The sequence below is a fragment of the Cavia porcellus genome, unplaced genomic scaffold, assembly GCF_034190915.1.
Source record: "Cavia porcellus strain 051 isolate PalLab524CR breed Dunkin Hartley unplaced genomic scaffold, mCavPor4.1 scaffold_8, whole genome shotgun sequence".
Lineage (NCBI taxonomy): Eukaryota > Metazoa > Chordata > Mammalia > Rodentia > Caviidae > Cavia > Cavia porcellus.
The window spans coordinates 58,494,837-58,783,194 of record NW_026947491.1 but is presented as its reverse complement, the minus strand read 5'-3'; the positions used below and the strand labels follow the sequence as shown (position 1 = coordinate 58,783,194).

Genomic DNA, 288,358 nt, shown 5'->3' with positions numbered 1-288,358 from the left:
CAGATCAGCATTCATGTTTGTAAGTTAATAAGTCCTGTCTTAGCTTAAATTTTCTGTTTTCATCTCAAAGCAAATAGCATTCAGTTGGTCTGCAGCCAAGCAAGTCCAACTTCACATTAAGTTTATCCTTCGTAAGACAGATGACTTTGGACATTTAGGTCTCAAAAATAGATAAACAGAGCTTGGAAAACTTCACCGAGTGGCTGTCTCAGAGAGAGGCTTAAGTGGCTTGATGCCAGCCTAATACTATCCTTTCCCACTCATTCATAATAAGTGGCAAGGCATTTCATAATTGGGCATTTTATGAAACCAAAATCATCAGTTCAATACTTTAAACATGTTGGGGTGGTGCTAAACCTCAAATAATCCAACAGGGAACGCAGAAACTTGTTTACATTTGGTATGCCAGGCACTGTACTCAACATACTACGTAGATTATTTTATTTAATTCTCAAAAAATATTGAGTGGTAAATATTCTTCTTATTTCAATTTATGGACTAGGAAACTGCAGTACAGAGCCTGCTTTTGTAAGGTCATCCAGCCAGTGATTCACGAGGTTTCCCACTGAGGCAGCCTGACCCCAAAGTTCAAGCTCTTATTCTCTTCTAAATACCAGAGGGATTAGATTTTTGTTATTACTGCTCTTTTGTTTTTGATACTTCTATTTGATTATGAAGCTGTCAGTTGCACTGGGAACTCACTTCAAGCCAAGTAATGACATCAGACAATGCTGAATAAAGATTGCTTCCGAATTCTTTCTGGACGCAGACCATTTCCTGGTACCCTGCCCACTGTGCACACAGCACCAGTCCAAGGCGCGAAGCTGCTGGTCAAGCATCTCATTTTTTAAAAAACTGCTCTGAAGTGCCTACTGGGTTTGTTACTGTGCATTTTTTCAATCATATCATCTAGCCATGTGGCTTGTTTAGTTATCCAGCCTCCCTGAACCTCTATTTCTGAATTTGCAGGCTGAAGGATTGAATAAGTTCTATACTATTTCAGTTCTGACCTGCTGAGTTTCTAAATGGTAGGAACTATTTTATTATTCCTGTTTCTTGTCTTCTCCAGGAATGTCCCCCCTCCCACCAACCCCTGGTCTGCCCTTGGCGGTTACTCTTTTTTCTTCTTTGTCTGGAATTACTTTCTTTTCTTCCTTTTTCTAATTTTATCTAGCCCACGCTCTCTCTCCCCTTTCTTTCTCCATCTCCCCCGACCCCTTTTACTGTTGCTTTTGCTCCCTTGCCCTAACCTTTCATCTCATTTTTCTTTTTCTTTCTCCTCTGTCATCTGCACCACTCCTCTCTGGATCTGGTCTTCTCCCCTCTTTTCATTCATTGCCTATCTTTCTTTCATTGACTGTAACATGCCTTTTTTTTTCCCTGAGCTGTTGAGATATGAATAATTCTCTAGTATATAATAGGAGAATCAGTCAAAAAAATTCAGATTGGGTGATGCATTTGTTTCAAAAGAGAGCAATGAACAGTGGGATAATAGGAAGTTTGGGTAGGAAAAGAAATCATTCTGGTTTCTTGTGTTGCCCAGATAATCTTTTCATTACCACTGCAAATACTATACCATCCCCTGCTGGGATGGTATTTCTTGATGACAGAGTTGGCCAGTTCGTATTCAGAAGAATCAATTTTCTTGGGTCTGCCATGTTTCTGGTGTTCTTCTGGATAAATCTGGGCTCCTCCTACAGTAAAAATAGCACTTACAATTGTTAGTTTTGGGTTGAAACAAGATGATGACCCTTAAAAGACTCAGACACAAACACCCACTTCAATTACACTGGTATATCAGGTTGAAAAGACAAGAACATGTAAGTTGGGTTTGGGTCTGAACAGACACAGCTGGAGATGTCAAATATTTTATCTTGTATTTTTCTCATTTTACAAATCTGTTTGTATCCTTTCATTTTTGGTTAAACGATTGAAGAATTTTTTCTAATAGGCTTTTATTGCTCAGATACCTTAAGCAGAATGTAACTATTTTGTTTTAGGTAATAGATCCTCCATTTACCTGTTGATCCAGAAGTTTAATTTAGTCAAGTTATAGTAAAGTATCTTTAGCATCACAGAACCTTGCAGGAAAAATTCACTTTTTTCTATGCTTTTTCTCTATGTTAAATGAATTAAGGATGGTTTTTTGAAATAAAACAATATTTGCAAGCAATCTCAATTCTTAAAACCACTTGTGCATAGAGCTTATTTAAAATTTGTGTTAGACTTATGACTTTGGACTGTGTGTGCTTGAAAGCACTTAGGTCTTTTCTAAGTTTCCATTCTTATTTCTCAGAGAGGCAGTGATTGCTAAAATTATCAATATGCTTCTGATAGTGTATAATTCATATGACTAGTTTTAAGGAAATGTATACAGAACTGTGTGTGACATAAAGGAGGAAATGAATTGTCTTTGACTTCTGATTTTTATGCAATGTTTTACAGTCTTTTTTTGAGGCCTCCGATAATCACAATATTTCAAAGGGGCTCCACTGATATTTGGTTCAAGAAGGACCTTGGCCTCCTCTCAGCACCTCGTATTGCAGCCTCACGTCTATACATCAGGTTTGGAATTTAATTTAATTCTGCGGAAATAGTTTCTTCATAGATTTTTTTTTTTAATAAAAAAGAGATTTCACAAGTACAATCAGGTGGTCTCCACACAGAGACTTACCGGACACTTCCTGATTTGTGGACAATCCCCTGCTCAGTCCCTGGCTCATGTAACAGCTGGGGCCGCTCTGAACAGCACCTACTGTCGCTGATGGGCTTACATTAGAAAGTGTCTGGACCCGGGGAACTCTGAACTAAAAGTGGCTTCACAGGGGGCCGGGCAAGATGATGAATGGACTCAGTAATGCTGTGTGGAGTACACACAAGGGCCTTTTGCATCTGAGACAGACAATTATTAAAGGGGTGGAGGGACTGTGCTTCTGAAGGACAAATGAAAGTAAACAGAAGAATGGAAAGAGCATGCACTAAATGCGAAGATGAGGGAAGATGACATAAAACGATTTCAAGACAGAACATTAGGTTACTGGTGAGGGTGGCCATCTCCTCCAGCCTGCAGTGACCACAGGCTGATGAATGGGAGGAAGAGGCCTCTCCTTGCAGACTCTCCAGTGAGATGGTATTTTGGCAACAGCATCCATCATCTCTCCTCTAGAGTTTCACTCTCTTGGGAATGTTCTATACTGCTGGGATGGTATTTCCTTGATGACACAGTTGGCCAGGACTGCTCTGGGCTCCTCATTCAGATGCCTAGAGAGCAGGCATCTGACTGTCATTAAAGGCCAATCTACTGTCACTAGGGCAGAACGCAGCTGAGGCCTCACACTGCTAGAGATGTCACTGTTAAAAGACTAGATGCTTTTTATCCCTGACGAAACTCAAGGATTTACGTGTCTTTTTGTGAAAAAGTAAATCAACACACCTTAGCATTACCTTTAAATCGGGCCATCTTTGGAGTTGCTGACAACATCCGGGAGTTTGCTTTGTGTGGAAAAAATTTCCCACACCGAGGTCTCTCAATCAAGAGTCATTTAACAAAAGGCCAGTAGATGGCAGCATGAGCATCTGTTAGAAGATCAAGTTGTGACTTATCTTCACAAAACTACTAAAAGTATTAAACAAAAGTTTGACTGAAACACAACCGTATTTGGACAAGCAGATTTACTTTCGTGTACTGTGATTAGAAACATACATATGTTTGTGTATTTTACTATCAAATCCTAAAGTTAGGGAAAATATTCTTGATGGTAAGGATGGATTATAAACTTTTACACTGTTATCTGTAGGCTGATTTTTAAACTTCTTATTGAAGTTAACTTTTTCATAATATGAGGTGTAGTGGTCATACACCATACCATTCGTTAATAAAACTCAGGAGAATATTTTTATCATCTATATAACCCTTTCATCTGTAAGAGAAACAAACATTGGGAAAACACAATTGTAGTGTTTATTTTATTTTAGGTTATTGAATTTTATCTTATTGTGGTACTGAAGATTGAATCCAGGGCCTTCACCTTGAGCTTTGTCTCCAGCCCTTTTAATTACTTGTTTATTTTTAAAATTTTGAAATAGGTTGCTTTAAGTCACTAAATTGCCCAGGATGCGCTCAAACTTGAAATTCTGCATCAGCTTTCTAGAGTGCTAGGATTACAAGCAAGTGCCACCACACTGGATTTACTGTATATGTGTTCAAAGGACAACATAGCTATATTTTTTTTTTTTTTGTCTTTTTCCTTTTTATCGGTATTGGGGATCGAACTCACGACCGCCTGCTTGCAAGGCAGGTGCTTATGCCGCTGAGCTAAACCCCCAGCCGATAGCTAAATATTTTAATGCAATTATATACATTTTAGAGGATATAGACATAAACAGTGCTATGGTTTATGTATAGATGTTCTCCCAAAGCCTCATGTGGTAATAGGTGGGGCTGAATCTAGTGTGTGTGTGATACTGGAATTGATTCATGGTGCAATGCTAGGATCAAGGGCATCCACCCTAAGTAGCCTATATAAGATATAAGGACAGAAAGAGCTGTGGTTGTCCCTTGCTTGATTTTGTGTATTTTGTCTGTAATGAACTGTTTCTCCTCTGCACAGCCCCTCTGCCACATACCACTCTGCTTTGGAGCCAGTCGACTATGGACTGAAACCTCTACAAACTGTGACCTAAATAGACCCTTCCTCCTTTAACTTTGGGTATCAGATGTTTTGTCTCAGCAACAAGAAGAGTACCTAAGACAAACACATACAGCTCCTTATCAAGATTAGCAAGTATGCGTATATAGTTAGGTGTAAGAGTTCTACTCCACGTCAGATTGTACTCTACCCTCAAACCAGAAGGTTTCAGAGTAGAAGATGACTCCCAATAAGAGATGCAACCTGTGGAGAAGCTCTCCTTGAGTTAATAAGCCATTTCCTTGGATGGGGAGCTGAACACAATCTTCTACTCTCCCTTTGCAGATATTCTCTGATCTGATAAGCAGTCAAATAGTCCATGGCAGGCTAGAAACAAAAACTAAAGGACAGACTAGAGGATTAGAGATTCAAATCGTATGTCCAAAATGGTTTTGGAGGCAGAAACAAAATTAGGAGTCAGTAATTGGAATGTTATTAATTAGACACTCCCAGGGTCCAGAGGTGCAGGTAAGAGGAGAAAGTGTGGGAGTACTAAAGCCTCAGAATGAAAGGCACACACAACGTAGCTACTCCAGTTTATGAGAGCAAGCAGGGTTAGCTTATCTTGGGATAAATGTAACTACATTTTGCTGGAAATTTTGCTTCATTTGAAGACAAGAGCTGCCTTCAAGAACCCCTCTTTTCTCTCCTAGAGACTTTCAATTCTTTGTTGTTTTGTTTTTGTATTTGTACGTATCACATGACTATTAGGGACCTCCCACGTATTGACCTTAATCCTTAAGAATTTAGCTTTGACACAGTTATATGTTGCAGAAAAAAGAGTCCTTTGAGGCCACCTAAAACCCAAGAGGAGGAAGAGTCTTAGGACTATCCAGGTAAGCTGATTTCGTCTGGAAGTCCATGGGAGGTTTAGTCATTTGGGTTGCAGGTCAGTTTAAGGAAACCTCTCAGGAAGGTGAGTGGGAGAGGAAGACAGGCTAGAGCCGCAGAAAGACAAGGATCCTGCCAATGGCACCCACACCCAAGGTCCCCTGTTAACAGCGATAGAAAACTTAGCAATTTAGCAAGGCCTTGTCTCACAATTAAGGAAATGAAAAGTGCAAGGATATAGCTCAGTGGGCAGGCTTTGGATTTAATCCCTAGTATTGGGGAAAATAAAAGACTATTAAGGAAGGAAAGCCCAATTAGAAAGTATGTGTAATTGCTTCTCCATGACAAAAACAAGCTAAGTCTGATTCTTTCCACTTCACAGGGGTATCTTGGAAAGTCTGACAGTAGATTTGGTTCATTCAAAAGATTCTTGTATAGTGCTACCTTTCATATCGGATCTAGCTTTGAGCTGATGTCCCAATATACGTTAACTAAGTGACTTTCAGCAAGTTACTTTGGTTTGACAATTGTATCTGTCTCAATATTAATGAAGACATTTTGGTAATGAGTGTAGAAATATTATTAACATTAATAAATATTTACAGAATGCATACTACATTCAAAACACAGCTCATCATTTAAAAAATTATAATTATTTATGCTCTAGATGCTTGCTCAAGACTTTGTGTCAGTAAGAGAGAAAACTATCTTCTATGGAGACTGAGGACATTTATATGCTAGAGCTAATTTGCAGGGTCTTCTGAAGATTCAGCCTATCCTCCTTTAGTGAAAACATGGAAAAGTAGAGGATTCTTCTTCTTCTCCTTTTCTTCCTTCTATAAAGAGGATAAAGCCAAGGAAAATAAAACAATAAAATCAATCAAAATAAATCAATATAGTTGATACAGGACTTCAAAACCTTATGAAATTAACAATAATTACCACAATGCCTTTTGTTGTCTTCAAAATAGCTTCAGGTACCTTCAGAAATAGCAAAAATTGAACGGAACAGAATAGAATAGAAACAGTAAAAATAAAACATTGAATGAAATAAAGGACTTCAAAACAAGCCAATAGTAAATCAAAAATGGCTACCATAATATGTCTTGCTGTCTTTTAAACTACTGTTTATGCCATCAGCTTCAACATAAAACAAGAGAGAATAAAACCCAGCCCAACAAAACAAGGAAAATGATACGCTTTTCAACTGGGGAACCACCTGTTGGTGAGGCCTGGTTCTCTCCCTCCACAGTCTGTAAATGGCGCTGACTCCTGGAGAGAGGCTTGGGTCTGGCTGTCCCCACTGCGGCAGTGGCCCACGCATGCCGCTGGTTTCCAGGCAGGGATCACCTCCTGGTCAGGCCTGGTTCTCTCTCTGCACCGTCCACGAATGCTGCTGACTCACAGAGAACAAAAGGGAGAGAAATTGTTAGGTTTCCTTGTGTGTTCTCATTATTATTCTTGCTAAATATTTTTCTGGACATTTCTGCTACATTTTAAAATTGCCTTCTAAACAAAAGTACTTGGTAGGGACCGTGGCCTAACCTCCTGTAGTGGAAATGCTCCTTAACATGAGTATACATTTGGGGCTGCATACTTGCCTGCTACTACCTCAAATTACAACACAGGTCAATGATGTGAATTTGGTTTTTTACTGCAAGAGACAGAGAGAGTGAGAGAGAGAGAGAGAGAGAGAGAGAGAGAGAGAGAGAGAGAGCGCGAGCGAGCAGGAGATGGGAAAGGGAGGTCCATGGTAAAATGAAGGTCAGTACACCCAGTCAGTTTTCTCTGTGATTTGCATGGTGCACCAACTTTTAGTAGAAATAGAAAAATGAAAAGAAGTTTGACTGCAAGAACTGTTGCAGCAGAACTCTGTCAGCCCTGAAGAAGGGTAATATCAGAGTCTGTCCCGCATGGGATATGAGTAGTTTCTCATGTTTGTCTAATATGTTGATTTTTATATTTTTACTATTGTATTTTGATTTTGTAGAATTTCTGTTTGGTTCCTTTTCAGGCCTCATTAGTAGTTTCTTGCTCTCCAGTGGTATTCTCAGACTTGAGTTTTATTTATTTTTTATTATTTTATGATCTGCATTTGCTAAGTTCTATTTCTCAAGTGTTTGTGGATCTGTTATCTGTTATTTCTTTCGGTTGTCATTTGTAGTATCTTGTTTGCTTGTGTACGAGATATTATTTGTCAATGTTCAGGACACACTATATTTAGGTAACTTTATTCCTAGGACCACTTTGAGGCCTAAAAATAAATCTGTCTTCTTCCAGACTAGAGCATATTGTTTTGTTTTGACCAGGAGCCTAGAAACACTACCAACCTGGGACCATCTTAATCCACATTTAACACTTGAAATTTCCTGAACAAACCAGATGATGCTTGTGTGAATCCAGGTGAAGTCTGGGTTACTTCTACTTCATACCTACCCTGATCTTAAAACATGACACGTTATCAGAGTCTTTGCTTAACTAATGCCTAGATTTTTACTTTTATCCTCTCAATCTTTTGAAACCTACTCAAAGCACAGTTTCATTTCACAGTGGTTTCTTGTGGGTTGGCAAACACTCTCTGGACAAAGCAGGTGGAATGCTGGGCTTACCTCTCTGGGTTATTGTCTTCACCTGAGTTCTAGCTCAATACTTCTTCACTTGTTATTTTTTTTTAAATGCTCCTTAAGAAGATATTAATGGTCTCTTAGTTTGCTCCAGTGGGAATTTTGATCTAAATGAGTTAGTTTTGCCATGTTTGGAAGACTGTGAATTCTTAGTTTGTAAATAATAGGATTTTGAAAATGGGTGGAAACATATGCTCAAAACAAAAAATGAATCTCTAAAATAAAAAGTAAGTACAAATGAGGAGCAATCTGAGTGTCACTGTGGAAAGGACCATAAAGTGTAAATTTTCTTCTCTATCTTTTAAATAGCATGAGACTTTAAAGGTCTTTTTAGATACAATTTGGGGGGCTGGGGATTTAGCTCAGCGGCATAAGCGCCTGCCTTACAAGCAGGCAGTTGCGAGTTTGATTCCCGGTACCGATAAAAAAGAAAAAGACAAAAAAAAAAAAAAAATACAATTTGGAAGTACTCATTTTAAAAACATGAAACTGTGTTAGTTTTTCTATAAAAAAAACCAACCACAATACATCTGTGGCTTACTCAGTAAGCATGTATGTCCTTCACCTATGTGTATCATTTGCTAGGTTACCAGCAGAATTCAGGTCTTCTCCTCACATCTCATTCTGGTGTCCAAACTGGAGGCAGCAGTTCACTGGGGCATTTTTTTCCCTGCGAAAGAAGTCAGGGGCTCCAAGAAGGGTGAGAGAAAACAGATCATGTCTTTCAAAACTTGAGCTGCAAGCTGGTGCTGTTGCTTTGGTCCTCATACTATTGACCTAAAGAAATCTAATGTCATTGCCTAAAAAGGAGTGGGAAGGAAATGAAAAAACTCTAATCTACTGTAAGTGAGTTAATTGCCGAGTTAGTGGTATTTGCAAATTATCAAGTGTTTGGTACAGGTCAGGCCATATAAAATCTTGGTTTCCAGTACTAGAATTCAATGAACTTGTTTTTATGTCTTCTTAGAGTCTTACATATTGATAATCATTGAACATTTTTCCATGCCAACTCTTACTGCTTAGTATCACAGAATGATCGGATTGATTAAGAAATGTTTTAAAGTGTTACACATTCTTTTTTTAATTTTAATTTTTATTTTAAAGGGGATAAAATTAAACACAACAAAACAGAACAAAATAGGACATAAGAAAGCAATGTAAGAGATATAAATTTTAAAGCTAGACGATCTGAGATCTTCACTATCATATTGTCTCTTGTTTTCTTCCAAGTAGTTGTCCACGTCTTTCCATATAGAGAATTCATACAAAGCAACATAGTATAAAACTGACCCGAACAGAATGAGGAAGGTGTTTTAAGTCTTCAAAAGTAGACAGTAGGGAAGTCACTAATGGCTGTCGTAGAGTCTCTCATTCTCTTCAAAATAGCTGTCCATACTTTCAAGTATATTAAAGTTCAACAAAACAAAACAGGCAGCGGGGAGGGGTTGCTTGGTTTCCCCGCACTTCAGGTCCCAGCATGGCTCAGGTCCCAGTAAATGCTGACTCCCGACCTGGGCCACTAGAGCCTGCCACGCTCACAGCTGCTCACGGTGGGTGGAGGGAGGTGGGGGTGGTGCTGTTGCTTCAAGCTGTTTCTTTTTAATGAATTGACCATTTCACTGTCCAAGTCCTAAAGTGGCCAACAGACCATAGAAAGACTCCTGCTTGAAACCAACATCATCAGGAAGCTGCCGGCCTTGATTCAGGGCCAAAAGTGTTTCACAATCTAACAGTTATGATAAGCAGTAATGTTTGTTAGTAACAGATACTTTTTAAAAACATAATGAATTTGTTGAGTTCAGTATTTATTTCTACTATTATATATTTAAATATGGAAGATCTTTCTCTCTTCCTCAACATGTGTCTGGAAATGCTTTTTATTTTTTTTAAAGATTCCTATTTTTGTGCCATGAGTGCTTTACCTTTTTTAGGATACCACTGGCAGCTTGACACATTTTTCTACAGCTTTCTTTCTTCTACATGTATTCTTCTCTTTGATTGAGGCCCTGTAGTATATATTGCAGGAGTTATTTCAGTGGTTTAGTGATCCTTATTATCTACTCATATGTAATATTTGAATTTTAAAAAGCTGAGGTGCATGTAAGAGGGGTTTGGAGTATGAGGACTGTTACTTGGCTGAGCCAATTTATTTCCCTTAGGCTAATCACATGACCTACAGAAAGACTTTTCCTGAATATCAGAGTTCTGGAATGTCAGCGGGAGATGTACGTTCTTAAAATGAATAGTGTCACTTCTTATGGAACTTTATGTTCCCATATGGTAACCTTGCTGCCAACTGGGCCTGGTTTCATTCTGTCTAGTGACTTTGTTTTACTAATGGTTGAGCCTTTGTTTTCTGCTGGGGTGGAAGAAGGATGGTTGATTAACTATATGGCGTGGAACAGGAGAATCTGGTAAGGGATTGACTGCTTCTTATCCAGACTTCTACAGATCCTTCCATTTCCAGAAATGTTACCCTCCCTTATTTGTGCTTTCTATGGGGCCTCAGTGTAATTCAGCTTGCTTCTCAGCATTCTTCAATATAGGTTTAAGATTTAGTTCCCAAATGTGATAATTTCACTTCCATTTTTCTATCAATTTTTTTAGCTTCCAAAATTTTGTTACAATTTTTCTCTTCCTCTTTACATTTATGGGGACATGTTTACATTTTTTCTTTACTGTTTCTTTGTAAGGCTTTCAGAGAGAATATAGGTAATTGCTACCTTTAACCAAAGCCCTACTACTATGCTGGGCTCCACTGAGTTTTTCACATTTATAGAACTCTCCCCTGTGTCCTACCTGGGCCCCAACCACTGCCTGCATCATGTGTGGTGTTAGTCCATTCCTAGCATGAGATAGGTCAGAAGTGGGGAAGTCAATCATATAGTTCATATAGGTGTTAAAACAATTCTCTCCATCATGGCACCACATTAGCATCCTCTCCATCATCCCAGTTCCTGATCACTTGTAAGAACTAGATAGCAACACAAGCAGAAGGTAAATGAGTCTCTTTACTGCTGAGAAGTAGAGCAAAGAAATATATTGTTGAGGTCTGTTGGGAGCCTGCCATGTTATTCATGAGAGCATATTCATAAGATGGCACCCGCCTGCCGCCTCCGCTGCTCCCCCGCCCATCGTGTGCCCAAGATGGCGCACACATCCTGCTTCCTGGTTCTTGCTCGGCTTACTGTCCCCGCCATATATGGTAATGATTGATTGCTTCCTTGTTGCCACCCAATCGCCTGTCCCCACGTGTAATCCCATGATTGGATAACATTAGCTATATAAGCCCAAGTATAGGAAGTGCCCGACGCACAACACGGAAGAAGCCGTCGAGGACGGACATGTATTGAGGTTGCTGCCCAGTCAATAAAGGTGCTTGCAGAGGCTAAGTGTTCGTGTGCTCCATTCCGTGGGACGGAAGCGGCTCCGGACAGAGGTCTCCTTTGAAGAGGGAGCTATTCCATATATATTTATCCTATATCTTGTTTCTGTCTTCTAATCTTATAACTTGTTCAACTTCATTTTCACAGATAGAAAAACAAGAATGATGAAAAGTCATGGACATTAATATGTTAGATCATTGATATAATTAAATGTATATATATTTATCTAGATTACTGACTTAACTACTTGAATTAAGTCATTTGAGAGCTTTAATCGAACTATATCTTTTGCAATTCTGGATGATCCCCAAAGATACGATCCTCAGATAAAAAAATGTTGTCGTGAAACATCACTGTTATTGATAAGGTACATTGTCTCCCCCACTACTTTAGAAAATCTTAGTCATTAAGTGGCTCACTTATTGAGGTTTGAGAGGATAGTGTCCTTTTAGTTCAGAGCAATTTGGTGTTGAAGCACATGGGCAAGTGTTACTTGTTTAACTAGTGAGAAAACTACTTAAAATAACTTTGCAATGCAATTTTAAAATGGCAAACTAAGACTGACAAATATATTTTACAAACATAATAAAACTAGACAGATTTCTGTGCAGATTGGTAAAATTTTCTAGGAAAGAAATATAACACTATATCATCAAGAGTCATAGGACATTGGGCACAGTAGGGCATGCTTGTAATCTTAGCTACTTGGAAGGCTAAGGCAGGAAAATCGTAAGTCTGGGCCACCTTGGGAGACTTAGCATGACTCTATCTCAAAAAAAGGAGGTTTCAGTCTCTACTTCTGGAAAAAAAAGTGATGAATAAGAGTATAAATCTAATGTTATCTGTAATTTTGGAGGTATTTACTATGTGTCACACACTATGATACATATTTTACATAAAATATTCCATATGATTCTCTCCATAACCCTCAGATAATAGATGTCTTTATTCCTATTTTATAACTAGGAAATGAGAAGCCAGAAAAGCTGGGTGGGTGATATGTCTCAGGTCACATGGTAGTGATAGAGTTGGGATTTAAACTCAGAGATATCTGATTTCACAGTCTGTGTTTTTATGTCTCTTCATATGCTTTAACTTTTTATTTCAGTAATCCTAGTCTAGGAACTGTAATTTAAGGAAACAATTCTTTAAGAAAAAAAAAAACCACATATGCACAAATGTTTATTATAGTAGATTGTATAAGAGAACAAATAGCTGTAAATATTTGGAAACCACCTACATGCCTCACAATAGGAAAATAGTTTAAAAATTCACAAGAGATTTATTCAATGGAATAGGCAATTACTCAACCAGATCACTGGAATGTTTTTGTAAAAATATAGAAATATATTATATAACTTTAAAAAGATGGAATACAAAATGTTATTTATCACTAGGATTTTCACTATTAGGAATAAAGTTACAAAAAATGGCCTTCAAGTTTAGGATTATGTACATTTCCCCCCCAAATTATAAGAATTTCTTGTTATTGAATTGGACACAAAGGACTGAATTTTAGTATTTCTGCCTCAAACCAGCAGCAATTTATAAAAATAGCAGTGAAGTAAAATATACTCTTGACAATAGTAATTGCACAGATGTAGTTACTTGGGAAATAATTGAAAACTGCAGGGTCACAAGATTGGTAGTTACGTGTTCATGTGTATATCTCCATCATGAGACTTTTGGCTTCTGGGAAAAGGAAGACTCTATCTCTGTAGTGCACATTTGCTTTTGTTTTACCTCATCCAACTTCCTTTCCCTTTTTTCCTGATAACAACTCTCTACTTTCCTATCTCTATTTTTTACCCACTTAGTTTGTGGAGAGTGGACTGCGCTCCTAGCTTCAGAAGTGGGCAAGTGGCCCAGGTCTAACTGAGCAGAACACCGCATTTCTTTGGTCATACTGAATGATTTAGGTAGGGGCAGGGAACATAATCAGATCCATAAACCTTAATTTCAGAATGTGTGTGTGTGTGTGTGTGTGTGTGTGTGTGTGTGTGTGTGTGTGCTGTTAGTGACTGAACCTAGAACCTTCTCACTGAATTACATTCCATGTCTTTTTATTTTAGGACAGAATCTTGCTAAATTGCCCAGCACTCCTGCCTCAGTGTCTCTGAGTGCTGGAATTACAGACATGTATCACTATGCCCAGCAATTTCAGAATGTTTGACAAAATAGCTCTAAGAAAATAGTCTTCCTTTCCACTGAGGTTGTCAATATGGCCTGTCTGCCCGGAATCCACAGCTGTCTTGCCAACATGAGGGCAAAGTTACATGAAAGTTAAGATAATGCACTGTCAACATAAAGAGAGAGCAGATCTCAGTGGTATCATCAGAGTCTCTGGATCTAACTGGCTAATGATAGAATAGTCTCCATTAAACAAACATCTTCTATTTTCTTAAGCTAACTTAAGTAAATTTTAGTCTTTTTGTAACTTTGCATTTATTTAATGCCTTCACACTTCCTTTCAGAGAAAAAGGACCACAGGACAAAGTCCAAGACAAGGAAGAACATCGTGCAGGTACACTGGGGCCAGATTCTAGAATGTTTTCAAGGGCGAGGTGGGATACAGGGTGTGATCAGAGGTCTGAAGTGGTGTCTAGAAGGCTCAGCTTTTCACTTAAATCCATTTAGCCCGTGGGAAACCAAGGAGCTGGAGCTTCATCTTGCCTTCCTTCCTCTTTCTTTGTTTCTTTCTCCTTCCTTCTTTCTTTCTTTCCATCTGTCTCCTTGTCTGTTTGTCTGTCTCTCTCTCCTTCTCTCTCCTTTTTTCCTTCTTTCCTTCCAAACTGGGCATGGTGGCACACGCCTATAATCTCAGCACTCAGGAGGCTGAGGCAGGAGAATTGTTGCAAGTTCAAGACCAGCTCGGGCTACAAAGTGAGCCTAAGGCCAACCTGAACTGTGTAGAGAGGCCCTGTCTCAAAAAGGCAGAAAAAAAAAATTCCTTCCTTCCTTCTCTGTCTCTCTCTGTCTCTCTCTCTGTCTCTCTCTCTGTCTCTCTCTCTGTCTCTCTCTCTCTCTCTCTCTGTCTCTCTCTCTCTCTCTCTCTCTCTGTCTCTCTCTCTCTCTCTCTCTCTCTCTCTCTCTCTCTCTCTCTCTCATGCTCTATGAATAGAATCCAGGGCCTTTGCCCTGTGATATACTCCCAGTGCTTCTCCCCTGTTAAACAATAATTTTACTTTGAGACTAGGGTAAGTTACTAGGCTGGGGTTGAACAGCAGCCCTCCTGCCCCGGTCTCTCAGAGTGCTGGCTTACAGGTGTGTTCCAGCAGGCCTGGTGAGGCAGACTATTACTAGCATAGCTATTAACCCCACAGAATTTCCTGAAATCCTCTCTTGGTGCTATCTTGAAATCCAAGTTTATCACATTTTAATAGTTTTGATTATCTTTGACTCAGTTAACTCATAGCCATTATCACTAATAAGATGCAGTGAAGGGCATCCCTATGGAATGCTTGTGGGCCTGGTGCAGAGAGCACAACAGCGGCTCCTTTGCTTCCAGTCTCAGCCAAGCAAGGCTGCACAACCTTATTGCAAACACAGAGGTGGCAGAAACTCTGGGCAGAGATGAAAATGCCTGACTCGCAGAGTGAGAACTCCCGCTTCACTGTGAAAGGTTTTTTTTGTCTTTTGGGACACATCTTGTTATAGCATATACTCAAGATATTTAGAGGCATTGTTTATTGTGTTCTAAGAAAAAAGTTTTGTCTGCACTGTGATTTTATTTTTGTGTATAGATAAGGTGACTTGGTACTGCTGGCATAATAAATGCCTAAATAACAACAGCTTAAATATCGTATAAAGGATTTTAAAGCATTCAACATTTTAATTTAAACATGAGATTTATTAAGTATTTATATCAACTCATACATAAGCTATTTGTCTCCCTCTACAGCAATGTCCCAAATTGTATTTCAGGAATACTGCAAGTTTTGAGGTTTGGATTCACTCTAATTTTTCCTTCGGTCACATTGTTTAGAGCATGGATTGTATTTATTTATTTAGTCTTTTTGAGACAGCATCTCACTATGCAATTCAGGCTGGCCTTGAATTCACTGTGTAGGACAGGCTGGCCTCAGATTCACAGGGATCCTTCTGCCTCAGCCTCCTGAGTGCTGGGATTATAGGCCTATGCCACCACCTGTGGCCTAAAGCGTGGATTTTAGAATGAACAGCAGTTCAAGTAAATGATCCATAAAACAGCTACAGTGTGGCCTTAAGGAAATTTTTGCTCTTGATTTCTGTCTTCTATGAACTGAAGCTAATCCTGTTATCTCAGGGATCACAAGAAACATCATTATTAAATTTAATACGAGCACTAGGCAAAGTTAAATATTAACTAATGCTATTAGCATACAAAATAAAGGGTTGATTTTCCTGTAGATTCTTTCATCTATTGCAGGAACTCTAAAAAAAATGGGCAGCCTAATTTTTGAAGCTCAGATGTTTTGGACTTCTCAGTGCTCAATATGAAATATGACACCTACCTTCAAAAGAGAAATGGTGCACCTCATAAAAACTGTGTTAGACAAGTTAAATATAAATTAAATCTCTTTTATTATAAATCCATATTTTAAATATACCTGTGGCCACTTCCTAATTCCTATTGAAAATTACAGAGTGGTGTGCTCTCTGTGGTCAAATCCAGACCTCTTTGCCATCATTCCGCAGTCTCCACCAGATCACATTTCCCAGAATCCTCCTTTCCACTTGATTCTGGACTTCAGATGGTCAGTGTAAGGCCAGAGAGAAAGATCTGGAGGAAGGATGAGAGGAGACTACTACTTTTCAGAGGTGGTTTCAGGCAGACGTGTAGGTACTGGGCTCATGAATGTCCATAGCTGCTGCTGCTCGTGCCTGGTGCCCAGTGAATTGCTGCTTGCTGCCTGTACTGTCATTCTTGGTGCCTTTTTGAGTCATTTGCTTCAGTACAGGCTGAGTCAATTCAGGTGGTCCCCCCAGAAGAGACCTTGGAAATCAGCAACAGAGAGCTGCCGAGCAAGATTACTGTGACAACTTCACTGAGTTTCTTTCCCATGCCCCGCCATTAGTTGTATAAGCCTCTACTTCCCATTATTAAAGCCCTTCCCATGTGGATGACATAAAACAACTTCTGTGTCCCTGATGAATCTCTTACTACAATGAACAACATAGTGTATTGAATATTAAACTTGGAATCGAAAGACTCTCCGTGCTATGACATTCCCTATCTGCCCACAGTGACCTAAATCATTTAAATCTCTGTTTAACAACTGTTAAACAACTGTTGATTTTCCATTTTATGAATGTATCATGATTCACTTTCCCAAGTCTGTCAAAGGAGACTTGGTTTCTTTTTTCATATGTGTCTTTGTTACAATGTCAATGAACATCCATGTATGTGTGTTTTGCACACTCATGTGGGCATATATGTAGGATAAATTCCTCAAAGTGAATCACAGTGTCATCAAATAGCAGAACCAATTCCAAAAACAATGTATGGTTTTTATTTTCGTCTGTTAGAAGCCTTACATGTGATTAGGTAACTAAATTAAATAGCTGGAGTTTCATTTTAACTTTTTCTACTCCTCTAAGATTTTTCCAAGAAAAATGTTATTTATAATCAAGGCAATTATAATAATAAAGAGAGTACAAACATTAAAATCTATTTTTTCAGAAAATCCAAGTAAAACATAATAAAAATTTTTTATTTTATATTTTAGAAATATATACCTATATATCACAATGATAGTTGATTGAATTTTCAGTAAATGGTCTCTTACCATGTGTTAGCTGGGACACAAAGAGATCTTGAAGTAAGATCTTGTTTCATGCTTTCTTGCCACTATAATCCCAAGATGATGTGGGAGAACAGGGTTTATGTTTGTGGCCGGATACATAGTATGTGGGAAGAAAAGCTTGAAACCTTATTTCAAGTTCATGTGAAGCTTTCTGTTGCTCTTCCTTGCATCTGGTATCCTTACATATAGCTTCACAATAAAATTAATGTCTTTTTATTCTTTTTTAAAGGCTAACTAGTGATTTGTATCACTGAGTGAAAGTGAACACTTTTTACACTACATTCATACTTCTAGTGATTAAGGTATACAAATCTTTGTTTATTTCAGATCTTAGTTGTAGGCTAAATTGCAAGTTTGATGGTGTCCAGTCCATATTACATAACCAGCATTTGTTAAAACAGTAAGAAATTATGTATTCATACAGAGTGCATTGGAGTGTATATACCACCTCGTCTATAGAAGAGATTCTTGCTTTCCTCGTTATTTCTCTCAATTCTCAATTAAAAAGTAAAATTGTCTCCCGGTCAAGCACAGAATTTCTGAGTTGAATTTCTTTTTCAAAAATTTCAGAAGACATACTAGTTGTTCTTCGAAAGAAATACTGTTACACCTCTATTTTTTTTTTTTTTTTTTTTTTGTCTTTTTCTTTTTTATCGGTACCGGGGATCGAACTCACGACTGCCTGCTTGCAAGGCAGGCCCTACACCTCTATTTTTAAGCAAGAAAAATATTTTCATGATCAAATAAACAAAAGCAGAGCTTTGAACTAAAGGGGGGAAGATAACATTGAATGACTTCCTCTCGATTCACGTGTTGCTCATCCGGAGATCTGATTTGTGGATCACTGTGTTTGGAGGATGGTTTGGTGATACAGAGATTGGAAGAAATGAGAGGGATTATCAGTACAGAGTGATAAACCATGTGCCATTCATAATGCAGAACCTACAGTTGAAAGCCCAGCATTTAAATGCAGGATTTGTTGGAAATTCACACGGAACAAGCTAGATTGTGAAATTGGACTGAAAAGCCAGATACATCTTACTTTCATGTTTTCAAAGGTATAACAACAGTCTCATGGGGCATGCGGAGAGGCTGGAGTAGGACAAGACAAATAGCTTAGACATTCTAGGGGCTGGGGATTTAGCTCAGCAGCATAAGTGCCTGCCTTATAAGCAGGCAGTTGTGAGTTCAATCCCCGGTACCGATAAAAAGGAAAAAGACAAAAAAAAAAAAAATAGCTTAGACATTCTAATATTTTTCTCCTTTTGTTATCACTGACTGCTTTTGCATGTTCAAGGATCCAGGAAAGGAAAGAATATTTACATACTGATCCTCCTTTGCATTAGAATTTGTAATTAGATCAATAAAACATAGGTTTGGTGAATCAACCTTTAAGACTATAGAAGTCATTGTATAACCAACCTGTCCCTACAAATGTATTTCTTGTAATTAAACTTAAGAAAATTTCTTTCATGTTCCTCAACTGTAATGTGAAGATATTAGACTAAAAGAATCACTCAAACTTCTGGTAACTTTCTAAAAAGAGGCTTACCCTGGGCATGTGTGAGTACTGGAATAAGATTGATTACAACTCTGGAATTTTTTTCCCTCCTGGTCCTGAACACTCCTGGAAACACCCTGATTCTATGTCATCAGCCCTCTCTTATCTTGATAAAACAGTCAAACTGTATCCTGAGACTGTCTATAATCTCCTCCAAACAAGGGAGCTGCAAAAATGCATTCCCAGGATTTAGGAACAGCAGTTTGTCAAATTGTTGGAACAAGTCACAATTTATGCCAAAAAAGGTAGAAAATGTGTTGATTTTATTTAAGCTTTAAAAATATTATACTCACCATTTTCCCTCAGTGTTGGAGGTGAAATATAAAGACTGTGAGACTAGTAAAATGTTGGGCTTTATATTTAAGACACAATACACTATGGTCTCCTCAAATACAGTAAAGAGGAATATTCATACTTATCCTTTGGGATGTGTAGACTGTACTATTTGCAATGAAAAAAGTCTCTGGGGCCAAGAGAAGCACGGAATGAAGAAAATGGTATCCCCTACCACGCAGTGATTTGTAATTCCTCGTGTATTCTAGGCTGCTGCAGTCTCCGAGGGCCTGCTAATCACCTTCCTTTCTCACCAGATTCCCTGAGGAAGAGGTCCTGAGGAATGTCTCACAGCTGGGGTCTTCCACACAGGAAAGAGAAGTGAACATTCCCAGCACCTTGGAGCTAAGGCTCAGAACTGAGCCGTGAACCCAGTTCCATCAGGGCCAGGCCTACCCTACTTCACCCTTATTTGGGTGGAATCTCTCAGCAATTAATCTGAGCTTCTGCTCCAGGTATAAAGGCAGAGAAAGAAACAGATTTTCAAGACTTAGTGGGGTTGAGTCTTATAATCCTTAACCTCCTCCACTGGGTATGTCCCATTGTTAACTTGTGGGATCAAGGATAGATAGATAGGGCTGGGGATTTAGCTCAGCAGCATAAGCACCTGCCTTGCAAGCAGGCGGTCGTGAGTTCAATCCCCGGTACCGATAAAAAGGAAAAAGACAAAAAAAAAAAAAAAAAAAAAAAAAAAAGGATAGCTAGATAGCAGGCGAAAGCAGTAAGGGCCAGACAAGTTGGAGATGCAGCATGGTGTCACTCACAACATCGAAACAGCAGTGACCCCATCTTCGGCAGTGTGGCACACTCCCAGGTTGGCCTTTCGATTGCACTGACCTGGACTCCAGCCTTCACCTGTCCAATCCATCTAATACAGCCCTGCTATACCAACATCCCATAGCATAAGTCTCTTCTTAGCACATTTCCTTTCAAAGATAAAACTTTCAATGGCCAACTGTTATTTGCTGAGTTAAGCAGTAATGTGTCAGAATGCTCCAAAACATATTTCCAACTGACCTTTCCAATCCTCATCTTAACTATATACTTTAAGACATGTCCTTACATATTTCTTAGAAATTACTCCATGTATTCCTACTTCCAAGCCTTTGTTTTTAAGATTCTTTTTCTTAAATCTCTCCCCTTTATAATATGGCCTATTAAAAAATATTCTTTCTTCATAAAGTTTTTGCATAAACTTTCAAATTTGGTGGGTTCCTTTCTTTTCTTTTTAAAAATTTATATATTACAGGTTGAGAGTCCTTAATTTGAAAATCTGAATCCAGAATTCTCCAAAATTCAAAACTTTTTAAGCACAAAAATGATGATCTAAATCTGATGTTTTAATGTACATAAACTTTATGTCACGCATAAAATTATTTAAAAAGTTGTACAAAATTTCTCTCAGGCTACATATATAGATACGTAAGAAGCAAAGAATTTTGCATTCAGCCTTGGGGTCCATCCCCAAGATACGCAAATATTTCAAAATTTGGTAGAACCCCTCCCCCCCTGAAATCTGAAATACTTCTGGTCCCAAGAATTAGGGTAAGGAATATTTACTGTATGCTTTATACTTTGTGACATACAATCAAAATCACTGTGATGCTAGGTTTGTCTTATTTCTCTTTGCATGCTCAGCACACATAATTAATAAATAGCTGTTTCAAAGTACTGGGTGGAGTCAACTTTGCTTAAGCAGTACTGCCAATACTGAGAAATACAGTGCACAGATCCTGCTCTGGTAAAGCTTATGAACTAAGACATTCAGAATGAATGAGGGATCCACTGAGAGCCAGTAGTAAGGGCTACATTGGTGCTACAGGCAGCAAAACCTGAGTGGGTGCGGGGCAGAATGCATTTCTTCTGATGATAGACTTGTACTTAGTTTTGGTGAATGGATGAGTTGAATCGATGCACTAAGGTGGTAAGCAAATAGTTTCTTGGCCAAAGCTGAGAGAAAAGGATTCTCTGTACTTCTCTGTAACTTCTAACCACTGGGGCTGGTTCTGCTGTAGAGGTTATAAAGTATGTTTATGACTCAAATTTTACTTGCTTGCCTGCTTGTTTGCTTGATTTCTCTCCTTGTCTTCCTCCTTCTTTCTTTATCTCTCCTTTCCTTTCTTGCATTTGCTTTCTTCCCCCTTTCCTCCTCCCTCCCTCCCTCCTTCCTTCCTTCCTTCTTTCCTTCTTTGCAGGATGCCCCTAAGATCCTGTAAGCATCCTTCATATGGCATCATTTCTAACTCTGTCTCATTCTAGTGGCCACAGAGAACATGCTTTGCTTAGATTAGGTGTCTCTTTTAAATGCATTTCTTGAGTTGAACACCCTACTTCGGACAATTTCTATGTCAGAAGGCAGTGAGACTCTATCTCCACTGCCTTTGTCCTCAGTTTAACTTCTATTACAATAGTCTAAAATCACACTGGATGTACGCAAATGAACATGTGGATATCCTGCCACTTTACATATTGTGAGCACCTTTAAAAACCAAGACCATGGGTTGGCAATATAGCTCATCAGCAGTGCAACGCCTGACTGGCAAGAGTGAGGTTGTGAGTTTGATACTGATATAAGAGAGAGAGAGAGAGAGAGAGAAACAAAGGAAGAAAGAAAGAAAGAAACCAAGATTCTTCACATGCTTTTATAAACATTAAGGTATTAAGTATGGAACACCTAGGTGAGGACCAGGAACTCACTGATTGCAGGCTGCTCTCATACTCAGGCAGTACTGACCACTAGGCCTGTCCCCGCCAGGGACGAGGGTTGAGACTATCAGATTCAATTGAAACTGCAGGGGGAGTTTTAGGGAGGCAGAATGTAATTACTTGAGTTGGACTGGGGCCAGGATTCTGGAGTTAACACAACTGCTCTTAGAAAGTCTGCCATAAGATCTCTGGTGACCACAAATGGTTAGGTCTGTGGTTTTAAGTTTCATCTGAAAGATAAACAGCTCAGCGCAGCCCAGTGCCCCCCAACACCATGCAGGGCACCGATTCACAGGAACCTGGAGAGGAGAGGCCACCTACTGAATGAGAAACACCATTTCCTGAAGTACCTACTTGTTCCTGGGAGGTCTCTCATCCTTGCCCAAAGCAGGCCAGCCCTTCCTTAGCTAGTAAGGACTGACAAGCTTACAGCGCTGAGTGCTGTGGCTGCCAGACTGAATTATGTGCTTGTCATTTCTCCCTGTGTTGTCCAAGATTCCAGCAACAAAACAGTAGGGAACTCCCCATACACATTTTTTGCTCAAAACACATTCGTTTCTCTTCTCTGTAAAGTCCCTGGATCCCACAGTCCAAGTTAAACACAACTGGAATTTCCCTAATAAGTCAAAAACAATATTAATTCTAAGACCACATATTTTTCTTCTTGTAGGGTATGTACACATTTAAACACAGCACATGTTGCAGACAATCTGCAAGTGGTATATATAAAAAAAAAAAGGCTTGGGAGGAACAAACAAAAAAAGGGAAATTCGAGGAAACATATTTTTAACAAGAGAGCGGAGGTTTGGTTGGGTGTCTGACCCAGCAATGAGAATTTTCCTCTGTGGTCTGTTGAAAGAAGAGCAGGGGCTGGCATCATGCCGGGGATTGACGGTTGGCGGTTTCTATACCACACAAATCTTCAATGAGGGCACTTCTCCGTGGGAAGCAAGGAGATTCTTGCAGACTGGAAGCATGGCACATGCACGCAGCTGAATCAGTGGGTCCCTGACTCTGGTTGAGAACATTGAAGTCCCTGTTTATCTGGAGCCTTGCGATTACCATAGTCATCTTTTTCAAATTAAAATGGCAATATAAAGTTTTGTAAATGTTAGCTCTTCTAATTGACAGTGGCTTGTATAATTAAAATAAGTCACTAATATTTTCTTTTGTTTTCTTTTTTATCACTGAAAGTTCATTTTTCACTAACTCAGACAAGGTCTTCATTTTTATGAAGACCCATGCTGACCTCTAAATATCTGATTTTTTTTTTCAGTTAATGTTTGTGCCCATCTGGTTTGAATTTAGCATTCTTATGAGTCATTTCACTGTGATAGGAACACTCTGCTATAGAAAACTTCTGTTAATATTTTAACATTTTAAATCAAACACCGCATAGAGCATTACCTAAGTCTCTTTGCAATTATGGAAAACCGTGCTCTCTATTTGTTCACGGTTCCTGCCTTCACGTTTATTTTCTTTAAATTGAACGTAGTACATGGTAAATAAGTGCATACCCCATATGTGTGTTCAAACACTTTACCATCTTGGGCTGACATAGCCTCTTGCAATTTAAGGGCCTTTTGGAGGCAGCATTTGCCTGAGGAAGGGTGAATAATTCTATAAGAAGTCGGATGGTCTTTGCTTTTCATGGCTGACACTTAACCCATTTAAAAGAGCTCGATTTATTTTTCGCTCAGCATTAACTTTATAACATACATTTTACTACCCAAATTTCCTGATTTTGAAGCTTGAACTCATTTTTCTTTTACTGCTGGGCAACATTTCTCAAGGTAGTCTTTAAGCTGAAAAGAAGGAGGAAAAAAATGCCAGGAATCTCTTTAAGAAAATACAGCAGTGTCTCCTCTACCTTCTGAAGCAAATGGATGGTTCCCAGAGAGGCTAGACCTGCCTGTGTACTCAGTCAGTAAACTGAATCTGCACATGGGATGGACATAATTTAACTTAAAAAAACAAAAAGAGGATTTTGAAGTATTATTTGTCTATATTAAAAGTGAAGTTAAGTATGCCTTAACAAGCCAAGCCATTTTGTCCTTTGGTTGCTATACGTAAAAATATTTCATCTTAATTTTGGAAGGAAAAAATATCAGTGGTTTAAATCAAGTGCTTCAGCAAGGAGCAGGCCATTTGTAAGGCATGTATGAGTTTTATTATTTTTTACTGGAAGGAAGATACAAATGAGCTCCTACTCTGAATGAATAATAGGGTCTCACTCCCCTGTACCCCCATTAAGGTTTCTTGAGTTTATTTCCTAATTTGCAGAAATAAAACTTAACAAAACAAAGCACCATACCTGGGCTCTGAGCACTCATTCCTTAAGACAACTTTATTCTAATTCTCATTACATTTTAGCTCACTGATGGTGCTTAGAGAGGTTTAAATCAAAATAGGAAAAATAATAACCATTGACTCACAGAGGTGGGGCTCTGTTCCTCAGTCTTTGTTCAGGCAAAACATGTGTTGGAGGCTATGAAAGCTTTGCAAAATCCAAATCTGGGGATTTTAGCAGCCACATGCCATAACTGCAGATCCTGGGCTCTGGGCATGATGAATACGTTTGTACTTCCCATTAGCCATATTGTTGTGACTGAATAAAAAATGTAGTCTTTTTCACACAATTTAATTAGAAGTACCAGATGTGGTGTTGTATGACTGATGTCAAAATATGACACTTTTATGTAAACACTTTAACTTAATCAATCAAGTAAATAGCTTTCACTATTTTAAAGCATTTCAAATCTGCTTGGTACAAATACATTATTTTCGTGTTATGCTAAATAGATCATGGCCAGCTGCAGCATTATTAAGAGATTAGGGGAATAAAGTTAGATTTTACTATATTATTTTTCAAGGGCTGGCCTTTGCAATTTCCTCCTCTGGGAAAGACGAAAAGAAGACAGGGCTACAAAATCCTTTAATTTTGTGGTGCCGAAAACAGTTCTCCTTGGGAAAAAAATGCTGTTCTCCATCTCAATGAAACATTATTTTAAAATATACCTTTGCATTCTCTATGCTTGCAAAGAAAATTGTTTTTCTTTTATTCCCTATCTAGTAAACAGTCTACTGCTGAGGTAGTACACCTTTACCAGCATATTAAGTGTCCTAGAAGTTTGATACCCCCGGGAGTACAGCCTGGGAACAGAATTCAAAAGCTAAGTCATTAGTTTCCAAGCACCTCTTCTTATCCTGCTTAGTTTGAATTCCTTGTCAGTTCAAATTGCCCTGTGTTGCTGAGGCCAGCTTAACTTTAGCAGTAAAAATAGAGCTGTGGTTCAGTGATGGTCCCTTTCAAGGAGTAAACAGGTTGGGGAAAGGGACAGGGTACTAAGTTGAGGTACTAACAGGGTACAAGGTTTTAATTGCACAATGAAATAATTACGCTTTATGAGAGTTGTGTGAATATCTGTGTAATATTCACAGGAGGAAAGCACTTGCATTTAAGAAGACCCAACAAAGGAATGGATTAAAAATTTTTTTAATTAAAATTTTATTAATTTGTTTTTTAGCATATTAGCTGTACACAGAATAGAAGGCTTCCTTTCGACAGCTTCATATGTACATATAATATACTTTGATGATTTTCATCTTTCTTTAGGACAGTAGTCCTAAGATTGTCCTAAGATTGGAAAGATCATTGAATCTGTGTTTTTTGTCAACTTGTTCCTCACCTAACCCTGCTTTGCTTCGTCCTCTTTGTCCTGCCTTGTACAGGGCATTTGAAGAGAACGAAATATTGTGGAGAGAGAGAAAGTGCAAGAAACACAGTATAAATGTAGAAATGTAACAGGGTCAGTATTCTAGAATATTCTACTGCTCCCAATGTCAATATGGTTTAAAATTTTTTTTCTCTACCATTCCTTTTTTTTTTTTTTTGTCTTGCACCATTCCCCTCAAAAATGGTGTTTTCTGCTGTTGGAGAACACAGTTGTTTGCTCTTATGAAAACTAAGAGGACAACATGAAAATGAGCAGTTTGACGATTGAGGTTCCACTTTTCCTGCTTTAAGAGCTATTGACAGAGGAAGTCTAAAGAAGGCATGTACAAGCATGTGTGTGTGTGTGTTTCCTTTCAGGTAATATTTATTTATTTTGCTGAAGTGAATACTTTTTTTTTTTTGGTTTGGTTAAAACAATCAAATTGCTTTAAAACTCAAAACAGAAGGAGGGATAAGCTTCAATAGTTCCTGATTTTTTCAGAATTCACTTTGAAAAGCCAGTCTTAAATGGTGAGGGTGAGTGACTCTGGCTGGAGAGTGGGCAAGATTAAATCTCCACCTGGCCTCTTGAAAAAGGCTGGAGTCTGTTGAAAGCCCTTGTGTGCTGGGAGGCACTTTGCCCCGCATCCAGGCCAGAGTAGGACTGTTTTATCAGTAATGTTTCTGGAGGTTCAAAATTAGGAAAGTGCTGACTGGCCTGTGGTTTATAATAATTTCTATGCAAAAATTTAATATTTCTTGGCTTTTTGCCACACGGTCCCTACTTTGCAAGCGCACCCTAACATCAGGAGGCTCCGATAAGTCCTCCGAGAGGGCCAGGAGGCACAGGCTTCTGCACACAGTGTCCAGCTCCTCCCTCAGTTTCCTCTTTCCTCTTATGTTTCCTGTACCTCATCAAGGCTGCTTACTTTCCTGATGCTACTTAGGTTGCAGGCATTACCTGGAGAAAACAATAAGTAAGGAAACCAAATAAACTTGCACAGAAGACCTGTAGGCTTTGTCCTCCAAGTGGATTGATTTACTGGACCACACACTTTGAATACAATCAGTTGGTGGGGATGCTTTTTGTGCCACTTAAGCTGAGTGATGGGGTGGTTGTGTGTTTTGAAAAGCTACAGGAGTCAGGGTGGCATTCAGATAACTTTGCCATGTGAATCCTAAAGTGCAAGCAGTGGTGGAGGGTTTTCTTTACCCTTTCTTACCCTTTCTAGCGGCCCCCCCCCCCACTTTTTCTTCTCTTTTTAAGGGATCTCTGTTTACTTTGGCAGATTCTTAAGTCTAAGTTAAAGATGGGTGGAGGTATTCAGAGAAGGAAGTGTGTAGGGGGAAAATGGAAATGCAGTTAGCTGGCTACTACCCTGTTTTGCTTTGCTGGAAGACCTGAATAATTATCACATGAGTATTTTGGAAGAGATTCATTTTTATGTCGTAAACTGTAAAATTCTTTCTCTTTCGTAGTTTCTCCCTCTGCCTTCTCTTTCTGTATGGTGGCAGAGGGGCAAGAAAGCCTAACAAAAACCTCATGGTCGACTCATGAACATTTCAGAGATTGCTTCTAGAGGGAATAATTTCAAAGACTTTTCCTACAACTCAGCAAATGGGGTGATTGTTCCAGGTTTGAATATCTTTCTTTAATCTATCTTTCAGTATTTATTTTCTAGTGTTCAGCTTACATGGCAGTTTCTAGAAGAACCAAACCAACCAAAGAAGAGTTGACAATTTAATAATTAGAACTGATACCCATACTGCTTGCAGCTCGTTCCTGCCCCAGGGTCTTTGTACATACTACTCCCTCTGCCTAGAATATTTACTTATCCCCTTTCCTCCTCCCAGCAAATGTCCATTCATTTTCCATTCAGGTTCAGCTTAAACATCATGTCAGTGACATCTCCTTTGACTTTTTCAAACTGGGCGGATATCTCTTTTATATTTTTATGTATGATATATGTCTTCTTGGTGCCATAAATCTCAGTTGTAATTAATTAACTCAGAGCAATTATTAGTTCATCATTAGGCTTCCTTGCTAGACTGTAATGTTCTGAAAGTGGGACTATGTTCTTATCACCATCTTTCCAGTGCCTGATATTTCCTAGATAGTCCATGAATATTTTTTAAATGAATAAATGAACAAGTGAAAATTTGAACTGCTATGTAGTTGCTACTATGAAAGAGTTGCTACCATTTGTTTAGAGACTAATACACTGCTGGCTCAAAACAAAATAGCAATCATGGTAATAGTTATTCAGAATGGTTAAAAGCCAGTTAAAACGTGTTAATAGGAAATTCAGTAACAGCAGAAATAATTATAGGAAGTGGAAGGTGTTTGATGATTACTGTCTTGTTACACTATGCAGTTAACACTTCTCCATTGTATTGAGCTATCGTTGTAGTAAATTTTAAGATCTTTACCTCTTTTAATTGTAGATATATATAAAATACTTAGTGAATTTATGTGCTAGGGGACTAAATTTCTAATTTAAAAAGCATTTATTTATTTATTTATTCAAGGAAATAAATCCAAACACACACTGAGCTTTGATTATGTAATGTCCCAGTTACCAACATGTGACACTAGGTAAACATTTAAGCTTCATGTGCTTCAGTTTTCTTAAACATCACATAGGTTTCTTGGGATTAAACTAGGTAATATTTGTAATAAAACCTTCAGCATAGTGCCTGGTGTACAGGGAGGTTTCAATAATGTTAGTAATCAGTGCTACTTCTTTACTTCTTTAAACTCTTGCCTTGAAAGACTGCAACGAGGTGATCTTGGCTGATCCTGAGTTTATGACTGTGAATAATTGGCACTGCAATCCCCTGGAGTGTATTTCCTCTTCTCCCATCAGGGGACCCGTCAGGGGAACTTCTCGTTGCCCTCACTGTGTGTGATGGCTCCCAGATCTTTTAATGTTTTGACAGAGCCTCAATGTGTTCAGGTTGTACCATTCTCAGCAGCATTTGCTTTTCTGCCTCTGTAGGCAAATGCCACATGGAGTCCTCTCCTCTATACCTGGGGCGTTGGAATGGCAGGACACATGTTGTGTTGGCCAGTTGCTATCGTGCTTAGATTATATTGAGCTTGGGTGCTCCTGGATACAGGCTGAAGGTTTAGAGAGAAATTGTTCACAATCTGTGAAGCATGTGAATTATATTCCTGTGACATTTAAAAAATTCTTGGCCCCGGGAGAAGTGTTGAGTGAAAGGTAATAATCCACTGTTACCTTTCCCTTCTTTTGACTGCTATAATGGCTGTTGGAAAGGCCTCTGAGAAATCTGTTGAATTAGACTCTTGTCATTGTGCTTCCTAGTCATTAGATAGCCTTTATATTCTTCTGTGACATTTTCTACTGGTGGTCTGTGCTTAAAAAATATTTTGGACCAGGCAGCAATTGATGTTTGATTCCAGGGTGGTTTACTTCTTAACACAATGAGTTCTAAGTGAAACTGAGAACAAGTCTTGGCCATTACTTTCATAGGTGAAAATGTTTCACAAGTGTCTGCTCTTTCTTAAAAATGTTATCCTAGCTTTGGAGGAGGTTGTTTTCGTCCTTGGGAGAGTTTGGAAGATAATAAGAGTCTCTATTCAGATATCCTGGAAACTTACCCAGATGGAAGAGGAAAAAAAAACAAAAAACAAAAAACGTCTAAAACTTAGAACCTCTTAACTTAGAACCATGAATGTAATTTTTTTCTACAATTTTCTTTATACTAGTTGGCAATTATTCTTTGTTATCCTCTCATTTGTGTCTTTGCACAGATTGTATTTATGAATATAATTAATAGTTACAATTTACTGTGTATCCAGCACTGCTTTAAGATATATATATCTTAAAGAGAGAGAGAGCACTTTATATAAATTGACTTCATTGACACTTTGTAATAGCTGTGTGATATATTCTTATTATTACTCTCATCTACAGACAAGAAAATAGAGACAGAAGGAACTAAGTCTCCCAAGGTCACAAGCTGGTAAGTAGGAGAGCTGGGATTTGAACACACACAGTCTGGCACCAGAGTAGTACCAACCTTTATCACGATGCTTCCTCCCCATTCTCATCTTAGTCTACGCAAAGCAGAACACAGGGTGGACCTAGCATGAGCCTCGCTTGACAGCACCTTTGTTAGAGAACCCGGGAGGGAAGCCAACGGCTCGTGTGTCAGTGCTCCCATCATGTGGCCTTTTTGCTGCTTCAAGTAACGTATCTTTAAAGATTGATTCAATCTCTATTTAAAAAGTCATTAATGGAAAAAAGCATTGGAAAAGATTTCTCCTTGAAGAAGAAAATTAACCTCTGTTATATTCCAGTGTTAATGATTGTATCATTAACATTGAACATAGAAATGGAAATTCTATGAGGAGTCCACTCAGGCTAGCCTAGAATTGGCCAGTTCTATCATTCCTCCTCCTTTTGTGGTTTTTTTTTTTTTTTCACTTTTGTATTTCTTTTAATGAGTTCAGGTCCTTAAACTCCTTTTGGTTCAATGGGATAATGTGTTGTTAGACATAGATTAAGTTTACTGACTTTGACATCTGTTTTTTAAAAATCACAGCGCTTCTCACCTTGAGTTGGAAGCTGGTAAGTTCTACCCTTAGAATGAGGTACACTTTGAGCAGTGAAGGTGAAGATTTTACCAGGCTCTCATACCTTTTATGCCTTCCTGAACAGAGCTCTGGGGACAGAGCAATGTGGTCTCAGCTATTAAAGATAGTGGGCCAGGAACACCTGGTCACAATAAATATAGTCTCTTTCTTTTAGCCTTCTCTGTGGTCTTAAAATGAATCTACAAATTTTAAAATTTGTCATTTCCAGGATTATGATAATCCTAGATAATGAGACATTTTCACAAGCCCCACATTGTAAATTTGGTGATTGCCTGTTTAAAAGGCCACATCCAAAAGAGATTGAATTTTGCTAATTGTATACTTCTAAGGATTCAATTTATCCCAACATCAAAGAGATTTAGAAATCAAGACTATTTCAAGATACCTAATTAGAAAATCATGAAAACAAATGAAATCATTGAATTTTTTTAAAAGAAATTGTCCACCACAATGAAAGCAGTTAGGCAAATTCCTGAAGTATAAAAGTAAATTAGGGTAAAGCTGAAGTATCTGCGGGCTTCAATGAATCCAAAATATTCTTTCCAAATAATAGCATTTATTGGTGTGTTTCTAATTATAAAAGTTATTCATGCTTATTTTAGAAAACTTGGGGGAGGGGGAAAAAACAAAACCATCCTCCATCTTACTCATGCCTGAAATTTTGACATCCAAGGAAAAGCAATTGTGTATTCTGATGAGGATCTTTTTTAAAAGAAACTACTTTATTAAGCTTAAGGTACATTTGAATTTATAATATAAATGAGACTATTCGGTAATCGTACCAATTACAGTGGCTTTCTACCATATTTACTTACATTAAGGCAACCCAATTTAAGACATACTAGTCCTTATTTTCTTTCCTTTAAATTACTCTGGAACATCAAATAGTTTTCATGAAAGATCTACAATTAAACTTAGTTAAATGGTAAAGATTTTAAGCAAATGATGGCATGATTGGGGCATGTATTAAATGAGGTGATGATAATGATGGAAAAGAGAAAAGGGAAGAAAATGTGAAGGCCAGGAAGAGTTACTTATTTAACAAAATAGTATGCTTATCTCAGTGAATACATGCCTAATATATATGCATATATGTTTACATCACATATATATGCAACTATATATATGCAAATGAAACATCTCTACAAAAATGTACTGAGCTACAGGGCTGATGCACTTTTTCTGCAGAGAACTGAAAGAGGAACAGAAAAATGCCAAAAAGTCAGATGTTAAGAATATGCTGAAGAAATGGAAAACTATACTGAGTAAAATGTTATATTTATACGTTAGCAGGAATCTTACTTTTTGCTTTCCTGAGTTTTAAAGTTGCATTGATTTGTCTCAACCAATCTCATTTGCATCCTATTTATGCTTAGGACTCTTAATGATATGCGAATGATCTATCTGAAATGAAGGCCAGAAACCCAGATGTCTAGAGAATTTTTTATTCCTTGGAAAATTCTTCCAGTGTTTGGAAAGTGTCAGTGGTGGATCCCATCTACTTAGCATAGAAAATGGAATCAAGGAACATTCCTCTGCTTCAACAGATGCTCTTTATAATCTATGAGGGCCTAAGACTCAGAGGGTGTGTGTTCTGGAAAGAGTGACCAAAGTACAAGAATCACCTGGATTCTTGTTAATATGGAGATTCTGCAGGAAAACACACAAATTCCCAAGTTTGACCCCAGGCCTACTAAAAGAGAATATTCAGCATAGAGCACCCAAAATTCAGTGACATTTATGCACACAAAAGTTTGAAAAGTGATGTAGCATAAATGTTAGAAAATATTTGTTTAAAATACTCTGATTATGCAAATCCAGACTGATGTTTACTGGATCTTCTACCGACAGGAGGTTACTCACCCTTTAGTCTTAGATTTGTCCTAATTGGAAAACAGACAAAGTATAAAACTATAAGAGAAGGAATAAATTGAAATTTAAGAAGGGTAAACCAGGAAATCTGTCTTCAATAGGTGCATCAACTTTTGGGCTATTGTCATAATTATGACAAATGCCAGTTTTTGCTCACTACTTTGTATTCAGCATTTCCTCACTTACAGCTGTAGGAGATCTTCTTACACATGATCTTAACAACCCAGTGAGACTGAGGCATCTTTATTTTGTGATGGATCTACCAGAGTTCAGAGAGATTAAATAATTTGGACCAGGACTCCTTGGTATTAAGTTGTGGACATAGTAATTCTTTGATTCCAGAAATTTGGATCTTAGCCTCAAGCCACAGTGCATTCACTACTTTTTGAAACCACAATTTTGAGTGTGCCCCCCACGGAAGTTTTATTTGAAATATTTTCTCCTCTCTGCATGTCTGAATCTACCTCGGGCAGTTGGTGTCATACATGTCATATCAGTACCCAGAAGCCTTATCAAAACCATAGCAGAAAGAATTCTGCACTGGCTGTTGTTCCCGTTGGTCTCCAGATACAGGACATCTTATACCATCTTATATCATCCTTAGAACCAGATCTTATGTCCGCTCCACGTACAGATACATTGCTAAGTTTAAAAAAAATAAGAATGTTGATAATGTTCTGTTGTAGTCTAAGTGCTGGTTTATACAGATAGGCTCCATTTGTGCAAACTTCAGTAAGCTATATGTTCATGAAATATCCACTATTCTTTATGTGCTGTATATATAATACGTACATGATAAAATTTATTTATTTATTTATTTTTATCAGTACTGGGGGTCGAACTCACAACTGAGTGCTTGCAAGGCAGGCACTTATGCCGCTGAGCTAAATCCCCAGCCCCCTGGATGATAAAATTTAAAAGTAAAATAAGTCCGTAGTCTTTGATTGAATTATGTATTTTAGCTACTGAATCTTACCTCACTGTGACATCCTCCATTGCTCCCAGTTCTCCCTTTTATTTCCAAATCAACAGGCAGTTTTCTGGTAAAACATGGCAAAGTGATTGTTCTAACAACTGTATATATAAGCACTGGTTAGACCAAAGTCTCAGAGTTGAAGTTAACCCTGGTAACGGAAATGGGCTGCTTCCCTGTTAAACTCTTTTCATCTCTTGACTTCGGTCATTTTAAAAGTTTAGAACATTTTTCTATTATGTTAACACATTGTGTCCTAAACAGGCTGACAGAAAGCATCTTGAAGGTGCTTTAAAATTTTTTGCTTAAGTAACCTTGTAAGAGTCCCACATTTTTTAGCTTTGCCTATATTGAGAATCAGCAGTTACTTTTAAGTTTTAATAAATTTCACATGTTTTGTAGTGAAACTGTGTTTGGTTAATTCCAACCTTTAATTAGTGGCCTCTGGATTGGTGTATACCAGACACAGGGATGTTATTAGTGTGAACTGAAAGCTACGTGTGTTACTCCGTAACAGATCAAAACAAACCTTGTGTGCTCTGACAGCATTAAACCTCACTGAGACCTGGCCAGGATATGGTTTTCAGTTGTAAAAGAAAATTGTAATTTCCAAGTCTCTGCCAGATGTTGTACCCCAATACCTTAACTTCATTACATCTAATCAGAGTAGGTGGTCATGTAAGGTTTAGCCAAAGGGACCAGGCTTGGTTTTTTAATCATTTAAAAATTAGAATCACTCAAAATATGGGCAAGTTGATGTATCTTGTTTTTTAATTTTTTAAAAGTATATTTTGAATGGTAATTTGAGGGACACCTACAAAATCCTCCCATATAATGTAAATATTTTGAAAATATTATATCAAGAAGAAATTTTTTATCTATAAAATGTAAAAATTGCTAGAATCAAATGACTGAACATGAGCAAATTTGAATGAGAACACAAACTTGGGAGCTGGAGTCTGTCTCAGGTTGTAAACAAAAGAACTCCAGGATTTTGCTTCAAACCTTGACCACACTGTGGATGCTACCATGTAAAATTATAAAAACTTTACTGACCAAGAAAAACAAAACAAACTAATGTGTTCTCAAAAACAGTTTGATTAGCAATGACCTCTGACATGTTGAAAAGTATTAAATAGTCAAATGCTAACGTGCATCATATGATTACAAGTGGTCATGTGGGCGCGCTAGGTTAGTGAGAAGATTTCACCCAACTTGGGGTTAAACAAATGTCTATGAACTCCTGGACTTCCAGGCAATTTACTTGCTCTTTCCCTTGTCATTCTGTTACACAGCTCTAACAAAATATACATTTTGTACCTTACATTTTTCATATCCTTTCTTAAACTATTAGATTTGTGAATGTTTTCTTTGGTTAGACAATTGGTCTTATTCTAATACATACTTCAACTTAACCTCAGTAGAATTTCACAGTAATATGTAATGCAGATGGTAGGATACAGTAGTAGCTTTCACCTTATAGGCAAATATATTTTATCTGGCTATAACTATAAAAAGTTATTCCTGAGGGAAAACTGTAGCAAGATTTTACCCCAACTGGATTTTATTGCAGTAATGATCAATGTTAAATTCCAGTGATTTAAAATGTAAATTATTGTGCTCTCTTTAGCAGCACGTATACTAAAATGTAAATTATTATATTATTTTTTCCTATAAAGGAGTAACAGCGGCAAGCAACTGTATGGGATTCTGGCTATATACATAATTTGATGCTAAGTTCCCTGTTGGCTAATTTAAAAGCTACCACTATGTTTTTAAGCTTTTGGAAGCATCTGCCTGCCAGCAATTGACAAAAAAAGCAAAATTTTAAAATGTGGTCAAAGGAAGTGTTTTTTGAAGGAACTTTTTTTGTTCCATATCTTGAACTTGTGAGAAATTAAATATGTAAGAAAGAGGGTTTTTATTCAACATTAGGAGTGAAAGGTGTTTTGTTTTGTTAAACTGACTTTTAGGATCTCCAGTGCTCATTTGTGTATGTGAACTAAGCAACACAACCACACACGTGAGCACGAATTAAGCTGTAAGGTTGGAGAATAAATTTGAACCTTCTTGGTAATGTTCCCTTTTGATTTGTTTTCTTCTCCAGATAAAAATCTCAGAGGCAGAATTTGTTACTCTTCAGGATATGTATAAATTGTTGTTGACAGTCTTTTTGAGTGATATTATCCTCTAAATACCCGTCAGAGAAGTAAATTTTTTGCTCTTTCCTCTCTGCTGTAAACTTAAAATTTTCAACTTAGGAATTAACAAAACCCAATGATCTCTTCAGACTTGCTAGACTTCTCAGACTTGTTATTAACGAGCTATTTCAGAAATCTTCCCTTTTCAGATTCAAATGGGACATAGAGTTATTTCTTTTTTTCCCTTTAGAATGAAAATGATTTAAAAATTGTTATCCATAAGGCTAAATATTCATGATCAGTACAACTTTAAACCTGATGAAGATTTATAAATAGGACCTTTGGCCTTTATTATCAGGCTTAACACTCTAAGGCGAGCAGGTTTTAAACAGTTTGAATTGACATTTCAATTTGAGTTACTTTCTATTGGCACAGAGACATAGTAGGATCTCTTTTGTGGACTGTATATGTATATTTTTCCTACCTCCATGGGTTGCAAATTGGTGAGTGACAATAGCATAGGATTTGGATTCTGCTTCATACTAGTTGTGTGATTTAGGTAAGTTCCTCAATAATTGTTTATATATAGTAAAATGATAATACAGTGATTTTGTCAGTGGTAATCACTCTGAGTTTCTTCTATGTAATGAAAGTCACTGTTTCTTTTAAAACTTATGTGCCAAGCCTTTTTATCTGATGGTGTCCATGCACATGGAATAATTCACTTTCACCAGTATGGAAGTTCTAAAAATGTACTTTGCATTACCTAACATGCTCGTTCTTTTAAAACTATTTTCACAAGACAGTTATCAATCAGGAAAGTGCATCTACATAAGCATCCAATAATTTTTTCACTGTAAGACTTCAAACAAAGACATAATTATTTTTGCTCAAGGACTTTAACCTAAGATACTTCTGTATTTATATAAATATCTTTATACAACACTTCCCCCTGCAAATGATGTCAGAATACCACATTGCTTGCTATAAGGCCTTGTCTTACTATTCAAGAAACTCAGAAGTGACCATTTAACAGTTACAGGAGCTTGTTAAAGAACATTTTGACAATAATGCTAATTTTCTATAAAATCAAGTTAACTTTGATTTTCTGTGAAATCAATCCAACTCAAAAGAGAAAGAGAAAGAGAAAGAGAAAGAGAAAGAGAAAGAGAAAGAGAAAGAGAAAGAGAAAGAGAAAGAGAAAGAGAAAGAGAGTCTACAAGTTATTCCCAAGTCTTCTTATACCTTCTGTGGTAAATTTTGTTGCCACAGGAAGTAACAGTTCAGAGTGGAATCACATAACTGACTTATGCATAAAGAAACTGTGGAAAAGCCAAATGGTAAGGATAGGAGAAGAGGTGTCAGAGATCTGGCCAATGTACACATTTAACAACTAGATATTACAATTTTAAATATGATCTACTGTTCAAGGGTTAGACTTTTGTGAGTCCAACAAAGACGAACACCTCCATAGATGCCATACTGCTGTTTAGCTGTGCGTCTCTCTGATGGAACACAAGGTCTTTTTCTGTGTACTGCAGAAGTTAGAAGCAGACACTACCATTCCATGACAGGGGACGGCAGTAAGACAGGGAAGTCAGAGACTGCAGATTGCTGGCGGAGATGCTGGGCTGATTTCATCAGTGGAGGCAGTCTGATGTCTGACTTAGCATGCTGTTTGAAGCCTTTCATGGACTCTGCGCCATTTTCCAGCCTTCTCACAAGGTTTTCTCATGATAGGTAGACCCCCACGAGACTCCCAAATCATGCCATTTTGCTTTTGCACATGCTGCTTCTTTTTGCCTGGAAAAGTCCTCATCCTCCTGTCATCCTGGGGCAAGAGGCCCTCAAACCTCACTTCCTCCATAAAGCTTTCCTGCACTCTGTGTACCCCTGTGTACCCCATGTGGTACCAGAGCTGTCTCTTGGTGCTGATCATATTTTGTAGGTATGCATGTCACTTCACTGTACTTCAGGTCTTCGTTTGTTTATGTCTATCATTGTACTGTCAGGCAGGCTTTGTGTACGGGGGGCCTAAGTTTAACATAAAATAGTGGAAAATAACTGTAAGTTAGGCACTCTGTCTTTTGATACATTTTGATGGTGTAAGAGTTCTATTAGGGAGATAAAATAATTAGGAAATTCTAAATCTGAAAATTGATTGAGAGATTAAACAAGTCATTTTCAAATGGAAAGAACAAATTATAGTTAGCATTAGTAAGTGCGTCTTAAAAATTTTCAGAAATATGGGGCTAAGAAAAATTAAAAATATTTAAATAACATATTTAAACTCCAGCTTTTATCATAACCTGTTATATATGTCTTACCTAAGCTCTAAATTCTTTGTGGGAAAAGAAGAATAATTTTATTTCTATTGCCTGCTTAAATAGGCACAGTGTTTAATACACAATTAATGTTCAGTAAATGTCTAATTAACAGTACAAAAATGTACACATGCACTTCATCACCACATGCTGACACTCCACATCTTTTTCTTTTGATTTTTGGTACCAGGAATCAAACTCAGGACCTCATGCTTGCCAGGTAAGTGCTGGGCCACTGAGTTACATACCCATCACAACATGCCATGTTTTAGGAATCAGCAGGAAGTCTTAAAATATTTTTGGCCAACACACAGGTGATTGAGATGTTAACTTTTAACTGAATATCATTTTTATAAAATTAATTAATGAAAAAGAAAGCAAATGTCATCATCTGTGAATAATTTAGAGTCCAAGTTTTTGGCTGCCCAGTGACTATAATTAGAGAATATAATTTCAAGTGTTTTTTTCCCATTATTAGTATTATATTTAATTTTAAAAGATTTTAGAAAGACTATAGCTGTGATTGTATCTAAGAGCTGAGGTTTTTGTGAACACACCTGCAACTGTTGGAATGATTTCAGCTGTGAGAACTTCACTAGAAAACCTGCTTTCTCTATTTGTGTGAAGAAAAGAGGGAAAATACAAGAATTTCTCCCCAGTAGTTCCTCCATGGCTCCATTGTGCTCTCTTCATGAGTTCTACCATCTGTAAAATGGAGCTAATAATGACTAATGACGTATTTCACAAAGTAACTCTGAAGATTAAAGTAACCATGTTTCAAGGTGGAGGTCACAATTATAGAATATTGTACAGCATGAAACTCCATAAGCTCAATGGTTTTCTACCTGAGTGTGAATGTCTTTTGTTATACTGCATTTTCAAATCCCCTCAGTTCATTTAAAAGCCTAAGTCATGGGACTTGCAAACAAGGTGCTTTATTTCTACATTAATAACTGCATTTGCTTATTTGAAACTATAGTATATGAAGTTTTATTCAAATATTTCAAGGAAAAAGACAAACACTATGGTAACTACTATTAAGTTGGGTTATTTGGTGGTGAAGCACTAGGTTGCTGAAACAGTCATGCTTTGACCTGTATTGTTATATTGTTATGTCCTGTTTTATCTCAATCTCTCCCTTATTCATTAAAAATTTTTTTTAGTTATTTCTTATGTTTGTTTTAATTAAGGGGAAAAATTTTAAAAAATTAGCAGGATATATAATAGTAACATTTTTTGATTTCCTATTAACTTGTTTTGAAGTCCTGTAATACTCCCACGATCTTGCTTTGACTGATTAGACTCTGTTCCATTCTGTATGATAGTATCAAGTTTGGGGGTATAGGCAACTACTTTGAAGGCAATAAGATTCACTAAGATGCCCATTCTGGTTTGACTATTGTCTCCTTTGGAAGTCCTGTAATGTTTACAATGCTTAAGTTTTATTGGTCTTGTTCTCTACTGTTTTGTTCAACTTTATAATATCTAATGAGGTAGACAATTCTTTTTAAGGAAACAAGAGACATTTTTGATAACCATTGTTGATAACCTTGTACTCTGTTTTACATCATGTGCTATGTCTATCCTTGGTTTTGACTGACAGCTTTGTTTTGCTATATTTGACTTTATTCTCTCCTAAAAAAAAAGTAATAAGAACTAAGGAGTAATAAAATCCAAAATGTGTAAATTTTGTTGTAAAAAAGAGAGGGAAAAAAAGAGCTCTAAAGGATACAACAGCAAGTGTGTTTAGGGTGTTAAATAGCTGACCATATTAATGTTTTTGGTTGGATCATTGAACATAATTGTTTGCAGTCTCACTGTTTGAATGTCCACTTTGCATGCTTTGATACTGTGATTTGAGCAACTATCTCTAAAATGATAATATGTAATCTACTAACTGGTGATTTCTTACTGTGTTTTTGTTTTTTTTTTTTTTTTTTTTTTTTTGTAGTTCTGTATTACTTGTACCCTTACACCGCTTTGTTTTGTTTTGTGTTTTTCTCTTTTTCCTTTTAAATAAAATTAAAAAAAAAATAACTGCATTTGCTGATAAAGAACTTTCTAGAAAACTATAACACTTGCCAGGTAATATCATTTCTTATCCTGGGTCTATTGCATCTGTAGGCAGATTACAAAATTTCTCTGTTTCCGCTCAGGTCCTAATGCAATATATCTGTGCCCAACTTTTATGTGATTGTAGAGTGAAGAAGTAACATATGGTAAAATGCTTAACTTCTGTGGTGAAGATGCCAGAGAGATTATTCTACAGATGGGAAAACTGAATCCCAGAGAAACAAGCAGACTTGCCTTAAATCATGTGACAAGTAGACTTCAAGAAAAAACACTCAGTGTGTTGGATTATAACCATTTCTTTCTGCCTTCTGGCTTCCTAAGAAAATACAAGTAGAATTGTCTGTTAGAGAAACAGTGCTTCACACTTGCATGATAGGGATAGCCAATATTCTTTCACATGTCAAGTTAACTTTTGCCTTATTCTGAAGATGGATTGTATTCTCTGCTGAGTTGTGGGATGGAAGAGGAGGTGGGTATCACTTGTTGCCAAAGAAATGAACTTGGTAAGTATCCAATTGAAGACTTATAGGCTGATGAGAACACTGTACACTGTTTGTATTATGATGTACAGGAATCAATATCTGGAGAGGATGTCATGAAGTCAAAGAAATGCTGTTAAATTTCCAGCCCTGGATGATGCAGGATATACAAAGGGAAAATACAGATTGAGTTGTGCTCCCAAAGAAGTCAACAAAGTCACTGTCATAGCACACAACAGATGCAGAAAAGCTGAAGGATGCTGAATGTTATTGACTCTGGCTGCTACACAGTCACCCTTGATGCTGAAATCAAAGAAATCTGTGTTCTTGCGGAGACAGTCTTGAAGTAGAAGAATCTCTTGACTAAAACAGTCTGCAAAGGGTACATTGTTGGTGATCTGAAACCCACTTAGGAGAGGCCTAGCAGGCCTGGGAAGTAAACAGGTTTTGTAGAATGATGAATTTTTGTACCACCTAACATATTTTTGGCACTCAATGGCCTCATTGTGATTTTTTCAGGTGTAAGTTATACAGTACACTAGTACAAAAACAGGATGCCGGGGTGGAGAAGAAAAGAAACTGGCAAAATTTTTTCAGGTCTTCTCCGGTGGTTCCATCTTTAGGGGTTTGGACTAAATGAAGTGGAAAAAACAAAAAATACTAGCTGACATTTTTGATTGTTTGTTCTATCCGGGCCTTCTACTAAATATACATGCATTGTTGAGTTTAACCAGTAAACCCACACACTATCATTCCATGAGGCTTCTAAACTTCCTTTTTTAAAAGGAAAAGACAAGGGCTTAGGTAAGTCAAAGGGTGTAGTTGTCAAGTGCCTGAGCTCTGCAGCCAGACTGTCCAGGTTTGCATCCCGGGTCCTCTATTTCTGAGCCCTGTGACACTGAGCAAGTTGCTGACCCATGTATAAAAAGATGGGAAGTAGTACCTATCATCATTGTGGAGATTAACTAAAGCAATGCACTCAGAACATTGAGCAGAATAGCCCACGCTTAATAAATCTTTAATAAATTATTGATTTTTATTACAAGATTATTTCCTCAAGCATAAACAGTGTGGTGGCAGAGACCTAATTGTTTCTCTTACCTACATAAGCCTAAAGAGACAGAAAGGAAGAGACAGAGACAGAGAGACAGAAACAGAGAGAGAGAGAGAGAGAGAGAGAGAGAGAGAGAGAGAGAGAGAATGTGATATGTGACTAGGAAATGTAGAAGTGATGTTGCAGATTAATATGTCACTGGCTCAGTAGCAGGAAAGTACCAGAGAGAGAACTGGTTCAATGCTTTGCCCCTGGCTCACTCTTGTCAATAACAACTGTATTTGTTTTATTTTGTTATTTCTTTTTTTATTATTATTATTTTTAACCAGTACCAGGGATCGAACTCATGACTGTGCACTTGCAAGGCAGGCACATATGCCACTGAGCTAAATCCCTGGCCCCTAATTTTGTTATGTCTGATTGCTGCCAGTGACAGCCAAATAAAATAAGAATATCACAAAAATCACAGCGTCTTTTATTTACTGTTGTGTTATCCCATTATTTTACTTACTGTTGTGTCTGCTAGCAGTATATCTTCCCTACTAATTGTGACCTGTCCTGTGTATCTATTGCTTCTTAAAACAAGAGAAAAGAAATAGTTTTCTCCCCATTCCTTTTGAACAAATAACTTCAGGCGTGGCTGGGGGCAATCGTCAATTCCATTCAGGGTTTTAAAGCGATGGGCATTTGTATGTTGGAAAGTCACTGTCTACTGTGATTTCCTGAATATTAATCTTCGGACTTGGCTCCAGTTTTGGTGAAACATACAGGAAAGCTCCCACCAGCCGCATGGACGCTTACCACTGCCCTCCCAGCCTGTGCATTGTCTGCATGAGAAAAGGATGAATTATGCTTTCTTAGGCTTGCAGCTGCCAGCTGTTGTACTTTGGTGGCAGCAAAATGAAGTGGGATTGGGAAGTTCCATGTTTATTAAAGGAGTAGGTTGTAAAATTCATGTTACCTATTGAGAGCCTGCGGGAGCTATTCACATTTTAATTTTAATAATTTTTAATGTTTTCTAAAATAAATATTCTTGTGATTGTATTAAGAGACTTTCAGGTTTTAGTGTGAGTAATTTGAGTCAGTTCGTTCCTGTTGGTAAGCCTGGCTGAGAGCAGCTCCTCTCCGGTGTGCTAATCGGGACTGCAAGCAGCCCAAGGAAATCTGGCTATGAAAGCACTGAAGTCAGGCAAGGGCCTGCACAGCAGTTCTGGGGAGTCTCTTCCAGGGCCAGAGGCACCATCGTGTTTTGTGGCAGTCAAAAACACTTTTTTTGGACTCACTCATTAATCTAGAGATCCAACAAATAATTCTCACCTGTTGAATAGGATCCTTGGGTTTAAAGTTGTGCATTGCTAGAGTGCCAATTCAGATACACTGTGATTGTGACCTATATCTGGCTCACCGTAATGTGACTTTTACTATACCCTAAGGGGCTAGTTTTAATTTTACAGAAAAGGACTCATTCAAGAATCATATCCTACTCTCTTATCACTGTGGATATTTGTTTTATTGTTCTGTTTTATTCCCCTTAAAATTAAGTTTAAACAAAGAATCACCTCCTCATGGGTCTTTTTAGTTCAGCAAATAGTTAGTTGTGCCATCTTGTCTTTGTGATTTTTTTGCAGCAGTAAAGGCTGACTGAAAATACATAATCTTCATTAATGTTGCTGTAAATTAAACCCACTTTTTAATGCATGAGTCCCAGAACCTAACTTCTTATGGCAGATCAGAAAGAATACTAAGAACCTGCAGCACAGTCTTGGGGATGGGTTAGAACCCTATTTCCACTTGTTCCCCTCAAGGAGTAAATGTTCTCTGGAACATTCTGCTGAACGGGACTACCAGATGTTTTCACTTCAGGAACTCTGTCAGTGGCCCTAGGTCAGGTCCTGAGTTCTTAGATGGATCCGTTCATCTGCAAGCTGAACATCTCCCACTCAGAATCTAGACTCATTTACTCCAAAGTCCTGTGCAGTGAGGAAATTTCCTTCCATAATAATTCTGATATTGGTTATTCCTGGTGGTAATACTCACCACTTTCAAGGGCTTAGAGAATAAATAAATTTGGGTAAAAGGTTCTTAAAGGAAAAAAATGATAGAAAAAAGTTTAATCCACTATTAATTCTGAGCTAACTCCAAGTTATTATTATGTTGGATGTAACCTTCTTTTCTGCTGTTTTTGTTAGTTCTTTTATCTTAGACCTGTGGGTATGCATGGAATATTTTTGTTATTTTTTCATGTTTCATAGTAGCTTGAGCAAAAAGGTTTTTTCTTGGAGGGAAGTTGAAACAAACAATGGAGGTATCTATACATTTTTCTCATGAATGCTATTATTATTTCCAACCTTGCTGAAGGAAAAGAAAATCTGTGATTGAAGGCTACTAGGAAAGATTTCCTAATCAGCAAGCCAGACTTTCCCCTACCTTTTTTTCTTAGAAATGTGAAGTCCTTTCTCATGCTGGTAGACAAATCAATTTGTTCCCGTGAGAAGTTCCAGAAAGCCTGCTACCTGCAAGATAATCAAGGTCTATCCAGAGAAAACCTGCTTTCCACAAAATGATTTATTTTGTAAAAGAGATCTATGCACTGAGACACTTGCTCATTGGGCTGAGAATCTTCAGGAAATTTGAATGGAGGCTGTAATACTATGGCCCAAACCGCGGTTGGCTTCAGATCTCCCTAGATCTTTTAAGTACTCCTCTTTGATTTAGACATTGGTGATTCTCATACCTAAAGAAAATGGTTTAAAATTGTTTTTCTTATCAATGGGTGATACATCATGGAGCCCATTTAGCCGTGAAAACAATGCTGCTAGTCAAAGTTTCTCTTTGTTCGCAGCTTTTCATGTTAACATGGTCTGTGTAGTAAAATCATTACTAGTGAAGGGAAAGCCAGATTTGTGGCATGGCCCATAACACACGTACATTACTGAGACCACACACAGATCAAAAAGATAAAGGAAGGCATTGCTTTTGAGCAGTGACCCGTGTGCCAAAAATGAGGTTTCACCTACAAGAGACCGAAAGAATGTAAGATCTTTGGTTGCAGGGAATCAAGAGTTTCCTTCTCTGTTCTAGTTCACCTTTTAAAAGAATAATAGGACAGCGCTTTTAGTGTTTATATTCACCCCCATTTCACTATTCACAACTGAAAAACAAAAGAAGAGAAGCAATCCTATAATGAGCTGAGAATTTCATCTAGATGGCTTGGACTCATTTCTGGACTCTCCACTGTGTAACTGTAGGCAGTAGTTTTCTGTAAAACAGGCATGATAGCTGTACTTATTTCATGAGGCTCTTATAGAAATTAATGGAAATAATAAAAGTAAAATGCTCAGCACAGTTGCTATGAGTATAGTAAAATCTTAACTGTATGACATCAATCTACTCTCAAAATTTAATTGCATAAAACATGGGGTCAATTTGCTCCAACATTAATATCAACATATTTCCAGGAAATTTCTACCATTGCAAAAAGGAACAAAGCAAATAGTACAACTAACCACTCACTGAACTAAAAAGGTTCCTTCTGAAACTCATTCTTTTCTAGAAAAGGGAGAAAGTGGCAAAAGTATTTTCTATTCTGTAAGTTGTCTTTTCATTCTGTTGTTTGTTTCCTTTACAGTGCAGTTTTTAATCAGATTCCATTGGTTGATTCTTGGCATTATTACTTGTGTCATGGAGGTACAGAAAGTCCTGGCATATGCCTATGTCTTTAAAAGTTCTAAACATGGTACCTCCCAGTATATGGTGTTTCACCATTTGTGGATTTGGTCCATTTTGATTTTAGTTTAGAATATGATGAGACATGATGAATCTAGACTCAGTCTTCTGCATATGAATATTCAAATTTCCCCAGAACCCCTTATTACAGAGGCTACCTTTCCTCCAGTGTATGTTTTTGTCCCCTTTGTCAAAGGTCAAACAACTGAATGTGCCTGGTGTTGTTTCTGTTTCCTCCATTCTGTTTCACTGGTTCATATCTGTTTTTGTGCCAGTGCCATGCTGTTTTTTTTTTTTTTTTTATCATTCTAGCTTTGTAATATAACTTCAGATATAGGATTGTGATGCTTCCTGGTTTGCTATTGTTACCCAAAATTACTTTTGTTATTCAGATGTTTTCTTGATCCATATGAATTTTAAGATTGCTTTTTCTAGTTCTGTGAGGAATGGTGTTGGTATTTTGATGGGGATTGCATTAAATCTTTATGTACGTTTTGAAAGGATAGCCAGTTTGACTATTGTCATGGTTTATGTCTGTGGCCCCCAGGCCTCATGAGTTTGCATTGTGCATTTGTGATGCTTCATTGTCTAGTGCTTGGATTGATGGTGTCAGTGCTCCACCCACATAGGGGTGGAGCCAGGATGTGATGTAATGGCAGGAAGAAGGTGTGTCTTGCTCTTTGCTGGTTCCTGCTTGCTGTTTGCAGCCACCATGAACTGCGGCCCAGCCATGCCCGCCTGTCTTAGAGCCAACTGAGTGGGGACTGAAGCCTCCAAAAACTGTAAGAAATAAACCTTTCCTTTCCCAACTTGGGCTTCAGGTATTTTGTCTCAGCGAGTATCAAGTAACTAAGACAACTATATTGGTTCTGCTTATCCAGGACTGAGAGAAATGCATTTTCTGATGTTGTCTTTGATCTTCTTTTTTGAGTCATGTAATTTTTGTTGTAGAGGCCTATATGACTGTCAATGGATGCATAAATAATGAAAATATGGAATTTTTACACAATAGAGAAATACTATGCCACAAAGAAGGATACATTTGAAGCATTCATAGTTAAATGGATATAATGAAACCGTAATATTGAGTGAAATAAATCAGCTGAAATACTTAAGTATTGTATGATTTCTCTTATATGAGCAACCTGAAATATAAATGAGTGAAATAAAATAAAGATATTAGGAAGGAGGGAGGTCATTTTCAAATGACAAAGGGAACAAGAGGGAGAGGGGAGGGGAAGAGTGGGAAAGAGGATGAAAAAACTGAATAAAAACTGGAAAGAGAGCTTTTGTAAATGGGAAAGAGGTCAAGAATTGGAAGGAATGGAGAGAGTTGGGAGGGGTTTGGGACAAAAGATGAAGGCATGTTACATACATGTACCAACTCCCCATGGTCACGGTAATCATTATGTATTGCAAAAATGTACTAAATAAAATACTTTTTAAAAGTGGAGAGAGGAGTACTGTTGAAAGTGCTATTTGCTGCTATTGAGGTAGCTATCTCAAACCTGCTTTTAACTTTTTTGATCGATGGCTTGACGCTGGCTGCACATTTGAGTTATCCAAGAAGCTTCAAAGACATTTGGATGCCTGGACCCAGGATAGAAACAGCACAGTGTGGTCAATAAAATGCAGCAGACCCAAGTTCAAGTCCTGGCGTCACAATTTTTAGCTTGATAAGCTTTGGTGAGCTGTTAACCTCTCTGTTTCCTAGTGAGACGCAGGAGATTACATGGATTAAACACAATGTACATAAAGGTTTGAATGCAAATCTTGGTGTGAAGTAGGTAACCAATAAATATGCGACACTAATAACCTATTTTCTCTAAAAATCCCAGACAGATGCTTGCGATTCATTGAACACAAGTACAGAAATTTTTCCTTGAAACATAGTCTTAGATAAGAATTGGGGAAAGCCTCTCATTCTGCAAATGAGAAAACTGAAGCACAAAATAGTTGTTCAAGATTTCATAGCCAAAAATAGACTAGAATTTAAACCATCTCCTAATTCCTTGTCCAGTGTTTTTCTTTCTGTTCCTTAGTCCTGATTGCATGTCCCCAGAAGTCCCAGGTCTGGTATCTGGATTCCAGCATCAGTTTCATATTTTACCTTGTAGTGTAGGTAGCCCTTAAATCCTTGCACTGTTTAGTTTTATGTTGTAGCAACCCTAAATTGCTGTTTCCTGATACTCGTGATTGCTGTCTTTCATCTATTTGCTCTGGCTTATAGATCATCCCTACCTGAAATGCTCTCTTTGCTCTCATTTTCTAACAATTACACAACTCCTGATTTTGCCAATGAATAATTAACTGCTACAGCAGTTGCCTTCCCATTGTAAACAGTTTTCAGCCAAAATGTCAAACACTGGACAACAAAATTTTAATACCTCTGAATAAGTAGGAAAATGAATGAGGTGAGCTCCGTTGTTGCCACTGCTTACAATTTAAGGCAGTTTTTCAGCACACTGCCCAGGGTACAGTAAGCAAAGTAGCCCCTTGCACAATTTAGAGGATAGGAATAGATATCTAGGAAGATGGAAGAGGCCAGAATTTGCAGGGTAGATTACCACAAAGAGGGAACTCACTGGAAAGGGATATCTAGATATCCATAGAGGGGTCACTGGATGTCTTTGGCAAAGCATTATCAGTCTGCACATGTGTGTAAAGAAGCTGTCAAGAATAGGAGAAGAACTGCCAGAAATCACTAAGCTGAACAATACTAGGAGCTCGTAGAGCCTCACATTGCTACCAGCTTGAGCAAAAGAAGCTTCAAAATACCCAGGGCATTCAGAGAAATTCTTACAAGGATCATATTTTAGTAGTGAGAAAACATTAGTCCTAGAATAAAAACTTCTCTGGAACCACTATATGAAGTTGAAAAGCAAGTTTCTTGTAGATCAAATTGATTTGCCACAAAATGTAACATTCTCTTACTGGGAATTGAACTCACGACCTTGCACTTACCAGGCAAGCACTTGAGGCTCTGAGCTAAATCCCGCACCCATCTAACACTTTTTAAGGAAGATAAAAAAAATAGTACTTCATAAAAGAAAATTCATGATACCTATTCAGTAATTTAAAAAGTAATTATTAGATATGCCAAGAAATGTAAAAACATGATTTATAATAACAGAAAATTAATAGAGACAGATTGAGAAATGATAGAGATAATAGAATGAGTAGATAAGGACATCAGCAATCTTAACTTTAAAAATGTAAAACAGAATATAAATATGATAAATAGAAACAAAAGACTTTAAAAGACTCAAATGGAACATACAGAAAAAAATATATATGAAATAAAAAATACAGCCCAGTGTGGTAGTGCACACCTGTAATCTCAGCTCTTGGGAGGCTGAGGCAGGAGGGTTGCAACAAGTTTGAGCCTAGTCAGGGCTACCTGGTAAGTTTAAAGCCAGCCTGAACTACATAGTGAGACCCTATCTCAAAAAAAGGCTGTATAAGATTACCAGCCTATTCTATGACATAGAAGAGAAGATCACATAGCAATAGAAATTATCCAAAATGAGGCATAGGTTAAAAAGAAAGACTGGGCCATGCTGGGGCTGGGAGGAGCCAACCAACAAGTCAACTAGCCAGCCTTTCTGCTAATCTGTGCAAGCTATTCAAGGCCCAGGAAGGAAAAGTCAGCGCCTCTGGGGAGCCTACCAGCACTCAAGCTGAGAATCACCACCTCGACCCAGTGGGCAGCTAGCTGGATCAGAGCATAGGCTGAGTTGGTAGCAACTGAGGTACAGAGGAAGCTGAGTGCTTGTATTGTTTGGTTGACTTTGCAGGCCTGTGGTCAGTGGTCTGAGCATGTATAGGGAGAATAACAGTTTGCAGTATAGCAAATGGGGGGGATTTCCTTATATTTTGTCTCTGAAATCTAATATTGTTCTCATTGTTTTGTTTTGTTTAATTAATTGTTTTGCTTTATTTAGTGTTCTGTTTTGATTGGTTTTTATTCTGTTTGATTTTGCTGTGTCTGATGGAATGGACAACTATTGGGATAATAACAAGATATACTGTGGTAGCTATTATTGTTTTCCTATTATCCTGCTTCAAAGTTCTGTACCAATTTCATTGCTTTGTTTTGATTGGCTTTATTCTGTTTTGTTTTGTTGGGTTTTATTACCTTTAAAATAAAATTAAAAAAGAAAAAAGAAGAAAGACTAAGAAACCAGACCAAAGACACACATCCTCATACCTCCCCATGATCTCTGAGGTTATAGGAAGCTATGCAACATATGTATAAGTTAGAGTCCCACAGATGTGACATGGAGAGAAACAGAAACACTGTTTGAGAAGGTAAGGGTTCAAAATTGTCTAAATTTTATGAAAAATGTAAATCCAAAGATCTAAGAAGCTCAACAAATTCCAAAAAGAAGTAACATGAAGAAAACCATAGCCAGATACATCATAATTAAATTTCTAAAACCAATGCCAAAGAGAAAATCTAAATAGCAGCCAGAGGGAAAAAGATACACTATGTGCAGAAGAACAAAGAATTACAGAAGGCTTCTCGTCACAAACCAGGCAGAGTAAAGGTAACAAGAGGTCATTTTTTAAGTGCTCAAACAAAACAAAACAAAACAGCAGAACCCAAACCTCCAATCTAGAATTCTATGCCCGATGATGACATCTTTCAATGATGAAGACAAAATAAAATCTTTTTCAGATCAATAAAAGGTAAGAGAGAATCACTATAAGAAATAAAAGAAATTGCTTCACAGAAAGAAAGTGATAACAGATACCAGAACTGTTCCAGATGGTAAATATGTGGGAGAATATTAAAAAAGTAGTTTTACCCTTATTTTTCATTTCTCTCTCATCTATCTGTCTTCAAGGAAAGATTCTGTTTCTTTTCTACCTCTTCATAAGTCAGGAGTAGAGAGTGGAACTCATATAGACACACTGACGAAGTGAAAGAGTGTACCTGTGTGTGCTTATAAGAAACACAGAAAAGAGAAGAGTGGAGAATGTGTCTCACATCTAGAAGGAGAATCTACTATGTAACATCAGCTGATTGTTGTTGGGAGGGAAATAGTATAGCACTTTCTTTCATATTAGCAACTAATTTAACCTACCCAAAAAAGCTTTAACACATACATATCACATTCTATATTCAGCCTGTAAGTCCCCTGGAGCAAGGACTATTCTAAATATTCTTCACTTGTGTTTTCATAATGCAGAATGATTTTCTCTGTTATAGTTACTAAAATATGTTTTAGTTGTTTTGTTAGTATGTATGGCTTCTTGACTACATTTGTATTGTTTGTTAGCAACAATTACATGATTTATTGATGTATTCCAGCTGAATAGTACATAACCCAGTATAGTAAATGCTCAATAAATACTTATTAAATTAGAAATAATTTTAATATATTATTTTCATAAGTGAGCTCATTCTATCTATAGTTCAGGGAGGTGAAGAAAAGTTGAGTGTTAAGCACTAGGCTTAACATTTGGTGGAGTATTCTATGGGCTGGGGATTTAGCTCAGTGGTATAAGCACCTGCCGTTAAAGCAGGTGGTTGTGAGTTTGATCCCCGGTACTGATAAAAAAAAAATCAAACACTTGGTGGAGTAGTCTAAGAACTTGGTATACTTTCATTTATTTAGTTGATGTTTGTGCTAACCCTGTCTGGGAAATGTATGAGAATCACAAATATGAGGGTAAATCTGTGTGGTAATCTGGTAGCAGCAGTCTTTCTTCAAAGCCTTTATTTTTGGAATAAAAAGGAAGAAACCACGAAACATGTCCCTCGTCTTCTCCAGGAAATACCTCTCCTAACATAATTTCACAGAGATGCATCTGTGACTGCATGAGTTTGTCTCTGAACATGAACAAAAGGATAGGCGGGGATCTCTCTTTATTCTTTCCAGGTCAGCTTTTCTTTTTATCCCCTCCCCACCTCTGCTTCCACGTGTTTCACCTCATCCTGTACTCATTAATCTCACGTTTAAAAAAAACAACTTAACAAAAGACCACCGTTTTTTGAAAGTCGGCCCAATGTTCAAAGCAATACAGTCAATGTATGGAACCTGTGTGTGCCAGGTAGATGACGTGATGTTATTTAATGCTCACAGTAATCTGACCTGAGAGTACTTAATCTCCATTTCATGGAGAAGAACTCTGAAGCCCAAGCTTTCTCAGCTCCTGTGTTCTGATCTTGGGCTTTATATTCTTTCTACAACTTTATTAACTGAAAACTTTTTAGAAAGAGAATCCCTTCCTCCCCAAATCTGTTGTCATAATTGATATGGTGGCAAGATCCCTCAGTGACACACAAATTGGAGTTGGAGAAGCCCCAGTCTAGATTATGCAATCCCTTTTTGGACACACACTTCCCAACAATGCCCCAACTTTCTGACTTGGAAACCTCAGCGTATTTCCCAGGGTGCCCAACTGTCTTTTCAAGAGTAGACGAAACAGTAGCTTTCATCAATGAATTCCTCTTACGCTGATAGGAATATCCATCCTAAAATCCTCCTCCCTTTCTGCTGCTTTCAATTCGTCATGATGTCTCATTTTGCACTTTTAAACATAGAACATGAACAGGGAGGTCTGGGTTGTTGTTGCAAGGAGGTGAATGAGCCAGAGGGCTTGCTTTTGGCACTGGTGCCCTGAACTGCTTCCGAAATGACTCTGAGAGATCCATCATTTCTCCCACTGGCTGCTTCTGCCCTTGTGCAAGCTCACACAGCAGTGCTACGGGTGGCACAGCAGAGAGGTCCTCACAGGAAGCATCCATTATGCTAATGCCTTAGCAGAACTGTAGCCATAGAATTAGTGCTGGGAACAAAGGAGCATGGATATCTGGAACTTTATACTACAGTTCATTTCTGCACTGATATTATCCACAAGCAAAAGTCTAACCACTCATATGCATTTTACTGAGTCCAAAATACTGTGAACCTGAGTTATTATAAAAGTGGAGTCTCAGAATACTACGTAAGGTCAAAGTTGTTGGCTTGTTGGTAAAAAAGATTTTTTCCAGTTGAAATGTTTTGTGTACATTTCCTTTGCCATAGCAGTGGTAACAAAGGATGCCTTCATGACGTTCTGCTAAGAGTCATTAGGATGTTAATAAATAATTTAGTTTTTTCTTCTTTTCAAGAGGTAGGACACCTCCAGGCTTTCTGTTTGCCAGTTCTCTCTCTGGAAACATTTTGTATTCCTCACCTCCTCTCTGTGGGGGTCTGAGTTAAGCAGAATGGGCTGCTGTAGAGAGATGGGAAGAATTCTTTCCTCCTGAGATATGGCCAGTTGGGGCAGAATTCTGGGACAGAGGCCAAGTTTTCTGCCAACAGTATGGAGCATGAAACTGTAGCATAGTCTTTAATGTTGTTATAACTTTATTTTCCACATTAAATTAATGGAAATACTTCATAGGAGTAGTGCTGTTTGTGGAGGCAGCACAGCATAGCGAGCATATCTCTGGGCACTCATCCACTGGGTAGCCAAGGGGCAGACTTCACAAGGCTCTCGCATTCACAAGATTAAAATGTTTCATCCTACAATCAAAGGGGGCGCCACAAGATCATTTTACATGCTTTCTTCTTCAAAGATAGGCAGACACCCAGATTTTTACAGAGATGAGAGAGAACGAGGTATAATAAAAAGAACAAGACTTTATGTGGATGCAAACGTTGGAACAAATCTCAGTTCTATTACTCATTAACATGACTGGGGGAAATTGTACAACCTATCTGATTTTTAATTTTCTCATATTTCAAAACTAGGAAACAGGAACTTTTATACCTTTGATCCTGAGCACAGGCTCAGAAGTTGATTACTAGATAGTAAAACAAAGGATTTAAACTTCAAGGTGAGGGGTGGCAGTGGAGGATTCTATTTCCATGTCAACTTTACTTTTCAGCCTCATAATATGAAAGATTTAATTTTTAGCATCTCACATGTAATTTTATTTTTCTTTGCAACTGAACATGTCAACAACCTACTTGAGAGTCTGGATTTGGTAAAAATTCATCACTTTCAACTTGACTAATACTTTTTGTCTTTCTGATTGTTGTAAGTTCATAATATTCTTGCCACTAGTACATTTATCTTTATTTTTATATTTTCCATAATTTTAGTAGAAAATGATGGCAAATTGCAATAAAATAGTTAAATAGTTACAGCAATATTGATTTTTTCATTTGGATTACTCTAACCACGGGCTTATTTGTTGAGTGCAGTTATTGCTAATTACTGTTGTTACCAACAATCCAAGTGTCACTGACTTAACTACTTCCCTCACAAAACTACGAAGCTAGTTTTTCTTGGGCTACCCTTCTTTAAGATGGGGGTCCTGTCAGTTCTCAGCAGCTCTGCCACCGATTAGGACCTGTCTGGGAGGCCTGTGCCAAATTTACTATATTCAGCAACAAATGAGCAAAGAGAGAGAATGGGGAGAATCTCACAGGTCTTTTAGAGGGTCAAGGATAAAAGTGCATACATCACATCTGCTCACATCCATTGGCCATCAGTTGTCACAACATGCCATCTAGATGAAAGAAGTTGGGGATGGACGTTTTCCCTTGTGCTCAGGGGAGAGACTAAGTGGTTTTGTGAACCCATAGTATTGTCTGCATGACAGTATTTCTGCCAAACTAAATTGTGAGCTGACAAGATGCCACCAGAGGGTCTTTCAAAAAGATTGTTCATCAACTTATGTATAAAATGCTAGTTTTGGTGGATAGTAAATAGTTTATAGCTGTCCACACATGATAAGAATGTTGAATCATGACAGCTGAGGACTATGTGTATATCAAACTCTCAGAATTATACCTATGCTGAATTGTTGCATGAAGAGTAAGATATTTACGTAAAAATGCATAGGGTGATTTTTGCATTGACTAGTGGTTCTCAGAGTTTTAGAACTATGGCCACAGACATTGGTTTTCTTCTTTTATTTTAAGGAAAGAAAATCTTCCTTTCAAAGAAAAATTCTCTCACAGTTTCTTCTAGCAAACTTCTCTAGTGTTGAATGCATTCCTGACATTTTTTATATTTTGCCAAAACTGATTTGTCTACAGCAAGATCATATTCATTTTAAATTAGTCTCATGGAAATAGTAAAATATGTGATCATCACTTTGCATATACTTCTCCATCAATGCCAAAACCGTTTGGCCATCTGTAAGACTTTCTTTTGGCTCACTTAAATCTTTCTGATACGTTTACTTTTTACCCACAACTCAAAGTATGTTATCAGCCATATTCATGTGGGGTTCTTTGTGTGTGTGTGTGTGTGTGTGTGTGTGTGTGTGTGTGTGAACTATAGCATTATAATAATTCTATGTCTAAGAAACTTTTTATGAGTTCTCATCTAAAAAGTGAATGTTCATTTCTCTTTTTTGTCAATAATGCACCGTATGTGAGACTATCTCAGGAAAACAAGGATTTGGCTACAAAATTCAGAATATTAATTTACACCAATAAGCTACTGCTATCTGAAAATTGTCAGTCATACCATCTCAATGAAAAGTTTTTAAAGAAGTAATTTTATATCAAAAACATATGAGTGATTCCTTATCCTTTTTCTTTAATCTTGTCTGCATTACAAAGGTAGACTCTAAAATCTCCTGTCTTCTGGGAATGACTCAAAATTTGTCCTGCATCTCCCTTCCTGAGGGGGCCCTGTATAACCACCAGCAGTCTCATAATGTGGACACTCAATAATGGGACCAGGACGGTGCTCTGCCTGATCTGACTTGAATCTGGGAGAGCTAAGTTGCTCAATTTCAGACACACAGTGACCAAGAAGGATGAAGGCCATGTTTCCTTGCTTCCTTACCAAACGCATTATCATTTCCTGTGCAACTCCCTTCTTTTGCTTAATAGGTTTCTGGACATTCTCATTTATTAATGTTAAAAATTCCTTTTCGGATGAATCACTCATTTACATGTTCATATTAAGATTTTCATTTCCTAGTTTTATCACAGCTGGCATAATTAACAATGTCAAGTTTTAAAACTATATTGTGACAACATTTAAACTTGTTATGCTTTGCCTGTGGATGTAATTAAGTCAGTGTGTTTGGTATCAGTTTATTCTTAAAAAGCAAAGTAAAAGCAGATGAGGTGTATTTATAGACTCATCAGCCAATGAATGGATGAAAGAGAAAAAAGAAATTAATGGGGAAATGTCAGCCAGAATGGAGGAGGGACCCACTGCCAAGTTCATTTCCAGACCAACTATTTGGAATTTATTCCAAAGACAGCTGTCCCTTGATTTACAGTAGGGGAAAAAAATGACATCGTAAGACTATCAGGCCTCAAGTTAAGAAGCAGGCAAAGAGTAACATACTTCAAATAAACTTCTGCTGTAGGGGTGGGGGCCCAGGCACAATACTTACAGTCAGAACCCCACCTGGAGGTACATGCCCTCCTACAAAGAGTGAGGTTTAGAAAAATCTGGGAAAGAAGGAAAATCTATAGGAAACATAGGAGCTTTGGAACCTGGTGCTGGCCACTTGAAAGTTGTTCTGATTTGGAGCCAAAGACCCTGGAGGGGCAGGGAGGAGTTGGTGCTGCTGGTGGTGGGTTGTTTGGGGGGAGTGCATAGAAAAAAAACCAAAGAGAAAATTGTAGTATGAAACCCCAACCCAGGGAATTCAGTTTTCAGAACAAAGAAGGAAAATGAATTGCAGAGCTTCAGGGGTACAGATTCATTTCTCTGTGTTTTCTCATGAGCTTGGGCAGTACATTTTTCTGGTTGTGAAATGAAACACAAAATTTGTCAGAGATTCTCAGGCATGTGTCTAACATTAGACACAGGTGAGGCAGAACAAATGTGCATTGTCTTGAGTACGCATAAAGGGGCAGTACGGTGGAGAGGAAATATGGTTGTTTGGGGGTCCTATTTTTAACCACCCATATTTCACAGTCAGAGGAATAACTTGGGGCCAATGAAAGCTTTGAGATGTCCAATAGTTCATCTGGGGTTATGAGGGACAGGAGGGAAATGATCTGGTCAGTTCTCTTCCCAAAAGTGTCTAAAGGAATGTTCACTAATGACTTTTAGAAGACATTTCTTTGGATTTTCATGGGTGAACAACCAAGAAGAGATCTTTCTTTTCCAGGTGGCAAAAACGTTTAGATAAAAGGTCTCAGAAAAGCGTCCTTTGGAATCCTGAAGGAATACTTCTCCTGTTTGTTGTGGACTCTTGTCTCTAGATCCTAATACACTTGCATTCCCAGCCATAGCTCTTTGTCTTTCTCCAGGTTTAAACTCCTTTTCTCCTTCTGCCTCAATGAGTTTTACTGATATATTTTTACTAATCTATATGAATGTGGGTTCTTGGTTTAACTTTAAAGAAAGAAAATGATTGTGTCCCTAGATAGGAAAAAAAAAAAAAAAAAAAGGCAGCGGGAGGGAGGAAAGAGGGGGGGAAATTTGGAATGAAGAAAAAAAAAAAAAAAAAAAAAAAAAGAACCAAGCCTAACAAATCCATTTGCTTCAATCATTCAATCAAACAATACCTATTCCTGAACAATCTCCTCAGCTGTGGCACATCTGGAGAGATTGAGGAAATGGGTTCACTGAGCTTTGAGCTTTGTGTTGAGCTGGCTGTTTTGTTATATAGATAAGGACTTTATGTGTGTGTGTGTGTGTGTGTGTGTGTGTGTGTGTGTGTGTGTGTAAGGGCAAGTATAAGTGCGTATAAAATCTAAGCTTAATTCACAAAGTAGTTAATTCAGTATCCAGGTCACTTTATAACTTAGACCAGGTTTCTCAAAATATCTGTGGCAAATGGCACATTTTTTAGATCTCTAATCAGTAAAATATAACAAAAACGTAAAATGCATTTCTAGAAAAATTAAGACTAAAAAAACATCACAAATGAGGCAAAATGTGAGCATTTAATGTTTGTTATTACATTCAACAGGCAAAAGAAATGATCTATGAAATTACTATAAATTTTTAAATGCACACTCCCAGTTTTTAAGCTAATTCAGTGCAGTGAGTGACAATTCAGAGGCCATCATTGTCCATAGAAAACACTCTAAACAACAACAACAACAACAACAACAACAACAACAACAAAGGATAAAAGTTAAAGTTGTTTCAGCTCAGGGTCACAAAATTGCTACAGAATTATAGGCAGCAAGATCCATTCTGGTATTTTAATAATTTGGTTTTCTTATATAATTATGTACCTTTTTCTTTTGAAAGAAAATACTTAATTGTTAGACAAGGTCTTAAAATTCATTGAAGTGTTTGCTTAAGCAAAATAAACTATGTACAAGGAGTATCTCTGTTATCATACAGGCTCTGTTTGTACTCAAACACCGAAAGAATGAATCTATTTTAATGCTGAAATGGTTTTAAGAATGAAAAAGTTTCTAAAATGTAAATAAGGGCATGGTATTTTGAAATACATATACAGATGACTGACATGATATACACATTTTTTGCACGCTGTGTTATTTTTTTCAATTGATCTTTCTTTATCCAAATATAATGAATTAATGGGGGCTGTTGCTTAATCTAGTGTTGACTGAAGTAGTTATGAATTCGCATATTGGGCTGAAATGGTCAGGAAGACTTCAGAGAGCTGAAAAACTTCTACAGTGAATCACACATTTACCTTTTAAACTGTACAACATTCACCAATTCCTACTGATTCTGAGTTGCCCTAACAAACTTTCCACACAGAGACTAATAGAATTTATGTCCCTAAAAGCAGTAAGTTAAACAAATGGAAGCTTGAGTCACAAAGAAATTCCCTTGCTATAAATTTATTATTTGCCAGGAAGAATTTATTTTTTAACAAAAAATGCAGAACAGAGCGATTGCTTATCATCTCCACATGGAACACGTGGTGAAAGGACTGTGGCGTCGCAGAAATCATATTTATTGTTATCATATGTTTTCCTTCGGCTATGGCTATCGGAGAGAACCTTTTTGGGAAGTATCATTTACAATACCTTATTGTTTAAGATCCAACTTTACGTTTTTGTTTCAATAGTTGTTTATTACCATCACATCTTTTTGTTTTTGTTGCTAGATGTGATATTCGATAAATGTCACACTCTACTAATGAGATTTTAAGAATTACTAAGTGAGCAGGCCTTGGGAATTCAATGGTCTGTAAGCCTGGACTTGTCAGAAATTACTGAGTTAGTAAATTTTGGATACTGAGCATGAAAACAGTTCCTTTAAATATGTCACTTAAAAAACAGAATTAAAATCTTTTGAGCAGTAATCAGCTGATGCAAATTGCTTCACTGTGACCAGCAAGGGGAGCTGGCTGTCTGACACCTGGATTGGAGGCAGGGATAGTATGTCAGAGCTTGGAGGGGGCCTTTGTGGGTGGCATGTATTGTCCAGGTGCCCAAAGGTCTGGTGTGTGGTTTTTTGACTCTACATATTGAATACCTAAGGATGCCAGAACCACTTATAAACTGTCATGTTTAAATGGTTAGCCTCCCCCATGGGACTCTTTCAGTGCTCTCAGATGGCGGGAGCCATCCAGTTTCATCCAAACTCACTCATAAATCTGAGGGAGTCTTGTGTTGTGTGAGAGGAGGCTTCCCCGAGAAGACCATCATTCTCTGTGTCCTTCAGTTGAATTTGGTTTTGACCCTTGGGCATGATTTGCCATCTTTTGGCATCTTCTGGTCTGTCTTCTTTTTCCACTCCTAGTCTTGCACATATTAATATATAGCTCTCAGCTGGTTGCTCTCTAAGTACCAGTTACCACCCATGTTTCTGCAGCCCTGGTATTGGTTGCTTTGATTTTAGAAACTGTCAAAGACACTAACACAGACTAGCCTTAAATAATATAGCTCTTGATGCTGGTTTTGTTGGGCTTATTTACCTTTTGCTCCCTCCAACATACAGACCTACAATACAGATGCTACAAACGGGTTGAGGCTACCTCATTGTCTGAACATGGAAGGAGGACCATGAATTTTACCACCTTATTCTCAACTCTACAGATCCGATATTTGCAAGTTTTAGGAGATTGTGTAATTTGACTCATATTTTTCACTTTATATATTTTGCAAATTTGGAATATTTGATATGTAATGTATTGACCATGGTATACATTCTGCAATAGATTTTGAAAGCTTATTCCTCCTGAAGAAATGAAACTTTGTACATTTTGGCTATCCTCTCTACATTCCACTCCCAACTCCCCCTCCAAGCTCTGACATACTATCCCTGCCTCCAATCCAGGTGTCAAACAGCCAACTCCCCTTGTTGGTCACAGTGAAGCAATTTGCATCAGCTGATTGCTGCTCAAAAGACTTTAATTCTGTTTTTTAAGTGACATATTTAAAGGAACTGTTTTCATGCTCAGTATCCAAAATTTACTAACTCAGTAATTTCTGACAAGTCCAGGCTTACAGACCATTGAATTCCCAGGCCTGCTCACTGAGTAATTCTTAAAATCTCATTAGTAGAGTGTGACATTTATCTAATATCGCATCTAGCAACAAAAACAAAAAGATGTGATGGCAATAAACTACTATTGAAACAAATACGTAAAGTTGGATCTTAAACAATAAGGTATTGTAAATGATACTTCCCATTCAGCTCTCTACTTCCGTAACTTCAACTCTTTTAGACTCCATATATAAATGAGAACATACAGCATTTTTCTTTCTGTGCCTGGTTTATTTCGTTTTGCCTAATGTTGTGCATGTTCATTCATGTGTCACAAGCGATAGCATTTCTTTTACTTTTTATAAGTTGAATAGTGTTCCATTGTGAATGTGTGTTACATTTCATTTATCTCTTTCTCAGGTGATGGACACTTGAACTGATTCTGTATTTTTGCTGTCATAAATAATAATGCAGTAAGCATGGGAGGGCAGATACCTCTTCATTTCTCTTGGATATATACACAAAAGTGGAATTGCTGAATCATATGATAATTCCATTTTGAGGGGATTTCCATATGTTTTCCATAGTGACTTTACTGATTTACATCCCTGCCAACAATGTATTGGGGTTTTCTTTTTTCCACATCCTCATCAATATTTGTTATGTTTTGTCTTTCAATAATAGTGATCCTAACAGAAATGAACAATAGCTCATTGTGATTTCAATTTGCATTTCCCTGATAATTAATGATATTAGTTATATTTTCATATGTTTTAGAGCATGTATGTTTTTAAATAGGAAATTACTGATTTGGCTGATGATTTAAATTCTTAGCCACACACATACTCTTTATTATGGGTATTTACTGAGGTTGCAGTGGGAAATAATGATATTCAACTACACCATTTTTTAAGTCAATTATTTCCACGGCTCTTTCAATTCATGTCCAGATAAACAGAAATATTTTGATCTAGACTTTATTGAAATAATATTTCAAGGTGGAAAATATTGATTATTCATTTCAAAAGTCATAATAAATGGCATATTGTATTTTATTGTTGAGGTGTGTAATATATAGAATTTTAGGAACCCTAAGGAGGAAATAACTGTAAGGGATGATCTCCCTTGGAACGTCCCAAGTTATGAATTTGAAGTGTGCTAGGTGGCACCTGTTAAAGCCACATCATGGGAAAGTTTATTACATAATGATGTTAGCACAATGGAATGCTCATCTTGAGGTAACTACAGCCAATAACAAACTTCACAAATGCTTTATTTTGGGGTGAGATGTAAAGTATTCCCCATCAATCCTGAAATTTCTGTCATACCTTTACATCAGAAACAATTCTATGCTATCTTTATTTGATGTCTCTCTTTGTCAGTATTCTGCTGTTGGAGATGTATGGCACACCACGGTTTCTGTGATGTGGGTTGTTGATCATGGCAAGATGAATGAGGATCACAACCACATTAAGTTTGAAGACTATGGTCAGGATTAAACCATTATTCTTGAAACATATGGCCACTGATTTATCAATGTTCTCATTTTTAAGAATGAAATCTTCTCAAGGTTGTATATGTTGCATGTCAAATCTTTTCGTAAAGCCTTTTATTCTCTCATAGCTTCATAAATAAGAATGCATTGCTTTGAGGGACAGAATAAAATGACAAGCTTTATTTGGCATCTATGTATTTAAAAGGTCATGAAGAGATTAATAGCTGTTGGCAGTTGGTCAAATCTCTGTGATGTATACTATTTTTTTCCACTAGAATTCGGCACTTACCACTCCTTGGATGAGTTGCCCACTCATTTGTGTGCATAAATTATGGTTTATTACATCATTTCCAACCTATCCAGATAAAAACATTGTGAGATTTTTTTTTTTCCTGTAAGCAATTTCCATTTTGGAGGCATTTCTACGTCCAAATAAATTCCAGAGAGTCAAAGTAGATATCCAAGTTCTGTTTTTATGTATTTCAAATTTCTATGTTCAGTCAAACTCTGTTTAGGAGATGTCTTACTAAGAAGTTACTAAGATTTATGAATATTTGGAGAGCTATTTTCAGAAATGGGGGTCTGGAGATTCATGTAATCCCAGTGTGTATAGAATACATTTTCATTTTTAACTCTGTATTTCAATTTATGGTAACTTGGATGGGATATTTAATAACCTATAGGAATAATTACATTGCTTACTACTAATGCAACTTTGATCTCTTCCTGACCTACTAGCAAAAGAATGTAAAAATTATAAAATTATGTCTGGGGCAGATGTAAAAGGTACCTCTTTTATTTATGTTACTTTTTTGTTTTGTCTTCAAAGAGAGACCACCTTTTAACTTTCTCCAATTTACCAGCATGCAATATAAATGTGTCCAACCACCCTAATCTAAAGCTTCAATCTTTCTTTTGCGCATTTTCTTCAATTCTGTAAATTCTAGATGCAGTAATCAGCCTTTTTTTCTTACTTAAAACTGATATCTAAAGGAATGTGTATTTATTTTATTTTGGTGTTCCTATTAATTTAATACTAACACTGAATAAATGTTTGTTGTGCAAATAACAATTCAAACAAATGTCAAATTTGTAAGGGTAGTTTTTAATTTTGCTTAAACAACTAAGCAGAAAACACATAAAAATTTGTATGCTTAGTGTATTAAGGACACGGCAGTGTGCATTTTACTGGGTTTAGGGAGACATTACTCAACCATACACAAAGATGTATGTAATGATCTGACTCAATTATACAGCTTTACTGGTTAGAGTTCAAAGTTCACAGGAAAGCCTGGGGATTTAGCTCAGCTGCATAAATGCCTCCCTGAAAGTGCAAAGTTGTGAGTGTGATCCCTGGTATCAAAACCAAAACCAAAACTGAAGTTCACACAAAATCATAGAGAAAAATTAGTGCATAGTATTTTTGGCCAATAGTTTTTTGTTGTTGTTGTTTTGGTTTTTTTTGAGACAGGGTTTTACTATGTAGTTCCTTGAACTCACTACGTAGCCCAGGCTAGACTCAGACTCACAGTGATCATCCTGCTTCAGCCTACCAAGTACTAGGATCACAGGCATGTGCTACCACACTTGACCTGGCCAATAATTTTAACCACAAATCACAACTAATTTTTACTTACCTAGACTTGGCTCAACTGGTTTTTTTTTTGCTCTTTAGTAGAGATACTTGAAAGCATTCAGAGACTGGCAGTGGGTGTGAGTTTGACATAGATGTAGAGAATATTAAAGGCCCTAAACTGACAGCCAGCAGACAAGCAGTTATATTAAAGCTGACCACCATATATATATATGTATATATATTACAAACCAACTCAAATACCAAACTTTCTACTCTAAGGAAATCTCTGGGAAACTGAGGCAGGAAGTTCATAAATTTGGGCCCAGCTTGGGTAGGTTAGTGACTTACTGAAGACCAGTCTCAAAATATAAGTGCATGGGGGCTGGGGATTTAGCTCAGCGGCATAAGCGCCTGCCTTGCAAGCAGGCAGTTGTGAGTTCGATCTCCGATACCGATAAAAAGGAAAAAGACCAACTAGCATGAATTAGTGGGTTTGTAATTTAACTCAGTGAGAAGGGTCTGAGTTTGTCCCCAGTACTGGAAAAGAAAATCTCACACACACAGTTCAACAAAAGCGGTAAAACTAACCTAAAATTTTAAGATTAATTAGGTAGAATTTTTGTTTTAATTAAAGCTCCTTCTCAATATTTTTAACTCAGTTATCTCTATTGTCTTAGAAAATAGTTCACTTAAAAAGCTAAGTTTAGAATACAGTTTTGATAGCTCTGCTTTGTGGATTCTACATAGAATGTAAAATACACATGTAAAAAAGGACATTACTACAGCTTGGGGTGATATTTTCCTATTCTGCTATGTAAAAATTTCTGAGTTTTCCTATTCTTAAAGATGAAAATACGATGGTTTTAGTATGTGAATTGATTTGCGCATAAGAAAAGCTTAATAGCTAAAAAGAATCAAAGGAGACTTTATAGATTTTCTGCTATGTTAGAATTCATTCCATCGTGTCCACAAATGTTTCCTGAGTGTCCATGACCAGTTCTAGATCCAGTGAGCATGTAAGGCTCATGCGGTGAGGTTTCCAGATGATAGTCAGATGATAGCATTTGCAGTGGAGGAGCCATTAAATTATGGCTATTGGAAGAATGCCTCTACTCTGTGATGAGCCTTGCACCAAGTACTGGGCAGTGGTAGTACCTCTTCTCTACACTTTGAATTCTTTTAAGTAGTTTTGTTATCTCATTTTATTAGAATTTATAGATTGACATCTAAGGATCCAAGAATTTGATGGAACTGTCCCCAGTATGAGTCTCTCTTTCTTTCTGTATCTGTCTCTCCCACCTCTCTCTTTCCTCTCTCTCACACACACATTTCTCCATTCTGTCCCCATTAAACTGATTATAAACCAATCAGTAATCCCTATCTGCAAGGAGATTTTAGAATGAAATCTAAATTTAGTAAGAACATTCAGGCAACACATGAAAATAAATGTTAATTATCTATTATAATGGCAGGCAAGTAGTGTCAAGAGAAATAAAACAGGTAAATGGAATGAGCTGCAAAGGAGAACATCTTGTCATTTAAATAGAGGTCATCAGAGAAGGCCTAATCCTGCAGGAGGAGAGATACAAGGTGCTTGTGACTGTCCAAGAACAGGGAATGAAAGAACTCCAGTGTGGCTGGAACAAAGTGGGAGCAGAGAGTGGAACAGAGCTAAGCCAGAGAGATGGAAGGCAGGTGATAAATACTTATGCATGTGTCTGTTCAGGCTGCCATAGAAGACTGTGGTCTAGGTAGATTCAACCACATTTATATTCTCAAAGTTCCAAAGGCTAGAAGTTCAAGATAAGGCGCCATGAGGGTTGGTTTCTGGTGAGGCCTCTTCCTGGCTTGCGTAAGACTTTTCTTGCTGTTCTCTCCCAGGCTCTCCTCAGTGTGTGCTGAGACAAAGCTCTGGTGTTTCTTTCTCTGCCTAGGAACATTGATCCTACTAGACCAGGATCCTACTCTTCTGATTTCATTTAACTTTCATTGTCTCCTTAAAGGCTTAATCTCTAAACATAGTAGCATTGGGAGTTACTATTCATGGAGGGACACAACTGAGCTCCTAAAAAGCCCTGATTGTAGAGAGTTGTAATTTAGAGTGAGGTGAATTAAGCAGGCATGGTGGTTAATGTACTTGGGAGGCTGAAGCAGGAGGAGGCCAGCCTCGCCTACGTAGTAAGACCTTGTCTCAAAAAACAAACCAGAACAAATCAAAGAGAAGTGAGCAGTGAAGAGCTGACAGGACTTCTTTTTGAAATGATTACCTGGATTTCTGGGAAACTGGGAGTCCAGTTAGGGTGAAATGGGAAGAAATGGAAATCATTGAGTATAATGTGCACAGATGAGTTTGGGCAGCCTCTGGCTGTGACATCAGTCATGCTTTTGGGCTCCTCTATGAGCCACTCAGTTCCTTCACTCATTAAGCTTTCTGATAAGACTGCTGTCTCTCATTTGCTGTGAAACAAATAAGCAATGTTATGTTAATAAGCATTAATTATAGCCACAATATGAAAACTCACTAATGAAACTTTAAAATCTGGAAGGCAATATCTTGCTTTATCCCAGTGGATGACATTTTCACACTCTTGCAATCTAATGAGTTGTCTCTGGTAGAAGGGAACACAGGTAAAGAGCGTAACTGGAGAATCCAGAGAGATTTGCTTTGGTGGAAACATTGCTTTCCTCCATATAGCTGGCATTTTCTTAGCTTGCAGCGCTCAGTTCAGAAATCCTCTCCCCTTGAATTCTTTCACTTTACTTTGCATTTTGTATAACATGTTCGCTCTCTGATACCTTCTTGAGATTTGTTTGTTGCTTGTTGTGTACCTTCCGCTCCTAGAATATGTACTCTGGTAGAGCAAGCTTGCTTGTCACCGTATCTCCTGTATCTAAGACAGTGCCTGACACATGGTAAGCACTGCAAAAGTATTTATCAAATAAGTGGGAAGAATCAAAGAAAAAACAGAAAGACCTGGTCATGTGGCCAAGACTTACAAACTGTGTAAGGGGAAAGAAATCTCTTCTGTGTAGTGCAACGTTGGAGGTTGACAGGGGACCACACAGGGCTGGGCTGATTTCAGGGCTATAAGGTTTGTGTTTTTGATGGTTTATGTGCAGATCTAGGAATCCAGAGATTGGGGGTTTACATCTGCTCTATCTCTGACTTACGAAGTGACTATAGTACAAATCATTAACTTCCGAAAGCATTAGTTTCTCCATCTGTGTGGTGTTACTGGCTAGTTTAAACATTTAGAAACCTTCCTTGGCAAATATGACTCTATTTATGCTGTTTCTTTCGGGAGATTGAGTGCTTCGTGGAAGCGAGCCCTGTTTTTCCCTTTGGTTTCTGAACTGGACTTCCCAGGCAGGCAAGGTGATTAATCACACTGGATTCCTTTTCTCCTGCTCCTTTTCCCAGCCTCACCCAACTTGCGTCTTCTTGTGGGGAGGCTGCGTGACTTCTATGGGAAGGCTAACGATGGGCCTTGAGTTGTTTCTGCCTTCTTCCTCTTTTTCTGCCTTCCCAGCTAGATGAACTCACCACCTCCCCACCACACAGAAACTCAAGCCCAGCACAGTACCCAGAGGGTCGGGGGAGGGATGTAGTTTTACTCATTTCTTTCTTGATAACATTTGCAAATTAAGTCTTTTTTCCCCCAGATCTAAAAGGCTACCTATGCACCTCCCAGTTTCCTGTCCTGCCAGTCAGACCTGCTCTGCTGGGAAGGGCCTGGTCCTTGAGAACATCTTTTGAGTAGCTGCCTTCTTGAAGATATTAAAACCTAACAGGCAACCTTCCTCTGTCCCCTGACCCTAGGAAACTCTGAAGAAGGAAGGATATTGAGTATGACAATTAAAGACAAACTTGGGACTCAGACTTGGGTCAAAATACCAGCTTAATCTGTATGTGACAGTTGTGGATCAAGATCGTTAACTGTGATATTGAGAAGGTTACTTAACCCCTCTCAGCCCCAATATCTTCAGCTGTAAAGAAAGGATGGAGAAGTTTTGTAAGAATTAAATAATAATGACGCAGGCTAAGAATTCAGCGCAGAGCCCAGCATGAGGGTCTAGTCCATTGCTACTCTCAGGTACTAGCACTTTCTTTACCAAGTCAGGGAGAGCAACTGATATGTGCTACACTCACTGCTTATGATTCCTGGAGTTGTGATGGGCAGTTCTGGGTTTTTTAGTTTAAGAAAGTTAATCTCTACCTTTGTTTGAGACTTCTGATTTGTACAGTTAGATTAATCAAGAAATTTTCCACCTAGATGTTAACTGCTCATTAGCTTGTGTCTCGTGGCTGGTATTGCTGATGGACCTGGGCTGGAACTCAGAAATGCAACAACCCTAAAAAAGTGTACTGTCCAGTTCCATGTCTGCATAGTAACATTAAAGAGAAGTTCCTATAATTTCCTAGAAAATAAGCATCACAGGGCCAGCAAATCTGGACAGTCTCAATCAGATTATAAAGTGAATATTTTATAAGCAATTTAACTTTCAGATGCTTGATATTGGCACTATTTTAAAAATGGTTTTATTGTGAGACTGACCTGATCTAATCTTTCCCATGCAAAGAATGCTGTATTGGCTTTTCATATGGCACAGGTTGATGTAATATTTGCTTAGTCTCAAGGATGAAATTTGTTTCTTTATAAAGGAAATAGCTCAGTAGAGGAATTTAGTATATATATTCCAATTCATCAAGTGAAGTACTGATGCAGATTTTTCTCATGTAATGCTGCTTTTCTGGTTTTAAACGTTAGCATATTCTACAGTTTAAGAGCGGTGGCGGAGGTCAGTTATGTCAAGAATTGTCAGCTTCAGAGAAAGAGAGAGAGAGAGAATATTGTAAGAAATATTTGTAAGTCAAACGTTACAAAGAAAAACTCCAAACCAAACCTATGTCAAAAAATGTTGGAGGAAATGGTATACCTTTTTATGTGCTTAAGAAAACAGTTTTTTAAAAAACCCAACAAACTCCACAGCACTGGATCTATTAAGTACATTTATTCCAGTGATTTTCCAGATATTTCCAAGTTCCATTTAAAACAGAAGTCTCCTATCAAGCAATCCTTTGAAATTATTTACTCTTTTATGGTTGTAAAGTATGGAAACATAATACTTTTAATGGAAACCCTGATAAACGGCACATGCTACAAAGTGTCTACTGATACGCTTTATAGGTTGGGACTCGCACATCACTAGAACTTGCTGGTCTACACTTCTGGCCTCACTAAGTGCCCCAGTGATGTACAATACAATGCATGGCATGGCAAAGACCGTTCAAGATCACCAAAAACATGGCAGCTAAAGTCTATATGGAGGGAAGCAAAGCATGTCAGTGGCCAGAAATATTATTTGGATGAAATATTATTTGTTTTGTTAATGGTGATTTGGCAGACAATGTAACTTGGGGAAAAAAAGGGTTTTCCTTATGTTTAAGATAAAGGAATTTTTATAAAAATCTGGTTGTGAATCTCCAGAATAAAATAGTATGCAATATTTTTAGCACATACTTAATTGGCAACAGAAAAATTAAAACCACTTGACTTATAATGTTAAAATGGTATTCTGGACAAAATCAACTCCCTATCAAAAATTTTAATATGTTCCTTCAAATGCATGTTTTCATGCAAAATAAATATATTTTAAAGTTATATATCTTTAGTTTTATTCTGAAACAGTACTTACAGCTCACAGATGGCTTTTCTCCCCCTGGCAAATTATTTTTCAATGAAATGCTTTCAAAGCATTCTCACTTGGGTATGCTTCAGTTTAACAATTCAGGCATTCTGCATTAAACAGTAATTGATTTATTGACATTTGATGGATTCATACTCACTTTCCATGGTTTAAAAATCTTGTTAAAATGTTGTTAATAATCTGTGGGTATATATTTCAAATAACTGTCATTAAATTTAGAATAACTGTCATTAAATAGAGAGAATTAAATTTAATAGAGTAGTTACTATATATTTAAATACCAATGGATGATTAGAAACAGATTTATTGGGAGCTTAATCATAGCTGTATAGATTCATGCCTTCAAGCTTTTTCAACAAATATATTCATTTTACATATTTTACTTTATTTTTCTGTGTTAAAGTATATGTAGTGCTTCAAAAGCTAAAGCATTCATTAATTACAGTGGTATTCAAAATTCACAGAATGTATTATATTCTCAAGATATTTCTATACTGTATGTTAATTCACCCTTTGCAGGCTCAGAAAAAGATAAAAATTAGCTGTTAAGAATAAGAAATTCACCTGATTTTGTTCATGCTTACCACTTGGAAAAACAGTTGAGTAACTTCTATTAAAAAGGGTCTGATGGTATGGGGGGAATATCAAAGACAGATTCTCTTAACAACATTGCTTAGAAATGTCAGTTTGATACACTTAGACTATCATGTTTTAGTTTTGTTTTATTTTTAAATAACAAGACATATCTCCCAAACTATCTGGAGAGGTTGATTTCTTTTCACTGCCCCTCAGCCCACCCTAATCTGAGTTTGGAGCATTTTCTTGGGGTCTCTTTGATCTTCTGTTTGACTTCTGCTTCATGGAAAAATGCTCATAAACCTTCAGAGAAAGGCTTTCTTTACTTTCAGCTTTATTCAAGAATTATAAACAGTGGACAGGTCTATAGCAAAACGATTTTAAGAGCACTTAGGACCCACATGCTAATTTATTTGCTCACCACCAAAAAGAGGCTTGTTTGGTAAAAAGAAGTTTAAAAAGTTCAACTTTGCTTAGTGAAAAAGAACTCCACTTTTAAGTGGGTAAGAGTATTACATTTCAGATCTTTTTTTTTTTTTTTTGAAATATTAAGATCTCTAAAGCAACAATCTTTTTAAAGATGTTATGCCCAAGGATTGGTCTGACGTTTGAAATGGCTTCGAGAGTCCTGTTACTCTTGACATGCTGGCAAACACTTCACAGATGTGCCTTCTCATTACAGCCATGCCGAGAGAGAACACAGATTCTGTGACTCCAAGTCTCCGTGTCTAATGCAAGAGTAAAACTAGGCTATCCGACATGAGGTTGAGAGCACCCTGTTCCTTCTAATCCATCACTCTTCCATTCTTAGTATAACTTCCCCATAAACTATGAGATCTACTAGCTGATCTCTATGTTCTTAGATGTTGGGTAATAACAGTGATTTCAGATAAAAGCTCTAGACAAACCAACAAAGTGATCAATTTTTGTCATTGACATTTTTCAATTCTAAGAATATTTTCAGTATAGAAAAATAAAAAAGTTAAAGATTACATATATTATTTTTTAATATAACTTTCTAAAATTCTATTGGAGTGATGAACAGATGTCTCCTGGGCCAAATCAGTACTATTTAGTGATTTTACTTGGGAAAAAACCACACATTTCCATCTAGAAATTCAGACTTCAACTTCTGCTCTTGCAAAGCCAGGTCCAACCACACTAGTGCTTTCCCCAAAAATCTCAACTGCAAGTAGTAGTGGCTTCACATTTTACAAAGACAGCTTGATTATTTTACAGTCTTCACTCTCTTTAACCATGACATTGGCTTTTTGACTCATGACTGATTCCTGCAGCATGAGATTAATCTGAAACACCAGCCATGTTCTTGTGGACCTGTACGAAGCAGTCTGCAAAATCCAACTTCCTATTTTCTCAGTAGATGTCATCCGTTGGCAGAGTGGGACCTTTGTCTTTAGCAGGCTTTTATTTTTTTTTAGACTGCATCTTGCTATACAGTACAAGCTGGCTTTGAACTCATTATGTAGCGCAGGCTAGCTTAGAATTCACAGTGACCCTTCACTACCACACCTGGCTTTAACAAGTTATTATTGAGCAGGCTGATGCAGAAATAGTTTGGGAGATTTATAGAACTTCCTACTAGTAGTTGTATTTTGGTCGCCTTGTTATCAGAAGAGATGCTGTGGGGTGAGAACTTCTGTCCCAGCTTAATGGGGGACAGTTCTCGTGCCATATAAGTGGCATGTAATATAAAAATCACCCAATGAAATGTCAATTCCAGGGGGACAGAAACTTTATTTTCTTTTCTGTTGAGTCTCAAGTCCCTAGAAGTTTGTTTTTTTTTTTGTTTTTTTGTTTTTTTGTTTTTGGTCTTTTTCCTTTTTATCTGTACCGGGGATCGAACTCACGACTGCCTGCTTAGAAGTGTATTTGTGACACATAGCAGTTGCTCAATAAATATTTCTTGTATGAGTTAGATGGATTATACATCAAATATCTAAGTTCCAATTTAAGCAGGAAATGGGGCAATGAGATACAGAATTTCTAATTGTTCAAAGTCAAGTTCCAAAACAGCAGTGATTTTTTTTAACAGCTGTGATTTTTACCAAAATCAGTTTAATTCTAGGATTTGTTCTTTTTTTTTTTTTTTTTTTTTTTTTTTTTTTTTGTCTTTTTCCCAAATCGGTACCGGGGATCAAATTCACGACTGCCTGCTTGCAAGGCAGGCGCTTATGCCACTGAGCTAAATCCCCAGCCCCAGGATTTGTTCTTTTTTGCTTTCCATGTTTCTTTTTAAAATATAGAATCCTTTGAAACACTAAGAAAGAATAATCATGAATAGGCTCTGTCCAAAGGACACCAAAACCTGTGACAAATTGCTAATATTGCTTCTTTTAATTTCACAAAATAAGTTGTTTGCCTGAGTTTATTGACCAGCTCTGGATCTTGCAGCGAAGCAATTAAGTGAATTGAGTATTCTAAAGTGAACCTGTGAACTTTCATCTGAAAGAGTCTAAGATACCCACGTAGAATCATATATTCAGCCTCAGACTTTCCCTGCAAGCCTGCAGCTGGTTTCCCTGATCCCACCTGTTTTCAGCAGAAAGCCAGAAGGGTTGTGTTTCCTCTGGGTCTCATCTCTGACTCCTGGTCTGTCCCAACAAGGTTCGAAAGTCTGCCTCAGAATTCCAAAGCTCTCAGCATCCTTGCTTCCTGTTGTCTGTACCGCTCTGTTTCAGATTTTCACCTTTGTACACTGTGCTGGCCTAGCAATCTCTATTTCTTCGTTAGTTTGGCGTTTGGAGTTGTGTAGTTTTTTGACCATGAACATTTGCCAGATTAGTTCAGTCAAAGATGTAGCAGACACGAGTCAAAGCCCTTCATTTATAGTTAGATTGATCTGAATTGATCACTTTAGTATGAAATTAGAAAAGTTGTTTAACTTCTGTATCTCATGATTGCATTTGCCTCTTTTTCCCAGAATTGTGGGGTTAGCCTCAGTGATGTTTATAAACTCATGAATTTAAAATGTTCCTGAATTTAAAGGAATATAGATAGGAATAACATGGTTTACTAAATTTCTATTAATTTATTTCTAAAATAAATACATAGGTATATATAAACAATCTTCATATAACAAAATCAAGAGATCTCTAACCTAGAATGGAGAATCAGAGCTAAAGCAGTTGCAGAAACTAATGACCATTAAGATGAGATAATCAAACACCTTCTTGAACAGGGATTCACTTTTTTCAGATGATACTTTGTATCTTCCTCATAATTAATTAACTAAAACATTACAGTATAGTTTAGATGCAATAAAATTTGTCCTTCTAGCGTAAAGATCTATGAAATGTGTTAAATACATAGTGTTATGTTATTTGCCATCAGATTTGAAATGTGAAGTAGATCTATTTTACCAAACAATTGCTATGCCTCATTGCATTTAAATTATCTCCTTATCTAGTGCCTGGCTATCACACTACCCATGTCAGATACCACCCGGTCCTCTGCATGCTGCCCATGGAAGTTACACTAGGGGGCCAACCAAGGAAATGCTGACACTCTGCCAATTGTTACTCCTGAGTAACACAGTTCTTTTCACTGAGCCAGAGATCTGTACTCCATCAGCATCCATGAAAGTGAAGTAGACTGACTTATTAGTTTGCAAATAGGGTAAAATTTCAGACCTCTTAGTTCTTGATAATTTATTTCTTCCTTTTTGCTTACACATATTTTTTTCTGCTTTATTACATTGGTTTAGACTGCTAGTGTGATATTGAGAAGTGACAAAATATAACATTTTTGTCCTTTTCCTAACTGTATGGGGGAAATACCTAGCTTCGCATAACTGAATGCAACGTTAGCTATAGATTTTGGGTAGTTTCTCTTTACTAAATGATGGAACATCCTTTTATTCCTAATTTGCTCAGTTTTTGATGTGGATTTTTGCATCTCAGCTCAAGAAGCTTTTACTCTGTTACTTGTTAAAAGTTTTGACATCACCTTGACATCTTTAGTTCTTATGTCAAGGTAATGTCAATTTTATTAAATGATTTGGGAATTGTTTTGCTCTCTTTTTGTATTCTGGAAGAATTTGCATAAAGTTGTTATTTATTTTTTAAGTGTTTGGAAGGACTTGCCATGAAGTCAGAGAGGCCTGAAATTTTCTTTGTTAGAAAAATTTTAATTAGAAATAAAATTTCTTTAAAGATATGACTAGTCCAGTTTTCTGTTTGTTTTTGAAGGAATTTTAGAGGTTTGTATCACAAGAAATGTTACCATTGCATCAGAGTTATCAAATTTATGGGTACAAAATTGTAGTTTTGTTGTATTTTAAATATCTATAGTGAGAAATGAAAGATAAATTGGAAACAAGGCTTTGTGAGTAAAGAAAAGAAGAAGGATTGAGGGGAAGGAAGGCGAATGGGGAAAAAGAGGAATCAAAATATATCATGTACATGTATGTATTCCCTAGGTTGAATGTGATCATTATGTATATCTAAATTGTACCAATAAATTTAATTAAAAATGCAGGTTACACAGTAATTGTAATCTGTGTTTTCTCTTTGTTTTTTCTTGGTCTGTTTGACTATAAATTTATCAATTTTATTGATCATTTCTAAGAATCAACTTCTATTTTTAGTAATATCCTGTATGATTTTTCTACTTATTACATTGCCTTCTGCTCTGGCCTTTATGCCTCCCTTCCTTTTCCCTTTGGATTTGCTTTTATCTTTCCCAAGTTTCTTAAGGCAAAGTCTTACTCATGGGTGTGAAATTTTTCTTCTTTTCCAATATAGGCATTTTATCACTATAAATTTTCCTTGAAGCATTGCTTTGGTTGCATCTTATAAGTTTTTGTTTGTGTTCGTATTATTCATTAAATTCAAAATATTATCTAAGTTTCCTATGAATTCCTTTTTGACTATGAGTCATTTAAAAATATATTGCTTGGTTTTCAAATACTTTCTAGATATTCAAATACTTTCAAATACTTTCTGTTACTGATTTCTAGTTTGTGTGTGTGTGTGTGTGTGTGTGTGTGAGAGAGAGAGAGAGATAGAGAGAGAGAAAGATCCAAAATCACGCTATGTATAATTGCCATTTTTTATACTTCTTGAATTTTGTTAAGTGGTCCAGGATATGATTTAGTTTGGTCAACATTACAGCTGTATTTGAAAAGATCATGTATTCCTCATTTGCTGGATAGAATATTCTATACAAATGTACTTTGAAGCGAAGTTTGTTTCTTTTCCTGCTTCTATATATATCTACTTTCACTATAAACACAATACATTACTACTTTTTTTTTACTTAGGTAACTAAAATATTAAAAAGTAAATTTAATATATGCCCTTAAAAGTAAATTTAACATATCCCAATTTTAGCACTTACTTGTTTGTATATATTCCAAATTTTTGTCTAGTTTTACATTCTTTCAACTTGAAAAAACCTTAGTTAGATTATAATGCAATGCCAGTAATGCATTGCCTTGATTTCTATTTGAAGTTTTTATCCTCAATTTTTCCAAAATATTTTTTTACTGGGCATAAAATTTTTATTTTTATTCTTTTATTCAGGTTTTTATTCTTGATGTTTTGCTTACTTATTTATTGACATGCTAGGGACTGAATGTATGCTAGGGAAGCATTCTTCCACTGATTGACACCCCATCTCATTCTTTCAGAACTTGCAAAATGTCACTCCACTGCTTGTGGCTTGTGTTACCTATGATAAAAAAAATCTACTATAGTTTTTAATCTTTGTTCCTCTCTATCTAGAGTATTTTTTTCCAGCTACCATTAATATCAGTCTTCTTTCTTTTGTTTCCAGCAGACAAACAAAAAAATCAGAATATGACCTGCCTGTGACATATCTCTTTAGTTAATTCACATATTGTAGAAATGATCCTTGAAAGTACAGCCTTCTCTTAGTTAATTATGAATCCTACTTAAAATTTTCATGTGATTTTAGATATGTGGAATGGCATCTGTATCAATTTGCTGTTCCTGTTATAACAAAATACTACAGTGTGGCTTGCTTAAGCAGTAGACATTTATTTTTTGCAGCACACTAGAGGTTCAAAGTTCAAGATTAAGGTGTCCACAGGCTTGATTTTCTCCTGAAGCCTCTCTATCTGTCCTGCAAATCTACTTTCCTCTCTATGCCCATCTCAGATATCTTTCTGTGTGTGTCCTTTCCCTTTTTTGTAAGGACATCAATTAGATTGGATTAGAGCCTAGTGTGAGGTATCACGTTAATTTAGACACCTCTTGAAAGGCCCGGCCTCCACATAGAGGCACAGTCTGAGGTATTAAGCATTATTACCTCAACATGAGAATTTTAGAGGCATCTCACCATCTAACACACAAACACATCTTTTATCAGTTTTGGAAAATGCTTGATTATCATCTTTTCACATATTGCTTCCCCGTTGTTCTATATTCTCCACCTGGAATTGTGATTACTTGCCTTTAAGTATTTATTGTCATTGATGGCTTTTTCATATTTTGTTATAACTATTTTACTCTTTATTTTTTCTTTAAATTTCAATATGGTTATCTTCTATTTATCATCTTTAAGATCACTCATTTCTTTCCTCAGCTGTGTCAAATAATCTGATCAGCCTAATAAAGATATCTTCATCTCTATTACCAGTTCCTAATTCTGTCATTTCTTCTTTATTCTTATCATCTTTCTGTTAAACTTTACCTTGTGTAAGTTATGTACCTTTTCCTCTAGAACCTTTACCATATTCATCATGATAATTTATAAAATCTTTCTGATGATTCCGACATGTCACTCTATATTGAATGTGGTTTGGTTAATTGCTTTGTCTCATAATCATGTATTGTTTTTTTTATTTGTTGCTTTATGTATCTTGCAATTTTTAGTTGAGTGTTAGACATTTCAGGTAGAACAGTGAAGCCTGAGGTACACAATACTTATACCAAATTATGGCATGATTCATTTTTCTGTGCCTCTACTGTGTGGAATTGGGTTAATAAGATCAGGATTTGAACTGGCTTTGTATTATCTTCCAGGCATGGTTGCGCTAACTGTATCACAGGCTTCACTTTCTAACACTACCTTGTGCTTAGATAAGGGAGTGGTCATTGTGGAGCATGTTAGCCAAAAACTCAACCCAACATATTTAGACATGAAATATCTTTATATCTCATTTGAAAAGAAAAATGGAGGCTTGGGGATTGCTTAAATTAGGTCAACAATCTTGTTATTTATATGGAATCTTTATACTATTCTACTCTAGTATGCTTGGGATATGTTTATATCCTTTTAATGTAGATTTTCCAGTGTTACAAGATAGCTAATTTCTGGATAGGACGCCATTCAAACATATTCAAAGAACAAAACAAAGTCAAAATACATTTAAAATATAAATATTAATAAAATGAGTGAACTTATATAATTTTTTGACTTTTTGAGACAGAGTATCTCTTTGTAGTGCAGACTGGCCCTGAACTGTGTAACCCAGATTGACCTCAAACTAATGGTAACCCTCCTAACTCAGTCTCCTGAGTGCTAGAATTAATGGCTTGCTCCACCACACCCTACTGTATGTCATTAATTTTTAAGAGAAGAAAGTCTCTCAGCAGATTTTCTACATGTTTTATTGACTGGACTGGATCATATGCCCATTGCTCAATCAGTTGCTAGGGCAGGGAGGGAACTGCCACATTTAATTTAACCTTATCAAGATGCAGCTCTGGAAGAGAACAAATTCTTTTGAAGCACATGACTACCTAATAGTGGACAAAATCATTATTATATTCTTAGCAAAGAAGAATATGGGCAATGACTGTTAAATGAGCAATTAATGGTGTCTGCTAGATTTCTTAGGAAGGTAACAAGCTTTGGAATCAGATGTGTTTAGGTTTAAATTCTGGCCATCTGAATCCTAGAAAATACGAAGAGGAATATATTTGTAAGTACTAATCATTAAATATTTATCCCTCCTTTTCATTAAATCATGTTCCTTGATATTCACTTTGCTATTGTCACTCAGAAAGGAGACATGGTGAATACCACCTCACTTAAATACAGGATATAATTTTGGAGACAATAGGTATTCAGAATATGGTAGCCATTGTTCTGTCCTGCCCACTAACGTTTTAATACAATTAGCTGGTAGCTTTTTGTAATTATAAGCTTTTTGTTCTGGCTGCACTCTCTCCTTTGAAGAAAGATGAGAAAGAATTTTCTAGTTTAAGTGCAGAGCAGTAGGCTTTTAGCTGACTACCTATGCTATTGTGAGGTGCAGGGTAATACAGAAAAATTGGCAGTGTATTGTTCTCATTAAGGGGAAGATTATATTCTTTGCTGCTTTAACTGAGCTATAAACTATCAAGTATGGAGGTCCAAATAAATATGACAGGCAGTTCTTTAGGGAAAGGGGTTTATCTTTTAATTTAGTTAGGGGACTCTACAATGAATAAGAAAAATAACAGTACCAGACAAGTAATGAATAGTCCAGATAAATCTACAATGACTCCTATTTATCTTTTATCATAACATAAGAAAAAGACAGTTGTGAGGGTAAAGCACTCTACATTTACAGTAAGACCCCAAACCAAATGAATCTTTTTTTGCACATAAATCACCAAAGAAGTTGTTTTAGTTTGGTTTGATATTGTGGTACACTATAAACTGTTCTTTCTGGTTACAGAAATTAAAATTTCTCTTTCCTGGGTTGAGTTATGGTGATTCTAATTTTCCCTTGATTATTTCTTTTGGAGCTGGTCATAAAAAATCGCCTGACCTACCCCTGACAGTCAGTGGGTCATAAGAGCCTTCCTATTCATTGCAAAGAGTCCTCCATCCCCTGGAGTCGGGGAGTGCCCCCTGAGACATCAGGAAGAACCTGAGTAGATAGAGTTTGCTGGGTTTCCTTACCCACCTATTAGCAAGCATGCCCACACAATGAAGCTGCCATAAAATCTCACGAGGAAGGGATTCAGAGATCTTCTAGACAACTGAACCCATGGAAGCTTTCAGAAGGTAAATAAGAACTCATCCACTCGCCAAGACAGCAGCACAGCCCAGCTGTGGGAACTGCCATGTTTGAGTTCCTTCTGGGTCTTACCTTATGTGTGTCTTCATCTAGTTGGTTTTAAAATATCCTTCCTGATAAGTTGGTAAATACAATTATAGTGCTTTCCTGAGCTCGTGAGCCACGCTAGAAAATTAACCAGACCTGAAACTGGAATCCTAGGAACTACACTTTATAGCTGGGAGGTCAAAAGTTATAGAGAGCCAAACTGAAACTGGTTCTCAAGTGGAGGCAGTTCTGGTAACTAAATTCTTACTCTGTGGTGCCTTCTGTGTAGATACTGCCAGAAGTGAGTTGGATTACAGCATACCCCGCTGTTGCTTATTGTTTAGTTGCTGATGGGGAGAAGCCCCTACACTTTTTGAGGAAGTGTTATGGCCATTCTGCAAAAATAGAATGGGCCTTTACCTACAGTTTGATTTATACTGGAGAAGTATAAAAAGAATTGCTACTTTTAAAAATGGATACGTTCATGGAGAGAACAGGAAAGATAAAGAAAGGAGGATGGTTTGAGGCTTTATTAGTGCTTAGGCAGTTTAGGCTGAGCATTTCTGTGCAGGAAGAGGCCTGGTGCAGCCTGAATCTCTTACCAGTGTCCAAGCAGAGCAAAATTAGTTTCTTACTCTGGCTCTACTTTTTCTTCATGATCAGACTCCTGCTGTGTATCTCTCCAGTCTCTGCTTCACTGAATTTTGGCACCATTCATCGTTTTTTATTGTTGTTGTTGTTTTTATCTTTTTGAGACAGGGTCTCACTATACACTCGTAGCCCAGGCTGGTGTCTAACTTGCAAACTATTCTCTCATCTCAGCCTCCCAAGCACTGAAATTACAGGAGTGCACCACTACACCTGGCTTCCATTGATCTTTTTAATGCTTCAAAATTATGAAATATTATAGATACAGATATGGTGCTGTCCCTCAACTATTTAAAAAGTTACAGTCACATAGTCACACCACAGGTTTTAGACATATTTCTTGTGATTTGCAGTAGCTATGCTTTATAAAGTCACTGAACACAGAGCTAATGAGTATTAAACATTGCTCATAGGAGAAATACAGAGTTTGGTTCCTGTTTGCATTCTGTCATAATATTTTCATCAGCTGATCAACATATAACCTTATTTTATGTGTGTTTTTATTTAATGGAAACTTCATAAACATGCATGTGATTAATTATTACTGAATTTAGAACAATGTCGCTATAAAGTATGCTCGAACAAAGTTTTTCTAATGGCTTATTTTTTTCCAGAAACAACAGTATAGTTTTCTTACACTTAGGGATACTAGATGACAAGATGATTGCGAGCATGGTAAACAACAAAACCAAACCAAAAAAAGCACAAAAAGTTTTTTAAAACTGAGGACCAAATAGAGCCCCCCAAAGGACATTTGTTAGAGTAGAAGAGCTGACACAGAATGTGGGCTCATTGCTCCACTTTGGTTGGAAATTTGTGCATCAATTGGGTAACTCAAATTCTTCACCCTGTGAAATAACCATTGAATGCTGCAAGTGCTAATTGTGGAGTTAAGAAGAAATCATAGCAAGCAGGTGAATTTGCAAATTAGGAGCCTTCAATAATGAGAACTGACTGTATATGTTAAATATATTAAATATACTAATAATTTTCCATTTTTTAAAAATAACACAGATGAAGAGTCAAAGAGCACTGAGAGGAAAAATTTGTTATCTAACGTGTTCTGAAAAATGAGGTTCCTTAAAAGAACCTGGGTAGAGTTTTTAAAGCTAAAAAGATCTGTGTTTTAATCCAAGTTATCCAGAGAGAGACACACAGAAACAGACAGACAGACAGAGAGACAGAGACATAGACAGAGAGACAGGGACAGAGAGAGAGAGAGAGAGAGAGAGAGAGAGAGAGAGAGAGAGAGAGAGAGACAGAGACAGAGACAGAGACAGAGGTAAGTCAGCTCTAACCATTACACATTGGGATCAGCAAGTTGGAAAGTCCGGAGAGATGACGGTGTAGCTCCTGTCCAAAGACCAAGAAACTAAGAAAAGCTAAAGTTTGTATTTGAGCCTGCAGATAAGAAAAACTGATGGTCTTTGAAGGCTGTCAGGCAGAAATAATGCTCTCTTACTCAGAGGAAAGATAAACCTTTTTGTTTTCCATTTATTGGATGAGGCCACATACATTATGGAAGACAATCTGCTTTCCTCAAAGTTTTCTAGTTTAAAAGTTAATTTAATTTAAAAACACCTTCACAGAGATACCTGAAATAGCATTTGACCAAATATCTGCACCTTGTGGCCAAGTTTATACATAAAATGAGCTCTTACAACCTAGAGCCATTTTTAGGCAAGTTACAAGCATGATTGTGACTGATGGATAAGGAAAACACTTACTTGGCTCAAGGAGGCTCCTGCATGTTAGTTTTTGAGATTTTGGTTTCTAATTATGCCTGTGCTGATCAGGTGCTGGCTTGGTTGCCGAGCCAATGTTACCATATTTATCTCAGACTAATTTCTTCAGAAGTAAAACATTGAGGTGAAGGTATTGAAGGAGTTGAAGCATTCCATTTCTATTCACTCTCCTCCTCTATCCTAAAGTATGCTTTCTATGTTTTTATATTTCACCACACAAGTGTAAATCCACAAATAACTTGTTATGTTTGCATAATAAAGTTGAATCTATTATATGCATCATTTTGCAATTTCTTAAAAAATTGCGCGCTATGTTTGTGTGATTTATGTTGTACATGTAGACTTGATTCATTTTAGATACTGCATTCTGATTTTTTCATCAACCTTGCTTTCTTCTTCCAATATTTCTACTCCCGTTTAAAAATGCTCTGGTGAATATTCCTCTACATTCCTCTTACACACATACACAGACACCAGCACCCAGGAAAGCAGCTGTTGCTATGAGTATCTTCGCTTCTACCAGATAATGTCATGATGTTTCCCAACGTGGTTGTACAATTTTGTTTATTTATTTACTGATTCATTTATTTGGCGCCACTGGGAGTTGAACCCAACTCCTCCACACTGAGCTACATCCCCAGTACTTTTTATATGTTTTTGTTTTGGGATAAAGTCTCACTAAGAACCTAAGTTGTCCAGAGTAGGTGGGCTTGACCTTGCAAGCTTGTCTTAGCCTCCAGTATGTGGGAATTACAGGGAGGTGCCACCATGCCAGGTGGTATTAGTGAATACTGTTGTTTGTTGCTTCAAATTGTCATTAGCATAAGTGTCATCAGACTTAAGTTTTGATAAATTATTTATCTTATTTTTGCTAAAGTGTTATCTTACTTGCATTTGACTTGCATTATCCTAATTACTATAGGAACTGAACATCTTTTCATGTATTTGGCCATTTGTTTTCATTTTGTTGTGTATTGCCTGCTCATGTCAATCACCCATGCTTCTATTTAATAGTCTTCTTATTTATTTAAAGATTTTTAAAGGTGTATTTTGTATAATAATATTCCTTGCTCTATCTCTTCATTTAATAATGTATCTTTAAATTTTTATAAAGGCTGTGTTATACAGAAAACTTTAATTAAGTAAATTTTGTGTTTTTTAAAAGAAACTCTCCACTGCTTCAAGGTCATGGAATTATTCCTATATATTAGTATTCTCCACATTGTCATTCTGTTATCTTAAAATTTTGTTTTATATACAGGAAAGGAGGTTGTAGGTTTTCTTTTTACCCATAATGATAGACACTTTATCAATTTTATTAATTACATAGCCTTTTATTTTTCCACTGTTATTCCATTTTCTGCAGGCACCAAAAGTATATATAATAATATTCTCCAGATGTTTGTGTTTGAGTTTTTCTATCCTATTCCATTAAATCCATGTATTTGTCCTGAAGCTAATACACCTTTTAAAGCAGTAAAGATTTATGATAAATTCTTATATTTGTTAGGGCAAGATCTTCTGTTCATTTGCAAAATTACTTTGGTTGTTCTTGGTCTTTTATTCTTCTATATGAATTTGAGGGTTAGCTTGTCAAGTTAAGTAAAAAAATCTATTAAAATTTATATTAGAGTGGCAATCAATTTATAGACTAAGAAAAATTATTATTTTTCAACATTAGTATTTGCATCTCCATTTGTCATGTGTGTCCTTCAATATATTTATTCTTTGATTAAAATATTGTATTTTTTGTTAAAATTATTGTATCTTTTCTCCCTGTCATTGTGGATGGGAGGTTTTCTTTTAAGAATATTTTCTAAGTGGTTGCTTAGTAGGCGTAACAAAGACTTTTTTTTTTAAACCAGGGATCAAACTCATGACCCCGTGCTTGCCAGGCAAGCATTTATGCCTCTGAGCTAAATCCTCAGCCCCAAAGGCATTGTTTTTATATGTGCTTTTCTATCCAGAAACTTTGATGAGTCATCATTAATTTTAAACCAAGTTATGAGTTGTCTTCATTTTTCTAGGTAGAAAATATCATTGCTTAATATTACCCATATTGTTCTATGCTTCTAGTTTTTCTTTCTGGGTTTCTGTTCAGGATAGGAGCAGTACTAATGAGAATCCGAGCCTTATTCCTGATTTTAAAGGCAATGCTTTCTAATTTTTACTTCTTATGGTGTTTGCTTTAGGTTACTATTGAAAGTTATATAAAGTTAGGAAACTTCCAGATTTTGTTCCTTTTTTTTCTTGTCTTTCTTTTCATCTTTGTCTCTCTTTATTCCCTCTATATTTCTTTATTTTTTTAAAAAAATAGTGTATGCTAAATTAGGCAAAATATTTATGCATCTATGTTCCTAACTGTACAGATCATAAGATTTTCATCACACTGCACTGCCTTTGTTTAGTTTTCATATCAAGGTTTGGCCAGCTTCATTTAAAAATTAGAGATTTTCTTCCATTTTAAACCCCTTTGAATTATCCATTCAATGGATATTTCCATTCTTTGAAAGTTTGGTGAAGCACCTTATACTCTTTAAAATGATCCTTGTTTTTTAGATAGATTATTGACAATGATGAAAGATTTAATGTTTGCCAGTATTTTTGAGCTTAGTATTTCTTCTTAAATCAGTCTTAGCAATTTATACTTGATGCAGGATACTTAACATGGAAATAATAGTGCAGTCCATGCCATGCTGATTCAGGCAATAAAAGAATCTATACATCATATATTAAGAACTTGAGAGTAGGGCCATCTGCATCGTGGACTGAAGAGCCCAATGATGCTATCAAGGACGCAAGGTGTTTCTATTGTTTCTCTCTGCCATCTTCAGTGGGTTGGCTTTCATAGTCAGACATAGCAATGATCAGATAATGAACAAGGATTGTCTCTTCCTATTGTGTCTTTTAAGGAAAACCCAGCAGCTACTTCATCATAACTGTCTGACCAAAAATAGATCATGTTCTCATTCTTAAGTCAATCACCAGGTAAGTGGGGCTTAGAGATTGACTCGTCAACATGTTCTATATAAAGCCAGACAGACAACATTTTGTATTGTAGATCATATGGGTGATGCTGTACTACTCATCTCTTGTGGTGTAAGTGCAAAAACTGCCATAGACTATGCATGAATGAAAGGGCATAACTACATTCCAATAAAACTTTATTGTAAAAAATAAGGGACAGGCTGGATTTGGTCTAAGGACCATAGTTTGTCTACTGTGGCTTAGGACACATCCTGGGTTTAGAGATGAAGACTGCTATCACTGAAGTACTTGAATGCATAGATAAGTTTAGATACTTAGAGTAATTGGAGTCTTGGAAAGTTTGATGGGTGCATAGCAGGAAGGCAAGAAAGGTGTCTAGTCCTAAGAATTGCTACATATTAGGATTTACCTTTTAGGGAGTGGGAAAGCCCTTAGAACAAGAAAAATAGATAGTATAAGCAATACAAAATGTCAGGAATCTAAGCATTCTTTTCAAATAGATACGAAGATACCATGAACACCTCCTTCTTATCTACCTCTTAACAGTTAAGTCAGCAGTTCCGTGTTACCTCTACTCAGGTAATTGCTCTCGAGTTTAGAGACCTTCCTGAGCTTGTCTTCTCTGATATTAAATAATTCCCATGTGATTTCAATGTTCAGCCATGGTTGAGAAACACAGATCTAGCTTTGTGACTCATTCTCAAAGTACTCACCCTGGCTTTGCTTGTCTTTTCCGTGCTTACTGGAGTGACATCCAAATCATGTACCTCTAGAATTAAAACCTTATTTCAAATACTGGGAGCAAAGAGACTCATGTGAAAACAAGCTCTTGCATCCTCCCAGATGAATTTTATCCATTCTCAATGGTCTCTGAATAAACCTTATGCATAACTGAAATTCCAAAAAAGACAACTGGTTTTAATAAAAATCGGGTATAAAAATCAATATTATAAGCTTATAACTAGATGCCTCCCACATACTCATGTACGTATAAGTAGAGCTTTTGGGAGGTCTTTGGAGGTGTGAATCTTATGAATTGGCCCACTAATGAGTTTGTAGCTAAGTGCCTAGCTGGAGCAGGTAGGTCACTAGCTGCACGGCCCACAAAGGTGTATCTCCATTTTTCCTCCTTTGATCACTCTGCTTCCTGTCTGTTGTGCCATGTGAAACCCTCTATATTATGTCACCCTGCCTTGGAGTTAACCAACTATAGCCTGAAACCTCTATAAACCATGAGCCAAAATAAACCTTGCTCTTTTAAATTATGGGAGTTGGGTATTTTGTCTCAGTAACAAGAAATTAACTAAATCACCATGTCATGGAAAGAAACTTCTCCTATAATTTGAAGTCTCCACGTGGATGTTCTTTGACTGACATGAAGTCTTCTAGGATAAGATGCCTGCATGGTGCTGGTCAGTGTGTTCTCCAGAGAAAGAAATTCAGTTATAATACATATGTATAAGAGGGTATTTCTTAGACAAGTTCATGTGAGGGCATAGGCTGAAAAATCTCATGGTATATTCCTGCAAGCCTGAGAGGAAGAACCCAGTAGTGTGGCACTAAGAAACCGGAAGCTTCAGACTGAGAGAGAGACCAGTGTTGCAGCCTCAATCGGAGAGATGTCCTAGAAGTCTACTGGACTGTATTCAAAGGTCAAAGAATGCTGAAGGGTAGCAGCAGCAAAAATCACACCTGCTGAGGAAGGAAGAAAGAATGTGTCCCTTCTGCCTTTTCATTCCATTTGGCCCTCAATCTATTGATGGTCCTCTCCACATTTAGGGGCGGCCTTCCTCTCTCAGTTTGCTGACCCTCATGCCAATCTTCCCTGAACACAACTGCCAGACACATCAAGAAATGTGTCTTACCAATTTATTAGGCAACTCTCAGTTCAATCAGGTTGACAACCAAAGTTACTATCACAGTGATCCCTTTGTGAGATCTACTTCTAACCACACGTTACTATTGTATTGGGGTGCATTATAGATATGGACAGCTACAGACAGCAGAAAGTCAAAATTCCTATGATGAATTATTATCTTTATATCAGCTCTGTCAGAACAGAGAACAGGAAGACTAGCTGATTTTCCATTTTCACTTATGAGTTTTATTTCACCTTCACTCCCTGAAATCAGTACTGCCTAGAAATTCTTCCTTACCACAATTATGCTGCTTTCCCAGAGCATCTGGAGCTGACAGGCAAGAGCTGTCCCAGACCACACCCAGGCCCCTGCATGCCACCATCCTTACTCATGGCTCCTGTGGGTTTTTTCAGGACAGAAAAGATTCAAAGCACACTCTGTGCAGCAAAATGGCCCCAGGAGGAGATTCACGCTAACATAACAGAGTCTGACAAGCAGTACAGCTCATTCTGACTTCTTACCCATCTCAGGATGTGTATTTGAGATGAATTGCCAAGTGCTAAAATCAAAAGCGTACAACTTCATTCTTGTGGTTTTTGTGCCCCTGTTTCAAACAGGCTTGAACACATTCTACTAAATCTATTTCTAAGTGATGTGTCTGAATGTATTTCCAGAAACTCAAGGGGAAGAGACAAGGAGAAAGCAGCTAAGAGAAGACGAAGATAAGGTAATCTGATGGGCCCTGATGGATCACCCAAACTACTGTAGGAAGTTGATGCCAGTCAATTTTCAAACGCTTTAAAACTTTATGTCATGTTAAGAAAGGTTAGGGAAGAACTGGGGGAAACATCTGTTTCCCTAAGCAAGCACAGAGAGAAGAATAAGGAAAGCAAAGCCCTCCTTTTCAAGGTGAAGTCAGGTCAGTTGTGTAATACTGTGTGCAGTAGCTATTGCATACTAACCACCTGCTGGCTGAACTGAGGGCAGGACCTTGGCACTGTAGCTACCCAGGTACAGAACTGATCCGAATAGGCCCAATATTGTAAGTTTTGGATGTCTACTGCACATCTGGGCTGGGAATATGGATAGGTCTCATATTAATCAATTTTGAATTACTATAATGAAATATCTGAGGCAGGCTGACTATAAAGTAAAAAAAGATCATTTAGCTCAGAGTTCTGGATGCTGAATGTCTACATGGTGTGCTGCAGGTTTCAGTGAGGGGTCCTTTGACTGCTTGCCTCATGGTAGACAGCAGTGAAGGAGGTGTGTAATGACCAGGAAGTCAGGGAACTGAGCGGAATCAGACTTAGGTCTTTATAGAAATCCTCTGGAGAGCATTACCAACAAGGCATGGGAGAACTACTTTAATTTTCTAAGGACAGCACCTTCAGTTGACCTGAGGACTTCCCACTAGGCCTTACCTCCAAATGTTGTCACTAGAAGACCAAGCTTCCAACATAGAGAAACTCTGTGGAACATGGTAAAACTATATCCAACTCACACAGATCTAAAACACGTGGTCTAGAGCACCTCCCAGAGAATGAAACCAAGAGTTGGAAGCAAATAGTGGGCAAGTGGGACAGGTTGGAAAGGCAAAGTCTGGAAAAAACTCTCAAAAAATACTTTTGAAGGAGACATCATAGTGATACTACAAGTGGGAAGCAACTGTATGGGGCCCAACTAGGTAACAGAAATGAATGTCAGGGTTTCATCCTCAAAAAATGTGCATAGTTTAAAAGAATAAAACAAAAAGAATGAACACCCTGTAAGACATAAACAGAAATGTACACTAAGTCATAACTTCCAACTAAGGAGAGAGAAGTCTCATTGGTTCTGTTGTGAGAAAAGAGCATTAGAAATCTCTGCAAGAGTCTGTGACTGAGCAGGATTTGAGTGATGCTGGCAGATAAAGATGTGAAAAAAGACCACAGCAATGACATGCATGATGATAGTGAGGCGCGAGGGATCAGGAATATGGAGATGAAGAAATAAGAGCATCTGGAAGGGAGGAGAGAAGGGCAACAGCAGTGTAAAGCCCAGGGGAGAAGACCTGTAGGCCGGCACATGACGAGAACCTCACCTTCCGTGCTAAGGAAATGAGGGTTTTGTTCATCATGGAAAATGGAGCCATTGATGTGTTATATCTAGGGCTGCTTTGAGTTTTTAAAGGATCAATTCCCTGAGAAAGTAATTGTAGCACAGAAAATTCATTTGAGGCATATCAGATTGAAAAGACTTGTTCTGTTTAAACACCAAAAATAAACACTGCAATGATTCAGGTTAATGAGGCTGTAGCAGAAGTAGTGGCAGCGGGGTTGAGGGCAGGGCATGAGGAACAGACTCCAAATATGATGAAGATTTGATGATGAGCTGGGCACAAGTGAGTAAAGGGTCAAGAGTGACCAGCTCAAGGGCTGTCATCGGCTGTCATTTTCCATGCTCTAACTTTCCCTTGCACTCCATCCTCACACATATTACATGTAGACGGAGTCTTCCTCCTCAGCCGCTCTTCACTCGCTCCTTTCCAAATTCATTTCCCTCCTCCACTCACACTCATGGTGCTTTGACCGCAGGGGTCTCATCTCACGCCCCAAGCAGGCCCCTTTGCAGTTGCCTGTACCACTTGTTCCTCACCTACATACCCTTAGAGATGGTCACTGCGGTTTATTTTAGGTCTCTGCCAAAATATCAGTTTACCAGGAAAGACTTCTCTAACTACCCTATCTAACATAGAACTTATTTCTCCCTGTGTCATTCTTGTAAACCCTTACCCTGATTTATTTCCTGCAGATACTTAGCCACTCTCTTATCAGAAAAGGTCTGCCTATGTTGTGGTGATTGATAATCCCCAAATTGTGTAGGTTAAGCAAAGCAGAATTGGCTTGCTCATGTATGTGTCCATAGCAAGAGCTTTTACTCGTGGTAATTACTACTGGTCTGAGTGACCAGGAATCATTCAATGTGTTCTTCCACATTCACTGCCGCGGTAGAGAGGAGAGATGGTTTGTGCCCTAACTCTTAAAACTTCTGCCTGTAAGTGACACACATGGTATTTACTCCTAACAAACTTCAAAAATGGGAAAAATGATGTCAGCATGCACTCAGCAAGAAGACAATCAGAAATATGTGATGAATAGTGCTAAACTGATCTATAGTCTCTGAAACATTATATAGGTTCTTTATTGTTATTTTTATTTCCCCAGAACATGAGCTGCATGGTAACAATGTTTTGTCTTTATTCACTACAGTTTTCCCTATATTTAGAGCATGCCCAGCATGCCGTAAGCATTTAGTACATATTTGCTGAATGATGGGTCACATATCTAAGTTCTTCCTCTAGACTGAAACTACTTGAGGGCACACACAATACTCATTTATGTTTGTAACTCATTCACTTCTAGACAGTGTCCTGGATGACTACACATTCATTAAATGTATTTTTTGTGTGTCTTTTCCCTTTTTATTGGTACCGGGGATCGAACCCACAACTGCCCGCTTGCAAGGCAGGCACTTATGCCACTGAGCTAAATACCCAGCCCCATTAAATGTATTTTTTAATGACAAATAACTTCTGGTTTAAGAACACACCTCCTTGTTTTTAGAACTCAAAAAAAATGTTTTTCTCAGCAAAGATGAGCAACAGAAATAAATCATGTTGGAAGAGAAATAAATAAATAAATAACAAAGAAAGACAAATGGAGCAGAAACTTTTTGATTAAGTGTGGAATAAAAATAGCAGAGCTCATAAGGGTCAATACAGTCCTGATTTCTTAAATAAGTGATGTTCATCGCCTGCCTTTTATTCTAATCCATTCAACCCTCAGAGTCCTCAGTGCACAGTATAACACTCCTGTCTCTGATGGGCTGGAATTTTTAAAAACTCAGATAGGTGTATAGCTCTGAGTACAAATCCAATCATCAGGCTGTGACTTGCCTTCATCTTTACAGTGCTTTTTTCGCTGTGCTTTTTATCCTTTAGGTTTTTATTTATCAGTAAACTTAACAAATGCAACTGGTTTGTAGTGGCAAATTTTGTAGTTTTTGGGGTCCTGGGAAAAAGCCTGAGTGGGAAGGGATGCTAAACAAATGACTGCGAGGCATCTGCGGATGGACTTTGGAGAAGAGTGAGATGGAAGAAACCCCTAACGTTGCCTCCTGGAACTTGGTTGTCAACCCCTAACCTTCAGTCTGGTTCAAACTTTGAACATTCACATTAAGGGACTCCTCCTTGCTTTCTAACTTAAGAACAAAAACACTATAAACATACCCACAAAGACATTAATCTGCACCAAGGATTTATAAAAATCTTTGAGGCATTTTCCAAAATGGGACTTTGGGTATTTTTTTCCTCCCTTCACCTGCTCTGGAAAAATCTGCCTGTATTTGTAAGCCAGGTATAAGCAGATAGTGTTGTGATAGTGGAATAGTTCACTGGGTTTTGTTTTTGTTTTTAGGTCCTTAAAAAAGGAAAGGGGCAGTATGGTTATAGTACAAACAAACAACAGTGGTGGGAACATTTAACCTAGAAGTGAAGCCCAAGGAGAGTCTGATCAACAGAATGGATCTGCGTGTTGGTTCTGTGGGACTTGCTGACTCAGACACCCGGTGTGGTGTGTTTAGATATTTGGTGTCAGACACCTACATAAGAATACTTCCTTGGCATGAGGAATCTTTTTGGAAAGGAAGGCAAGATTTCTGAAAAGTGAAGACAGTACTCAAAGGAAAGGTCCCCTGGCTGGAAGCTACGATTCACCCTGGCACCCAATTTTTCCTGCTTTAGAATGCTGGATATATTGACCTGCTTTTCTAGCCTTTCATACTGAAGCCATGGGATCAGAAAACCGTAGTAATAATAATAATACATCTTGACATATCAGTGCAGTATTGGGGGCATACATTAAGTCATTTCATCTTCAGAATAGCTTATTTTCACAGAAAATATGTACTTTAAAAACTGTCTTGAAGAAACCAAGCTGGAAAGTGTGTGGAAGGTTTAAATTAGCTTTGCCTGACTAGGGCAGTGTCATCCAAGAGAAATCCCTGCAAATCACATGAATAATTTCAAAATTTCTAGGAGCCACATTTAAAAAATAAAAAGAAAGATGAAGTTAATTTTAATAGTATATTTTCTCTAATTATTGTTACTTATTAATAGATTTAACTTTAAAATACATAATCCATATGACTATTTGCATCTTTATTTTCATTTATTCTTCTAAGTTGGGAATTTTACATGTACAAAACATCTTAATTTGCATTAGCCGCATCCAAGTGCTCACATGTGGCTGGTGGCTTCTGCACCGAAATGCACAGGGCCAGAGTCCATCACCCTCTGTAACTTCTCAGATGCCCCAAATTCACCACTAGCACCCTAAAAGAAAAGGGCCTCCGGGACAGGATGGTTGATGGTACATTTGGTGAACATACATGGACCTAAACAAAATTCCACTTCAGCACAGACACAGCCTTGCCCAGTGGGCATGAACTGGCAAGCAGGTACAGCTGCTAATGGGTCTCCTCTGCCACCATGGCCTGGCGCACTTAGGTAGTGATAAACCTGCACAACTGTATGGGATGCTCCGTCTCCCTTGTCATCATCTAGCTTCCAGCAGCCAAGACTCCCCTGTGGGAAATCTCTTATCATCAAGCTTTTATATCCGGAAGCGTAAGTTTCCCTTCTCTTACTATTTACATTCTTCTAAACATTTCTAATAGAGCAAGTGCTTCCAATTTGAAGGGAAAGAATGTGCCTTAACTGATTCTTTGATGGGGCAAATAGACTCTTACTAACAGGACATAGGAATCCTGGGAAACGAAACCCTTGTCCCTCTGGCCTGCTTTTGAAATAACTGTATTTCCTTTTTGGCCATGGGGTGGTGGTGCTTAACCCACCACAGAAACCTCCTCACCAGCCCAGTGAGGTGAGCATATTTCAGAGATGGGCCAGATGGAAAGAGTTCACGCTCCATCTGTTCATCATATAGATGTGGCTACTGTCCAAATCTTGTAAAATCACCAGGGAAAAAACCCCACAACACACCGAGTGGTGCATTAGGAGGATGATCATAGTTCTTCTTTACACTATTTAAAAACCATTGGCTATGCTGGGCGTGGTGGTGCCCTCCTGTAATTCCAGCATCAGAGAGGCTGAACCAGGCGGATCATTGCAAGTTCGAGACCAGCCTGGGCTACAAAGTGAGGCCAAGGCCAGCCTATACTGCTCTGCGAGACCCTGTCTCCAAAAGACAAATAAATAAATAAATAAATAAATAAATAAATAGCATTGGCTGTTCCTGGTGTGTGAGTTCCTTGTCTGTGAGATAGCCTGTGGAATAGCATGGAGGAGGGGTAGGCACCTCCACATTTTTCTAGATCCAAGCAGACCTGGGTCCTGTCACTTATTAACTGTATTGGAATAGGTTAATTTATCTCTCTGCTTCTTTGCAATCAATAAACAGCATAGATTTAGTGTGAAAATTAAGGGAAAATTCACATAGAACACTTAACATAGTGATCAGTGCATACTAGGTTACTGATAGAAGGCAGCTATTGGTAGTAATAGCAATTCATTACTTTTATTAATATTTTATTATTTGCAAAGTTTCAGTGTTGTCAGCATTTCTAACAATGAACTCATGAATTCCCCAAATCTTTCAGGGTTGGGGCCTGAGAAAATATTTCACCATTGTGATTCCAATAGCATATCCTAAATATAAATTTAAGCATTCCAACAGTAATGCTTTGATTTGACTCAGCAATATAGAATGGTTTTTTTTTTTGTTGTTGTTGTTGTTGTTTTTCTGTTTTTTTTTTTTTTTTTTTTTTTGTACCAGGGATCAAACTTACGACCTCATATTTGCCAGGCAGGTGATTATACCACTCAGCTAAATCCCTGGCCCCAAATATAGAGTGTTTATTTGGTTCAAGATCCTGGCATGGATAAAATCACAAAAATGTTTGATTTTTTTTTTTTTGGCCCCCATTCAAGACATCTGTAAGATGTGAATGGTGACTGTTACTGGATTCACACCACTCAGCTGCTTCATTATGGTCTAGGGCCCAGCACAAGATGCTCAAAAAGATACTTTCCCGTGAACAAATGCAGCCAGTGAGTGCCAACGAGACAGGCCTGTGTCAGTTGCCATATCTTTCTTCAAGTCTGCTATCCCGCTCAATTTAATACATGCCCCTCACACACTTTCTATGCAACCAGATTACTGCAATGCACAGAACACAGTTCTCCAGTTTTGCAGGTTTTACCCTGCTCTTATTCCTTTGTGATGGGAAGAGCATCCACTGATGAACCTTGTCACAGACCTTGTCGTCAGTGAAACGTTCTCTGACCCTCTGGACAGAGCTAATTATACTCTTACTTGTGAGGAAGAAGCTGCTTGAATATTCAAGAGGTCCAGGCCAGAGACCAAATGGACTGCACTATATATATGTCCAAAGGCTCAAAAACCTGTAAACCAAGCTAACCAATGGTGAATAAAATATGTTCAATCTTCCTTCTGTGTCAATTATACCATCATAATAACAATAAAAACACAGGTAGATGCATTGTTTCATATAAGACTGACCATCAGTAAAGTCATTATTAAATGTTACTTAATCTTATAGGCTAGATAAACTGGGATGAATAATAAAATCAAGATATACATAAATTTTATAGTATTGAATTTATTGTATTATGTTAATCCTTAAAATTGACTTATGGAGTTTAGCAAAATTTTTTAGGTTATAATGGTGATTTTCATCTAATTTTTGACAGTAATTATTCTAAAAGATTAAACTATGAGGTACGGCTCTACTCAATGACTACAAAGTTGAATATATCTCATTACAATATAGTAAAAGTAAAGTTTTAATAAATATTTTGTGTTCTCAAAGTTATCTCATCTAAATATTTAAAAGTAATAACCATAAAATTTTGAATTAAAAATTACTTAAACTAAATTAATTCATCTTTAAAAATGTTCACACGGTGGATTGATACTGGGGTGCCCCTGGTAGACTGACTCCCCACAATAAGGACAAACAGTTGATTAACTACAAATCTAAAGTTCAAAAATTGTTTCTAAATGACTCTGTGCTTTCATTCCCTAACGGTCACATACTTAAAATAAGCTATTTGAAAAAATTGTATCTTATTAAACATTTTTAATGTGAAACTATAAAACTAATGTTCAATATTCATCTGATCACCAGGGTGAAGAGCCAGTATTACATTGCATACCTTAGTTAGCTCTATGCATTTAAATTTAAGACGAATGTGATTCTTTGAAATGCTGAGAAGTGTGTTCCTCAGCCACCATAAGTAGCCATTTTGAATACTGAGCTAATTTGTAGCAATTCTCACACCAAAAGTTGGAGTATAAAGAGAAGCAAGAACTTGATGCTCAGTGCTGCTGGGAAGTGATACCATTTATTTAAGAAGAAAGGTGTGAGTAGTTCATTTCCCTGCTCTCTTACCTGAGTGCTTCCACTGTTCAAATCCTTTTCTCACTCCAAACAGTGTTTATCTCAGTGTTGGCAGTGGTACAATTTATACACCTTCTTGACAGTCAGGAGCTTATTAGTTCAAGGATGTGGGGCAAGAGACAAGGAGAAGTATTTCCCTGAAGGCCTGAAGGATGTTAGTCTTGAGAGCGGATATTTAGGGTTACACAGACCTGTGCAAGCACTGAGTGCCAGATTCTAAATAACAGTTCATAAACCTTTAAAACTAAAGTGTGTGTGGGGGAGGAGGGTGTGCATGTGTGTGGTGTGGTGTGCATGTGTGTGGTGTGGTGTGCATGTCTGTGGTGATATGCTACTACTATTCTTTACATCGCTGTTACCTAAATGGAAACTTCCCCATCTTTTGCTAGCATGAAAGTTTGAAATCATCTGGACTCATTTGTCTCTCATATCCTGTATCAGGCCCCTCTCCTAGTCCTATTGATATTAATTTTAAACATATTTCTTAAATGTGATCACATATCTGACTTCTACCATAACCATTGTTGCCCAAGATATTGGTATCTTTCGTCTTTCATACCTGCACTGTGCCTCCTAACTCATGTTTTTTCCTTCCTTCCCCTACATACCCCGCACCTTCTAAAACTTGTAAGAGTTGGCAGTCATCCTCTTAAATGTAATTGACAGCGTGTCCAGCCTGTGCGTAAATCTTTTCAGTTCCTTCAGTCACATTTAGAATGAATTCTACGATCTTTGCAATATCTACAAGTCTGTCTTTGACTTACCTCTTATCTACCTTTCTTCAATTCTTACATTTTGATCCTATCTTAGTATATTCCAGACACATGGACCTTCATTGTCTTTCAAATATTCCCAGAACATACTGCCTTCAGACTCTTTGCATTCACTGTTCTTCAAACCTGGAATACTCTGTCTTATTGGGTTGGCAGTTGGTGCCGATTTGCATTGATCAGTACCTGATTTGGACATTTATCAATACCTGATTCAGTGTTACATATCTATTTGACCAATCTGAAAGATTCAAGGACCTCACTTGCCCTCTAGCTCCAGAGATGGACATGTCTATCCATTTGCCAATATCCAGACTTGACCACCACCATCACGGTGATTGACATAGAAATAGACAAATGAGGAAAATGAGTGTTCACCCAGAACTGGTGCTGAAATATTGTTGAAATTAAAGTTCTGATTTTGTTCGCGTTGCCAAATTGGAACTACTGCTGGACAGTCCAGCAATCTGTGAGAGAAATTGCTTGAAAATAAAGGCAACATAAAGAAAAACAGAACTAAACAGAAGGGAAGATCCCTAAATACATAATTCAGTACCAGGCTTTTCACCTACATGATCCTGATCCAATGATTTCATTTTTTTCACTTAAGACAGTTTGCTTTGCAGCAACCAAAAGATTCTGATGCTTGTAACAGTCCTTTGATGTATAGGTACTTCAAATTCTATTGGAGAACTGATATATCTGAAGCACATGATCACATAAAATTCATAGTAATAATATATTAATGATTATATTCATAATATAGCATAATAATGTAGCAAGTCATCTAAAACTGTGTAATAAATGCAACATTTTTCCATTGTCTAAGGGAAAATAATCCAAGGGGCTGAGCTAGTCACATGTTTCCTCAAACGTGTTCCACACCCAGACTCTAGACCTCAGATATGTGCTTCTTCAAACAAATACCTCTGCCTTCTATAACTGCTTGGGAGAAATTCCACTCACCATTTGGGAAATCCTGCCCTTATACCTGAGATCGTTTGGATTTCTGAGTGTGTCTCTTTTCATTAGTGCCACTTTTCTCTAAGTCTGGGTGATTCAGTCTATGATAATGTACAGAAATGAAAATAGAGCGATGCAGGTGAGGGGAGAGGGCTCCCCAGGACCACCTGGTGCAACCTTGGTGTTTCCAACATCTCAGTTAGTCTGAAGTAGTCACAGTTGTTCCAAATCCAAACTCCCACGGAGGTCTGTCTACTAGGCTGACTGTAGAAACCTTCCCAGCAAGTATTTCCTATTATTTGACAATGAAATATTAAGTCACAGATAAAAACTATCAATTCTCCAAAAAAATATCATCTAAACCTAGAAGAGGCAGTTTTCTGAACATCTACCCTGGCATCATCCAGAGTGGCAGTAGCTCCTTTTCTTGATCTTATGCCTAACTTTTACCATAAAGGATCCTTTCCCAGGCATAATGGAAATATGGGGAAATCTTAGCAGCTGGAAAAGATACATAGCAGCTGATAAGCTTACAGGTCATCCACTGCCTCTGCCAGCCCAATATGTCGGTATGTAAAAGAGAGAAGAGGAATTGTCTATGGAACAGATAGTTTCATTTTTTTAGTGACACTATTTTTCTGCTCTCCTTGACCTGGAAGATCTTGACTTTCTTAACCAAATATATCTTTGGTAAATAGATGCTAAGTTAACTGATAAAGACTGCCACGGTTATGAATATGAATATATCACTCACGAGTTTGGTAATGGACTTGATTTGCATGACTTACTAATCCGAAGCACATTTGAAGTCTTCTGTGGGAAAAGCTCTTGCCCTTCCAGAAATTGCCAACTAAGATAAAAATATTGTCTACAAGGAGAAATTAATTAGATGGTACAGTATTCATTAAAATAGAATTGGTTCCTATAATGTCCAGAAGAGGGCAGAATCCTTGAGGGAATGCGGAATAGGACATGTCTTTTTATACTGTAGGTTTTGGAACATGTGGCACAGCCTAGAGAAAGCAATAAGTGCAAAGATCGCCTGGGGTGGGGTGACAGAAGAAGAAGCAATCTCTAGAAGGTGATGGGACAAATATATTTTTATTTCTTTAATTTTTAATTAATTATTTATTTTTTGGTACCTGGGATCAAACTACCTTGTGTTTGCCAAGCAGATACTTATGCTGCTGAGCTAAGTCTCCAGCCTCATGACAAGATATTTTTAAAAATATCTGTATACTTTGTTGAAATTCATCATTAATTTACTCCTTCATCAAACACTATCAAGAACCTACTATGTGTCAGGCTCTGTGCCTGGGACTAGCAACACAGAGATGAACAAAATAGGTGCAGCGTCCGCCCCTGGCAGGTTATGGGTCAGTAAAAACTACTGAAACTGAACAGATAAGTACAAATGTAACAAGATTTTGATAAGAACTGCAGAAGAAAAAGCAGAATGGTATAAGAATTACTTTAAGTCAGGAGAGGAGAAATATCTAGCAAGTGGAATCATGCGATCTAGGCTGAAGGAAGAATTTAGATGAAACCCTCAAGATTGGAAGGAGATTGAAATGCTCAAGGAATGGCAGGTGATTGCACAATGTTTAGGGGTGGAAATAGTGGTCGGAGGCAGCTTTGGAGAGATGGGAAGAATTATACGGGACCTTTTGAGACATGGTGAAGAGTTTGCATATTCCCGTTTGAGCAACCAGAGGCTGCTGCTTTTTACACAGAATAGTATTGTCCGTCTGTGTTCTAGATCACTCTGGCTGCAGTGTGAAAGATGAACTGGAGAGAAGCACTGTGGGAAGACAAGGACAGCGGTTAAGAGGTCTTGCCTCTGTCTAGGAGAGAGGATGATAGCTTGGAGTAGGATGATGACAACAGGTGACTATTCTGGATCTAACTGGGAAATCCAGGACCAGGTCCCCATGTGAAAGTCTGCTTAGTACTAATCTTAGCTCCATCTCCAATAGTAAACCCCCTAACCATGGAACAGCACAGTCACAAGTTCTGTATTCTAGGACATCTTTGTCTAAGACAAGGATAGCAGTTCTGTATACTAGGGCATCTTTGCTTCATCTAAATTCTTCCTTCAGCCTAGATCACCTGATTTCACTTGTAAGATGTATCTCCTCACTTGTTAGATATATCTCCTTTCCTGATTTAAAGTAATTCTTATATCATTCGGTATACATGAATGTCTTTGGTGGGGACATTGTCTGCCTACCTTACTTTGTAAATATTTATTAATTTTCCTTTGGAAGAATGAAAGAGTCCATAGCACTCCTCAAGTCCTAGAAAAAAAATCCTTTCTTACAGTACACCAGGGCGGTATTTGCCAATTTATTTACTTGTCTGTGTGTATTTATATTATCATTTGTATATTTAAGGCATATATCCAAGTAGATAAGAAAGAAAAAAAAAAACAACTAGCAGAGTTATTGACTAGGGTTTTGCTTACACTTCCCTTGCCCATTAGAACAGCTATTTGTTTGAATAGACATCCTTAGGATACTGTTATCATGTACACATATAGGTAAAGCATGTTACTTTACACCTATTGGAATAGTAAAAAAATAACAAAGCAAAAACTTAAAAACAGACTAATAAATGTCTCATAATTCTTGCTCTAATTCTTGCTTGCAAGAATTAGAGCAACTGTCATGTGTTGCTGGTGGGAACACAAATGGTACAGCCATTCTGTAACCTTCTACAGAAGGTTAAACACAGAACAATAGGTATTTTGTAGGTATTTTCCCAAGGGAAATGAAAACTCATGGTTACATAAAAAGCTGTGAGGAAATGGTTAAGTGGTTTTATTTGTAGTCACCAAAAACTAGAAACAAGCAAAATATCCTTTACCAGGGGAAATAGAGGTACATTCACACAATGGAACGTTATTCAAAAATAAAACAGGAGTGGGCCACAGGTTAAAGTGTAAATTCAAAAGGGACAGAAAATAGATCAGTGGTTGCCAGTAACGAGACTACAGGTGACACCAGCCTTTTTGGAGGTTATGGAGTTATTCTTGATTGTGCTGATGCCCAAGTGATTTACAGGCATTTCAAAACTCATGAAACTAGAAAGGGCCAACTCTTTATATAAATTACATATTAACTTTCTAAAAGAGAAGTGTGCACAAATTCCATAGGCCATTTTGTTCTCAGAAAAGTCTGTGTTTTTACAGACCTATCCCAGGTCTGTATTTTTATAGAGTATTAGTTCTACTGTCTCAAGAGATCTGTAGACAAGTGAACTTGTGTCTTCCTCAAGCAGATAGAATAAGGGGACTTTGCAAAAAGATCCCTAGGTAGGAGTCCTGTTGAAACGCATCATAGGAGGAATAATGAGCCAGGGAGTCAGGAAATCTGGATTCTAATACCAGACAGCTGCGAACTGGTTTTGAGATTTCAGACAAAACAGTTAAACTCTCTGGGACTTAGCTGTCTTACTGTGAAATGGGAATAAGGCCTAATTGAACCCATTTCATGGAGTGTTGTGAATTTCAAAAGCCAAATGCAAGACGTACCCTGAGGTGCTTGTTAAAATTAAGATGCTTCCTTCTACCATAAACTTTAGTTTCTTTTTAATAACTCACTATTTAGTGATCCTTGAGTACAGGCAGTGAGGTGAGAACTACGTATGAACTGACTTGTAATCATCACATCAGTCATCTTTGTCTGGTACTGGAGTCACTGCAACCTTAAGCTACAGGTCAAAATTGAAGTTTCAGTTGGTTATATAGACATAAAATGGATTCAGAATTCAGTTTTGTCTGGTCCCTGGGTCCATGATGTGATTTATCCCTGTATTTTCCCCACTCAGAGATGTTTTTTATTTATAGATTACCTGTCCAAGCTGAATTCTAATATCTACATTCAGAGACTCATCTTATATGGAGATATAGCCATTATGTGTATATATAAGCACACAAGAAAGCTAAATGCTTACCAACTCACAAAAGTTTTTTTTTTTTAAACTTTTTTTTGTCTTTTTCTTTTTTATTGGTACCGGGGATCGAACTCACGACTGCCTGCTTGCAAGGCAGGCGCTTATGCCTCTGAGCTAAATCCCCAGCCCCTTCACAAAAGTTTTTGATCAATAACAGACATTAAAGAGACCAAAAGGGCAGAATAAATAAAATCAGTATTTTTGTTGCTTGGCTAATACAAATTTTACTTGGAACAATGAGATTTGCTTATTCACCCAGTAATGCTATGTAGAAACAAAGATGAAATCTTACTTTGGCATCTACTTTCCTTAAGTGACACTTAATATACTTACTTGGAGTAAATGCATACTCATTTTAATATCTTTTTAAAAAATAGTTGAAATTATAAATTTATATCTTAGTACCACTTTAGATATGCCCTTACTTTCTAGTACTTTTATGGTTGTTTAGATCTAAATATTTTATAACATTTAATTTTTTTTCTCTTTTACTCTTAAATTATTTGGAGGTACAGTTAATCAAAATGTGCATCAATGTGTCTCTCCCTTTTAGTATTGACACTGTTGGTGTCTAACTTAAAATAATATGGTTTTTAAAATGTAATTGATCTGGTACAAATTTTTGAAAAATTTTGAGTTGTTTGTGACTTGACACATGATTGATTTTGAGCAATGTTTTATGTGTGCTTGAATAGAATATGAATTTTTTTAATTTGGAAAGTATAGAGTTTTATACAATGATAACTGGAGGACTGATGCATGACCTGCTTAAAAACTGCAACTTTAAATATGACTAGTGGTGGTAAATTTTCTCTGTCTATGGTTACATGTGTAGTATTTCAGAAAAATGTGGTATCTTTCCTGTAGATTCATCGGTAATAGGCAGTCATATTCTCATTGTGGTCCTACATCACTGTCTCTTTCAAGTGTCCTGCAGGGATTGCCTATCAGTCCATGCTTGGGTGTAGCTCTGTTTTGGTTGTAGGTGGCTGGAGTTCTGTGTGCCTCATAGATCAGAATATCATTTCCTTTTCCTGTGTTTGGGAAGTTTTCTTTAATTATTTCGGTGAATAACCTTTGTAGTTCCTTTGTTTGTATCCCAGCTTCTTCATTTACATTCTTTATTCTCAAGTTATAGATCCTTGTGTCATCTTCTAGTCTTTCTACTGTTACTGCTTGTTTCCTTGTTATTTTTAAAAAGTTTTCCCTTTCATACTCCCACATTGCAAAATTGTCCTCCAGTTTGGATAATCTATCCTTAGTTTCTTTCAAGCTGATTTGCTATCTTTCCATAGAGTTTTTAATTTCCTGGTGATCTCTTTGAATCTGCTTCATGTATTCTATATTTTTTTTATATTCTTCATCAAATGGATCTCTCCTGTGTTTGAGTTCCTGCCTTCTTCCATCTATGTCTGCTTGAAGGGTGCTTAGTATCTCTTTTATTAATCTTCCTATATCTTGCTTTATTTGGCTAAATATCTCACTTTTGAGCCCATCTATGAGGTCCCAAATATATCTCTTTATCTCCATTGGCACTGTGTCTGGTATTGCATGTTTGCTGTTCTCATTCTCCTTTGTATTTACCTGTCCTGGGTCAATGTTCTCAGGGTTGGGGCCTGGGGATTTCTGTTGTTGCTTCCTCTTCCCATCTTTTTTTGTTTCCTCCAGGAGGCCCCAGTTTCTTTCTTTGTTGGTTACAATTCTTCTGAAGCGCACTGGCTAGATGACCCTTCACATTGCATTGTGTTAGTGAGTTGCAGACAAGGATAGCATATGCTGGCCCCTCTTCTCCAGATCAGTCAAGCTGCTGTGGCCTGCACTACTGTATTACTTTGTGCCACCTCCCTACAGACCAGCCAAACTTCTGAGGTCCTACTGGGCCAGTGTGGTTAGTGTGCACCACCACTGCAGGGACTTGACCTCAGATAACCTATTGGGTCTCAGCCAGGTCACATGACCCAGAAATAGCTCACTCCACCAATCCTGTTCGGAAGGGAACAATTGACTGAAGTCACTGCAGCCCCTTGTACTTGCCAGTTCTGCATGATCCCAGAATGTTGTCCACCAGGGCCCCCATATTTATGGAATAGCTCCACTCCGGTCACTCACCACAGGTTGATGTAGGCTCCCCGCCAACTCAGCTCTCCATTTGGCTCACTGACCCTTGAACTCAATGTAACTGTGCCTCCAGTGAGTCGAAGCGGCAGGACCCTGGCAAGTCGTGGAGGAATCCTTGGCCAGTCGTGGTGGGACCCCGACCAGTCGTGGCGAGATCACGGCCAGTCACAGCGGGAACTTAGCCAGTTGTGGCGGGACCTCTCGGCAAGTCGCGGTAGTACCCCAGCAAGTCACCAGGCAGTCGCGGTGGGACCTTGGATGATCGGCAAGTTGCCTTAACAACTTCTTGGGACGAGAGAATTCATCTCCCTCTGTTTGGGGCTCCCTACTCTGTATTATGTTGAATTCTAAGTTGACTATCTCAGGGAGCCTCTGTAGCATGTTATCTATCCGCCATCTTTGTCAGGAATGAATGAATGAGTTGTTTAAGTCTCCATCTGCCATGGAAAGATGTCATCTAGTGATGTCTCAAGTTAATCAGTAAGAAAATCATCTCTGAGGGTTGGGGATTTAGCTCAGCACCATAAGCACTTCCTTGCAAGTGTGTGGTCACGAGTTCGATCCCCGGTACCAAAAGAAAGAAAGAAAGAAAGAAATACATCCCTGTGATTTAGAAATAGGGAGGCAAGGACCAGAAAGAAGAGCTAAAGGAGATAAAGGCAGTCATTTGCTTCTGAAGAATAAAGTGAAAGTGTGGTTGTGGAAAGAAACAAAGCAAAACCTGTGTTTTTCATTATAAGTTTTCGCAAACTGTTTTCTTTTTCACCATATGGTTTCATTGTTGGCTTAAAGAGAGTGTAAATGACTTAGAAAACATTTTGTATTTATTTATTGTAAATATGTCATATCAGCAATAATAACAGCTAACTTTTATTGAGCACTTATTACATGCCAGGCATTATGCTGAGCTTTATACGGATTATTGAAGAATGTATTACATATTTGCTGTCATTTTACACGAATTGAAAACATCTGTATTTAACCTATAAATAGAAAAAACTCCCAATCCCCAAATATTAATATTTAGTAATATAAGCAGAATTAAATGAATTCTACTTATCAATTCTCATAACAGATATGAATTTTATATGCTTGCTCTTGTCCTTAAAATGCAAGGAAAACAGCTTATTTAGTAGGAAATCCATGTAGAACTGCAAGAGCACTTGTCAACAGGCTCTGCTGCAACCAGAAGTGTAGAAAGAGAAGGAAAACTTGTGTACAAGTCTTTTGGAAACATCTGTCTGTGTCATATGTTTGCCTTCTCTCCATCCTTCTTGCTGATTTCTCTTTCAGTCTGTTCATCTGGAGTGCAAATGACCTTTGGTTCAGGAAATTCATGAAACTTTCACAGTATGAGGGGCTTTTGACAGTGGGTTTTGAACCTTAGCTCTGATCTGCCTCATTTTATCTGTACTGAGGTTGCTGCTGCAACACTGTCAATAGTTTAGAAACACACAGATCCACCTACCACGGCAAGTCATGAGCCAGTACAGTCCTGTGATCTAAACTTTTATACTCGTTTTTAAAAAAATCTTTTTGGCACAATTCTTTGGCTTGGATACTTCTGGCATTTAGACTGCATTATGGATCTGTTGAGAACATCCTTCCCTCCTCTTTTTATTCTGGCATGACCAAATTCTTTCCTACTGTCATGGGTTCAGTTGACATGTGTCCCCACTTTCTTGAAAATGAGCCCCACCTTAATGGGGATGCTGTGCTTCCTGCATTTCCTGGCATTTCATTTATATACTGAGCCACTGACATTTGTTTTCAGTTTCTTACGCTGGACTCTGGGTGCAAAGACTCAACCAAATACTTAAAGTATAGCACAATGTCCAGTATATGGTAGGCATTCAATAAACATTTATTGTGAATGAATAAAGAAATTAATGAAATCCATTCTCACTGAATACAGCTTCACTTTAGTCTGCACAAATTAAGTATGTGTGAGAAACACCAATCCAAGCTACCAATCCAGCTATTCTTGCCAGTGGGTAAATCAACAGCCAATGGGAATATACATTTGTAAGGCCATTGTGGAAAGCAGTGTGGAGGTTCTTTGAAAAGTAGAAAGAAAATGATCATGTGATTCAGAAAACTCATAAAAATAGAAGAACTGAATGGAACAAATGTTGAAGAAATGCCTGTGCTTGCATGGTTACTGACTTATGTGTCCATCAACTATGAATAAATAGCTAAAGAAAATGTGATACAGGTACATGATGGAATATTAGTCATAGGAAAAATAAAATTCTGCATCTGTAGCAATATAGATGGAAATGGAGGACAACATATGAAGTGAAATTAGCCAGGCACAGATAGACAAGCACCACATATTTTCACTTACATGTGGAAGCTAAATTTGATCTCAAAGGAAATAGAGAACAGAATAGTGATGACCAAAGTATGGAAAAGATATAGAGAAAAAAGGGAAAGACAGAAGTTTGTTAATAGACAAAGGAGTGCAGTTGGATAGAAGAAATAACTTCAAATTTTCCTCAGCACTATGGCTGACAACAATTATTTTGAATGCTCCAAAACTAGCTAGTAGAGAGGATTCAGCACAAAGAAATGGTATATGTTTGAAATGAGATATACAGTTACTGTGATCTTATCATTGAACATTGTATACATGTGTAGAAATGCGACATTTACCATTAATTACTATGTCAGTGAAAATCAAAATACATTAAAATACCTAAATGAAAAAGAAATTATATGCATGGAAAGGCTAATGAGTTAAAAAAAAATCAGCCTATACCCTGAATTAAGGGGGAAAGAGAAAAAGAGGTACATTTCCTGTGTTCCATAGGAAATGAATATTTCCTAAGTTCTCTTCCTCCAGCAATTTCCTAAGCAAATTGAGAATGGACCATATAATTTTATAACCTTATGAAAGAAGAAAGAAAAGTGCTTTCAAAATGGTTTGTGCCTCATATTTGTAGCTGAAAAATAGGTGAGAGAAAGCTATATTTTCCTATTTCTTCAGAGCCTTTAACTAATCATTAGCAAAGAATTATTTGAAAATTTGTCTTACCACTCTTGAGATCAGATTCTGAATTATGTGAAGTGAAGTGTTTTCAGTACAGTCCCGTGCCCTTTTCAGCTCCCAGCCTCTGGACTGAGGCATGAGACACATGGAAGCATCACAGTTATTTCATGCTTTTTCTGTTGCTCTTCATTGGACCAGAGCTAAAATGCACTGAATGTCCTCAAAAATGACATAAAAAGCTTGGAAACAATTTTAAAGGTGGATTTAAAATCTTACTCTGAGGCTGATTGAAAGATTATTATTTAAGGAAGCATGGTTGTGATTATAGGGAAATTGGTTAAAGACTTTTTTTTTGTTAGTTCAACTAATGTGGCAACTATGTTGCTAAGGAATAGCGAAGCAAAGAAAAAAGTGTAGCCTCCTGGATGTTTAAATGAATAGTAAGATAAAAATAAAGCACTATTTTCCTTTGATGGTTTGTATGTGTTATGTGTACCGCTAGATTTTCAGCTTATGTTCTGAGGGAAAATGGGTAAATCAGGATGCTATTAAAAATAACTGTGGAAGGATTTTCACTGGCTTATGGAAGATTAGACTCTGGCTCGATACATTTTGTATGAAAAATACTTCTTTAAGCAGAATATTTCATTTAAATGATGTTTCAGAAACATATTTAGTTGAAAGTTGATCACAAACCTGTATCATGTTATCTATTAGAACCAGAGTAAGCCACATTATCACATATTTATTCACACATTTATTCTTCTGTTATGATATTTCAGCTCCTTTATTTACTGGCTTTCTTCCTTTGTAATTCTCCAACTAGAATTTATAGTAGTTATGATTAATATGCTTAGCTATGAATATTTTTATATTACTCTACATTTAGTAAAAGACATATCTCCTACAAATATTTAACTTAAAGTAATATACAAAACACATGTGCACCTGTGTAATGATACATATAGACGTTTACACATGTACACATATACCTACAATGACAGAGATAAATGAGCCCTCTGATGAAATTCCACAGTTGTCTGTAGTGTTGTTATATTGTTATTTGTTGATTTCAAACCCCAGAAAGTTCTATTGTCAGTCTAGAAGTTTCTTGTTTCTCTAACCTGGAAATACAGTTAGAAAGTATTTCAGAATATGTGTGAGACTGCAGAGCCAGGAAATTTCCATCCATTTAGGACTATTTCCTTTATAGGCTTTTAATCCAAATTCTTACACCAATGTGCTGGTTCCTTTGTGTCTAAACTTGGTGAACATTCTAGTACTCCAGAATCCTAGACTTTTAAACCTGGAAAACGTATTAAAGATCAGTCTGCAGATAAAAGAGACTGAGTTTCAGAACTTTGTCCAAGGCCTCTCACTCTGAGAGTTATGAGGACCATAAAGGCCTCTTGAAGGCCAGTTCTGCTATCTTTTATTATGTCCATTTGTGTTCCTATTCTTTAATTTATGGCATTAACAGGATTTTTTCAGGGAGGGGAAGGTAATAGAAACCCAACTCAGACTAACTTGAAGAAAAGAACAAACTTCACTAGCAAGTGTAACTGAAAGCCTCAGGCATCATAGAATCTAGTGGCTTAAGTAATGTCTTCAATACCTGATCTGTCTCCAAATTTTGTCTCTGCTTTCCATTGGTTTTCAAACAAGCTCATCCCATGGAATGGTACCACACCTTTCCCTCTCAGCCTTTCCTTCAGAAGTTACAAGTTTACTTTCTACCAGTTTCAATTCTGCTAGTCTGAGAAAGGCTCACCTGCCTAGGAGCCCAAATGAGTCTGACTGCTGGCTTGCCTTGGGTCCCAGCTGGACTTCACCAATTAGAGGGTCCAAATACATCAACTGGCTTGACCCTTCCTTCCTCAGTCACCAGATAATCAGTGCCAGCCAAAGATGAATATCAAAAGCTGAGAGTCAAGAAGAGAAATTTTTAAAAAGAAGGGCATGTTCTGCTACCATTCTAAAATAAAATAAAATAGGTTCTGAGTGAAGTAGTTCAAAGGAATTGCTCTGCTTCAAGGGCATATTGTGTCTTAGACACTGAGCTAGGTGTTCATCTATAGAGCATCTGCGGTCAATTCATTCCCTTATCAGATATTTTTTTCAAAATAAGCATGCTAGCAGAAGGTTGAATTCATAGAAATGAATCAGAGGAAAGCCCTGTAGCGAGGAGTAAAAGTGAGAACCCACCGATGGTTAATAAGGTCATGGAGAACCAGAGGGATCTGGGGAAAGGCCAGGCAAGAGGGTGTCTAGTCTAGCAGAAACTAGGCACGGTTGATTCATTCATTCAAGCAGTTTTGGAGGGGCTACCAGAGTCAGCTACTGTGCCACATATACTGGGCATACAAAGGTGACAAGACAGATCTCCCAAGTGATCTTTGGGGCACATTAAACAGTTGACTGATAGTTGCCATGATTGTTGCGGAGAAGCCCAGGGTGTTACGGGAAAAAGCACTGGAGAATCCCATTGTATGGAAGTGAAGGTGGGTGTGTGAGAATCGTAGAGAAAGACCCCAGAGACAGACCTTTAAACCGAGACTTGAAGAGGCTTGCCAGAGGGAACAGGGACGAGGAAAAGGAATCAAACTCAGGCAGATGATACTAGAATCTGAAAAAAAGGGCTTAGGGTGATAGAAAAGAGGATGACTTCCATGCCACGCTAGGAAGCCCAGGAGGAACAAGGAAGGAAGGCTGCTGTGAGCATGGCTGGGAAGGAGGAGGAACACAACATGTCCGGTTACCACGGCCACAGGGAAGATTATGAATTTCTACCAAGCCTGTTAGATTTGCGATCAGATGCGTTATTGGAAAGATGACGCTTGCTGTGGGTAGAGAGATCTGAAGAGGAGTGAGGTTGCAGAGACAGCAAACATAAGGCTTGGATCACAGTAGTGGTGACAAAGAAAAAAGAGACACATGTAAGACATTCTTGAATATCTTAGTTTTGCAAATATGAGTTCTGCAATAGTTGGACAGGCAATCTAATATATCTTGTGAATTTGTGTAAGTGGCATGTTTTCATTAGCTGGTTGAATTGTAGTTTTTATTTTTTATGACAGTATTAAATTGGCTGGGGATTCAGCTAAGCATAATTGTTTTATGGCTATATGTATCCCTTTGTAATAAATAATAGCTATACATCAGCCTGCGTACTGCCTGATTTAAGAGACAAGGCCTCAGGGAACTTTGTCAAGTCTACAGATTTGGGGACTAAGGATAAAGGAATGAGGTTCTTAACTCTGGTGGTCCAGCAGAAGGTTCTAAGGCCTACAGCTTGCTTGCCTGCTGCGGTTTAGAGCATCCCTCAAGTTTATCAGAGCGTGTCTTCTTCTGAAATATAGTCTTGGACGGGTGCATGGAATGAGTAACCAGGTGTAGGTGGTGTATAACACAACCAAAGAATTCCAGTGACAGGGAGTGACAATCTGGGGACTAGGTGTGCTGTTATTTCAGTGGTTCCCGGGGAGTTACTTTGGAAAAATCTAATGTAATTCTGGGAAGCTAGATTGAATATGTTAGATATGTGAATGCAAGAGGAGTTTCATACTGAGTAACATTTGCATAGGATACTCTGCAGGTAAACATTCATTTAGAGGAAGGGCAACAGGACTTGAGGGCACTTTATGACTCTGGCTTTTCTTCTGTTTCCCTAGGTCAGTGACTTATGCTATTTGAGCCTCGGTCAACCTGTCTGTAAAATAAATATATGGTAATGCCAACAAAATGTGACATATTATCTAGTGTTATACTGACGATGAAAACAAAAATTCATAAAATTGGTTTGCAAACATAAAGTATGATGATACAAAAAGAACTGTCAACCATTTGTTCCAGTCAAGTTAGCCTAAATTAAACTGGTCATAGTGGTACGTTTGTAGAATACCAGCATTGGAGGGGTTGAGGTAAGTTTGAGACCAGTCTGAGTTATATGGTGAGACCCTGTCTCAACACAAACAAACAAACCATAAAAACAGGCACATCACGCTGTAGTAAGAAACAGCAAAGTTAAGTTCCAGGACCTAACTTGAAGTTTCTTTCCCCTATGAAGTCCAGTGTGAGGAGAAAGACTCTCAGGCATGTCTCCTCCACTCACACCAGTGTAAAGCTTGCTCGCGTTTGTCTCGCCTCAGCACATGTGGTGTTTATTCAGGGAAATCTGCTAGTTGTGCCACTGTGACAGCAGCAGTGCTCTTCCCTTCTCTTGTGTGCAATTTCACTTCTCATGAAAGTGCACTTTCCGTTTTCTGTGGGACAGCACACATTTGCATGCTTCACATAAGGTCGGCTTCTTCTTGCCTCCCTCTGGCTTGCAGACGTCACCCTGCTGGACAGGCTCTGAGGAGAGGAAGGGATCCACACCCGGCCAGTCAGAACTGTACCGTGGCGGTTATGACCATCAGCCTGAGAATCAAGTTGGCCCAACGATACTCAGTCTTAAGATATGGTTGGAAACACTGGATAAAACAAAACGAAATAACAAAAGAAAACGAAACTGTATCTTCTGTTGGTTGTTAGGCCAAAAGCATGTAGCTATGGGGCTTGAAGCAGCTGCCTTCCTACCAGATGAGAACCTATCTGGGAATGAAGCCGAGAGAGAAAGCCGAACTATACTCCCAGCCACATTCTTAGGTTCCTGGATCAAGCCATGCCTGGAACTCTGTTTACCAGTTACTATATTTTCTTTGTAACTTAAGCCACTTTGAGCTGGGTTTACTGTTACCCACATTTAAAGGAATCTTTACTCATACAGTTATTAATTTTCTTGTTTCTGTTTTCTTGTTTAATGTTTCTGTTTTTGAAACATAGTTCAGGCTGGCTTGAATTCACGATGGATTCCAGGCTGGCTTCAGCAATTCTTTTAGTTCATCCTCCTGGGTGCTGGGATCATAGGCAGGTGTCTCCATACGCCTTATTCATTTTCAGTGCAAGAACTGCCAGCCTGGCTACGGTTAGTATAATGCGGGCTGGGAGGGGGGAGAGGGAAAGAGAGAGAGAGAGAGAGAGAAGTATCCAGCCCCTTAATCCTATCCCAGGTCTTCAGGGTAATTAGGGAAAACTGAAAATAATAGAGATATATCTCCTTGTTTAAATTTCTTTGCTCTTCTAACAGTCACTGAGCAGTTCTTACTCTAAGAACTTAGTGTCCTTCGGTTTCCCTTTGGTAACTGAGGGCCCCAGAAGGATACAGAGCAGCCTTAAATTCTATAGAGAAGGACTGGAGGAAGAGGATAATTAGGCGGACTAAAGAAATCTAGTGAGGCTCAAGGGCTGATTGCAGAAGGGCTGTTTGGTTCCTGTTTGGCCCTGTTTGGTGGCTGGGCCACGGCAAGATGCTAGAATCGAAGGAACAACAGAATTGAAGGCTACCAGACAGGAGGAGAGAATGACAAGAAACCCCATTTTCCAATGAGGTAATGCTTTCCACCAAGGCCAAAGTCTGGAGGCTGGAGCAGTCAGGGCCAAGGGTGGCTGGCATTGAAAGTCAGAGGGGGAATCCCAGCACGAAAAATAAAGCTTGAGGGCACCAGGGACCCCAAAGTCTGTCTTTCCCCCGAAGGCAATTTGTGTTTTGGTAACTTTTAGGAGTGAGACTTTATTAACTAAATCCAGCGTGCTCAATAGTACAATCACAGCAGGAAAGGGACTGTGCACATTAGTAATGATATCTGCACATAGGATGTACAATTAAAATTGGGTTTGAAAGTCTAATCTTTTGACTATGATCTCTGGATAGTCCTGTGTCCAGTGACCAAATAATGATAGAACTGGTGGGAGGTTTAACTTTAAACTTATTCCACAGCCAGAAACAAGAGTAACAAAGAATAGCTAACACTTTATAATGTACTTATTTAATCTTCAAAACAGTCATTTCAGGTACATGCTGGCATGTCTGTCTGGGGAGAAAAAGGCATTTTAGAGCAATGAAGTGTAACTTGTCCAAGATCCTCCAGCTAGCTGTTGACAATCAAAACCTGAAGTGCACTCTCTCATGTTTAGTACTTTGGGATGCTTTGTTTGATGTTTCTAGGTGTATATCAGTGAGCACCACTTTGAAAGAGGATTGCACTGTCTGAATTTCAGGACCAGCTTTTTTGTCATTCTTTGCATCACTCAGAGGGTGGCTGCTTCAGGGGGAACCCCTTTTCCTTAGGTCCCTCTAAGACCTAGTCAACCTGCCCAGGACTACAGCAAACACTGGCAATGACATGGCCTGGGAAAACAATGGTGTTTCTGAGATCTAGACTATTCCTGGAGAAGTCATGGCAGTGTTAGAAAGATCCTATTTTCTAACTCTTTTCTAAGTTCTCAGGAGCAGCAGACTACACTTCAGTCCTCGTATACCATATTTTCCTATGGCAAGTTTCTTTCAAGATAGGTATCTCATGATCTGGGTTCTGCCAGTGCAACATTCTCAGATGTGGCTATTCTGTGTTTTCAAGAATATATGCTTAATCTAAGACTAAGACTGTATAAAAGAGGCAAAGTCTCAGTAGAAAATAGGTAAGCTGATGAAAGGAGAGAGGGAGGTGGGACCAATAGGTTTAGGGGTTAGATCCCGTGTTGGTAGAGTGGACAGGAAAGACTTAGGGCCTTGGGAAGGCTGGTGCTGTGTAGGAGTTGGAAGAAGGTAGATCACCAGGATGCCAAGTCAGGCTAAAAGGCAGAAAGCAAGAGCCCAACTACTGTAAACTAGAACTACTATTGGCTCACTGGTATCAGCCTTTCTCTCATTGGGAATAACTGGGTCTTTGTATAGGACAACTGAGGCGGGACTGGCATAGAATAGGGAGAATCCTGACTGTTAAGGGTCATAGCCATGACCACTTCCCAGCTACTTCAGGAAGAGAGCAGCAGATTGCCATTCCAGAGGGCTAAACTCAGACCAGAGGTGCAGGTCTCTGTTGCTGGTTTTTGACTCTCTGGTCATTATCTATTTGCAAAACATTTTGAAACTAACTTTGATTATTTTCAGTGTTTTTCCCTTTTTAAAATAGATTTCCTAAATCTGAAGAGTAATTGCTCAAGGATGACCTTAACTAATTCTACAAATCAGTCTTGTCCAGTAGTAAATCCCATCACGCTAATAAATCTGGAAAAGATGTGCACCCATCCTGCCCTTGTCTCTGCTCTTGGGCTTCTTATTCTTCACTTCTCTAAGGTTTCATTTTAGTCCAAGTTTGTCCCCTGACTAAAGTGCTACTCATTCTTCAGTTTTTATTTCCACCCACACTTCTAAACTACCTACCCTGCCTCAACTCACCAGAATTGAGTAAGCTTATCCTTGTTGAAAAATATACCCCCTCTTTACACTGCCATGTGAATGCTGCATTGGCTAAAATTCATTGCCCATGAAGCCTCAGGATCTCCAGTAGTGACCATAATATCCTTTTCTGAGCTGGCTTGTGATTTGTCCTTGATATTGGTAAGGAGTTCAGGCGATATCTACTTTTGAGAGTAACTCAGTCAGATCTCCTTTGGGTTCAGCTTCCTCATCAGAAGTTTTGGTTCTTTGGGCAGGTATGGACTCCCATGTGTCTTCAATCTTCTAAACAAGATCCAGTGCATATTCAGGATTTCACTGTTGTATGAATGCCTTGGGTGATTTCTTATGGACATGCTCCTTAAATCTAAATCTCAACTGTTAATATGTAATTTTATAAGTTTAAAAGCAGGTCTATAATAACACAAAACCTGATTTAGACATCATTTAGTATCATGTCTAAATCATGGTAAAAATTTTATCCTAATCATCTTAGTATGGGCATATTCTTCTTAGAGAAAAGCTCTCTCCCTTAAAGAAGCTAAGCAAACAAAGAGTTTTAATAACCATGGTGGAATCACAAACCAGAGATTTAAAAATAAAAGCTGGGACTAGCCAGGCGTGGCGGCTCACGCCTGTAATCCCAGCACTCGGGAGGCTGAGGCAGGAGGATTGCTGTGAGTTCGAGACCAGCCTAGGCTACAAAGTGAGCTCAAGGCCAGCCTGAACTGCACAGCTAGACCTTGTCTCAAAAAGACAAAAAAAAAAAAAAAAAAAAAAAAAAAAAAAACCACCAAAAATAAAAGCTGGATTTATTCATAATCAGCAACTGAAGTGTAATGATCCTGAATTTGGGAGAATAATTCTGACTCTGCTAATAGTTTCTTACAGAATTATAAGACTGTAATTCAGGAGAAACTCTGTGGTTTTCATTTCTTACTCTTTACCACTTGTGTCTCTCTAAGATACTTCAAAGACAACTTGTGTGTCAGATGCTCCCTTGCACACTCTGTAGATGTTTTCCCTAAGAAAACATAGCTTTAAACTGCAGCCTGTTCTTCCTTTGTGGTTCTTCTAAGGTTGTCTCTGTGGAATTCAATGAAGCTACTTTAAGTGCGTGTAGGGCAATTGACTTAAGGGTATGATACTTAAAAGCACATTTCCTGTGTGTGCACAAATGTGGCCACATACTCTGCAAGACGTGGAATAAAAGGACTTGTGAATGTCTCCCACCTCGACCTATTTTAACCAAACTTTATTGTTGATTTAATGGAACTGTAACAAAGAGTAGGAATCAAAACACATGGGGATCACAGAGGCTGTTATGTTTATTGTGCAGAACAGACAGTGATAATCCACTAGAGAAATATTTTCAACAAGCAAGCGATTCAAAGTACAATCATAGACAGCAATTCTACATGAAGAACAAAGAATAAAGTTAGAAGACACTCAAAGGATCAGGGAGAAAGTCAACTGCAGTTACACGTCTTGATACTTTTCTCCTGCAAACATACCTAACTTGCAGAAATGGTAGAAAAGTTAAATGTCCAGTCTTACTTAGCTGCGACCAACAACAGCAAAGAACAGTCCTATAAAATTTATCTCCCACAAAAATAAACTATATATATAAAATTTTATGATGTTCTTACTGTTCCATTGGCCACAAGCTTTTTTTTTTTCAGTATGAAAAATGAGGTATACTGGGACTTAAGAGGTAGTAGTGTGTTTTGATTGTACAACGTACAGGAAGTAAGAGAGTAACTTCATCAGAGATGGAAAATGCTCAGTGCTTGGAGTTTGGCCAACGTGAGCAACTGCTTCAGTTTTATGAGCTGGCCAATGAGGTTTCTAAAAGGCCCATCCAAAGATATGGAATGGGACTTTCATTTTTATGAGCCACTGTTTATTTGCTTATTTAATGCACAGTTAACAGTCATGTTGAGTTTTAATTCTCTCCACAGCTCCTTTGGTGATTCACAACAGTGAGCGACCTGCCAGTCTCAGAGAGGTATATGGCCTTTGAAATTACCTCCCTGAAGCGGCTGGAAGAGAGATGGTTTTGAGTTTCATTTGGCTTCAGTACTAAAAGTCATACTGACACAAGCCGTCGTGAGAAACTACCTCCTGGCCCAGTGGATAATACCATGTTAAAAAGTCAGCACACTCACTAGGAGAGAAAGGCATAAAATACTCTACATAAGAAGTGTTCAAAATAAATCTGGCTGAGACATATTACAAAAATCACATTTGTGTAAAATACATGAAAATATCTGTCAAGCATTTTCTTATATTCAACTAATCTTTAAAAAAGCACATATTTTGATTGCATTAGGCAAAAGTTGACCTTGCTGCATCTCACCTACAAAGCTTCAAGTTTCTTTGAAGGTTGGCTTCATTTTATTTGCTTACTTATTTTTGCAAAAGTATGTAAAAATGTGTTCCTTTCTATTAAATGCCTTACAAAAATAGTTTTGCTTAGGGATAGCTGCAGTTTGAACCATTTCAAACACTGGAGAAAAAAATGAACGCTGCAAATAACAAGTTCATTCCTTTTGAAGTCTGGAGGTAGGTCTTTGCAAGTCAATTAGTCTATTTCCTTAAACATTTCATTTGAGGTACAGACATGGAGGGTAACTAAACATTACAGTCAAATTGCGTGTATGTGTGTGTGTGTGTGTGTGTGTGTGTGTGTGCACATGGTGTATAGTGTGAGTAAAGAAAATTATCCTTAGAACCTAGGAGCCACTGATTAAAAAAATGTTCAAGTTAATGTAGAAATCTAGCAGAGAAGCTGAAACAAGTATTTGTAAAATTTTAATTAAAAAAATCATAGAAAAATACATAGCCATGCTGAAACAGAATAAGGAGTTTGTTTCTTTAACTGTAATGAAGTGTACAAAAAACAATTGCAGATGACTGGAATCACCTACCCAGTAAGTTTTTTTTTTCTTGCATTGCTTGTGTATAGCAGCATGTAATAAGTACAAGACTGTAAATTCATTGTAACATTCAGAGGTAGTATTGAGTAGTGGGAATATTGCATCTCTGGCTAAAAGTGCAGTTTGAATGAAGAGATGGTGAACGGAAACTAAAGTAAAGCACCTCGGTCAACCATCTTATGTCAAGATGTATTACTTGAAGTAACACATAGGCTTAATTTGAGGTAAGTGGTATTTAGGTCTTTCACCAAAACTGATACACAATGGATAGAGGGGGAAGAGAGAGAGAGAGATACAAAGAGACAGACTGCTTTTTAAATTGTCATTTAGCTATAGCAAAGAAGTTTTAGATTTCACTCCTCCCCACCTCATCTTTCAGGTGAGTTTATCATGCATTATTCTGTTGTACCTTTTCACTAAATTACAGAGAAGATCTTGAACTTGTCTAGGTTCCTTAAAGGCTTTGAGGCTGACAAGTGTTACTTATCGCTAAAGGACGTTTTGACTCTGTAGGAAGCAAACTTTCAGAAAACAAAGTGTTGTCCTGAAAAACAGAGTGGTGTGAGTAAATTTATCACTCCTGCCGATATGTGTGATATTCATAAATACAGGAGTAGGCAACAGTCATTTGCTTACTTCCCTTTTTGAAAAATGAACCTAACCTTTTTCTGGTTTGCTAAAGTGAATGAAAGGATACATCAGCATTTCGTCTCATTTAGAAAAAAAAAAAAAAAAAAAAAAAAGTTAAAAATCATCAAGTAAGTGTCTAAGAGATTATACGAAAAAGGAGAGAATAGTATCTAGTCCTTATCTTTGGTGTTCTAAACAGAGGGGTTCACTACTGTGAGCTGGGGTGGGGGTGGCGTCTGAGACCCACGCGATGTCACACACCGCGCGTTTCGTGTTTCCTATATGAATGCCCCGCGTCACCAGCGTGGCGCGTTTCTTGTCAAATGCAGTGCAGTGATTGACTAAACCCAACAACTCAGAATCTTTCTCACCCACCCAACTCTTGCTTATCAGATCAACAAACTATTAGTAGGTTAAGGGAAAAAAAAGTCATTAAAAGTTGCATTGTTAAACTGTGTCCCCTGTGTTTACAGCAGTTTTTCACTAAACCTGGGACTGTGAAGGGATTACAAAGAAAGTGATTAATATAGTCCTTTTTAAGGTTATGTGATGTCGCCCCGCCCCACCCCCGCCCCCACCCGCTCCACCCGCCCTGCCCCGCGGAAAGTGGAAAGACCATGGCCAAAAAGAGCAAGTTAAGTGGTCACTGCAGTGTCTTCTCCCTTCGAAAGATTCAACTGCTGCTGAGGTAGAAATCCAACGCGGGCGCCCCCTAATCCTCCTCGGCGGACTCTTGTGAGGATGTCTCTTCAGTCTCCTCCTGTAACACACAAAGGACACGCGTGTCATAAGTGGACCTTGGGCTGCGCTGGGCTGCAGGAGTGCAAGAGCACACAGGCGACCCGCTCCACAGCAGATGAGGCTGGCTTCGGAACAGGGCCATTGTTATTGGCCAGCCCTCATTCCCAGGGCTTCTTCCTCTGCAACTGAGGAATCAAGGTGTTGTTTTTTCCCAGAGCCCTCATTAGCCACTGTTGATTTAACGCTTAAAATCCTGGAAGCTGGTCAGCAAATTCAATTGTTTGCCTTCCAAAGAATGTCAGGCCAATGTAAGTCTACTCACCCAAGTAGAGTAAAAAAGAAATGGGTAAATTTTTCCTGACAGCATGCCAGTCATCAGTTTTAAAATCTGGCGTGCAGGTACAAAAAACAGTTAAGAGAATCTTTTCTTGAGGACTAACCCATTCTCCAGATACTGGTCATAAAAGCTGATATTTTTAGAATGCTTATTAGATGCCTTTAGGTACTGGAGAAAAACCAAGGCACTAAAAAGGCTGGCCCCAGGGTTACAGTTCAAGCAGGGCCAGGTTTGGACCAGGTCAGACGGCTATGAGGTCCCACATGTGACTACTAAGCCCTGTGCAGAAGTCGGAGGACAGCACCAGTGGATTTGGAGCAGGAGCCCAGAGAAGACTGCAAAGTTCCTTTCCAAGGCCATTCCTTGTTCTTGTATTTATTAAAGCATATTTTGAGACAATGACCAAAGTTTGGCATAACTGTTGAATCCCAACACTAAATCCATCCAGTTCAGCCAAATATTTAATGGTGGGCCAGCCAAGCAGAGAAAATCTAATATATATGTTTTTGCAGGGCCTCTTCTTCACATAAACCTAACTCCTCTTTCTCTTTCCCTTTTTCTGATTCCTTATGGCTCTGGAATTTGTTGGGGTTTCTGCAAACCAGCCTGTGCTTCAAAGTCCTCCTTCCTTTTGCTTATTTAACAAATGTGCTGTACCTTTCAGGACATGGGTGGTAAAACGGAGACAATAAACATTTCTGATAAAAGTATCGTTAGCGAGAGGATGATTTTTATCAAACGCTGCACATTGTCTCCTAGCATGGCATGTGAAAAAGATCTAGGAGAAGAGGTAAACATTTACTCCCGCAGCAAACCAAGCCCCTTAAAGAATGGCCAGCTTAAAACAGCTTATAACAACCTTCATACTTTAATAGATTTGATTTTCCACATGGCTTCATTTTGTCTGGGTGGCTAGCTGACACAATTTATATCTCTCTTCCTTTCCCAGGTCACTACAGTACACCATTCAGTAAAGCAGGCCTTAGAGCTTGTCTGCATTATATGAGCAAACTTCCATTCATTAGTGTCTGAAACACTTCGGCTGTGAAGGGGCTCCTAAATGCTACCATGTGTGACGCTTTTGCGTAAAAGCAGCAAATGGCAGGAAAACGGCCCCCATGAACCGGCATTCACATGACTGTGCACACACACATGCACACGCACACACAAAACGTAGCCTGGGCTTTAATCACAGGCCACCACTTATTGCAAACCTTTTGCAAAAGGTTTCAAACATCCTCTTTCCCCCCCGAAGACCCAGAGAGCTGTAAATCCTGGGAATAAACATACATACAAATGAATGGATTACAGCTTAAAAAATATAACCACAGCAGCATCAAGTCATGAGATTTCACACTGGTTTTATTTAGTCTGCTCTGGGTTTAGTGGGAAATGTGGAAAGTATGAAGCTACCTCCCCTTTCCTCCCAGCCCCCAAATGCGGGCTTCACATATTTAAGCAGCAGGTTTATACCTCTTGACGAGGCAACAGGCCATGACCTTGAGATTCTCTGTGGAGTCCTGGTCACAAAGGAGGATGTAGCATGATCAAAGCCATGGACAGACGAAAGCGAGACAAGCCAAGGATCAGTTGCCCTATGACCTTGTCTTTTCACTTAATATTTAAATTCCAGAAAGTCACTAAGCTGTTGGGCAGATATACTCTTTGTCTGCTCCCAAAGGACTCACTTCTCATTATGACATGAAGTGTGGACTTACGTTACTGCTCTGAGACAGACCACAGTATAGAAGCTGGGAGGAATATTTTATTTTGCTTTCTCACAGTTAACAAATTAATTGAACCAGTCAAGCTGGAAAACCTCCTGGACCAAGCTGTAATTATTGTATCTCTAAATGCTTGATTTTCCTCTACTATCTGAAGACCAATGTGCTTCAAAATCTGGAAAAAATAGAATTTGCAGGCCATGAACTTACAAAGACCTTGATTAGATAGAATGTGATCAGTGTTTCAAAACATTCCCAGACACTTTGCTTGATTCGAGCTCCTGAAACTCTGATAGTCAGACCCCTTAGACACAACTCAGGCGAAAATGATCCTTCATATTGTTTCCTTTACTTAATAATACTTCTTAACACAACATGGGAAACTGTTTTATTTATGTTTCTTTCCCCTGACCTTGAAATTCTTCTGCAAGTATTTATCAATTAGTAGTGGGAATATGACCAGGTGGTCAGAGTGGGAAGCTTTACTCCATTAAACTTAACAACAAGGTGGGCTTTCATATGCTCACCACTACGGTATTCGCAAATGTCAGAGGCCTTCTCTCTTCTTGGCATAGTCTTCCCTTGGGAGGAAGACATAGTTGCAAACAGATAATGCTACCGGGGTTACTGGTACTTCTCTCCTCTGCAAACTTCAGGTCTCACTTCTCCAGGGACCTGGTCATTTGTGACATGCATGGCTGCTATCTCATGGGTATATACAGGAAAATGAATGATCCTCTCTGTTGGGAACAAGATGAAGCTCCACAGTCCTATGTGTCACAGTCAGATTAGACTTCACCCAGGACACTTTTGCAATGCCAACAGTGGACAGAAACAAGAGATATGGAGAGTAAGCAAATGAATATGCTGTCTCCGAAGAATCTTATTTCCCCCAACAAAGTAGTTGGTGGGAAATCTTCAGCTTCTATCTTATGATCCTCTTTAGTAATTTAGAAGACATGGTGATGTATTATAGACAATAGCTTGGACTCCAGTAGTTTTTTTAAAGAACTGCTTTACATTTGCAAAATTCTGCCAAAAGACCTTTGAGTGAAGTAGCTTCTCAATGGTGGCCTTGAAGTACTTAGGAGACTGAAATATTGTGGCCACGAATTACACCATCTCATCAGGAACTGGTTGATGGGGTGGGAGAGCAGAGCAGCAGCTTTCTGGTGCTACCTTGGGAATGGGGCTTCAGGAATGTCAAGATAAAAGGATTTTGCAGAGCGGAAGTACACAGTGACATTTTTATGAGCACCAGCCACTAAAACCTATAAATAGTGAACAGCTTCTAGCCATTGATGCAGCTGCTTTACCAAGACAACTGAGGCTGCACTACACTAGGGGGGAAACCTGTGTGATTTTATAAGAAAACTGATAAGAGGGGGAAAGACAATGGAAAAAGTTGGAGAGCCATATTTTTTTTAAACTCTTGGAAAATCAACCTGATTTTACCTTAATTTTTCTTTGTTTGTGGAAAAAGAAATTTAATAAATGTACCTCTTTCATTGCTTTGACCAAACCTGAAAAAAATCAACACTAAAAACCCAGAAATATAGTTTACATATATTATCATTCTTTCAAATTGGTTCAGTGCAGTGGATGTGGTACTTCAGCTAAACGATTTAAAAGGGGAAATAAGACAGCCTAGTATCCATCTTTGATTCTTAGTGCTTGATAGAAGCTTAAAATGTCTTGAGTTTCATCATGGATCTTACCACACAGGCATGGCGAGGGTGCACAATGGAAGAAAGTTCAATATTTAAGGCTGAGCGCTGAAGCTCTGGGTTTAATTTTCAAATGCAGACTAAACAGCAAGTCTGTAGTGGAAGAGAGGCCAGTAAATTCTAAATGGAACCAGGAAGTGGAAATGCTCTTCCTGCAAACTTTAAGGGTTTTGTCACTATGATGCCCCTCTTTGTAGTGTGGTAAGGACTGCAAAATCACAGAAGTTCATGTCAGTTTCTGGATGTCTTTGGGTTTTTTAATTGCAAAGGATTCTGCAACTTTTTTTCAAATCATATGATACTGCAGGGTAGAAATACATTTGTAATTTAAGCTATTGTTCCAATAAACCTACAAATATCTGGTAATCAAGAGAGGATAGTTAAAGATGAATGACTTTATTTTGGTCATTTTAATATGTTCAACATTTTAGGTCTTAGAAGGACATGCTTATGAGTTTATTGTGTTTGTGACTACCTCAAATCAGTCTGGGCAGAACAGAAATAAAGTGATCCTCTCCTCAGCAGGAATGACCAGGAACCAATCTTTCAAGTTCCATCTATAGCTAAGAGACCCACAAAAGCTTGAAGTCAAGTTTTCTATTTTTCTGTCAGATATTTTAATTTAAAATGGATTGGGGCTGTTTAACTTCATGGAAAGTGATTATTTCCTCCAACTAGGAAAACTTTATAGCAGATTTAAAAAACATGTTGAATGGAACGTATGTAAACCATATAATCTGGCAAGTACAAGGGATTCTGATGGAAATGCTAGGGGGTGGGGAATATGTTTTTCAAAAGGAGACTTAAGAATTTGGGATATTTGCAGCATTTGTACTAATTTATTCTTCCTTTTAACAGTATGCACAGAACACGATACAGGCATTGGAGCCACATCACTTCTGCTGCCACCTACTTTCTAAAAGTTGGTTTAAGGTCTTGCAGGGACATGTTTCATATAAAGAAGACTGATTTTAGATATCACTGACACACGTGCCTGTTGTAGCACTAAGGGTTTGTGTAACCAGGACCTTATTCCCACCTTGTCAGACCAGTAATGGTCTAGCTGCACTGTCAGACTGTGAGAGAAAGAATATAATAATCACACAGGAAACCTTTAAAAATGAAGAAAAATCTTTTAGGACTAGTGCGAAATAGTGATTATTAGTTCTAATTATCCAATTCTGTGTTCACTTCTTTACGTGTGATTCAACAATAGTCTTAAGAATGAGATTTAAAAAAAAAAACCCAGTTCTTTCCAAATAAAGTAAAATTTAGATTCAAAGATGCATTTCTGTGAGTCATGCTGTGATCCCTGCAGATTTCCATCATTACACAGACTAGGAGAAACCTTTTTCTTTCATTTCTGTGTGTAAAATATTTTGCTTAGCTGCTGTATTTGTTGTCAAGCAATAGGACATTTCCAGATTTTCATCCTAACTGTGCCAATGTTTTTCATTATGCTGAATTAACTTTTGAGTAAGATTATGAAAATATCAGGAATCACCGGTAAGTCAACAAATAATGAATTATTTGGTAGATATTTGAGTGACCAGCAAAATTTTCCTGGGAGTGACTTAGACACAGCACCATGTATCTATTGAATTATGAAGGATTTTCTTAGAAAGACCAGGTTTTAAGGCCAGTTACTATTTATTACATATTAATTTGGATCTTTGGAAGAAATTTTAGACATCAAATATCTTATTTATTTATTTATTTATTTATTGGTACTGGCAATTGAACTCAGGACCTTGCACTTGCCAGGGGCAGGTACTGTACCACTGAGCTATATCTCTAGCCTGGACAGTGAATAAATATTTGGTTTTAATTCAGGTCACTCAAACACAAAGGAAAAGTGTTTTGCAATAAAAATAGGAAAAGTCCACATCATGGTGCCACTTTATGTGTAGCCTGGTGAACAGACTTTCACACAGTTACAAATAGTCATGCTTTAAATAAGAAAACCTCATATAGCAAATCTGTCAAGTCCAGAAACAGTAAAGTTTGTCTTTTGGAGTGTTATATATTGCCCAAGTTGGGTGATATTCTTTTGCTTCTATTAGAAGTTATATCATCTCTTTAAGATATTCTCTGCCAAGAAACAGCCGAGTTCCTCTTGCTAATATTCCTTTATTACAAATGTAAGCTCAGCTAACTACTTCATCTGTTTATAGTTAATGATCATCTTGATATGCTTTCTCTGCCCTCCAACTTTTCCTGTGCCTCTACGTCCTTGAGCCACTTTATCAAGGGTTAACTGTTGGTTGTTGCTTTGCTCTCTCCTTTCGCTTCACTTTTGCAATGTCAGAGGTCAGAGGTTAAATCAAAAAGTATTTCCTATACAACAAAACAGTGCCACTCAAGGAAGCCTTTGATATGATTCTTCATGTTTTGCCAGTTGGTACCAAACGTTTACTGCCCCACAAAATGTTTTACCAGCTTGAAAGAACATAAGTAGGAAAATAAATAAATCAGTCCGCTTTATGACTTAGGTGTTGTAAATCACTATGTTCCCCAAGTGAGCAGACGAGTAACTGTTTGCAAGTCTGATTTATTATGAACTATTTACTGCATTGGCCAAGGCACTATGTAAAAGATGAGTGTTAGAATGAGAATGCTCTTTCCTCTCTCCTTCCTTCCCTCTTTGTGTGTCTAGACTAAAAGCCCCCAGTAAAAATGCTTTCTTTGAGAACAAGATGCTGACTGCAATTCATCAACTTGCTTGTCCAAAAACGAAATCTCTCATTTTACTCCAAACAATGTTTAGGTTGTTTAAAATATAAACATCCTTAAAACTGCCCTTGAAGTCTCTGTAAAAACATTCAACATTTTTTTTAAGAGGGGGGCAGAATCCCAAGATAACCACGGCTTACTGAGATTTCTTTGCCTTGGTACCACCCACAGAAGATGTTACTCACAGGTGAAGTCTTCACTTTGAAACTGAAAGCTTTGTTTCCAGTTGTCTGGGGTTTTTTATTTTGTTCTTTGTTTTTTGTTTTTTTTTTTAGCTGAAAATTTTCCAGTTCTTTCACTGGGAAATTGAAAAGAATAGGTTTGTACCTGCCCTGATTGCCAGAAGAATAGCTTCTGTTGTTATATAACAATGAGGAACGTAGACAGAATCCATGAAGAACTGTTAGGATTTTAAAAATTTGTTTTCCCTTTGGGTAAAGCTGACGTAAATAAAAGTGTCTGAATTATACATCTTAGTTTAAAGCCTTAAAATGGAACATCAAGAAACAACAAGTCATGCAATAACCTAGCAAAACCATTTTTACAACTTCAAGATAGACTTATGTTTATAAAAATAAAAAGCCAAGTTTCTTCTATCAATAATAATAGCCTGACACTTTAAAGGTATTTCTTTTCTTTTCTTTTTTTTAAAGAAAGGACAAAAAACCTACCTCTAATCCTTCTAAAGTTTGGAATAGGAACCATATGGATGAGAACTCAAGACACTTCAAATTGCTAAGAGCTAGCTAGTTTCTATTTATTTGTATGATTTCTAATTAGTTAATGTTTATTATTTATTTATTATTTAAAAGAAAATATTGTAAAGTTCACTCTTTCATTGGTTTTGGAATTTTAAAAAAAATTAACGTGAATATTGTGTATATTCTTAGTTAGACATTTAAGGAATGGTTATCTTTCCCATTAGGATTATAGGGTACATTTGAAGTTTGCATTTTCCAAACACAAATTCCCACAGTAGTGCTTCTCTTGCCTATTTATTCCTCTCTAGACACAGGTACTTACATACACAGATGTAAATGTTTATGTAGATGCTGAAATCTATCATAATTCTGAATTTGTCTCTTTAGAAATTTGATGCTTTGTATATTAGTTTTAAAAAGTGACAGTCTTGAAGCTGTGCAGTTTCAGACTTTGATGGCATAGTTTGCCAGTCTTTGTAATTCTGTACACATGTGACATACATATAAGAAACATGACTGACTGAGTTAGTCCTAACGATAGGATTTAGTAATTAGTATACAACAGCCCCTAAATTAGAAAATATTCTTATTTTAAAACCATGCAATGAAAAAACACAAGGTAAAAACAGCAGAAAATTTGAAATAATTAGAATTTTTAAATTCTTAAATTAGAATTTAAAATTCCCAATCCTAGGAGATGAACAATTTAGCAACTTCAAATAAATCAGAACATAATATCCACTATGAAGTTTATATACATCTGAATCTCTCATAATGTCCTTGTGAGTTATGGAAGAGGCCTTGTTATAATCCATTTCCTAGATGTATAATTAGGATAAAGACAGATTAATTAGCCCAGTAAAGGGACCAGAACAAAAAACCGGTCTCCTTACACACTGTGGAGATCATTTCTTCACATGTAAAATATTTACTTAGGCTAAAATCTTCATCACCTCGAAGCAGAATCAGAACATAACCCCTCAAAGTGCTTTCGATGAAGAAAGGGTATGAGCCTGAGTTAATCCAGATTGCCACATGGAAAAGCCATCTGGGAGGGTATTTTGAAAAAAACAGATGGAAAAGGAAGAGATTCTTTTGAATGTAGTGTAAAATTTACATTATCCTCCATGAACTTCCATGTAGTTCTCATGTTTATATAATTTATCACTGTATCCTTTAGACAATACAAATTAGGTAGTCCAATGAGCTCATGTTCTTTTTTTTTTTTTTTTTTTTAATTTTAAGTCTTAGCTCCTCTCCTTTAAAGGATAAATTTGAAGTAAGGTTTGAAAAAACAGCCAGACTGATCAGTGAGGGTCTATCTCGTGCACTTGTGGCTCCTGATTCTCTTGGGAAAAAAATTGTGATTTCATTTATATATATCTTGGTGAATTGAAGCCTAATTTGCAAACAGTTCCAGAAAAATTAATGATCAGTCTTTGGAATGTATCTGTTTCTACCACTCTACTTTCATATAAGTTATTCATTTCATCTATAATTTCTTTTCTTTATGGTTTCATTTTTCCTTCTGCAACTAAACAATAACAAAAATTTAAAAAATGATAGAGTTCCACTCTTCAGGAAACCATTCCATGACATTCTACTCATCCATCTGTATCCTCTGTGTGGCTGATATCCATCTGACATTCTGTGGTCATTTGTTCAACAAATGTTCAAACATCTTTTTATGTGTTTTCACTGAATACTGTATCTTTCATCCCTGGCTGCACATTAGGATCATGTATAGAACTCAGAGTACACACTCACGGTTGGGTCTCCAGAGCAAATAAACAGAATTTATGAAGGGCGGTGCCACTGGTACGTAAGTAAATGTTTACTAACTTTTCTCTAGGAAAAAAAAAATCCGGATTTGCAGCATTTGTTCATTTCCATGGTTAAATACTCTCAGTAGAGTGGATTTCAAGCTATGTGCTTGCCATCACTAACTGCAGAATTTGGAGGAAATGCTCACATTTGGCTCACAAAGGCTGGCTCCACCTTACCACTGAGTGGCACCCAGGCATTAATATATGTGTATACATAGTCTCTAGGCAATTCTAATATGTAGTCAGTATAAGAAGCTCTGAATTAGATTACATATTTCTAGGATGTATGACTTTTTTTAATTTTTAATTTAACTCACCTTCCCTGTTACAAGAATACAGACTAAATCAGTGTCTTTCACAAATCACAGGAGGTTATTAGTGTATTGCAGGTCACTGGTCATGGAATAACTGAAAATGCTGTGAAGTACCTCTGACTCAAATGCTCAGAACTGTCAATGTGTGGTCTCCTGGTTTTCTTACTTACACAGCCTAAATATCCAGTGGTACCTTGGTTCACAAACCTAATTCTTTCCACAGTTCTGGTTACAAACCAAACTGAGTGAGAACCAAATCAAGTTCAATTGTTAGGTTCAATACTGATCTTACAGGAAAATTTGACTCAGTTCTCATCCAATTTATTTTGTGACCAGAAACACGGAAAGAATTAAGTCTATGAAACAAGGTATCACTATATTTGGGATCTCCTCCTTGAAATATCAAGTTTTGAAGCAGCAGTGAGAATCATTTTTATTTTTCATAATATCTTAGCTTTTATTCCAGTTAAAGCACATGTGCAATTGTCTGAATTCATTTCTCCTAGACCCTTACATGGGTTTAAAAGCTTTAATTTTCTTCCAAGCAGCATCTTTAAAAGTAGGAGATTAAAATGACTGCTTGGATGGTTTTTCCCAGCTGCCCTTACTTAAGGGGACAGGATGAAAGTACATTTTTTAAAAAGAATTCTAGGGAAAAAGATTCTATAGATATTTTAAATTATATGACAGAAAACTACAAGGCGCTTGATAACTCATGACACTGTCTAATAATTTGCTTTAGTAGGCTTTACATGATGCTGCCTCGAGCTCTTTAAGGTATCTATTTAAATCTAGAAGGAAAGAGAACAGCAGGACCTTCTTACACTGTAATAGGTCACATTCTGGGCAATCATTATTAATTTACTCTTCAGTTTTGTTTTCCCCCAAATTACATTTCTTCAATAAATAGGGATTTTATATATTTCTATGTATAGTCTACAGTCAGGAGAAAGAACTCCAGGCATATGGGACAAAGAAATTAAAGTTGGTTTCTAATTTTAATATTGCCAAAAATTTCAGAGACTATGGTAAAGACATTTAACCAAGTCCTGAGAGTTCACTAATCTGCAAAATTAGTATAATTTAATGTTGCAGGTTCTCAGCCCTGTTGGGAATGTTTTAAGATCAGCAAATGTTACAGAGTCTATAATGTTGATTAATTCAATGAGCAGATGTTTCTGGTCACAAATCAAGAAACAATTTGCAATTAATAACTTCTGTAAGTCAAAGAAATAGAGCAGTCAAATGGAAGGGACAGAATTTGATTTTTAAGAATTGGCAAAACACATAAAACGAAATACTTACACATGAAAATATTTACATATAAATTTTCATTTAAAAGTATTTACATTTAATTATTTTGAGAATCTAGAGTTGGAGTGCTTTTCAACACAATCTCAGAACATATATTCTTAATTCTGCAGGATACATTTTAAGAATATACAAATCAAGAAAAATACTAATTAAATCCTTAATTTGGGAACTTTTATTAAGTACATATTTTACTTTACTTTTTAATAACAACTGGAAAGGAAAAATCATAATGACCATCTTTTACCTGAGCAGGCTTCTTCTGAACAACTTGCTGTGGCTAAGGAAGAAACAACAAAAAAAGAATGTTATAAAAGGAAATGTCTACAGCAAAAAATATTAAATATAATTCTTTCATGTAGATGATTTCAAAGCAACGAAGAAAATCTGAAGTTCAAATAGGTCCTCAATGGTTAAAGGGTGTAGTTATAACTTTGTTAAGAAAATATGACGAAGGTTATCTCAGTTAAAAATGTCCCATCGAAGCCCGGTATATAGTAGTTCCAAATTCTCTACATTTGTGCCAACACTGTATCAAAGTAAGCATACAATTCAGTCACTTTTTTAAATCTACATATTAGAAAACTTGAGAAAGTATCTGTTTTACTTTATTTTTTCAAAAGAACTTTACTGAGATAGAAACCTACACACTAAACAATTTACTCATTTAAAGACTATCAGAGGTTTTTGTGTGTTCAGGAGTGTGCCGTGAATGGGCAACCATTACCACAATTTAACTTTAGAATATTTTTATCTCACCAAAAAAACCTTGTGTCAATTAATGAGACTCTTCATTTCTTTCCATCCCCCAGGCACCCCTCATACCTAACTTCCATTAATCTACTTCCTGATCCTACATTTGCTCATTTTGAACATTTCATATAGGAAGAATCATACAATATGCCACCTTCTGTGTCTAGTCTCTTTCACTGGCATAATTTGCTAAGGGTTACTTATGCATCACTTGTTTATTCCTCTTTTATACCAAATAATGCTTCATTGTATGTATGTACTGTATATTAACTATCCATTTATCAGCTGATGGATATTTGGTTTATTTCCAACTTTTGCCTCTTATGACTAATACCATTGTAAGCATTCATCTGTAAGTTTTATTGTGGACATGTTGTCATTTCTCTTGAATAACTTAGGAGTGGAAGGAATTTCAAGTCAATCCTTTCTTTCCCCTCAATTTTTGAACAGTTGCCAGACGGTTTTTCAAAGCAGCTACACTCTTTTACAGTCCCTTCAGTAATATACAATAGTTCCAATTTCTCTACATTTGTGCCAACACTTGTTATTATGTGTCTTTTTTGTCACAGACATCCAACTGGGTGTGAAGTTGAATGTTACTGCTTAGATTCGAGGTTCCCTCCCAATCAATGCTATTGAGCGATTTTTCATGTTGGCCATCTGTATACCTTCTGTGGTGAGATGTTTATTCAAATCCTTTGTTCATTTAAAAAATGAATTATTCATCTTTTCAATATGGAGTCTGAAGAGTTCTTTCTAATTCCTGGATACAATCCTTTACCAGATATATGACTTGCAAATATCTTCTCCAATTCTGTGAATTCATTCACATTCTTGATGGTACCATTTGAAAAATCTATCTATCTATCTGTCTGTCTATCTATCTATCTATCTATCTATCTATCTATCTATCTATCTACCTACCTATCATCTATCTGTGTATATAGACCAAAACTTTCCCTTTTATAGAGAATTACCTCAGGGACATTTTTCTTATAGCCTAAATTAATTTTCTATTACAGTATTAGAAAACACTTGTCACCCTTTGGCATTATAAAATATGGATTTGAAGCCCCAGTTTCTTGATGTATTATTTCCAGTTCAGTCTCATGCTTGGATACAGACTTTGCTTATTCCCTTTACACATCACTGAGGCTTGTGAATGCAACTGAACCTTCCGATCAGGAGGCTGATATGCTTTTATGGTACAAATGAAAGAGACAAAATTAATACAGGTTTCCAAGCAACAGAAATTAGGATAAATTACTATATAAAAAGTATGTGTTTATTTTTCCTTCCTGGAAGAATTTCTGTGGTATGTGATGTTTTATTGCTGGCATATTAAAAATGTTATAGAAAAATTATCAAGAGTTTTATCTTTTCCTATTTTTACTTGGCCCAAACTTATTCTGCCTCATCTATTTCTTTTCCTACCTTTCATGAAACTTTGCTACTGCCAGAAAAAAAAAAAAAAAAAAAAAAATCAGTCTTCTTAGGAGGGACAAGATAAAAGTAAAATAAATGGCAAGCTATTTTTCTGCTCACTGAAAAAACTGTCGTCCTGTGACTTTACAGCACAGATGACATCACTATCAAGGTGATAGTGATGGAATCAAATCAAGACGGCTAGCACTTCTTACCCCCTAGGGCTCACGCGTATAGACTGACAGTGTTTATTTCACAAGGGTCATTTGTAAGAACAGACTACTCTGCTTTCTCTTCTTCTGTCTGCCGATTACACCTGTACTCGTGTTTACTTCCCAACTCTCTCAGATCCGCCCGCACGCCTGCAGAATGATTGCTTCCTGCAGCGCAGCTCCCCCTCCTTTTGGCCGAGGATCCCGTATTCATTTGACTGCTGCCGCGCAGCGCCGCTCAATGAAACCCTCTGAAAGGCCTGCCAGCTCGCCCAATTTTCCATGAATTAGATCCCGACACTTCAATGAGGGAAAAGACAATGTCTGAAACTCTGCCAGCCCTGGCTCCAGGCCTAGTTCGTGTCAGAGAACCTCTACCAGCTACCCTGAGACGCAGGCTTCGTACTTCTCAGACCACCAAACAAACAGACCCTTGAATACTCTCCACGCTGGTTGCGGTTAAGGCTGCCAGGATGTTTTCCCAGCCTCTGGCACCCAATGGCTCCAGAGTATGACAAGAAAGATTTTTGTTGTTGTTATTTTGTTTTGTTTTTATTTTTATGAATGGCCTTGGTCGAAAACGCAGACCAAAGCATAATACTACTGCCATTCATAAAAAAGGAAAGGAAACGAGCTGCTGGCTGGAAAGTTTTTTGGACACCAAGCAAACTTCAAGGCTCTTATTTTCCTTGAGGGATCTCCTAGCTTAGAATGGAGTGTTGATATCTAGAAACCAGCTCCTCGGAGTTCTTGGCACGACTAACACAGTTGACCATCCTATTTTTCTAAGAGCAGAATTCTACTGAACTCTGTGTATTAATTGTTCCTGGGTTAACTGTATGTGTTCATGCACCTTAATAAACAAGTAACACTTGGCACATCCATTTCTTATGTAGAGGCTAATACCTTTTATGTTTTTAACATCTGCCTCTTTGTTACTAGGTGGCCAAGCTCTTATTGCTTTCATTTACTTATAGGGAAAATAAGGCATAAGGAATTAGGCAATCTCCTTGAGAGCGTTTTTAAAATTTAAAACAACCAGGCTCTATTAATTCTCTTGATCCCCCATAAAATGTTTGGCGGAAACCTGTTTTCTTCCTTACAAAGAGAGAGGGGAGGGGTGAGGGGAGGGAAGGGAAGGGGAGGAGAGAGGAGAGGGGAGGGAAGGGGGGGAGGAATATAACAGCAAAAAGCCAGATCCAGAGCGAATTCAGGAGAAGTTGCATTTCCTGGCCTTGATTCCACCTCCAGGCTCACCTTCCCCTCTGGGGATTTCCAGTGCCAGCCCTGCTCATCAGGCTCTGCACACCCTCTCCAAGTTGCTGATGAAAAATGAATCTGAAGCACAGGAATTAGGCCGGTATGTCCAGCTGCCCTGACTCGCTTGGAGGTTTGTCTTTTCTAATATTGTGAACAAACAACAAACCTTTCAACGTGTTTATTTGGACACTTCTGATGATTCTCTTTCTTATAAGTCTGTGTAGGTAGTAGTTTATGTGGGATAGGTACTTTGTCAAGTAGGCAAGCAAATAGCTCAGTGCACTGAGATTTCCAGTTCACCATATTAAGAGACTGGTAAATCTTTCTAAAAGCTTGTAGTGTCAGGTGTGGTAGCACACGTCTATAATCTCAGCACTTGGAAGGCTGAGGCAGGAAGACTGCCATGAGTTTGAGGCCAGCCTGGGATACATAGTGAGTTCAAGTCAGTCTGAACTACATAGTGAGACCTTGTCACAAACAAAACAAAAAAAGAAAATTAAAAACAAAACAAAACAAAAAAAACGGTTGTAATGAAAACCTTCTCATTCTACAGTAACATTTAAACTTCTGAAATAAAGTGAATGAAAAAGAGCTTTCCCCCCAGAACAAAACATCATCACCACCATCTCCAGCATCAAAGGAATTTGAAGAAATACTGTGGATTAATATAATATTAAAATAAAACTGTGAGAATAGGTTTTGAACTTTTTCTTTTACAGCATGGGCATTTCCCCCTCTCCTTTTGCAAATCAGATTCTATGGAGACCTCAACAAGAAGCGGGCAAAGTGGCACTGCTGAATGGAGTGGCACAGGCAGGCTCTGAGACTCATTCCTATCCCACTGCTGCTCGCCTGAGTGAGCCCTGAGGGTCCTCAGTGGAGCACCAGAACTCAGGGGAAGTTAAGTGAAATCTCTGGTCACTAGATGCAGTTCCTCCCAGGAAAAGTAAAAGGTGAGTATCTTCAGGGCATTCATCCACCATGATTTAACTGTAAGATTAAACCATATACTCTTGCATTTTAATAGGATAAAACCCAATGCCAGCAATTTCATGTCACTTAACCTAACAGACTCAAGGTAAGTTCTTTGAAATTCAGCTGTAATATTTTTTGTGATTTGACATTAAGCTGTGTCAATCAAAAGATTTTTTATCTTTTACGTACCTACACCCTGCATTCAGTTTCAGTGCTTCTGATGCTGAAGATTAGGTCCTGATCCTCAGATATATTTTGCAAAGAGCTACAAAACTCTGTGATGAAGAGATTTGTCTGCACCAGGTGTGACCGTGTGTTTTGCTGCACCTCTTATTCCAGAGCACCCTGGCTGACTTTGTGACTACCTAGCTAACTTCTTGGATTCGTCCCAAGGCCTTCTGAACTCCACATCGTCACCACAATTGAATACTGCAATACTTTGTACATAACAGTTAATTCTCCATGCCTATTCAGGGAAGCTCCAGGATGATACCTGCAACTTGTAGTTGAATTTAAAATTAATGGTCAGCAATTAATTATTTATACCATTGCAGCAAGGCTGGGTTTAAGACACTCTCCAATATCAAGTGGTTAAATATTTGATTCACCTAAAAAATGTATTTTGGTACTTAGATAAAAGCATGGTGTGGGGTCTGGGGATTTAGCTCAGCGGCATAAGTGCCTGCTTTGTAAGCAGATAGTCGTGAGTTCGATCCCTGGTACCGATTTAAAAAAAAAAAAAAAAGCATGGTGTGTTTGAAGTTTGAGGCATTTATTTCAGTCCAGTGTTGTTGCTACAATGTGAAGATGACTTGGACACAGCTACATCAATCCATCCCTATATAGTGCTATGCCATTGTGTGTGTGTGTGTGTGTGCATGCACATGTGTCTTTTTGAGACAGGGTTTCAATTTAGATTGGCCTTGGACTCACGTTGCAGACCAGGTTGGTCTTCAACTCACAGCAATCCTCCTGTCTCAGCCTCCTGAGCACTGTAATTATAGGTGTGCAATTCTTGTCTAGGATATTTTTCGGTTTTAATGGTTTCCTCAGTTGAGAATGTGTCTGCCAGATACTGATGGGAAGTCTTAGTATAAAGAAGTCATCTATCATGAACAGTTACTGACAATTTTCTTCAAATCTTCAAAAGGTCTGGTTTGGGTGATAACCTCCATCCCTTATGCCTCCTGAGTGTACTTAGGAACGACTATGCAAGGCATGTACTTGTCTAGCCATGGATGGTTACAATTTGCTGGTAACATCTGGCCCTTATAGTGCAAAAAAGATTTTGTAGTTCTAGCCACAAAGTCTCCTAAGAAGTGATAAATCTATAGGAAATTTTGTTAAGATCTTGGGAATTTCTACTTAGTATTGGGGGAAGTGTTCTCTCTCTCTCTCTCTCTCTCTCTCTCTCTCTCTCTCTTTCTTTCTTTCTTTCTTTTTTTTTGGTACTGGGGATCCAACTCACACCTTTGCACTTACCAGTCACTGAGCTGAGTCCCCAGCCCTTGGGGGAAGTATTCTTTATTTTCTACTTTACTTGGCTTTATTCTTCATCTTGAATGAAAATTACAAAAATAAGCACCATTTAAAAAGTACTTATTGGCTTATTATAGCAAAGTGCCCTCGCTGCTGCTGGCACTTCATCTGCTTGAAGATGAGAATAGCTAAGGTATGCCCTAGTTAGTGTTCATTAGTGTCAGCCTGTGTCTATAGGTCTACAAGCCATGGCAGCTCTCTTGAAAGATTTGGGGACCAATATTTTAGAGTTTTTACCTTCCCTGGGTGCCTTTTAGACACTTTCAGAATGGAGGAGAAAGATCAGCAGCATCCTAATTATTTCACAGGCATACTGTTTTAATTTTGGCCTTACGGAGTTATTCATTGGATCATTAAATAGTAGATACTTGATGAACTACCTGTCTAGACAGGGAATGGGTTTGCAAAACAAACGTCAAAGAGTCTATAGAGTTTAATGGGGAGGACAAATGACAAAAATGGATATTAGACAATAATGTGCAATTTTAGATTAACTTTTTCCAACAATGTATTCTTAGGTGTAGAGAGGCATGCTTGTCAAATATAGAGAAAATTGAAGGAAAGAAGAAAGAATGAACCACCCATGACCCTCTATACCTTTATCCACAGAGTCATCCCACCATGGATCAAAAATATTTGGAAACAGAACTGTATCCATACTGAACATATACAGACTATTTTTTCTTGCTATGGTTTCCTAAATGTACAGGATAACAACTGTTCATGTGATATTTACATTGCATTCAGTTGTACAAGTAATCTATAGATGATTCAAAGTATGTAGAAGGGACCTCTATGGAGTCTACAGCTTCTGTGGATTTTAGTAGCTGTTAAGGTTCTGAAACCAATCCCTGGAGGATACTGAGGGGCGACTGTATTTCTTTTTTAGTAGGGGAAATGAAAAATCAGATGTAAGTTTGTTCTAAAAATATGATGCCCAAGTATCACTTGTTTTCTACCACCAAGAAATACAGGTATGGAAGAAATTTTCTTTGGCTTCATTTTAGAAACTTAAACTATAATTAACTTTTAAATAATCATAAAACAAAGAAAACATGCAGTTATAGACATAATGCTGTGAAACCAAGGTCAGTTTTACAGTGACGTGGCACTTTGGTGTGCTTTTGGGTTTTTGCAGTCTACTAGGCATTTTTATGTTAGAGGAGACAGCTGTATTTCAGCATCATAAAGAACTTGAAGTGAGCTGCCATACACAGGTGGGGAAAGGAATACATTGTCTCATGGAGTAGTTTTTCATTTCAAATTTTATGACTCAATTTTTGGAGGAAAATTTCACAGACAAAAATTCTGAGTAAAAATTGCAATATTAATGTTATTTCATATAAAAGAAGTCATCTGTTTCAGTCCCACTGTTTTATTCTACAAGTTTTTAGAAAAGCTGTGCTATATATTTTCAAGGGCTTAAATTATTCTGTACATAATTTTTTCTCTGTATAGAATCATTCACAAAGTTAGATCACTCTGAATGTGCACACAAGCTTAGGAGCACCAAAGGATAATAAATAAATCTTAGAACAACCATATTGCTAGGTTTCAACAAATCAAGCACATACACAAAGATGCTAGAGTCTAAGTTCAAACTAGTTAATGTCAACTTTGGCAAATAGACTAAAATCTAATATTAGCTGCAGAGGAGACATCTACAAGATAATGAATACAAAAGTAAATATGAGCAACAATTAATATCCAGATTTTTAATAGTCTAAATTTATTGGAAAGGTGTTTGAAAGTCTACTTAAAACATAAATGCTTGCCTATATCTTGTAATCTGAGCAACTACTTTGAAGATAACAATATGAAGTGTATTAACCATTGTTAATCTATTATTTTGCTTTGAAATTCTCTATCATCATTTTTATTCTTTTTTGTTTTAAAATAAAAACTCAAAGAAAAACCATAAATGTTTTTATTATTTGGACAATTATTCAGAAAGTGGTCATATTACATTGCATCTGTAAATACAGAATTACTCTGTATACATAACTTTGCACATAACTTGTTCATTTTATTCGTTTGCCTGCAGGCTTTTGATAGAAATAATGTAGTTTTAAAGGTAGTTCTAATTATACTGCTTTCATTTGACTAAAGAAATTTAAGATCAACACTTATTTCTTTGGTTCCAAAAACATTTATCCAGGTCTTAGGCTAAAACATTTGAAAACGGTTTCACAAAATGACTTGATGTTCTAGTATTTCCCAGCAGCTATAACATTTACACATGGAAACTGAATTTTAAAAGCTGAACCAAGATTTTAGGAATTTCTTTTCCTAAAGGAGTCAGTAAATTTATTGGTAATCTCTTATATTCTCAAGGACTACAAAAGATAGTTTATGGGTTGAGAGTTCTATGATACTTCACTGAATCATATCTCTCCTAGAACCCTAATTTAGCACTATTTTCTTGGCACTGGTGTAGGGCTGACGTTAGCAGTGGAGTTGTTTTCCTTGGAGGAAGCTTAATACTCACTCTGAGAAATGTTAACCATTCTTGAACATTAGCTAACAGAGCTTAACTTTTTAAGCAGTTGTGGTAGTGAGCTTTTTTCTCCTCTACTCTCACACTTCTAGAGTGGCTCCAGGACCCTGGACTTTCTAGAGGATACTTTCTTCCTGGACCTTCCCTCATGGTTCTCTCTTAGATTGATGTCTTTTTCTTCAGGATCTGTAAATTATAGTGACTGCATTTTTTAAAAGTACATTTGGCTTCTATACCTCAATGCAGTTGCTCTGGTGAGTCTGGGATTCGTATTCTGCCATTTTAGAAACAACTGTATAGAGTATCTGTGTTTAGGAATGCTAGAATATTCCCAAAACGTGTCTCCTGAACTCACAATCACATCCACCAAACCAAATATTTTATATTCATACTTAGTATGCAATGATTTTATATCCATATTTAGTATACAATAATAATATATAGTTTTTGTAGACATTTAAAGTGCAGTGTCTGATATAATCCTCACAGAAGCCATTTGAAGATATATTACTATTCAAAACCCCAAAGGAAGAGGCTAAATTCTAAATACAGTAAATGACTCTTAGAATACTTCAAGGCAAGTACGTGTGTGCACACATTCACATCTCTCATGCTTTCCATGACACTGCAATCCTGTGCAATCCCCAGAAAAGACTATGGGGTAATCATTCAACTTATTCTGTGCTTTGTATTTTTAAAAATGAAAATTCATTGCCACTTATAAATATCCTTTTTATCTATAAAAAGGATCTGAGTTTTCAAAAACAAATCTCTTTTTAGGACTATGATTTCACTAAGAAGAAAAAAGTCGAATAAGGAGTAAGACTATTTTAATGTAACATCTTTAAAGATCTTAACTCAAAGGAGTGTTTCTAATACACTTAAGAGACAAATAAACACGAGAAAGCTATTTTTATAATAACAGCTTTGCTCTGAAGTTTTTTGTCATAAAGTTCATATATCTCAGAAATTTGAAGGGCATCTTATATCTCACTACATTTCTGCAGCAGTAGAACTCCTGTCCTGTTAGCTATTTATCCTTTCCTTAGTCCTTTTATTTCTTTCAAAAACTTCACAAAAAATTCAGGGAAGGTCATGAAGGCAAGCATAGCTGTGATAAATGTTAATGAGTTATTAATTTTGGCACTCCCTACTTATCACTTGCTCTAATATTTGATTGTTACAGATGTTAGCTATGAATTCCAGGGTACCTACGACACAGTCCCTGTAGCTGTGGTGTCTATAATCCCATAGATTATTGTCTATGATTAAAAAGGTGAGGAAGAATTTATTTGCTCCTCTTTTAATAGCTATCATACTGGCCCACCCGGTACGGGCCCATTGACATCATCAGACATCTTTAGTTCTTCCGCAGCTTTCTGCTTGAGAAATCTATGTGTCTTTTGCCTAAAACACCATGTCCAGTATAGTCTCTGCACTCTGAGTACTGCTGTTATTCATATGTTCATTTCTTTGGAATGTGACCACCCATGACACTTACTTTTTATTATATATATATATGATAGTTGAGTATATATATATATATATATATACACACACACACACACATTATTACACAGAAGGAGTCATTTTCAAACACTCTATTTGAAGCCTGCTCATACATATATATTTATTTATAATATATATTTATATTAAGGTACAATTACTAGTCAAAGCTCCAAACACCAACCATTTCATACTCCAACCTCAAAGAAGTTGCATTCATAAACTTTAAGCAGACCACGCCGCCAATGGAAAATTTCAGAGAGACTCTTCCCAAACACAGAAACTGCCCACCCACCTGACTCACTCTCAACACACTTTCTGTCTTCTGTGTGGAATAAATGTCCAAAAAAGGTTTTCAACTCATTTCTCAGCCTTCTCATTGCCTGGAAGAAATCTTCCTTCTCTTCTTACTCCTTTTCATTAAGTGGTAAATCTTACCTTTCACAGATCTCATAAAAAGCATGTGATAAATGCAGATTTCTGGACTCCCTCTCAGATTCAAGAGGGACCTAACAACTCACTTTAAAAAAATAAGCCAGTGACCCTAGGTCTCACGCTGAGAAACTCTGCCATGGGAAAAGAAGCCTGACACAATTACAGTTCTTTCCTACACCAAAGCAGTAGTTGACCTAATAGAATTTCTTTTTTCAGAGACCTACAAGTTGGAAGAAGAAAATGCATATATTTTAAAAGACAAGAGGTATTGCTATAGTTTGGATCTGAAATGTCTCCAAAGGTCTCAGGGGTTGCAAGTTTGTTTGCCAGCTTTTGATACTGCTGGTAAGTGGTAGAACTTTTGAGAGGTGGGGCCTAACTGGAGAGCATTAAGTCATTAGCAGCATGCCCTCCAAGGAGAGACGGAGCCCCTGGCACCTTTCTGACTCTTCTTCCCGGTAGTCAGGAGGTGAGTAGTCCTCCTCTGCCATTATATACTACACCACCACTGACCCAAAGTAGCAGAGCCAAGCAACCAGACTGAAACCGAGTCAAAATAAACAGTTCTTCTTTTTAAGCTGATTGCCCCAATGACGGAATACTGACAAACACACACATTAAATATGATTTTATATCCCTGTTAGACTATGTAAAAAGGGGTACTGGTAATTCAACCAACTTATAAGAACCTAGATAATGAATTCTGATGAGTCTAAAGTAGCTTGTCGAAGACAGTTCCTCTTGTATGCTTTTGGGTATAACAATAAGTCTCAAATTAAACTGAGTTAATAAGGATATTATTTTTGCGACATAACAAAAACATGGAGATGTATCTTCCCGGTTAGTAAATTTAGTGGGTCAAGAATAGTAAGAGTTTGTCCATCTTTCTGCTCTATCATCTTATGGATATTAGTTTCTTCTTTCAGAGCGATAAACTAGGTATGGTGGTAGGGCATTTAGAAATTTTAGTGTCCAGAGAAGACACAGTCTCTTCCTACAGTCCCATCAGCTTTTCTCCGCCACCTCAACAAGCCAGGCTTGTCCAGAAAGAAAATGACCACAGTAGTGGCCAACTCCCAAAATTAAGTTTATTACTGAGCCATGGAAAACATCACTTTCTGTGTACAAAGGAAGGCTGGGAAGACATAGAAGAGCGACCAGCTTGATGTAGTACATTTAAGTACTCACTATGCTGGTTTGTTTTTTAGGGCTGGTATGAAACGATCTTTTGACTCTGAAATCAGCTTGCACAAGATTTTTCTTTACAATTGTTCATCCTGGGCTAGTACATAAAGTGTTTGCTTTTGTTGAGCTGTTTCTGAAGTCAAAGAATAGCCCTCTTTGTAGAAGGCACTTTTTCAGTTATACAGTTATTATGGAGATGGTGTCAGTGGTTTTTTGCTTTCCTGCTCTGTTTGGAATTTTCCTCTGGCAAATTCAGATTTGAGTTCATTGCATTGTGGACTGAAGGGTGTAGTTGTTTCTGGCAGCTAGTTAATGAATGTGCCATGGTGTCTAGAAGCCAGCTGTATCTCCCTGGCCATGTCCAAAAGGAATTTCAGAGATGGTAGTAAGTAACTAACATAAGTTTCTGCCCACATTCTGGAGGCTGACTAAATGTCTACTGATTTTTAATGGGGAGGCAAGTGTTCTGCTTGGTTAAACTGAAGAAGGGCAGAACCTGAGGGTGTTCTGGGGGCCTTCGGCTGTTCCATAATAACTACTCTCTTTGTCTCACACTGCTCTTCTGACTGCCTGGCAGTTCAGCAGGGGAGGATCCCTACTTTATGAACAAGTTGTCTATTGAAATGAGATTCTTGTCTCCTTGCAGATGTAGCGGTAGTCAAGCCTTGGCTCTAGATAATACATGCTTTGGTATGTCTGGGCTTATTGCCAGATATGTGTAGGTATCTCTGATCTTGGGAGGGTCTGTTGGTGGTGGCAGTTTTTTGAAACTTTTAATTTTTTTAAATAAAGGAAGGATGTTTGTAAGGTGTGTTCTTTGATTAAGTTGATGTTTCCAGGATATGAAAGCTACTTTGAGGTATTACAGAGGCAGCTTTTTGGCCTTGAGAAAAATTCTAATCCTAGGCACTCAATTTATTTTGTAGACGTTAAGAGGTAACATATCTTGGTACTGAAGAGTTCCACTCCATTTATAGAGAAAGGACATTCGAAACTATGGTGAAGAACAGGGCTTTGGAACTAGAAAGACCTCTGTGATCAGGCCTTGGACAAGCTATGTGCAAACTGGGTGACTCAGTATTAATTTAAACTTCTATTTCTTATTTGTATAATGTGGGTATCTTGTTGGGTTGTTGAAACGATTAAATAAGACACATGCTACACAGCACAACTGCTGGCTGTAAGAACATAATGAACACTACTTAATAGCATTAAGGAGGGTAGCTGTGGTGGCAGCAGTGGTAATAATAGTGGCAGTGAAGGCACAATCCTTAATGCTTACTGTTTGCATTGTTCAATATCAAATGAAACCTGGTACACTCTCAAAATGAGTATAGGGCTCTCTACATTATAAACTTAAAATCCACATGCTCTGAGCTGCCAGTTTGTCACTTAAGCCTTGCCATTTTGGTGGCCTTCGAGATTCTGGTTTCAACCACTGAGGAATACGCATAGTAGCCAGAACAGGGTTCTGTATGGGCTTTGTTCACCTAACTTGCACAGGACAATGGTGATTTCCTTTGTATTGTGTGATGAGAGTTCATTGGCATACATTTCACAGAGATGTTATCTAGACTGATTTCCTTCATTCAGCTTTAGCCTGGCTATTTAAAGTACTTGATTTGTGGATAGGTATGTCTTCCCCCTCCACATTCTTAAGAAAAGAAAAAAAAATTGAATGGAACAAAAGATTTATAGAAGGAGCAAAGAACACACGCATTCATAATATTAACAAGGCACCATTACTTAATAGTAAAAGTAAAACAACTTAATAATACTGGCTTGCAAACTGCATCTGACCCACAGATCCCATTTGTGAATAGATCCAGCCATGTGAACATTAAAGTTATATGTATTAGGCGTGTATGTGAATTCCCTGAAGTTTTTCTTCATAATATTACTGTAACATGAAGCTGCATCAAGAATGCAGTGCCTTAAGCACTTAACTGCAACCCTGCAAGGCTTTCTCTCCAGCTTCAAGTCCTCTCCTTGTTTTTCTACCTGTAAAACTCCAGGGCTGCTGGGAAACAGTCTAAGGCTTTAAAATGTACTATTGTTGAGAGAGCATTTTCTGCAATGAACTTACATTTCATTAAATTTACTTAATGGCTGCCAATTAACTTAAAAGAAAGAAAAGTTTACTTTTTTCCAAAAATTATCTCTCTCATTAAGTTACAAAGTTAAAATCTCAATAAAAACAAACACAATTCTGCATCCAAAGCATTGCTTCCAAACTATCTTTAGTATGCTTAGGCTTTAAAAGTCAACAGATACACTTTTCTTTCAGGTGACAGCAGTAAGTGTTCCTTTACACTATTGTGTCTGCATGTGTATTACACACATAGAAAAAAAATCCAAATTCAAACAGATGCTATTAAACTATAATGAGCATATACAACACAATGCAGTTATGCAAATATTTCAGCCAAAATATTTCATTTATTCAACAAATATTCTAGTATCTGCTTTATAATGACTAACAGATTATTTTTGAACAACTATCCAGCAGCCACTTAACATATGACATTCAACCCTCTTTACTAATTACTAATACTTAAAATAGTTACAATACTTTATAACATTCCCTGCATAAAGAAAACTATAAAATTAAGCTTATGTTTCAATCTTTAGTTTAGCATCAAACAGAAAACAGAATATGGGAGAGCTTGAATATTTGAATAATCTAATTTTCCTAATGTTTCTCCAAGACAGTCAACAAACACAGCATCAGTATGCAAAGCCATATGCAGGTTTAAGTTCCCTTCTGGAAAGAAAGAAAGCCAGCACTTCTACTTGTGGTGACGTGGTAGAAGAACCAAGGAAAGAAGAGACAGGATTAATTACTTCCGAAGCCATCATTCATGAAACCTGTGACTTGCTGCTCTGCATCTGCTGCTCTGACCACTGGCAGGAGGCTCCACTCCTTTGCTCTCAGGTCCCTCCAAGTCTGGCATGTAAAATCTGCCTGGTTTGGCCAAGTCTGAGTCTCCTGACATCTTTTCGGATACTTAGCACTCATGCAAGGTTTACTGAGAGACTAGGCAATCAGCAGTCAACCACGTGAAGAATGCAGGCCTCTAAGTTGAGTTTTTACATTCCAGTTCCTTAACCACTTGTATATCACTTTCATTAACCCACTTGTAGATCAACTTCAACTTATTTTAGATAAACAAAGATAAGCACTGGGACAAAAGCTCCTCAGTTCTGCTCATCACAAAGAGATGACATCAGTAATTTCTCCAATACCTCCCAGAGAAAAATGGACGAGCCAGAAGACATGATTTGGCAGAAAATATAGAGGTCAAAGCTCTCATGGGGGCAAATTTATTATTGTCAAGTTAACTATTCTACAAGTGGAAAATAAAAATTAACTACTTAGAAAAGAATCATCATTTTTGCTTTTGTTTACAGAATGCAAGTCGATGTTAAAAAAGATAAAAACATTTTAGATGGATAGCTCCCACCATCTTTTATGTAGATATTCTTTCTGTAAATAATTTCAGAACAATAGACCTGCCTATGTATAGCCGGCTATTGAGGAAGCAGGGTACACTTTTGTGGCTATTTTAATCATTTTATGACTTAAAAACAACTATCTATAATATTACTACAAAATGGATTTCATGAGAAACTATTACAGACTGTTGAGACTGTTTAGATAGGATAAATTTAAGGAATACTTTGCAATATCACATATGCTTAAAGGACAAATATTAAGGAGACTTAAAAAAAAAACAAACCTCTAGCTTAATGTTGTGTCTGGTTAGGTGTACATAATCTTTGTACAATCATAAAAACAAATTTGCATTGAATTTTGCAAAAATCTTTCCTGCATATCACCAGGTATAGGAGGAAACCGTGTTTATGAGGCAGCGACATTTCCCAAGGTTACCCAGGCAACTGGCGATCAACGAAGCCTACATTTAAACCTCGGCTCCTCCACCTCCACACACCATACTCTGCTTCCACATAACGCTGGCTGGAGAAGTAATGATGAAGAATTTGTAGGAATGTAATTCATTCTCCAAACATCCAACTCCAAATCTTTAACATGATGAGGAATGTTTCTCTCTCACAGCCCAAGAATAAACTCAGTGTACATAGATTTGGAGGTGCGGTGAAAAAAACCCAACATGTTAGTGTGCTGAGGATGCCAAATCTCTGTTTTGAATGGCAACCGTAAGGAAAGTTTATTGGCTGTAGTTGTTACAGTAATTTCTTTAGTATGTAAAGAAACCCTTCTGGGAGGTGATTCCCTTAGGTTTTAATTTGAACATGAATTTTCTGACAGTAGCCTTTTCATAGTACCCAGAGTCAGGAAATCCCCAGTTTCATGAGCATGCGGTCAGTGTCCAAAAGAAGCACTCACATCTGGAGCTGTGCAGGGAATGACGGGGTGCAACTGTCCAGTGGTGATCACATTTACCCCTGTGCTCTCCAGTTTATGACAGGATAGCTCTGCTTGCAGTTGTGGCTGAGCTCATGCCCCAGAGGAGTTTCGCTGAATTTTATCTACCCTTATAACTATCCTCTGAGCTCATTCATTTATCTATTTCTTTGTTTATTCAGTACACAATCATTGAGCGCCTTCGATAGACCAAGGAGGAGAATAGATCCATTAAAGCACAGCATTCAAAAATGTGGAAAGAAGACGGGATGAAAGAATATGATCTCTGCCGCTTGACCAATCTGTGATGATTGTTACCAAATATTATGAAGAAACACATAAGTTACATTCAGTGCATTTATAAATGTAGCGTGAGATGCATAGGCCAGGTATGCCAGCCGGATTTGCATGTACAACATTAAGAAAGTTTAAAGTTAAAAACTGAAGACATCAACTCAATGATCTGTAAAATCATTATTCTCTGAGAGTCTAGGATTAGATAGGTTGCTATGCTCCCTTCCCTCTGGGAGTGTGAACTACCATCCAATTAATGTCAGCCTTAACTGAAATACAATTATCTTGCTTTATGTTTCTTAGGATGAAAATGTAGGATTCTATTTATTTATTTATTTTGCCTTTTTAAGACAGGGTTTCACTGCACAGCTCAGGCTTGGCCTCACTTTGTCTACCAGGCTGGCTTCAAACTCAAAAAGAACCTCCCACCTCAGTGATTCCTGGCATGTGCCACTATGCCTGGCCTGAAAATGTAGAATTACTGTACTTGGAAATCTGTATCTTGCAGCTAAATTTATACTATAAAGGAATTAGAAAATTGAGGATAACTAAACCATTCAAGTTCAGTTTATCTATGTTTTAAAAATATTCAAACGAGTCAAGAGTGGTGGCACATGTCTATAATCTCAATTCTCAAGAGGCTGAAGCAGGAAAATCATTATGGATTTGAGATCAGTCAGTGGTACACACTGAGTTCAAGGCTAGTGTGAACTATATAGAGTGAGCCTGTCCCCCAAAAAACAAAACAAAAACAATTTTTAAAAATACTAACAAACTGTAACTTCTTGAATTTGTTAAGTATTTCAGTCCTCCACTGATTGTGTCAACCTGGGTCCTATCAACTGGTGATTCTGACACTCAAAATTTTAGAAGGAAAAACATGTAGATGCCTAATCAGCAATTTGTATGCTAAAAACACTGCATATTTGGATTGCCTCCCTGCACACACAAGATCTGCACATGTATACCTATAAACTTAGCTCCTGGGTTCCATTCGTGTAGCCCTTGATAAGCAGAGGAGTTATAATCACGTAAAACATATTTACAAGGGCAAGAATTCATTAAAGTCTTTCAACACTGGATTGCTTTGCACTGTTGTGAGGTGATGGGTTTGGGAAAGAGTAAAAAATGAAATTCCAAAATGTGAATGGTATTTAAGCCTCTTAAACTTGTTCTTCAAAGGAAAAGAAAAAGAATAAAGTTATGTTTTTCCTGTCGAACAAGATGGCATGCAGAAGGGCTGTGGCCAGGAGGAAAAAAAAAAAAAGAAAGAAAGAAAGAAAGAAAGAAAAGAAAAAAATATAAAAACCCAGTGACTTGAGTCTTTTTTTATGAAATATGTGGGTTAAAAAAAAATCCAATAACCATAAAACAACCTTTTCTTTGATGCTGAACAAAAAAGTTTGAAATTTAGTGCTGCTGAGCAAGTGAATGAAAAATACAGATGTTTCTAGCTTCAGCTCAACTCTGATTTGCCTACTGAGAGGCCCCTGCTTAACTCTTTGTATGACTCAACATATCAAAGCACAAGTAAAATTTCATACATCTTTTCTTTGTTTTAATATTCCTTCAGTTATGTTCCTTGCCTCGTCCTCTCTGAATGACAAAACTAAAAATAACTCATAAAAGTGAAATACGTGTCTTTGTTTTCCTAGTATAGTAGTCCAGTCTAATTTTTAAAATTAAGATATTGACTATTTTATTTAAGGTGTAAAATTTTGATGCTATTTTCACTTTTCAAAGTCAGCTTATAATACCTGTTTCCTCAGAGGTGAATATACATGTATTAAGAAAATACCATCTGCTACTTAAAGCTTGTGTGGGAAATTTCCATTTCCACTTCTACTTTGTAATGTATATTTGGGGAGAGGAAATGACAGCCTGCTTCATTATCCCAAGTCATAAAATCCCAGTAGCTGCCAAACAGGAGACAAAAAGACAACCAGGGTCCATTTTCCTAATGAATCTCATGGAAATTAGAATTTTAATTGGCCAAGGCAAAAAGTATGTGTTGAAAGTGCCAAGCTCAGCCTAAGCTCTTTCTTCCATTCTCATTAAAGGGAGCCTTGCTGGCCAGCCCACCTGAATCCAGTCAGTTCTGCGCAGGGGCAGGTATGGGCACACTTTTCAATCTCTTGTAAACAGTCCTTGAAGGATTAAGGTGGTGGTCATGGCTCTACTCTTAACCTGACTCCAAGTACAAAAGAGAGCACATGGAGAATTCTTGTCCAAAGTTCAACAGACCCTTTCTACAGCTTTATTTACAAACTAAACAAGGTTGAAGATAGATTACTTCCTACTGTCCAGCCCACAGGAAAGAAGTATCCTGTCCAGATATAGTATATACATTAAGAAACAAAGGAGTTGGGGGAAGTACCACCCTTAGAAGTGAGAAGCTATATTGAGGTTTACAGCATATTTTATTCTGAAAGCAGGCTCTGTTGATTCAGCTTTCCTGAGCGCCCCTCCTCCCTTCTTTCTTCTCATCCTTTTCCATCTTTCATTGTTCTCTTCCTTCTATAGTTATTGTATAGGAACAATCTGCTATGCCTGACACATATCCTATACGGGATGTACATGCTACTTAAAGCTGCTTATGTCTACGTAAGTTAACAAAATTATTCAATTGATGAGGGATTTTTATCTAGCTAAGAGTGACCCATCAGATTTACCAGTTGTTTTTGGTGAGTTGACTAACCTCTCTAAAGTACATTTTCAGCTGAATTCAGTTTAAAATTGAGTAGAAATTCTTTGAAGTACTTGATACAAGGTACTTGAAGTGCTTAACAAACTGATATGAGATTTATTTTGATATGTCCTTGTGTAAATTAGCTACTTAAGTATACATCTCTTTAGAAAGATCAACTAGATAAAGACTTTTAAAAAAATTTTTAAACCCCAGTCTTTAAAATTAGCAGTATCTTCCTTACATTGTGAAGGATAAAAATAACTTTTTGTTGTCTTGATGGAATATGAATAAGAAAAACAAATCCTGCTTAAAAGTCAAACAAGTTGAAGACACAACACCTAAATGTAGATGATAGAAAACATGAGGAAGTCTATTACTGAGAGAAATTTATTGGCCTCTCGGAGAATAACTCCCAAGATTTATCTAGGAAGTGGCTTTAAGAGCAATGGTGGAACTTGTCTGCATTCTATCCAAAGGCCTATATAAAAATCTGGGCAATTCTCTGATTGTTTTTCTTCAGTTTCTCTGACTGCTATGCATACATCAAGTTAAAAATGATTAAAATGATTAGAAATGAAAATCCCAAAGTCAGTGACAAGGAATTGAACCATTATTTTGAAGCTCAGAATATTGTTCACTGTGAGCTGTTTTAGACATACAAGGAATAATCCAAAGATACAGTGGATATTTAAAGTTTAAAACTTTATTACAATGACACATTGCCATTAATTCCCCTCAAAGGACTTCCTTGCTCTGAACACATGCATTGTATTGTCTTTGAAATTTTCTGAAGCAATTCCGGAAGTCTTCTTTTGTGTCTTTATAAAACGTGATTTTAAAAAATACAGGGAATGTTGCTACTGAGTGCCATCCAAAGGAAAGGCGGGCTTGCAAAAACATTGCAGTGTGCCCTCATCCACTAGACCTCGTACTATGCAACTCCTACATCCTGACTCTTCCCCAAAGTCACAGTGACCATGAGAAAGAAATATTTTCAACTGGTTCCAGACACTGAGGCAGCCACTACAGTCTGATTAACGAATCACTAGAGAGGACTTACAAAACTGCTTCAGAAAGTCACAAGAACAATGGGATCAGTGTGCCCAAAGCAGGGGGAATATTTTGAGGGAGATTAAGTGCAATGTATCTTTTATTGTAATAAACTTAAAAAATAAACATTCACTGTATTTTTAGCCCACCTCACATATTATCTCCTATACACATATGCACATACAAACACATGTATAGAGGGAGGGAAGAAGGGAGAGACATAAACTTCTATGTTCCGAGAAGGCAAGTCAGGAGAAATCTGTATTACTTCAATAAAAATATTTGGAAAGCCACAAAATGTAATGAGTATAACTCAGCATCTGGCTTCTAAAGCATTTTCAGTAGCTAAGTAATGGTGAGGTCTTGGGCAAGTCCCTTGACCTCTCTCGGTTTCCATTTCTTCATTCCAAATGGAGGTCGCTGTCACAGTTTACAATTCTATAAAACTTAAATATTTGTTTCTGCCTCGTCTGAAATGGAACTAGTCACTATTGCATTTTGTCTCTAATTTGCCCTGTTAAAAGTGAAGGGCTGCCTGTCTCGGTGTATTTTAAGTATTTGGTCACAAAAACAAACACTCAGCCAAGGTAGAATAAGGAAAGCTCACAGCAGAGGCAGAATACCATAGGCACGCAGCCTGTGCCAGAGTAGCTGCTCTTCATTCACAGAGATTTCATTTCTTCCTAGAGCCTGATGCAGCCATGGATGGTAGCTCATAGGATTAAATTTTGGAATGCATTCTGTTTTCCTATCATGAAGGGAATGAACCTAATTCCTAGAAATACAGCAATTAATAGGCATCTGTGACGATCCTGGGCTGAGAAGAAAGGGCCTGTTTTATAAAATAAAATCCAGAGATGGAGTTCAGCCTGGCTTGAAAATAGTGTTGTGTTGTGCTTTTAATAGTGTTGAGTGATAAAACTTGCATGTGTTGAAGGCTATAAAATATTGTAAACTCTTCAATTTACAAAAAAAAAAAAAGAACATTCACCCAGCTCACCTAGGAGTCTGTCACATGTAAACAGCAAGAATATCCCCTAGCGTTGTATAATAAACAGTGATCATTGTGACCATGCCAAAGAGTAAATGCAAGAACACTTTTATTTTCTTTCGTTGACTGAGCAGGAGGCTGCTTCTGGAATTGGGTTGAATTTTTCTCACTATACACCTCCCTCAGAGCCGAGTGTGTGGTGAGAGACAGCTAAAGGAGAGTTCAGCTGAAAGTTTCTAGGGACAAAGGGAGTGTTTAGGAGCTTACTGCTGTTTCTGGTGATCCCACTAACCCTTCTTTTGTGATCTTTGCAGTAAATGAGACAGTAAACCAGCAACAGAGCTCAATGAAGGAGGTTTAAAGGGCAAAAGAAATGGTGGTTGTTTAATCATTAAACAACTTTTTTATTACTAAATATTTAAGTTACTTTACTTTAATGGGTAAGTCAATGCACATGCAGCATGCAAACTATATTCAAGGGTGGGGGGACAAAGTCTTGGCCAACTGTTTTGCAGGGGGGTGATCTCTTGAAAGCCTCATTCTCTCCTCTTTTCCTCACCCCCCACAAATTAATTCTATAAAGACAAACACGTAATTTATAAAACTATTGAGAAGTAAATGTCTCATCCTCAGCAAAAGGAGCAGTTGCCAAATGCAGATAAATCTTCAAGGAGTAGGAAGCTTCACACTGTTTTGAAAACAATTGCTAGACTTTGCACCTGTCGAAATTGATTGAATGCTCAGGCCACAGACAACACTGTTGCTCACTCTCACTTAGGCTTTAAGAGGCAAAGTTAACACTTCTCAAAAATCAGTGCTTCCCTAATAAGCACAGTGATTTAGTGGAGATTCTGATTGTCTTGGGTTGGTATTCCTGAGGACAGAATAATTTATTTTGCTCTAAGCAAGTGTGTAATGAGAATAGAGGCTTGTTGATAAGAGATCCCTGGGAATTGGTAATATATTATCCTCTATAATTTCTTCCCAAAATAGACTTAATGGAAAGAGCATGCATAATATACCCCTTCTCAAAGGAAGCATTCCCCCAATACAACAGAAGCAGTCATTCTAAAAACAGCTTTATGGCCCTTCAGTCAATAGCTCTATTTTCTTCCCTTTCACAACTTCCTTCCTTCTGCTGCTCAGAAACCTCTGCGGGGACACACACATTCACATCGCAGGGCACACAACTGAAAATGCCCCTGAGATCTGAGTGCTGCTTCCAAAGTCTGGAGGATCACTGAAAAATCAATACTTGTTTGATACAATTTTATCATACGTACTTCGTAATGCTCTTCACTTCATTTCATTTCCTCCCTAAACACGAAGTATCATGTCCGTTCTTGAGTTAAAAATTCAGGAACACTTACAGCGCTAAGTGCTTGCTATGTATTAAGCATTGTGTTAGACACAAAGACAGATAAGAGATCATGGTAAAGTGCGATAAGGCACAAACGAATCCCACCCAGTGTGATGGCACAGGGCAGAATCAGAAGGCTGGTGCCTAGACTGCCACGTGTTCATTCTACTCACACAGCTAAATTACTTCTCCAAAGCCCTGGAAATGAAATTTCCTTGTGAAGATGCTTTCCTTAGTTATACTTAACCAACAAAAACCATTTCTTTCTGGTGAAGGCCAACCAAATCTTAGAATAAAAGCAATCCAGAAATTCACTGACTTGAGTGCTAGTGTTGTCAAATGTGGGACGTTTTACCATGAGTGAACAAAAGGTAGAAAGAATAGATTCTCAGGCAGGCACCAAAAACTTAACCAACCAAAATATATAGCACATTTATAATCATAGAAACTATAGAAAAACATACTTTTGAATTACTCATAATTAACTAAAAAGAGTTAAACAAAAGTTTTATATGCAATTTTTAAAAAAATTCATCTTGGAACTGGACATTTGAAGAATACCAGTGTTTAATAAAAGACAGTGGATGGAAACTTTTAAGGAGAGTTTGAATGGAAGCTCCTGGGCATTTTCAAGGGCTGAAGATAAATGGCATTCTTTCTCTATTCTGTTAAATTTTACCTCAAAACACATGGTTTCTTTCTTCTCTGATACATTTATTACCAGGGCCACTCTATATGACAAAATAGTACAAGAGGCATAGAGGCAAAAGAAAAATGTGTTAAACTGAAGGACCTGAACAGAACTGGGAAGGAGAAGAGGAAGTGAATGGGATACTTGCATGTATGAGAGCATGGAAGAGAACAGTCTGAAAGTGATGCACGCGGAGTATCTGAGCACACAGCACTCTCCTCTAACGTGCAGCAAATACTCCCTGCCAAAGACCTTCCAGTTACTATCGGAGTGACTTTAGGGACGAGGGGCGTTTGTGTGTACATGCGTGTGTGTGCGTACGTGCCTGTGTCTGCTGTGGTAGGCCGACGCAACACAGGAGCCATCTGTCAGACCCCAGGATATTTAGAAAATATTTAGAAAATTTGAGTGCCTATACTATACCCAACTCATAGGTGAGAAATAAGTATAGTGAAGAAGCTGAGAACCCTCTTCAGATACACCCAAAAGGAACAATAGGATTAGAAGCAGATCAGATGGAGAAATACAAAAATAATTGTATATTTTAATTGGAAGCTTGCTCATTTAAAACCTGCTTCCATAACATGAAGGAGAGTAGCAAGGAGAAAAACTTCCACTGCCTTGAATGTAGAGGCGAAATGGACTTTAATTACAGGGAGAGGAATCTAAGTTAGTAAAAGTAGTACTATTCTCAAAGCAGATTTGGGGTAGGAACAGAAAATGGCTTTCTAGGGGTGACAAAGTTTCACATTTCTGATGAAACAAACTGTGAAACTCCAATCTGGGTTCCCACTGGCTACAAAGGAAAGTTACTCAATAAGCAACTCGGGGAGTTGTTTGATCTTCAGCACTGTAAAAGATTTCATCCAACTGGTTCAGTGCTGTAGGTGGTAAGGACTGACCACTGTATGAGCAGCTAGCTCATTATTTCCTGGACACCATGGGAGTGGACTGTGGCCTCTGGAACACAAGAGAGCCCAGGGTGGATGATGAATATTCCTTCAACAGGGAATAGTTTCATATTCCCAATCTTTACTCTTCCCCAGCCTTCAGAACATCATTTTATAATGTGACCAAAATACAGCTTGTCTGCTGGGGTGGAAAAGGCCCAGAATTGGTCTTTTTATACTCTGAGAAAGTTCTCTTTACAAATGGCCATAGTTTCCCTGCGCCCCTTCTCTTTGACTTGACTGGGCCTGTTTACTAATTAAATCAGCAAGAATAATAACTACCTTTCTTTGGAGGATACCAATTAGTGAGGATGAGCAGTTTCACCTCATTTTCACTTGGTGAAACCAAAGAAATGGTCAAGCAAATCAATTTTTCAAGATCCTATGGTTAGGAGAACTGAATCTAAAATACATATTTTAAACAAATCCGTTTCATTTTCCTGTTTTTTTTCTCTCTCTCTGTTCTCAAGAGTTTTCTCTTATATTTTACTATGCCCTGATGTTTTTGAGTACTTGGCAAACTCCCAAATTCACAGTCTCTAAATTTGGAAATCCAGGAAATACTTCGCTGAAGTTTGGAGATTCCTTCTGAAAGCATATTACTACCTAGAGGCAAGTGTTTCCTGTGCATATCCTCATACCAAAAGTTAACTCCCTTTCCATGTCTATCCAGGACTGATCAGTTTGCTTGATGACTCTTTCCACAAAGAAACTTTAAAAAATGGTACAGTCTCTTGACAAGAATTACTATATAGACTCAAATTAGTAGACAATCAAGCTACATTGGGATGTGACTGCTGACCATGTGTTGGGTCATAAACTAAGTGCTTTTCCATAAAGATCAGCTTCCAGAAGGTGGGATTCAATTTTGTGTCTGAGAAAAATGGTAAACTACTAAATACCATGGAATTTGGGGTTCATCTCTGGTCACTGTGTTCTTTGTAAGCAGCCTGAAATTAAGGGAAAATTAAGGGACAACAGGAAAATATTAAGGATGCCACAATTAAACAGCAGACCAGAACATCACTGATGAAATGTTTTGTTATGTGTTGCTATTTCCATATATATATATTCTACGACTTATTTCGTTCTAGGAGATGTCTTTCAACAGTGTTAGTGGGCTCAAGGTCATCTTAATCCTCAACAATCTAACAGGAAATAATAAAATGTGCTGTGCCTTTCCATTTGGTCCTCTTTCAGAACTGAGGAAAACATTCACATAATTGTTTAAGAGTGATGTGAACTGGGCTTTCAAATCATTTTTTAGCTTCTATTTCTTAAATTTTACTTCATTTGCAAAACTCTGCTCTTGCATTACCTGTCGTTATTATTCAGGTACCTCTTAGGTAGTCAGTTTGCCTCTCTTGTTTCTCAACTTTGGGATTAACTGACTATACGGAATTACTGTCTGCAATATTGTCCAAAGATAGTCTGCCATCATCCATTCTTAGAAAAATCAGATAGGGGCAGAAATAGGAAAGTGGGTCAGCACCTACTGGGTTCCATTAGGACTACTATTGTGTTTTTACTAGATATCTTTCCTAATTCACATTTGCTTTCTTTTGGCCAAGAGCGCATAGGCTACTCTTACATTTTCATGAATGACACTGTGTTATGTCATTAGCACACTTACCAGAATGACTCACTTATTATGATGGGTAGTAAAGGCTGCGGTCTATACTCTTTATAGTGTCTTCTGTCTTTTATTTTTGGGAGCTTAAATCTATGCTGCATACTGTTTCCAAAAGAATGTGGTTGTAAAATCTGTTAAGTGTGATGACTATTCCTGTCCCATATTTATTTACATACCTTTTCTAGGAAAATCCTATTGGATGGGTCAAGCCTGCCTAGACTCCCCCTGCCCTTTTTTTTTCCATCTTGCTGAGAGATTTGCCATAGGGGTACTTCCCTTATCTTTCTGCAGAAGCACAAAAGAAAATCTTGAGGCTTTTTGAAAGAAGTTATGCTCCATCCACTAATAAGTCTACAGTATCAGTGACCCTGCTCCTAAAAATAGGAATTACTGTCAAGAAATGGAAGTAAACAACCTTCCAGTACTTGTAAGATAAGCAATACTATTGCTTTTCAGGTTTCTCTTCTCTGCCCTCATAGGAACACTCCTCGTAAAACTGTTTAAGGTTTCAGATGGCGTCCTCAAGACAGTTTCCAGAGTTTCCAGCCTCCTGCCATTGTCAGTACTTTGATCCTGATCTTCACAAGATGAATTTTTTTTCATATCTTTTTATGGTAGTAGAGGTTGAACCCGCAGCCTCTACCACTAAGTTTTATCCCAGCCTTCTTTATTTATTTTAAATAGCTCAGGCTGATCTCAGCCTTGAGGTCCTCTTCCTCAGCTTCCTCAGTAGCTGGGATTACAGGTATGCACCACCATACCCAACTTTCAGATATTTTAAAAGTGTAAGACTATAAAAATTATTTTCCAATGTTTCCTAGAGTATTTTCTTATTCCTATCATTATTGCATTCAAATCTGTTTAAAAGATAGTTTTTCAAGTTCCTAGAATAAAAGAAACCTTATAGGCTATTAAAGGCTTCAAAATTAATTAACGGCCACCACCACATTTTCTTATTAGCCCTGCTTGTTTTTCCAAGAGAACATTTTACCTTCATAACAAAGCTTGGCTTTTCCTTATTAGTTTTCACATCACAAAATCAAGTGGACATGTGATTTCTTTCCAGAATAACACTGACTTTAGTTCACTTGCAAATACTGATGGATATTCTTGTCAAAATGGAATAAAAATGGAGTGAAGGGATAAAGAAAAGGAGTTTTCAGGTCTTTCAAGCTTGTCCTTCATTTTGCTAAGATTAGGAAGGACATTCTGTAGAACTGACTCATAAGGACATCTCACAAGCAACACATCTCCAGGCTTTTAGAGACAGGAGTTTGCATACATTATTCAAAAAACTCAAGTTTAATAGATGCCTCTTGAATGGAGAAGGGATTCTTTTGTTTGATCTATTAAAATCAAATGCTCTTCTTGATCAAATTTCTATATAATTATTCACTTTTAGATATTATTGGAAACTTACCTTTCTCTTCCAATCTGTCATTGCACATAGAATAAATGCTTATAGATCTGCTTTGTGTACTAAACTGATACACAAAAGAAGTTCTTGTCTTCTCTAAAAAGCTTAAAATTCCAGTGGAGAGATGAGAAGAATGTCCAGGAATCAGAAATACAAATGTGCCCGTAACCCAGCAGCACCCTGGGAGCCGAGGCCGGAAGATTGGTGATGTGGTGAGAATCTGTCTCAACAATTCTTTTTATGCTTGTGTTTTAAGGCAAAAAGAAAAAAAAAAGGCCAGGAATATAGCTCAGTACAAAGGCTCTGGGTTCAATTTCCGGTAAAAAGAAGACAAGAGGGAACGAAAAGATATATAAATGAATGAAAGGCCAAATTTATGAATTTAGGTTGTTTCCCTGCAGGACTACGCACTCCAGGAAACCCCCAGCTTTCTTTACTCTCCACCGCTATCTTTTCCTCTGTGTTGCCTGATTTATCTCAATTCATTTTTCCCTCTTGGCCTATTTTACATATTAACAAGTAGGATGCTATTATCCTGTCTCCCGTGATTACACAGGCCTGCTTGGTTGCTGGATTCATTCTGTTCCCTCGTTTCATTAAACAAGTGCTAGTTTTCAATGCACTAAGTAGGCAGGTAACCCACAGGGCCCACACTCACATTCTACTCGCTTTGCCTCTGAAAAAAAAGGCCTGCCTTTTGTTCTTCCCCTTTATGGTACTCTCGCCACCGTTTCTAGAGATCCTTGCTGCCTTCCACACGTTGGTGGGTTTCTCAGCATTCTCCGAGCCTCCGTGGCTCTGGACTTTGCAGACAGGTCCATCTGCTCTTTCTTTCTTCCCTTCAGCTGCTCCCTCCTTCTGCCCGCAGTACCTCTGAGTGCCCACAGGGCCCAGCTAGGAGCTCTCCGCCCTTCTTTTCCCTCTCTGTCTATTCCTTTATCATAGTCACATGGATTCAATTAGCACCTATACCCAGATGAGCCCCAGATTCCTATCTCCAGCCCTGACCTTTCATCCTCTCTTCAGTTCCATATTTCTCAGTGTCTAGAAAATATATAGACTAGATATTTCACTGCCATCTATAGCAAACATGTCAGAGCCAGATTTTATTCTCTCTCCCTACAAAGCTGCCTCAGCTGGCTACCTCCCCATGAGCAGCACAAGCACTTCTACCCAGTTCCTAAGATCTGTTTTCATCAGCCTCTTCTTTCTTGTTCCTTTTCCCTGTACCTTCCCTTACGGCTTCTGCTAACACCAGTGAGCTCATTTCCTCAATTATTTTCTTGAACCCCAACTTTACCATCAGTTTAGCAGTCAAAGAACTACTCTATTAACACTTCAGAGTCACACACACACACACACACACACACACACACACACAGAATTAATGAATTGGAAAACTGTCATGGGGTATCCTACATATGCTAAGACAGATTAGGAATTGTTCTTGTCATATTTTCTAATGACTTATAATACACAAATGGATGTCTCAAACTGAAGCTATATTGATATTTATTAGGTTTTTCAATTTACTTGACCAATAATTGCTTTATTGTTATGTTTCCAGGCAAGCACTAGCCAATGGGCACATGAGAAATAAATGAAGAAAAATGCAGATAAAGTAGAATGAATGGCATTTCAAGCACATCCATCAAAGACTCATCTGTATTTTAATACATGTGCCAGGAAAGTTTGCCTACAATTTATATTCAAGATTACTAATTCTCATTTTCATCTTTTGGGGAGAGTCGTTAAAGGAGTCCCCTGGCTTCTTGAGACAAAATTTAAAAAATATCTATCAGTTACTGGAGCTGGGAACAAGCTGGCTGAGACTTGTAGCTTCCCCGGTCATCACGAGTGGTTTGGCTGAGGGACTATGTGGGCCTTGTACGAAGTTATGAGCTTAGTATAAAAGGCCTTTACTCTCTGTTAAGGAAGAAGCACCTCAGGCCTTGGCAGTACTAAGTTCCCACTACCTGTAAAAGTTACCGCATGCGTGCATCCTCTAAGTCTCTTCCCTTTCCTTCCCACTTCCTAGACTCAGGTCATTTCGATGTTCATTTGAGTCATCCCCAGAGGCACTGCACTGAGGAGGGGCAAGTGACCTGACATGAATTAACTACAGAGATTTTTGCCAAACAGCCATTAATATGAATCTGCTAAACTAATGTAGAGGTTTTTAGCGAAATCTATTTGGTGTAATCCTTAAAGGTACAAAGTCTAAATATAAGGAAAGACAGTCTCTACAAGAAAGTCAAAGCAGGTATTCAAAGGTGCATGCAAAGAAATAGCTAGAATTGGTAGAAGTAACTGGAGCCAATCTGAAGCAAAGAGTGAAATGTTATTTACAAACTGCAAGGAAAGTAACAGATACAAAGAAAGGAGAAGGCCCCTAAAGCGAGAGTGGAAGGCTGATATTAGATGATATCAAAGAGACAGTGTGGGAAATACATTTTCAACATCTGTTTTATGAAATTAAATCCTGCCAAGTTAACACTGTAATTTCTGCAAAAAGGTTAATCTTGTACAAGGCCACCTGATGTTCAGCCCCCCTCTACTTTCTAAGAATCCTTCTGGGAATGGGTCTGTGCCTGCAGAGTGGGCAACTTTGCCAGATTTGCATAAGGGTATCACATGGAATGACAGTGAAACAGTTTTGCAGGATGTAGGCCTAAAGTAAAAACCTAAGGATGAATGACTCAGGATCTTCAGATAATCTAAAAGACATCAGTTGGGTTTTTATATTGAAGTGGGATGCTGGTAAGTCTCATAGAGACAATTTGAGAAACCCCCAAGGTAAAAAAGAGGACAAGTGCCATCCTGAATTTCTCCAATGCCAATTAAGTGACTTCTAATGTTATTTCATTATCTGATGTCAGTAAAAAGGGGGATGAAAGTTAAGAAATAGGAAGCTTGGAGATAAATTGTAGGCAAGCTTTCCTGACAGCTAGTTCTTGCTACATCAGAGCAGAGGGCACTGGAAATAGCATGACTGCCGAAAAGAAGATCTTGTGATGGGAGACAATAATGGAAAAGATGTTTTAAAAATGTGCCTTTATTTTTGAGAGGGGATGAGCAAAGAGAATTACTTCAAATTCTCAACAGTGTGTTCAATTCTTGGCCCCATTACTAGTAAGGAAGCAGAGAACAGTCACAAAGAAAAAGACAAAGGAAGGGGATCAGCGTTTCATTAGACCACTGACTACATGTCAGCAACATTATACACATCAGCAGCCCGGACCAGGATCCTGAGAGGCAGGTTTCACTAACAACACCCAGCCGGATAAGGACACTGACGTTCAGAGAAGGTGGGTCCTCTCGCCAGGGTCAAACAGCTATGGTAGTGAATAGCATGGTCCAGATTCAAACCCAGGTCTAACTACAAAGCCCATATTCTTTCAATTACACCATGCTGCTTATTAGAAGGCTGAATAATATGTCTTATGAGAAAAACTTAAAGGAAGTTCTATAACTCATGCTTGACAAAAGAGACTGAAAAGTGATATAATGTTTTTGAAGTACTGTCTAGGAAGGATTAACCTAAGGGATGGTAACCAGCTGTTTTGAAACTTGTTCTGAAGAAATAGGAATAGGAAATGGGTTTCAAATGCCACATGAAGAAAGGTTTCCTTACCAGAGGGCTGCGTGTACTAGAGTTAGTGGCTGAGGAAAGCTGTGAATTGTTCTTCCAGTACGAGTCAAGATGGCCAATTCCAGAGAGGAGAGAGAAAAGGTAGAATTTGTTTAAAGGCAAAACACCATTCAAGGAGAAGAGGAAGAGCAGGAAAACTGCTCAGAATGATACTCTGCAAAAGCACAGAATGGCAGAAGGCTTGCAGCAACCAAAGAACCATTGGCAAAATACACAAATAATGAAAATTATGATTATACATAATTAATGGAAGCACTAGTTTTAATAATGTCTAGTGCGCTGTGCTTGTAGCTCATAAATTCTATAGTACCTTTTTCTCTAAAAATATTTTCAAGAAATATAGATTTTTTTTTTTATCTGAATGAGAGAATTTTAGTGCAGTTCTTGCCTTAGAGCAGAAATACATTAAGTGCCAAATGATCACTTTAGGGGCTTCTGTAATCCTCAAAACAGCTCATTTTTAAACTTTATATTTATATAGGTTTAAGTGTTTTTAAAAACTCTACTGTGCTATTAAATTCTTATATTCCCCTACACAGTAGAAATCATCCTACGACAATCTAAATTTTAGACTTGTGAAAACTGTGGCCTTCAGAGACTAAGGAAGTTATCCAGGTAATAACTGATAGAGCCAAGACTTAGCTTTAAGTCCCTGAACTGATTCCAAATCCAAGATTTTTCTAGAATCTTAGCCTGTATTTTTAAGCACACTGTAAAGATCAGCCACCTGTCCACTTGCCCAACTCAGCTTTTTTCTTTAACTTTCAAATAATTTTATATGAGCTCTGGAGATTGCTTGGATGGGTGGTAGAAGAATTGTTAAGAAAAACTGATAATTCAGAATAACAGAACAACAAAGAGGACCCCAGTGTCGATGCCACAAATGCTACTCTGCAGACACATTGATGAGAAGTTTTCATAATGCTCTAGACAGAGCAAGCAGTGATGTCTCAAAGTTTTTGTTCTTCATTCTGTTGAAGCCCACTATGAAGGATCCTGCCAGAGAACATTCTTTCCTTCATTTGTTTATTCATTCATTTATTCAAATTTAAAACAGATGAAGTCACAATGTTTGGTCTCTTTCTGTAGCAATGAAAAATTTTAAAGTAGTACATTCTATGCACAAAATAAATTACAGGAAATAAGACACATCAGATTTATTCTAACATTAAAAAGCATTTTAACTGACTAGGTTACCAAAATGATATCCGTAAGTAAAATAATTTTAATATGTATCCCTTACTTTAAGAATCATTCTATGAAGTGTAGTAATGATTATAGTTGCTGGGCGGATGCTTGATGATAGAAAGAGAAGGGAAACACTAGTGGACAGAAAATATAGTTAGAGCTCATGAATTCTGAGGAAGAATAGTGTCTAAATCAGGGATCACAAATCTCAAGCATGGTCACTAGAGCTTCCGCACAGATCCACATAAATCAGTCTTTAGCAATGAGATGCCACTGTAATAGCCACATTCCTTGTTGGTCATGCTTGTAAAATAATCCTAAGCATGAAATTGCTAATAAACATACAGCCAAATGTGGTGAATCCCCAATTCTGGGGATTCAATGATAATGCACTGTTACATGGTATGTTATTATTTCTACACACATTTCCTGGGTCTGTACGTACAGAAAGTCATGATGAGGAGCTTGCAGTGTTCGAGGATCTTATCATCATAAATGTGACAGAAGAATCTCACATGGAATTTAGTTCATTGCTGATGGAAAGTCAAACAAAGAAGTGCTCATTAGGAGGACCAGCTTTAGGAACAGGCAGTGTTCGTGGACTCCACCATGCTAAAGGCTGGGAGAAAGAGACCCACCCCTGCTTCCTGCATCCTAATCTTGCTGTCACTGCACAGCTTGCCTTGGACCTCTGCCAAGCAGTGCACCAGGAGAGAAGCTTCTCTGTTGAACAGAGGATATGGACGTTAACTACCCTGTCACCTGCTTCCGGAGGAGGCTGAAAACATATTCAGGTTTTTAAAAGCTCGATCCTCCCAACAACCAGCCCCATTATTAAGCTGTCCTTTTATCTGAGCACTAACTTTAAAGTGAAATAATAGAGATGGTACATCTGTTATCCCAACCTGTGACTATTTCTCTTTCCACCATAAAAACTAGCTCCTCTCTGCACTCAACTCTTGAACTCTGAGGCATCTTCTAAACTTGCTTATACTTTAATGCTGTAGTATAAACCATGGAAGTATTCCAGATGAATTGGGTAGACATTGTTGTTTGGAAACAAACTGATACAAACATTTAAATTTCTACTAGCTACATCGGTTGCTAGGACCAGAAAAGATCCTATGTATATCTGAAACTGTTTTTTATTAGTGCACATTTGAGGTAACCATAGCACTTCCTGTGGGGAGCTGCTATGTATACACGTCTATCTTAAATCCTTTTACATCCTCAGCCCTCCATCTCTTGTTCCTCTTTCCATGGGCAAAATCTGCCTCCCTGTCTCCTTTGATCTTTTACTTTGCTCTGGTTTACTCATACTTTGGGTTTCTCATGTAAGAGAAGCCATGTGATACTTAAACTTGTATGTCTGATCTATTTCACTTAGCATTATGGTTTCATATGCACTCATTTTCCTATAAATGACTCAGATTCATCCTTCTTTATGCATATTTCCTTTATCCATTTATCTGGTGAGACCTTGCTTCTTAATGCTGCCCCTCATGAAGATCTTGCCAGTTGCTGTAAAGTCTGGCATAACGGTGACCCCATAAAGAATGGATAAAAGTGAGTGGGACATGGGACCGAGGGAAGGCTAAAACCAGGAAGGCTTCATCACCCACATTTAAAACCTACTCAGTAATTGCTACTTCTTAGTCTTTACTTAAAAGTTCAATTTGATCCTTCAATTTCAGTCTACACAAGAAACAAATGGTATTTAGCCTTTTGTTTAAGTAAAAAGAAACGTATAACAAACCAAAAGAAAACTATGTAAGTGTGTATTACAGTTTAAACTGAACACTGCTCCAAGAACTGACAAGAAACAATTTTAAAAAGAGAAAACTGAAAAATGGCCCAGGAGGGGCTGAGGATTTAGCTGAGCAGCATAAGTGCCTGTCTGGCAAGCACAAGGTCATGAGTTTGATCTCTGGCACAAGAAAAAAAAAAAAAAAGGTATCAAATTCCTACCTTAAGATAGTCATGAAAAATCAACCACCACAGCAAATCAAGAAACCGATACACATGCAGGGAAAACAGTAGTCATGTGTAGAAAAATCAATGACACATGTTTGTATTCATGATTTAAGATACAGCATCCTCAATCTATAAAACTGGGGCAAAATAGTATCTATCTTACAGCTGGAAAGATTGAGTAAGACGTAAATATTTTAAGTAAAATTTAAAAAAGAGCTAACAGTGCCTCGGTCAGTGGTAATTATTTCAGACATGGAAAGTTCTGGAAAAAGTGTCTCTGGTGATCTTAGATCCTGTAGTCTCCTCTGATGTGCACTGTTTCTCTTTCCTTTTGTCCTCTCTACCTTTTTTCAGTATGCTCTCATTTTTTGTGCTGTTAACTTTATCTTTTTTTGTCCTGGTGAAAGTATTTCTTTCATACATTCAGTAACCAAGATGACATGTGCGGCATTCTGATGTTGAATGACCTCATGAGCCAGTGGGCTGACCACTGACCATCAGGGCTATCGCTGGAAGAATAAAGCCACTGAGGGTATGAAAGGATGTGAAGGCTGGTGCCCTTCACCAGAATGCTTGACTTTCAATGTGTGCCTGAAAACATTTAAAGTCTAGCATTTTGATCCTATAAACAGGGTATAAAATTATGTTGAATGGATTTACCAAGGTAAGGCTCTGTCTGCACATTTCTGCTCATGTTGTTCTAATCTCACGGTCATGTCCATAGCAAAACATAGACATGATACCAGGCTGGGAGCAGGATGTTTTGATTAAATTAAATTAAAGGCCCTCTTTCTTTGTCTTTTTTTCCTATGGACTCATTAAGATACTGACATCTTACACTCACTTCGTCATTAGTGAGGTAACAGGTTTATACTTAGGTATCCTCTGATATTTCATTCTTAATTTAGCCTGAGAATATGAGGGTTTTTGAACTTATTTTTGATATGAATGCAAACTTCAAAATTTCTATAAAAAGATTAAATAGAAAATTAGAGATGCTAAATATCCCACATTACAAGAACAAACCAGAGATTGGAAGAAAAAAAGCAACCCATAGTTTAAATTTCCTGCCTGCAAGGCATGCTACACCTTACATCCTCTTAAATTCCACAGGTAATATAATTTATATTAAATGGGGCAGGTCCCAGCAGAAATTTGTACTGGCGCCAGGCAAAACAATTACTTTGATGTGCACTTTTGAAAGTATTGTGGCTCCTACATATGGTGTTTACATGCAGACAAACAGTAGAAAATCTAGATGTACTTTCTGTTGTTAAAATTATTTAATTGCTAACATGTGAATATTGAGCATAATACCAAACAAATTAAAGCTAACCTATTGATTTGTTTCTTTTTTAAAAATTGGATCAACAGTTAAAAACAAGAAAAATTAAAGTCAGACAGACTAAGTGTGCTAAGCTACAGTTTCCTACAAAAGAAGGCAAAACAAATACTCTGCCAGCGGATGTGTCTCGAACTAAACCTTTTTAAGATGATAGCAGGATATATGTCGTAAAGGCAATTACAGTGGAATTCAGGTGGGGCCAAAGTACATCAAGATTATAGTTTTGTAACAAAAAGCCTTTTGCTATAGTTTGAGCACGTTGCAGGAAGCCCTCATCCTGCAGAAGAGTTGCAGTCCAAAAACAAGTCTGTTTCTAAATTGAGTATCTGGATAGCAAAAGCAACTTTCTTATTGAAATTATGTCAGCTAAAAGCATGAGTATTTATTAAGTCTCCATTAGGTCCCTGGAAAGTTGCTAAAAATGAAAGCCTCTACTGTAGGTGTATAAGCAGAAGATCACGACACAGCGCCCCCTGTGGTAGGAGTCACGCAGCGGATGGATGACGAATAGGCATCCTAACTCCACTTCCGAGCATCACCTGGGCCCAGTTTAACTTACATTAAAATGTCAAGTGGGTAACAATAAAGAGAAAGACAAAGGAAAGAAAGAAGGGATATGGAGAAGGGGAATACGAAGAAAAGAGAACAAGACCTTAAGGAGAAGAGATGTTGGAATGTACGAGTAAACAACTGCCAAGAATACACCCAGAGACTGAAGAATAAAACCACAGTGTGTGCGGGGAATATCCCACACTGGACTCGCGCCCACCATTCCCGGAAGATGGGAAAGCCTGGCTGCGTGCAGGCTGCCCTTTGTACGCGACTGCTGCTCAAAAGTCAGCTAAGGGTAATCCAAGGAGTGTTTTATATTGCACTGTAATTCATCATAAAAATAAGGAAAGCGACTCCAACACTATACCAAATCTGAGAGAAATTCTTGGCCTATTTGACTGTCTAATTTGGACTTTTTTTCTCCATAAAGTAGAATATTTCATTTCCTCCAAATTCCTAATTGACAGACTCTAGATATGGTATCAATTTCGTTTAAGAGAGTAAGAATTGAGTAATGTGGTACACAGGCAGTCAAGCTACCTTTGTAAAGGCTGAAAAGTGACGGTCCGAGCTGAAATGAACTGCCAAAATGGAACTTAGGTCATATAGTAGTTGATACCACCCAGCGGTAGAAAGACTGGAAATTATGTTGGAAACCCAATTACATCATTACTATCCACTTGCAGCTGCTTAATCCCAGGTCTACCACTTCCCAGAACCACTCAGTCACAACAAGATTGTTACCTAGAAACCCCCTTACTGGAAAATTAAGCACTTGTCCAATAATTTCCCGTTAATGACCAATTTCCTAAATGTTGGCTTGTGTGCCTCTTAAGTGGCCACTCCATCTTTCTGCTCTCTATTCCCAAATCACTGTTATTAATGAAGAACTCCCCCAAAGTATAAGCCTTTCAGGTGCTTCCAAGGAGGGCACACACTCCTCTTTCAATTTCTGTCATTTTTCTCTGTACTGTTAATTGCTGAGTGGTATCCCAAGTTGGGACAAATGAAGTGAGACTGAGACTCTCAGTGTTTCACATTTTATTGAAATAAGTAAGAGTGTACATGCTTGCTCTCCATTCATTTCCAGCTACCAGACCGACTGTTCATCTGTGGAGCAAGGCTAACCTTAGACAGGGTCTAGTCTCTGGTAGGTGATTAGTAATTATGAAAGAAAACTAATGTGGCAAGGTCTTGACTTTAATGTTTACAGCAATCAAGATAATAAAGTTAATGTTGAAACACTAGGACAACCCGCAGGCAATAACATAAGCTTCTAGGCTTGTAATGTCTTATATGCATGGTTTTCTGCCCTCAAAGAACTTATAATCTAATGAATAGCAAAAGAAAACTTAAAATCCTTACTTTGGAGAACTTAGTGTTCAGTGTAATTTTGGTGGGTTTTTTTTTAACCTTTTTTTGGCTTTCTTTTCTTTGCCTTTTCCCCCTCTGCCATGCACTCTAATAATATTTAACGTAAGTTTTTGCATAGAACATTCTGTGAGTTGAGCCAACTAACAACTCCAAATCTAAAAGTTGATCATGGTGAAGACAGAGTTGCCACCTTGCTGAAGTGTGGGAAGCAAAACCACATATCAGAGGGAGCTCTGCTGAGCTTTTCCCATCAAAAGCCACAAAGCCCACTCACTAATAAGCACAAACATATATAAACACTTATGAATGTTGCTGAGCTTCTGCAGACTCACTTCTGTAGGAATTATTCTCCAAGAACTCACACAAAAAAGCAACAAATCTGGATGCCCATATGATGCTATCATCGGAGGCACTGACCCCCCAAGTGACCCCTGACAGCCCCTCACCTCTCTCACAAGATTTCCAAAGGAACGCTGCCTCCAGCCATTGTCACATGTGACCTCATGGCAACATCCCGACATGAGTTTAGCTGCAGGCTGATGTCTAAAAGTTCAGGCACTATAAAAGCTGGTTTATTGGATGCAAAAGAGAATTAGGACTTCAAAGACTCTTACTCTGTCAAATTAAATTAACATATGGAACAGCAACTAAGCTATGATTGGTATTCATAGCATCAGCTCTTTGGTAAGGTTCTGGCAGGGTTTTAATGCAGCTTGTTCACTGTTTTAAGTGAGCTATTGCTGTTCTATTACACTTCTATAGAAGAATATCTAGCAGCATGGGAAATGCTCACAATAAAATGTGACATGTAATAAGCCAAATAGAAAAATACCTATGAGGAGTAATCCAAATTTCCTGAGAGACATACAGTTTTCAAAACATTCTGTACTTCATATATGAAAAACATTATAGTACAATATTAACTTGGACTTTCTCTGGGAAGTTGGGGAAAGGGGGGGAAAAAACCTCTTCATTTTATTCCTTGTTCATTTATGAAGTATTCAAGAAAATATTTTAAAAGAAAATTATTCCATATATAGGCATAAACACAGAAAAGTGCCAAATATAAACCGCGGCAAGCATGTATGTGAATGCTACCAACACAGCCTGGCTATCCTCAGAACAAGTGTAGTCAGGGGTTGGCATCCTGTGCAATCCAGGTAGTACCCAACACAGGATTTTGAAATGAGTTTTTTTAAATTATCAATCTTTTTGTTTGTATTTATACTCAACTTAGAAAATTGCAATAATGAATAAATAATATATTAAAATACTGGTGAGGATTCCGTCCCACCAACCCAGAAGAAGAATTAGTTTCCAAATATGTATAGTGGGATCCATTGAAGAAGCTTATAAAAAGGTTAGCAAAAGCAAATACACTGGAGCATAAGAAATAGGCGGTGTTCAGCCAATCTGCCTAATAAAAATAGCAACTTTAACTGAACATATCAGTATTGCTAATATATATTATCAATCTCATTTTAATATATATAAATATATATAAGTGATAAAGGCAATGTACTCTAATCTGCTCCCCAAATAAGAAAGCCAAGCCTCTAAGGAACAAAGATTAGGAGATAACATTTCAAAAATTAATAATAATGGCTTTTTACTTTCAAAAGTCGACTTGGCTATAGAGTCATATACGTTCAAGATATCTAGGAATTTTAACATATGTAGTTACTACCACCAAATAGCAGATAATTTAGTCCTCAAAATAACTGAATCATTTAATAGATAACATCATTTGACTATCTAGAACCATTCTACATGTACTTTGTTTTATTCATTTAAAATAGTAATCCTTTAGCTGTAAGCTTGCAACGAAAATCAGTTCAGGAATTTGAGAAGTTGTCGTGCACTGTTATCTTAATTCTGGATGCTCTGTAATGTGGAAAAATAGAATATGCCACAATTTATGTTAAAAAAAATTCTCATAATTGTACAGTGCCTGATAATTTAGAATAATTTAAAACTAAATCGTTCTGCAGTTTCAATTGCCAGATGAATCTGTAGCCTAGAAATAGCTATATTGTCTGCAATGCTTTGTTCGCCCAAAACAATGAGCCAAGTGGACACAAGCAGTAGTCCTAGCCTCTCAACGCATAGATTTTATGATCTTGGACAAATCTGCTGATGTTCCTTATCCTAGAGTCCTTTGGAAAATAAAGCTAGTGATTTAAACTTCAAGGTGGTTAAGTGGTATTTTTGCAAATTAAAGATATCATTTTTGCTTGACATTATCACTACACAATGGGACCAGTTTTATTATTTACTATTACTGGCAAATATAACTCCACCTCCCCCAAATAAAACATTTCCTCTTCATTTCCACTAGAAAAATCCAGCTGCTGTAGGTAGTTGGCATGAATGTAAATTTGTCAGTGTTGAGTCTTATTTTTTGTTAATGGAGTTTTAGTCCATTAACAAAAATGGACACTGCCTGTGACCTGATAATTATTCACTGAATTCTGTATTTCACCAATCAAGAGATCCAAAGATGTGACAGAACTGTGGGTTCATGTATTCTGGGATTGAATGCATATTCTTTCTTGGGATGAAGGCGCACTAATGCGTTTTTTAACACAAACGGAGTCTCTGGGTCCACCAATACAGTGTCTAATAGGGCGGTCAGAAACATTTTGCTAACGTTTAACGCAAATAAATATTCACTGCGACCCACAAACCTTTTATATTGGATCCTTGTTTTACAGTGGCCCTGTTAACTAGGAACCTTGCTTTGTCCTGACCCTCTCCCCATATCAGTGCGTATGTTCTGCTCGTGACTGCAGTCTTAGCCTTGCCCAGAAGAATTTTCTTTCTCTACTCAAATTAATTTACTGTACCTGCTTATCTCCAGAATGTCTTACCATTTTGCAGTTTGTTACTTCAAACTAATAAAAGAAAAATCAGCCAATTAATTTAAAAAATCTGGCTCGCTTTATTTTTCAGCATACTACGTGCATATATATACATGAAAAATAAAGGGAAATGGTGTTCTCTGTGATATCTCATATCCTAGTATTTTTTTAAAAAAAGAAATACACAATAACATATAGCCAAACATGTATATCCTTGATCTAATATTTATAATAATGTATTTTTTCTGCCTTCTTTTATATTAGACTTCAGCTTGTTTTATTTTCTTTCTAATCACTCTACCTGGTTTACATAACTATTAAACTCTACAAAATGTAGATATACAACTTCAGAATACTGGCAAGTACCACTCTGCCATCTTGTACAAGACATGAGAGGGGGGGAGTGGGAGTCACGTTAAAAAACACACTGTGAGTTAAAGATATTAAATTTTGAGGTATCCTTAGGTTAAAATTTTGATTGTATCAGAGGTAACCAACAGGATGAGACTATGGTTCTGTACTTTCTTTTAAATATAAAGGATATCAAAACATACTGTTGCCTGTTCTGTTCCATCATTTCTGGGCAGCTGTTTTTCTCATACTGTGATATCTACTGCAGAAAATGGATCTGGCTATCCAACTGTCACTTAATTTTGTTTTCACAATTGTTGAAAAGTATTTCCCTAGGACCAGTGTATGTTTAGTGATAATATAAAAAGGAATATAATTCTTGTTTGTTTCCTTTTTTCCTCAGAGTCTCTTAGGGAAAAAATAATTTCAAGACAGAATTTTTGAGTTAGACCCAAAATTGAATTCCTTATCCAACATCTAGTACCAGTATGATTTTGTGTAAAATGCCTCATTTTTCTGTAAAATGGAGATACTAGAACCTAACTCACAGTGTTCAATAAAGAGTAGTTTTGAGGAAGGATGTAGCACATAACGGGCGTTCAGTACTTTTGGTTTAGTATTACCTTTCCATGGAACGCAAATTCAGACTATTATCAGTAGTCACAAATTCATATTTTTCTTAAGGAATTGAGGTTAGCTATATGAATGAAAAAAAGAACTTTAAAATGTGTTGATCCATATTATGAACAAACATCTGAGCTTAATCTGGAAAACAAGGACCAAGTCTTATTTATATTTGTGCAGAGCCGAGGACTATACTCATACAGAAGACTTAGTTTCCATATACGTTAGCATAATTCAAATAGAAATACTTCAATTAGGCATGTAAAACAAAATAGTCTTGATGGAGATGGCTTCTCTTTCTTGGGTTTTTGTGTATGCACACATATGCATGTTTTTTATTTTGTTTGAAATGCTCTGCTGGTTTCCTTTGAATAGCAAAGACCCAAAAATAGAGCTCACAGAAAATTGTGGAAGATTTAGGGTTTCAGGCTTCCACTGTCTTTTTAGGAAAAAATGTGAATGCACGTATGTATATAGTCACAAGTTTACTGTAAGTTTTGTGATAGAAGAATATATTATCAATAATTACAAATAAAATATACAACTGTTTATACATTCTATCTCTGCAACTTCAGTGCCATATTCTATTTCTTGTGAAATTTACTATCAAATTTTAAAATTCTATCGCCAATAACAATATAGTAGTAGATCATATAATACTAACAATATAACAGTAGACAGAATGTTCGATTACTGTTCATTCCAGCAAAGAAACAGCTCATGTCACTAACAAGTGAGTTCATCCCAACATGAATACTGGCTGATATTTTTGCTTATATTTTGTGAGTATGACCAAAGTGAAAAAGTGGAGACAGAACTTTACTCATTATTCAGTAGGATGAGTGCTTCCTTTTCTGAACTGCAAGAGAATTTTTGAACACTGAAATACTATTTCTTCCGATTTTTATCCTATTCACAAGGTAAAGAGTATAAACACAATATCTAAATTAACCTGCATTATAAAAGTGTTCTCAATAACTTTCACAAGTCTAACAAGCATCAAATCAATATGTCAAGCCCAACTTGTAGCTCTTGCCAATTTCTGTGCAGTAAATGTTCTTACTAAGGCTCATTTCAAGCTCCCAGTAAGTCATTAAACATGGTTTGAAAGACATGAGAATAACATGCTGTTGCGGAGAATTTTCACTATACAGACGCAACAAAAAATAAACTCGATAGCATAAATAATAGTAAAATTTAAAACAAATTGGAAACCATGAGCTTTGGGTTACACATTGATTTTAATAATGGCAATGTTTGGCAGTCAGCTCATGAAATTCCTAAAAATTTAATAATTGGCTCTATGCTGAATCCAGCACACTACAAAATTTCCCTTATAAACTTTGGCTCATTTCAACATATTTTGCTTTCTTGGTAAATAGGTAAATTTAGTGACTCTTTAAGAAAAGGTTAGTGATCCCACCACAAAGATTGGGTTGATTTTGTTCTTTTGTCTTTTTGAGAACAGAACAAATAAAATGGTTACTGTGTCCCCGAGCCCTGCTCTGTACATTACTCTGTGCATGTGGTGGTCAGTCTCCTTTGACACACTGGTCCTTGCCCAGCACCTACTATAAGCTTGCTGTGGCTACTATCCTAAAATGAAAAGTTTATGATGCTTCTCTGGTTCCCACCTGAATTGTGCTCAGGATTCTGGTCTGATAAGCTCTAAACAAGGACAGATCTTACCTTGCGTGTTAGTGCCCTGTTAAGGATTTAGAAAGGGAGAACCTGTCCATACCCTGGGAGTGAGAACTAAACTGGACCCTCAGGAAGGTAGTAGTGTAGAATTGAGTCACACATGAGTTAAGACTTTGAGACAAGCTGAGTTAATACTTTGAAACAAACCCATTTTATACGAATTGAGAAAGCAATATGGCTGTACGAGACAGTAGAGTCAGACTTTAAGATATATTTTTAGTAGTATATGGTTGTGATACATAAGAGGTACATCATCTTGGGGAATTGGGACACACATGCTGCATCTTCATCCTTTTTATATCTCCTTCCCTTTCCTTCCTTCCTCATCTCCCTCAGTCCCACATTCCATCCCTATCTCCAAATTCTTATCTTCCTGTTTCCTATCATCTGTCTTTTACTTTGCTCTTTAAGTTATACCTTGGTTTTCTCATAAGAAAAACGATGAGATATTTAACCTTCTGTGTCTGATTTATTTCATTTAGCATATCCTTTCTAAAAGGAGATAGCAATGACAAAAATAATCCAAGGAGACTTCAGTTAAAAAATCACTATTATCTGCAGAGTAAACAGGATCTAATTTGCTAGTAGTAATTAGAAAAAAGTATTTATATCACATACATAAAACAATCTGATAATGAAGTAATCACCTTATAAGTTAAGGCTTTGAAAAACACAAAATATTTCCATCTTTTGATTTTATTTTTGTTTAATTCCCTGTTTATCTGCATGGTAGAAATATACTCCTGTGCATGAAAAAAGCAAAGCAAAATAAAACAACCCTCAAGTGCCAGGAAACACATTACGTACGTACCAAAAGTGTTAGCAGATAAATGGGATAGGTGAATTCATATTGCAACTGGAGAGATTAGCTTTCTTAAGGTGCAATGGGATATTTGAAATTAAAATGAAAACTATGCAGATGAAAAATCTCTAAATATCACAAAAATAACATAATATTGGAATTAGTCACTTTCTCCTTCAGAAGAAAAATATATATTCCATGGTAAAATGTTTATAATGCAGAGAACAGCCCTTAGTAAATTAGGTTTTTTTCTTAATCTGCATTCAGAAAGATGGCAAAAAAAAAATCTCCATTAATTCCTTGGGCCAGAATTATTCTGGTACAAAGATCAGTTCAAACTCCTATTTCCCTCTATTCCAGCCTTCTGAAATTCAGAAAACATCCTGTGATTATCATATCATGAGGCAGATTTTCCAGAATGTATGTGCTCTGTGATAAGGAAGAAGGCTAATGAAGAAAATGCAGTGAATTCTAAAGAGGGAACAGTAGGAGATCAGAAGTCATTATGGGGGGAAAAGTTAAATATAGATACTATAGAGAACAGATAAACATTGGAAAGCACTTGCTCCCTGATGTGCCATAAACTACAAGTTATGAAATGTAAGAATGTTTGGAAACATTTAGATATTTGACTGAACTTTTAATTTTTCATGTTATAAAAATTCACAAGAATGCAGAATGGGAAGAACACAACCAATGCAATTTTCCAGACAGAGCTGACTCTGTTGCTGTTTTAGCACTATCCCTTCCCTGTACCCCAATTTTCTCATATTTAAAATGGGAATATTCATTATAGGGTTTTGCAGGATGGCTAAAAGGATTCGGGATAATACATAGCAGGGCTTGGTATTTGATATATATGTAGCCACTAAAGAGCTCCGCTTTGCAAGATGTAAAAGTCATTGAAAACACATCTGCATAGTGGATTTATGATTACAACAGATTACTGAACAAATTACAAAAATTAGCATCACTCAAAAAAGCAAACCTGAAAGAAAGTAAATAAATCAGGGCTCTACTAAATGATTTCTGGCCTTGCTGCCAATCTTTTACTTGTGAACTTGAGGCACTTGTGTGCTTAAAACCTTACTGAGGCGGGTATTGAGGACCACTGTATTCAACAGCAGCAGCACACCTCGCTGGGCAGGGAGTGAAGCCTGGAGTCATGCGTTATCTGTGAAGAGACTGAGATTCACAATGAAATTCCTACAAGTAAGCAAGTCACATTAAAATTAAAGTGGAGAATTGGCATTAGCTGCTTTGGGAATATGAAGATGACATGCTATCTTTTTCCATGGGTGAATCATTTAACTTTCTTATTTCTTCCAGAGAAATAGTAGCCATTAATCCGCATCCTTGGACTTGACATTCCTTTTGAATTTTTAAACACTGTCGTGTGCACTTGCTTTCTTTCTTCTGAGTCATTACTCTTTTTTGGGCCTTCTGTTTAGACTCAAGTATTATGATGAAATGTAAGTAAATCCACTGAAAATAATCAGCATATCTGTATTATGATATCTAAACTGCTATTTATTCCCAAATTCCATCACGGAGTCTTTCACTTAAGAAATTTTCTCTACAACTGTCTCAGAAATGTACAAAATAGAACTGGTCACATGTTGTCTAGTGTGTAATGTCACCTAAAATAACTCAAGAGTACTTTTCACTTCTCTGCTATTGCGGGTACCATGTTTCAGCGAACTAGTCTTGCATTCTTCTTAGAACCAAGTAGGATATAGCAGCAGCACTGACTGTCTGAAGTTGCCCCATCAAGTCCAATGTTGATAACACAGCCAGAGATGTGGTAGGCAAAGCAGCCATTTGAAGTCAGATTGTTGTGTTAAGTGATTATTCCCACAAACTCATTCATTTCAATTACTAGATGCTTTCGGTAATTAAATGTCAGCGTATAAGAATGATTTCCAAATCAGACTCTCCATGAGATCTTCCTTCAATTTTTAATTCATTAGGAAAATACAGGTCTGCCACAGGCTGCGGAGCTGCAGATCAGGTGACAGAATCCTCTATGTCCCCAAAAGGCCTACAATTGGCAACTGACTTTCGAGTAGCAGCAAAGGTCAGAAGACCTGCTTCTAGAAATGGCTGTGTTGCACATGCACACAAAAATGTTACATTCATAAAATGAAAAGGGAGGAAAGAACTAAAAAGAAAAAAGAAAAAGAAGTAGAAAGAGAAAGCAACACACCTCCTGACAACAGCAGCCTTGTGATCCCTCTGGTAATGTTACCCAGTTTTGTTTATCATGAAAAGATCCCATTAATGCCTCAGCCCCATCAAACAGCAGACCAAGTCCATGAATGGCACCTATCAGAGCCCAGGGTAAATCCAATGATTAGAGGGAATTCGCCAAAGGGCCTTTGTAGCTGAGAAAAATGCCTACTCCAGAGAGGAATGCAGAAAATTCCTGGGAGCACAGGCCCTTCTTTGTTGGCAGTCTGGCGGTATTCTGGAGCAAATAAAGGGACAAAAATGGGATCTTAGATGCAATGAACATTTGAAGAAAATGGTTTTCAAAGACCTCCTTGAAGCATTCCTTACAAAAATTCCGAAAACTATCATACTGATAAAGATGAACAATGAAACTCTATCCAAATCACCATTTTCTAGTACTGCATACTTTGGACATTCTCAACTGGAATATAGTTTTAGTTAGATTTCCTTTGTCCTGTTGAGCTTCCTGGTTAAACAGTAAGCAAAAGTTAAAACTTTACTGATAGGAACACACACACACACACACACACACACACACACACACATACACGCAGCAGGCATGGACACATTCACACACACTTACATACTCACTCATAATCTCAACCTTAGTAACAGAATAAAATGAGATTTAGCATAACACGAAAGTATCAGGTAAGTAAGGAAGGAAGCACATAATACCAAATTGAGTGTATTTATCAGCCTCGGACCAGAACAAAGCATAAAGAAAATGCTGAGCTATCACTATTATCCAAACATGCATACAACCAACCAGAAAGAAAACTGGCTAAGCTGGCTAAATCAGACAAAGAGGCAAAGATAAGATGTGGGAACCTTAGGCAGTAGCAAGCTTCATTTTTATGTATTTCTGTATATAAGAGCAATATTTATTGGGTGGAATTTCATCACTAACATAATGCAAATATAGCACAATTATATTTCCCATATAAGAGCTAACTAGCTGCTAGAGCATACTAAAGGAATGGCAGGCTTACTCTAATCACCTTTAGTGTGGTTTCCTAGAGAAAACAACATCTTTCAGTTTTGTATGGTGAGAAGCAGCCACATATGAGAGGCTGAAGCAGAACGTTAAGGACAATAGCTTTTTAAAACCTAAAGGCTTAGGTAGTCATCAGCAAGGCATTTGGTACATCTGAGTTTCTCATTTTTCTGCAAAGGTTTTTTTCTTCCCTTTCTAAGGCCCAAACAATTTTAATGACTTTTCTGCACAATGTGCCCCTAAGTGTAATACCTTTTCCTCATAAATCTTGTTACAGACTTATTTTATGTTCCATTTTAATGTTTGCTGTGTTGAGGGAGAAGCAAAGTAATAATCATGTAATTCTAGTTGAAGGTTTTCCTCCCCTTTCTCCTGGACTGAAATCTAATAAAATATTATTTATTTGCATCTTTGGAGAGCTATTCACTAACATTTTTCAAAACTGTAGTAAAGTGGTTGCAAAGGTGGTGTCTTTACTGCTTTGCAAATGTTGTTCATTTTACTGTTTGTTTTAAATGTCATTTTACTGGTACCAGTGGATTTACATTAGAAAGCTGTACTAGGGTGCTATTTGAGGTATATGCAACAAAGGCAAACCTTTGGGCTGTGTTTCTCCATACTCACTTCTTGTGTGCCCATATAACCATATAAAACACTTCTCCCAGACTTCACTTCCAAATAATTGAGCATACATAATTGTGGAGTTATTGCATCACTGTTTACGGCCAACCTTGCCCTTTCTAAGAGTTACTCCAATAAGTCTCTACCTGGGGGTGTACTCCCATAAAGTTTATACATCTGTGCACCAAAATGGAGAGGTCAGTTTTGCTTTTGCATCATTAAATATACAGTTTTACAAGCACTAATGAATACAATACTTTTCCAGCATGACGGCTTGAAAAACAATCGACATACTTTCCTGATGCATTTTGCAAATTTCCTTTTGTCTGGACTGAAAAAACTTTATTATTATAGTGCTTTTATGAACAAAATGCTTAGTTTTGCCAATGTAATGTAAAAAAATCTATTTGAAAGAAATGTCTACAACAGGAATAAATTTAAGCACAGAATGAGGTAAATGCTCTGAATGACCCTGATTCAGGATTCTCTATAAATGGAGAGTACCTCTCCACCACTATAGAGTTCTCTGAAATCTTGCCAAATGCATAAATCCTGGAAACATCTTCCAAAAGATAAGAATGAACTTGGAAAATGGATCATCAAAGAAATATGCAGTGCCAATAAAATAAACCACACACATACACACAATTTTCATTTACCAGACCCTCTTTCACAAAGCCAGCAGATGGTAGAGCCCTAAAATTGAGTTTTTCAAATTGCAATCTGATTTTCTATTTAAACCAGAGATCTTAACATGTTAAAAGAAATGCAGTGGATATAATACAAACACTAGAGATAGATACCCAGCTCACATGGATGGACAAAGAGACGAATGTAAAAATACTATCAACTCTCAGCTATGTAAGTTTTTGTACACCAATATTTCTTCATGGTACTATAAGTTAACATGTGAATTTAGAAAATACCATCATGGACACTGCACTTCAGAGAGTAACATTTTTTTATATGCAAAGCTACACTGTAAGGACGGGACTACAGGGTGCAAAGCCAAACATCAATCCCGCTCTTTTTCCTCTGAGAAGATTCAAACTATTCTGCTTTCCTTTTGAGCTTCACCCAGCAAAACTAGACCAATTTTTGCCACTTAATGTTTAAAACTACAGCCGTGATTTACTTCTGGGTATTGTTTTCCCATGACTCCCAAGTTAGCTCTAATCATGATAGTGGGGGGCCAAACAGAACATCCTTAGAAACTATTGTGACTGAAATCCTGCTATATTGTTACGAATGAAATCTCAAAGGAAAAACAAAAACAAAAATATTATCCAAGTGAATGTAATGTTCCTTTTTTTTTTTGGCAGCTTCTTACTATGTATTTTAGGCTGGCCTTGAACTCACTGTGTAGCCCAGAGTGGCCTCAAAGTCACAGTGATTCTCCTGCCTCTGCCTGCTGAGACCTGGGATTATAGGAAAGCACCACCACACTTGGTGTAATGTTATTCATTTTAAATAGTCATTTTTCATATTGCAAACTTATACTCTCAGAAAAGAAAATGTTGAAGAAACACAATTTTAACCAAAGAGGTTATCTGTTCCTTCTCACGTGCATCCAGTTGGCCTCTGCTCATACACTGCTGAATTCTGGAGTACCCTGTCATGGCAGACTGTTGTCATGAAACTAAATGCCTTGGATTTTAGCATGGCCACACCTTGAGAAAAGACAGTCCATGTGGCTGTTAACAAAGCGAGTCTTCCTATGATCCTTGAGGGTCCTCCTGTATTAACAGCAATTAAGCAGCTGAGATGTAATTTCACTCTCCTTCATGCAGGACCCTGTCTCACCTTCAACAGGAAATGGGGGCTGAGTCAGTGGGGCATGACTATAATAGGAGTCTGTGACCGCGGTGCGGTCCAGCCATCAGTATAAATCTGTCATGGACACACTTGCAGAGGAAGAAGGACTTCCATACACTGCAGTCTTTACACTTTTTGATGCAGATACAGATTTATGGCACACAGGAAGCAGAGAGCCTTTGAGCCAAAGGGGCCCTGTGAATCAAGGCCATTTTGTAGGTTTCCGCCATTCGAAAGAGCTACACATTTATAATTGTGCTTGAAGTCAGCCTCCTTCCAGCCCCAGGAGACAGCACCATTTGGTTGAAATAAAATCGAGGACTTTTCCCAACAGCTGGCCAGCTCTAGCTTTACGTTTTAACAACAGGATGAATGGATTGAGGATTGCTGAAGGGATCAGAAAAGCGTTATGCCGGACTTTTAGAGACCTTCTCCCCGACTATGACTTCTCCTTTAAGATTCATTCCAAGATGATGAACTCTACCTTTGAAGACTTCTCTTGCTTGGTTCACCCAACACAGTTGACTCTTTCACTTAGATACTTAAAAATGATTCAGTTGAGACTTTAAGGAAATGTCTCAAAAGTTGTAGGCGAGAGAAAAAAGGAGTAGCTAGAAGTAAATGAAAAGCCAGTCCACAGTTGGTGTTAATTAATTAAAAACACAGTTTCAAAGCATCCCTAATAGAAGACTTCCTCCATGCAGCTAGTATCTGATTCAGGGAGTGACTCAAGTAATAAAATCACAGTGAGACGACTCTTGTGGTGCTGGCAGGCCAAGTTCAATATTTTCCCTGTGAGGCATGCCTGTACTATAAAAAGAATGTGATGTTTGAAAATGAGTGTCTCCGCTCTCTGTGTGCTGGCATGAAAAACCTCTCCGAGCCCTCCTGCCACATTTTAAGAGCACAGTATGAATCACAATCATGTGACGAGCGCCTCCTTGCCAAATTCTTTTATGCTGCTACCACGGTGCGCTCCCTCTCAGGTCTCTGCCAGCAGCCTCTGTCCTCCGGCCAAGACCATCACTGTGTCAGCCAGGCAGAGCACTCTGCTCCGATTCACCAGTGAGGGAGCGAGGAGGTACACCATTGTAAAGGCTGCAATCGCCGAGTTGATTAAGTGGCCAAGAGTGGGGACTTAAAAGTCTCCTGAGAGAGGGAGCAGAGAAGCTTCAGAGAAAAGAAGGGGACCCACAAAAGGACTGGTTATTTTGGATAGAGAAATCTCTGTTGTTATGGCACAGGATTGAGCTCTTAAAATTAGTGTTTTCTTTTAGTTTCCCTGAGAAATGATCACCAACATTATGGGTCAGGAAACCAAGACTCCAGATTGTTAGACAAGTGACAGGCTACAAACACAGAGCCAAGGGAGGAAGAACTTAGCCCAGAAGGTAGCTAGTGTCCTTGTCTCACCTGGCAACCCAGCCAGCCCAGTTCGCCAGCTCCAGCTAAAAGAAGCCAGTAAACGTCTTCTATCTTGGGCTTTTCAATATTTAAGCAACCTTCTCATTGTCCCCTAAATGTCCGCTTTACTCCTTTCAACAATCCCAGTGTATGAAAATGTCTGTTTACCAGATTACTAGTCATGGAGTCTTTTCTCTACAGTCCTGACCACAGCACCACCCCCAAGCCTCACAGTCATCCCCAGTGCTGTTCCAGGGTCACAACGGAAACTGACAGCGTATGGAGGAAAATATCATTGTAGTTCAACATCATGAATCATTACTGATGGAGCCACTCAACGTTTATCCCCCACTTACATCTGCATTTCCTTCACGTTCCTTTTTTGCTGTGGTTAACTACAGATTAATCGACTTGCCAGTTTTCTGGCTGAATTTCTTGTAAGCCTAACACCGTCTGGCCCCTAAGAGGCAGAAACAGATCATGAAACCAGGAAGATCTCTGGAGTCGGAATGCTTGCTTATCCCTGTCTTTTAAATGGCTTGTTAGGCACAGTGTTTGATATCAACACTGTGTTTAAGGGGTTAAATACATTACAGTGACAACATTAAGTACATCAGGGTGTTTCAGTGGATGACAAAAAGAATGAAAGGCTCCATGCATGTGGAATAATACACAGAAGCAGTAAAATACTCATTTTGATCTCAGTGTAACCTAAAAAAGATTTAAGCTGTCATGGAGTTGTGGTCTACCTGAAAACAGGGTTTTTGTGTTTGTGTTTGTGTTTGGAGGAGGCTATGCTGTTGATTTATAGGACATAGGCAGAAGTTTGAGTCACTTTATTAATAGGGCTGCCAAAAAATTTATATCATAGGCAGAAGTATATTATTTTATACTAGACGATAGTCTTGTTCTTTTCATTAATCAAATCACAAGAATATATAACAAAATTCTAAGCAAGATTTTGAGAAAACATAAAAAAACTTTAACCTGTTAATTTATTTATCATTTATTCAATAAGCATAAATTATGAATCCACTATATCTCAGGCACTGTGCTAAGGGCTGGTATACAAGAACACATAATAGAGGGTCTTTGTCTTACTGAAGTGGAAAAGTCTTTTCTATACTGGAGTTTATTGGGATAATACAATATTTTAAGTGCTATACTTGAATACTGGCCCATACTCTGTAACTCACTAATTCTGCAACACAATAATTTTTAGGATTTGGGCAACTGTTATCTTTGTTAGCATTTTTTCTAATGAAATTAGCCCAGAGGAATTTGTAGGTGTTACTTTATTAGACTGTGAGCTGGTAATGCTGTTGTTGCATGTAAGCTATTAGTTCTAGCAATCATGAATGGATTAAAAGTGGGTAAGAATTAGTGGAAAGACAGCCGGATTTTTTTTTTTTTTTTTTTTTTTTTTTTTGAGAACAAGGACTGCCTTATAAATGGGATGAGGAGAAAGAAACAGGTGGTACAATCTGACTAAGCAAATTTGTCCTGCCTAACTCTATCATCTATTAGCCTTTGACTTATCTAGTAGGTTACTTTACCCTCTTTATCCTTTGGTTTCTGCATCAGTGAAACTGTCTACATTATTGAGCTGTTTCAAGAAAGAAATATTCTCATAATAGCCTGGATATGTACTTTCTCATGACCTAATCCATTTCCAAGCTAAGATATGTCAACAATTACCCACTGCCTCTTTAAAAGCACAGCCCAATTCATTCACCATTCTATAAACCTGGCATATTCTGTTGCACATCTTATTAGCCTTGTGTGCTGAGATTTCAGTTAGCATTCTTGAAATTGAAACTCAATAATATTTATCTGTTTCAATCTCAAGTATATATACTTATATATTTATATACTATGTATTCCCTGGCAATATACTTACTGTAAAAGGTTGTCTATAAACATTTACAACACACCCTCAATTTAATGCTAAGGTCACCTTATTAGGAAAGATAAAGGGAAAATACCAAATAATACTGGCAGCTAATAGTATCCCCAGGCTTGTGTGAGTTGTAGTAAAAAAATTCCTTCGTCTTTCCTGTGATTTGAGACAAAACAATAACCTTGTATTAATTATACCAAGTGATCTTACCAAAATTCAAATGAGAGAAATCTTAAATATCTCTATGGATACTGGAGTTTATGTGGCAAAGGCAATAAAAAAGATTTAAGAGGTTAAAGTAGATACAATGAATATTTCTTTTAAGAAATACTATAATATAATATAAATGCTTTGGATATTGTGGTATATCTAAGAGTAGGTCATAAAATTCAAAAGCATATCGAGCATGTAGACTTTCTTGCTAATGTGGATACTCACTATTGGGAAAAGCATAGCAGATGCACCTGCAGAAGGGGGGACTGTCCCTGGGTATTGATGTCATGGTTGTTGTAGGAGGTAGCACACTGTAAGCTTGCTCGGCTCATCTGGGGAATGCACCAGTGAATCAAAGGTATAAGCAAAGTTTTATTCAAGACAATATCTGACTGGGTTTGGTGGTACATTCCTGTAATCCCAGCGCTCTGGGCAGCCAAGGTAGAAGGATCACAAATTCAACATCAGTCTGGGCAACTTAGCGACTTAGCAAGACTCTGAAAAAGTGGGTGGAGGTCTGGGGATGTAACTGCGCAAAGGCTATGGGTTCAATCCCCAGTATCACAGGGGAAAACAGGAAAAATATCTGTGTCTCCTCAACTCACAAACTGCACTCTATGCACCCAAACTCTTGTGGAAAAAGGCAGTAAAAACTTCAGGAACACTAACTACTGTTTCTCATAGTTTGCATAGGTGTGTGTATGTTTGTGTGTGTGTGTGTGTGTGTGTGTATGTGTGTACATACATGTGTGTCTGTGTAAATGAGAGCTGCTGAGAAGAAACACTAATAGAAAAACTAACAGGATGATCTAAAGACACATTAATACCATGGAGTCAAAGGAATGAAAGGACAATTAGAATAATAAATTGAAACACTGTTTTTTAAAGCTTATTCATAGCAAGCTAAATTGGCTACAGATCTCTTACTATAGGGATCCTAGTGACTGAACTCCAAAGACTCTTTACTGTTTAATTATTTTAATTTTTGACTATCTGGACATTGTTCTTTCAGATTTTTAATTCCATAAATTCTAAGTGCTATATAAAGTAGTTTGTTAATCTTCTTCCATATAGCAACTCATGGAACGACAGCTTCAAAAAATAGCTAAAGTTTTCATTGTGCTTACTGAATTGGCCTTAGAGCAAATCATCATTGAACCCCTCTGCCTTTGAAATTCCTCACAAAATAACACACACTGCAGAGTGGGGGCCATTTGTATCATGAGCTCTTTGTAGAAAAGGGGTCACTTAAATGCCAAATGAATAGATTGAGGTAACTGGCCTGCTACAAGTTTTGGGCCATGAGAAACACACATTGCTTTCTAAACAAGCTCAAAGCCATTAACAACCCCAAGAATTTCATGACCTACAGCTCAAGGGAGTGCTCCTTACATATTAGAGACCTGGGAAAGGCAATGGATAAAACAGGAAAGGAGGAGTTCAATACAGTCTGGTTTCAAACAGCAGGAATATGTTCAAGATGAGACACAGAGGAAAGGGAACCACGACCAGTGAACGCTTAGCCAGTGGGTAGAGAAGTTCCCTCTGGAAATTTCTCTCGAACTCAAAAGTTTGCTTCTGGAATTCACACTTCATTCTCTGAATATCTCTGTGCTGTATAGTACTGCCTCAGTACACGAACTAAATTCTTTCCATGATTCTGGTTGCAGTCTGTGTACTAGTTACTTACGATAATTTTTTTAAGAACAGAGAATACAGAGCAAAAAAACTACATATGAAAGCAGAATTCAAGAATATGATCTCTTGCTTATTAGGCTGAACTAGTAATTTACTTGCAACAGAAGATATTTTCATGGGAAGAGTATCTGCTATCATCAGATAACACTGTGAAACAATTTTGAAACTCTGACTCCAGTCGCTCACCATTAGGTATACAAACCTTTTCTGGTTATTATTTGGACCAGGGCATACATGACTGACAACCCGTTTTACAAAGTACTTTTTAAAAATGAAATTAGTTTGAGACAAGAGTATGCTGTAAGGTGCCTAAGTGATCCTGTTGCTGCAAAGCAAGCTACTCTCCAGCATGTTTTTTATTCCCAGGGACTGTACACGTTCCAGATGATATCACCAGGGCTTCTAGTGAAGAGAAAATAAACGAATGAGACACACATTAGCTCATGTGGCAAATCACCAGGTTTGCCAAGTGGAAAAGAACAAAAACTTAGAAGGAAAACATTTTGTTTTCAATCTACAAGGATATTAATAAACTCTAACCCAGCATTCTGTGACTAAATTTCTCAGGAAGAAGAGTCTCTTCCAGCCAAAAGAACATAACAAACTTCTGTATCTGAGAAATATGTATCTCGTGATGTCATTTAAAATCCCATTATCATGACCAAAACTGGCTGAAAACATGTTTCTCGGGCATCAAAAAAGAAAGGGGGAGGCAGGAGAGAAAGAGAGAGAAGAAAGAGGGAAGAGCCTTGATGAAAACCCTACCTCAATTTCTAATTAAGAATAAATAAATTTGACGAGTACAATCTGACACATTATAACACAGTTCAAAATAAAAATTTTCTCCAGATAAAATTCTAAGGAATAAACAATAAAAACCAACTTGCTGTATGTAACAAAGAGAATGAAGTATAAGAATTTGAAAAATTTCTTGATAGAGCAAATGTTCTATGTAAATATAATGTAGGTATACCAGACAGGAAGAAGGAAGCAAATTATACTACTGAATAGTAAAGAGAAATAGAATCAGTTGAAAGGATGATTAGGATTTAAAAACTTACTAGAAAAAAATTTTTTAAAGGTACAGTTTGGAGGCCAAGTGATTAATGCCATCAGTTAACACCGACACGGCACTTACCATGTGCCAATCCAACTTGAATCACTCTACATAATTAATTCACTTAATGATTCTTTATGATACTAAGAAGTTACATTATCATTTCCATTCTACAGCACAGGTCCCAAAGCACAGAGAGATAAAAAAATTGTCCAAGGTCATTTAAGTAGTGGTGACTAGCATATATTAATCTAGAAATATCTAGTCATACACTTTCAAGAATACTAGTAAGTACTGAGAACTTAGAAGCATAATGCCTTAATAAGTCTTAGAAAAACTGTTTAGTAAAGTCATCATGTCAAACGCTTCAGACTGCTTACTTTGAGGACAATTTTTTGAACGTCTTGGAAATAAAGTCAGCAAAAATAGATCAGTCATTGTCAACTGACCATGTTAATCTGGTAAAGATGTTAATTTTTACCAAAGCCCACAGAGAAAGTATGTACACTAAACTATCACGTGAGATAATTTTTCCCAGTTTTCAATCTCTTCCTGAGTTTTTTCCTTAAGCAGTACATGGATATATAAAGAACAACTAGCTCATTGATTTTAATAGAACAGGATTTACTTGGAAAGCAAGACAGTTCATTACAAACTGTGCCTTTCTGGAAACATTTGGAATTTTGAAAGAAGTTGTCTTGGCAATAATGTTCAGCCTTAATTTCTAGGTGAAAAACAGCAATGCATAGAAATTAATTTAAATTTAGATTAGGACTCCTGAGCAGGTAGGACATGCGCTCCTGGCTGAGAGCCAGGGAGTGCTTACTAAACTGAGTGACCTTGGGAAGTTCTTTAACTTCCCTAAGCCTCATTTCTCTCATCACAAAAGGAGGGGAATGCCATGGGGTTGTTGTGGAAAGGAAGTGAGATAACACACATAGAGTCCTTTGCACAAGATCTGACGGCCAGTAAGGGTTGAACAAATGCTCATTGTTGTTCTCATTATTTTTATTCAGTGATTCACAACCAGTTAATGTCAGAACAGGATGGAAAGCACGTTTGGAGTAACTGTTGTTTTAAACTTAGTTCCTTACCCCTTCCATAGCCCTGGACCTGGGGAGACAAAAGCATGGGTCATAAGACAGCATTATTTACTGCCTCTACAACAACTGTTTGTCCTTAAGGATGTGTTAGAACACAGATTAGGTTCAGATACACATTCACTAAGGGGTGAGCAGGGACCAGGGAGTCTGGACAGAACGATGCCATGGCTCACAAACCTGCTTCCTAACCCAGGTCGGGTTCCTCTGGCAAGGAGGCCTAGAGAATCTCTCATGTGATTAAACATTTTGACATCAAAATTGAACAAAATCCTGTCAACAGCCTGATTTTAATTTAAATGTGCTTCTAATGAAAAAGCAGCTGTTTCAAAGAAAAACTTCCCCACCAGATCAGCTTTTTTGAGCAATTTCTTAATCTTTCCTATTTCATTTTCTAGCTCCAGTTCTTGTTCAACCAAGGCTAGATACGGGCTCTTATCTGCGTGTTGTACCCAGTGCTTTGCCTAACACTTTTCCAGCTAATTCCCTTAACTACTGTTACAGGTGTTGCTCCTATTCCCATTTCACAGATGGGATAACCGAGGTAAAATGGATTAGGTAACTTGTTCTGGGTTACTAAGCGGTTTGTGGCAAAGCTGTGAAAACCAAACAACCCTATGATTGTTTGGGCCCTTAGGAGGCACCCTTTATCCACAGCCCAGTTATGTGCAAATGTTTCCCCAGGGCTCTGTTTCCCAGCAAAGCACAGGTTCCCTTTCAGCCGGACATCCCAGTGCTTTCTGGTGCTACCCTGGGCGGGCTGCTTTGTTTCCACGCTCAGCTGCTCCTCCGGCGGGGCCACCCCGGGGCTCTGCCCTGTTTTGTTTTTGCGGCTGGACCTCCTACAGACACAGCGCTGGCAGCAGGCAGCCCGGAGCACAGCCCAGGCTTCCTCTTTCCCTCCGTTCTTGGCGGCTTCAGTATGAACAGAAAAGGTGGGCAGGGGCCAACTGGCAGAAGCCACAGAAATAGCAGCGCGTGATTCTCAGGGGAGCAGCAGAAAGCCGGCCGCGGGCCTGCCCTCTGCCCAGCGCGCACTGACGGAGGTTGCTGTTGGCTCCGGTCACCCGCGGTTTCCACGCTCTCTTCCCTCCCTGCAGGGCAGACCAGGCCGGGGAGGGCATGCTCAGAGGTGGGCTCCGAGGTCCCGGGCAGCAGCTGACCGCCCGGGGGCAGGAGTGGAGACGCTGGACGGCAAGTGCCACCGTGACCCCAGGACCTCAGCTGCCTCCTAGCGGGGACCCTCCTCCGAAGGCTCCCTCGCCCGGAGGAAAGCTGTCAATCACCGCCGCGCATGCGCGGAAGGCCGGCTCTGGGATTAGCCGGCGTCCTGCGCCAGTCTGCTGCTCCTGCTGGCTGCTCCTCATTAGCAACCGCCGGGAGCAAAGCTGTGCGAGGCTGTTTGCAGCAAGCCCAGCCACAGGCAGAGAGGGTGACTCAGACTCTCCTTTGCCAGTTTCTCTGTTTCCTCCCCCTCTTCCCCTTTTCCTCTCTCCCTCTGGGTCTAGGACAATACTCTAGCCAGGACAGTTCCAGTCATAACTGGATCTTTCCACAATTTAGTAGCACACATGAGGATTTGTTGGAGTGGTGTTTTGTTTTGTTTCGCTACTATTAAGCAAGATTGCTTCATAATCCTTTAAGTGTTTTTTAGCCAAGTTGTACTTTCACATCCTGGCCAGCAAGCACGTGATTCACCCAGATACTACATCTGAAAAATAGGCTGATGCTGTTTCGTTTAGGAGACAAAAACAACTGAGCTGTGGAAAAGGACTACTGTCTCTTGGGCCAACAGGACACAAAAGTCTCAGACTGGAGAGCCTCGGAGACGAGGAGAAGGAGGAGGAGCTGCCGAGGTAGGGGTGCGGCTACAAGCAGTTCTTCTCCCTCTGCCTGCTCCCGCTTCCTCTTTCACACTCTGCGCCTGGAGCTGGAGCTTGAGCACAGCCAGACTTCCGCCAGTGCGGCTCTACCTGGCAGTGCTGGTCAGTTGTCTCAATTTCCCCTACCACCAAGATATGTCTGTGTGGGTTTTTTCCCCACAATCTACATTCCAACCAGAAAACAAGCTGTATTAGCACGGACAGAAAGGAAATCTGAAGCATTTTCTTTAAATGAATACTTCTGACTGATGTTTACTCAGCGGTTTTATGTGATAAGATCATGCCTGAAATATCAACTTTTTCCTTTCTCCCTATGATAAATATAGTCAATTATGATTATCCCCATTTCTCAAAAAACAAACAAACACATTCAGTGATCTGCCAAAAGGTTAAATGGATCCTAACTTGATTTTTTTTTTAAAGCAAAAAAAAATTCAACCTCAAGACTCAAAGTCCTGGAATAAGGTTCTCTTCACCATTGTGAAATTCCTAAACATTAAATAAGCACTCACTCGGAGAAACCAGACTGTGTATGTTGTCTGATTCTCAAGCAAAACAGCACAACATAAATGCCAACTTCTTATTTCTTATTCTCAGTCCTCCACACTACTGTACTATGCAGAAGACCTTAAACAAGTTATTTATAGTCTCTAAATGTACAGTTTACTATCTCTACAAGTTATTTATAGTCTCTAAATGTACAGTTTACTATCTCTACTATGAAGATCCCTGTTAGGGAACGTTAAATTCCCATCTAGCTATAAGATGAAATCTTTAATGCAAAACTCTTCATATTGTCAATGACAGTTTATATTTTAATCTTTAAATATCAAGGGCAACGTGAACTTCATAGCACAGAAATATTTCATTGTCATAACTTTTGAGAGAAATATTTGTACAAAAATTTTTTTTGCTCTTCTTGGGGAAAAAAATCATGTCATTAGGCTCTGTGAATGAGGAGATAGATGTCAGAAATACAGTATGGTGGAGAGAGGATTTATTAATTTTTTGTGAGCTGAAATGCTTTGAAAATGCATAGGTTTCCCTTGGAAAATGCTTTTGCTCCTAGTATTATCTCCAGTAATCAAGAGTTAGTGTCAAAGGTTTGTGAATGGATTTCAGAATGTGCAAGTGGCACCTCCCATCGTTAACTGTCTACATTTTTTTTATAACCACTTGCATACTTTTGGTCAACCACTGTAAAATAAACAGTCTTTCCCAAATGTTTTTGTTTTCTTTGACAGCACAGCAATAATTCACTTGGAATGCTGTAGAATGAATAGCACTTTAATGCTGTTGTAAGGCTGGATTTTTATGATTTCTATTCATCAAGTTGTTTTTAAATTAAAAGATGCCAGATTGAAAAGAGCATAAAATATTCTGGAGGAGTTTTATACCTATAGCTTAACTTCCTGTTCCCACCAATGTGTGTGTGTGTGTGTGTGTGTGTGTGTGTGTGTATGCATAAATGTTTATACTTAACATATATATTTTCATTATTCATCTAATCATGCTTTTAGTATTTAAATTATGGCACAATTTTGTGTTCATGCAAATGAAGTAAATTAATATTTATTCCTGCATTGAGAGGTTTTGAAAAAATGTCCTAACACATTTCCTGCTTACTTGATAAAGTCTTGATCCTTTTTCTCCATTCAGGTACGTAAATACTAAAGAAATATAAGCAGAAAACCTTTATAGTTTGTTTCAAATTTGACATAGCATGGTCAGAAGTTTTATTTTCCTTTTTTTGTGGATGGAGAGGATATTGTTATAAATATACCATATAAAAAGTGGAAGGAAAAAATAACTTGAGAAATCTGTGAACCGTTGCATAGTGAATCTTTGTAAAAGGCAACATGAGATAAGAAATTGGCGTTGGGGTGGTATTACATTTTCACTTTACTCTTCCTCCTCTTTGAGAAACCTGTTTTTATCCTCTACATAGCTGGAGACCTGAGATGTACAAATGCATAAATAAGTCTTGTGGGGAGTTTAATTCTAGAGGCTGAGAGTTTAATCAACTGAGCCATCACACCTACATTCCTTGCAAGTGATTAGCCTCAGATCCGTGGCCTGGCTTTGGGATTCTCCAGTAGAGAGCAGTGAAACACTGTGAGTAAACCTAATTCTGGAAACTAGAATAGATTCCAAGCTAGGAAAAAAGGCAACTGGCAGGTTCATCAGGGCTGCAAAAAATTGAGGAAGCTGGACTTGTAAAAAAAAAAAATGTTTTCCCAAATTGACATGTGTCCAGTTTGATACCACTAGCATTATTAGCAATATTGCATGTATTTAGATCTTTAAATGTTAGTCAAAACACTTGGTGTTTTGTGACAGTAAGGCACAAAACACAAAAGAAAGCAGTTTTCAAAAAACTAGCTTCTTATTTTAGTCCCACAGTTCGTAGACTGTTCCACATTTATTAGCTTTACTATTGAATGTTTACTAGATAACTTTCATTTATACTTCTTCGTATTATAAATGTCAGCTCTTGAATTTGGCCACCTGCTTTGGCAGTTCTTCAGTAAAAGCTTGGTAAATCAAGTAGAGATGTTTATACTGACACACTGTCTAACATTGTTGCAGAGAACGCTTTTCTAGGAAGTTTGAAAACAGTTCTCAGTGGCTCCAGTTCAAAATGAGGTTCAGAGTGAGGATGTGTAAATGGTGCTTCCAGGTAACATGATTTATGGCACTACACATTAACTTGCTAACAGAATAACACAAAAGTGTAAACGGTTACTGAACACCTCACCCTTGGGTGAGGTGCAGATAGGTTCTTCTTCCAATCACCAATTGCAGGATGACAGAAAATATTAGTGCATGAAATGTCTGGGCTGGGCTGCACTTAAAGAAAGTATGTATTTTCACATAAGGAAGTATGAGCCTTCACAACCCCATGATGTGGTATGTATGACTTAACCTATTATTTTTCTTGAATGGAAAGAGAATATTATACTTTTTTGAGGCAAAGATATCAGAGAAGACATCTAAAGAAATAAGCAGATTAGTCACTTGCTCTACTGAAGTGAGAAATAATACCATGTGTATATATATATCACATAAACTTTTGGCCAGTGGTTTGATGAGTTCCCAGGCTGAAACCTTTTTCTATCTTCAAAGCACTGGGCTCAAATGCCAGCCTCTGTGTACAGGCTGCCAAAATCCTTAGTGAAGCATGGGGCACTACACATTAAAGGGGAGAGGTCAGCATGGCACCGTGCCCAAAAAGCACGCTGTACAGCAGAGTGGACTTTGAATAGGCCGGCTCACATCAAAAGTCACCATGTGTTTTACTTTTCCCTGGTGATCCTCTGACCTTCATTTGGAATCTTCTCTAAGCCATTCTATCTTGAAGGTCCCCCTTTACTTTTCCCAAAGCTCCTTGCTGCAGAACCACTCCAGCAAAAAAAAAAAAAAAAAAATAAGAAGACTACTTGCAGAGAACAAATACAACTTCAGCCAGCACATCCGAGAGCTTCCTGAAGCTTCCTGAAGCAGAAGACACAGGCAGATACAGAGGTGGTGGCACTGCTTGGGAGGCCACAGTTCTGCTGCCCCAAGTCAACGTTAACACCCCTTGACTTTTCCCAAGGTTTCATAAGAAATCACTCTTTTTCTTGGTATTTCTTTTTTCCCCTTTCTTTCCTTTTTCTTGTTCTTATCAGTTCAAACAAGAACAATGAATTCCACAAGCCCACAAGAATGTGACAAGGTGTCAACAAAGCCAACCAGGAAGGTGATGTATGGCCCTTACAGTGCCCATAAATCACTTCACAACCAAGACTACAAAGAATGAACCAGCAAGCCAGAGCCCAGAGTGCAAGCTTGCTTCACCCTCAAACATTCATAGTCCTCCAACCCAACGTGCTCCAGCACTCTGGTTGCCACTCACCTGTCACCCGTCCATCAGCCAGCTGGCCTGCACAAGAGTTAGAACAAGTTCTTTTCCTTCAGTGGCAAATACTGAATATACGTGGTAGTGCGCTACTTAATTTAATGTGCCTTAGCCATGTAGCTATCTTGAAGGTTGCCTGGAAAGTTCAATATGAAACTTCAGTTCCCAAGGTTTATAAATGATAAAGTGCTTGTTCCTAGGTGAAAACTGGATTGAGAAAGTTTGGTTTTGAATGGTGAAGTGGTTTTATAGTTTTAAAAGTCAGGTTGCAAACTGTTTTACCTACTTAATAACGACACTAAAAGAAATTGAAAATTAGCAATTTGGAAACCCTTTCTGGGAACGTAGGATTCAGGTTTCTGAAAAACTGAATATGTAGTTGTGTATACACCAAACTGAAGGGGAAAGTGGAAGCAGTTAACATTATTTTATGCAAAGTAACTTACTGGCAAATATAAAATTATCAAGTAAATAATTTTCTGTCAAATTTTAATATATTTAAGTGATTTTAAATACTCTTTATACTATGATGGAGATGAGTGCATAGTGTAACTTTCTAAGAAAAAACTCCTGAAAATATTTAAGTATAAATGATTGAATTTATAGCAACTTGGAATCCAATCTATGAAAACCATGGTACAGAAATTGTTATTTTTTTTAAAAAAACTACTTAAATATATAGTAAGGCAACAAGAGAAGCCAAGTTAATTATCTGTAAACGTTTATTCATATGATAGACTGATTTAGAGCTACTGCATTCCTGCATAACAAGTTTGGGAGAAAAATAAAGACTTTCCAAAGAAATAGTTTTGTTGCAAACTAAAGAAAATGGAAGAGAAAACTCATCAATTTCCATGATAATGACAACCAAGATCAGCCTTACATGAATGTGGTTCTATTTCTTCCCTTAACCATTTTTTTTTAAATCAAAGATTCTAAAACCAGCTAGAGTAGCAGAGATGAGCTAGTCTTCCACTGACTTAACTTCATCTATTTTCTAATGACAATAAAAATACTTCAAGGGGGCTGGAGATTAGCTCAGTGCCATTAGCGTCTGCCTTGCAAGCACTAGGTCATGAGTTCAATCGCTGGTACCAAATAAATAAATTAAAAAATCACCTAAATTGTTAGAACAGACTCGCAGAAAGTAGACCAATTATTAGTGTCATAAAAAATCTAAATACAAAAATCTGCATGAATGAGTCTTTGGATCGACTTTGAAGTAAACTAAGGGTTATTATCAATTCCATGTTCTAGTGCTTGTAAATAGATCACTTTAGAATAATACAACTTATCTAAGAACACAATTGTTTAATTAAACAAAATACATCTGCTACTACTGCCAGTAAAGTCATCAAAACAAGAAAGCACTGAGCTACTTGGAGTGTATTTTCTAGGATTAGCTTGAAAGAGTAAAAATTCAATTTGGGACTACGTTGGAAGAATTACTTCTTGTGTGAATTATTAAATACTATTAAATATATGCATCCCTTATTACTGTTTACATTTGTGATTTAAACAAAACCAAACCCACTAGGCTATAGTGTCAAACTACACAGTAATTCTAAAAGTATTATGGGGTGGGAGAGGAACTTTTCTGATTGGATAAAGGGAGATGAGAATGTAAAATTGTGTACATACAAACTGTGACATTCCAGTTTTCTTGCTGTGGAAAAACTTGTAGAAAAAGCTATTAAAAAGTTTCATTTTTATTATTATTTTTTTGGGGGGTGGGTACCGGGGATCAACTCACAACCTCACGCTTGCCAGGCAGGCGCTTATGCCACTGGGCTAAATCCTTGGCTGCTATGTCTGTTTCAAGGTGAGACTCTACTTTGCTGAGATGGACCTCCAAACAGGAAAAGGGAAAGGACAAAAGGACATGGGGGCCAACCACTTAAACTCTACCAGTATTTCTAAGTACTCTTGTGAAATACTAAAATTCATATGGAGATACCGAAAAATAGATGGGTTAGAATCCCAATCATTTATATTTACAAAGATATTTACATATCTTTTATATTAAAAAAAGATATGTTGCCAATCCATAAGGAGGTTCCAGATGTAAACCAGGGCAGCCTGCTTTATATGATTATCAGAGCAAAGAACAAATATGCATAAATTACTTGTACGCTGCTCCAACAAAGCCAGCAAGACACCTACTGGCACCCCATTCCTCCTCCTGAAAAAGGCTCTAAAACATCTAGAAGGAAATACATCCTCGGATGGTTTCCTGGCTTTATTGTATGAGAGCAACTCGATCCCAATGAAGATGATTAATATTTCTTGAGTTTCACCTCACTCCATTAAAGACTTGGACATACAGTTGTACTTAAGGCTTCTGAGCAGGGCTGACAAAACCTTAAACGAAACAGTATACTTCACATAGCCTTAAGTTATAAACATAAGTTATATACTTACTATTTACATTTTATGTATCAATTCTATTTATATCATTTGTACTAATTTGGTTGTAAATATACAAATGCTTTATTTTCATAGATAATAAATGAGATCTTTGAGCATATAAAAGATAAGTTCTTATTCATAATCACAACTACCTGGTATCAGTATATATAGCCCAATACTCAACTCCAGTTTAGTCCATAATGAAGAAAGGAAAACTGAGAAAGTATCACAAATTTGCCTCTATTTTATTGTCACTTCATTCATTCAGCAAATATTCTTTAAATATTCAGTGTAATATAAAATTCTATACAGTAAAATACAAAATGAAATCTCGTGTATTGTTTGCAATTAATTGACATATCTCGAACTTATCTTTTGTAGTGTACTTTTTGGAATTTGGGAATTTATGAAATTTTGCTATTACATAAAATTATAGACCATATATTAAAGCCTATGGCTATCCTACATGTTAGTCATCTAATGTTTCTGTTTTATAATTGTCATAGAAGCATGAGTAAATACCACAGCAAAACTTGAAAACAGGCCTCAATTCATTAGACATAAATAATTTTATGAGGATGGATATAATGAAATGTAACAGGTGATAAGGTTGAATGTAAATACATGTTTATGCACACATATATAATATGTTCACATTATACATCTATACATACATATTTTATGTCTAACAAGCCACTGACTTTTTATGAAGGTCTTTTAGTTTTTAAATGGGAAATTAAACATTATCCCTAATATATGTGATTCACTAACAGGGAAATTGGAACTCTCTCTTCTCTTAATTCTAGTCTATTAAAGTAAATCTTGTCCTGCAACCACAACACCAAAGGCACACCTAAGTTCATGGGTAATCATCTCATAGCCATAAGAAACCTCTGCTGCCAATAGTTGCCTACAAGGTTCTCACAGCAGCATTCATTTCTAACAAGCCTGGCAACAGAATCTAGAGAGCTCCTGGTGCAAATGCAGACACATAGCTTGTTCAGGTTCATTCCTTGAATGCTTTTTTTTTTTTTTTTTTTTTTTGTCTTTTTCTTTCGGTACCGGGATCGAACTCACAACTGCCTGCTTGCAAGGAAGGCACTTATGCCGCTGAGCTAAATCCCCAGCCCCTTGAGTGCTTTTTATAAGACAGACACTGTGCACTGAAAATAAAAATATAGGTAAAGCATTACTCTATGTATGAAAATATATAAATAAAGGATTACCATATATTGCCAAATATGCTCTATCCAAGTATGTGCAAACTCCTACAGAGTAAAAAAAAAAGGTGATAACTAATTCTGAAAAGGAGAATATCATTATTTGAATTAGAGCTAGGGCGAGAGACTGCAGTTTGATCAAATAGAGAAAAATGAAAAGAATGTGCCAATGAGTGTAAGTATGAAAGAACCAATCTAAATTGCAGAAAAACTGATCTTTCTATACTAAAAGAAGTAAAGACTTTAACTAATGAATGGTAAGAGGTAAGATCAGAAACTAGACCTAATGCTATAATCAACCTAAAAAGTTTGGACTTTATCCCTTGATGAATGTAGCCATTGAAAGTTTCTAGCACCGGAGTGATAAGGTAAGATAACACTTGCAGTGATATTGGAGGTGGGCCGGACAAAGACTAGAGACAGCAAGGAAACTAGTAGAAGTGCAAATAGTTCAAGTGAGGGGTGATAAGGACCTGTGCAAAGAAGCAGAGAGCTTGGAAGAAAGAAAACTCAAAAGGTATTTGAGAGCAACAAATGAGAGGACTTTGCAAGGACTGAAACTGGAGGAAGGAGAGAATCAAGAATGATCAAGTAAATGATGTAGTCTTAAGCTAAAAGTGTAGTCATAGAAATGCAGATAGCAATTGAAACATACAGGTCAGGAAATTAACTCAGTTAACTCAGAGTGGTCTAACCCTGGAGATGCACCTGGGCAGAGGGTGGGCACAGAGAGAAAAGCGTACCAGACTTGCTAAGTTCTCTGATCTCTGACAAGAGAAGAAACATTGCATCAAATTTTGGTTCTCGGATCTGGGGAGGGAATGTGTGCATATACCCCTGTAAGCCCAAGAAAGCTCTGATGCTGTGGTACAGCTTTGCCACACACATAAGGCAACTGTGGTATTAGCACATCTAATAGGAAATTAGAAATGGTTTCTAATTAAAGGTCATTCCATTATTCCTGAGCCCTCCAGATGAGAATTCACTGGATGAGGTATGGGGAGAAATCAAACTGCAAGAGATGTTTAAAAGATCCTCAGCAGTTCATTTGACACTGTTCTGTGGAACTGACTACCTGAGTGGGAACTAAAAATGGAGTGTGTTTTAAGAAAGGAATGTCGTTCTCCAACCTAAAAGGAAAACCACACTTTCAGAATCCCCAGAGGGAAGGGATGTGATGATGGATAAAACACATTCTACCTCATTATTTTTTAGCTTAGAGAATCTAGATATGGAACATACAAAGTAATACCTGGAAGCAGAGCTAAAGGTATCTTGCTTCTATTAGTGAACTTATATTCATTTTCCATTCATACCCCAGAAGGAAGAAACCCATAAAAATGCATTAAGAGGACCAGAAAGACACACTAAGGTAGGGACCAACAATTTCTTTTTCTGCCAAGGGTCAGACAGCAAATATTTGGGGATTTGTTGGCTACATGATCTCTATGGCAGATGCTTGTTTCTGCTCCTGTACAAGATTGACCACAGGCAACATGTGACCAAATGGAATCATGTGGGTCCCATGCAACTTCACGAGTCAATATTGAACTGAATCGCATGAAACTTTTGTACCACAATATATTATTGTTCTTTTTATTTTTTGAACATTTAAAACTATACAAGCCCATATGGTTATATATGGTGAGGTCTTCCATATTGCCCTGGCTGGCCTAGACTCGTGATCTTTCTACCTCAACCTCCTGAGAAGCTGAGACTACAGGTATGTGCCACTGTGCTCATAAATAAATATTTTGAAAGCCAGTTTCTAAAGAAGAAAATTGACACAACAAATAACTATGCTGCATCAGTCATTAGAGCATGATTATTAGCCTACAGTTTCTCTAAATCCAGTAATGCTTGACTGGTCGTTCTCTATCTTAGAAAACTTAGAAATCAAAAGTTTTCCATTTCGCATGTTGAGTGTTGTGTGTACTGTACATGGCCCTCATGACTTGTTACTACTTATTGTTTAGGTTTGTCCATTCTCTGGTCCTAATTTATACTCTCCTGCACAAGTGAGCTGCTGGGACTTGAGCACACTCTGTACCTCCCTGCCTTCATCGATTGGCTCCTACTTTGTGGAAAGGCCTTCTCCGGGAATCCCTCTTCCAGCTGTCATTCTGTGAGACTCATCTGAAGTGCCATTTGTCTCTCTGTAAAGCCTTCTTTATTTTATTTAGCTGGAATAAAGGCCTCATAGATGGTTGTTTATTGCTTACATTTTGATAAAAATATTTATAAAACCCCTGCTTTATTAGCATTTAAGAATTAAATAATAAAGTAAAATAATGTTTATAACATACTTCCCATAGCACCTAACACGTAGTTAAAAATAAACAGAAGTTGGATGTGGAGTCAGATTTACTCCTAGATTTTAAGTTCTTGAAGCTAAGAAGCAATATTTTATTTAGTTACACACAAACTTACATTGCTGACCTAAATGCACATATTAAGTGCTCAAACTCAATATAACTTGAATATTAAGCCCTATGCTTTTTTTTAAAATACAACTAAAAAAAATTACAATGTTTTTAATCCTAAATTCAATGTAAGACAGACTTCAAAATTGTTCACATTTCCATAATTTTTCTAGTTTCTTTGACTGTGAGGTTCAGGAAACCATAGACCTTGGAGATAGATAGACCTGAGATCAAGATTCAGATTGATTACATTCTAGCTTGAGTATCTTTGCAAGTTATTTAAATTTTCTGAGATTCAATTATTTTATTGATAAACTGCCAATAAAATGTTTTTAAAGGTAATAGAGGTGTCAATTAAGAGTATTAAATAGAACCCTGCCTAAATACCCCTATCTATATTACCTATATTGTGAAATGATCTTAAAATAGTATATACATGAGATGCAAATCATATCTTGATCATGCTTTCTTCAATACAAAAAAAGAGCAGCAATCTCCATCCTATTTTGTGAGAAAGAGTGCAATGTAAGCTTGGTCACTATGCCCTGGGGATCTGGAGATGGCCTTATTGACAGCACCCTCTTCTACTTCTCCCTGGTAACTTCACAAGCAAGAGGGGAATATGAACTATGACATCCAATTACATTTGAGGATCCAGCAATCTATCAAGCATAACTTTAGGATCTATGATGGGTCCCATCTGCTGGATAAGGTCCCTGAAATATAACCATTATGTATCATTTCCATTTCCTACTTAATGCTGTCCACTCTTTCTGTCAGTGATCCACTATCTTTCTTTTCTAATTTTGCTTTGATTTATGAATGCACACCATGATGATGACAGTACAGTACTTTGTTTCTTCTTCTTCTTCTTCTTCTTCTTCTTCTTCTTCTTCTTCTTCTTCTTCTTCTTTTCTTCTCCTTCTCCTTCTCCTTCTCCTCCTTCTCCTTCTCCTTCTCCTCCTTTTCCTTCTCCTTCTCCTTCTTTTCCTTCTCCTTCTTCTCCTTCTTCTCCTTCTTCTTTTTGGTCTTTTTGAGACAGGGTCTCACTATGCAGTTTACGATGACCTTGGGCTCACTTTGTAGCCCAGGCTGTTCTTGAATTTGCAAATCATTCTCCTGCCTCAGCCTCCAAAGTGCTGGGAATACAGGAGTGCACCACCACACCTGGGTCTCAGTACTCTTATTTCAAATGATGCAAACTCAAACTAATTTATCTCAGGAAACCCTACAAAAAATTAATCAGTGCTTACTTGATGTGGACTTGAGTGAGTCAACTCTTTAGAAAATAGGTTCTAGATGCATTCTCACTGATCTTTTCATAAATGAATATTCCTGCCTCACTAGTCAAGGGAAGGTAGCAGTTTAGCAATGCCAATCTTTTTACACATAATGGTACAAAAAATTAATGGTAATCTATCAGACACTTGTATGTAATGTGTTGATAGCCTGAGGCAGCATTAGAATTTATAATATTGTATTGTCTATAATTTTGTTTGGATTTACTTTTCAAACTCAAAATGCCACGATTCCATTTTTCTATTAAGAATATTTAATAAAAACCTCTAATCACGTAGTTGATAACTTGCCAAAATTGCCGCTAGTGAGGCTTTTTTAAAGACTAGCAAGACCAATTGTACCTGGGTTTTTGTTCCATTTTTTCATTCCATAAGCTTCCTTTACAATGTACTAAACTGGAGGAGAACTGTGGAAAAAATAGCAGTTACCTATAAAGAACTCTCAACACATTTTGAAAATGATTGCTTTAATTCTTTTCTTCATATTTAGGGTAAAGTGCTTTGGACCCAAATGAGGCGTCTCACAGCTTCAGTTCTTTCTTTCCTGTTTCCTACAGTCAAAACTGGAGGGTAACTCAACCCCTGCCCTCTTGCTAATGGACTGCTGCCAGGACGATATTCAAGTTTTCAATCTCCTTGGGCTCAATAAAACCACCCACCACTAAGAGAAGATCTTTGACATGTCCTGAGCTCAAAGAACAAATGAAAATGGCATTTTGGGGGGAAAAATGAAGCCGAAACAAAGAAGTCAGAAACACAATACTGCAAGATCAGGCACTTATCGGTACTGCAAGTGAAAAAAAGAAAAAAAAAAAAAAAAAAAAAAAAAAACTTCGAACTCAAAGGACTTAGATATTTAACCACTAGTTTTCTCCAGAGGTCTCACTGTCGTGAGAGGTCCTAGCAATTCCAGAGGCATTAAACAGATTCTCCCTTTTTGGTGAGGCCAGCCACAGGTTACTGGATATTTGTTCTTTCTTAGATGCAGATTCTTTTGTGAGCAACGTTGGAAAGATAAAGAACTCAGAAAAGAGGTGACAGAAGACAAAAGAGACAGGTCTACTAACTTTACTTGTACTGTACTTGTGATACAGCATCCATTTATTCTGTGGCTGGGGGCAGCATGCAAAACCAAACTTTAGTCAGTTTAGCAACATGGTGCCCAGTCCAGCCACACACACTCTAAATACTGCTGTAAAGAATCGCACAAGAAATAAGGTAATTCTAGAAATGTGTAAACAAGAAAAGCTACATCCTGGCCCTCATGGTGGTTTCAGTCTTGTACAGGTGACAACTATTAAGTATATTAATTCATATATTCCTTCATTTCCTCATTTCCTTCAAAACTCCACCCAAAATTCTTCTTCTGCAGACAGCCTCACTGACTAACAGCTCATGCTGTTAACTCTGTGTCCCCACAAGACTCATATCCTCCACTTTTGCACAATTTGAACTTGGCAGAAATAGTCTTCAGTTGATTCATGTGTATTCGGTCCAGCTGATTTGTCAGTGTCATGAGGATAGGATTTCCGTCTTCTTGTCCCTTCATGTTTTTTCACAGTCATTAGTTCTGTAGCTCAAATGTAATAAACACTCACTAAGGCAGGATGGGCCAGCCAATTTTGAAGACTCAGGCTCAGACACCACTCCAAGTGTGCTGGCTTTTGCCTTTCCCCCTCACAGATTAAGTTCCTAGAAGTTTCCCTTCCTGAGAAGGCCTCTGATTTCCATGCTACCTTTGTATCCAAAAGCAAAACTGTTCTCGACAGAGTAAAAAATAATTCAGTGCCCATGAGGTCAACTTCTGCTTGGTGTAAATATAGGACAAGTGGCAATTTCTACACAGCTCACGTCATTAGCTACACCCCGAAATACTAGTTAATGAGAACAGCAGGCCCTAAATTCAGTGTCAACTTTTTTTGGTCATGTGAGCTTGTAAGGTAACTTAGTTGAGCCTCATGGACCTCTTTTTTCTGTTCTATTCTTTCTCCTTCTCTCTTTTCTCCTCGGTTCTTTTACAGCATTTATAAACCAAAAACCCAGACCCTATTCCCCCTACCCTTCTCTCTTATCTCTGCAGACATGACAACAGCAAAGAACAATTTGACTCAGATGAGTTGAGACACATTTTGCCAAACAGGGTTGATACATGTTGGCTACATGCAATTTTTTTTTAAAGTTAACACTGCTCAGAAAAAGAATCACTGCATTAATAATGGCTTTGATTGCCTTCTAAAATTGGTGATGGAGAATGTGAGTTGGAAGAAGAGGGGAGCAGTAATATTTATTTCACTTTGAAGCTTACAGGTGCTCAATAGGTGTTACAAAAAGAACAGATATAATGAATGATTTCTTCTCTTCCTTTCCACTTCATGGCATGCGCAGATTTCTCTGAGTTTTCTACCTAGTCGCATTTGTCCTGACCATGGGGAAGAAAGACCCAGCTCCTAACTCTCTCCTCCCATTTGCTGCTTGCATCACCCAATAGACCACCACTGGAAGGCTGGTGCTAGATTCACCCATGACATTCTCCATCACCCCAACCCTAACTAATCCATCTGTAGGAACGGGGTGGGGGGTGACTTAGAGGCTGAGCACTTGCCTAGTGTGCCTCAAGTCCTAGGTTTAATCTTTAGCACTGCAAAAGTAAATAAATAAATGGCAGCCTCTACCCCCACACTGTCTATCATATTAATTGGGTTCACTTTTCTTCTTAGCTCTTATCGCTGCTTGAAATTATCATATCACCCTCATTTTTTTAAACAAGTAGGCAAATATTTATCATTCTTCTCTAGAGTAAGTCATGAGAATAGAGATCTGAAATAGCTCATCTGTGCTTCTTCAGTGCTTAGCACGGGGTCTACCTAGCGTCAGCAAGGTCTTGATACATGCTGCCCTGTGAGTGAAGAGTTGTCTTTCTAAGGGTCATTCTTAGTTTCCATTTTTTCCCCTGTGTTTATATATTGTTTTTATCTCTATTGTAACGGGGGTCCTCTCTACTTGAACCCAACAATTATGACTATATATTTGATATGATTCTTATGATATGCAAATTTATACTCTATCATTTGTAACTTCCCACCTTGACACAATATTTATGGTACTGTCATGTATTCAAATCATTTTTCTGCTGTTAACTAAATCCTGTATTAAGAAAAATCATGACTATTAATAGCAAAGTTGGTGTTCCCTTCCAAAGACACAATGAATGTGTTATCCATAGAAGGGCAAATAATGGTGTCTGTAACATAATAAAAGATTTCAAGGAGGGCTGGGTGTGGTGGCGCACTCCTGTGATCCCAGCACTTGGGAGGTTGAGGCAGGCGGATTGTTGCAAGTTTGAGATCAGACTGGGCTACAAAATGAGCCCAAGACTAGCCTGAACTGCGTAGCAAGACCCTCTATTAAAAAAAAAAAAATCAAGGAAGGACCAGACAATACTACTATTTTTCTAATAAATCACAATTCTGTTTCTGACTACATGATTTTGTCTGTGTAACACTACTTCATTAAGTCAACAGTTGGGCCAAAAATTATCATCTTGGCTGCTATATGGCATTCTTCAAATCTCTTAAAATCCCTTACTTAAGTTTGCTTTTTCTGAAAAGCATTTACCACTCAGGGTGGAGGAGGGGTATATAAATTAGGAATCCTGGAATCCAAAGAGTCTAAGCCTGGTAAGCAGGTTGGAAGTTAATAAGCACAATGGAAATGGGGCCTACTTAGTTACTATGGATACCTCAGATATAAAGGATTCCTATTCATGTTACTCATCAACAACTACCAACACAAAATACCTCGTGCTGCTTGGACCTAAATATGGTCATAAATGTTTACTGCACATACATAATATTCATGAAACTGTTGTTCTGAAACTGTGGAGCAGTACTGAAGAAAACAATGTGTTTCTATCCTTCAGTGTATTTGCACATCTTGTTTTCCATTTGGAGAAGTTAAGGTTTTGTTTTGCAATTAGCTTTGCAGAATCAAGCATTTTTGCTGGATTGCTAAAACTGCTTGGCCAAAATCAGGCACAAGTGCAATTTCTGTGCAAGTCAGCTTATCCAGAAACACTGCACCTTACGAAAGTTTTGAAAGCCTCATGTTGCCTTTGCAACTGCAGTAATCTGAAGATAAAATCCTGTAGTAGGTTAGATAGACTGGCAAGGTACAGGGCCTGCTGTTTCAAATCCTTAAAATTCTATTTATGTGAAAATGTTTTAGGCTCTCTCTCTCTCTCTCTCTCTCTCTCTCTCTCTCTCTCTCTCAGGCTCTCTCTCTCTGTCTCTCCCAAATTGCTACTTAGTTTCTCATCATCTGATCCATGCAAAGAATGTTGCCATCATTTTTTTGTTAATCTTTGAAATCTCATGATCCTTGAAGTCAAGACAATCTGTTGAAACACACAGGGGATATTGCACTCTTCTTTACAGATGTTCAGTTCACACTGCAAGAACAAAAGAGCAGCCAACTTCTAAGACCAGGACTTGCACTTGTTGCCTATTTTGGTAAACCAACAGAAATGCTCCATCCCGTAAAGTGAATTGAACAAGAAAACTTTAGCTTTTCCAGATGGGAAATAAGATATTGCTAGACATAACTTAATGATCTGGCCCCAGGAGGGCCCACCCTGGTGTCAACCCCCTGTTTTCTTGGAGTGATGACAGCATCACCAGAATTTAAGAGTTCACTGCTGTTCTTGGTGCATTTCAGTGGGCACCTGGCTCTAGTGAGCTGGTAAATAACACCCATGCCACTTTTAATGAGCTGAGCCTAGTGGGGAGGGGACAAGGGAAACTGGTTACACAAGTTCTTATGTGATAGCAGCAAAAGGACATGGTGATGGCTATTGGTCTACACTCCATCACTGGCAGCTGACAAATATTTTATCTGCTTCATGTGCAATGACCCAAATTTTCCATTTCTTCTCTCTTTTCTTTCTTTCTTTCTTTTTTCTTTTTGAGACAGGGTTATGCTATGCAGTTCAGGCTGGCCTTGGGCTCACTTTGTAGCCCAGGCTGGTCTTGAACTCACAATGATCCTCCTGCCTCAGCCCCCCAAGTACTGGGTCTTCTCCATTTACTACATCACTTTTTGAGTTTTTGACATTCTCTTGAGATCTTATTCAGTTACGGCTTCATCTACCACCACTAATGGCTCCCATTTTGTTGTCTTCTGTCCAGCTCCCTCTCCTAAAGTCCACACACGTAACAAGTGAATGCACCATCGCACCTGAACCTTCACATCTACTCTTCTTCATGAATTTTTTCATTTAGTTGGGGGCATGGCCATCCACCAAATGGCCCGTGTGTTTATTCCAGGTATAATGTTTAATATATAACCCTTTAGATCTTTGAAATACAAGAGATTCCCAAAGACTGGCTTTCATTGTGTATGCTCGTGCAGACTAATCATTTTAACCTGGTATTTTAAATATACTTTCAGAAATACTTAGTTTATCTGTATTCCTATCCAATGAAAAAAGTAAAACTATATAAAATAATTAAGCTTGGTAGTAACGATGTGATATATTGTTCGTATGAACCAGGGAAGAAACAAAAAGTGACCATTGTCAGGCATGGTGGTAGACACCTGTAATCCAATCCTTCTGAGAGGCAGAGGTGGGAGGATCACACATCCAAGCCCAGCTTGGGGAACTTAATGACTTACTAAGACCTTGTCTAAATAAAAAATTTCAAAAGGGTTGAGGAAGTAGCTCAGTGCAAGTTCCCTGGGTTTACTCCCAGTATTGCAAAAAAGAAATGAGCAGTGCTGCTTATATTTTGGTTTATTTGAGGTTGTGGTGTGTGTGTGTGTGTGTGTGTGTGTGTGTTTGCTGTATAATTCTAACAAAAGACAAACATAGCCAATGCTACAATCTGAAGTTACTCTGTAGAATTAGGAATATGTTGTAAATAAGCTGGTTTTTTTTTAAGTTTATTAGTATATTAAAGTGTATTTTGTGTAGAAAATAGTAAAAAATTTTTTACTCAATTTACTTTCAAAATTTATGCACCTCAGAAAGGCAAATAAATTAAACATGTATATTATCTACGTGCTCACCAATTTAAGAGAACGGGACATAACCTAAAAGAAGTTGAAACTACCAAATGCATTTTGAATAAAACTAGCATAATTGGGCCAGAGATTTAGCTCAGTGGCTCAAGCAATTGGCTGGTAAACATCAAGGCATGAGTTCAAACCCCAGTATAGAGCAAACAAACATACAAAACTAGCATTATTTATGAACTCAGTGTTCCACAAATGACCCCTAAACATAAAATAATTAAAAATAAGAAATATTCATATACAGGATTTGCCACACTGCACTGTTTTGTCCATACTAATCAGCAAGTATTGCTTCATTGAAGAATCTTATTTTTCAATAATCAGGCACTGACATGTTGATATTTAATGACTGGGAGGAAAAAAATCTACAAAAGTAGACTTTGTTTAATTATGCAGAAAAATCTGCCATCCTGTTGTCAAATGCCACACTGTGGGGTTTCATCTTAAACTCTGTCCCTGAACCAAGCCTAGCAAGACAGTGTACATTTCATTGTCTTTGAATATACTTTTTCCAACGTCTGCTTTCAGGTTTATTTTCTATTTTATAAACTCACTGAATGCCATAGCAGGGTTAATGTCGATTATATTTGTGTCTCTAACTATTGGATTCAAGAGACCAGCAACAAGAGTAATTCTACAAGGTGCAATAATTAAGGACATAATACTGTAGAAATATATTTTTTAAACTTCTAGTTACGTGGTTCTAAGAAATCATGTTGTGGGAATTACTTGATTAGTCTAGCTACACATTTTTTTCTTCTGCTCAACAAACCAAGGCCCTGCATCTTGAAGAAAATCCAAAACCCTTTTCAAGGAGCTTACAGTACAAGGGAAAATGTGTAATGATGTGATCAAAGCATTCAGAGCATGTGTTCATGCTTCAGGGGTGAGAATGCCCACCTCTGACGAAGGGGTTAGTTAATAAACTAGATGGGTTAAACAGGACATGGAAGCTTGAAGAAGATTTTAGGCAGCTGAAAGAAGGAAATTCCAACTAAAAAGGAAGGTAAAAGCATAACCCATCCATGAAATAGGGAGTTTATTTACTTGGCTACATGTCTATAAGGAAAATGGTAAGCCAAAAGCCAAGTGATTCTATTAACTTAATTGGAAACTTTTATAAATTATTCAGACACAAATTAGGAGCCATTTGGCAGTAGGGGTAACTGTAAAATGACATAACAGTGTATGATGTGAAAGAATAATTTAAAAGTTGCCTAAGAACATGAATGTTATAAATTAGGGGAGTCCCTATTAAAAAAAAAACCGGCAGGTTGTAAGTATGGTGATTCTACAGTTTACTCAAATTAGAACACCTCAGAGAGTGAAAAGGATGCTACTGACAGTTACACTATTTGGAGACTGAAAAGGAATCTGGTAGAGGAAGGAAAGAAGGACAGGAAACTGAGAGCTTAGCAGGAAAAGATATTTTAGCTTGATCCTATTTCTTTTCATGCAGACCTGTGTCCTGTAATTTTTTAAATCTTCCACCAAGTTTGGCTTATGGCTGATGCTTAATAAATGTGCAGCCACAAGCTGATGGTAGGTTAAAAACTTTCAGGCCATCCTGGCGAGGTGAGACTATCCACATTTCTGCCTAAGGTTGGCAATATTCCAAGATAGCCAAGATTTACCCTATTAGGACTTTTAAAGAATGTTTCTGGTAAAGCATTTTAACAGTCCTGATAAAAGTAATGCAACAAACCACATATAAGAAATACAGTAAGGGCTAGTTTGGTTTTTTTTTAAAAGAATCATTATGGAACATGATAGGCAACACTTTGACTCTGACATGTACTTTGTCTAGACTTTCACCAAAGGGTTCCCCAGTATTTTAATATTTAATATACTTAATAAAAACCCTGGAATGTTGAATAACTAGGCTGTGCATTATTCTCAAGGATTCAATATGCAAAGGTACAAATATAAGAGTAATTGTTAAACACCAGAGAAAAGTCAAAGAAACAAAGAAAACTATTTTAGAGTTCTTTTTCTTATTTGTTTCTTATAGTATTTTATTCTAACAGAAAAATTATCACTTACATGAATTTAAAACAAAGTTTTATTTCCTCCAGACTATATGTGGAACCTGAATACTATCTGCAGTCAAACACAGAAACTAGTGTCTCCAGATATATCACTGAGCACAATACTTTTGAGACTTAAACCAGTGGAGGAATTACTGAATCAAATTTTCTTCCTTTTCTTTTCTAAATGGGAAAGAAAGGTAGGGAACTATAAAATCAGTCCTAAAACGTATGGAATACTGAGGGATGATTCAAGCAGTCTGATTTACTCTTGCATGTATACACATTCATTTTCTCGAATTAGTACATACATTGGAAACTGCATCAACCCATAAAAATAACTCATGCACCTATTATGTTTTTCCATTTTAAGCTTATAATAGCAATAACGACCTCAGCAAAAGACATTTCCTTGGAATTAATGGCTGGCTGGGAGGCAGAGCCAAGGGCCACTGGTTCCTCCCAGCTGGTCATTAATCCTCAGGAAATGCCTGCACCTCCATCATTATTGCTAAAGCACCATTATAGAAAATTCTCACAGTTCCAATATATGGAAATTTGAGGCCACTTTGCAAGCCCATGGTATTCCTGTGAGCTAATAGGCCACCACTGAGCACAGAGGACATAATTATCAAAATGACAGAAGGGAAAATATTGTTCTCCTAGGTCTGTAAGATTATAGGAAACAGAGACTAGCCTTATGGGAAGAGGTATATTTGAAGGTAAAAGACATTAATTTATGGAGAGATTTAGAATTACGTATATAAAAGTTAATAAAGAGATGGCAATTCATTTCTGTTACATAGGTTTAAAAATATTTTTTAAAAGGTACCTGTTAAGACTTTATGTACATTTTCTCCTGAATTGATCAAAAAATATTAAAGAGAATGAGATCAAGATGATCATTTACGAATGTAAGTGATTACATTCAACCAGAGACATCTCAGGGAATATGTAAAATTCAGAATGCTGAACAGAATTTTTATTTTAATTTTTACTTAAAATTTATATAGTAACTATTAAATATAATATGCAAGCATTTTAGTCTAGACTTCTTGATTGCAGAAATAAAATCTTAAAAGTTCTATCTTTGTCACATACAAGCAAACGGTAAGAAAACAAAAGACCTAAATAATAAACACATATAACACTGATGCTCTGCGACATACTTTTCGGTTCTCTAAAGATCTTTTATTGCCTCTATGCTAAACTGAAAATGAAAATTAGATGTTTTCAGCTTTACTCACTCTGGCTATAAACAAAGTAGGCTCAACAAACAAGTAGACTTGAAAAAAAAAGAATTATTCCACAAGTTACACCCCAAAACAGCCTATAAATCTTTTCAAAGTGCTATAACAAACTATAAATGTTGATCAGGAGTCTTTAGATTTAATGAAATTCATTGTAGATTTTCCCGTGTATTACAAACACCTGGCTGGCTCTAAAAATAATTTTGAACCTCAAGAAACCTGTTACAGGTTTAATTGCATCCTCTCAAAAATATGTTGAAATTCTAAATCTCCTTGTATCTATGAGTATGACCTTATGTGGAAATAGGGTCATTGTAGATATAACCAAGTTAAGACAAGGTTATCAGGATGGACCTCAATCAGATATTAATGTGTCTTTATGAGAAGACGACAGATACGCAAACACTCAGGAAGAAGCGACCCTGGAGGCAGACTACAGTGATGCATCTAAAAGCCAAGGGATATCAAGAATCACCAGCAACTCCAAAAGCTGTGGGAAATGCATGGAATAGATGTGTCTAGATCCTTAAGGGAGAGCATGGTCCTTCAGACAGACTGATTTCAGATTCCCAGTTTCTAGAAATGGGAGAGAATAATTTTTTTTTTTTTTGTCTTTTTTCCTTTTTATCGGTACCAGGGATGGAACTCACGACTGCCTGCTTGCAAGGCAGGCACTTATGCCGCTGAGCTAAATCCCCAGCCCCTCGAGAGAATAAATTTTTGTGTTATAGCATCTAAGGTTTTTATATTTTGTTACACCAAATAACAACAAAAGCGGGGAAAAACACCTCATGCAAGACCTAAAGGAAGAAAGAATCATGGTCAACATTACACAGGGAAACCAAGGAAAGACAGGGAATGAAGTGGAAGCCGCCCACTAAAAGGCAAGCAACAGACTAGGAGTCAGTAAACATGATTCTTGTCGGAGCTGATGAGACTGAGTGACTTTAGAGCGACTATTTAATTGCTTGAAGCTTTGGTTTTCTCACTTAAGTCCATGAGAGGATTCCACTACATAAACATAGGGCAAGTCCAGGGCAACAGTTGGAACTATCAAGTGCCAAACAGATCAACATTGTAATACTTTAAAAATTAATGATCTGACACTGCTTGACCCTCAGTGACAAACCTCAGGACTGAGAAGCACAACTGCAGTCCCAGGTGCCACTTGTGCTCTCCACACAAACAATCTATACACCTTTATTTGGGTTATATAAGGCACAAGAGTTTGCTACGGAAACTTCTGTTCTGATGTTCTTACAATTTTTCTATCAGAGATAATTTCCATACTTCTAAGATTCCTCAAAATATCTCCAGCTGATTCAAAATTAAGCTTTTGTTTAAATCAGATGATAGTTACTACCCAAAACATGACATGTCATTTACAATTAATGGATATTTGATGGAATGATGGATTAGTTGGTCTCTGTAGTGCTAGGGATCAAACCCAAGGATGCTCACCTGGTAGCCAAATGTTCTGCCACTGAGCCATACTCACCACCTGTCCTTAATTTTTAAATGTCAATAGAAAAAATATTATTCCAAAGAGATGTGATGTAGCTTTTTCTCTGTCACAGCAGTGGACATGTAAGATCCAACAGGGTGTTTGATCCGAATATACTAAATGCATTCTCTAAAGAGATCGCATAATAATCATATTTAGGATGTGTTGCTCTTGGTTATTATGATCAAGCATCACCACCATCTGTGTTCTGGCTAGCTAATCAAAGACTTACATTCCACAAGTGGCTAATGGAATACAGTAGACCTTTGTCATTCTCAGATTTTAATGTTTGTAGTTTGAACTACTTGAAAATTCCACTTTTCTCAGACTAAATACAGGATTAAGATCCTTGGCAGGAGAGGCACCTATTTTCTGTCCAGAGTATGCAATTTAATATAGTTTTACTGTCTGTATATGTGTATATAAGTTGCAATTTTTAAAGTTATAAAACCTAATGTCATCATGTCATTACTAAATGTGGGTGTTTCTGATAGTGTCAAGATGAGAGGCTTCTATTATAGTTCACTCTAGAAAGCAAGCCAGAGACCACAGTACAAATTAACAGGATAATTTTTGAACAAAGAATTTTTTTTTTTTTTTTTTTTTTTTTGTACCAGGGATCGAACTCATAACCTTGCACTTGCCAGGCAGGCGCTTACACCACTGAACTAAATCCCCAGCCTAACAAAGAATTTTTGAGAGGGAATAAAGGCATCTGTCCAGGATGTTAGCATGCTGGAAATATGCTTGAATATATCCCAAAGGGCAAACAGGTACTCAGGTAGGCACATGGCCTCAGGAATAGCAGGTGTGTTACACTCCTAGATCAACACTTTGCTTCCTGGCCTCTGAAATTGGCAGAGTTCTTAATGCAATACAAATAATAAGTTACTCCAGGCAAGTAACTGTGTGCCAAGCCCACCTATGATTTTTGTGTGAGTCAGCCAACCTTTTATAATGAGGGAACCATAGGTCAACAGTCCACCTCCCACCTGCCTTCCACCAGGCCACATTCTTGCATATTTAGAGGAGATACATTTCAAAGTCCATCATTATGAGAGATGCAAAAGCTTTTAAAGAATGATAGTCTCAAAAGACAGTACATGGTGCATAGTACCTCTAGTTCCAACATTTTGGGACTATGTGGCAGGAGGAATGCACGTTTGAGCCCAGCCTACACAGTTCAGCAACTTAGCAAGACCTTAACTCAAAATTAAAAACTAAAAAGGGCTGAGAATATAGCCTCATGCACGAAGATTCCGGGCTGAGTCCTCGGTACTTTAAAAAAGGACAATATTTCCAGTGGTGGATGCCTGAACTTACAAAATTGCATATAACAAGATAAGTACTTGTAAAACTGAGGAAATCTGAATATTATGGGTGGATTGTTTTATTGATGACTGCCTAGATGAGATATTGTAATATACTTTTACAAATGTAGGGTGGATTATAGCTTAGTGGTAAAGCGTGTACTTATTAATATATGCATGGTGCTAGATTCTAAACTCAGCACTGCACCAGAACACAGATTAAAAATAAAATAACAAAAACTGTCATCACTGAAGGAAAGTAAGACAAAGTATATAGCTTACATGGCATTTCTCCATGTAATTTCTTACAACTACATGTGAATCTATAATTACGTGAACAAGAAAGAAAGGATAAATTTGTTGGAATTTGAGGAAAAAAGGGAAAAAAGACAGAAAAGGAGGCTAATTTTATTATCAGAGAAAAGGTAAGAAAGAAATTTTTTTAATTTAAAAAATATAAATGTGCAAGGTTATCAGTAGGTTCCTTGATAACTTATGTTTTTGTCATTCAGGAATTTGGAGAAAATGTCAAGGGCCATCCTTTCAGTCTTCCTTTTTTGGGGCAAAGGGTAAGTCAACAAAATAGAAACAACGCCAAACACAGAATAGAACACAGAATGTCTCAAAACTTGTACCCATCCCCATCAGCTATTTTTCATTGCAAACACTTTCAAATGTCACAACATTACAAAGTTTAGAAATGCTGTGTTAAGTTAAAACTTACTGATCTTGGAAGAAGTCTTATGATTCATGAGGATGAGAGACCTAGTTTTCAATGCAGCGCAATCATCTTTCTTAGACTAACTGCCTTCACATGGTGCCCGTGTCAACTTTCGCTATGAATTTTGGTTGGGGAACCTAATGCTGTGGTGACATTCTCACATTTGGATATTCCTATTTGAGATCCAGAGAAGGATGGGAAAAACACCTAAATTTATTGAGTACTCACAATGTGCCAAGCACTGTGCATTGAGCTGCCTAGACCAGGAAGGGAGGGACTGGTGTGTGGTGAGGGTACAGGCTCATGCCCCAGACATGACATCACACCAGCATTCTGCCCACTCCGAATCACTGACTGAGGATGCCAAAAAATGATTCAGTGATCCAATAGCTCAGGTCAAAGGCACCGTGAAACTGTCTCAGGAAAGCCGTCTCATGCCCCTTACCACCAGCCAGCCCACCACAACTGGTTCAATTAGAACGTCGGAACATATAAGGTAATTAGCAAGGATGTTCAACTAAATTCTACCCTAGACTACTGTTACATGCACTTTCAGTCCCATCATTAAACATGAAACCAAACTGAACTGAGGCAACAAAACCTAAAGTTTGATACACTATGAAGGAAAAGTTCTTGCTTCTATGAACTCTATGTAACAAACTTTAATATAAACAACCAATAGTACATATAAATGTTTTGCATTATGATGTCCACTCTATCTTTTTTCTCCAATTTCAGTGCCTTTACACAGTCTCATGATTCGGCTCTCCCAGCTGGAGCAGTCAGTTTTCACATTGGTCTCCTACATCACATTCCCAGTGTTCCATACATCGATCCCTCCTCCCAACTTCGTTAGACTGTACCTATGCAGACCTGGTCATTTTTCTCTCCTGCTCAAGATCACTGGGGCCTTCAAGGTCGATTCCTCTCTAGGTAACCTCTAACATCCCAACCAGAATTCCCTTCTCATTCTTATGTCTGACCACAACGATGTTCTTCTGCTGGAAGCAGGAGATGCAACTCTGTGATATACAGATATAGATATAGATATATAGATACAGATACAGATATAGATATATAGATATGAAAGTATTGACTGATACAATAACCACCTTATTTATATAATAGTGCTTTATAACTTATAAATTACCTTATGTTATTCTTATAAATTATTGTATGTTATTCTGACCACAATCCAAAAATGCATAAACTATGAAAATTATTACCCCCACTTTACATATAAATAAATAGGTTCATGGATGGGCAGTGTTCTGTCCAAGGTCACAAAATTAGAAACTCATAAAGTCAGAGAAACAGCCAGGCCTGTTGTTGCTAACTTAGTATTGTATTTACTGTGCTATCTTAAATCTTATTTAAAATCGTGACTAATGGGTTAGAAACATGAGACGTACAGAGATTTGGGAACGTTACTGTGGAAAAAAATATTCTCACAGGCTGAGTATGATGAAGCTTCACTCTAATACCAGCTACTGGGGAGGCTAAGGCAAGATAATTGTAAATTCAAGGTGAGCTTATACAATTTAGCAAGGCCCTACCTCAGAGAGAGAGAGAGAGAGAGAGAGAGACAGAGAGAGAGAGAGAGGGAGAGGGAGAATGGGAGAAAGAAAAGAAAAAAAGGGGAAAAGAGCAGGATGGGACGGGGAAAGAAGGAAAGGATGGCAGGGGAAGGGTTGGGAATGTAGGTCCGTGTGAGGTCTTTGAGTTCAATTTCCTGTACCACCCCCCCAAAGGGATTTAATAATAATGATTCAATAGACAATATTTTGAGCATTCACCAGGAGTTGAACACTTTGGCTAAAACTGCAAGGGAGGCATTACTAGCCTCTTACAAAAGAACAAATTTAGGTTCAGAGAAGAGACAGAGGCTGAAGGTTAATATACGATAGAGCCCAGACTCAAACCTGGACAGATCTGTTAGGAACCAAACAAAGTATGTACAATTTACACTATTCTAAGTAGGCAGACTTATTTGAAGAGGAACGTAGCAGATGCTCTCTGTCACAATTAAGGGCAAGGGAGAATGGATTGAGAACCATATAAGGAGAAATTTAGGTTGATTGTATGAATATGCTTCTGTCACAGGAAATATAATTAAATTTATACATCACTATCAGAGTACTCACTTTTGTTCCATCCACGTAAGAATATTTTTCTCACAAAGATAATTTCAAAAACTTAATCTAAACAATTTCATGAGCTAAAATCTGAGTCAAAAATTAAGCTACAAACTAAAACACTTAAAATTTTGCATAATTTGAAGATTTTGTTATTAAAAATGTTACTTCTCAAATAGGGGACCTAAAAGTGTACTTTAATATATTTTCTTTAGAGAATAACAAATAGAAATTCTGAGTACACATTATAACAGTTTCAGGGAGAAGTCTTTAGTTTTAGAAAAAATATTGTCAGTCACAAAAGAATTCTTCATAGTCTGACTACGTGCACTCAAGCCTCTCACAACATAGAACTTATAGACATTGAGTATCTTATTAATTCAGTAATGTAATAAACTCAATAACTTTTGACAGTTTGTTCCCGTAAATGTTAACTCACTCACTTAACAGCCAAGCCCATTATATACTAGGCAACATCATCATTTTATTTTATTGAGGATTTTAAGTGATTTTATGTAGTTCATCAATCATCTAAGCAGAATAGAAAGCAGAGAATCCTAAATAGAGCTAATTCATTGGATAAAATTTAATACCCACCCCAAAACAGTAGGGTATCAGTGGGAGAAGAACATTGGTAAAGAAAAAATATACAGAACTCACTACTGTCTTGGGCAATCTGGAAAAGAGCATTCTAAAAATGGAAATTATAAGCAGAATATCATTATATTATATTCAACCATTGCAGTGAAAGGAATTATAAGAAAGAAACTAGAGTTAGGAATGAGATAATGCTCATCCAATATATATGGAAAATTTGGGGTCTAAAGATCAGAAAGAAAGATGGGCATGGCGACACACTCTTGTAATCCCAGCATTCAGGAGGCTGAGGCAGGAGGATCGCTACACGTCTAGGACCAGTCTGGGGTACAAAGAGAGCCTATGGCCAGCCTGAACTGCACAGTGAGACCCTGTCTCACAAAGACAAAAAAAAAAAAAAACTATTGTCTCAAAAAGACAATCAATAAATACACAAATAATAAAAGAAAGGAGAATTAAGTTTAAGTTATACTTCTTAAAAAATTCAAAATGTAATAAGAGCATAAGAGAATGCCAATATCATCGATGATAGTATGATCACATATAGCCATAGTGCATTTCCAGGGTCACAGATTCCAGTCTCGCAGAAGAAAGGAGAATTAGAGATGGCAGGAGCAACTTTTCCAACCCGATCCCTGATCTGCCTGAGATTCAAGAGTGGGCCCAGGAGTGCAAATGCTTCACTACAATTTAAGGAGCTCTGAAATTGGATTATCTTAAAGAACAAAGACAAAAGAAAATGTAAAAGGTGAGACTTAGAATAAGAAAATTATACTTCATGATCAGCTTTGGACCAAAAAATGGGTGATATGTACCTTTTCTGACATTAGGGTCATTTGGACAAAAAGTCAAAAACACTGCAAGTAGAGCCTGGTGTGGTGGTGCACATCTGTAATCCCAGCACTCCAGACGCTGAGACAGGAGGATCATGCAGAATTAATAGCCAGCCTGGGTTATGTAGTGAGTTCAAGGCCAGTCTGAACTATACCGCAAGATCTTGTTTCAAAAAAACAAACAGAAAACAAAACACACTGCAAGACAAATGGTCTTTTCTAACAGTATTAGCAGCTAAAATCTTAGCTTCTGTATCCCTGCACATCAGTATCAGCTCACCTCTCTGGACTTTGGAACTTCCTGTCATGAGGCACTTACTTCCTCAAGACTAGAACATATCTGGGCCTTCTGAAACATCGTAAACCTGCACTCCTTGGTATTGTTCGTGCTTGTGGTTCTACGTTTTGAAGCAGTGCTCCTGTGTTATTAGGAGCATAAAGTAAGCCTAGATTTATAAGTTTATCCCCCACCAAAAAGCACTAACTGAACACCCACTACCTCCCTGTATCACTCTGATTGATTCAAAATGCCCTGGCAAGAAGTTAAAGAAACAAACAGCATTATAAATTGATTTTCCTCTTTTCTTTATTTTCACAATAAAGCAAGAAAATGAAACACAATAGATCGTTAAAATTAGTTTTAGTAGAGAAGACAGAGAGACAGAAAGAGAGAGAGGGGGAAGAGAGAGAAAGAAATAACTTTAGAAAATTATTTTGTCTGGCCCTGAATCAAGCCGGCAGCTTCCTGATGCTGTTGGTTTCAAGCAGGAGCCTAAAAAGATGTCTTTCTATGGTCTGTTGGCCATTTCAGAACTTGGGCAGTGAAATGGTCAGTTCATTAGAAAGAAATAGCTTGAAGCAACCCCACCACCACCACAACCCATGAGAGGTGTCATGGGACTTCAGCACCCTAGGATGGGAGCCACCAGCATTTACTGGGACCCGAGCCATGCTGGGACCTGGAGCACCAGGAAACCAAGCAACCCCTCCCCACTGCCTGTTTTGTTTTGTTGAACTTCAATATACATGAAGTATGGACAGCTATTTTGAAGAGAACGAGGGACTCTATGACAGCCATCGGTGACTTCCCTATTGTCTGGTTTTGAAGACTTCAAACACCTTCCTCATTCGCAGTATCAGTTTTAATGCTATGTTGTTTTGTATGAATTCTCTGTATGTGAAGACATGGACAACTATTTGGAAGAAACAAGAGACAATATGGTAGATAGTGAAGATCTCAGGTCGTCTAGCTTTGAAATTTATATTTCTTACATTGCTTTCTTGTGTCCTATTTTGTTCTGTTTTGCTGTGTTTAATTTTACCTCCTTTAAAATAAAAAAAAAAAGGAATCATAAAAAAAGTGGTTGTTGATGTCAAACCACAGTCAAACTGTGAAGTTTGACTAACAAAGCTCTCTTCTGTTTTTCTGATGATCCAAAGCTGTGACAAAAAGTCTTTTAAAGTACAGCACTACAGTCTATTTTGGAAGGCAGAATGCTATTTCCAAAAATGAGGGAATGGAAACCTTAATATAGGTAAGATGTTCAATCTTTATTGGGCCCAGGCAAAAGAGGGCAGAAGCTGGAATTCAAAATTCCTGTACACACTGCTTTGGTGCCTGCACACTACACTGCTTTAAACTGGGGCATAGTCATGATGCAGATTCACGAGATTCATTTTGGCGTATCGGTACATGATTTCCACATGTTTTGATTATTTTCATCCCCAATACTGCCTATCTCTAAAAGTCTATCATCTAGTTTCCTGTCATCTCTGTTATTATTTTAAAATTTTATTTTGAAGTTTATATATGAGAAAATGAGATATTTAACTTTCTGAAATTGGCTTATTTTGCTCAACATGATGGTCTCCAGTTCCATCCACTTTTCTTGCAAAAGACATGATTTCATTCTTCCTTATGGCTGAATAACACTCCATTCAGCTTGTACTTTCAAGCCTGTGTCGTCTCTTTGAAAATACAGATTAGTGGGTTAAAAAAGTCAAAGAATGCAATTTGAATCCATATTTACTGTTAGAAAACAAAAATTCAAAGACCATGCTTTCATACACTGAAGGAAAAACTGGTTTCTATTCACTAAACACTTATTAAGCACTGCACGGGGCCTGGGACTATACTACCATCAACGACCATAATATATTGTGTGGTCACTATGTGCCAGCTAAAGTTTTTGATGACTTCTCAGTTAATTCTTCAAAATAACCCTGAGATGAGAACCGTGATTGTCCCACGTCTTGCAAAGGGGAAACTGGGGTTGTGGACAGTGACAAATATGCCTTGATTGAATTGATACCTAAACTTAAGCAGTCTGAGTGAGCTCTTAATTATCTTGCTGAATTCCCCCCTATAGTCTCCATGCTAAGGGTAAGAAGATAAATGTGATACGCTTTCTGCCCTCAAAGAGCTCATTTTTAAAAATAGTGCTATTCAGACTTTTAGAGCATATAATTAAATTGCTTTAAGAACCAGTGATTTAGAAATTATTTTATATACATAAATTATATTCATATAATAAATTACACACAAATTATATCATATAAGCACAACTTAAAAATATACTCATGTAACAAATGTATTATATGAACAAAAAGAAAAACTAAGACCAACATGTGTTGAGACAGTGGTTCAGCAGAATTATTTTAGTCTTTTTATGCCCTTTTCCCCCTTCTTCTGAAAGCCCATATCTGATAATTAATAGTTATCTTTTTAAGCTTATCTTATCTAACCAAAGTTTGACATTATTTTCACAAGTCATATCTATGTACTTTAACGTTAGCCTCAGTATGTGCTGTGGTGACAATAGAGAACGTAACTCTGGATCCACATTGTACCCCCAAGTCATAGACTGTGTATATAGGGAAAAAAATGGTATAGAGTGTTGTTAGGATTTGGAAAGCAAATAAATTCTGTGGGTGGACTATGAAATTCCAGAGCTCAAAACACTTGAAAATATGAACTTCAATTTAGTCTCACAACATCCAAAGCACAGAACAGTAACTTAGTAGACATAAAACTTTTCAGTTCCCTAGACAAGCCTCCATCTACTTTGTTGGCCTCTTCTTACATCCCCAGCACAGGCTTTATCCATCATATTGCCAGTCTGAAGCTAAACTTTTTGACAAACTAAAATAGCCCCAAACCTAAGGGTCTCAGACTTGGAGCCCTGGGTTTTAAATGGTCCAGGCAAGCAATGAACAAAAGAGTGTTTAGCCATCTGTATGACAGTGCAGTCATCTTACATGCTGGGTCTTCTGCACAACACTATGTTCAGGTGCATTTATGCATTTTATGGGTGAAGGCATTGAAACCACAGTACACAATGATAACGTGAGCTTCCCTTGGTCATAGAGTTAGGGTTAGTTTCATGATTTTTTTTTCATAAAATGTGTTACATGCCTAAGGAACAAAAATGCTTGAACACTAGCTTCGTGACATTTTAACATGCAAATAAGACCCAGTCAGTATCATAAGGCAATCTTTATCTGAATTTAAAGATCTATCATTTCAGGCCAGAGATTTAGCTCAGTGGCACAAGCTCCTGCCTGGCAAGTGCAAGGACCTGAGTTTGATCCCTGGTACCAAAACAAAACAAAACCTATCATTCCACGAACTAACTCAATGTAACAAGCTTAGTGCAGTTCTTCTAAACTAGAATATGGTCAAAAGACTTACTAGACAAAGCTTATTCTGCAGCTGTGCATCAGTTCTATGGAAATGCAAAAACAAACAAACAAAGACACTTTGGTGTATTATAACACCCTGAAAAGAACTGCTCTAACTTATAAAATCATATTAATAAAAAAGAATGCATAAAAAAATGTGTGAAAAGTAAACTTTAGTGTCATGGCTGCATTCAAGTATTCCTGAGAGCAGAGTTGGGGATAGAGCACATCCACAGATGATAAGATGAAAACCTTACATTGGCAATTACTCCCAGTCTCCTCACCAAGCTTTTTGCCAGAGCTGAGCCCCTGTTCTGACTGGGCCTCTAGCCTCATAGAGGCCCTAAGGAGCAGTGAATGGCCAAATGGCAGGCAGCAGTATATGGGGGGGGGGGGGGGACAAAGCAAACAAAGAGTCATGAGGCTCCATCATCTAAAACGCAACAGTCCGTCCTTGGATGGCAGAGCTGGTGGTAGCAATAAAGATTTATTTTTGTGTTCTACAACTGTTAAATGCTTGACAGTCATTAGTTATGGACAGAATGTTGCTGATAGGGACTTAAACATGAATCTACTTATCAATCTGAAGTAGAAGGAGTAGATTTGATCCTACCAGATTGAAAGAAAATTAAACTACTTCTGTCAAATATTGAAAAGTTTAGAGTCAATAATTCTTTGATCTAAAGAAAATCTTGAAAACAGACCTTAAAATAGGCATGGGGGTTTTTTGTGGGTTTTTGGTTTTTTTGGTGTTTTTTTGAGACCCTCAGGCTGGCCTTGAGCTCACTTTGTAGCCTAGGCTGGTCTCAAACTCGCAACGATCCTCCTGCCTCAGCCTCCAGAGTGCTGGGATTACAGGGGTAAGCCACCACGCCCAGCCACTCTTAAAAATAGGACAAAAATATTTTGATACATGGAATAGTAACAATTTTTCCTATTTATCTAGTATAAATAAGTGGCATATTAATTTTATGTATAAATAACCTGAAGATTTCCAATCTTTTAGAAGTATTCATTGCCAACCATAAAAAGTTGAATTTAAATTAAGTATTGTTAAATATAAATAATTCTATAATGCACTCTGAAAGAAAATTCTCAATACAAAAGTCACTGAATTCATAACATTTTTAACTTTATTAAAGTAAAATTGAGATAACTATCTGTGATGATCTCTTATAGAGAATTAGGATGTTATCCATACTACTTTCTGTCTAGAATTTTCCACTACACTATAAGTGAGAGAAAAACACGATTGTAGTTTAATAAGATCACCTGGTGACTGTGGTCCTGCAGCTGCAATGGCCTGGAGTGGCTGACTCTGCCCTGCAGCATCCTCTTTGTCATCCTGAACAGTTAGAGTCTAGCAGTTTTTGGCATATCAAACTGAATCAGATGTCCTAGGACAGTTTATTACTATTCTTAAAATTTCATTTAACAGAATAATTACAAGTAATACTTTGACATTAAAGCATAGATTAATCTTGAATGAAAGCATTAATAAGTAAATCCAATTTTGCTTCCTGGTTATCATTTATTAATACTTTGTATTTAATCTTAAATACAAATTTAAGTAATCAGGCTAGTAAATTCTGCTGTAAGTTACGGAAATAAAACAAGTCCTCACAATGTTCTGTTGGAAATGTACTCCATTTTTATCATAATATAGTGCAAAAAAGAGATAATTGTATCAGAAAATATTACCTACCAATTATGAATGGATGTCATACATTAGAAATTTCATGTTTTAACTACTGGGCATATGTTAAAAATCTATGTGCTTTAAGGACAAGATCTCCGGTTTCTTAAAACATGTATTATTACAAGCCTTCACCTTCACACATTCTAATATTGATGTTATCTTAATTTCTTCCCCTCTTGACTCCAGTGCAAAGTTATAATCATTGTCTGTCATTTGCATTATTGGAAGTCTCTAAGTAATGAAGTTATATTTCAATTCAAACAAAGCAAATTTAAATTACAAATAACTAAAGGGTTTTTTTAAAAGTAACAAACATCTGGAGAGGAAAAGTAATGGAAATGAAAAAGGAATGTTTTAACTTTAAAATTAGATTTCCAGACTCTTCAATACCTTAAAGTTTGAGATCTTTAGAAGAAAATCAGAGTCTCAAACTGTGTAGTTATAAGTAGATTTTACTTTGATTGAGTTCCTCAGAGCTAATATTCAAATCATCACTTAAATTTCTGGATTACTACAAAATAGGAAAAACAAAAAGGCCTTGTGGTCTGTCTAGAATCCTCATTTGTATTTCCTTCAGTTGTTTATCTTCCTTCCCCATGCAACTATCCTGAAAACCTAAAAATTACCACTTGTTGGTACTTTTGTTTTTGTGGTACTGGGTGTTGACCCTGAGGCCTCATCCCCAAACCTTTTTCATTTCATATTTTTATTTTGAGAGAGGGTATTACTAAGTCACAGATTCTCCAGATTGGCCTCAAATTTGTGGTCTTCTTGCACCAGCTTCTCTAAAATGCTGTGATTACAAATGTGTGTCACCATATACAGCCTTAGTGATTTATCCTTTGTTATCTGGTCCTTGATCTTTTTCTTCCTGAACAATAGTAGCTACGCTAAGGAACATCTGGATAGCTTGTATGTGAGTGAAGAATGTATCTTTATTATCTTGTATTCTTTGGTTTTAACTCTTTCTAAAAATCTTACTTTTTTTCAGTGTTGGAAATTGAAACCAGGAACTCATACAAGCCTTGTAAGCACTGTGCCACTGAGCTACATCTCTAGCTGTATTTTTATTTTATGATGGGGTTTTACTGAGTTGCCCAGGCTGGGCTTAATTGTTTTTGGATACACTTGCTTTAGCTTTCCAATTAGTTAGGATTATAGGCATGGACCACCACACCTCATTTCAAATATTTTCTATCACTAAAGTGGTTTAGTGATGAGTTTATTTGCTAGTCAAAAATTGAGAAATGCAAATATGACATAAGTGCAACTAGCAGAAGGCCTGACTGATGGAATTCTACTGAAGTTCTGAGCGCCAGCATATGTCTCTACCTACATATTGAGACAAACAGCAGAAAGCCTACTTTTCAAATCTCAGCTATTAGGAGAAACACTTATAACTGCAATGGGAAATTTCCCCTTATGCAAATCAGCTGAAATTTATAAGCAATTCTTCTGAGATGGAGATCGGCGCATTCAGAGCGGTATGGCCATAGTTATGATCAATTCTTGAACTTGGTGATACTGATACCATAAAGACATAATGATACCACCAAGGTATCACTTGATATAAAAGTGTTATTTCATTTCTTATGTAACTCCCAGTGTTTTCTCTCATTTAAGCCTCACAGATACTCTATGGAAATTGTGCTTTTTATAGATAAGAAAATTGGACTTCCTTTTTTTTTTTAATTGAACTTTTAAAAGGTCACCTGATTTGCTCAAGAGTCCACAGTTAACCAAGTAGTGGGTCAGAACCTGAACCAAAGCGATCTGAATCTAGACCCCGAACTTCTAACCATAAGCAAGAACCGACACCAAAGTGAAGCACTTCTCTTTCTTTCTTCTTAACTCTTATATACACCTAAACCTAAAGTGAAAATCTGCAGTATCTCATCAAAAGAAAGTATGTGAAATCTAATTTAAACTGGGAAGCAAAGTAAAGTAAACTAAACCATAGAAGTGCTTTTAACCAAATCTAGTTAACATGCTCACCAGTTCACTGGGTTAGCCAGTGCTCCATAGCCTCCACAAACAAATCAGATCCAATTTTCTTCCATCTACATATTTTTGGCTAATGAATTTTTGATTAAACTCTCAAGTACTGATCCTAATTATATTAGATGAGAGGATTGCAGTGTATATTTTTCCATGTCTGTTACATGAAGATTTATTGGACATAATTTTAAAAAAACAAAAGAACGTTAATATAAAGGAACCAGAAGAATAAAAGAGGAAACAATTTGCTTCTGAGCAATATACCTAGTAAATTCAGTCAGTTCAAAAATATATCTCCAATTCAAGGAAATTAGTGAATGATCCTGTTGGAAAGAACTAAGCTTACTATAAAATAAAAGTTCATTTCCTACGGAAAAATGCAATGATTTATTTCTTCAGTACAAACTTTCCAGCAAAGAATGCCATTGAATAGAATGCTTTGCTGTGTCTGGCTGCACATTCTACCATCAGAAGATATACAAGCAAAGAGGAAACACGTTGTCTAGAGAAAATATACAATTTCCTTTTATTTCCTCTTCTAAGTAGAACAACTCTTCTTTGGGGACCAAATGAGGGACTTGCAACAATTCACCACCCAATATTTTCCATTCTCCACAACCAGTAAAAGTTAGAAAGTAGGGGAGTCAGTGAGGATGACCTAGGTCTTCTCAGAAAGGCAACGATCTCTGTTGTAGACCCTTACAGGCTTTTTACCAGCATGAAGATCAGATGTCTGAAATCCAAGTTCCTTCACGATAAGAATGCCATGATAAGGTCCTTTAATTTTTGCTGTGCATTTTATTCCAGCATAGAAGAAACACCAGCTGTGTGAAAATGAGTGGTGGAAATAAAGCCATATAAAGAGTAGGGCAGCCTGGTGTGGTAGCTCATGCTTGTAATCTCGGCACACAGGAAGCTGAGGCAGGAGGATCATTGTTGAGTTCAAGGCCAGCCTCAGCTACAAAGTGAATTCAAGAGCAGCCTAAACTGCACAGTGAGACCTTGTCTCAAGAAAAAAAGGAGTTGGGCAGAAACCAGTGGACTTTGAAGTAGTAGGGTAGGTTGTAATTAATTCTCTGGCCAGTTGTGGAGCCATAGAAGGTTTTGAGAAGGCAGCAGTGACATGACTATAATCTATGAAAGTTAACTGGAGCACATTGTAGCACAACTCAAAGATAGAAAGCCTGAAAGTCAGAGAGATAGGAAGTGCCACCTGATGGGAGTATTTGGCTGGTTAACTTCCATTGTACTGGGCTTCAAACTCACGACCTCACGTTTGCCAGGCAGGTGCTGTTTCTCTGAGCTATATCCCAGGCCCTTTTCCTTGTATTTGTTTGTACCTTATTTTACTCCATTTTAGCCACATTAATCCTATGACTTCAAGCACCCCATATAGTGTCTGTTATTTATTATACTGCCTGGTAGATTACACATGGCTTTTCTTACTGATTAGTTCAATGGGATGGAATGCTTTTTCAAAGTTCTGAGACTTAGAAAACAGCAGCCCTGCATTTAATGTTTGTCACGATTAACTTGGTCAACAGTGTGGTCATTGGCCTATGATGGAAACAGCACTTTTTGACTTCTGAGACTAAGCCAGAAAAGGGCTGGTGATTTCTTGTGGGTTATCAGAACACTCTCTGGGAATTCTGAGGAGGGATAAGATGGTTGACTACCCTGAAGTGGGCGAGCTGGAGACGCCATGTATGCACTACCAGGGAACATGCTCAGACTTCCAGCCAATGACCACACTTATAAGTGAAGAAAGAGGCTTCCAAATTCTAAACCCCATGTAACAAAGTCAACCTGAGATATTTGAGTCCTACCAGCTGAGGCCTCAGTCATCCTAGGATAGACACAAAACTTTCTGCTGTGCCTTGACCATATTCTTGACTCAAAGACTACAGGAGACTAAAATAGATTTTTTAAACATTATTGAATTTTTGGGTAGTTGATTAAACAGCAGTAATTAACTGGAACCATATTTATAGCAAAAGACATAACAAACTAACTGGTTATAGAATCCATAGCTAGAATATGATACTTAGTTCGGGGTGACATATTTCAAAAGATTAAAAAACAAACATGCTTTCAAAAAGATAAGAATATTCTTTCATGAGGGAAAAAGATGAAATGACTGGAGATAATCAAAACAGAAAAAAAAGACCAAAGCATTTGTATTAATTGTCCTCAAATATTTGAAGGGCTACTATGAGTGAACATGAAAACATTTACTATGCTACGCCCAGAAAAGGGTGAGAGACTGTCATAGGAAGAAGCTACAGTGAGCCAGATGGAAGATTTTCTAGTGTTCTGGGCTTTCCAGGAAGGAAGAGGCAAGTTTAAGGGATAATGACCCTCTCAAAAAATAAGCTAATTAGATAAGGTGGATGATGAACATGCAGTGGCTAGGTTTGGAGATAATTTATTTATTGAACACAAGGCTGAATGAAATGCTTTTATTTTAATACTGTAACACTGAGATGTCTGTAATCTTAAAATCATCCCCATTTCCTCACACTAAGAAATTTAATCCCAATACACTGGAGCAGAGAAAAGAATACAAGATGAATAAATTAAATGAAAGTCAATGCTAAAGTATATATAGAATGTGATGCAGGGTTCAGGAAGAGAAAGGAATGGCAAACTAACAAAAAATATATAATCCAAGAGAACAGGAAAGAAACAAACAAAAAATTAAAACAAAAACAAAAACAAAAAAAACCCTAGAGCATGAAGAGCAAACCAGGGTGGAAGGTACAGGAAACCAAAGAATTCAGCAGATGTAATACTGGGTACAGAGGATGCCTTTGCCCTTCCTCACATGGTTGTACTTAATTTTAGGACTTTTCTTCTCTGTCAGGGGAAAGACACAGGTAATGTGGTGACTAAGGGAGCAGTGTTCAAGTTTATAAAATGAGCAGAGCTCTTCAGCAGCCACTGAATTTCTGAACATCGGTATACATGTGGGATCAAGCACAGGTGGAGTTATCTCTGCTGTCAGTATGTAGAAAATGATGACTATGGGAAGCAACAAAACCTGGAAATTAAAACCCTATTTCATAACAAAGTCAGTGTCAGAGAAAAAACATAAACCACCTATAAAATCATGTGTCCAAAACAGCCATAGAGGAAGCCAAAGTAAAGGAAAATGTAAGAAAGAAGGAAGGAAGGAAGGAAGGAAGGAAGGAAGGAAGGAAGGAAGGAAGGAAGGAAAGAAGGAAAGAAGGAAAGAAGGAAAGAAAGAAGGAAGGAAGGAAGGAAGGAAGGAAGGAAGGAAGGAAGGAAGGAAGGAAGGAAGGAAAGAAGGAAGGAAGAAAAAGTTATTTCATCTGAATTTTATTGCCATTTGTAATCAACTTCCAAGATTTCATAATATCTTTAATCCCAGGTACTCAACCCACAGAACAAGCCATCTCATTGTCAATTCCTTCTAAGGAAGAGTGGAGGTCCCTTTCATGTTAATGAGATAGAAAAAGGAGTCACCTTCAAGAAAGCAAAGTGTGACAGTGTAGACCCCTGGAGCCTTCTGGTAATCAGTAATAACGTACCATTTGCTTGTTAAACTTTTTGAAGATTCATCCACCTGGAAGTTCACAATTCATGTAATTCACAAAAGAAAATTATTTTTCATAGTTTTATTTTTTAGAAAACAGCATGTTTTCTTTACTAAAAGAACAGAAATTATGACCTTCACTCACCCATTTCCTAGGTCTGCCTCTTGGCCGTTTTTCTCCAGTGGCTTCTGCTTTCTGCAAAATAAAAAAAGGAAGTTACATACCTTCCCACCTGACATTATTTATAAGTGCTGTGCCAGCAGATACGTTTTAAGATTCGCCATCTTTTGTATATTTTAGTAAACGCCTTCGTTTTTCATTGCATGAGATATTAGGCACCTATGCAACCCCTGAACATAAGACTCTCCTTCTGAAAAACATGAAAATGCTTTTGTAAAATTGCTTTCTTCTGTTTCTGTTCATAGTAAAATAGTTCCACATCCCATGATTATATAATTTTTAGAAAATGAATTAATGATTAAAATTTTTGTAAAAAATTTGCTGTAAAGTTGTAAAAATTACTACAGATACAGTGAATTTATAAAGCACTTCTACCTATACTGCTAGTGGAAAGCAAGTCTAAATGTGAAAAAGAATATATAAGCATTCTACCTCAAAATAATAAACATATGCCCACTTCTACATGGTTAATTTCCTGTTTCTTGCCCAAAACAATCACCTGTCAATCAGTTCACTTAAGCAGGGAAAAAGACTGATAGAGATCATTAATGTTTGCCCCTGAGATGAAAAATATGGCTACCTAAAAATAATTAAAAATTTATATTAATAATTTCACACTCAACAAAATGACATGAATATATTTCCAACTATCTACATTTGTCTAATTGCTTTATTTCACAGACTTTTCTGGCATCAATGGCTTTTTTAAATCAAACTTTAAACATTATTCATAAAGTAACTAGCCTTTTCTCCATTTCTGTCACCTCCATTCCGATGCTAAGCATTATCAGTACACACATCAAACCCCACACACAAACTGCTTCTTATCTACCTTCTCTAAAAACATGTTTTTATTCTTTTCAGAAGAATGAAAACATCATCTGCTGTTCTGGGTACAAGAATCATCCCAAGGCTATTTTAACTCAAAAATATAGGTAACCTGAGCCAGGATACTTTTGTTATCTAGATTAATAGCCAGTGATCTAACTGTATTTAACTATACTGAAGTGAGATAAATTATGAATCTATCCTACTAAATGAAACTTTCCTTCCTCTCTTTACTCTAACAAAAATACATGTACATAAATGACAGATATGTAGATAGATGAATGTCTGGCATTATTATCTAGCATGCCCCTGAATTAACCCAAATTCTGTGATTATAAAGTTAGCTTACATTAATTGAGCATTTAAACACAGGCACTAGGCTAAGTAAATCAGTCACATGTGTTACTTTAATCTATCCAGCAGCCTATAAAGTAGGTATTATTTCTTATTTTGTAAATGAGCAATTACATCTTAGCTTAGGTGAATAACTTGTCCAAGACTAAGCCAGTAAGTAGCCGACTTGAAGCCTGAACCCAATTCTTGTTGATGTCACAAACCATGCTCCTAAAAATGCCATCTCCCTATAGCACACAAGTTAACAACAGAGAAAAATATTTGGAAACAAATTGTTATTGTATTGGCCAATTTTCCATAACTGAAAGAAATCTGAGCACCTTTAGGAGCTGTTAAAATTAGTGTCTCTAAATTGTTGTTTATTACTTGTGAAGAGCTCCACAAAGGAATCATTTGTCAGTTTGTGGCATCACCTTACCTTCAGTTATAGGGAGGATGAATTAAATTAAGTGAAAGCCAGGAATGCCCAGTAAGCCACACTACCTTTGAGTGTTTTCTCATGGAGAGAGGGAGATCCCCTGAGAGGAACAGATTCCCCCATAGAAAGCTTACTTCAAGTTCCAGATTTGCCACTTTAGTTTTGACTTTGGGCAAGTCCCTGAAAATCTTAATTTGATTTCATCTCTAAAATGGAGATATCATCTTCTATGAGGCAACATCAAGGTAACTGGAGATGCCTGCCATCAATGAGGTGCTCATAAATATTCATTCCTAACAAGATGGAGCCCTTAAAAGGAAAGTTTTCCTTTAGGTTAGTCCATTCTTACAGAAGGTTCAAATCAAATATGTCACCGGTAGTTTTTCAAAAACCCTTTGCATGGTGAATTAGGAGAGCACAGAATTCCCTAGCAAAGACACAGCCTCTGATTTAATCTTTAGGAGTCACTGGAAGCTTGCATGGTTTACTCAAGCGTAAGTTACACAGACATGGAAGGTAGAAATCCCTTTTAGTGGGAATGGAAATGGGGTAGTAGGTGGCGTTGGGGGAGGTAGCAGTTGATCTGAAAGCTAAGGGTGTCTCACCAGGCTTTTCTGCACAATTGTTATGTTTCAGGACCATGATGTGACCTGGGTGTATCTGAAATCTATCAAAGTTTTTTTTTTTTTTTTTTAAGGGTTTCTCTGTATTTCAAAGTCAGAGAAAACAAATCTCTCAAAGAGAAAGGAAGACCTGCAAGTAAGATGACTTTTAAATGAGCGTCTCATTGACAATAAGTCTATTGAAAAATAAAATTCGTACCATTAACACAGGGGCAAAAAATACCATGATTATCACTCAGACTCGTCAAAAGCAAACTTGCTCCTTGGTCATGCAGGCCAGAGTTACATGTAAACCGAAACCCTCTTCTGAGACTACATCTAGAAGAAACACATTAGCTGTGCTGGGTGGCGTCGATCTGGGAGGTTTTCAATTGTTCTTTAAAACCCACATCATTTAATCATTCAATCATTCTAATCAAAGTCCACAAAGGCTGCAAAACAAGTTAGGACTTTAGTTTGTAAACCAGCAGAGATTCAGGATTTTTATGCATTGGAAAATTCTGGCTTTAATGTTGTTTTTCCCGTGTCTAATGCTCTGTAAGGTATTGTTTTTCAAAGATAAAACATTCAGGGGGCTGATTTTGTCCTAATGTCAAATGTGTAATATTGTAGAAATGTATAATTTTCTTTTGCCTGCATAGAATTTGGTTCTAAACTAAAATATTCATGTAAAAGTGACACATGACTAGTTTTAAATATTTACTGCTTATATGGAGGCGGGGGAAAGACATAGGAACTAAAATTTGAGAGTTGCCAGCACCATATTATAACTATACTATATATTATAATTGTGAATGTTGTATAGTTGTGAATGTTATATGATCATATTCATAACTATCATATCTTTCTAAAAGTTTTACTTTTCATTTGCATTTTATTTCTTTTCAGACTGTATGTTTGAATTTGTAATGTTTAGAAACAAATTCCTGAGAACAAGGAGGAATGTTGAACCAGAAATGTATTTATTTCTTTCAGAAGTGTTAGCACACTGGGCTCTAAAATATACTCCCCTTTTTATCAAAAATTTAAAAAAGAATTCAGCTAGCAAATACCTCTCTTGAAATTGAAAACAGTGCTTAATTACATCTCTATTGAAAGAAGGAAGGAAAGGAGGAAGAGGGAAGGAAATAGAGAAGAAAGGAGCTCTAGTGTTTATATTATGTTTTGTTTTTCTCTTATCAAAATTCTAGAACTTAACAAATTTTATAAATCATTTTTTATAGCTTTCTCACTTAACAAAACTTCTGTGGGGATTGCTATAATCCACAAGTTCACAGAACTATGGTGTAAGGGGCTCTACAAGTTTCTCAAAACTAACTTGAAATCTGCATTGTAGACAACACACAAAAAAATCTATCATGGAACAAATATTTCATAAAATATTTGACAGTACGTGATAGCAGAAATGGAATAAGCTTTAGAATCTGAGTTGAATTCAAATGCACGTGTCACCATTTAACTGAATTGAACATTAGACATGTCAGTTTATAACTCTGAAACCATTTTATCATTTCTGAAATAAGGATTACAATAACTAACATAAGGATTAATTTATATGTGTATATTTATATGGACTGCCTGACGGCTATAACATTTGTTAGGTACTCAAATGTAATTTCTTGTATCCTACTTTAAAATGCTAATATTAAAGAGAACACCTACCAATTTCGTAAGCCTTCCAGTGATTTTCTGTGCATAATTTTACATAAGTAGAGCAACCATTTGTTTTCCTTGCTTTCTACTTCATGGGAAATTAACCAACCTGCCTACCATTCATAAGTAGTAGAACAAAGACTCAACCTCATGTTAAGGCAACAAAAGTGTGTCCTTTAAGAAGATATTTTAATATGAAATAAAATTGCCATGACAAATTTAAACAAGCAATAGAAAGCCTTCTCAGGTAAAAATGAAAAGTTGACACTTAAAACACATGCAAGATCCCTATAAAGATATAGACAAGACTAGTGATTGGGAAACAAAAGAATAATTCAAGTCTAACTAACTTCAGGGCCAAGTTTAAATAGTTATTAACTTTCTGCAATTCTAAAAGCTTTCATGTTACCTCTATCTCTATTCATCTATCTATTTATCTATCTGAATGACAGACAGTGGAGGAAAGCCAGAACTCCCCCACTTCAAATCAATCAATACATTTGCACAGAAAAAAAAATCTACATGTGACCATGCTTTGTTTTCTTTTTCTTTTTTTAAGACTAAGACCTGCCTGGACCTAAATATATATGGACCTGACAAACCTATGTCTAGAAAATCACATTTTATTTATTTTAATTACTCAAAAATGTAAATAGTGTTTAGTAATGTACACTGATATAAAAATCAACTGGACTAAACATTGAGCCAAGTTTCATTTTATATTTTCGATAGGTTTTCCAATTGTTAATTCAACCATTTTTAGCCTTGAAAAGTAGTTATGACTTGCCTTAGAATATATTTTTCAGTGGAAAATTCCATCATCTATTATAGCTCATAATTATGTTATTCAAGGAAGCCCTTATTGACAGCTCTCACATCCTTATGTTGCCCATGCCTGTCTTCACATGTACAAATACTGGCTTAATAATCCAGGCCAAAATAGCAGAAGTTATCATTTTCAACGTTGGAGAAGTTCCTCCTTCAAATCTTCTGTTTATGTATAATGTAATTAGCTAATCAATACCTACAATTCAAGAGTTCACAAACATTGCCTTCTGAGCAAACTGTCTCCTACATAATCCTAAAGAGAATGACTACTACTACCCAACACTAAATCAAGTAGGAAATGCTATTCAGAATTGTTCAGTGCAACTAATGCAATATAATATTATCAAGCAATAGCTTAAGATTCAGTCAATTTCCCATTCTTTTTTTTCCTCTCCTGGTTGGCAGAACATAACTGTAGATTTATAACTGATGTCAACCTGTACGGTTTTAAAGTGAGCTCTAGAAACTGCACAAAGTTAACAGGACAAGATCTATTCAAAGGATTTAACTGGCATAAAATGTTTCATGGCATCTATTCTTAAGAAAGAACTGAAAGGTAATAGAATATAATTTGGTATAGTCAAACTCTTTAGCAAAATGATCTGCTGAGACTTGGATTTAAAAATGAGCCAGGCGGGGCCGGGGATTTAGCTCAGTGGTATAAGCGCCTGCCTGGCAAGCACGAGGTCATGAGTTGGATCCCTGGTACCAAAAAAAAAAAAAAGAGCCAGGGATGTAGGTTAGCCAAAATAATGAGGTGCTTTTGATGAAAGAACTCAAAAGGATGATACTTTCCAGAGAATTATAACTATGGATTCCCTGACATAGGTTACTACGTAAAATAACTCAAATGTATTTGAATCTCCCATATTTGGAATGCAATCTTTAATGATTTCAAGGCATTGCCAGATGGAGTTTACTAATACACTAAGACTTTGTCTTCCTGGCAAAGTGAAGCAAATAAATGTGAGCCTGTTTAAGTAAGTCAGCCTAAAATACTAACATACTAGAAACAATCAACCAATGAATTCTACATGCCTGAATTCATTTGCATACTCACTCACACAGAGCTCTGAATTCCATGATGAAACTTGCCTGCCCATGAAAACACACACACACACACACAACCAAACTCCCACAAAGGCTGTAGAACCCATGGACTGGAATATTACACAACCCCCGAGGTCATCTTTCTCTGATTCACATGCAACTATTTATGTCTTTGGTAACCCTTCAATGGTCCTAATGTAGTCTAAAAAAAATTCTGTCCTCATGTAGCTCTAAGAGTTAGAACTCTTAGTTTGAAATGATGAGTAAAACCCACATGATCTCTTCCTAAAACATCTGTAATTGATATTAGTAATAACTTATGAAAATCAGTCACATTTCTAGAAGTACAAACGATACTTCTTTATAGTCTTCAGTTGATATCAGATTTTCTTTTTATAGCAAATTGAAGATGAAAATTTAAAATTTACCGCAAACACATTACTTGAAGCACACATACTTTACCTGGATGATATTTTAAGTCTGAGTTTTGCTTTCTAGATCTGGCCATGACATCTAAAGTCGAAGGGAAAGTCAAGCAAATCCATGACATTATAAGGTAAGGCTACCTCACATCTAAGATGTTTTTTAATAATCATTTTTCTTCTATTAAAATTTAACTCAACCTCAGAAAAATACTTTTAGAAGCACTTGAGCGAGAATTAACTTGAAACCTAAAGGCAAATTCAAAGACTTGTGACTTTTTAAACAGAAGGATTAGTGACAGTTCTCTCATTATTAAAAAACAAAGCATAAAAGAGGTTATATCTTCCTTCTCTCCAAAGGTGGGAAATGCAAAAATCCAAAGTATTTCCACCTAGCACAATCGTGAAGGAAACAAACAAACAAAAAGAAAAAAAAAAGGAAATTAAGAGACACCTGGAATAAGTATATCTCAAACTTAAAAACAAAAGGGATAAGACTCTCTCAAATTATTTATTTAGGAAAACATTAACTTCTGCTCTTCTGTTATCAAGATAACAATATAAAACTAGCTCAGGGAGGAAGTTTAAGCATCCAGACTTAAGTTGTCAGGAAAGACTATGGAATTGTCATGTAATGGTCCATCCATGGAAATGACTTTTCATAAAATATAAGTAAAGAATAATGTTCTCTTCCATAAGAAATAACAAAAAATTGCATTTTCATAAACTTGCTTGTTTTATATACAATATAAATCAATTTTCTATTGAATGTGGCCTGAAATTTAAGTGATGGTTAATTTAATAGTCCTCCATTTGGCCTGGCAACATTCTTCATGCATTGTCAAGTTTCACACTGTTAATTTTCTAACAAGCAGTTTTGTTTTTCAAATGCCCCAAGGCCACTTGCTGAGTCCAAACACAAACTTCATAAGTAAAGATACTTCAAGTAGCAAGAAATTTTGAACACACAGCATCATCAAGATTCAATGTACATCTCTTCTCATTTTAGAATTCTTTTCCTTCATATACTTACCAGTTTTTATAATATATTTTTCACTGGATGTGTTTCGGTGTGCAGAAAAATACTCAATCATAGAAGACTGGTAACTCTGATCAGTCTAACAAGATATATTTTCTTGTAGTGTGTTATGAACAATATAAATTTTTTTAAAAAGATTTACAGCTCAAACCTTAATGAACATATGCTTTGTTAGAATACAATAGGCATTTGAATAACAAGTATGTTTGATAACCATGTTTATATAAGATAATAGCATACTCAATATTGATTTGAATGTGAAAACACCTAGTCTATATAAGCCATGCAATTCATCAATGTCATTTATTATTATTATTTGAAAAGTATTACATTCTGCAAATGAAGTATGATTTACAAAACTGAAGAAAAGTAACAGTTACACTATGGGCAAATGTATTTTTCAATTTTATTAAAAGATATTTTGTTAACAGAACTAAACGCAATCATTGTGCTTAAAGAATGAAAGTTATCAGATACTTCTTTAGGAAGAAGAAACCCTACTTCTGTTGTAAATTTAATATATGTATACAAAGGAAGAATTATCAGAAAACTGAATGGCCTCCTATCATTATTTGGAAATGTCTATTACTGAGGTCACTGAAAATAAATCAAACTTTACTTGTGAATAGGTTGACTTTTGGGGTTATTTTGCTTTAGGTAGTAAACTAATCATAAGTCTTAGCTTTCCTTTTGTCCATAAAGATACTGTTAGTGACAAACTTCTTAAAATGAAGAGGTGGTCGAAAAATTCCTATCTACTTCAAATAAATGTAATGCAGTAAAATCTGGAAGATAATTCATTTTCCTTTTTTGTATTACATTCTAAATAATTTACTTATGATGATCTTTAAGGATTTCTTCTTGGAAGATACTATACTGTTGCATTTTTTAGAGCAATTATACCATAGCTTAAATGTTAGTTACTTACCAACACATTTCTTTTCCAATTCCTGAGAGCAAAATTAAGGTAAATTTTGTATGTATACAACACAGAATCTAACTCTTTGGTAAAATCACTTCTTTTTAGTTAATATATAAGTCAGGTAAAACTATTATTTTTTCCAGAGTGTTCACATTAAGAATACCAGGTTACATATTGTCATTTTTAAAACAAAGATACTTAGAGCAACTTTAAAGTTTGATTAAATGTGAATCACAATTAAATCTAAGTGAATGAAGCAGTTAAATTTAAATATATGAAAAATCTCCTCCATTCACTTTATTCAAAACTGTTAAAACAGAAAAATACTCATAATTGTTTCCTAAATAGCTTTCTATGTAACACTAGTTGCTTTGGTAGGTCAACACTGAAAACCATCACATATAATAAATATGGTGCCCACAATCACAGAAAAACATTAATGCCCAAAAGATGAACAGATAATCGTTTTTAACATGGTCTTCTGTATATGGTATATTCAAATCTTTTGAAAAGATGTATCAAAATTTCTGATTTTTTAACCTTTATTTTGAGCTTGCTATACAACCCTACAAATGAAATGCAATTTTTTATTTATTTATAAAGCCAAATATAGTGACTATACATTCATCTTCATTTGGGTATACTTGCATTTATTCTGATTTTTTGTTGTTGTTAACTCAAATACAACCAACACAAAGTTATTTTAAACCGCAATTTAAGTTTTATTGAGAAAAACATTGACTGTCAAACTTGGCTGGGTTCTATCCTGCCAAAAAATATATATGAAATGAGTCAAATATTTATTTTAAAATTTTTGCATTCTCTAATTCAGAGCACAACACTTGAGTTTTCTTGAGCTTATGTATACTGTATTGCAGGTTTATTATAAAATTTATCATCCCATTTAAAGTTGTAAAATTCATGAAATTTTTCCAGTATCTATATAGTTGAATTTACTTCTTATAGTCAACCACTTCATAAAGTATTTTTAATAGAAGAATTAGGCTTATAGTAGTCATGTAAATAAGTACAAAATACATTTATCTCTTATTTTTCAGAGGAAATTGTAAAAACTTCACCAACGCAAAGAATCCAAAGTTTTTAATTATTTCATACTTGGTGCAAATATTAATTGCATCATTCTCCACTACTACCCCACCGTCCCCCAGCCCTTCTCTCCTCATCCCTCCACCCCCAGTTAAGGATCGGATTATTTGCTGTTTATTTGTTTGTTTAAAAATAACACAGTAAGCATCTCCATGAACCTTTTTATGTTCAGTGCTTTCTTATTAAAAAAAATTAACTCCTACTTAATGTTCAGTGTAGAAAATGTGTCTTGGGTTACTCACCTAGGACAAATCCTTAAGAGTGAATTTAGAATGGGAAAAAATAAAGGGTGGCTCCTATAATCATTGATGAAGTTAGAAGAGGTCAACTTGAGAAGTCTCACCTTTTGAGCTGCTTTAGAGGGACTCTTGTTTTTGCTGCCTTTGGGTCTTCCCCTGGGTCTCTTAGGAGAGGGCTCACAGGTTGGCTCCTAATTGTGGAGGGAAAAAAAGATGTTGTGGCAAGACCGTGTGAAAGAAATTGACCCTGACTCTTTAGCTGCATTTTCTCCATGTGCTGCTCAACAGTTGTTGGAACACATTCAGCTGGAGGATAAATGATGATGCTACAAAGTTCACAGAAAGAGGAAATTACTACATTTTTAATCCATGGTTTCAAAGTGGAAACTATTTTGCATAAGAAGACTAGATTGTATTTCATACCTAAAAGGTATGCAAAACCTTGAAAGGTTGCAGATTTTAGGAAAAAAATCATGTATTTCAAGGTATAAAATTTATAAGGATATGCATTTGGCGATTTATAGAAATAATAAGCATTTTAAACAAATATCACTGTCCATTATAGCATGTCAAACAACAGAAATATGAAGCCAGATTCATAGTTATCTCAGCACTGTACATATTCTAACAAGTTCCCATCTTAATCTTCCATGTATACCTGCATTCTAGGTCGATTAGGATGCAATTGACACATTGAGTTAAATATTGGAGCAATTATCCAAGTTCTTCAGCTCAAATTAACTCTATTCCCTCTAAAATTTCCAAATAATTATAGTAAATCTGAGGTGGGAGGTTTTGCTTGAATTATCTAGATAATTGCTTCAATTCTTCACTTCCTTTCCGAAAGGCAGGAATGGTCTCCAGTTAAAAGTTAGGTATCTTTCTTTAAAAAAAAAAAAAAAAATACCATGTTTTCTTCAAAAGTTTCTTTTGAGAAAACTTTCGAGTGTACACTGGAGAAAACTAAAGGGGGGCAAAATGAAGAGGACCGGAAGTACCGAGGAAGGAGAAATTGAAACAATCACTAAGTTTAGCAGAACTTTAAATGGCTCCTATGCCAAGCAGTAAATACCCAAGTGGTTAAGAAAATGTGATGATTAATAGTCCAGATCCTAAGTATTTACCTTGTGAGTCATCTATTCAGATTTCATTCAGATTCGAATGAAATGAGACTAATTAATTGCATTACAGTTCTCAATGAAAATTTGCATCTTATTGAGAGAATCCGGGGAAGGTTTCCTTCAAGCTTCAGTGGGACACTAGTGCCAGTATGCACATCCTGAGCAAACACATCGAAGACACATTTTTCTTTCTTTGTGAACTCTGCCTTCACTCAAAGGTAAGACCTCCAATCACCTCCAGATCCCACCGAATTTTCTTTTAGGTTTTTTTAAAAAGTGTGTGTGGGGGGGTGCAATTAGAGGAGCTAGAGTTGGAAACAAGGGGGGAGGGCTGAGACTTCCTGGGAGGTGTAAAACAGGATCCAAACGTGGTAAGAAGTGTCGCTTGCGCAGAGCGGGAAAACTCAGGGGCCTCTAGATTGGCTTGTTTCCTTTGAGGGATTCAAAAAGGTACAGCCCTCTCTCAGTTTAGCTAAAACGCACTGGAAGGCAAACATTGTTCATTTCCCAATCTTGCTCCCGTGTAGCTTTGAGACTCTAGGATTATTTGAGCTATTTGCCATAAGGAAAGCGACTTAAGGGAAAGGAACGAAAGAGAAAATTTAAAAACCGAGGAAGTGAAGCTCACATGTTCTTTATAGCCCTGTCCCACCCCAACCCTCCCCGCCTAGGCTTGAAAATTTCGGCGAGCGAACTACCCCCATCCCGCCCTGGGCGCTATGCGCAGCTCTGCAAGAGCAGGCTGCACACTTAATTGGTTGCATCCGCAGACAAAACCTTCCACTGCGCGGGGTCCGCGGCGCCCCTCGATCGTCCTCTCCCAGTCCCTAACCGCCCGTCCTGGGAAGAACGTTTTAATGTCTGCAGCTCTGAGGCCTGGACAGGGAGCCTGGCAAGGAAGTGACCCTAGCTAGCTACCGTGCACTCTCTCGGACACTCCTTCCAACGCGCCCCTGGCGGAGCGAGTTAACCCTGTCCCGTGGGGGCCTCGGTTTCCCTGCAGCCCCTTCTCCGGGCCACCTCTGGCGGCTGCAGCTCGGCATTTAAAGATCCCAGGGAACATTCAGCAGCCAGGTCCCCACACGTTCTTTGTCGGGAGTACAAACCTTGAGCCACCACGAACTTGGGGAGGGCGCCAAGGGGGCGGCTACGGCGCGCCAACCTCCTCCCGGCAAGCAATCCCGAGAGGCGGGAGAAAGAAAGAGCCGAAGGTCCCCAGGACTCCGACTCTTTCAACCCTGGCTGGCCCGAGCGCCCCAGTTCTCGGCGACCGCTTTCTTCGTGCAATTGCAAAAGAGGCTCAGAAAGCGTCGGCGAGTCCCGGTTTACGGGACGTCGGCCGCTGCCACTCACCAGGCTACAACCGCGCCACTCTGGCGGTGCACAATAGCGAAAGTCCGAGGACGCGCGTCCCCCGACCCAACCTCCTGCCTGTCCCCTGCAGCCGGCCGGTCGCGGCCCCGCACCTCTCGGCCCCGACGGGCACAGGCGCCCGCCGTCTCGCCGCTCACTCTGGTGGCTTCTGCCGCCCGCCCCCGCCCCGGACAACACGCGGCGCGCGGCCACCGCGGCCACCGGGCTCCCGCGCTCAGGTTCCCGGAGCATCGCGGGCTCTCGCACGGGCAACAGGGGTGGGCTGGGGTCCCCAGCGCGCCCGCGTACTGACTTGCTGCTGTTTCCTGGGGCGGCCGCGTCCTCGCTTCTGAGGCGCCGGGGCGGCAGGTTGTCCCTGGGCTGAAGTGGACGGCTGCCCGGCGCCTTCCCCGCGTGCGCTCATGCTGCCTCGCGCCGCCGCCGCCGCTACCGCTGCTGCAGCCGCTTCGCCTCCGCCTCCCGGAATCTGCCCAGCACCTTTGGGGAGGCTGGGTGAGGGGCTGCAGGAACCGGCGAGGGGAGCGAGAGCTGGCGTGCGGCGAGGGCTGCTGCTTGTCAGGCTCCCGCCGCTGCCACCATCAACACCGGACGTCCAGCGGCTGCCAAAGAGAGAGAAGAGGGGAGGAGGAGAGAAGGAGGCGCTGCCGGTGGTGGACGCCGCGGTGGGTGAGCGCCGGAGGTGGAGGTGGCGAGCGGAGGAGGAGGGGAGCAGGGAGAGGAGGAAGAGGGCTTGGAGTCGGGGAGACGCTTCTCGCGGTTTGGGATCTGGAGCTGCCGGCACTTGGAGCGCTGCGGCAGCGGCTTGGAAGGGAAGAGACTTGGAGTGAATTGTGTCCCTTGAAATGTTAGGCGGGGAAAGAATTCCTCCTCCTCCCCCCCCCCCCGCGCTCAGAGAGAGAGAGAGAGAGAGAGAGAGAGAGAGAGAGAGAGAGAGAGAGAGACAGAGAGAGACAGAGAGAGACAGAGAGAGAGAGAGGAAAGCAAAGGGAGGATGGGAAGGTTCTGCCGGGACAGGGTCGGGTACCGGGCGCCAGCGAGGGACAGAGACAGAAGCAGTGGGTGGCACCGCGCCTCCTCGGGTGGCGGGAGCCGGCAGCGGCGGCACCAGAGAGTCGGAGAGGGACGGGCTGCGAGCTCCTGCGTCCGGCACCCAGAGCGCGCTGCCCGAGTCTCTGAGCTGCTGGCCGGGGATTCAAGTGGGATGAGTGTGTGTGCGCTGGCGGACGGGGTGCGGGAGGGGGGAGTGCCCACTTCTAATCGTGGGCGGATAGAGGGGAGGGGGCTGCGCAGGAGGAAAAGTATGAGGAGGAGGGAGGCCAGGCGGACCGCCGAGCCAAGGCGCCTGGCCGCGAGCCAGAGGCAGCGTTCGAAACACAACTGCCTCGGCGGCGGCGCCCGGGTGCCACCCGGAGCCTGGCTCACGTGCTCCTGCCCGGCGGCGGGGTTAAAGGGACAGGCCGGGGATCCCGAGCCCGCTCCCTCTGGGCCTTCCACCACCCCCACCCCCGCCGCCAGCCGCCCGAGGTCACCACCCCGGCGGCTGTCCTCCAAAGGCGCGGGAACAGGACCGTCCCACGGCCGCCTTTCCGGGCTTGCCCTTTACCTGCGCCTCCTCGGTGCAGAGAGGAAACTTCGCCGGAAGCGTCTAGCTGCAGGGGCTGCAATTTTCTAGTTCACACTGTGAGTGGGAAGGGACTGCTGAGCAGTAGGAGGTGGCCCCTGACACCCTACCCCTCCTGGGGATGCCCCCACCACAGAGCGCGCCGGCGAGCGCGCACACACAGGGAACGTGCACAAAGATACACATGCTCACACGTGTAATCACAGGCACACTTAAGCGGAGATACACGTGCACTCGCAAATATACATGTAAATACACGCACACTTGAACACACACATACAGGAACACAGATGTGCACTCTAGCAGACGCGTGCAAACAATGCACACACGCACGCAGACCTCGCCGCCTTTTTTCTCTGGAAAAGAATGGGGGCGACAGACCCCCCACCCCCAGTGGGCACTACACACAAGGATTCGGATGCCCACAGGATAAAAGGTGATTTCATAGAATCCTAACACCGTAGTAGTACCAACTGCCTAACTCTGCCTTCGGTTTACCTTGATTTAACCTTCTCCCAGAGAACTCCCTTTCTGCCAAGTCCTAATTTTATAGCTTGGACAGTTTCTGAGTTATGTGAACACCATAATGGCCACAGTCCGTTTTTAAAAGGTGGAGTACATTTTATTTTAAATGTACCTCTTTTTCATCCTCGAATAACACCAAAACTCTGAAAAAAAATTAGGTTCAGATTTTCACACATCACACCCAAAATTATTTTGGACCAAGTCCAAAATAAAATCTTTCACCCAGGGAAGAATTTTTCTTTCAAAAGTACAGACCACCGTGGAATAAAAACGTCTGATTTGCAGCCCCAAGCAGGGCGTTAGGCACCGCCAGGTTCCGTTGTGCATGTGGAGGAGGCGCGTGTAAATGTCCGCTTCAGCGCGACCGCTCTGATTGGCTCGCGTTGCCATTTTAAATCCATTTCCAGCTGTCCTTTGCAGAGTTGGGACACTTCACTGCAAGTCGAGTGCTCTGCAGAAACCCAGGGTTGCTCCTGGGTCTGGGAACGCTTAGCTATGATGGAGAGGGAGAGCCCCCGTCTCTCCAGATGGAGCCCAGCGGCTGACTGGGGAGGGAGGGGTCTAACAGGAACTAAAGGTTTTCTGTCAGGGTTTGCCTGAAAGATGGTATCTTCATCAAAGGGATTGAAATTTCACCTACTAACGACTGCAGTGACATTTCCTAACTGCCAAGTTTGCACTTTTTTTCCCCTTTGTGATCACGTATTTGCACTTTGGTGTGCATTTTACATACACCCACAACCAGGCTCCTGGGCTTGTTTTTGTTTGCTTGCTTTTGTCAGAAGAGAAGGTAAAATTACGAGGATGAATGTAGGCAAAAGACACAGGATATCAGTTAGCCCTTTTTTATATAGGTCACTACATTATATCCGAAGATTTTATTTTTTAATTCACGGAATTGGCAAGGAAGAAATTCCAAAGCTTTCTGTTTGCACTAATTCTTGAATCTGAAAAGAAACACTGAAAAGTAGGAGACGGAATATCCAGTCAGTTGTTTTTAGTGCACTTCACTATCAGATTACTTAAGCCCTTTGAATTTGCATAAAGAAGGTTCAAAAAATTGTGTCAAGTTCTGTCTGCTGGTTCTGTATTTCCTTCAGGCTGATATTTATTTTCTTAGGCAAACATAATTTGTTTGCATCTTTAAAATTATTTAGACTTATTTCTTTTAAACGGTGTCCTTGTATATTATATAATATATAGATATATTAAATAACTTTATAAAAAAAGAAGCAGTTTCCTTTTTACATTTACGTTCATGATGTTTGTTTTTCCAATTTAGGTTCCTCAATCCCTCACTTCCTCTCCTTTGTCTCACTGTGCATTACCCATCCATTCAAAGCTAAACTCTTAATTTGCAAACTTTCCAGGTGGTTTCTGTCTCCATTAAACTGGTTCTTTTCTTTTTCTGCACTATCAAATTGAACAATTAACACCTACGTTGTATATGTTAAACGAAGTTTCTATTTATCTGTAACACATGATTTAGTGTTTAGATCAGGTCAACTCATTTAGTGGGTGGAAAGATCAACTTAGTGGATCCAGAACATCATTGTTTAAAAAAAAAAAAAAAAAAAAGTAAATAGAATAAAGTAGAGAATACAATAAGCAAAATTTATATTTCAGTTATATAATACATATGATAAAAATTGAAGATTCCCCTCACTTTTAATAGCTTGGCATTTGAGATACATCTTGGAGTTCAAGGTGTGTTATCATATAGTAGGTAGTGTCCTTTCTATTTTGGTGACTCTTGTGAGTCATTCCAAATACAATAAAATATCTTCACAATTATTTTAACTAAAAAGACATTCATTTGTAATGAATAGGTTGAGGTTCTCATACTATATCACACAATTATAATTTAATACATCCATAAATTAAGGGATGATTTGGAGATTTCTCAGATTATAATGGTTTTGATTAATTATGAATGTTTTACTCCTGAGATTTATTATAAGTAAATATTTTGAAAGTAAATCTATATAGTAAAAAATATATATAACAAATATTAAACAGAATTATAAATATACATACACACACAAACATAGAAATTCAGTACAAAGTAAATATATTTTCTTGCCTTCAGAGAGTTGCATTTTAATTTGGCTGGAAGAAGTATCCCACATGTTTTCAAATAAGCTCATTTGCACTGCTGAAACTCAAAATTTAGAAATTGTCTCTTTAAATATGCTTACTATATAATAAATTATAGGTGAGATTGCCTCTTAAGAGTTTTCCTACAGTATTTGGTACAAATTAATATACACTAGCAGGTTAGGGATTTTTTTTTCACTTTGACAAGCTTCCTACTTTGATGGAGAATCATCAAACAAAATGCATTTATTCACTCGTCTGTCAACAAACATTGGTTTTAAATGAATTCACTGAACATAGACTTGGTTTTGTAAGATTCTCATCTATTCTCTCAAAATTCAGGAATGTAATTAATATAGAACTAAAGAGACTCTCTTCTAAAACAACTAGTGCTCATTTAAAATCTACCTGTTATGATAAACCATTTCTTCTGTTTTCCCTTTTGAATGTTTACTCACCTCTACCCAGGCTGTAGTTCATTCAGGATCTCTTCATTGAGCATTTAATATGTGCTAAGATTCACTGAACATTCTTTTTGACAAAAGTGATAGCAGACCAGAAATGGAAGCGTTTTATTTCCATCTTTAATTAACATACTGTCAGCCCCAAACCATCTGGTTTTATACATTATCAGTCAGGTTTGGGTAGCAAGTTGAACATAGATGATGAAATCAGTTTAGGCATGGGAAGAACAGTAAGTAGAACTCTAAAACTGACCCCCAAGATTTCCTTTTGCCCCAGCTGCTGTGTACTTACATACACAATCCCCGAAATTATAATATGCTATGTTTTACTTCAGAGAAGAGATGGTCTAATGGAATATGCTAAGTTAGAGAAAATAACAGAGAAATTATCTCCAGAGAAGCCTCATCTAATCATGTGTTTAAAGTCTCATCTTAGGAGACAAAGTTAGAGATTTGAAAGTCAAGAAAGATTTGCCTTGGGGCTGGGGATTTAGTTCAGTGGCTTAAGTGCCTGCTTTGCAAACGGGCAGTCATGAGTTCGATCCCTGGTACCGGTAAAAAAGAAAGAAAGATTTACCTCGTTATTGCTGGTTTGAAGACAGAGGTGACTGATGCATGCTGAGGAAGGCAGATTCTGAGCTGAAGGCAGCTTTAGACAGCTGCCAACAAGAAAGAGCTTGGAAGCTTAATCTCATGGTCCCCAGAGCCTCCATACAGGGACTCAGAAGGCCAATACCTTGATCTCAGTATTGTTACACTCAAGCAGGAAACACAACTGCTCTGCACTTGACTTCTGACTTAGAACACTATAAGGTAGTAAGTAGTATTTCAATGATATTGGAAGTATTTTCAATTGATGATAATTTATTAGACCACAGGGGAAAGCAAATGCCAGCGAGATGAGACCCAATCTTTTTCCATTTCATGAACTTCTACCTGAAGATGATCCCTGAAGTTGTGCGGCTCCTACCAAGCCATTGCCTTGCCGTGTGGACTTGTAGAGGAGCAGCGGCCAGAACGAAAACGCATCATTTTGAATTGCGTTCTTTCCTGCCTGCCTTGCCCCTGCCTGTCCTTACTTTTACTGCCCTGAGAGTATATTTCTCAAAGTATCTAAGTGTTAGTCCTTTTATCAGGCTCTATTTTCTAGGAAAGGGAGCTAAGACATTTAAAACTCAAACTCAATTTCATTTTTGGCAGTTTTGAAACACATTTAAAATTTTTTATACATTCCTCCCACAAAATGTGGAATCTCATTTCCCTTCTCTTGGATAAGGGTCCACTTAATTAATTTGCCTGTACTAAGTAAAAAGGCAGAGAAGTCAAGGTGCATAACTCTAGAGTTTAGGTAGCACAAGGACAATACAATTGCCTGATCGCAGCCTCTCTCTCCTCTATTTCTTCTCCCTTTCTTGCACTTGGAATCTTTGGGCCAACATACAAGAAGCTACCTTGAAGCCTCCATTCTGATGGGACCATGTTAGGTGGCCACATAGAGTTAGAGACCGTGACAGAAGTAGAGATAGAGAGAGAGACAGAGAACCATGTTTGACTTTCCACCAACTCTCTGACAGGTGAGCATGAGCATTCAGGTAATTCAAGGTCTCTGTAACCCCCATAAAGCCAACTCAGGCTGCTGGAAAATAGAGAAGATAGATGAGTGTTTTGCCAAGCTCTGCCCCAAATGGAGATTTATGAGTAAAATATATATTGGTTTTATTCTTCAGATACTAAGTTTTTGCATGGATTTATTAGACAGGTATAGGATCTGTCCCATCTTTCCTCAATTCTCCTTTTATTTCCTTTATCCTAATTAGTAAGTCAAAATGCAAAAATAAAATGTAAGCCTCAAATTAGTTACTTGCTTAGTTATGAATCACTCTTAACTGGAAATTACACTTAAGAATCACTGTGGATCCTCCTTTTCTTTCAGTATCAAGAGAACATCAAGTCCCTCTAGCTCTGCTTTCCACATACTGCTTGTTCTGTCTTCTGTGTTTCCACGGTCCCTTCCTTAGCCTGGGCTCTCTTGATTTTCACTTGGGTAACTTTTTTTTTTCTTTTTCCTTTTTATCGGTCCCTGGGATCGAACTCACGACCACCTGCTTACAAGGCAGGTGCTTATGTCGCTGAGCTAAATCCCCAGCCCGTACACTTGGATAACTTTAATATTTTTCTCCCTTTCTGTCTTACATTTTCAAAAGCCATCTTTCACGCTACTTCTACAAGAATGTATTTTTTAATATAGTCAGTTATTTTTATTTCTTTTTTCTTATAAATGTAATAGAAAATGCTTATTTTAAAACACAGGTGATAGAAAGGTAAAGTAAAAAATTTACCCAGTTATCCTACCACCAAGAGACAACCCTGAAACACTTTAATTCTTCTAGACTTTAAATAAATATAGGTTCATAATTTTAATTTGATTTCATAACCTATTTTTAATCTAACATATCATGAATATTTGTCATGTTGATGAACGTTCGTCTGAAACATTCCTTCTAATGGCTTTCTTGTATGCATTGTCATATATATATATGAAATAGAACACCTGGAATTAAGTAAGCTTTTGATAAAAATTTTTATGACATCCTTGTGGAAAGCTGGAGAAATATGGCTTGGATGTTATGCATTCCTTTGTGCTGACATCAGTTTCAAAGGTGGTCTCTTCCATCAGCATCCTGGTATAATTTTCAAAAATTTAGATGTCCTAAAGGTAGAAATGATAGGTAAGTCTACTGATGTCCAACTAGAGTTCAAAAATATTTCAACAAACCATAATATAGTGTATGAAGATAAATATGAAGTATGCTATTAGCTTTAAAGGGAAATCAGTGACTTAAAAACAATTCTTATGTTTAGAAGTAATACTAAAAAGCAGATACTATTATCCTTCCATGTCTCTATTCTACACTTCTAATTTAGTTAAAGAATATCCACAGTGTTGAATATGTCTATATACCCAACAGTAAAGCTACATGTCCTGATCTTCCTTCGGGAATGGAGTTAATCAATGAAGTTGAAGCAGAAGTCTTTGGGAAGTACTTCTGGGAAAACCCTGTAAACAGACTCACTGACCTAGAGGCTTCTCCCAGCGTTCCTCCCATATCTTCATTTCTTTTCCTGTCAAGAATGCAGGCGTCGTAGTTAAAGCTCCAAGAGCCACCACAGACCATGAGGTGACTTTGAAAATGGAAACGACATTGTAAGACTAGTGGAGCAGGAAGACAGAAATGAAATGGGATGGCTTCATGGAAAGATGACCACATGGACTATTATACCCGTCCTGATCTGCCTACCTCGCGACTTAATTTGTAAGAAAAAACTTAGCTTTGATCTTGTTTAAGTCGCTTATAAGTTCTATTAGACTTTTAATTCTCTGTCATTTATAGTCAAATATAATTGTTAATTCAATAAAAGATTCAATCAGCTCATGTTTGGCATAGGTCAGAATGCAACTGGCTTTTAGAAAATTCATAAATTTTATTTTCAAAACAATTTTAAGTTCATAACAGAACTGAGCATAAAGTGTAGAGGACCCTGCATGGCCCCTGAGTACACACACACACACACACACACACACACACACACACACACATATCTTCCCAAATGAGGACATTGGAACCAAAATGTTGCATTTGCATCGCTAATGAACTTAACACTGACACATTCTTCAAAGTCCATAATTTACATTACGGTTCACTTGTGCAGATGTACATTCTATGGGTTTTGACAAATGTGTGATGACAATTGTCCACCACTGTGTTATCATGCAGAATAGTTTCACTGCCCTAAAAATCTTTCCACCCATCATCCTTTCTTCACCAGTAATCCTTGACAATCACTAATCTTTCTATTGTCTTATTTTTTGTAGATTTTCAAATAGTTGGCATGTATAATATGTATCTTCCTCAGATTTGTTTAGTTTACTTAGTAATATGCATCTATGTTTGCTCCATGTCTGTTCATAGCTTGACAGTTTATTTCCTTTTAGTGCTGAAATATACTCCATTGCCTGGATATACTGATGTATTTATCCGATTATAAACTGAAGACCTCTTAGTTGTTTCCAATTTTTGACAATTGTGAATAGTTTCTTTTAGCACTATGTGAAGACTTTTGTGTGGGCATAAGATATCAACTACTAAAGAAGGCAATTGTTGGATTGTATGGTATAAATGTATGTAGCGTTGTAAGAAACTGCCAATCTGCATTCCAAAGTGAACGTATAGTTACCACTTTGTGTTTGACAAGCACGAAGTGACAGCTTCTCTTGGTCCACATTCTCACTTGCGTTGTTGTGGATTTTGGATTGGAGCCATACTGATAGGTATATACTGGTATCTTCATGCCTTCAACTTGCAACTACCTAGGGATCTATGAAGGTTTTTTGTTTTGTTTTGTTTTGTTTTTACTGGGAATCGAACTCAGGACTATGTGCTTGCCAGACAGGTGCTTATACTGCTGAGCTAAATCCTCGGCCCAATATTGGATGTCTTTTAACATACATACTTACTATCTGTATATCATCTTTAGTGAGGTGTCTGAGAAAGATCCTTTTCCTAATTTTAAAACCAGATTGTTCATTTTCTTATGGTTAAATTTTGAGAGTTTTTTGTATTTTGTATAGTCCATAACCTTTATCAGACGTGAGTTTTCCAAATGTCCTCTAGTTGATAAACTGTTTTCTCAAGCAGAAATATAGGTTAGAAATTATTTCCTTCATGGATTACACCTTTGTTGTTATACTTTTATAACTAAAAAGTCTTGCCATGGTCATTTAGGTTTCCTATGTTTACTTCTAGGAGTTTTATAGTTTTGCATTTTCCATTTCAGTCTTGATGATCTTGAGTTCATTTTTGTGAAGGTTGTAATGTTTGTGTCTACATTTAATTTTTTTAACATATTGATGAAAATTGTTATAGCACAATTTGTTGAAAAGGTTATCTTTGCTGTATTACATGACTTTTGCTGCCTTGTCAAGGACTTAAATACTTAAATGGGCTCTTTCTGGGCTCTATGTTCTGTTCTTCTGATCCATTTGCCTGTTCACTGATCACACATTGCCTTGGTTATTATAGATTTGTAGTAAATCTTGAAATCAAATAATGTTAATTATCTGATTTGTTATTCTCCTTCAATTTTGAATTGACTCTCCTGGATCCTTTGCTTCTTCACTGAAATTTTAGAATCAGTTTGCTGATATCTACAAAATGGTTTCCTGGGACTTGGGTTAAGATTGCATTGAACCTGCAATCAAGTTGGGAAGAACTGAAGTCTTGACAATAGAGACTCTTTCTATTTAGGAACATAAACCATCAGCATTTATTTAGGTCTTTGATAATTTTCATAAGATTTTTTGTTTCCCCATACAAACGAGCTATTTTGTTAGATTTATTCGTTTTTGGGGGTGTTAATGCAATATGCTGTTAATTTCCCTTTCAGTTTTTTTGTTGCTCTTCTATAAGAAAGCAATACTCTTTTATCTAATAGGTTTGTATCTTTTTTTTGTTTTGTTTTGTTTTGTTTGTCTTTTTCCTTTTTATCGGTACCGGGGATCGAACCCACGACTGCCTGCTTGCAAGGCAGGCGCTTATGCCGCTGAGCTAAATCCCCAGCCCCCCTTTTTTGGTTTTTGTTTTTGGGTATTTTTTTTTTTTTTTTTTTTTTTGGTCTTTTTCTTTTTTATCGGTACCAGGGATCGAACTCACGACTGCACACTTGCAAGGCAGGCGCTTATGCCGCTGAGCTAAATCCCCAGTCCCTTAACTTTGCTACAATTACTTATTAGTTCCATGATCTTTTCTCTCAATACTTCTGGAATGTCTGTGTAGATAATCATGTATTCTGCAAAGGCACTTCTATGTCTGTCTCCCTAATCTAATGTAATTTTTTTTTTTTTTTTTTTTTTTTTTTTTTTTTTGTACCAGGGATCAAACTCACAACCTAGAGTTTGCCAGGCAGGTGCTTATGCTGCTGAGCTAAATCCCAGATCCTTTATAAAAATGTTTTTTTTTTTTTTTCCTCTCCCTAATCTATATACCCTTTATTTTCTCTCCTTGCCTTACTTAATTAGCCAGAATTTTCTGTACATGTTGAAAAGCAGTAGTGAGAGAGGAAATTCTTGCTTTGCTGCTGAAATTAATGAGACTCAAATTTCTCATCAAATGTGATATTAACTGTAGATTTTTTGTCAATTTGAAAAAGCTTTCTGGTCTTCCTACATTATAGTTTTCTCAATGGTATTGAATTTTGTCAAATGAGTTTTCTACATTTATAATGATATGAGGTTTTTCTTCTTTAAGTGTAATTTTAATTAATTTTCAAATTTTGAACCAAGGATAAATTCCACTCAGTTATGTTATATAATTATTTTTGTACATTGATGAATTTAATTTGCTAACATTTCATTCAAAATTTTTGCATCTGTCCTCATGAGGGATATTGGTAGTGTTCTTTTCTTATAATGTCTTTGACTGATTTTGGTATTACGGTAATGTTGGCCTCACAAAATGAGTTAGGAAGTAATCCCTCTGTTTCTATCTACTAGGAGAGATTATAGGATTTGATGTAATTTCTGCCTTAACTATTCGGTAGAGTTCAACAGTTAATCCGTCTGATACCTTCTAGAATATAATTAATTACTGATTTGACTTGTTTAATGGACATACACTTATTCAGATTATTTCTTCTTATATCAGTTTTGGCAGATTGTGTCTTTCACAGAATACAGGTGTGGAGTTGTATTAGTAAGCTTTTTGTCACTGGGACAAAATGGCTAACACTCACAATTTAAAGGAAAAGAGATTTTGAAAGCTCAGTTTTCAGAGGATTCAGCCCATGGATGGTTGGCTCCAAGGCAGGAACAGCATGTCAGAAGCAGGAGGAAAGCTGCTCAACCATGGCAGCTAGAAAGCCAGAGAAGGGAAGAGCCAGGGATAACAACACACCCTTCAAAAACAAAACAAACAGTACATGCTTCCAGGTCATGCCCCTCTAACCAACCTCCATCAGTCTCTACCTCCTACCTCCTAACAGCACATTTAGTCGTGGACTCATTAAAACATTAATCACTGATGGCTGTACTGTCCCCACGATCCAGTCACCTTCCAAAACCTCCACCTCTGAATATGAGACTTTGTGGTGATGTTTTATACCTAAAATATCATGGAAGAGTAGTTCATAATATTCCTCTATCATCCTTCTAGTGCTTATGAGATCTACGGTCATGATCCCTATTTCATTTCTGACCTCAATATTTGTATTGTTATTCTTCTTCATTTCTTCTTTTCTTAGGCTGGCTACAGGTTCATTAATTTCTTTGTTTTTAGTGAACAGGCTTTTGGATTGGTTGATTTTTCCTCTATCCAATTTCTTCTACTTGTGCTTTAATTTTCATTATTTCTTTTCTTATGTTTACTTTGGATTTAATTTACTCTTCTAGTTTCCTAAAGTGGAAACTTTCATAATGTATTCTAGAATTTTCTTCTTTTCTAGAAATACATACTCATTGCTACAAACTTTTTCATCAGCACTACTTTTGCCACATTGTACTAATTTTGAATAAGGATGTATACATTTTTACTTAATTAAAAGTATTTTTAAATGATCATTGTGTTATTTAGAACTGTGTTGTTTAATCTCCAAGTTTGTTGGAATTTTCCAGCTCTGTTTCCAACTTACTAACTTCTAGTTTAATTCTATTGTGATTTGAATGCAGACTACATTATTTCTATTATTTTATACGTGTTAAAATGTATTTTGTGGCTGAAAACATGTGTCTACCTTGTAGAGTGTTCTATGTGAGCTTGAAAAAATTCTCTTTTTAGAATAAACTAGAAAAAATTCCACTACTTTAGAATATTCTATAAGTTTAAATTATGTCCATTTATCTGATAGTTGAGTATCTATTATCAATTATCTCTTCACTGATTTCTTGCCTGCTACATTTCTTTCTGATAGAAGAGTATTAACATCTCCAATTATAATAAGGGATTCGTCAATGTTTCCTAGTGGTTTCAATGCAACGTGAGTTTTAACCTCATGTATTATGACATTCAGTCATTAGGCACACACATATTATTATGTCTTCTTGGAAAATTGACTTTTTTGGCTAGATAATGCCTCCTTAATCCCTGATAACTTTTCTTACTTTGAAGTCTGCTGTGTCTAAAACCAATCCAAGTCTTTCTACTTTTTGGGAGTATTGTGTATTTTTCTCCAACCTTTTACATATTTAAATATATATATATATATATATATATATATATATATATGGGCAAAACAAATTCTCTCTCTATATATATATATACATATATATAGAGAGAGAGAATTACGTTTCAAGTGACTTTTTTTTCAAGTGACTTTCTTGTAGACAACATATAATTAAAGATTTAGTTTTTGATCCACTCTGAATTTCTAGTTAGTGCATTTATACTATAAATGTTCAAGTGATTACAAATGTAATTGGATATATTTATTTCTATTTTCTTTTTGTTCTTTTACTCTGTTCCTTCCTTTCATAATTTTAATTGAGCATTTTGTATGATTCTATTTTATTTTTTCATGGTTTATTAATTGTATATACTTCTTATCTTACTTTTTTGATTGGTTGGCTTAGAATTTGTAATGTGTAGTTATAACTAATGTAAACTCACTTTCAGCTAATACTGTACTACTTCAGAGATCGTGCAAGTATCTTATAATAAGTAAGTATTCTTAACACTTCTTTCATCCCTTGAATATTCTGTCACATTTCATTTATGCATAAGAATTTATAAATTATATATGTACATATAAATATGTGAAATCAAGCATATTGTTGTTGTTATTATTTTAACCAAAATTTTATCAATTAGAACAGTTAAGAATAAGAAAAATGTTTTTATTTTGCTTTGACCTAATTCCGTCTCCAGTGACTTCCTTTTCTACTGTAGATCAGAGTTTCTGAGCAATACCATTTTCCTTCTCTCTGAAGAACTTTAACTTCTTGCAGGAAAATTATCTTAACAACAAATTGTTTCAATTTTTTAATGCCTTGAGAAAGTATTTATTTCTCCTACACTCTTGAAGGATAATTTTACAGGGAACAGAATTCTAGGTCAGGAGGATTTTCTTTCAGCACTTTAAATATTTCATTCTGCTTCCTTTGCGCTTGCATGTTTTTGAAAAGTCAGTATCTTACCTTTGTTCTTCTGTGAACAAGGTGTTTTTTTCCTTTGTTTTATTTCGATATTTTTCTTTGTGTTTGTTTTCCTGATAATTCAATATGGTATATTTAGACTTGGGTTTTGTTTTGCCTGCATTTATCCGTTTAGGTGTTCTCCGAGTCTCCTAGCCCATGGTTGGGTATATGACTTTAATTTCTGGGAAATTCTTAGTCATTGCCTTCTATTTTTCTTACTCTGGCATTTCTATTTTGTGTTACAATTTTTGCATTTGTTACAATTTTTGCATAGCTCGTAGATATTTGTTCTGATTGGGATATTCTTTTTAGTCTTTTTTTTCCTGCTTTTCAATTTTGAAAGTTCTTATTGCTATATTATCAAGTTCAGAGACTCTTTCCTTAGTTGTCCAGTCTATTAATGAATACACTAGGGTCTTTCTTTTTTGTGTCTGTCTCCAAAACTTCCATCTCTCTGGTCACATTCTCCATCTTTTCTTGAATACTCACCACTCTTTCTGTTAAAGTCCTTTATGTATTAGTCCTAGTGTTTTTATTTTTTAATTTCTTGATTTGATTCTTCCAGCTCTCCTTCTGTACCTGATTCTGGTTCAAAAACTTATTCAGCCATTTAAACTGTGCTTTTTGTTTTCTTTGTGGCATGCAATTTTTTGGTTGAAAGGTACATGATACACTAGGTAACAGTATAGTAAAGAGGCCTTTAGTAATGTGCTGGTAAAGTATGGAAGAAGGAGAAGCTTTCTACAATCCTATTTTTAGGCTGCAGTCCTCTGGTGAGCCTATGCTCCTGGACTACCAGCTACACAAATGCTGAATTGCATGGCTATAGGAGTTGAGTATTCCTCTTTCCTCATATAGGTTAGGTTCTAATAAAATGTCTTTGGATTGGGCTCTGGTAAAATAGTTTCTTCCAAGAGTAGACATTGTTTAAAAAAAAAAAAAAAAAAACACACACACACCAGAGTGTATTTCAAAATTGTTTCTTTTCCACATGCCGGGCAAAGCATGAATATTTTTCAAGACACCCACTAAGGAGCTAGTATAGCTGCGACAGGTAAGCCTGCTCAAAATCTAGGAATCCGTGAAGGTTTTAATTCTCCGGCTTCCCTCACTGAGCCTCCAGCGGTCCACCAAGGACATTTCACATTTTCTGACCTGTCACTGGATCCTGCAGTGCTCCAGTAAATTGATTCGTATTACCCTCCTATGTGTTTAGTGGAGAGTTTGCCCTGTGACCTTGCTTCTCTGACAAACCTCTGATTTCTCTCCCAATTGTTTAGTTTATTGCTTATCATTAGGACACAGTGGTGACTCTGAAGCTCCTTACACACTGTACCAGAAACCACAAGTATCCATGACTGACTTTAAAAGACCCAGAACAGTGAAGGCAATAATATTACTATATTCTGTTCTAGTCGACATATGTAAGGAAAATTGTTTATTATTCTAGGCATCATGTTTGAAGAAGAATATTGACAAATGACAAGTAATCAAAATGGGCTTTCCAAATATATCACATAAAGATCATTTGAAGGAAAGAGTATATGTATCCTGAAAAGACTTGTGGCAATGTGATCATCACCTTAAACTGCTGCCATTTGAGAAAGCGAATTTAGACTCATTTTTTATTGCTTCAAGAGAAAGAATAATGGTAGTCAGGTTTCAGCCAAATATAAGATAGAACTTTCTGAAAACATACTCTGTGATCTGCCTGAGTGTTAAGTAAATTCCCAGTTAGTGGAGGCCTTTACATAGAAACTTAGCCACTGAACAAAGAGACATTGTAAAAATGTCTGAGCAGGAGGTGAGATTAGATAAATTGTTTTCACTTTTTGAAGACTAGATCACTTTATTCAAGTGAAAATCCACCAAAAGCTTTTCACCCACCTCCCACTCTTGGAAACAACCTATAGAACTTCACAGAGCAGAAATTTGAAATACTAGATTAGAAGATAACAGTATATGCTGATGCAAATTCAGAAAGACAATCTCAGTTACAAATAGATATTAGATCATCTATGATTTTTTCTTTGATACTCCTGAAAGATTGGTAGAGAATCAGATTTATTATATGAATTTGAGGCAGTGGAGAGGGAAGCAGTTAATAGACATTGAACCTAGGGACCTTACACAGAGCTATATCCCCAGTCCTTTTTTAAAGTTTTAAAATGAGTCTGAAGTCACTAACTTGCACAACCTGGGCTCAAACTTGATAATCCTTCTGTTTCAGCCTCACATAGTACATGAGAGTGCACGAGCTACCATGCCTAGTTTACCTGAAAATTTTTTAGGCTTTTTTATGTAGACTTTTGTCATATATAGTCATCCTTCCCCATCTAATAGTTCCACATCTACCGATTCAACAAACCATTGGTAAAATAATTTGAAAACAAAATTTCATCTATATTGGATATACACAGACATTCTTATTTATAGTCACCAAGCAATACAGTATGGCAACTCTTTCCATAAAATTTACATTGTATTAGGTATAAGTAAAATAGAGCTGTTTTAAGTAAATAGGAGGATGTGCATATGTTCTAGGTAAATACAGTATCATTTTATATAAAAGATTTCAGCAGATTTTGTCATCTACAGGGAGTTCTGGAACAGATTTTCTGAAGATGCCAATGGACAACTTGTGTCTCACAGGTAAAATGTTGCCTGTTTTATGTGTAATAAATGCATTATGACCAAAGAAGAAGTTTAGTCTACTCCATAATTTCCATATTTTTGTAAAGTATCCATTGTAACTGGTATGCATTACAGTACTCAAAAACAGTAATAAGAATAAATGGTACAGCCCCCACATGGTGAAAAGCTTGTTTCAGGTGCTTTTAGGAGAGGGAAGCAAAGGTTGAGGAGAAGAAAAAAAGGAGAGAGAGTAAAAACAAAAACAAATCAGACCTGGACATGGGTTCAGACTTCAAAGAGTTTACAAACTGGCCAGAGTTGCAAGTACGTAAGTCAGTATAATTTAAAGCAGAAAAAGATAATCACCATCAAGTATGTGTTGAATGCACTCAAGGAAGAAGAGATTTCCCGTGACATGGGGATTAAAGAAGGCTACTTGGGAGCAATGATGTTTGTGACGGCCAGGAGGACAGAAAAAGATGGAGATGGGAGCAAAGGGATTCCAAGCAAAGGGAGGATTGTGAGAAAAGCTGCTGAAATGCAAACTTGAAATGCATGTACCAGGAGAGGTTTTACTGTTAAGTCAGATGCCAGCTGGAAACAATTCACTGCAGATGGTTCTTGTGAAGGCATTTAAATGCAAGGACCTTGCATAGTGATTGGGCAGTGTTCTAGGAACAAAAAGGAGATATCAAGGGACACAAATACTAGCAATATTGAGGAGCCATTATCTAAGGATAAAGGGAGGAAATAGCGTTGAAGATGTGGGTGCCCTGGAAGGGCTATCTGGTATGAGGTGAAAGCTAGGGAAAAATGTAACCACCGCCAAAGTGGGGGCACCAAAACAGAGAAAAGGTGGGAAGAAATACCCTGCCCTGTTTCTCTTTGGTCCTTGCATTTTTATGTCATGCATCCCACTGACCAAAGTCTACAAAGAGATACTCTATGACTTGGGCTACCAACATTATTTTCTGAAAAGGGGAGAGAATAGAGCAGAAAAAAACTGAGGAATAGATCTTGAGTGGGAAGTTGGTGAAGGATAAAATAGGAATCATAAGATGAAAATTAGAAATCTAGAGAAAACTTAAACATCATACAAATGAATTTATAAATTTCTTGCAAGTGTAAAGGCACAGATGCCTTGTCAACAAGAGTGTGTGTGCTAGTTCTTCTGTCTCATTGCTGAGACAAAATACTTGATACCCAAAATGAAGGAAAGGTTTTTTTAGCTTGCAGTTTGCGTAGGTTTCAATCCATAGTCAGCTGGCTCTCAGAGTAGCACATGGCAGAGATCAACAGTTCACGGCAGTAGAAAACAGCAAAAATAAATAAAAATAAAGTGAAAAGGGAGGAGCATGGAGAGAAGACTTTCTGTCCCTTAAATTGTATATAAACTTCACATGCTAGGGTGGGTGTAACACTCACACCCATAATACCATAAAGCATTGGTCTGTGAATCAATCATAAATTGTAGAAGTGTGCTCCCATGAAGGCACTAGGCTTTGGGAGGATATCTCGACAAAAACCATAATGTCCTGCCTCTGGCCCTCCTAAGACTCATCTAAATCCTTTCTTTATGCAAAGGATATTTGGCTCATCTCCAAGAGTTGCCAAAGTCCTAACAGTTTCAGCACTGCTGAAAAGTCTAAGTCCCATGTCTCCTCTGAGATCTAAGGCACACTCTTAGTTGGGAGCCCCCGTACAAATGAAACGTTAAACACTTTCAACATTCAGTAGCACAAGATAAACATCAACATCCAAAAGGGTACAAACAGGGACACAAAGGCATGGGATCAAAGGAAGTCCACCATCCTGAAAGGCAAACATTTAGTCCTGTGGTTCCATGTGGAACATCCAAAGCAATCTGTGGCAAATTGTGGCCTCTGAAAGGCTTGTGTGAGTGGCTGTAGTTCCCATGGCTTCTCTCTTCGCCCACTGTATTCAATTCTTGCAGCTTTCCTTAGATGATCCACATTCCTGGCTTTTCTAAACTTCTGGGTTCTCCACTGCACCTTTGGCTTCACTGTCACAGCGTCACACACTGGTCCTCTCAGGGGCACACTGCATGGTCTTCCAGCCCTTCTGAAATTTAGGTGGAAGCCTTTTTAACCTCATTCTGCATACACCTAAAGCCAGCACCACATGGATGATACCAAGATCTGATGCCAGCTGGAGCAGTAGCCTGGTTTCCTCTCTGTAGGGATCGAGTGCTGGGGTCACTGGCACTCTGATCTTGATTCTGGTGAACAAATTCTCTATGGCACTGCCATTCTGGAAGCCAGCGTGGCCACCACCAGTTTGGAACCTGGTGCAGCTGCTGCCATTCTAGGACATGGAATGACTGCTGCCATTCTGGAACATGGTACCCTGCAGCTTTCTTCTCAAAGCAAAGTCTTTCACATTGCAATTTTGAGGCTGCAAAGGGAAGAGACGCTGTTTCCTGTGATGCACTCAGGACATCTTTTCTATTTTCCTGTTTCTTAATAATAGAAATCTGCTCAGCTCTATCTTTGCAGTCCATTGCTTCACTGGAGCTTCCTTTCTGGCCAAGCTCACAGTGTTTTAAAGTATCCTGATGGTTCTTTGCTCTTGATTTTCAACAAAATCTGGCTAAAAACTCCCAGCAATAGCCATGCCATAGCCTCAACAATTAACTACCTTGAAATTTCTTCTGCCAGTTTAATCAGTCTGCCACCTTTCATCTTAGTCTCAAACAAAGTCACTGGTAAGAAACAAAATGCAGGTAAACTTTTTGCCAAGCCATAACACACATCATCTGGACTCCAACAACCAAGGAAGTCCATCTTCTCAGCAGAAACCTCCCAAACCTGGTCTTTAGCAGCAGGATTTCTATCCACCTTCTGGTCTTCTGGTCTCTGATCAGAATCTTCCATACAGCACAGCCTAAGGCATTCCAGTGATACTCTTTCAGGTGACATCTCTCAACCTTTCTAAATGCTTCCCATAAGCCATTCCTAAAGGCTCTTGAACCATATGTTCATTTATAGTCACAGCAACAACCCCACTTCTCTGGTACCAAATTCTGTCTTAGTTATTTTTCTCTTGTTGCTGAGACAAAATACCTGATCCCCAAAATGAAGGAAGGAAAAGTTTATTTAGCTCATAGTTTGTGGAGGTTAGGGTCCATAATCAGCTGGCTCCACCAGGCAGGGTGGCACGGCACAGGAGCAACGTTTCATGGTGGTGGAAAACAGCAAAAGCAACAAGAGCAAAAAGGGAAAAGTATGACAAGAAGACTCTTTTTGTCCCTTATATTGTATGTAAGCTATCCACCTTGGAGAGGGTGTAGCACTCACACCCATAATCCCAGCATTGGATCATGAATCACCCACAAATTCTGGAAGCCCACTCCCATGACTGCCTGAGGCTTTGCGGGGGTATCCAGACACAAACCATAATGGTGTAACATTATAAAAATTCCAGAAGTGGACAAAGCAGGTGGGGCAGAACTCCATGATATTATTTAGCTTTATGTTTCTCCCATTCTGTGCCCAGTTCTTAGTGTGTGCATTTATCTGTATGAGCATCTTGTGGTTAATGTTTGGCCACTCGATTTCTGCTTTCATGTCTATTACTAGACAAAACAGCAAGAAGAAAATAACAAGGAAATCAAACTTTTACAGAAATCCACGGCAAATTTTCACCATAGAATCCACTCCAGCTATAGATGGGGAAGGCTGCAAAAAAGGCACTTTGCATCTCTGAATGAAATCACCTGGAAGAAGAAATATGCTATTGTAGCAGCTAGCAACATTTGACATAAAAAATAGAAGGCTTGATGAGCAAGAAGTCTAATAACCATCCATGCTCTGAGGCCCCCATCAATTTGCAGACCCACAAGAAAATATACATGCTAGTGATTTAAGCTACTTAATTCTAAGGTTGTTTGTTATGTGATACTATTAGAGAAAAAGCATGATAAATTTAAGTAGGCCACCCTGAAGAACTTCATCATCACCAGGATGAATATGATTAAAAAACAACAAACAGGTAAAGTAGGTGTTGATGGAGATATAAAATATTGTAGCTTTCATACATTGCTACTGTTATTGTAAAATGAGTCAACTATTTTGGGAAATAGTCTAAAAGAATTATCATATGACCCAGTAATTGTATTGTTATATATATAATGAATAAGAATGAAAATATCCATCCACACAAAAACCTATGTAGCAATGTTTACAGTAGTTCTGTTCATAGCAGCCAAAAAGTGAGAACAGCAGAAACATCCAACAAACTAACCAAACAAAATGTTTTATATTCACACACAAGGGAATACTGCTCAACAATACAAATTATCCTTTTATCCTGCAACATGGATAACCTTTGAAAAAATTATGCTAACTTATGATTTGTTTACATGAAATATTCATAAAACCCACGGAGACAGAAAGTAGACTCATGGTTTGTAGAGAGAAAGGAGGGAGTGATGAAGAGTGACTACAGATGGGTAAAGGGTTTCTTATTTCGGATGGTAGAAATGTTCTAAAGTTGATTATGGTGATAAATTGCATGAATATATTAAAAAGCAGCATAAATGGGTGAATTGTATTCTGTGAAAATTATACTTTAAAACTTTTTAAAGTGAAACAAAAGGATAAAGCCATAAATCTGCCAACAAGAGGCATGTTATGAGTTGGGAGGTGAAAATCCAGTCACACGGTCTCAACGCATCTTGACTGTGACAAATGGCCCATGTGTTTATCAAAGCTGGCTGTGCTCACTGAGTCCAGTCTTCATCAGAACACGTTTCTGTATGTGATGGGTACTTGCCACTATGGCTTGTTGTGAGAGCATTAGGAGAAAAGATCTTTGTGGATAGAACTCTACCATTATAGGACAATTTTGGCCTCTTTGTCTCTTTGCCTTCTGTCTTCTCTCTCTCTCTCTCTCTCTGTCTCTGTCTCTGTCTCTCTCTCTCTCTCTCTCTCACTCTAACCTTCTGTTCTATGAGAACAGTGTTCCTGTCCTCTAGAGAATCCAGTGGCCACCATGCCATCTTGGAATCAGAATCACCAAACGTGCTAGTGCCTTGGATCTCCCAGGCTCCAGAACTTTGAGCCAGCAAACTTCTTGTTTATTACAAGTTGCCAATCTGTGATACTGTGTTATATCAGCAAACAGCAGAATAAGACATTTGACTGTGTAGGAAAAAAAGGCACATATTCATAGACTCAGTAGTAGTGCTATGATTTAACTCAGTGGGTTTCAAACTCTTATAAAAATATTTCCTTTAATACTGTACACAAGCTGTACTTAAATAAATTTTCATTTTAGAACATTCAAACAAGTCAGAAACGTTTGGAGTAAAACAGGAAAGTGTAAAAGTTCCTCTTTACTGGGCTACCAGCTCTACATATTATCTTCCCTAGAGGTAACCTCTGGAAATAATCAGTGCATGTCTCCAACATCTGTATATATAATCTTTGTTTTATAAATGGGACCATACTATGCAAATTGTATCGAAACTTGCTTTTTAAGAATATAATATGTTGGGCTGGGGATTTATCTCAGCAGCATAAGTGCCTAGCAAGTACTAGGTTATGAGTATGATATCCAGTACCAAAAGGAAAAAAAAAAAAAAATATATATATATATATATATATATATATATATATATATATGTCCTGAAGGTCTTGCCAAGCATTTTTTCAGCTACATAGTATCTCTTGGTATGCTTGTATCATAGACTGACTATTAATGAAGAATTTTAGATTGCTCCTAGTTTACTGCTATTACAAAACAATGATGAAGTTTTGGTGCATACATCTTTGAGCATGTATGCAAGCATTTCTGCAGAATGATTTCCAAAAGTCTGTTAGTCAGATTTATACTGCTCTGACAATATGCTTGAGCTAATCAGTGTATAAAGAGGATACATTTATTTTATCTGTTTTAGAGATTTCAGTCCAGGGTCACTTGGCTCACAGTTTCAGGCTTATGGTGACATAGTGCATCATGGCAGAAAAGTGCTCATCTTGTGACAGCCAGGAGACAAAGAGAAAGTGGTCCAGGTTCCAATGGTTCTTTCTAAGACACAGCCCAGCAACCCAACTTCCTTTCACTGGGCTCCATCTTCTCAAAGTTCTATACCCTGCACCCCAGTAGTAGCACTGCTGGTGAGCAATCATTTAGCGTGTGAGTCACTGGGAAACATTTATGATGCAAACTATAACAAAACTTACATTTCTGAATTGCAAGAGAATGCATGTCTTAAATGTAAAGTCTTGTTTTTTCGGTTTTTACCATTAAAACATTTCCCCCAAATTTTACATTAAAACCCAACATATAGAAAGTTAGTAATAGAAATGCGCTGAGCTATGGCCAGGGAGGAGTGCTTCAAAAACCCAGCCCTTCAGCCTCTCTCAGCCAATACCTTTCAGAACTGACCCCAGGCATCCTCAAGTAGGCCCTAGGGTTCTACAAAGTATAGATTGGAAACCACTCCTTTAACCAACATGTATTTCAAAATGTAAGGATGAATTTCAAGCATGGCTTATGGACCAAATTAATTCCAAATCAGAATTATAACTATGTAGAAGAGTAGTGTATTTTATTTCAGTCACTTGGGCTACTGTCGACCAGAATGACTTGTTAGAGCAGGAATAGCTTTAGAGTTTCCAAAGAGGAGGTAATCTCATTACAAAGGATTGGATTCATCTTGCCTCAGCATTTGAACAGTAAGGAAGTTGCCTAAAGTGGGTTGGGTTGGGAGTGAGGGGTGACTGATTGTAGAGGAGGGGGTAGTGCCCCACCCTGCAAGCTACCACTTGTCTTGACCATATTGTGACTGTTTCATAAATCAAAACTAGATGTCAGGAAGAGAAAATAACTCAGATCCTATATTTCGAACATCTTTATTATTTATGGCTTTGTACTAAATCCCAGGCTCAGAAATATGAACTCTAAAAATGCTCATATTACCTTCCACTAAAGGAAGACATTGAATCGCAATGTCTTCTTTAGTCTAACAGAAAACATAGGTGATGCTACTTAATTCTAAAGAAATGCTTAAGAAATGAATTTTATGATCATAAACTACTTCAACAGTAATTAATTTCAAAGACACTAAATCATTTAGCTTGGAAATTATCATGAGGATTTTACAGTAGTTTTTAGTTCCACTTTATAGGAAAAAACATAATTCAGGTAAAACGTGCAGGGTTGAAAACATTTACAATCTGGCTAAAGTCACACCAAAATTTAAGAAAATATAATAGAATTCAAACATATTTAGGGATCTCCTATTCCCATTTCTGGTCATAACCACTGATTTCTTCCTTGAGATCAGAGTTTGTCTTTTGTCTTTATATTACTTGCGATTTGTATACAATTCAATATATTTCTGATAAATACATGTAAAAACAAAAAAATAGCCTCAAAATGTGAGTGCATGCACTTTAAGAAAAGACAGGATGGAGGCCAGGGAGATTTAGCTCAGGGGCATAAGTGCCTGCCTTGCAAGTGCACAGTTGTGAGTTTGATCCCTGGTACAAAAAAAAAAAAAAAAAGAAAGAAAGAAAAGACAGGATACATCATTTAATTACAACTTTCTGTCTGCATAAAAGGAATTCCAAATAAAAGGACAGATCTTTTTAAAAAATAATTTTTAAAAAAATTAAAAATTGTATATGTTTTCTATAAAATTTGCAAATACTAGAGAAAGATATAAAAAGTAAGAACCTCTCAAGACCTACCAACTTATACTGTGAGTTCCTATCTTCAAAGGTAACTTCTTTTAGTAATCTTTTGTTAATTCTTAGCTATTTTACGCATTTATAAGTCTCTATGTAGTGAATATTTCTTATTGATTTTTGGTCTCAAAAGATCAATATTTGCCCCTAGTTTGAGAATTCCCAGTTATTATAATAGCCGCTCCTTATCTGTGGGAGCTACTTTCCACGACCTTAGTGGATGCTTGAAACAGCAGATGATACCCAACTCTATATATTGTACATTTTTTCTTATATATACATGCCTGTGAAAAAAGTAATAACTTAGGTGTGGTAATAGATCAGCAATAAATATAATAGAACAATTATAATATATTGAAGTAAAAGGTATTTCAAGCTGATAAATTGTTTATTTCTGGAATTTTTTCCATAAAATATTTGATTGACGGTGAGTATCCAAAATAGTGGAAAGTGAAACTGTATATAAGTGGACATTACTATACTTGCTGGGGAAGATCTTGCTTCTCCGTGTAGGACTTGAAACTAGGACACATCCTAGCCTTTATCACTAGCTCCCTAGTCTTCAGAGATTAGAGACATCAAAAGCAGGTGACAGATGGAATCTATGCTAGTGGGGAAGTGGGCAGAGACTATAGCAGTAGATGGAAGAGCAGGGAACCAGTAGCATCAGAGAGTGCCCTGATTCTGCATGGGGCAGTTGTGTGGTGTGACTTGGAATATTGCACCTGGCTGTGTGATTCAAAACCTGATTGCTCCAAAGTAACACACTGTATTTATGCTTTGCCCACTTCTCTCTGTTATTTTTTTTTTTTACTATTTTCTGTGCCCCACTTTTCTTCATCTCCAAGTGTTTTCACATCCCCAAACCCAGCATCCACATCTTTCTCTCATGGGTGATCCTCTGGCTTCTGGAGATAGTTTTGCCAGAATGGATGGACAATGGCGAGTCCTGGGAATTCACTTCCTGGGTCAGCCATTCCCAGTGACTCACAGGTGCAGAGTAGAAAAACTCAGTCCCATGACTTGGGTTGGGCAACACTGAAGCATTTGGTTTGCTAAATGTTCCCCTCTGGGATCGTGGAAAATACATTTGCATAGGATTGTACCTTCGCTGCGCTTCAATCCCTTCCCTTCCCTGTTCTTGCTGATTTCTCCTGAAATCATTTGATAAGTTCCTAGAGCACAGTCTAAAAGATCCAGCTCCCAGAAGATTCTATACCAGTCAAATTCCATTTCTAAAAAGCCCCCCTTTTATCTAAATTAACATAGGTTGGTTTTTCTTGCTTACAATTCAGTGTACATACACACACATATACATATATGAAAGCAAAATGTACTTGTAACAAAAATAGTATCACAAAATACCCTATGTTCTTATTCTTTGCTTTTTTTAGTAGCCACTTATTTATCTTTCTTTCCATTTCTACCTGTTTATCAACGCAATGATTCTTCTTTGCCTCTTTACCAATGCTTTCTTGAATTTTTCATCAATCCAGTTTGGGTGGAACTGGGGCCAATTAGCTTTATTGGTGACCAATAATTGTTTTAAACAATCCCTGCATTCTTCAGAACTCAGATTAGTTCATGGGTTATAAGAGCAAATCCAGCCAATCAGGAAACAAATTCTGGGACTTTTGTCTAAACTGTAGTTCCATCCATCCTTGATTGAACAGCTATATACCTAACATAAATACAATCAACCATTTCAGGACTAGGGCCAGGGAGGCTGTAAGCTCCTAGGGTCTTCTATAATTAGTAGAAAAAAGCAATTCAAAGAGGGGTGCACTTTTTGAGCCCTGAAGAAAGCCTAGCCTGAAAGCCATTCAGCTGTGTAACTCAACGTGTTTCATTTGAGAATTTCTCAGGCAGGCTTCCTGTGACCTTCACCATAAAGATCTATTACAAGGTGTAGTGATTTAATAGGTAAAAAATACATAGGACCATGCCTGGCATATGGCATTTACTACATATTGAGATGAGAAGTAGTGAGTGCATTGTATATGATACAAAAATTGTCAGCTAATCTTGTTTGTCTCTGTGGTTCATATAAGTTTACTCCATCCACTGTTTCTTTCTGATCCAATCACTCCCGAGGACTCTACTACTTCCCCACCCTCACTTTCTTTTCATTCTATATTAGTTAGCTTCATGTTATTACAACAAAATACCTGACAATTAACTTATAAAAACAAGAAGTCTGTTTAGCTCACAGTTTGGAGATCCAACTGCAAAATTCAGGTGGGTCTGCTGGTCTGGCCTCTGTGAGGGATGGCAAAGACAAGAGCATGAGCTGGGGAAACCATGAGCCAGAACCTAGGGTTCAGCGGGACCCTCCTCACAAGGACACAGAGCACCTCCAAATACGGCCACTCTGGGGGCCCAGCCTTTATCTATGGACCTCTGGGAGACATTCATCCAAATTGGACTGTGTTCTCCCGTTCTCTCCCTTAGCAGCTCATTTTTCTCAGTTTCTAGCTTCCCAAAGCTTGAAGTGGTCTGGAGAATACACAGAGCATTCAAATCAGGGAGAAAACTTCAGAACGTGATAGTAGCCCTTTCACATATGATAAGCTAGGTCTCTGTGTGTGTGTGTGTGTGTGTGTGTGTGTGTGTGTCTGTCTGTCTGTCTCTGTCTGTCTGTCTGTCTGTCTGTCTGTCTGTCTTTCTCTGTCTCTGTCTCTCTTTTTGTACCAGGAATTGAACTCAGGACCTTGCACTTATTAGGCAGACATTGTGCCACTGAGCTATATTCCTGGTCCTCTTTTGTCTGATACTCAGTCTAATTTGCCTGTCTTCTTACTTGGTGTTTTGAGTCACAATACTACAAAAGCCTTTGTTGTTAACAAGCAAATAATCATCAAAAGTTGAAATATTGTCACTGCACACTATTTATGAAAGCATGTAGCCTCTCTGATGCTTACTGAATAAACATCCGGAGTATAGATTTCCCTTCCTTTTGATTCAATCAGTTATTAAGAGTCCTGTTTTTATTTTAAAATACTTTTAAAAGTATTTTCCCCTACTATAGATCTTTCCATCAAATATTTATAATATATAAGCATTTTTCTTGTGCTCAGATGAGCAATATCATAGTAAAAAAATTCCCTTGAAGTGTTTGGATGACTTTACAGTGTAGACAAGTGAATTTTTAGTAGCTTGGCATCAGACCGTCAGGACAGAATTTTTCTGTAGCCCATTCTTTGACTTAAAAGATGCATGTCTTCAAGCTCTCTTTAAAAAAAGACTGTAAAAAATTGTATGAATATTGATATGACATAATATCATTTATAAGTACGCTGTGGTCCTTTGGAACATGTAACATACATAGATATTTTCAATGAGAACACTCCAGTTTAAATTTTCAACCAGGGTAAAAAGAAAAAGTGGTTTGAAAGATAAGATTTTTTTTGAAAGATAAGATTTTTTATGAAGTACTAATTGCATACGATTCCAAATTACTATTCCATATCTCTGTCACTATTTTAAAATGTTCATCTTCCAACTTTTAATCCACTCATAATTTATTTGTTTCTATATGCATTCAACAAATAACTGTAGTTTCTACTATGCGCAGAGTGCTGTGCTAAATAATGATTAAAAAAAGAAACAAAGCCCATGTTAACTGTGAAAATAGTATAAAATATGAAAATATGGAGCAAGGAGAGCGGAAGTGTGTGACCAAACAAGGGAAGTCACGGAAGCTTGATACACCTGTGTGACTTCCGTTAGCCCATCTGGAATGGTATGTGAAAGGACGTGGGAAAAGTAAGGCTAGAGAGTTAAAGTGGGTCACAGGGAAGACCAGTCTAAGTCTTTCAAGGCTGCCATTGCTTGGCTGCGGTTTGAGTGTGCGCTGGGTGTCTATTGTGGTGGGAGGCTTGTTCCCCCAGTTAAAGTTAGTGGAACTTTTAGGGTGGAGCCCAGTGGAAAGTCTCAGGTGGTTAGGGGCATAGTCTTGGAAGGTAGCTCTCCTTTGAAACCTTCAGTTCTTTGAGGAGGGATGTTATGAAAGAAACCAGCTTAGCCCCACCTCACTGTCTAGGAACTGATTGCTCCAGCATGGCTCCCGACATATCCCACCATCAGCTGTTCACTGTGAGGGCTTCCCCAGAACCATGCAGGCACATGCCCTTGAGCCTTCTAAACTGTGATCTAAATGAACCTCTTTTTCGTAAGTAGCCATTGTCAGATACTGCATTATATATATGCAGTTAAATATCACAAAAAGCTGGCTAAAATGGTAGACAAAAGCTGAAGGTTATTTAATCCAGGTTTTAGGAATTTTAATATTAGAATTGTGATGCTTAATTGTGGAATCAATAAGTAAGAAATATTTAAGCAGTTTAGTTTAGCATAGTTTGGTTGTGCCGAGATGATTGACTTCCTGTAGGCAGAAAACTCAACCCATGGGTTTGTGGTACCAGCCAATAGGGTTGCATCCTGGATAGAATAAAAAAGAAAGAAGAAAGTCTTGCTTCTGTTCTTTGGAGGAGCTCCAGTCTTCACCATTTCCTTTGGACACCTGTCTCCAGGCTTCCGGCACAGACTCTTCAGCTTCCTGATATGAGCTCCAGGCCGGACACTTTTGACTGACTCCTTCAGTGTGCAAACAGTCGTTTTGCATTCTTCTGTACCTGTGACTGTGCAGGAGGTCTTTGTAAACCCTTTATAATATATATAATGGTATCTCAGTTCATGAATGTTCTTGTTTGTGAAAAATTTGGGTGGCAAACAATCGTTTGGCAAAATTTTGTTCTTGTTTGCAAACTATGCATTCTGTGGCAACCGTAACTGCAGCCATCTTTCTTGCACAAATATGAATGTGGCTATCTTTTCCAAAATAATCTAACAATAACAAAATAATAACAATAATAATCTAACAAGAAAAGTTTTTTTGGTACCAGGGCTTGAACACATGACCTTGAGCTTGCCAGGCCGGTGATTATACTGCTGAGCTAAATTTCCAGCCCAAATAACCTAACAAATTCAGTTTGTGAACCAAGGTATTACTCTACACACAAAATGTACATACATTTCAGGAAAGAAAAAACGTGTTTGTTTCAGGGGGTGAGGTTTTTTTGTTTGTTTGTTTTGTTTTGTTTTGTTTTGTCTTTTTGAAACAGCATCTCACTATCCGGTTCAGGCTGGTTTTTGGGTTCACTTTGTAGCCCAGGCTGGTCTTGAACTTGCAATGATCCACCTGCCTCAGCCTCCCAAGTACCTCCTGTAATCTTCTAAGGGATTTCAGGAGTGTGCCACCATGTCTGGCTCAGGACAAGACAAACTTGTATAAAAAAATTTTAATACTAAATTTATTGAGACACCATGAGATTAATACAAGTTACCTTTGGCCTCTACAATTATAAGAGGAGCTCAAAGTGATGACTATCAACTTCAAGACATTTATTAATTTTCTTTTCTTTATATTATATATTAAATCTATTCTTGTAGTGAACCCTGTTACATTAGTGGAATATTGTGGCTTCTTTTTTTTTTTTTTTTTCTTTTTTCTTTTTATCGGTACCAGGGATCGAACTCACGACCGCCTGCTTGCAAGGCAGGTGCTTATGCCGCTGAGCTAAATCCCCAGCCCCTATTGTGGCTTCTAAAATGTATGCCAAAGCCTCATGCACTCATGCACTCATAAGTGGGACTTTTGGAAGGTGATTGTGTCATAGATGTGTGGTACTCACTAGTGGATGAGTCCATTGAGGAGTTTATAGCTAACTGTGATGTTCTGGAGGTGGAACCTGGATGGAGGAGGTTGGTCACTGGTTGCCTGGCTTGGCAAAATTTGTCTGCCTCCTTCTCCTTTGATTACCCTCTGCTTCCTGCATGCTGTACAACATGAGGTCTTTGTCCTCTTTGATGACCTTCTGCCATGCCACCCTGCCTTGGAGCCAGCTGACTATGGACTGAAGCCTCTACAAACTGTGAGCCAAAATAAACCTTTCCTCTTTAGAGCTGTGGGTGTTAGATACTACATCTCAGGGAGGAGAAAGTAGTTAACAAATGGAAGGTAGAAACCAACTAGAGGCATAATTGAGGATGTTGTACCAAGTAGTTTATTATCCTCAGACATAGAGTTTTCCAGCATTGATATGCCCACTAAATGACATTTTCCCATAAATATGGGGTCTAAGACAGTGAAGAAACATTATCAAACTCGGCATGGTGGTGTGCAACTGTGGTCCAAGCTACTTGGGAGGTTGAGGCAGGGGAATCACTGGAGCTCAGGAGTTGGAGATGAACCTGTTCAACAGTAAGACCCCATCTCAAAAACAGGAAAGGGTAAAGGGGAACGAGGCCTGAAGTCCAAGTTAATAGCAAAAAATGCAATCATTCTGTGAAATTCAGGGAGTCTAGGAGATTTTCTGAGAACACTTAAGGTGACTGTACAAGGAGCAGGTTTTCACCACTTCTGAGACATTGTTGATGGAGATGGCAAACTGGTTCCATCGTTCTTTCAAGTCCATCCAGTTGCACCACATGTTTATAAACAATGTTTTGTTATGATCCTAATTGAGAGAGATTTAGTGCCTTCATTAGCCCATTTCTGACTCACTATTGTCTAAGATCTCACATTCTTTTAAGAGTTGAAACAGAAACTAAATTACACATATCTGCTGCTCAAGGAGTTATAGTTTCCTTTTATTTGTTCTTCAGTGTCATCATTCTCCTCATCTGGAGACTGTTCAATTGTAGGACACGGTGGCCTAGAGCCAGATATCCTGTCGCATGGCTCCCTTCCCTCTCCAGAGATGAAGAGGAAAAAAGGGGCATGGAGGGAGAAGGAAAAAAACAGGACGTTTTTCTGGTTTACTAAAGACCTGATGCAAAATTTTTCAAAAATTAGGTTAATATAAATACCACTACAAAGGCTATTTCTGGTTAGTCAAAGGCTTTCAGTGCTGCGTCTGGTGCCGGTTCACTTACTCTATACAATGAGAAATACAGACAGCATGAATTTCAGCCACACATTGAAGTCCTTTGTGATCCATTAAATCTCAGCCAACTGGCAAATGGAGGGGTCCCGCTGGCCTTGCTGTCCAGGGCTGGGGCCTGGTTGAAGTGTGCGAGGACCCACCGCTGCTGTGCAGGCTGGAGGCAGGCTCCCCTCACCATGGCTCTCCTCCAGCCTCCTCTATCTTGCCTTGGTCCACTAGGCCTATGCATGTACTTTTCTATTCATAAGGCAGATAGGGTCAGAGTTTAGCAGTTCTTTTAAATATGCTCCTTTAGAGCATTGCCTTCAGAGCAGTTTGATTTTAATGCTTGATGTGACATTTCTGTGTTCCAGTAGGGCTCCTCCCTCCTGTCAGTCTCTGTTTTCCTCTTTCTCTTTTACCCTTCAATTTCTTCTTTTCTCCCTTCCCCTCTCTCCCTATCTTCCTCCCTTCCTCCTTCCTTCTGTCTCTTGCTTCCCTCCTTTTCTAAGAGTAAATTAAGTCATTTCATAGCAAGGAATGAGGAATTAAAAGAGTTGTATTCATGGTCAAGAAAAAAATGTGCCATTGTCAAGGAAATGAGACATATTGTCATCTAACTTACACTGTCACAGAAAACATTTTTTTCAAGTTAGAGTTTTAACTGTAGATCGTTGGCGTTGGCATTTCTGATCAAGAAAATTTATAGTTTTAAAAACGTTAGAAGAAACAGGCCGTTTACTCACTACGTTGATATTTGCAAGCAAATCCTGGGCTTTTTTTCCTGGCCACATATTCCCACCGACTTAAGCCAGCGAACAGTGGTGTGGTACCCACCGCCACAAGGAGCACAGCTGGTGCAGCTGAGTTATTTTGCCTTCTATAGCTGTAACTAACATATTCTGACAGCATCTGGGACCAAAGAACTGTCCCAAGAGCCACACAGGAGGCTTACACTGTGTATCAGTTTCCTAGGACTGACATAACAAATTACTGCAAACTGGGTGGCTTTTAAAGCAACAGAAATCTATTCTGTAGCACTTCTGGAAGCCAGAAGTCTGAAATTAAGGCATCTGCAAGGCTAGTTTCTTCTCGAATCTAAGGAAGCTCTGTGCCGTCATCGCCTTTTCCAGCTGCCGGTGACTCGTAGACCATCACTCCAGTCTTTACTTCCCTTTTCATCGGATTTCCTAGCTGAGTTTCTATGTCTCAAAGCGTCCTGTCTTCTCTCTTATAAAAGACACCAATCACTATATTTAGGATTCACCCTGGATCCAAGATGAACCCATCTTAAGATCCTTAACTTTATTATATTTACAGAGACTCTATTTCCAGAGGTCACAGACATGAATGTCAGGGTTTAGCACATAAATATCTCTCTTTGGGGACACAGTCATCTCACTATGCACTACTAGGTTAAAATTAAAATTTGTAATGGGTCTCCAAAATTGAATCAACATTTAAGCCAATGGGTCAGGAATGTTGAGGTTTAGGTTTACTCTGAGACTTGTCATTTGACAAAAAACAACACACACTCCTTTTGTCCGCGGTCTCTTTCTTTACCTAGGATGATTTCTGTTTTGTAAAAGATGATGTCCTTAACACTAATTTCACATATACATTGTGACAGAGGAAAACAGTGCTGTAAAATTGCTTCCAAATTTCTTTAATAAAAATTTAAAATAACTGCAAGAAGAAAGACCATGTAGATGGCTTCACTAAAGATTATCTTGGGGCGAAGAACCATGCCCTATCAGCTGAGATTTGATTTCACAACAGACAATCCAGTGCAAAGTCAAGAGTACAATTAATTAATTCAGTTTAGCAATTTTAAGACATCAAAATCAAATGGTCAGGGCTGGGGATTTAGCTCAGTGGCATAAGCACCTGCCTTGCAAGCAGGCAGTCGTGAGTTCAATCCCTGGTACCGATAAAAACGAAAAAGACCAAAAAAAAAAAAAAAAAAAAAAAATCTAATGGTTACTTTGAGAAAAGAAATATGCTGACTTCACTGTTTTAATTTTTTTTTTTCTTTTTTATCGGTACCGGGGATCAAACTCATGACTGTCTGCTTGCAAGGCAGGCGCTTATGCCACTGAGCTAAATCCCCAGCCCCCACTGTTTTAATTTTAAGCTGAAATCAAATTGTAGGTTTCATTTAGCCTTTGGAAAATCTCTCATGGATCACAACTTTTACATGTTTCTCATATTATGATCATCCTTGCCTTAGGATGGGAAAAATGTAAATGGTCTTAATAGATTAGCACTTTCTGTGAGCAGACAAACCAGCACAATCTAATGATTTCTGACAACTCTTACTTTACACACTCCCATTCTGTTGACATTTCTATACATTTGCTCAGTGGGATGCACTTGATGTTTTCTGCAGTGCTGACTTTCACTTATCTATATATTTTTTGGTATCTCAGTTTATTGACTTTGTATGCAGAGAAGTCTTTTTAAAAGCAAATACTCAAGGAAAAGATTTCAGTGAGCATATCTTGTTACTTGTCAGAAAGATGGAGACATTGGGTAACTACCCATAAGTTTCTGGGGCAAGTCATTGAAGTAGGATCACAATTTGGAATTTAATTATTGGAGCCCACATTGAAGTATAACTATAGCAATACATGCCACTATCTGCCATTTCCAATGGAACACGGCTCTGAGTGTCCCCAGTAAGACCTAACTTTATATTTCCATTCAACTCCATATCATCAGACATTTCAACTGATAACCATATAGCCAAAATATATTTAAATTTGATATTGTAATATTATTCACATGTAAAAGTGACTTTTGAGCTGAGACAGTGCTCAGATTTTGACAGCATTTGAAAACAGAGCCATTTGGCAGTATGTTGATGTGGTACTGGCTCCGTAAGACATTGAGAGTTACATGTATGCACTGTTGAAGCACAACACGGGGCCCTCTTCTACAGCCATATGATTCTTGGGCATATCTATGGATCTATACACTAACACTTAAATTGGGAAAATATATATGAAAATATAAACTTTAATTGAAGTATATTCTTCATGTTTAGTTGATGTATGGAAAGAAGAGAAGGCTTTTGCCTAAATGGCAGAGTAGAGCCCAAAGATAACACACCGTTCTTTAGCAGGGTTTTTTTATTTAATAAAACTATAAGACAAATATCTAATATACTTGGCTCATTAACAATAGTTTTTATCAGAATTAGTATTCTACCATATTTTCTTTGGAAATAGCACTGTTGATGTTTACATGAAATGCAAATGAATAATGCAGTATGACATTTCCCAGTTTTCACTGTGACATAATCATTCTTTAAAGTTTTGTTAGCTCAATTTAAAAAAAATGCTTCCACATTTATTTCAAGATAATATATTGATCCATTATAGCAAATGAAGTACAACTTGGGCTAAGGAACTAGATGCTAAAAAGCAATGTGTTCTTTATATGTTGGACAAGGCTCTTTTCGTAGATTTTGGACCACTGATAAGCTATTAAAAGGCACAATTTCCAAGCAAGTGGCAAATCTCTTAAACATACAGGTGTAGCTTTAGATATATTAATATATTTTAGTATACTATTAAAATCTTTGAAGTGAACATCCTTAGTAGCAGAGAAAATTAAAAATTTGTAATTTTTTTTTGATACCCGAAATCATACTCATGACCTCACACTTGCCACACAGGCACTTATGAAGCTGAGCTAAATCCTTGCCTATAAATTTGTAATTCTAAAAAATCAAATTAACTTTATAGGAGAAAGGACAGTTAGTCTGACAGGCTGCATTTCAAAAAGTCATATTGACAATTTTGCAAATTATGTATGTAACAGCATAGTCACATATATGTAGCCACTACCCATTTACTTTGTAAGTAAAGAATATTCAAATCTTTTATATATAATTATTTAGAACATTTCATAAATGTATTTTCAAAAGTCTTTTAAGTAAACCCAGTCAAAAATTCTAAATCAGTCAATTTTAAAAAGCTGAGGGAAGGGCATAAAATTATAACTGGTTGGAATATAAAGAGACTACACGGATCTACAATATACACTTTTTTGAGGGGGTCCTTTTTTTTTTTTTACCATTTTCCCTTTTGGTAACTCAGGGCCTCATGCTTGCCAGGCAGACATATCACCACTGAGCACATCCCCAGCCCTTAACCCTAAATGCTATTAACATCTTGCTATATTACAAACACATGCACAAATTCATTATTCCTTTGAGGTAGATATCTTTTTCTTCCAAACAAATAAATAACCAACTCTGAAATTCAGAGAATTCCACACCATCACATCTGTCATTTTGTTCACAGTCTGTGTTGTCTTTAAAGATGATTCAAACCACTCATTTTGTCTTTTGTTAGTATCACTTGCATTTTAATGTTGTATAATCCATTCTCTAGATTTAAATGAACAAAATAATTTACTCTCTTCTTTAAACAGAAAGATTATGGAGAAAATCAGAACTTTAAATTGTTAAAATATTTGAGTAATGTATACCAGAGGCAAGTACTGAATAGCTAGGATGACATTATACACGTTGTCTTTTTCTTTCTTTCTTTCTTTCTTTCTTTCTTTCTTTCTTTCTTTCTTTCTTTTTTTATCGGTACAAGGGATCGAACTCATGACTGCGCACTTGCAAGGCAGGCGTGGCCACTGAGCTAAATCCCCAGCCCCTATACAGATCTTCTTAGGAATAAGATCTTTTTCACGAGATCATAAATACCTAAGCATAAACACACCATATAGGGGCAAATGGGGGCAATTTTCGTATTCAACATGCAATTTTTTAACCTTTACATTACTAACTACACAATCTAAATTTATACTTTAGTTGCTAAAAGTGCATCCTACTTTGAAACGTGTACATGTAGCCTTTAAGCTAGATCTTAACTTTCAAAATGTTTAGCCTTCAAGACCACTAAAGGGCCTTGTGAACGTAATGGACAAAATGAAATAATTGATTTTAATAATAATCAATTTTCAATAATAATGTTTATGCACTTGCTTAATTTACATATTTTAGTCTTAACCAGATCCTCTCTCATTCCTCATTATTTCCTAATTGCTATAAATTTGCAATTTTACTCTGTTCATTAAACATACCCGGGGCTGAAATAGTTTCACTCTTCAAATACCCTTTCTTCTTCCTTTAATAGTTTTACTACTTCAAGTTGCCTTTATTCTTCCTTTAGTTTCGCTGGACATAAGACATTCCAGAATAAAGATACATTTCCTGGTTTGCCTTATAACCAGGTGAGGTCATATGAGCGTTTTTTAGTCCCAGGATGTAACAGTAAAGAACCGATGCGTGAGCTCTCTTTCCTTGTGTAGATTAAAATGAAGGCACCCTGTTCAGTGCTTTAGCTGTCCTCTTTGTGCACAAAGCAATCTTGAGGTAGAGGCTTCACATTGCAAGGCAACACCTGGCAGGAGATGAATTCCAGCCAGGATCAACTGCCTTCAGTCTTGGAAATCATAAGAGATATATTTCCAGCTGGTTTAATCTGCTTTTTATTGTTGTTGGAACCTCAAACCAAGCCAATTTATGTAAAGTAACATGCAATTTAATATTATATGCAATCATCTTCATTGCCTGTAAATTCCCAGCGCAGTGACTGGCCCAGTCGAGTTTTAGAGTTCTGGTAACAGGCATAAACACCTCAGGTGATCAGAGCATTGCTGACTTAATTATATATGCATTTGCTTCCTGTTTAACACTTCATGTGTGCTATTATATGGTATGAAATGCTTTGTTCTATATAATACATGACCAAGTTCATTTTGGTAGATTTTACAGGTAAAATACTCTTTAAAATACTGTAGTTAAACAGTGTTTGCCTAACTTGTCAACTTTTCTGAAACTGTTATTTGTGTGAACAGCATGAGAATTAATTCTTGGGGTGTTCTGCATTCTAGGTTGGGAGGACAGGGTGGAAATGGCTGGTTTGATTTAAGGCTAAAGGAAAATCTGGCATTTGCTGATCCTAGGTGGGTGTTAAGCTCACCTTACAGATGACTTTCCTCAACAAACACAAATCTCTAAAAGCACAGAGGCAAATCCTACAGAGACAGCTTGCCAGCTTCACCTCAGGCCTTAAAGGCATTTGAACAGAGAAGCCTGTGATGCTTTATCTTAACTGCAAAACTGGTTGTGTAGATAAACACAGTGAATCAAACTTCAATCAAGTGTTCAGTCAAGTTCAATCCAGCTCAATAAAACCAGTCCTGCTTTTACTATGATTTTTTAATAAATAAACAATTGTTGAACTTTGTAAAATTCTAGATGAATTTTATTTCTAATTTCTCATATAACAAAAAGTAATAATCGAATGCCACCTAATTTTACAGAACACTGTATGTATTTAAAAGTCTTAGATTTGAGGTATTTATAGTTAAAAGCCTTTGAAAAGAGTGGTTGAATATTTCCTTCTTGGATGCAGAAACAAATTTTCCTTTTACTTAAAAAAAAAAAATCACATTTGAGAGGCAGCCACCAGGGACAGTTTCACTTGGAAACTGACTTTTTGAGAAAGTTCCAAGTGACTGAGAAAAGAGAATTATAATGGAATTTACACCACAACTTTCATTCTGACTGAGGGGCTATTCATCCTATGGAATTCTTTTAAAATCACTGACCTGAACAATATGCTTCTGAGAATGTTTTCCTGCTTAGCTTAGAAAGATATTGTTATGTGTCTATGATATAATCACTAGAAAATGCTCCTTCTGGACAATTGTTATTTTTCTCATTATCATAGGGGATTGAAAAATTGATAGACCTAATGTGCTTCAAGGTGTGACAGGAAAGTAGGTACAGTCTTAAACAAATTACACCTTCTGTGTTCACATTGAAATTTTGTTGTAATATGTAACATTCAATCAATTAAAGAATAGCCTACCGAATGTATTTTTTTAAATTTCAAGGACAAAAATTTTAACAAGAGTAAAATAATAATTCCTATAGTTAAATGGTATTTTGACTATAATTTCTGATCTCACTCTCTGTTTCATTTTTGTAAAACAGCTAGAAATGCCACCCATCTCCCAGGACTGATTTAAGGATACAAAGGAGACAATACGGCAAGGCTCTAACTCTGTGCCTGACTCATTTTTATTAGTACTACTTTTGAATCCATACAATGCAAAGGTCCAAAGCCATAAATTCATAAACAATAGAAGTACACATTTTATAATACTGACCTTCATTATTTTGTTTGTAAAACAAAGGAAAAGTAACTCAAGGAAGTTAACCAGTGATAAAGAAATCATAGTCTTTAACCATCACTTAAGTCTTCTCAGTTATTTAAAGTATTTGGGAAGATCACAGATTAGGGTAATGGAAAACAGCTGTGAAACTAGTATTTCTTTACATTTGGCTTTAGAATGTGTTTGGTTCGGACATTTGAAAGCCAGCAGATCCGGTGGTCCAGCTAGCCACTTCGCAGAACGTGATGAAGGCACATTGAGGAGGCGGCTTGGGTGCTTGAGCACATGCCCTATGTCCTCACTCCAGCCCTCTATCCAGTTATTACCCACGTGATGGTAAAAATGTCTGCTTTTCCTTAGCTGATGGAAACTCTGTGCTTCAAAATTCTCTGACTGCAAACTTAGTAGTAGAAATTGAAATGTCTAAAGACCGTAATTAAGCAGAGGCTACACTATCATCATGGAACTTGAAAGCATGCCCGTTACAGATATCCCCAAATTGTGATAAACCACCCAAGAACAATCCTGATCAGCAGCAGTGTGACTGGAATACTTATGAACCACAGACCTCAACATACTAAAACAAAGCCTGTACATGATTTTTTTGTTGTTTACTTAGGCACACTGGTTTATTTTTAAGTGAATTTTAAAAGAGCTGATGTACTAATATGAAGTTGGAAAGACTTTTTTTTGGTTTTTTTTTAGAAATTTTTTTATTAGAAAAGATCATTTCAAAGAAATTCTCAAATTCTTTTATTTTAGATAAAGTATTTTATGCTTGATCTTGAACCTAATAGCAATTTAGTGTACTCAAATAACAAAAATTCCATATATTTTGTTTTTATTTATCTGTTTATGTTTAAGAGATAAGACCTCATTATATGGCACAAGTTGGCTCCAAGATCCTGGACTCAAGTGATCCTCCTGCCTCAGCTTCCTGGCTAGCTGGGGCTGTAATGCAATGTCTTTTAAAAGCTGCACATGAATTTCTGACTAAGAAAAGTAAAATAAATAATTCCTTTAAAAGAAAATGGACTTTCTGTAGAACAAAGATGTTGAATCTGATCAACACAGGGATCAGAAAGCATGGGAATCGTATTATGACTGCTTGTTTTTTTTTCAACAAAACATTTTTCTTAATAAAACATTTTAAAATGTGTGAAAACATTTTAAAATGATTGTTCCAGCCATTCACAGACTTGAGGGTAGAGAGAACAAGGCCACTCCAGCAAGCAAGCACAGTCTGGGAACCTGCGCCATGTGTTTGCCACCACCAGACTGGAAAAGACAGACCCCAGCCCCTTCCAGCACGCACTCTAGCAAATAAGAAGTAACAACACCTTCCCCAATCCACCATACGTGACAGGCTTATCTGGAGAAACACAGGCCTTATTGATAGCTATGGAGGAGAAATGCAATTAGATTCCTGTGGTACTTTGGTGTTTGACTAACATTGCAGACCTAGGGCCAGTAGTCTGAACATAGGTTCATAGGATAGTGGTACACAGTGTGATGTCTAGGAGGAATCTCCTTCTGAGGGCTGAAGCCACTGTTGATTCCCTATGGTCTTATTTTGGGAGTCCTGTATCATTTCCATTATTTTGTTGAATTAGGTTTTATTCTCTTTTTTTTGTTTGTTTGATTATATCAAGTCTGATAGGTGGAGCAGCTATCTCAAAGATAGCAAGATATACTATGATAGCAATTTTGGATTTACTATAAGCTTGTTTTGAAGTCCTTTATTGCATTGATTGTCTTGTTTTTATTGTTTCTGCTCTGTTCTGTTTGTTTGATTTTTTCTATGTCCAAAGTTATCTGCAGCTATTTTGAAGACATCAAAATGCATTATGGTAACTACTGTTGATTTTGTTATGTTTTGGAGTCCTGTATCTTTTACACTGGTTTGTTTTGATTGGCTTTATTCTGTTTTATCCTCTTTAAAATAAAAAAAAGATTATTCCTAAAAATATTTACAACAGAACTTCAGTGACCCTTCATAATATGTATCTGTACATGATTTTTAACATTTTAGCGTGAATGTAGACTGCAGTATTGATAAGTATTATGTGAAAGTGAGGTCCTGAATCAAACACTGAATTTTTAAATTAAACTTGTTTCATTCTACACTGTCCATTGGTACATAAAATTGCCTCAGGTTAGCAATGTCCCTGGGTGGTTCTGGCTCAGAACCTCATAGGTTGCTGTCAAAATGCCATCCAAGGCTGTAGTCCTCAAAGATTTCACTGGGGTAGACAATTTGGTTCCAAGATGGTGCACGTATGTGGTTGCTGGGGAGAACCATTAGTACTTTGTCACTTGAGTTTCTCTTTGAGACACCTTAACTGGCTTCTCTCAGAGCGAGTTCTCATGATAGAAAGCAAGAATTTCATGCCTTTTATGACCTAGCCTTAGGAGTCACACACTGTCACTTTTGCCATAATCTATTCATTAAGTTTTCATTGCTAAATTGAGTTTATATGTAGTGAGACAAGGGGAAAAAACTCCCCTTTTAAAAGGGAGAAATATCAACCAATTTGTAACTGAATGTCAAACCATCACACTTCTGTACAGAACTCTGCAGAGCTGTTCACATGGCAGTGTGAATTCAACAGCATGTATATCATTTCCCAAGTTAACTTTGCCAATGAACTCATTTTTATGGATTTGTTTGCAGAGGTGGTGTTCCATTTAAGACACCTTCAGAAAGATTGGTTCAACATGCTATCACAAGGAAAAGTGTAAATATTTCTTCAAGGTTACAATGTATAAAGGTTATGATGTATATAGTAAGCCAGATTCTTAAGTGATGGCAGGGAGTGATCGTGCTGGTGCTGGCTAACAGTCCGGTCAGTAGTCAGCTTTAATCAGTGAGTGTAATTGTTGTCTTGTGTGTGCTAATAGTTAGCTACTTCAGGCTACATAAAGTTTTATGCTTGCTCCCAATGAGCCATAAGATAAAATAGTTACAATGAGATAGTGGTAAAAGCTTTGTACCATTTTAGTGCTGTTTGCATGTTATATACAATTACATATTATAATACAATAACCCCATGAGGTAAAGTCTGTTTACAGATGAGAAAACTCAAGCAGGGAGAATTAAATAATGTTACTTTATGTTGCACAACTATTAAATGTCAGTGCTACGATTCAGATTAAGTGGGAGTCTGGCTGCCAGCTTTAGCTCTTAGCCTTATGAATGAATATAGCCTATTACGTACCATGTTACTGCAGTCTGGTAAGAACAAAAAGAAGATCAAAGATGCACAAAATAATGCAGTTTTTTAAGTGTAAGGACATTTAAATGAATTTCTGTTAGGTTTAGAGGAAAGTGTCACAGTGAAGGTAACATCTAAGCCGGTCTTAAAAGGTAAATAAGAATAATCCATCTGGAGAAGGGAAAAACAGTCTCAGCCTTAGAACTGTATTCCCTAAGGGAAGACTCTCGTCCCTGACCTGTGGATTTAGAGAGTGCTGGTGTGGACAGAGAGTACCATGGATGAATAAAGAGCCTTGGGAGAGAACGCTGAGAAGCTAATGTTGATAACTACAAGTAATGAAGAAATGCTGTGTACTTAGCTCTTATTTGCAAATGTTAATAGTAATATTCACTTTTTCAAAAAATAATTGGCAAAGCCAGGACTCTCTGGCTAGAAGGGCCTCACACATGGGGTGTGGTAGACACCATGATATCATTCCTCAGGACTCCTTACAGGATTAGGACATGCTGTCCCAGGTTCTGGGAGTGTTATCAGGAGAGAACCCTCAGCTGTCAGCCCCCTATACAGATTGTGCAGGCTGAAGAACACTCAAGCTCAGGTCTCTTTCACTGGAGGCTGGCATCCAATGGCTGATTAGTGTTGAGGTGCCAGTGCCAGTCCTTCAGCCCAACACAGCTTCAGAGGTCAGCCTGGTTTCAGAGTTCCCTGGAAAGTCAGATGAATTCTTAGTTGAGAGTACAGAGCCTGATTGATGTTCTCTCTCCTTGTCTTACTTTATATCTTCTCTTCTGAAGGCAGAGACCCAAAGATTTCCACTGTAAACTTGAATTCTAATTTCTGGCACTGTACACCTTGTCTGTGGTTGTTTCTCTGGTCCCCAAATGTATAACTGGTTTGGCTGTCAGCCTGTAGGATCGGTATAAAAGAGCCAGTTGGGCAGTAGCCACCCACTTGTAATTCCAGTGCAGAGGGAAGCTGAGGCAGGAGGATTGCAAGTTGTAGTCTTCTTGTCTGGGCAACTTGGTAAGATCGTGCCTCAAAATAAAAATTCATTCATATATACAAACATAAATACATGCATATGTAAAAGGGAGTGGGAATGTGGTTCCGTGGTAGACTACTCCTTGCTGCAGTGCCCAGTACCACAAAAATATCCAGGGAAGTGCCCAGAACTATCACCTCTCACATCCAAAACATCACAAACTAGGAAATTAGGATTAGGAAAGAAGGTTTGAACTCTCTTACTTCCTACTGAGATCAGTACACTATCATCATTTCAGAAACCAGCCATCAAGTCTATTGTCTGTTTTACTTCCAAGGCCTCCAAATTGAAAAAATACATTTATTTCTAGTGATGATTTTATTATAGCCACCGTATCATAATTCCACGGTGACTGAATGATCTGAAAAAATTCACAAAAATACTCATTCTTTTGGTGATATTAGGAGTTGAACTGAGAGACTTCACCCTGAGCTACATTCTAAACCCTTTTTATTTATTTATTAACTAATTTTTTCTTTTAAATTTCAAGACAAGTTCTCACTAAGTTGTCCAGTCAGGATTCAAACTTTCAATCCTCCTGCCTGAACCTCGTTAAGTGCTGGGATTACAGGCATATATCACCAGAACTTGTTAGATGGAAGTTTACCTAGATACACTATCTCTATAAGTACTCTTAAACTTTTCAGATAAGAAGCTCTAGCATTATTTTCTAGAAAACAAAGTTTTTCTTACAAAAAATTCTATTTTTATTAAAGGCGTTAGTGTGCATGTTTTTGTATAGATTTTACAGTGGCCATAGCAATTTTTTTTGATATATGATGACCTCAGTTCCTAAAAGGTAAAATATAAGACTGACTTAAGGGGAAACAGTAAAATAAACACATTTTGCATTTGCTCCTTCTATTTTCTTCTTAATTCCTTCAAACTTTTCTTTTCTCAGCCCAACTTGCCTTTAATAACTTCTTGGGAATGTTTTCTATATTGTTTTAGCATCCGGAACATTGAGGCCACATATTTCATAGTTATCTTTTTCAAAAAGAGAATTTACTTTTTGTTGCTATATTAGAGAGAGAGGGAGAGAGAAAGATAAAGAAGAGAGAGGAGGAGCGAGAGAGAGAAGAGAAGAAGAGAACGGATGAGACAAGACAAGAAGAGAAGAGAACAGAACAGAACAGAACAGAAAAGAAGAAAAAAATCAGTAAAATTTGAGGCATGTGTGCCTGATGGGACATTTCAGCCACACCTAGAGGGAAACTTTTTATGTAAGTGCACTAGCTTTCCTATAAGTGACAGATTGAGGGTCCTTAGAATTTTTTTCCTTTCGGACAAGATGCTGACAATAATGCATTGCAGTCTCTGAATTACAGACCATATCCACAACGAATGCAGCACTCGGCAGGTGACCATGAATGGAACAGGACTCTGCAGCTAATACACAAGTCCAGCTCCCCAAGCACTTCCATAAATGTTCATGGGTATCTCGCATTCTTATTAGAGCAGACAAGGCCCTGCTTGACCTGGTCTCCACTCCTTCGATGGTTAAGGGTTATAATCAGACTAATTGAAGACAGCTACTTAGAGTTATCTACATGTCAACAGAAAAACAGAAAGTCTGTGAAATTCACCTTGGAATCTTCTGGTGTTAATTTGATGCTGTATACCATTTTGAATCAAGAGTTAAAACTTATGAAATATTTAGTTTGTTTATTTTTCATGACACAGTCTTGCTACATATTGCAGGTTGTCCTTGAACTCATTATGGTGTCCAGGCTGGCTTTGAACTCATGGGGGATCTTTCTGCCTCAGCCTCCAAGTGCTGGAATTACAGCCATGTGCCATCACATGTGGCCCAGTCAACTTTCAGTATTCACTAATGATCTGAAAATCAGAATGTCCCAGAACTCAGGCTGTTTTAGCTTCTGGGTCTACTCTCTCACACCAGTCTCCAGTTAACCACACCCCCTTCTCCTCCCCATTGTTCCTGACATTGCCACAAAGTGACAGGAGCTATTCCCTGTGGCATTTGGTGCTCTAGTCTTTACTCAGAGTGTCCCCTGTTCTTTTTCTTCTTTTTTCCTAATTTCCCAATGGCCATGAGCACTGCATGTGATTTGCCCACATTGGAGAGGGCCTTTTATTTGTTTTTGCTCCTGCCAGTGCATGGTTGTTAGCAAATGCTTCCTTCTTTAGAAAACATGGTCTGAATAAAAGCTTCCACTTCATAATATATCCCCCCTGGGAAGAGAATGTGTGGTACCTTGCCGAGTAACTTCCTGACTTGCTGTGTTTCGTCTTTCCTGCTAATATGTTTACCAGTGAACTGGGACAGACATAAGGCTATTTCATGGAACCTGTAAGTTTTACTGTTATTCGTAGCCCATCTTTCCCAAATAACCCCTCCATTCTGCAGCTGCGTGTACACTCATGAAATTGAATGGAAAAACTGGGCATGGTGGAACACGCTACAATTCTAGCTCTCTAGGAAGCTGATACAGGAGGATTGCAAGTTGGAGCCCAGTCTGGACAAACTAGCAACTCAGGGAACCTTTTTCTCAAAAAAATTAAAATTAAAATTAAAAAAAGGAGCTGGGACTGTCACTCAGTACAAAGGTCCAGAGTATAAGCTCCAGTGTTCTTCTCCTCCTCAAAAATTGTACAGGCAAAAATTGAAATGCTTTTTGGTAAGAATTCTGGAATTCTATAGCTATGTACTTTGTAGAGCACCAAAGAAAAAGTAACCATGGTAACATGAAAGAAACCAGTTGTTTTGTGTCCCATGAATGGACAATAATTACATTATTTTTGGCCTTCACTCTTTGAGTCCTTATTTTGAATCATTTACCGTGTTAATGACTGGGCAACCTATGGGAAATTATATTGAGTCTAACTTTTTATAACTCAATGTATCTTTTCCTATTATCTTTCTTTAAAGTCTACAGTTTGCCAATTAGAATTAAGGATAAATTTGGCCCTTTGCACAAGATTTCTTAAGGAGTTCATCAGTATTTAATTCCAAAAATTGTCTAAATTATTGTTATAATTTTCCTTCAAAAAGGTCCTTTACAGGACCAGGGACTTAGCTTAGTGGTTCAAGCACTTGCTTAGTAAGTGCAAGATCATGAGTTCAATCCCAGTATCAATAAAAATAAAAATAAAAGAGTCCTTTACGTATCTTCATCATCCTTTTAAGAAGTAATTTCTTAGGAGTTTGAAAGACCGTGTATTCAGAAAATTTAAAAAATAACCGATGTGATTGGCTGATAGATGGTTATACGGATAAGTTATGAGGAGAAACTGAATTTCCAAGATAGTTCTTCCAGTGCTCTTCAAATTTGTTCTCTGGATTTCTTCTCTCCCTTCCCCTAGATAAAAAGGTGGGGAGTACGTCCAGTTTTTCCCATTGCTTCTGGATTACAAACAGTCCTTTCATTTTAGCATTAAAAACCATCCAGTCTAATAATCACATTCCTATAGTCCAGAGTCCACTTGCATAATCAAAACTGCAAATTTTTGTTTAATTTAAATCTTTCCACATCAATTTTAGTGGGTTAAGGCCATTGGCGTTGTTATTCTCCTTCACTTACCTTCTCCCTCCTCTTCCCTGTGCTATAGTTTCTGGCTCTTCAAGGCCTGGATCTGAGCACAGAGAGGTGAAAGGAAGAGCTGAGACGCGGTACTGGTGGCCGTGGGATGGCAGGTGCTCAATGTTGGTTCCTTTTCTCAGGCAAGCCTCCTGCCCGCTCCTCAGCAATCCCTGGTCAGGAGGCTTTGACTGTCTCCCTCTTGACATAGTCAGCTTCTTAACTCTGGCCTTTTGGAGGGCTTGTAGACGCCTACACATTTGCTAAGGTCACATTGTTCCTCCAGGTGTCCCTTAAGCTCTTCTGCGACTGCCCATCTGAGGGCACCCCAGACTGGCTCCTTTTGACCACGGTCTGCATCTGAGCTCCAGGAAGCACTCACCTTTTCCAGTGGAAATGAAATCTGCTCCACTGCCTCATCCCTTGCTCTGCAGCTAGACACAGTGGCACGGCCACACCATAGACTTTACACTTGCTATTCTTAACAAAATGTCAGGCCCGGCTCTTTCAGCCTAACTCCAGGAAATGTATATATAAGCTCTCTAAGAGATCCTGGGGACGTGATGTGTTGGGGTATAATACAGCAATTGTTTTCTATAGAAATTTTTCCCTTCTGCAGCAACTCAATTTAAAGAAGGTGATGCTGCAGGCAGAGCCACTTTCAGTCCCTCCTTTGCAAGCCACACACGGGTAGTCTAGCACCACATATTTTACTGTGGATTAGTGGGAACCCATTAGCTTGTTCTTGGACTGTCGCGCCCTCATTCCAACAGAAGCAAATGACCCTAATTTTAACATCTATCTCTTAACTCAGGCTCAGTGGTATGTTGGAACTTTTAACCATTACCACTTTTTAAATTTAAATAATAAAAAGTACTACTAAATAAATCATGCTGAAAAGAAAGATAACAAGCACAATAGGCCTTCATATCTGTGGGGTTTAGAGTAGAGCCTCAGGTTCAGCATCTGCAGATATGACCAGTCTTGGAAAATATTTTTTGAAATAAGTATGTCTGTCCTGAAAATAGAGACCATGTTTTTTCATCATTATTTCCTAAATAATACAGTATAGCCACTATTTATGTAACTTTACCACGTGTTGAGTAGTATAATAATCTAGAGATGGTTCAAGTATATAGGATGCTATGTGCAGGTTATGTGCAAATACTATTCCAGTTTACATGAGGGACTTGAGCATCCTTGAATTTGGGTATCCTATGGGTATCTTGGAGCCCATCCTTTACAGACATGCAGCAAAGAATTTATATAAATACCATCTCTTCATTTTACTGTTATCTACACTCTTGAGATTTTGTGTCTATCGTATCTGTATGACACAAAGTACTATACAATGATGTGCTACTGCACATTTCTTCCTATTACACATTCAGTTACCAACTTTGGTAACTTGAAATTTGTTATGGTGGAGATATTTACACCCAGGAAATTTCCAAATACAGAAAATCAGGCTTCACTGGCCACAACATGTTAAATATTTATCAACTCACTGCTTTTCAGGGTCTACTCTTCAAATGATGTTAACTAGCAAGATGGTAGGTGCAGTCCAGGGCAAGACAGTTTATTGTACTATAAAAGAGTTTCTTTGTGAGTACTACCACTTCTTAGGACTGTAGTTTCTGCATGTTCAAACCAAATGTGTTCTCACCAATGCTTGTGATTCTTGGAGATCAAATCGATTCCTCCTCACAGGTATCCACCCTTAATACATTTTCAAGTACAAGTCTGAGATTAGACAAAGAAGCTCCTGCAGCTGCACATTCCTTGGCAGCCCACATCATAAATGCTTTTGCAAAAATGCCTCACCCAATTTTTTAAACTGTTCTGGGCTACATTTAATAGACAATGAAAATAATGACTTTTAAATATGCTATTCTACAATTAAGCCACTAAAGCAATTGAGACAACTTGGAGAAGCTTCAGCCTAAGAAATAATGCAAAAGTACATGCAGGAAAAAACCAAATAAGAGAAAGATAGAATTTAGAGGTCAAAATTTGCATCTATGCAGTCAAATTGAATAAATGTGAATGATAATATAAAAGAAACAGCCACTCACATTTTGTTGGATGACATATATTTGAGCATTAAATAATCTCTCCTTTTTTGTGCAGACTTATTTCTCAGAAGTAGGGAAAGTGTAAGAAGTAGAGCTTTTTACACAACTTTTACGAATATGAATATCACGATGATTGTTGAAGATGTAAGAGATTTTAAGGAAAATAGACATTAAAGCAAAACTTTGAGACAAAAGAGTTGTTGAATAGAGGTGCCTCCTTCATGAAATTGGCCATCCTCTGTCTGACCCTGTCTTAAACATATGGATATTTAATCTTGGAAATATTTTTTTAATCGGCCTTACAAAAAAGACCCCCAGGTAGCCAGCACAGCCCTGTTGTTTGTGACTAGTATTCTTCCTGATCTTTTGCTTCCTGCACTGGGGTATTTGTTCAATATTTTCAGCATAGGAAAGCATCTCTAATCCAAAAATACAAAATTCAAAATGCTCCAAAATATGAAACTGAAGTTTCAGATGCTCAATTGGTAAAGTTATGTGTATGTTTCAAACTCCAAAAACCTTCAAAATCTGAAACACTTCTCAACCCAAGGATTTTGCATAAGGAAGGGATACTCAACCTGTATCACCTTTTATAGGGCTTTGTAGTCTATAAAAACATTCATGTCCACCTTTCAGATATGCTTCAATTGACCCTTTAAGGTAGAAAAGAGAGTATTTCTGGTTTCTTTATGAAAATAAATTGCCTAAGTTCTGGGCTCGTACCTGGTAGTGTAGCAAATAGAACCTGGATTTGTTATCACTTGAATTTGGGTCCAGCAGAGCCTAGTAGAAAGAATATGTATTAGTTTTCTTTTGTATTATAACCAACCCCCATTAATTTACCAGCTTAAATCCACAGCCATGTATTATTTCACAAACTCTTTATATCATAAATCCTGAAATAGTTGCCCAGAGTCTCACAAAGGTAAAATCAAGATACTGTTTTTCATCTGAACCTTAGTTCCTCTCCCAGCCTCACACAGATGGTTGTCACAATTCAGTTCTTTGTGGCTGGAGAACTGAGGTCCCTGTTTGCTGCCGATCATTGCCCAGGAATCATACTTCGCTCCTAAAGATAATCACATATCTCATTTACCTGGTCCTTTTATGACAGCCAATTTCTTCAAAGTCAGTAGGAGAATTTTCCCAATTTCCATGAAATAGCCTTAAATATGGTAGTGTAATCACAGCAGTGAGTCCCATCATATACTCAGGACTCCACACTCTAGGGAAGGGCATCACACATAACTCAGACAAACCAGGAGTGGGAATCTTTGATGCCATTTTTGAATGCCACACACCACATGACAGCCTCCTCTACAGAGGGTATCACCTGTCTTGAGCTTCATGTACCTCAAAATTAGAGCAACCCTACTGCTGCAGAGAGACTGTGAGAAATTAAAGTGTTAGATCTGGACAGTATTTGGCACATGAAACTCATTCAGTACGCTGCTTGCTGCCCGTGCCACTGCACACGTGCTCCACTATCTGCAGATACACTGGGTCAGTGCCACGTTTCTTGCGATAATTACAAGGTAGCATGCTGCCAACTACCATAGTAAACGGTAGGCATAAAGACCAGGACAGGGAAAGCACAAAAGCATGACTAGCTCACCTTACTTCATGTTTGGTGAGCCTTCCCAGTATGAGATGTCATACATGTCCTGTATCTCCTTAGCCCTAAAACCCTGTGCTGTGGATGTCACTAGTCCTCATTTAACAAGTGAGGACAATAAGGCTCCCATAAGTTTCCTGAGTACCCAGACACACACAATGAATAACTGGAAAAGCTCATGGCTAAGAATCTCTGCCTAGGAGAGGGGTAGCTCACCAAAGAGCCACTGATGAACCAAACGAGAGTGTGTGTGTGTGTGTGTGTGTGTGTGTGTGTGTGTCTGACTCATGAAGAAGGTATGCAAAGAATTTCCCTTCCCCTCAGGAAGAAGGCTGGGCCCCTTTACCCTCACCAGAGAGTGCACAGATTTTAAAATGTAGCAAAGGGCCATCAGTTCTTATTGTGGGAGAAAAGGAGCTGAAAGAGTATTTTGTGAATAAAGGAGAAAGAGAGAAAAAGAGAGAGGGCTGGAATCAGTGATGACAACTCATTTCTCTCACTATTTGGTGCTAGTTTTAAGTTCCGAAGTAATCCTTTGTTGTTGAGTTATGGTCATAGTGTCATTATTTCCATATATAAAAAAAATACTTTTGAAATCAGAAACAAGATCAATAGCACTACTGTTCAATTCGTATTTTAAAAAAAAGTTACTGAAGAACTTCCCACTCAGAGTATCGTATGTCCAAGTACAATTTCTAATTCATAAAAATGAGGTATTTGTTTAGAAAGATTAGTCCAAAGCCCTCTAAAAAAGAAAGAAGCTTAATAATTGACAAGGCAAATTTGTTGCCACAGAAATAATTCTTGTTTCAGTCTTTTCTTAGTCTCTTTAGTTGGAGTTTTATTTATTTTGTAAAAAAGTTCAGATGCATGCATAGTAAATCTATCAGGCTGACAGAAAGGATTTAGCAAGAAAATAAAGTATTAAAACAATTTTTAATTTAAAAAATGAATTAAATATTGAATTTTTTGTCAAAGGATAGTCATGATTTCATATTTTTATGTTCAATTTCCAAGGTAAAGAATTAGTAGCGATTTATATATTGTTTAAATCTTTTTTTGTCTAAATTCTCTAATAGTTTTATACTTAATAAATGTTCACTTAAACTTTTTAAATTAAAAATAATTGTATGTATTTGCAGGATACAGTGTGAAATTTTTATAATATGTATATATTACAGTATAATTTCTATAATTGAGTTTTTCTGTAAAAAAGGAAAATAAACATAATATTTCCATGGAAGCAGGTATATTCAAGTAATATGTCCATTTATACTTGCTAAAATGGAAGAGGGCATAAAGAACTGTGTGTGTATTAAAAACTACATCTCGGGGCTGGGGATTTAGCTCAGTGGCTTAAGTGCCTGCCTGGCAAGCACAAGGTCATGAGTTCGATCCTCTGTACCACAAAAAATAAAAAAAATTTTAAAAAACTACATCTCTCTAGACCAAATTCATGCAAAAAGAAAAGGCAAAGTTTTCAAGGTTATGAATAAGAGATGAAAAACTTTAAAGGTGAATGTATGAGGAAACTATTTAGAGATAGATTGTGGGCATCATGTTACCCACTGGTACACAGTCAGAAATAGCCTTTCTTTTTTTTTTTTTTTTTTGTCTTTTTCATTTTTATCGGTACCCGGGATTGAACTCATGACCGCCTGCTTGCAAGGCAGGTGCTTATGCCACTGAGCTAAATCCCCAGCCCCAGAAATAGCCTTTCAAACACTGCTTTACTTAAATCACATTTATAGATGATTTACTTAGAATAATGAATATATTTGGTGTAAAAAGATGCTCCCAGCCTGAAATGATAACTCAGTTCTAATAAGATTCACAGTTAAAAGCCTGTTTGCTCGGCTGCAAACACCTAATTCTATAATTATGAAATACCACAGACACAAAAATTAGCAATTATGTGCAATAGCCAGAGACTATGTTGTCTGTTTTCATTTTCCTTTTTTCCTTAGTAATCAACTTTGATTGATTGATTGATTGATTGATTGACTGATTGAGTAGCAGTGTATACAGCTAGGACATTTCCAGCCTCCTATGTGAAAATGTTTGGCTAATGAGATAGAGATGGAATTCTTTGCAAATAAATTTTAGGACAGCTATTTAAAAGGCCATGATTCGTCTGGGAAGGTCCCTTTTATGCCTTTGCCCTTCCGCCTCCTCCTGCCTGGAACATAGACGTAATGGCTGGAGCTCTCAGGGCCACACTGCATCACTGATGATAGACATGAGGAAGGGGGGCAAAGCAGAAAGGCGGGAATATTGAGTCTCTAATGATATCATGAGGCCTCTGGACTCCAGCGCTAGGCCCACTTTCACAGGACCTCAGTTACCAAGACGCACATTACACGCTGTCAACTTCTGTCTTACTTTTATGGGACCCTAAGAAGGCAACACGGAATAAAGACATTGAATTTTTCACCAGCATTGAGAGAAAGGTCACAGCTAGATTTAATTTGATTTGGAAAAGGTACAAGCATTTTGTTGCATTTGTGTATGATGAAATAAAGTTCATATTTTTCCAGTGTGATATCTGGAAAAAAAAAAAGGCTGAGATAGTTATGCTCAACTTTGACCACAGAACTGCATGAGAGACAAAAGAGCACGATTTTCATTATTCCCTCTTTCAAAGCAACAGATCTCTACATTTTAGGAGGACATGTGGGTCCCTACAATACATTCTATCTCAAATATTC

The 288,358-nt window shown here is 37.6% G+C and overlaps 1 protein-coding gene, 1 long non-coding RNA gene, 1 other non-coding gene and 1 pseudogene across 3 annotated transcripts; 2 read left to right on the top strand and 2 right to left on the bottom strand.

The window, feature by feature from the left end:
* Positions 1-9,730: 9,730 nt before the first annotated feature.
* On the bottom strand, positions 9,731-9,855 carry LOC111753327 (small nucleolar RNA SNORA2/SNORA34 family; annotated as a pseudogene).
* Positions 9,856-115,585: 105,730 nt separating this feature from the next.
* Positions 115,586-237,195, bottom strand: Hmga2 (high mobility group AT-hook 2). Its single transcript, XM_063255083.1, has 6 exons — positions 236,811-237,195; positions 236,079-236,385; positions 233,396-233,482; positions 223,773-223,823; positions 126,651-126,683; positions 115,586-115,749 (listed from the first exon to the last, which is right to left on the bottom strand). Exons 2-6 carry the CDS (start codon positions 236,187-236,189, stop codon positions 115,702-115,704), a joined length of 330 nt encoding a protein of 109 aa, XP_063111153.1. The 5' UTR covers positions 236,190-236,385; positions 236,811-237,195; the 3' UTR covers positions 115,586-115,701.
* LOC134477352 (uncharacterized) lies at positions 183,687-195,823 on the top strand. The gene is made up of 3 exons (XR_010049352.1): positions 183,687-184,969; positions 193,848-193,898; positions 194,503-195,823. It is a non-coding gene; the product is annotated as an uncharacterized LOC134477352 (long non-coding RNA).
* Positions 213,412-213,547, top strand: LOC111753309 (small nucleolar RNA SNORA2/SNORA34 family). Its single transcript, XR_002788128.1, has one exon. It is a non-coding gene; the product is annotated as a small nucleolar RNA SNORA2/SNORA34 family (small nucleolar RNA).
* Positions 237,196-288,358: the final 51,163 nt, after the last annotated feature.

Bases quoted from the DNA above. Each gene is read 5' to 3' on its own strand.
- Hmga2 (XM_063255083.1), bottom strand. From the start codon at position 236,189: ATGAGCGCACGCGGGGAAGGCGCCGGGCAGCCGTCCACTTCAGCCCAG. The intron at 233,483-236,078 runs GTCAGTACGCGG...CTCCACAATTAG, and splicing joins GCCCCAGGAAACAGCAGCAA to GAGCCAACCTGTGAGCCCTC. The intron at 115,750-126,650 runs GTAAAAGATGGT...TGTGTGTTACAG, and splicing joins TTCAGAAGAAGCCTGCTCAG to GAGGAGACTGAAGAGACATC.